Genomic DNA, 285,279 nt, shown 5'->3' with positions numbered 1-285,279 from the left:
TCGCCTGCCATTTACAATGCAGGGCATCTGCTTTCCTCCCATTGCTTGAAGGCTCTGGGAATTTCACCTGTCAAACCAAACTTTCTGTCTGATGTGCACTTTGTTCAGTTTCCCAGAATTGTAACAATGCCTTTTTTTTTTTTTAATATATTGTCCTCCTCTCTCTCCCCTTTCCCCCATTTTTTTCCCATCTGTCTCATATGATTTATAAGGGGAAAAGAAGTTGTTTTGCTTGCAAGCCGGGTTAGAAGTCATTGTATAATTTGTAGGCTTTGTACCGACTGAATGCAAGCGTGGAAATTTGGCCTGAATTCTCTGTCAAAAGGGAAATGTGGAGGTAAAGGAAAGAAAATCAGGAGGGAGGATTGTTTCATGGATTATTTATCTCGACCTCTAAGGGGACGAGAAACTCCCCATTCTTTCACCAGTTTAGGACTAAACCAACAGACGGAAAACCCAAGTAGACACGGAGCATTACAGGCAAAAGCTACACACATGGGATCACATTTATTTATTACAAAGAAAGATTTCACCGAAAATATGTATTTTTTGTATATTTTACAGAGTTTATTCTAGTATGTATTTACAGCAAGAAAGCAAAGAATGTTTTTCTTGTGGCGAAAAATATAAATAAAATGTCTAATTTTCTTAACTTTTTTTTTTATGCATTGCTTCTTTGTTTTCGTCCTTGTTGGTACCAGAATAATCAGTGTCTTGTAGTTTTGTGAGACAAAGTCCAGCAAGAATACTTCCAGACTGACGAGCTTTGCTTAGGAAAACGATCTGCACGAATTTATACTTTTTACACTGCATATCTGCCTATAGATTAAGGAATTATCTTGTCTTTCACAACCACTATTTGAAAAAAAATAATCTTACCTGTAACACGCATGGGTCAACAGATTCCAAAACAGGTACTGAAGAGATAGCAGTAATTTGTTTTCTCTGTCTGTAAAACTCTTTGCATAAGGGTGCAGTACTATGATTATTACAAATATCTAGTCAAGTATTGCACATGGCCACTGCACCCTGGTGGGGCCCTCCAAACCAACTAAAATCCTCCTGCCACAAACCGGTGTTAAACTTCCAGTAGATAAAACTTCCTTACTGGCCTAGTTGTTGACAGAATACAGATTTCGTGGACAGACGTTTGACTACTCCTAAACCGATCACGACAGCTAAAATTGCCCAACAGAAAATAATTGTGGAAGGTTACCGGTTGCACACAGAACAGTATAAACGAAATATGTGCGTGCAGGTGGCAATGCCTTTATATCTTATACAAGAAACATCACCGGCTCTTGCGTTCTCCTTGTCCTCCTTTCCTAAATTAATAAAGAAGCCTATTTCCCAAAGTGCAGCCCCGGAATAGGAGAAAGTCCTGTGCCCTGATAACAGTCCGCTTCTCCGTAATGCGTAGTGAAGCATAGATGAGCTGATCAAAGATTGAAGACTGGGGCTCCAAAGCAACTGAAAGCAGGCAGCGAAGTTTCTCCCATTGGTGTCTGAGCACTGTCTGTCAGTCTGACAAGCCCAGGGACTGCAGTCAGTTTAGGACAGTTGGGGGTTTTCTCCTACACCTTACCCCTAACCATATATATATATAAAATAAAATGCTCAGGAGTATCGAGGCTCAACCTCTCCCTCTCTCCCTAAACCGGATGAAGGACGATGTGGGGGCAGACGGAGGAATGAGGTCCCAGCCTCAACAGGAAGAAGCGTGCAACAAACACTTTGGGGGTTTCTCATAATAATATCATCCCAAATGGTTTACCCAGATTCCGTTATTACCAATCTTCTATACTGTTAAGTATGTCCGGTCTAGTTTTAAACGTTATTCCCAAGTAAAAGAGCCAGTGGAGAGGGTTTGGCCAACAGAGCTGCCCCAGCACTGAGCTGATCATAGAGCGGTGGCAAAAAAAAAAAAAAAAAAAAAATACCCGCAAGAATTCAGCTCTGGAAGAGGAGGTAGTCCCCACAACCTTTAGCTAGCCCACACGAGCGCCATCAAGCAGGCTAGGCTGGATTGGTTTTGGATTACCCATGTCGTGGAAATACTAAATGAAAAAGACAGCAAGCATCTTCTGCTTTGCATCTCACTGAATGAACTGTGCACACTGCATCGGCCGGTTTTGTAGAGCCGGGGGAAGTGTATGTGATGCAAGCATAAAACAGCCTCCAAAAAAAAAATGTTACGAAAAAATCTTTATTGCATTGTATAAGGTAGAGTAGAGGAGGGCTGCGCGTCTTCCCCTCCCCCAGCGCCTCCGGGCGGCTCAGGCAGTTGAGCTCTTGTCCCAGCACACGAGTCCCCTCTGCGTGACACAGGTTAATCCGCACCTCCTCGGATTAGGGGGAAGGGAAAGTGTTCCTGAAAGCCCTTTTTTTTTTTAAATATTCACGAGATCGCAGCTCTCGTGAGCGGCCAGCCCTGCTTGCTGGGCCCCCAGCTCTGACCTGGTAATGCAGGGAGCGCCCTATAGAGCCAACTCAGCACAATTATTCATTATTTAGTTACTGGAGACTTGCCATTACTCCCCTTCCTATTCCCATCTGAGCTGCGTCCGCGTACTACCAGAGCGTCTTCCCCCAGTTTCCATTAATGAATTTACTACTATGAAATCATTATACACATCACAGCATCCACTGCTACAATAACCCATAATCAAGCAAACATGACCACATCTAACAACAAGGGGGCGAGAGACAGAGCACACATTATTTCGAATATTTACCTAGCAGTCTCGGTGCGATATTACTTCCAGAGAGGACACTGGTGCTTACAACCCATCATCTCCCAACCATTATGGAGGCACTGCTATGCTGACCCTTGTCTGAATCCATTGCGTCCATCATAACATGAGATCCCACTTGCTGAAAGTATTCAGGGAGGGAGAGGTCTGAAACCAGGGGCTGTGGCCAGAATACCTAGCGCGCACTGTGTGTTCCGCAGAAAAGTGTAAGTACATAAGAAGTAATTATGACAAAACTGAAAAGCTAACTAAGGGACAAAGGGAAAATCAAGGAAGGGGTCAGATCTATAAGGTATATGAAAAGAGTCTCAGCCCATTTTATCCTAAACTCGTGGTTTTTCTCATCCCATCCCTCTTAAACCAAATTTCTACATCCCATCCGCAGGTTATTAAGAGCACCAGACACCTGGAAAGCATTAAAAACTGGAAACAAAATCCACATTCAAAATGTGAATGTATAAATTAAATACAATCTGCAGACCATGAATCTTCCAAATGTGATAAGCGCCTCCGAGCGTGAAGTCCAGTCAGGAAAACACTGAGTAATAAAATAAAACGTGTGGAAATAGAATTAGTGAAATTAGGTTAGGCCAATAAAACGAGCAGGGCTGTTTCTGCCTTCAGCCTTGGGCTAAAAAGTGCTAGTTGAGCTGATCTATTGTTTCCCGCCCTGGCAGGGGGTTTATTGTGCGATAAATAATGCCTTAAAAAAAAAAAAGTGGATATTTGCATAATCACCGCTTTGATGTGCCCAGCAATCTAACGCTGGGTCCCCAAATCTGCCATTGGCCGGGAGTAACAAAAAAAGACTCAAACTCTTTCACTACACAGTCAGTGTGTGGCGGATCGTCATAAAAAAAGCTTTAGGATTTTTTTTTTCCCCTTTTAGGATCCTTTTTAACGATTTAAGAATGCCACAAAAAAGAAAAGACCTGCTTTTCTCTAAGCAAAGGCTGTTGGATCCGATTCTTTTCGTTCCGTTTCTTTCCCAGTTTCTCTGTGCAGTGAATTTCACGCGGTGGTTCATTTCATATCATCAGGGAAAGCTTGGCTATTGTACTTTGCCCCGCACGATCAAAGGGGGGGCATAGAATCCCATAGTCTGTAAGGCGGGATTTCTAAGATGTATATCTATTTCAGTGTGTAAATAAATACTCGCCCAATAGCCAGGGATTTATTTTCAAATACCAGTTTATTCCTGCGCTGAAGGAGCAGCAGCGCGCTCAGAGCACCTGAGGGTAAGAAAGGAGGCGAAGGAGCGCAGAGCCCGCAGCAGCAGGAGGAGCTTCGGTGCATGCGGTCAGCGGGCTCCGATCGGGCAGGTCGCTTGTGCCCCGGCGGTCTGCCGCGTCTTGTTACGGGAGAGGGGAAAGCGGCCCGATCCGGCTGATTGGCATTCATTTCACTGGTTCTGGAGGTGGCGCCGTCAGCTCCCTCCTTGGTTTCACTCGCAGGCATTCCCAACTCAAGCAGACACCGGAGGAAATTCTTGCTGCCTTCTTGATGGTAAACCCGATCTGGGGGAGGCTGCTCCATGCATAGAAAGAAGGTTACGCTAACTATCAGGCAATACCCTACTGCTGGAGCTCCTTATTTCTACCCCCCCCCCCCCCCCAAAAAAAAAAAAAAAAAAAAGAGCCAGAAAGTAAGATTTCCAATGAAAAGCAACTCCCAGCTTTTTTGCTATTCATAACCAAGAAACATTGACTTCGGTTATGCTCCGGTGCAAAAGATGCACGCTAGCGCACTTTTTGCACTGGTGCAAAACTGACGCAAAGCTGTAATAAACGAAGCAAACATATACATCGAAATTTTTCATGCAAAGTTTCAATGTCTCTTCTTTTTAACGATCACCGCCAGCAATCGCTCTCCCAGCACACACCTTGCTTCTGGCTCTGAAGGTAACCGTGCTCGGGAGTTTATTTTGGGTGCAGGCCGCCCACGCCCTTACATTCCTATTTCTAAAGATCGCGTTCAGCTGATTCCACGTGGCAAAGATTTATAAGAGTTGTCAGTGCTGGGGCAGATACGTGCTTTGAGTGCGGGGTCCAAATACAACGAAAGATCGCCGATAGAATTTGATTAAAAAAATTATTAAAAAAAAAAAACAACCCCACTACGATTCTTGGACAGGTGCAGCTTTGTGTGTGGTTCTCTCTGTCTGGCTGAGAAATGTGGCTGTTAAAAGCAGAAAAGTCCCTCCAGACAGGTACTTTGGACACAAACGTCCCGAGGTTTAAATCAGACTTTTCAAACCTCTGAGTCTCTTTTGGTCTCCCTGGCATTAATGAAACTGTGTGGTCAGCTCCGCTAAAGTGGGAATGGGTTTCTCCTGGCTCAGCATTAGGAGAAAAACAATATTATTATTATTATTTTTATTTTTATTATTATTATTTATTATTATTATTATTATTATTATTCTAGCTTGTTTGCTGTCTTTCTGACTTCTTCACGGTTAGAAAGAAGCATATTAAACCATAGCACGTCAAGAAATTTATATATAAAGCAAACTATAAGCAGAGAGATAAAATATCAGCAATATCGAGACGGAAGAACAATTAAAAGGGCGAAGAAAGCAGAACTAGGAGAGGCAGGCTGTGCCCATGTCCCGCTGGCACTAGCCCGCTTTCCCGGGGCTATTCTTATGCCAAGGAGGGCGAGAAAGCCCCCCCCCCCCGGGGGAAGCAGCGAGCCCCTCCGCCGAGGCTTTCAGGCCACGACACAATACACAAAGGGATCCGAAAGGCGCTGGTGACCTCTCGGAGACCGGGACTGAAGGGCTTTATTGCCAAACCCAGCCCTCGCCCTGCTGCGGGTTCAGTTTTAATCTTTGCAGTTTTCTATTCATAGGTTTCCTCGGGAGGAGACGAGGGATGCCAGGCTTTCACATCAGTTTAATAGAGCCGCATACCGGGGGAGGGGCGTTTTTCCTTCATTAAGAAGCGGAGCCAGCTTTGACTTTGTTCGAGTGCTCGACGCAACGTATTTTTCCGTTTCCATTGCTTTCCCCATTCGCCAGCTCTGCCGGCTTTTTGTTGTTGTTTGGGAGCCACCCGGACAGGTGGCAGCGGCAGCAGCGTTATACTGAAGGGCCCGGGCCAGGGCCTGCTGGAGAGAAAGGGCCCGAGGGGTTCCCTCCAGGAACGACCCATCTCCTGGGATGGAAATATGTCCTGCATTTCCCAGGCTGGGTTTAGCGGGTTCCTTATCCTGATCACACTGGAGCCTTTTATTTATTTATCTATCTTTAAAGGGGGGGAGGCTTTCCTTTCTTCATGCGGTGTGGGAGGGCGAAGAACGAGAAGAGTTAACAGGCCCCAAACCAGAGCAGAAAACTCGAGTTTATCGCGCGCCCTTGAGATTCTCTCTGACTGTCAGGTCAATACAGTAAAGTGCGGCCGCGGTTACCCGGCTCCTAACCCGCTTTCTACCCACTTTTCGGCCGCCTTAGCCCTTCCTGCGATACACAATCCCCTTTAACCTACCCTTACCGCGTCCTTAAATCCCCGGGTAACCCCTTCCGCACGCGGCATGTATATTACATGTAAACGATCGAATTAGCTATTCCCTCCCATACAGTAACGCGCGCCCCAACTATCGCTATTTTACCCTGCCGTTTTGCCGTGCGTTTAACCTGCTAACTTACCACCTACCCTTACCCCTGCGTTAGAGGCAGGGGTAAGGGTAGGCGGCAAACTTTCCCCCAGCCCCCGCTCACCTGCCCCGGCCGCGTCCATGGGTGCTGGTCTCCGGGGCAGCCCCAGTCCTCTCCCCTCCTCCCGAAGCAACGAAAGCGGAAAAAAGCGAAAAAGCGAAAAAAAAAAGTAGCAAGAGAGCGAGGGGAGAGAGGACGGGCAATCCTACGCTCGGGATTGCCAGTCCTCCCTCCCCCTCCTCCCGAAGCAAGGTGCGAAAAGCAGCCTTGCTTTTCGGGAGGAGGGGAGAGAGGACGGGCAGTGTAAATCAACGAAGCGACTTACTTTTTTTGCAGCCCCCCTCCGGAGACGAACATCGGCGACGAGGGACCACAGCTCCCCTCCCCTGCCCTGCCTCCAGCTGCCCACGAAGATAGACGCATCGCACGGGCGAAAGCGGCCCCTGTGCGTGCAATTGGGCCGCTCAAGATGTGACGTCACGACGTTTGGCGTCACGGCATGTGATGTCAGGTCTTGAGCAGCCAATTGCACGCACAGGGGCCGCTTTCGCCCATGCGATGCGTCTATCTTCACGGGCAGCTGAAGGCAGGGGAGCCTCGGTCCCTCGTCGCCAATGTCCGTCTCCGGAGGGGGGCTGCAAAAAAAGTAAGTCGCTTCGTTGCTTTTCACTGCCAGTCCTCTCTCCCCTCCTCCCGAAAAGCAAGGCTGCTTTTCGCGCCTTGTTTCGGGAGGAGGGGAGAGAGGACTGGCAATCCCGAGCGTAGGATTGCCCGTCCTCTCTCCCCTCTCTCTCTTGCTACTTTTTTTTTTTGCTTTTTCGATTTTTTTTTTTTTTCATTTTTTCCGCTTTCGTTGCTTGCTTCGGGAGGAGAGGAGAGAGGACTGACAATCCTGAGCGTAGGAGAACCATCCACTTCCTGGTACCTGTCATTTCAAATGTCATTTGAAATGTCATTTGAAATGACAGGTACTGGCGTGTCCGTGAAGCGTTAGGCCTGCGCACCCAGGCTACTGTATATACAGTAAAATGGGTTGCGTGGGCCTAACGCTTCACGGACGCTTCTTAGACGCAGCTTGCATTTGCAAGCTATTTGTTGCGGTCTCTACCGCTTCCCTCCGCCTAAGGCCCAAACCTGCCTACCTCCGCTTCAGGAATCACCGCGCTCCGCCCGCTCCGGACCCCGGGGGCTTCTCTCACTCCACGTGGCGTCCGCCATTACGTGCCTGCTTCTCTCCTGTCTCACGCGTGCGCGAGGACGCCCGTCTTGAGCGCTCAACCCCTGGAAGCCTGGCCCCGCCCGTGCGGGTGACGTCATGCCCAAGTCCCGATATAACCGGCGCTCAAACTATCTCTCATTGCCTTGCAACGAGGTTCACAACTCCATAGTTGTTCTTAGTTGCGTTCCTGGTGATCTCCATGTTGCCTGCCTCTGACTCCGGTTTGCTTTGACTTTGCTTCAGCTTGCTGCCTGCCTCTGACTTCGGTTTGCTTCTGACTTCCGCTTCAGCCTGCTGCCTGCCTCCGACTCCGGTTTGCCTCTGACTCCGCTTCAGCCTGCTGCCTGCCTCCGACTTCGGTTTGCCTCTGACTCCGCTTCTGCCTGCTGCCTGCCTCCGACTTCGGTCTGCCTCCGACTCCGTTTCAGTCTGCAGCCAGCCTCTGACCTCGGCCTGAATCCGCTTCAGCCTACAGCCTGCTTCAGCCTCCGGTTTGCTACCGATTCCGCTTCAGCCTAAAGCCTGCTTCCGCCTCCGGCTCGCTACAGACTCCGCTGCTGCCCGCTGCCCTGCCTTCAGCCGGCCCTCGGCCCTGTACAGCCGGCCCCTGTCTCCCGGGTACCTTGGACTTCCTATCCTTCCTGCTTGCTCTGGTCCCGGTCTGCCTATCTGAGTTCCTGGACTTTCTGTCTCAATACCAAGTCCCGGGGACCCAGTGCCCTACGGGCTCCTCCCGGGGGGTTCCTGGTTCCTGGGTGAACGCCTTCTACTTGTGGCTCCGCCCCCCGGCCTGCCCTGTCACCCTTGGTAGGCCGGCCCAAGGGTCCACTATCTCGCCAGCAGTGTCCAACTGCAACACTATTTACATACAGTATCGAGCGGTAGGTGAGCTGGACTGTGCGCGCGGCAACCGCGGGTGCGCCGGCACTAACGCAGCTCTCCCTACCGCTCCTTACTGTATCGGCCTGTGTGTTCTTTGCGATTGCTTTCTGTTTTCTCGTTTGAAAGCAACGTTTCAGAAAACAGCAACGAAAACGAAGGCCATCAGAACGAAGCAGAATCAAAGGCGGCTTTTGCTTCAGGATGCCACCCTCCCTCCGGGGCTCTGATAATGACCCCGAATTGGGGACAGCTCCAGTGGCGATCTGGGATGTGAGAGCTTTCCGAAAGGAAAAAAACCCCAAAAGAGGGCTGGGAGTTGGCGTGGCACCCCGACAGGGCCCAGGACATGACGACTCCACGGAGCCCTGCAGACCAAAGTCCTGGGGTTAAGTCTGCTGTACCGGAGCTCTCCTTACTGAAGGAGGCCAAGCTTTTATATGCAGATACTCAGAGATATCTGACTTTTTCCTGCCAGCTGACTTAAAACTCAAGGATTAGACCAACTCTTGGGGTTTTTTTTTGGTTTTTTTTTTAAGGGGGTATAATAACCACTGTATTTCCCTACAAATTCCCGTAATCTTGAAACCTTTGGCTGGGACTGTCCTGGCTGCTATTTCTGCAAGTGGAGCTGTTTTAAGATCCTACCTATGAGGTTGCCTCCTTGTCTTCAAAGAAACTGCACCCTGCCCTCCCTAATCCCCACTCCCCACTTCACACACATCCACACCCACTCTCCCAAAGACTGCGGGTCACATCTGGATGCCCACCACCTGCTTATTGTTTCATTCCATAAGTTCTGATTTTGATAAATTCTAGGAAAGCCTAAAATTACTAAATGAGGGCTAGACTTTGAAATGTGCTCACAGCTATTCAGAAAGTTGTAGATTCCAGGTTGTTCCTTTAAAATATCATCATTCAGGGCAGAAGATAAGGAGTGGGCCCAGGTGGTAGTTTTGCAGGTTCCTGCACACTGATCCCTGGGGGCTTGACTTTTTCACATGATCTCAGTCTTTGATTCCTTAAGACCTCCAGCCTCCCCCCCCCCCCCCCATCCCCAGTTCTTGAGCTTCTTGCCCAACCCCCACCCTTACTCCTCCCCCCCCCTTCCCCCCAGGTCGTCAAACTCTGGCCCACCCTATCTCGAGTCCTTGAGCCTCTCTAGCCCTCAACCCAATCCCTGGCCTCTCACACCACTCCCATCCTTGAGCTTCACCTCCCCCCCCTATCCCGGGTCCCTGAAACTTCCCAATCTATCCCCGGTCCTTCAATCACTCTCATCGTCCCCGGTATTTTTTTTTATACTTCGACCTTGTGTATCCTTATCGGTTAACCTCAGCCTCTAGTCCTACCCTCAACGTCGAGCCTTGCCCTTCTCGTCTCTCCGCGTCTTCTTCTTTTGCATGGCATTGACATCAGGGCACATTCCAACAATCTTCTCAGGGTATGAACCATTCTCTAGGCCCCACAAGACTAGGGGACCCCCATGCGGTTGTGCTTTGCAGGTGAGACTCGAGAGGCTGACAGCAAGCTGGTTGGACGAAGTTGCAGCAACAGCTAGGGTGGCACCACTGTCCTCTTGCCAGTTGAAAACCAGTATGAGGGTGGGGGTGGGGGGTGAGAGGAATGAGAAAGCGGACTGTGGCCCCTTTCAGCTTCAGGCCTGTGAAAGCATTCACCTCTGGAACCTTTGTGGCACCGGGACCTTGGAGAATTGCCCTTTTTGCCCCATCCCCTAATGCTGATCCTAGCATAATTAGAGCATTTTCTGAATAAATTCATTGTCAGATAAAACCAATATACACTTACAGTAGTCATTAAGACCCCCCGCCCCCCCCCCCCTTTTTCATTCCTATTTTCCTATCAATTTGGATGGGATGTTGCGGGTAATCTATAAATAATGCCTGAACAGCTGAAGAGTGGATTCACAGCAGGATAATTTACAACAAGGGGGTGAGGCCATAAATTAAGATATACATTTTTATATTACAAAGTTAAAACATAGAAAAAAGAAAGGATGATGAGAAAAGAATAAAATTAACTTAGTAACAGGATCAAAAGAACAACAGCAAAGCCATCACTGTATGCTGTACATTTATGTTTGATTCTGACAGCAAAAAATTGTCAATTAAAAAAAAACAAAAAAAAAACAAAACAGGCAAACTAATATTTGATTAACCTACCGAGTGCTTCTGCAGGAGCCATCCCCTAGTAGCTGGCACTTTTCCCCACTTCTCTGATGAAATATCCATGAAGGCTATGAAAGAAAGGCTGGGCCTAATGCAAGAGAAATCTGGTGGTGGCAACTGAGGCCAAAGATTTGTTCCTACCCACTGCATCCTCTTGGGGTCTGGAGTGTGCCACCGCCAGAACTGCCAATGTGGTCCATGGAAGCCAGAGATCTTGTACCTTCCACCCCTCCCTGATTTTCCATTCTCCCTGCCAACACCTCCCTCAACGTCGCTGATCTGGACCAGCAGGAGGAGGAGGAGGGGGTGAGTGGTGGTAATGCAGGCTGTGTCCTCCACATCTGCCACCTGGGATTACGTTTGCACTTTGAGCCATGCGAATCGCCGTACTGATAACTAGCTCAGAGCATGAGTTGAATCCCCCAGTGGCAGAGGAAGAGGAGGTGGCTCCATCACTCTCTTCCTCCTGCTGGCCCAGATCAGCAGTGGTGAGAGAGGTGCAGGCGGGGAGAGGATGAGAGTGGAATCAAGGAGAGGGGGAGGGGAAACAGTGCTGGGAAGGGCCTGACGAGGGGATCGTTGTGAGAGATGAGAAGAAGCTGAGTGGGGGGGGGGGGGTCGGGTCATGTCGGGGGTACAGAAGGGATTGACCGGGGGACTTTGTTTGGGGAAAGGGTGAAAGAAGGGCTGGAGGGGGTGAAAGAAAGGATGGGTTGAGGGAGGCTTGTATGTGTGTGAGAAAAGTGGAAGGGGCGTTTGTGTGTGTGAGACAGAGTTGGGATCAGTGCCAAAGGAGTGTATTTGTGTGTGTGTAAGTGTGCACCTGGGATTGGAGGGGGGGGGGGGGAGAGGTGAAGGGTAAGAGAGGAGGTTAGAGAGTGGGTGGGGTTACCATGGGAAGAGTACCAGAACTGGAGGAAGAGACTCCTCCCTCCCCCTCAATCCAGATCCTCCCATCCTTGATCCTAAACTCCGTCCCTCAGACCCTGGAACCTCCTTACCTTCCTCCCTCACCCCCAATATCCCAGTACTTCACCTTCAGCCCTCACCCCCTCACCCCCCTCACCCCCCTCCTTCCCCTTATCCCAGAACATCCCTCCCTCATCTTCTCTCTTCTCTCATCCCAGATTCCCAATCCCCTCTTCCCCATCAGCTTCCTCCTCCTCCACCAGCCCAGGAATGCAAAGGAGCCTCTTAGCCAAACCCCTGAAAAAATAATAAATAAAGTGAGGCATAGACTAGTAGAGCGTCAGAAAGGAAAACGCAATCAAAAACATCGTTAAAGCAATAGCGGTTTCCACTCCCTTGGTTTTCCGATCTCCTTCCATTTCAAAGCCACGTGGCTCAGCTCCCTAGTTCCCTCCTGGCCTTTTGGATCCCTGTTGCTCTGTCATTAGGTCTTACTTTTTGCTGCAGAAGAGGCGGAGGCCCGAGGTGCTGGTCAGCGATTCCCCCAAAACAGTTCGAGCCGGGCAATCTGAATCACCCTCATGAAGCCCAAGCTCCCCAGAAACAGTTCGGCCTTTTTTTTTTTCAAGATAAAGAGAACAAGAAAGAATGGGCCATTGCCACTGGCATGTTTACTTTCGTGGGGCTTAAAAAAAAAAAGTTAATTACTGCTGGAAGCAAGTTATTGCGGCCATCCCAAACAGCTTTTCTTTTTTTTTTTCCTCTAGCAGTAGCCTTCATTAATTTCCCTCGCTGGATTTGCTGTTAATAGCTTTCCTGGTCCCCAGCCAGCTCAATGCAGCATCTGTGCCATTGAGCAAAAAAAAGAAAAAAAAAATCTGAAGCTAGGCGTTGAGGAGGTTTTGGGGGGGAGACGCTGTTTTACAAATCAACCCTGATTAAGGTGATGGCTGAGTCTGAGGGAGGAGAGCCCTGGCAGGTTGTAGCGCTCCTGGAGGCTGATCTCGCTTCTCAGCAAATCTGGATCAAGACGAACTGAGCAAGGGGCATTGGGTTTTCCTGGCCAGTACCACCAAAATTGCACAGAAAAAGGATAACAAATTGGGGGCCTCATTCACTAAAGCTGCAATAGGGCATCAACAGGAGAACCATAGCCTTATCGCAAGTTAAGTGCCTGATTTTGTGAGACATATTTTCACTTTGCACGGGAAAATATCACACTGCTCATTAAAAACTTGCTTCACTAATTTTTATGTAAATATTGCAAAACATAAAATATGCTGAGAAAGCAGGATTTCCACTTTGCACATTATAATATCACCTGATAAAGCAAGAAATAGGACATGTTTTGGAAAAAATAACAATTTAGGAGTTATTTGTGTCAAGATGTAAAATATCACACAAAAATAATTTTTCTCTTGCAAATATTGTTTGGCCACACTCTTCTGACCCCACTGACAGCTCTAGACCAATAAAAAGGCCTTCCTTGCTAGCCTAGTTACTTCCTGTCAAAGTGCTTGGCTATTATTCTCTGCTTTTGTTTTATTTATTTATACTCTGCTTTCAGGCACTTTAAAGCAGATTACATTCAAGCGCTGTAATATTTCCCTGTCCCCAGAAGGTTTATAATCTAAGTTTCTTCCTGAGGCAAAGAAGGGTAAAGTGACTTGCCCAAGATCACAAGGAGCCCCAGTGGGATTTGAGCCCTCGCTTCCCTGCTTCATAGCCCACTATCCACTAGGCTACTCCTCCACTTTTGGCTATCTTGCAGGAGAGGGAAGTGAACCAGCACCAGCAAAGTCCAGGGAGCCCAAAATGCCACCCATGCCAGATCCATGGCACAAGGTGAATGGGAAACTAGGACAGGTGGGCTTCGCAGGGGCCTGGGGGTCTTGCATCACGTAGGAGGCAACGTTGGGCCGAGTGGAAGGGAATATTTTGTGCTTGGTCTTCCTGAGGAGAAGGTGATCAGGCGGTATCAACTGAGCTCACAGGCCATCAAGGCAGAGGCGTACCTACTAGAATATTTGGCACCTGGGGCGGATACGTCTTTGGCACAACCCCCCCCCCCCCCCCCCCCCCAATATATAATTTTAAAATTTCCTTAACATTGATAAAATATTTCTAAACAGCAGATACTTCAAATAACACCCAATAAACTAATAAGGATTTAAAACATCTCTCGCTCTCCATATCTGTCATCCTAAGATTGTTCTAGACCGGGGGCACGCATGCACACACATATACACACACTCCTTCTCTCTCATACACGCCACATACATGCATGGTGAGAGACAGAGGGAGCATGTGTGTGTGTGAGAGAGAGACACACACACACTTTCTCTGTATCTCTCTCACACACAGACATGCTTGCTCCATCTCTTTCTCCCACATACACACACACACACTTCTTCTGTGTCTCTCTCACATGCTGACACACATACACACACACACACACACACATACACATATGCTTCTTCTATCTCTCTCTATCTCTCTCACACGCATACATGCAGACAAAAAATGAACTGGAAACCACAAGCCAGATTCTGTATGTAGTGCAACAATGGGAAAGCAGAAAATCACTATTCCTTGAAACAATACAATCAAGAAATATAAATCAATTAGAATAGTAAAACCATATTAGAATAGTAAAACCATACTAAAAAATATAAATTTCAAAACAGCTGAACAGAATAATATTCAATAATTAGAAGTTCCTGTACAGATTTTTAAAAATTTCCTAAACATCAATAAAATATTTCAACACAGCAGACATCAAATAACACAGAGTAATTAAAACTAATAAGGATTTTAAAAATCCCCCACTCTCCATACCTATCTCCCTGAGATTGTCATGAACTGAGGGTACACACATACAGAGAGACACAAACAAAATATGCTCCCTCTGTCTCTCACACATATACACACTTGGTGAGAGACAGAGGGAACTTGAGAGTGTGTGTGTGTGTGTGTGTGTGTGAAAGAGACAGATACACACATTTCCTCCTTCTCTCTCACACATACACGCTTCTTCTTTATCTCTCACAAAGGATTCCTGTCTCACCCACGCACACATACACGTTTTCTCTCCCACCCCACAACCTCTCACACATACGAACCCACAGGCACACAAATGCACTCACTCTTCTATATACTCACTGTCTCATACACACACAGGCATCCTCTCATACACACATACATACACACACACACACACACACCCTCATACTCACACTCACCCCCTCATATACATCCAGATACACTCACATTCACCCTCATACACATACACACACAACCACCCTCATACACACACACACAGTGAACCTCATACACACTCTCATTCACACACACACACAGCCACCCTCATTCACACACCCACACCCACTCATCCTCAAATACACTCTCATATACACACACACACATATCCTCATACACTGGCACTTACTCTCACAGGGCCAGTCTCTTCCTTCTTCGGCCACTGGCAACACCGCAGGGTTTGTTCTTCTGCCACTGGCTTCTGAAGTACCAGTGGCAACGCTGGGTCTGTTCTTTGCCACTGTGCCGGCTCCAGGAAATGCCGGCAGCACTGCTGGTCTCTACTACTGCAGCTCCTTGCTTTTGCTGGTGGGGTTTCCCCCGCCAAGTCACTGTTCCGCGCCGCCATAGGACCTTCCTGCCGGTGGCAATGGCACCCAGGGGCGGACTGCAGGGAAATATTGGCCCAGGGGATTTTTTTCAAAACTGGCCCATCATGCACTTTCCCTGCAGTATGTGTACTTCCAAAAGCACACTAAGTCAACCCTGAAACCCAGCAGAGTTGAGAAAAATATCTCCAAAATAAACTTAATCTTTCCTAAATAACTAAGAAGTTGAACACATTCTAGAGACCATTAGAGATGTGCATTCATTTATTATAAATTAGGCAATTTTAATGAAATTGCCTATTTTGTAGTGGTTCGGGGGACATGAACCCCGAAACGGATTTTCCCCGAACTTCGGGGAAAATTCGTTTTTTGGGTTAGTGCGGGGGGGAGGGGCACATTTATTAAAAACAAAAACAAAAAACACCCCAATCCTTCACATTTACTGTATTACAATTCCCCCACCATCCCGATTCCTCCCCAAGATTTACTAAAAGTCCTGGTGGTCCAGCGGGGTCCCGCGAGTGATCTCTCCCTCCTGGCTGTCGGGCTGTCAGGCCTGCTACAAATCAAAATGGCGCCAATGGCCCTTTGCCCTTACGATATCACAGGGGCTACCTGCCATTGGTCGGCCCCTGTCACATGGTAGGAGCAATGGATGGCCAGCGCCATCTTGTGCTCCTACCATGTAACAGGGGCTGACCAATGGCACCGGTAGCCCCTGTGACTTAGTAAGGGCAAAGGCTATCAGCGCCATTTTGAATACTGCCAGCCGACGGCCCGAGTGCAGGAGATCGCTCCAGGACCCCTGCTGGACCACCAGGGACTTTTGGCAAGTCTTGGGGGGGTCAGAAGTCTTTCTTCAGCCGTGTGGCTCCACTGACACAACATCCTCCTTGCCACACAGCTAGCAAGCACAAAAGCATCTTTTGGTCATGCAGCCCTTTAGGTGCAAACAGAGGAGAGAGAGGAATGGTGTCTCAGAAGAATTTGTCCTTCTGCTTGGGAAATTACCAGACGATTTCCAGTGGATGTAAGGAAGAGGTCGTCTGTGATTTTGAAGTAAATGATCAGTGGGAACAGGGCTAGTGATATAATGGAAATGAGATGGAGTAGCTAGGAGAAATTTTAGGAGGAATCTAGCTCTTCTTGAGATTGTAGGGATTACAACTACTTGTGGCTCCTTGCGGGTTTAGCTACAGAGGAAGCTGCTTCTGCACTCAAGGCATTTGGCTCCAAAAGTCTGTCTTGGGCCGCAGCTGAGTTTTAACTTGTTCACTTGTTCCCTTTGCAGAGGGGCTCAGAGAGAAGTTTGTTGCCATCTCAGATTAAAACTGAGATGGCAAACGAAGAAGGAATCAGTCCCCCCCCCCACCCCAGCTCCTCTCCCCCAGCACATGTTTGAAGACTGTCAGGCCGATGCAATATCATGCTCTGGCCGCAGTGTCCAGCTCAACATGTGATTAGATACGTGTTTTGGACGTGCGTCCATAACCCTCCACGCGAAACAGGGGTTAGCACATCCAAAACACGTGTCCAATAGAGTGCGCAGCTAATAGCGCTCATCCCATGTAAATTCATGTTGATGAGGCTATTAGCTATTTCCCCCCGATGCAAACAAAAAATGTGTGCCCGACATGCACATTTTTACTCTCCAAAAGTAACGTCTGCCCCAGAGAAGATATTAAGTCAGAGGAAGTGAAAAAGCAGAACTGTCCCAAAAAAATAAATAAATAAACGGCCTGTTGAATATTGGCCTCCCTGTTTTACTGGCGCAGTGATGTTATAGCGTTACACAGTTTCCAGTAAGTGCTGAACCATTTTAACCATATCTGATTGGCTGATTTACTCATAATGCTTTATGATTTCACTGTATGCCATGTGTTGAGGATGTTTCTGGCAATGGAAAAAGCGGTTTTCTCTTTTACCATCTGCTCTTGCTATGCTGAGAATTGCAGGGTTGACTCAGCTGAAAAGACTATGAGCACCCTCTCTTTTATGTGCTCAGCTGTTGATTAGATGGGTTGGAGGGCAACTTAGATCAGCTGGAACTTGTTGATAGACAATATCGGAGCCAACAACCTACCTGCATTTAACTTTCATGCACAAACAGTTTCAAACCAAATTGGTTTGAAATGATGACTGGAGGCAGCTCATTTTGCAGTTTGAATGTCTCATACCACTTTGAAAGACACCATTAACATCTCCCTATCGGAAAAAGTTGCCAGTTGAGCTTGGGCTAAATCTTTTCCTTGTCTCACCTTTGATTTAGAACATTTTCTGAACTTCTGGATAAACCTACATCCTGTGCCAGTTCTATTTATTTATTTATTTATTTATTTATTTATTTATTTTAGTTTGTAGCTATCATAATCCAAGGCGGCAGGGATTATTTTGCTGAAGAAAATCACATCAAACAAATCTTGTCAACCAGGGAATTAGATCATGGGTGAGTGCTGGGTGTGGGGAACACAGAGAGTACACTCAGGACCTTGGCAGTTTTCAGGTGTGGGTTCTAATTTGGCAAAGGATTACAAACTGATTAGGTGATGATATATAGTATATGAAGTTTTCACACAAACAACAGGAGGGTTACCAGTGGAGTATTACCCCTGTGATAAGTCCTAGGTCAGGTCTAAGCAATATTTTCATGTTCTATGGCAGAACGACTAATAGGGAAGGTTTGCCTTTTTGCAACAGACATTAAGATCTAAAATAGGAAACATGCAGTAGATGGAGTGGAAAAAATTAGGAGCGACTGAAAAAATGCTGACAAGTGGTGAAGAGTTTGGCAATTAAAGAGTTAATGCAAAAAACAAAACAAAACATGTATTCATGCACATGCTGCACAGAAATCCAAGAATGCAGTTGATATTGGGGAGTAAACCTGCTTGAAAGAGGAGCGAGATCAGAGGAGGATCATATCTGATGATTTCAATGTTGCCAAACAGCAACAAGGCAGTGATGAGAGCCAGAGGAATGCTAGGCTGCACAGGGAAAAAAGGTCAGAATGTCTTTGTACAAATCATTCAGACCTCATCTGGAGTGCTGTCTAATTCTGGAGGTCACAACTCCAAAAGAGTATAGATGGAGTCAGTCCAGAAGGCGCCTACCCAAATGGTCCAGAGTCAGCATCATAAGCCCTATGAGGTGAGAATTAAGGACCTAAATCTACTCTAGATGAGAGGAGGAAGATGCAAGCATTTACCAGTGAGAAGGAAGACCTGGAACAAGGCTGACAAGGGATTAAACTCAGGAAAAACACAAGGAAAGTAGTTCTTCACAGGGGGGATGGTAGTTGCATGGACCAGCCTCCCAGTGGAAGTAGGAGAAGCAAAGGTGGTTTTGATTATTTTTATAGAAGAGTGCAAACCTCCTAGCGAGGGTCTTGATTAGGCGGTAGATCAAGTTTAATAATAAATACATAAAAAGAAAGCAGGGGATAAGCAGAGGGGACCTTTAGCTGAGGGGAAAATGAGGGTGAAGTGGGTCTGTGGTATTGCAATTGGAATGGAAAACAGGCAGGTTAGCTGGGTCTTAGGGTCATTCATTGTCTGTATTGCATGGCCTCATCAGCAAAATCTAAGGGCTGTTATTTCAAACGGGGCGTGTCCGTGCCACATCAGAGACCAACCTCTTCAAAACTGGGCCCATTTTGTTAAATATTATGTGGTAGCTGCTCTGAGCAGTCTAGGCTCGCTTCTTTTATTTCTTTTCTTCATGGGATTCGAGGACTTATACCCGCTAAAGTGCAGGGGACAGTGCACTCACAGTGACCTTTCCAGCTGTGAGACAGCCATTCACAGCCCTGGAGACTAACCCGTAAATCCTGAAGCATGCACGTACCTTGAATTCCACACTTTAAAATTTAGGCTCCAGTCCCCTGTGGCTTCCTAGGTCTTATTCCCTTTCAGCAGAAAAATTTATGACTTTTGCAAAGATTTAAGGCAGAAACAATTCAAATGCTTTCAAAGAGGGGCAGGTGAAGGAGGCACAAAGCTGCTGTCATATGTACATGGGATGGGTAATTAACCAATTCAGCCAGACAAGACCCTTTTTTTATGGTAAAAGTGCCCCTAACATAATGAATTTTGCTCAAATGTGAATGAGGCATACAGGAATTTTCTAGCTCTCTAGCTCAATACATTCGAGCAAACTTACACACATATTTTTTCAGATTTTATGGGAAAATATGTACGGGGCTACATCACCACCACACTTTTCAAGCTGTGCCAGTTTGTAGCCAAATCTCTTCCCTGGCACTTTGGAAGGTAAGATAAGAATCCTCAAAATGCTTTATTTCCAAGATGTTCCCAAACCCCATCATATTTGGTATGATTGCTTTTGAAGTCATAGATATTTTCTCACACCGATTATTTAAAAGAGAAATTGTTTGGCACCATTTATTTTGTGCCCGCTCTGGGTCTCATATCATGGTGGGATAAAATGAACAACTCTGTGCCAAAAGCTGGACCTTTTACAAGGGAAGGCACAACTGGCACAGGGATATAAGAAGCAGCCCCACAATAGCCAGGGCAGGGGCTCAGAGCTCTCTAGCAGCAGTGCACCTCTTCCTGGGGCACACTTCTCCCTCTGATGGGGGAAGGAGGGGGCCGGTGACAATCGGATCACATTGGAGGGGGAGAGGAAGAGCAGACCACCTGGAGGTAGAAGGGGGGAGGGGGTATTAAGCTGCCCAGGAGGAAGAAGGGCTGGGTATTCTCCTTCAAGTATTCATGACTTGCAACTTGTATTATATAAAGTATTGTCTGTTTTTCTGATTACAATTAGGGGGCAATTTTCAAACTGCCCACTCTGGCACCAAGACCGTGCAAACATTTTACTCTCAGACTTTGTACCAGTTTTCAAAGCAAAGGTACGTGCATATTTTTGCCTTGACGTGCGCCAATGGTACAGTTTACATGCAGTCACTTTATCTGCTTGACAGCTTGTAAGATATTGTGCCTTTATCAAGGATGGCGCTTGTTGTCTTTCTCTGAGATAGTCTACCATCTTGGGTAGATAAGCATACAAGATCCCCCATTTAGCTCACAACTAGGACCCTTCCCTTGTCATGCTTAACCAGATACTGTTTTTGCCTAAAACTCTTGCCTCCTAGATTCCCAGTGTAGCCTGCCAGACATAACTGACCACATGAGCACCTCCGTTTCTACTAGGAGTTCTAGTCATTACTGTACTTGCAGCCTGCCAGACATACCCAGCTGCTAGTTTAATTTTAGACCCCCCTGTGTAGTCAACCAGGCAGACGAAGGAATGTGAACACCTGCAGTTTTTCTATGGCGTCTAGTCGTTACTGTACTTGCAGCCTGCCAGACACACCCAGCTGCTAGATTAATTCTATAATTGCAACCTATGTTAGTGACCCATACTTGTATTTCTAAACAAGTTTAGATACTTCCCAGTTTACCCCTTTTCTTCTTGACTCCATCTCTTTCATGCCCATTTCATTATCTATGCTTTTCTGCACGTGGCTGTCCAATCAGACAATCCTAGCTCAGATAAATAAAGCTGTAATTCAGCTGTTCCACAATTCCTTATTATGAGCTTGATTGCCTTACCTTGTTATAGTGACTCTATGGACAATATGACCTGGGCCATAGGTGCCACTGCCAGAAGGGCATTGTAGCCCCTAATGCACCTGACAGCCCAGCATACTATTATTATCCATGGTGGGGCCAAGTAGCACAGGAGGAGTACACGCTCACAGTCTTGCCCTCCTGATGCTTCCTCTCTTTCTACATTCCCCCTTGAGGCAAGAGGAGTGGCTAGAAATGTTCCCACGGCTGGCCAATATCTTGCAACATATGTTTCAGTACTGCAAGTAAGTTAAGAATTTGTTCATAGTGCCAGTACGGATGCTGCAAAACACTGGCCAGTGGCTGGACTAATTCCATTCAGCTGAATACATGGGTATCATTTTGGAGGAAGTTGTCCCACCAAAAAAAGGAGTCATGCCAGCACCACAGGCAAAAAAAGAAAAAAAAAAAAGCAGCTGTACACCACTGCCAGAAGATGATGGAGGCAGAGCAGAGATGGACAGGGTCCCACATGAAATGGAGAAATCCTGCAGTCTCAAAGGAAGGAGGGGTGAAAGGGGGAAGAGTGCTGGGCAGACGTGGATTGAGCTGAGACAGGAAGGTGTTCAGAGTGCCTGGGTTAACTGGGAAGGGTAGGAGAAAGAATGCCTGGTCAAGCTGGGGTGGAGGGAGTGCCAAGAAAGAGAGAGTGCTTGGGTCGGTCTGGGGAGGAGCGGAGAGTTCTGGAGTTGGGTTGAAGAGAGAATGCTAGATTGTAGAAGCCAGATAAAGGCTGGTAGAGTCTGGTCTAGAGGGAGTGCACTGGGGCTGGAAGGGAGAGACAATACAGTGGTTGGGGAAAGGGTAGAGAAGGAAAAGGGAGGATCATTGAGGTTAGGGGAGGGGAGGGGAGGGAAGGGGAAGATCTTGGGGGGAAGGAAGGGAAGATCACTGGAGTTGGGGGGAGAGTACTGTGGAAGGGGAGGGATGGGGAGATTCCTGGGGTTGAGGGGAGAGTATTATGTTTGGGGGAGGGAAGAGGAAAGCACTGGGGTTGATGTAGGGAGGGAGGAAGGAGTAGAGAAAGTGTAAGAGTGCATGTGTGTGTGAGAGAGACAGTGTGTATATTTATTTATTTAAAACATTTCTATACAGTCTTTAACAATATAAAATTGACCAAAATGGTTTACAACGGTATTAAAATAAATCGAATGATAAAATAAGACAAAAATATAACTAAAATTAAAATAGAGTATAAAAATAATATTGAATAAAGTAAAATAAAATAAAATAAATAACAGTAGGAGAAAAATACAATTTGTATAATAAGACCCTATACTTTCTTTGGCAACTTAATATGCCATAAACTATACTCCCTATACTTAAAATTACAAAAAAAACAAGAACAGCCAGAAAAGACGAAGAGGCCGAAAAAACCTAAATAAAGAATATCAGGTAGGTAAACATTCTCTGATGCACTAAACTGTTATTGGCTCATAGCTGCAAATGCTTCTTTAAAGAGGTGTGTTTTTAGTGATTTTTTTAATTCTTTAACATCAGTGATTTGCCTTAAAACATTTGGGAGAGAGTTCCATAATATTGGCCCTGCTACGGAAAATGCCCTTTCTCTTGTGAAATTCAGTCTAGCAATTCGTACTGTTGAAACTTCTAGCAGATTCTTGCTGATAGATCTGAGGTTTCTTGTTGGTTTGTAGAGCCGCAGGGTAGTGCACAATCATATAGTATCTTGATTATTTATGCGTGTATGTAGTAATGATAGTATTTTATATTTACCTCTGTTTTTAATTGGCAACCAAGGGGGGTGTGGGGAGAGAGCTTGTGGTGTCATGTGTTATTACAGGGTAAGGGGGGGATTCCTTCACTCACACATCGGAGTTGGCATTAGTTATCTCATCTCATTCTGTGGATTGCCATCCAGTGCACATGTACTGCTTTTGGAGATAATCCTATATGCTCTCACCTTCTCTTCTCTGCTTCTTGCAGATCCAAGCTAACGGCTCCTGGTTCACTGTGTCTTGCTCGACTCAACCTTCTGCTTTCTGCTTTCCATCATCATTAATCTATTGCACCAACCTAGCTGTTCTCTGGATAGTCGTCTGCTGGTACCAACCTAGCCACCTCCATAGTCTGTGATGTCACTAGGTCATGATTTTTCTGTCCCTTCGCATATGTTGCAACTAAGGCTCTTCTGTGTCTGGAACATGTTTTCAAGATGTCTCTTACCATTTTAGCCTCCTTCATCTGCTTTGGGATGGCATTCCAGGAACCCACCAACCTTTCTGTAAAAACATATTTCCTAACACTATTCCCGAGTCTACCCCCTCCTTGCAGGCCAATGCAATAAAATGCACGTAAAAAAACCTGCATTCAAACTGGGCGCCCGTTTTTTAATGAATGCGCATCCACCTCTCCAGGGCGCCCGATGCAATATGTAAATGAGCTGCTGCACTGAAATGGATGCACTGGGGATAAATTATGCATCCCTAGTACATAATTGGCATCAGGCGCCCAAGAGACATGGCTGTGTGTGGGTTAACAAAACGGACCCTCAATTTACGAGCGTCTGTTTTATCCCGCGACAGCGGATTTACTGGCTCTACATAGGCACGCAATATACACGGCCTGGAGCGTGTATATTGTGTGTGTGTGTGTGTTGTGTACCCAGAAATTTTTTTTCCAGGATGCTGCTTTCTGTGGTTCCTCCTACTTCTATCACAATGATCCTCAGTAGGAGAAACCTCAGAAATGCAGTATTTTTTATATTTCAGTAGACCCCCTTGACGCTCAGCAAGATTTTAGGCCTGTTCCAGGGCAGGCATAAAATCCGATGGGTTGAAAAGTGTGCCTTGGGTGCCCGGCGAGTTTTTGCATCGTGGGGTAATAGCTTCATCCTCATGGCATTTACATGTGGTGAGCGCTATTACCTGCACCTTGGTTTGGAAGTGCGTTTTGGAGGCACTGATCCCCTTATTGGACTGGGGTTATGGACAGGCATCCAAAATGCGCATCAAACAACTTCATTAACCTGTGTGCTAGGCTGGGCGCACTTTATTGCAATGGCCTCTTGGAGTTTCATATCATGACCCCTAGTTCAGGAATTTACTTTCCATTGAAAAGGGATTATTTCTTATGAATTATTCATATTTTTCAGTTATTTGAATGTCTCTACATATATAGAAATATAGAAATGACGGCAGAAGAAGACCAAATGGCCCATCCAGTCTGCCCAGTAAGCTTTGCACTTTTTTTTTTCCTCATACTTCTGTTAGTCTTGGCTCTTAGTAACCTTTTGGTTCTATTTCTCTTCCCCCCCCACCATTAATGTAGAGAGCACTGTTGGAACTGCATCTAAGTGAATATCTAGCTTAATTAGTTAGGGGTAGTAACCGCGGCAATAAGCAAGTTACACCCATGCTTATTTGTTTACCCAGACTATGTAATTCAGTTCTTTTTGGTTGTTGTCTGTATATAGATCCACTTTTCTTCATTACCACTGCCATTGAAGCAGAGAGCTATGCTGGATATACATGAAGTTTCGATCTTTCTCCCCTGCCGTTGAAGCAGAGAGCTATGCTGGATATGCGTGAAGTATCGGTCTTCCTCCCCTGCCATTGAAGCAGAGAGCTATGCTGGATATACATGAAGTATTGATCTTTCTCCCCTGCCATTGAAGCAGAGAGCTATGCTGGATATTCGTGAAGCACCGTTCTTTCTCCCCTGCAGTTGAAGCAGAGAGCTATGCTGGATATGTATTGAAAGTGAAGTATCAGACTTATTTGGTTTGGGGTAGTAACCGCCGTAACAAGCAAGCTACTCCCTGCTTTTTTGTGAATGCAAATCCTTTTTTCCACATTTCCTCTTGCCGTTGAAGCTTAGAGCAATGTTGGAGTACATTAACTGTGTGTATGTTTATTGAATAAGGGTATTATCTCCAGGCAGTAGCCGTCATTCCCGCGATCCACCCACTCTTCAATCACGTCCTCTAGACTTTATGGATCCACAGTGTTTATCCCACTCTTCATTCACTCTTCATCCCACTCTTCATTCACGTCCTCTAGACTTTATGGATCCACAGTGTTTATCCCACACCCCTTTGAAGTCCTTCACAGTTCTGGTCTTCACCACCTCCTCCGGAAGGGCATTCCAGGCATCTACCACCCTCTCCCACTCTATCATTTCTCTCCCATCTCCCTATAGATAATTAGGTCTTTAATTCGTCTCTCATATGGCCTTTGATGCAGACTCTGTACCATTTAAGTAAACTTTCTCTGGAACATCTTGAGCTTGCCTATATATTTTTGGAGGTATGTTCTCTAGAATTGGACAAAATGGGGTCAATATTTAAAGCAATTTGTCTAGCTATATCAGGGGTAATGTGGGGCAGAGCTGCATTATCTGGCTAACTGAATAACAGTGATTTTCAGCATTTGCCACTTAAACATAGTTGGCTATAACTAGGACTGCCAGTGAGCAGTCCTAAAGTTATTCAGATAAACTTATCCAGTTAATTTTTACATAACTAGGTATATTCAGCAATCAGCAATGCACTCGTTCAGCTGAATATTCTAGCTAAGCTGGCCAGATAAATTTATCCAGCTAACTTTGCCAGTTACCCAGTGGCTGAAATGGACCCTTAGGGGCAGATTTTCTAACCTGCACGCGCGGGGTACATTTTTGCGGGGTACATTTTTGCGCGCTACCCGGCGCACACTAATGTACACCTGATTTTATAACATGTGCACGCTGCCACACGCATGTTATAAAATCCAGGGTCGGCGAGCACAAAGGGGTGCACACTTGTGCACCCTGCACGCGCCGAGCCCTAGGGGAGCCCCGATAGCTTTCCCCATTCCCTCTGAGGCCTTGGTCCCGCCCCCGGACCGGCACCATGCCCATGCCCCTTCCTGCCCCTTTTTCAAAGCCCCGGGGCTTGCACGCGCAGGAGGGCTTTTAAAAGTATTACGCACGTAATCCTTTGAAAATCTACCCCTTATATTCTAGGAGAGGTCTCTATCACCTCCTCTTTTCTGCAGATTATGGAGCTAATTTTCAAACGGTTTTATGCGCGTAAATGGACTTTATATGCATAAGCGGACTTTTGAAAATTGCTACTTTTCAGAAGACTAAATTGTCATAAGGATTTACGTGCATAGATAGGCTTTTGATAGTTGCTACGATATATGCTATTTTTTTGCACGCAATTCCTTTCACAATTACCCTCTATGCCTTTCCTCATGCTCCCCAGCATCGCTCTTGCTCTGGCCACCGCCTTATCCTACTGAAATAATCAGACACTATTATCCTTGAGCTCTCTTTCCTCCATAGTGCACATCAGTATCTTTCCCCTTAACATGCTGTGCTGCCTTTCATATCCACACACCAAATGTTTGATTCTGCACTTTATTTGCATTGAATTTCACTGCCGAGCACTTCTCAAGCTTTTTCAGATCACTTCTCATTCCGTCTACTCCCTCAGGGGTGTCCACTCAGCTGCACATCTAAGAGTCATTTGCCCAAAAAGCAACATTTTCTTTCTAACTCCTCCACAATATTATTCATAAAGATATTAAAAGAACTGGTCCCAGGACTGATCCCTGAGGCACTCCAGTAATCCCCTTTCTCTCCTCAGTCGGAATCCCATTTACCACTAACTCTCTGTTGTTGATCACTCAGCCAATTTCTAATCCAGTCCACCACCTTGGGCTCACCCTCAGGCTGCCCAATTTATTTATTAGCTTCTTATGCAGCGCAACATCAAAAGTTCTGCTGAAATCTAAGTAAACCACATCCAATGCATGCCTTTGATCCAATTCTCTAGTCACCCAGTCAAAGAAATCGATCAGATTCATTTGATTTATTTATTTAGAAATTTTTTATATACCGCGGCACGTTAAGAACATCACCTCGGTTTACAATAAACAATAATTCAGCAACAAGCTTTACAATCTATTGACAATAGAAAAAAAACCCCATGTATCAAAATAAATCAATGTAAGATAGAAGAAACATATAATACAATTGAGACAAGCCTGATATTCTCTCCTTCAGATAAAACTATGCTGCGCTGCCCGAAATCCTGCAAAGTGCCAGGTTCTAGATCCTTCACTGTCCCTTCTTTCCGTAAAGTCTTCATACATTTTCCCATCACGAGGTAAAACTAACTGGCTTGCATTTTCCATCTTCCTTCTGGTCCCACCTTTACAAAGAAGGAGAGTGTCTGCAGGCCCATGGATCCCTTCAGTACAGTCTCCAAAGATCTACTAAGCAGCTCCTTCAGCGCACCCATTAGAACCTCCCCAACCTTCTCCCTGTATCCTATGATGCATTCCATCCTTCCCCATAGCCTTGTTCTCTTGCAGTTGGGTTAGGTTCCACCCAAACCATTCCTTCTATAAATGACGTGGCATCACACGCACTACCTATTTGCACCCCTGCCAGCAGTCATCAGTTCTTCTTCAGTGAATATGGAGCCAAAGTATTTGTTTAGCAAGTTCACTTTTTTCTGATCATCCTCCTCACAGTCCCCCTCATCTCCTCACCGTCTTACAATTCCACCTTCCTCCTTTAACTGACGTACCTGGAAAAATAGTTGTCACCTCACTTTATCATCTTACCTTTCTTTCTTTTCTGCTCTTGCCTCACCCTTCTAGCTATCTTTCATGCTTCTTTTAGCTTTATCAAATATTCTTCCCTGTGCGCCTCTTTTTGAGATTCCTTCTATGTTTTGAACGCTAATTGTTTTGCTATCACTTTTTCAGCCACCTATTCTGTTTACTGTATTGGTCTCTTGTTCCTCTTAGTCTTATTTACATTCTCAACATTGCTCTCTCTCTCTCTGCAGCTCCCTTAAGTTTAGCCCGCCGGTCTTCCACTTTCCTTACATCCTTTCACCCCACCAGCACTCCTTAAAGCACTTTCCCCATTTTATCAAAGGTGGTATTTTTGAAATCCAGGACTTTGTCTTTTGCATGACACCATTCTGCCTCGGTCATTATATCAAACAACACTGGATCACTGGACATTACAAACTCTTTCTTTGTTAGTAAGTACCAGGCCCAGTATCACCCCTTCTTTTGTGGGATCCATTACCATTAGCTTTAATATTATTTTTTCATACAAAGCTACACCTGCCCTGAACTCAACTGAACACACTCCCTCGTCTAAAGCTTGTTTTCAGCATCTCTTGGGCACTGTCTCTAGGGCTTAAAACACAGGTGATCAGGGGAGATCCAAGATGGTGCCCATCTGTTCTGCATCCTAGCTCTGAGTCCTTGCTTTTTCTTTTGACTAAATTGTTTATACCAACAACTTTTCTTTTGTGATGGGGAAGAAGAAGAATGCTAAGATGAAGCTTCATTCTCCATTTGCTTACGCCCCTTCTCAACCTTTGGTTGAACCTTTCTGTGTTCACTGCCATCATCATCATCAGTTTTTATTTAAAACAACTTTTTCATCACAACCACGCTCAAGGCAAGTGTATGACAAAAATGTAAACTTGACAATAAGAACATAAGACTTTCCATACTGGGTCAGAACAAAGGTCCATCAAGCCCAGCATCCTGTTTCCAACAGTGGCCAATCCAGGTCACAAGTACTTGGCAGGATTCCAAGGGGTAGATAGATTCCAAGCTGCCTATCCCAAGAATAAGAAGTGATGTTCCCCAAGTCCACCTGAAAATGTGCTTAAGATGGTCAGCTAAGCTTTATCCTGCAATTGTAGGCATTCCTGACCCATTTGAAAATTCACCCCTCAGCTCCCACAAATTTGCACAGTTTAGAACATGTTCTTCTCTTGTTCCCATGTGTTATAAAGAAAGAGGCGGAGACAGGACAGCCTTTCACTAGTGTAAAATGAAGGGAAGAGGAGGAGCTGATGGCAGCCATAATTCATAAACAAGATTTGTCATAAATGGGTTTATAATAAGTGATTAATGCAATTTAATTTTATCCAGCAATCCAGGGACATACAAAAGGTTTTATATAACTTCTGGAGATGTCCTTATTCAGGAATCTGCAACTCGATGGTGCTTTAGGTGCTGCAGGCTTTCATGCAAGTTCTATGTGTGTATATTAATACATATTTAAATCTATCCCTTTGCTGTTACAGGCACAACTCTTGTCTGGGTTGCAGCCAGGTAACTGACTTAATTTGCATAGCAGAGTGTGAGTTTTCATGTACAATTTTAAGGCCTGATTTACTAAGGCTTTTCTCCTATTCTGTGTCTATGGGAAAAATGCTTAGTAAATGAGGCCCTTAACCAGTGGCGGATTCACGAAGTCGGACCGGCCCAGGTTTTCACCGCCCAGGCTGGCCCAGGCCACATCATGTGGTCTGCCGAGCGCAGCTCTGTCACGGTCGTGCATGGCAGACCACGTGACTGGAGCAATCGGCCCACTGGGGGATGCCCGATCCCCCAATAGGCCAATCCGCCCCTGCCCTTAACCCTGCTAAACTCTGCCTTAGAGTACTGTCACATGCTAATTTTACTTTTGTATAAGAAAATAACTCCCTGGTTCAACAGTGGATTGTTATTTCTCTCTTAACCAATCCAACTGCACGTCCTCAGGTGCAGTATGAGTCAGAGCAAATCTGAAAAGCTGCAGCAGTTTGCAGGCAGTAAACTGGCAAGGATTATTATTATATTCCTCAATTCATGTGAAGCTGGGTCAATACTAAGATCTTTTATGCATTACAAAGAGGTTTCAGAATCTCCTTACTCTCTGCACCTAGCTAGTACTGCTCTGTGCTGTCCAAGGGTGTCTCTATATCTAAACAATGGAGGGCGAACATTATCCTGATAACATCAATAGAGCTGTTAAGAGCAACACAAGATCCTTGAGCCTCCACAGACCGAAATAATATCAACATCTCTTAGTATTCATTAAATTTAGCTTCCACTTTGACAACTAACCCCCTTCTTCATTACGAGAAACACTCAAGCTCCCATTTTTCCCAACAAAACTTCCTCTCCCTTCCCCAAAAATACTCATTCTACATTTATTCTCCTCAATACGGGGAGAACATATTTTATAGACCACTTGCTATCCTTCTGAGCTATACTATATATTTGTAACCGGGAGCCATTTTTGGTTTCCATTAAGCCCTTGGGTAAGCCATTAGTGCAGTTAATGGAATAGATACTTAGGGGAGGATCCATGCAAATGCAGCCCCTCCCAGCAAGGGGTCTGGAATGGACATCCCACTTCCGAGGTTCTATAGGTGCTCTCCACTTAGAGGTCTGGGGCAGTTCTGGAGGAAGGTTGTAGATTTTTGCCTCAGTTGTATTTTTGGCCTACCTGGGGACCTGGGCTCTATCCTGCCTGGGATCCTTTGGGATGAATCAAGGACTCCACTGCCGAACTCTTCTCCCAAAGTGCAGAGTGGTTGTCCTGGGAATATTTTGGACTTTGGACTTTTACATGGCAGGAGCCTTGCTGGACACCTGGGCCTTTCTTGGACTCAGGGCATGGGGAACCCTGTGATTGGGACGCCCAGGGATAGGAAAGACCTGCCCTCCGAGGTGGTGACCCGGTGCAAGGCGTAACTCCGGTGTTATTTCCTTTTTTGGGGAACCACAGAAATTGTTTTATTAAGTTCTTGAAGGAAGTGTTTTGCTCCTCTTCCTATCCACTTAAAAACCTGTGAAGCTGCAGTTCCATCTCGGATCTCTCCTAACCCGGACCCCTGTCGTGTTCAAAGCAAAAATCCACTAACTGTGATAAGAAGCTATTTACATCTTGGAAGAGACGCATCCAGAGCCTTCACACCCTGGGGAGAGAGAGGATTTAACCTCTGTGCATGGAGAGGATTTTGGTCATCTTTGGAAGGGGTTTTCCCAGCCATTTTAGGGTTACCCTGCCCACCGGGACCACCACTTTACCTAATCCGGGAGGTCGGATGGATCCCTTGCCTGTATCAAACATTCCTGCACAGACAGAGGATAAAGACTGTAACCAAGGAAAGAAAGTCTGTGGTGCTGGATTCATATTTATTGTGCCATTAGTCACCTAACTTCTGAACAGTAAAGTTTTATTTTGGACACTAGCCCAGGGCGTCCTGCTTGGGTCTTGGCACACAGTGAACAGATTACTTCCTCTCCCAGGGAAATGTCAGTAAGGAGGAAGTCACCCCTGCACTGGGCCCTGAAAGTAAACCTTCCCCCCCCCCCCCCCCCCCAACCAAAAGGATCCACACCCTGGGGAAAGGGGCACAAAAAAGAGCTAGCAAGGCTCCCTTCCCAAGGAACTTACAAATTATTTTAAGGCCCCACCTGTGCAGGACAGGCACACCGGGGTGGGGTTACAAGTTATTCAGTTATATTTCTGAGCTATACAGTATATTTGTTACAGTAGTTCATTATATACAGCACAGACCTGCAAAAGCTGATGATTCTAGCTCAGGGGTAGCAAACTTTTTAAATCTTAGCCCACATTATCAGTCCTCATCTTTACCAAGAGCTGGGAAAAGGTTCTCCTTCCAGATCCTTGTGCTGAGGGGTATCCCTCTTGGATCTCCTCAAGCAGCTATATGAACTAATCAAATCCCTTCCATAGTCACATAGCACAAGAAGGCAAACTAGTTTGTCCTTGTTGCCCTTCCCACAATGTGTTAGCTAAGGAGATCTCTCAGCCGTTAGTCACACATGCTTGACAGTCAACAGAAGATTGAGCCTTATCCATGCTGGGTGATGTTGCGTTCGTCGGTCTTCGACGGCTTTGCCCCGTTTGCCTCACCTTATTCACAGCTCCCCCCGCTTACCTGGGCAAGATGGCTACCTCCGCATCTACAAGCCGACCTCTCTGGCGTCTCCAGAACGGCTATGGTGCAGCCTCCTGCCATTGCTTCTCCCAGGTAACTACTAGGGTGCGCGCGCGCAACCCACGTCTTTGTACCACCCTTGGCGCGAACCTCGAGGGTGTTCCCTCATGCTGACGTCACGCCATCCGGGTATATTACCTTCACTCATTTGCTAGCTCACCGAGTTAGCAAGGACTCAAATCCATTCCTGTCTACGCTACTCTGCCGCTTCCGTGCTGCCTGCAGGAAGCCCTCGCTCTCTGGCCTTCGGGGTATATGCTAACCTGGGTACCCGCCCCTCAGGGGCCCTCTGCTTTATTTCAGATGCCTTACAGGGAACAGGTACTCGCTCCTCGAGGGCCTGCTCTCCCTGCCTCGGTGCCTGTACCTTCTACAACAGACCTGGTGGAATCGCATATCAACAGCAAACACCTAGTGAGTACTCTAACTCTCAGTCTATCTCATCCATAGTATCTCCTCGCTGGGAGACCTGCTGCGGAACCTCCTGACGTCATCTAGGAAAGAAGGGCTCCCTCTGCCGAGGTCCCTGAGACTGCAACTACGAGACTGCCTCACTACTGCCACCTCTGGTGACTCTCTTCAAGGGGTCTAATAAAAGAACTCTTGTGTTTGTGTAGTACGAGTCTAGCCCAGTGCTGTGGCTCCTCAAGGGGCTCCTCCCCATGGGCTTGGTCACTTCCACAGCACCCAAGGATCCACAAACACACATAACAACAACAGGTGATGAACAGAAGGGTGTTCCATCTTAGGCCATCATCCCTGCCCTTACCTCTGCAGCTGTCCCAAGCATGCTTGAATTCTGCCTCCCTATTGTGGCATCTAACACTGCTATAGACAGGGCTACTGGGGGGGGGGGGGGGGGGGGGGACTCAGGATCTTACGAAGCGAAAAGAGGTAAGCAAGTCGGGGTGAGTAAGACCTCTCTCTGCTGAGAACCTCACAAACCGGATCACACGTTTCTTGAACGGGTCATCTTGAGATGGGTGATCTGAACCAGAGATGACAGGGAGAAAGAGGAGGTGGCCAATTTGGTACATGAGCCTCAGGCACTCTTCTTTGTGTTCCTCAGGCAGTGGGGTACATGTGCAGTGCTCAGTAGAGCTCCCCAGGAATCCCATTGCAGATCAGTGCAGTTTGCCCATGGTGACTCAGAGCAGCCACGGATCAGCAGAAGCAGCATGGAGGAAGGCAGCACGTTCAGATCATCATTGATAACTGGAGTGAACCCCCCACCAAACAGCTGCATCTTCCTGAGCTCTCAGGCCTGATGCTCCATGGAGGAGATGTACTATATGTAAATCAGTGACAACTCCAAGCTCAACAAGGTAATGCTGGGGGGTCAGGCTCCCTTTGGGAAAGACACAGGTGATCTATCTGCTGTAAAGGCAGGCAGGAGAGGCGATGATCTCGGGTGAACGAGATCTAGGGCAATTTGAGCTCCTTCCTCCAATTGCCTCAGGCTGCAGACACTACCCATCCTTGATCTGCCTGCCCAATGTCATCAACAAAGACTGTTGAAGATGAGATTGGACAGGCAGATCAAGGATGGCTTTGGTGGGCCAGAGATAAGGGAGCTCCTGATAGAGGTAGACGGATTTCAAAGTATGTGTTATTGGGCCAGTTCTGGCCTTTGGGCCATAGTTTGCCCACCCCAGTCTATCTTCATGATCATTACCACATATTTACTGCTTGAACTTGCCATTCATATTCTATTTGTTCTCTTTCCTTGTCCCTTCTAAACTGCTATAAATATACTGCTGTAAATGTCTCATTTTCACCCCACAGATGGATATGCTTTCTGTCTTCCTGCATTTGTAAAAGCACTCTGAGATACAGTTTCCATGAATGATGTGGTACAAAAATCAATAATCTATACAGTCAACCTCAGATGGTAACAGGGCATAAAAATGCTTTTGCATGAAAATCACATTCATTTTTATCACATACCAGAGAGCATGATTTCAAGCATTCTTATGGTGTAGGCTGTATTTGTAATAGAAAATAACTTCAAGATCAGAGATTTCACTTCAAAATGTTATCTAAGGAACCAAAATATTCATGTAACTTATTGGTGAGACCCATGCACTATCCCTTATCACCACCATTTTTCAAATATTCAGTGTTACCAAAGAAATAGGTTCTTATACATTTTAACCCTCCCTGAAAAGATTTTAGGAGCTTTTGACTCAATCAGTTATCCTTGAGAACTATAAGTCCTCACCTCCATCAGTGGTCTACAGTGCACCTCAAGGATCTGTGATTTCACCTTTATTATTTAACATTCATTGGTGTCCCATGGTGGAAATTAATCAGAAAACTGGGATTGCATTTTCACTTATATGCAGATGGCATCCACTTTCTGATTCCTTCCATCAAGGATGGATCATACCAACTTATTGATGATGTTCTAGAGAAGATTCGAAAATGGCTTGCCTATAATAATTTGCTCTTCAATTCAATTGCTTTGGATTGGCAAATCCTCTCTCTCAAATCTATCATTGTCATTGATGTTTGAGGGAATTGATCTCTTGCGTGAAGATGCCATCCAGAGTCTGGGAGTCAACTTAGATTCTACTTTACCCTTGGATAAGAATATTGCTGAGGTTACTAGAACCTCCTGTTGGTTGTTGAGATCTTTCCATCAGTTATATCTTTACTTAAATGCTTTGGACTGGGTTACAGTAATCCAGGCACTGATTATATCACACCTGGCCTTTAACTGGGTTTGCTAGCTGTGGGGCAGATCTTCAAACCTGCTTGCGGGCGTAGATTTGTTCATGTAACCCGGCACGAACAAATCTATGCTCGATTTCATAAAATGCGCGCGCTGCCGTGCATATGTTATAAAATCCAGGGTTGGTGTGCTCCAAGCACATTTTAAAAACAGCCCGGCCAGGCGCATAGCTCCCGATACACATAGAAATGCCAGGCCATGCAAAGGGGGTCAGGTCGGGTCTTAGCAGGGAGGGGCCAACCAAGACAGCTGCCATTAGGCCCTGTCCCTGGGAAGCGCGCGCTGGCAGTCGACTGGCGCGTGGAAGTTATTTCTGCTCTGAAGGAGCAGTAAGTACAAAAAAAATTTAAATAGCTCCTTAATTGGAGCGGACTGGGAGGGAACTGGGGAAGGACTTATTGTGTCGCCGTGCATTTCTTTAGAAAATTCTCCCCATTACGCGCGTTAGAGGACACCCGCCTGCAACCCGGAGTGACACAGAGGCATTATGACATCTTCTGTTTTATTCACCATTCCCTGCCTAATAATTCCTAACATTCTGTTTGCTTTTTTGACTGCTGCAGCACACTGAACAGATAATTTCAAAGTATTATCCATTATGACGCCTAGATCTCTTTCATGGCTGGTAGCTCCTAATATGGAACCTAACATCGTGTAACTATAGCATTGGTTATATTTCCCTATATGCATCACCTTGCACTTTTCCACATTCAATTTCATCTGCCATTTGGATGCCCAATTTTCCAGTCTCACAAGGTCTTCCTGCAATTTATCACAATCTGCTTGTGATTTAACTACTTTGAATAATTTTGTATCATCTGCAAATTTGTCATATTCCTTTCTAGATCATTTATAAATATATTGAAAAGCATGGGTCTTATTACCCTTTTCCACTGAGAAAATTGTCCATTTAAGCCTACTCTCTGTTTCCTGTCTTTTAGCCAGTGTGTAATCTACGAAAGAACATCGCCACCTATCCCATGAATTTTTACTTTTCTTAGAAGCCTCTCATGATGACCCTTGTCAAATGCCTTCTGAAAATCCAAATACACCACATCCACTGGTTCACCTATATCTACATGTTTATTAACCTCTTCAAAAAAGTGAAGCAGATTTGTGAGGCAAGACTTGCCTTGGGTAAAGCTATGCTGACTTTGTTCCATTAAACCATGTCTTTCTATATGTCCTGTGATTTTGATCTTTAGAACACTTTCCATTATTTTTCCTGGCACTGAATTCAGGCTAACTGGTTTGTAGTTTCCCCAGATCACCCCTGGAGCCTTTTTTAAATATTAGGGTTACATTGGCCACCTTCCAGTCTTCAGGTACAATGGATGATTTTAATGATAGTTTACAAATTTCAACTTATAGATCTGAAATTTCATTTTTTAGTTCCTTCAGAACCCTGAGGTGTATACCATCCAGCCCAGGTGATTTACAACTCTTCAGTTTGTCAATCAGAGCAGGGATGGCCAACCTTTTCAAGTGAGGCCACATTGCAATTTTTTCTTATTCAGAGGGGCCAGAAAGCAATTATGGTAAAGTTATTAATTAATACCCTAAAAGATATGCATTTTTATGAACAAGCTTCAAATAAGACAAATTTATTAGCTTACTTTTTATTACTAAATTGAATAATATGATAAAAGACATATGGAGGAGCAAACTTTTAAAAACATGGGCCCCTTACATCTGTACAATTGGTTAGGCTACCAAAGCTGGGTTACAACAAAAACAGGCACCAAGGAAATGATGCATTTTGTGCACTATTAGGCACTCTGAGAAGTAACACAGAGCTCTGCAAAAAAAGGCACATATGTAGCAAACCTGCCATACCAGAACAGCACAAACACCTAGAACTCCCATGGCAATAACCCTACCTATGAAAATTAAGCACTGCAAATATTCACTGGATACCAGAACACCAATATGCTTCTGAATTAGAGGTGCAAACACTTCTGATTTAGAGGTAAAAACAGAACAAGCTGGACAGCTATTGATGTCTGCACAGAACCTACATGTAGCAGAATGCCTCACCTTCCTCACACACGGAGAACACAGACAGGCCCTCAGCAAATGCAGAATAAGGCTGCTACACTGTATGCTTATTTATATTTAGAAGGCATTAGGCAATTGTCAAGCTGTCTGCATTGGAACACGGGCCACATGCATATTTTACCTGTGGACTCTGGCACCTATTTTCAAGTCCGCGTGCACTTTCATTTCGAAACTCACCATGGGTGCAGAGCATGTGCAATCACTTGTACCTGCTTTTTCTGTGGCATAATTTTTGCTGGAAAAGTAGGCTGACATCTGAAAATGCCATCTCCGTGAGCACTTTTCCACCCCCCCCTGACCTGACCATGCCCTCAGGAAGGCCTCCACACGCCCTGGAGCATTGAGCAGACCTTTCGCCTCATTCAGGGAGGGCAATTTTCAGAAGGCCAATTTACTTGGGTAAAACGCTTTTTACCAATGTAAATCACATTGAAAATCATCCTCATGGGAGACCAAGATTGTCGCTGCCTGAACCGCATGCTAAGGAAGCTCTCTCCTGGATTTCTTCAGAGTTTCTATTTTCCTGAATCAAAATGCCTCATGCTAAAAGAAAGGCGAGGTTAAGGGAGATTTTGAGCTCTTCTCTCTTACCCGAACAACTTCAGCTCTGGATTGAATCCTTCTTTGCAAGTAGCACTGGAAGGGAGAGCCGTTTCGGAGTCCAATGCTGAACGAACGCCGGCCCCAATGGCTGAAGATGTGTTGCTCAGCTCCGGTGCGCTGACTGTGCTTTTACCTCCATGTGCTGCGTTTTCTAACTTTTCTGCAGCTCGGTCAGTGCTCCAAGTTATGGGGACAAGGAGAAGAGGCTAGAACTGTGACCCCTGAGAAGGGATAATGAGGTGGTATCACCTTCGGAGATTCCAAATGAAAAGTATTCCATGGGCCTCCCCAACATCTCGATAATGCTTGGAGCTGAGGAAGGCAGTAATAATCCTGCAAGTGAAGGTGATGGGACACTCCAGGTACGCCCGACATTTAAACCTATTCTTGAAAAACCCTCTGTGATAACTTTAGACTCTGTTTGGAGTGCTTTGGTGTCGTTGGAAACCGCTATTGCTTCTTTAACCGCTATATCTTTGGATACTAATCGCCGGGTTTTGGCTACAGAGGCTCAAGTTGCTACACATGGTTTATAGTTGGGTGATTTGGAATCACGGATCTCAACAGTGGAGACAGTGCAACATAAGCTGGTTCACTCTGATACGATTTATTCAAAATAAATTGGAAAATGTGGAGAATTCCTTAAGAATTTTGGATTTGAGTGTTTTAAATTTTCCATATGTTAAATGAATTCCTTCAAAGGATTTGTTTAAGAACTATCTTACTCAAATTCTTACATTTCCTGCAGAAGCTATTCCTGCTATAACTAAGGCTCACTATTTACCATTATCAGAGGAAGCAACTTCTGGGAATCATGCGACAGACTCCACCTTAAATCTGTCAGATATACTGGAGTTTTCTCAAGAGACGGTTATCCAAAAAAAGGGGAACCTTACTGGCTACTTTTGCTTTTGTTTCTGAGAGGAATTCAGTTTTGAGATTTTTTTCTTCGTAACCGCCAGCAGTTATTCCATGGTCAAAAAGTCTGGATATACTCTGACATTACAAGGTCAACTGAAGAACGATGCAGGAAATTCCTCTCAATGAGATCAGAAGTGATATCACGCGGGGCCAAATTTAATTTGAGATACCCCTGTAAATGTTTGCTTAAATATCAAAATTCTAATTATTTGTTTTTTGAACCTTTGCAGTTACGGATGTTCCTGGATTCCCATACCTGATATTCCTTACAGGGTGTTGGGCTTGTAGCAAGTTAGAGGGTTGGTGTTTAGGAAAGCCATTCTTATATTTTCTCTCTTGTTTTTTGCTCTGTGATGGTCTTGGCTTCCCAAGTTTCTTGCTATTTGGAGATATTTTGTGAAGATATACATGTATTGTCCACTGTATTTTCTTTTTACTTTTGGTTTATTTGATTACAAAATGTATCTCTACTGCTGGAACAAGATTTCTCTTGTGTTATTTGTAAAATTGAATAAAAAGAAAGAAAATCATCCTTATAATCATTAGCAAGTAAAGCAAAAATGTAATTACCTTGGAAACAGCTAGTTGTAAAACAATCAAATCTAAAGCAATTCACAGCAATCTTTGGACAGGTGTATGTATCTAAGCACATGTGTATTGGATCAGACAGCAAGCCCAGATTTAGGTACAGGCAGCATAGGGAATTACCTCTGGTGCCAAATTTTGATAAGCACCAGAGCATTGCCAAAGCTGCCGCCATCCAGGCCTGCAACCCTTTCTTCTTTCAGGTCTCCTCTCCTTGGTAACAAACGTGGGGCCCTTTGGATCAGAGCATGCATATTCCCAAAAGGCCTCATAGAGCTCCACCCTTTGCTTGGTTTGCCCTGGTGACAGGAAACCTGTTCTGTAGGAGAGGTGGAGCCCCATGGGGTCTGCTGGAAATGTGCACGTGCCGGTGGAAAGGCTTCGTGTTTGTTTAAGGGACGTTCTTACTGCAGTGCCGACAGGCTGGGACCTGGAAAGGGTTGTAGGCCCAGAGGTGAAGGGAAAAACACACAGCGTGACAGCAAAGGGAGAGGTTAAGACCTGGGCAGGGGCCCTGCACTACGATTTCTGGGAGAAAAGGCAGGATGCAGTCTCTTTGCCCCTCGATACATTCTGGGGGTGAATCCCTTTCCCCCACACCCTCCATTATTTCGGGGGGGGGGAACTAACCCCCCCCCCCCAGTTCTTATCCTTTAATGATTTCTGGGTGCCCCCCACTATTGCCTATAGGCGCCTATATTGTAAATCCAGCTCTGGCAGGCAGCAAAAGCAAAGGGACGCATGGAAGCTCACTGCCTGTCTCCTGTATAAAGGGTGCCCCCCCCTTCCCATAGTCCTTCAGCTGCCATTCCGGGGGGGTGCAGTGTGAGAACACAGCAGCCTGTTATTGCCTTGCAGTGCCTGCTGCAGATTCCTCTTTTTATTGTTTCCTAAAGGAACGCTGGCCAGATACAATGGCAGAATCCTAAGACAGTCTGTCGGCCAAATTTTCTTGGTCAGGGGTCATTTGCACGTGCCAGAAAAGTAACTCTGCTTCCAAGACTCTAAAAACCCCGGTGTGAACGACTGCTTGGATTCAGAGCTAGTGCAAGTATTTATATTTACTTTCTTTTTTTGGACAGAAATAAAAAGAGATGCCTTAGAAAAGAGTGTGTCTGCACAGATCCAACAGACTATCTATAGATCATTTACAAACTATTCTTCATAACGCACTTCTAGTACAGAAATATGAGTTAACAGGCCACAAAGAACCTGAAGAGATAAATAATATATCCTTATCAGTCCCCTGAAAATTATATTATGGAAAGAGAAAATACATAGCACAGTTGAAAGAGATAATTTTCAGTAGGTTAAGGACACTTCGTTGAAAATGTAAATAGCTGAAATCTCTGGAATCTTCTGGGAGATTCCTGGGCAGTCTGTATACCTCTATCTCTACTGCCAGGCCTCCTGTCAGTGTGGGCCCGTGGGACCCAAATCAAGAGCAGCCTGCAGCCACCACCAGCCCCTCCCCTGCTCCCCACCACATTGGGAGAATGACTTATCTGCCTAAAATCTAGATGGATAAGTGTCCCAATATTCAAAAAGAAGCCATTCAGCTTGATAATGGGCATATATGAATACTGACCTCGGTATGATAAGAAAAAAGACAAAATGTAGAAAAAATATTGTCAATTATATGATTTTAAATGACTGAAGAATACTTTCTTTACAACCTGTATTAGGGAAAGCCATTGGCTCGGCATCAGAGCTGTCCACTGACATGCAGAAGAGCCAGGTTTCTTCTGTTGCCCAGGCCAGTCAAGGCTGGCAATGTCACAAAAGCCCGTGGGGGAGGAGAGGCAATGTTTCAGGCATCAAGGACTCTGCCCTCTGCCAATCTCTCTGAAGTCAACACTCCAGAATGGCTGGGCCATTACTTACGAGCAACAAAATCTCTTGAGTAAACTGTGGAAGACGTTCCTCTAAAGCAGGGACCTCAACCAAGTCTGGTTTTCAGAACATCCACAATGAATACCATGCCCTAATGGATAAGCAGTCTTTATTTCATAGACAACAATTGTTTATGCCATAGATGACCGATGTTCACTTATCTCCTAGGGTTGCTGTTTCGGATCAACTTGATTTTCTTGTCCTAAATCGACCAAGGACCTTTCACTTGCTAACCAAAGGTGACAACTAGCACACATCCAAAGAGGACGTCATCCACTCACACTGCTTTGATGCATTACTGAATGAATTCATCCGTGCGATGTGCAGGCACTAAGTGTGATAAAATTCCTGCTTCACTAGCCAGGATCCGGGCATCCTGCACCGTAAGCTTACAAAAGCTTCAAGAATCCTGTTTATTCTTAGGACATAACATTTCTATATTTCCTGACGTTGCCAGATCCACTCAACTTACACGTAAAACGTTTCTTACTTTGGGACCGAGTGGTAGCTCTGGGCACAACCTTTGCCTTACGATTTGCTTGTAAATATCAAGTTAAGTGGAGCGGCAACAAGTATGGTTTTTTTTTTTTACTTTCGTCAGCTGGAAGGTTTTCTTTCAAATAGATAATTGCCTTCAGCTATTAAATGAATTCTAGAATTGTATGTCCAGCTGTATAAATTGATTCTTGGGATCATTTTTGTTTCATTAAATTTTTTTTTCCCTCAGATGTTCTCCCCCCCCTTTTTGGGGGGCCTAAGGTGTAGCTGTTTATATTTCATGAGCTATTTTCTTTTATATTATGTGGGTATTACTTAAACATCAAGTGATTTTTGACTTGTATACTCAAAAAGAATAAAGAAATAATATTAACAAGGGCTTCAAGAAAAATGCCACAGCAGCTGTGACTCACTGCAGGGCTGAAGGGAGATCTGCCAGAGTGCATCCACCCGAGACAAGTGGTTGGTTAAGCACTAAAGCAAATGTACCTTTGCTTCATTTGGTTTAGCCCACTCCACTTCTGAATTGTTTGCTTTCTTGTCGGAGATGTAAAAATGCATAGAGAGCTTGTGAGCCAAAAGCTTTCCGTTTGGTTTTCTTCCTCTAGGATCCCTTCCCCATGCCCTTTGTTTTAAGTGATAGGAATTCCATACGGTACATATCTGCTGCTGGGATTATATTCTGGGCAGCTTTGAGAGAGAGGAATCCCCTCAGATGACATCATCCAGTGTGCAGGGAGGAGGGAGAGAATGCCAGAGGACCTCCCTGCACAATTCCATACCGTGTGTACCTGCCGCTGGGATTACATTCTGGGTATTATGTTCTGATGACATCATCCAGCACCTTTAAAATGTGGCGCCCAGCGGCACACTGAAACCGCGTACCTAAGGGGTGCACCCAGGGAAGGGTTCTCTCACAGTTGGATCCTCAGGCACTTTTGTGGCAAAAACTTCCTTTTGATGGGCAAGAAACAAAAAGGTACTGTTAGGACATTCTCACCTGGATCTTCCTCTACCCCACTGTCTTCCCAGCCAACAATGGAAGTTTTTCTTTTTTCAAGTCAAGACCATACAGGTGCTGCTGAACGAGGAGCCATTGACTCCGTTCAATCAGAGGCTATGACTTCCCTCAGTCCCGCTGGCCCTATTCCTTCAGGGGCAAAGATTTCAAGTCAGGCAGATTTGTAGGATATGGATAAAGGAATAGACGGCCCTTCCCATTCCCCCAAGATACTCTGCCTAGTATCTTGGACTCTGCAATGCCTTTGAGTCATCTAAATAAGCCAACCATGATAATGCTGGACTCTCTATGGATTGTCATCACTAGAGTTGAGGCTACTTTGTCATCTAGGATTGACTGTGTTGGGCATTATGAGGAATATGACTCCAATTAAATGAGCATTCTCAGAACATTCAAGGTCATGCTGAGAAGTTAATTTCTATTGAAAATAAGATGTTTAGTGCAACTGAGCCCAACATTCGGGCCAATACAGTACAGTGCGCTCTGACTGAGCTGTACTGTACCCTCGATTGGACGCGCGTTTTTGACACACTAGCGTTACCCCTTATTCAGTAAGGGGCCGAAAACGCGCGTCCAACCTTTCTGTATCGGCCCGAATATGATTATGAGAGATAATTTAAATCTGCAGAGGAGAGAGGGAAATCATGTTAGAAGATGCAATCTTAGAATATTGAACTTTACCAAATGTCATATTATTTCTCCCATGGAAAAGCTTGATATATTTCTAATTTACCTTATAAGTTTTTCGAAGGAAACTATCCCATCGATTACTAAAGTTTATTATTTGTCTTCTGCAAAATCTATGATTGCAAGAAATGATTCTCAAAAAGATCCCTTTGATTTATCTGTTTTCTTGAGCAATCTGATTTTTTAATTAAAAACAGAGCTACTCTTTTTGTTGAATTTCTTAAAGAATCTGATAAGCAGCTGTCTTAAAAAAATGTGTTTTTTGTGGTCAAAAGATTTCTATATTTCCTGAACTTGTGAGAGATACCCAATTTCATTGTAAACTTTTCCTTGAAAGTCATACGCCCGTCAGTCGCAGACGGCTGCGACCACTAATGCTCACCTCTTTCTGTTCAACCTTGACACCATTGGGGAAAGTGGCAGCCTCCGCCAGCTTCCGCCAACCTCCCTGGCGTTCCCGGGTCAGCGCGGGTGCTTCCGACCGCCATTTTGCTCATGGGATCACTTAGGCGCACGCACAGGTCAGTATTAAGCACGTCATGGCGGGAACCTCGAGGGCGCCCCTCCGGATGACGTCTACACTCTGCTGTACTTAAACTGCCTGGCCCTGCCTATCTGAGTTAGCAAGGAGTTACCTCATTGCTGAATCTGCTTCTCTCATACAGACTTCCTGTTCCAGTTCCTGCACTTCGGCGTGAGACACCCTGGGTACCCACTCCTCGGGGCCCCTTCCTCGTCTCTGGCTATCCGCTCCTTGGAGGGCCTTCTGTCTTGGACTTCGGTCTGTTCCTGTGCCCCGGGACCTCTCCTGGAACTATCACTCTGTGAGTACCTTGACTCCACGGATCACTATTGAACCAGCTCATTGTGGGATCCTCTCCGGTGTACCCTGTACCTTGGGCCATTACCGTGCCAGCTCTAGTGAGGAGCCACCTCGGTGTACCCTGCGTTGCAGGCCATTGCCACGTCATCGCTACAGAACCCTCTCCGATGTACCCTGGGTCTCGGGCCAATACCGTGCCTGCTCTAGTGAGGAACCACCTCGGTGTACCCTGCGCTGCAGGTCATTGCCGCATCATTGCTATAGGTCCCTCGCCGGTGTATTCATACCCCGGGCTACTACAATACCATCTCTGAGAGAGGAATCCCTCGGTGTACCCTGCGCTGCAGGCCACTACCGCATCATCGCTTCGGAGAGACTTCTTCGGTGTACCCCGCTCTGCGGACCATTACCGGATAATCATGTCTGAGGCATTCCCTCTGGGTGTACCCCTTCTCAGACCTTATTTCTTCCTCCTGCACCCCTGCTCCGTGGGCTGTGCCTTTTCTACCTCTCTAATAAAGACTCTGTTCCACAGCTGTGTGTGACGTCCGCTGAGACCGCGCCTCCCGACGGTGAGGCTCACAGGGCTCCTCCCTGAGGGCGGTACCATCCCTCACCTCGGCCCAGGGCCCACACACCAACAAGTCATAACAGAAAGAAGACAGAGGGTCTTGGAAATGGGCGGGATTTTTCAGTTGAAGTACCGTATTTTGCGGTCCATAAGACGCCCCTGACCGTAGGACGCAGCTAGGATTTAGAGGAGGAAAATAAGAAAAAAAAAATTCTGTCCCCATGACGGGCTCTGTACGGAGCTCCCCCTGGAGCGAATGTAGCGTCTCTCCCTCTCGCGCGCCGTCCCCCTCCTCCTCCTCCTCCCAACTCAGCCCAATCAGTATGGTGGCACAGGTCAAAAGATTTTCTAGTATATCTAATCAAATAAGAAGGAAATGGCCTGTGCTAACTTTGATGCCATGTATCGTCTTCTGCCAGCAGAGCTTCAGCTCCCTGCCTGTCTGCTGTTCCCGGGGTGCATCTTACTGCGAAGGTCAGCGGCACCCCGGGAACAGCAGACCGGCAGGGAGCTGTTTGAACTGGAGGGGCCTCCATAGCGCACACGGTTCAAACAGCTGATGTCTGACCTGCGTCACCATACTGATTGGGCTGAGTTGGGAGGAGGAGGAGGGGGACGGCGTGCGAGAGGGAGAGTCGCTACATTCACTACATAAGACGCACAGACATTTTCCCCCCACTTTTAGGGGAAAAAAAGTGCATCTTATGGACTGCAAAATACAGTATCCATGCAAATGTGCCCTCAAATATCACAGTAATAGTTATTTATTCTATGATGTAACCCAGCTGGATGGCCGCTCCTAGTGCTGTTATTGTTACTTAAGAGTCAAAATATGTGCTTTATAAACTTAGTATATTCGATAATGGCTAATTTTTTGTATGTTATTTAACTTTTTTTTACTTTCTCTCCCCATATGTGGTCTGCTTTGCAATTTACTGTTTAAATGTGTATTTTTATTATAATTTCCTGCTTGTTGGAAGTCCTTACAGATGGATTGTATATTTCTGTTAACCAAGGTTATTGGATAGTTTGTTAAAAATCTAATAAAGAATAAACAAACCTAGCTACACAGACTGCCATAACCACATCTTCTGGCAATGATTTCAAAGTTGAATTGTGCATTGAGTGAAAAAGAATTTTCTCAGATTTCTTTTAACTGTGCTGCTTGCTAACTTCGTGCAGTGCCCCCTAGTCCTTGTATTATCTGAAAGAGTAAATTACTAATTCACATTTACATGTTCAAGTCCTTTCATGATTTTACAGACCTCTATCATATCCCCCTCAGCCGTCTCTTCTCCAAGCTGAACAGTCCTAACCTCTTTAGCCTTTCTTCATAGGGAAGCCATTCCATGCCCTTTATCATTTTGGTCATCCTTCTCTGTACCTTCTCCAGCGCAACTATATATTTTTTAGATGTGGCAACCAGAATTGCACACAGTATTCAAGGTGCAGTCTCATTATAGAGCTAAACAGAGGCATTATGACATTCTCCATTTTATTCACTATTCCTTTCCTAATAATTCCTAACATTCTGTTTGCTTTTTTTGACTGCTATGTCACACTGAGCCAATGATTTCAATATAATATCAACTATCACATCCAGATCTTTTTCCCAGGTGGTAATTCCTAAAATTGAATCTAACATCATGTAACTGCAGCATGGGTTATTTTTCCTTATATGAATCACCTTGCACTTGTCCACATTAAATTTCATCTGCCATCTAGATGCCCAGTCTTCCAGCCTAGCAAGGTCCTCCTGCAATGTATCAAAATCCACTTGTGATTTAACTAATCTGAATAATTTAGTGTCATCTGCAAATTTGATTACCTCACTTGTCATATCTCTTTCCAGATCATTGATAAATATATTAAAAAGTACAGTTCCCTGAAGCACTCCACTATTTACCTATTTCCACTGAAAAAAACTGCCCATTTAGTCCTACTTTGTTTTCTGTCTTTTAATCAGTTGCAATCCACAGAAGGACATCTCCTCCTTCCATGACTTTTTAGTTTTCTTAAAAGCCTCTCATGAGGTATTTTTCTGAAAATCTAAATACACTACATCTACCAGCTCACCTTTACCCACATGCTTATTCACCCCTTCAAAAAAAGTGTAGCAGATTTGTGAGGCAAGACTTCCCTTGGGTAAATCCATGTTGGCTGTGTCCCATTAAATCATATCTTTCTATATGGTCTATGATTTTGATCTTTAGAACAATTTCTACAATGTTTCCCAGCACTGAAGTCAGGTTCATAGGTCTTTTCCCAGATCATCCCTGGAGTCCTTTTTAAATATCGTAGTTACATCGGCCACGCTCCAGTCTGAAATTTCATTTTTTAGTTCTTTCAGAACCTGGGAGGTAGACCATCTGGTCCAAGTGATTTGCTACACTTCAGTCTGTCAATCTGGTCTACTACATCTTCCAGGTTCACAATGATTTGCTTTAGTTCACCTGAATCATCACCCCTGAAAACTGTCTCCAGAACAGATATCCCCCCCCAAAATCCTCATTAGTAAACAACAAAGCAAAGAATTCATTTAGTCTTTCCGTGATGGCCTTATCTTCCCTAAGAGCTCCTTTAACCCCTCTATCATCTAATGGTCCAACTGACTCCCTCACAGGCTTCCTGCTTCAGATATATATAAAAAAGTTGTTATTATGAGTTTTTGCCTCTACAGCCAACTTTTTAAAATTCTCTCTTATCCTGTTTTATCAAGGTTTTACATTTAACTTGCCAATGCTTTTTCTATTTTCTTCAGATGCATCTTTCTTCAAATTTTAGAAGGAAATTATTTTGGTAACATAGCCTCTTTCACCTTGTCTTTTAACCATTTGTTTGGCCTTCCTTCTACCTTTCTTACTGCATGCAATACATCTGGACCTCACTTCTAAGATGGTATTTTTAAATAATGTACACGCTTGTTGTACACTCTTAACCTCTCTAGCTACACCTTTCAGTTTTTCATTTTTAAAGCTTTAAAGCTTTCAGTTTTTCAGATTTAAGCTAAAGAAATGTAAAATTTGCTATGACAACAAATGAAAATGATTGTCTCTATTTTACATTGCACAAGAATGAAAGCATATACTACAGTGTATATGCAACCCAAGAACAGTGCATTAGTGCTTTCACATTCCTTATGGCCAGATGTTAACTGGTTACAGTAAACTGGTTTGTCCCATTCACCCTGGGCAGAAGACCATAATGGTCTAGCAGGGTATGTATTGAGCATACCTAGTAGGTGGCAGTTAGTTATGACAGCCCAGAGAATTCAGTTCCTTGCAGAGCGAGTTTAAGTTCCAGGGAGGTTACTGACATCAAACTTGAGTTGGATCCTTGAGTTTGACCTCAGCTTAGACTTCATAAATAGTGTGGACTGCTGTTAGTCACTTGCACTGAACTAGTGCATACATAGATAGAAGAGCTGGCCCGAGCGAAGGAAGAGCACCCGAGGTGCACTTCCTCATCTGTAGGACCATTAATGTTAAGAACCTCATAGCCTAGGAATGGGGTTTTTATTCAAAAAGGCAAGCAATAGATTGAATAAATAAATAAAATTATGGTAAAATAAGCAATGAAATATACAAATCAAAATAATGTGGGAAGGGCTTAGGCATCTGGTAAAGACCAGGGATGTCCAAGCTTTTCAAGTGAGGGGCCACATTGCAGTTTTTTCTTATTCAGAGGGACTGGTGAGAAATGTGTGCAAAGATATGAATTATCAGCACAAAACTGTGCATTTTTATGAACAAGCTTCAAATAAGATAAATTTATTAGCTTACATTTTCATTACTAAATGAACACTGTTTCAATGGGATAGCTGAGATATGGATGAGCAAACTTTTCGAACAAATGAACCCTTCCTAATCACATGTATATATGGCTCAACAAAAACACATACCAAGGAAATGATAAATTCCCTGCACTACCAGACACTCTGTGAAATAACACAGAGCCTTGCAAAAAGAGACTTGGCATATATGTAGCAAACCTGCCACACCAAAACAGCACTAATACCCAGAACTCACATAGCAATAACCCTACCTATGAAAAGTCAGCACAACAAATATTTCACTGGGTCCTGGAACACCAATACACTTCTGATTTGGAGGTGCAGCTAGAAAAACAGAACAAGCTGAATAGCTACTGATGTCTGCACAGAACCTACATGTAGTAGAATTCCTCATCTTGATCATACAAGGAGAACACAGTCAGGCCCTCAGCAAATACAGAATAAGGAACAACAAACTAGGAACAGAAATATGCAAATAAAACTGAACTGGAAACCCCAACAAACCCAACTCTGTATGTAATGCAACACCAGAGAAATAGAAACAGAAATGCATTTCCTGCAGAACCATACAAATTACAAAGATATTAGAGATGTACATTTCTAGAAATTCTGAAAAAACTCCCAACCATGAGGAGCAATTTTAAAAAACGTTTTTTGAATTATATAGGGAATTAGTATCAGAATTAAAAGTGCTCTTTTCAATACAATCTCCAGGCTCTTGCCCGCAATAGGCTTCAACCAGTATCGTGCAGAAGCACTAGGTTTTACGTCATTTACTATTTCCCATATAATATTTTTTCATTTTTTACATAACCTTATTTTTTTTTTAAATTTAATTTTACTTTTGTGATCCTTCTTCCCCACTATTATTTAACTTATCTTTGCTTTGCTTGCCGTTCTGATACGTTCTAATCCGTCTTGTATCTTTAACGCCGTGTCTGGTTAAGACTCCCACTATTCTGCGCAGAACCTGACCAGAGACAATATGGACCAGCACCGGAAACTGGGAATTGTACCTGCTGTTCAACCTTCTGTTCCCTGTCATTTTAATTACTGTCAGCACTTTTACGTTTATTTTACCTTTTTTTCCCTTTAATTTTAACCACATTATGGAGGTGGTGGAAATGGGGAAAGGGAGGTAAAATCGAGAGGAAGGGGCAGGGGGGTAGGTAAAAGTGAGGGAGGGGGTTGGGGTAGATATATATTTAGAAAACATAGGCACTAAAGATTTTTTAGGAGCCAGGGAAATTTTTTTCCTTAATTTATTCACACTTTTTCATTCTCCTAGCTGTTGCTATTTGCTTGTTATATTGCTGGACTTCTTTCTTTATTTTTAAAGTTTAATTTTCTAATATTTTTATCCTCGTCCTTTGTTTTTATTTTTTGCCTTTTTGAATATTGGGCACCCACGAGAAATAGAGCCCAATCCCAGCAATTTCCCCAAATGCCCAGTGGTCACCAACATGCCCCCTTCCTGCAGTCAGTGGGAGACATACATAGAAAGAGGCCCCGCCCCCTGCTTACCCATTGTCTTCATCAGCTTTCTCAGTCAAGCCTGCTAGCAGCCAGTGAATCCCCTCCTGGGCTGGTCCAACATAGCGCTCCTCCTTAGAGCCATGATCGGCCTCTGTCTTCAATCTTCTCCAGCTTGGGGCCCCAGAAAGAGGGATCTCTAGAGACCTCATCACAATTGCCAGCTCTTTCTCCTAAGGGGTGGGTGTTATCATGGCCATCTACTCTTCCTACTGTCTCCCAGGAGTTGATTTTGCTATAAGCATCCTTTTTTCCTCCTGACTCTGGGAGGGGAGGGGGGGGGGGCTTGCTGTGATTGTCTGTTCTTCCTACCTCTGAAGGGGAGAGGGAGGGATGTCCTTGCTGCCATCAGCCAGTTCTTCTTCCTGTCTCAGTGGGGGGGGGGGGGGGGGGGGGGGGGGGGGGGGGGGGGGGGGGGGAGGGGGCTGCGGGGAGAAGGATGAATTGGCCAGATCTTCCTCCAGCCTCTTGCATGTGTAAATTTGCAGGTTGGCTCTGCTAATCTCGTACATCGTGAGATTAACAGAACTAACCCATGAGTTAAAAAAAAAAAAAGGGTTTCATTTGCTAATAGCAGTGGAAGATAGCATTTAGCTGGCTGCTCCTCTTCAGTTCCCTATGGGCCAAAGATTGGACAAGTCTGCTTTTTCTCAGTTATTAACTGTTCATGGAAAGGAAGAGGAAAGGCTACGTTGCATGGACAATTTCAATATGTGTCTCAAAACCTAGTGAATAAAGGTTTATTATCATATATACAGTATAGTGGGCTGGGACCAAATATGGAATATTAAAAGGCTATGTAGCAAAGTTGGCCTCCATCTTTCAGTGGCAGGAAAAAATTATTATTTTTTTTAAATTTTATTTTAATAAAAAGGAAAAAGAATTCTAAGTGAGAAACTCAGCGCATATATTGCCTGGCACTTAAACTAGTGGCAGAGAGAATCTGAAAGATTGGGCAAACACATGAAGGCAGTGGGGAAAATAACAAAAGAAATCAATGCAATAGTCCACTCTTCAGCAAAAGGGTAGAAAAGGAAACCTGTAGAAACAGCGAGCCATAGAGAAAGAGCTGGAAGGCTATGAGCACAAATGCTTGTAGTTTAGGCAATAGAGTTCCGGATCTGCAAGCCCTGATGGTGGAGGCAAATGTAGATATTGTTGCTAGTATGAGGACGTGGTTCAATGAGTCTCATGAATACTATGTGACCACAATTGGTTTGGGAAGGACAGAAATGACAGAAAAGGGGGAGGTGTAACTCATTACTGTTAAAAAATAGTATCAAAGTGATCGAAATTCAGGGGCCTTGGGGAAAAGAACCGACACCGTGAACCATCTTAGCAAGAGGCAATGGCAACTCCATATACACCGGTATGGTCTACAGATCTCCAGCTGAGACAGGGGAGCTGGACAGGAAGGCATCCTAAAAGTGGGGATGGAGGTGAAAGTGGTGACAGCTCGAGACTTTAGCCTGCCTGATATGGATTGGCATAGCCTCTCCGTAGAACTGGTAAGAAGCAGAGAGACTGCGGATGCCATTCAAGGGGCTCTGCTCAAACTCCCAAATCTCCTCTCTTCTCCCATGCCAAAGACTTTTGTGGAGGCCTCCAGAAGAACAAAGCTTCTTACTCTCACATCTCCTCTTTGCAGGATCTTTTGAATGAATGGTACAGGACGGCAGGGATAAAATTATTCTCCTTTCTCCACTCTTGGGCAGGAAGGGTGACAGCAAACTTCCTCCCATAACAAAAGGAAAAATCTTCACAAAAATCTTCAATCCCTAAAATCAGTTGCTACTGCCCATCTACTGGGTTGAGATGAAAACAGCAGGTCCTCTTTCATTCAAGTCCTTCTCAGAGGCAGGGGGATTTTCCCTTCTTGAGCCAGGACCAGGAAATCCAGCAAAACACCAAAAGGTAAAATCCAAAATTCCTTAACCAAACTACAAAACACTGAGGCAACCTCTCCAGTCAGGTTGTGAACTAGAAACGTAAACTGCCTCCGTTCTATTCTGAGAAACAAGGTCATGAGGCACAGCTCACCAGAGATAGAAGGCCAAAGAAAAATACAATGCTTCTCCTATTTCCAACAAAAAATGCCACATTGAATTCTCACTTAGCCTGTCTTTCAGCAGACAGGAGCTCACCACTCCAGTAGACCTCATGGGGGTGGGGGCAGGGGTGCTGAAAGAAACGGTACACTCTTCTTCTGATCCCATGACCTGCTCTAGAGCCATCTAGTTAACAAACCAATGGGGGTCTCTACACATCTATATCCTTAGCTGCTTCTCTTTAATTTCTTCTTTCTCCTGGAGTTTACCTATCTCTTCTAACTGATGGATTCTATTGTTCAGGTCTAGCTTCTGGTGAATTTTTTCTGGAAACCAGCCCTGCATATTCAACTGGGACTCTAGTTTCAAGAAAAGCTCCATCCCTCATACTACCTATGTAATTAGTGAGGGGGTGGGGGGAGTAAGGCATAGGGTGGTCACATTGGAGGCAGAACAGAGTACAAACTTTCTGTCCCCAAGTCCCACTGACATGGATTAGTGAATAAGGGGCTTGCCTTTTTATTCCCTCCCTCCCCCCACCCACACTCTCTCTCATACACACATGTGCTCTTTCTCCAGACAGGCCTGAACTAGTATACTGCCCTTCTCCCTGCCCCCCTCTCATTCTTCCTTCTTCCCCCAAGCCCTGTATTCTCCTCTTCTTCTACCCCACCCCCTTGCTCTCCCTCTCCCCCCCACTTGTAATGAGCTTGGTTATTGGTGAGCCCTTGGTGCCGTGGCGTGGTTGGCGACGCCTAGCAGTTGAGGCTTCTAGGCACATTTTGACAGCTGGCAGATGAACCTGTGGTGGACAGATTGGCGCTTCACCTAAACCAGCCGCTTCCCTCGCAGGTTGAGCCCTTGGGTTCTGGAGGCCAGCAGAATTCAGGTGGGTCCCTAGGGCAGTCAGGCATATGAGAGTCCAAAGACAGTCCGAGGTCAAGGCTGGTGGCAGACAGGAGATACCAGAAACAGGCCAGAGGTTGGGGCAGGCAGCAGACAAGGCACAGACAGATCCAAGGCAGAAGGGCAGGTCCAGCTCCCAAGCAAATGTCAGATCCTGGGAGGTCAAGCCAAGAGACAGAAAGAGAGACAGGACAAGAACCAGACAAAGACATGATATGGCAGGACAAGAGGGACAAGGACAAAGCGAGGCAAGGGTAGGCAGGAACACGGATTAAGGCAGGAAGGCTGGACACTGGAACTCAGGAACACAAAAACAAGGCCAACATGCACTGACTGCTCAAGGCAGGGCAGAAGACCTGCTGCTGCGGCATCTGATGCTCCTCTAAAAGGGCTTTAAGTAGAGGAATGCCGGTGTCATCATCAACATAGACTGCCAAGGCTGCCTTCCCAGCACCGGCCTTTTAAAATTGAGGATGTCAGGTGCACATGCACCTAGAGGAAGCCAGGAGGGGCAGCAGCAGAGTGGCCTGTGAGCAATGCATAGTGGCTTTCATAGATCAAAATAGCATCCTGGCCACAGGAAGGCTTAGGCAGCGTCAGGGGTGAGAGAGGCGACTCGCAGGGCCATCCTGTTAGCCACTAATCGTAACTGCCAGTTAATCCCAGTGTTCTTTCCTCTCACAGCCCCAGGGCTCTCCCCTCTTCCTCCATCCTGACCAGCACTTTCTTCTTCCCAGGATTCTCTTCATTCCCTCCCCCCAGACTCTAGCTTACCTCCTACCAGTGACAGATTTAGGATTTTGCCACCCCAGGGCACTAGTGGTGCTGTTGCCCCCTCCTCCCCTGGATAAGGGACAACAGAGCAGAAGTTCTAAGGCACAGCCTTCTTTGCTCTGCTCTATCTGCTCCATGCTCCCCTCCTCTACTCAGCTCTCTGAATGACAGGGAGGGAGAGCCTGGATTAGGGAGCAGAGTAGCTGGGGTGGGCTGGGGCATGGGGCAGTGGAGACTGGAATAGGGAGTAGAGCAGTTTTTCTTTTGTTCTGTCCCTTCCAGCCTCACCTCTTCCCGCCTGTTCTCTGCTAAGTGAGATTCTACACAGTTGATAGGTAGCAAATCTTCAGCTGGCCTACTGCTCCCCAGATTTTTGCCACTCTAGGCACAGGCCTAGTGTGCCTATTGGCAAATCCAAGCCTGCCTGACACCTGTTCTGCTGCTGCTTTCTTCCTCCATTGCATCTTTGCCTGGCAGGACCATGGCCTCCTCATCTTTGCCTTCCAGCCATGTGACATCTTCGGCCTTTAACAAAGTCCCCCATGAAAGACTCCTGAGAAAATTAAATAGTCATGGGACAGAAGGCAATGTCGTACTGTGGATTGCAAACAGGTTAAAAGTTAGGAAACAGAGAGAACAATTAAATGGTTAATTTCCTCAATGGAGAAAGGTAAACAGTGGAGTGCCTCAGGGATCTGTATTGGGACTGGCACTTTTTAATATATTTTTAAATGATCTGAAAAAGGAAACGAGTGAGGTGATCAGATTTGAAGATGACACAAAATTATTCTAAGTTGTTAAATCATAAGTTTATTATGAGAACTTGCAGGAGGATCTTGCAAGAATGGGCATCCAAATAGCAGATTAAATTTAATGTGGATAAGTGCAAAGTGATGCACATAGGGAAAAATAACTCATGCTGTAGTTATACAATGTTAGATTCCATATTAAAAGTTACCACCCAGAAAAAGAATCTGAGCATCATCGTGGACAATACTTTGTGTGTGCGGCGGTGGTCAAAAATCAAACAGAATGTTAAGACTTAGTTTTTGGGTACATGCCAGGTTCTTATGGCCTGGATTGGCCACTGTTGGAGACAGGATGCTGGGCTTGATGGACCCTTGGTCTGACCCAGTATGGCATGTTCTTATGTTCTTAAGAATTATTAGGAAAGGACTGGAGAATAAAATGTAGGTGTCATAATGCCTCTGTATCGCTCCATGGTGAGACTGCACCTAAAGTACTGTGTGCAATTCTGGTCACTGGACAAGGTACAGAGGAGAGCGACCAAAATGATAAAGGGGATGGAACGGCTCCACTATGAGGAAAGGCTAAAGAGGTTAGGGCTGTTCAGCTTGGCGAAGAGATGGTTGAGGTGGAGATATAATATAGGTCTATAAAATTATGAGTGGAATAGAATGGGTAAATGTGAATCAGTTATTTACCCTTTTAAAAGATACAAAACTCCATGAAGTTAGTAAGTAGCACATTTAAACAAATCAAATACATTTCTTTTTCATTCAACAAACAAGCTCTGGAATTCATTGCCAGAGGATGTGGTAAAGGCAGTTAGCATAGCTGGGTTTAAAAAAGATGTGAACAAGTTCCTGAAGAAGCCCATAAATGTTTATATTAACCAGATAGATTTGAAGAAAACAACTACTTAAACCTGGGCGTTAGCAGCATGGAATCTATCTAATGTTTGGGATCTTGCCAGGTATTTATGATCTGGATTAACCACTGCTGGAAACTGGAAATTGGGCTTGAAGAACTCTCCGTTTGCCCTAGTATGGCAATTCTTATGTTTTTATTTTCTTATGTAAATAAAAGAGTGACAAAGGAGAGGAGAATCCTGTGGTACTCCCAGTTAAGAGGGGAAGCTCTTGATGCTGTGCCATCCACAGTGATAATCTGCAATCTCACAGAAATAAATGACAAGAACCAATTGGCTACATTTCCCACAGTACCCAAGTCCTTCATAAGATTCAGTAATATGGTGTGATCAATCCTATTAAATGTGGTAGAAAGATCAAGGAATATCAGCAACCCTGAAGCTCCTTGATCTAATATCAGCTGCAGACGAATGAATAAAATCAGAATTGCCTGCACAAAAACTGGAAAAAATGCAGACTGAGCTGGATCTAAAGCCCCAGTATCTTCCAAAAATTCCCACAATTGTGCTGTTAACAGCCGCCTCTATCATTTTTGCCACTAACGGTAAGTTTGAAATTAAGCACTAACTTTCACATAACACAACCTTCACAAACACTTTATTACCACATAACACAACCTTCACAAACACTTTATTACCTGTATCTGTACCTCTTGCTCGCCCCAAACAAGTTTCTCAGCCAAAGGCCAATTCCTCCCAACTCTCTTTCTGAAACTGGCCAAATAATCCTTTCTTCAGGGAACTATTCATGTCTATTTCAGTCTGTTCTCTCTGGATTCACGCTCCCATGTGTAGGCTGTGCAGGCCCAAGCCATCTGGATTTCTGCCAACCAGCCCATCATCTCCTGGGTTTGCTTCCCCTAGTCCATACTACCACCACCACCACAGTCTCTTCCTTTCATGCATACACCTGATAATGGTCCAAAGTATTACACCTTCTAAACCTCCTTGTGTCAGTTAGACTCCAGTCTCCTCTGCACCCTTTGGCCAGAGTTTGGGGTCAACGTTCCACTTTATATACCATCTGTGAGGTAGCACTCCCCCCAGTATGAGGTTTGGGGGTAGGGACTTGACTTTTCTTCCCTTCCCACAGATGAGATGTGATATGCAGGCATGGTTTTTCTCTATATTTACACTAGGAGGTCCACTGTTTAGAAGTCAGAGCTCAGTTCTACAGCCTAAATTATCAAGACATTCCAGGCATGCATCTGAGGGGTTAAATAAAAGCCAGGAGAAATCCATGCAGTGAGAAAACACCCCTGTTATATGCAAATTGCGACAAAGCCCTAAGAGCTGACTGCCAAGGCTTTTTCAATGGGAAATCTCCACTAGTCTTTGGCTCTTAGGCTATCTGTTGCAGCGTATCAGTTGTTTCCCTGATGGTGACCCAGGCCATTTCTCTCTGACCAAATCTCGGCTAGCTGTCTGTTTTTCTACATTCTTTTTTCAGTTTCCTAATTTCTTTCACCTGGCTCACCAGGTCAGATTCCCTTCAAACTACCCCTCCCAGCCAACTTTGCAAATGCCTCCTCTAGACCGCCCTCCAGTAGCTAGCTACCCAAAAGTCAGGAAAGCATGTTCCCTCATACTCACCTAGTAACATGCAAATGCCCTCACACATGCAAACATACACCCTGATACTGAATGTGCAAGCATTCAGAAATCCAAATTTTCAGTACATAATTTTACCATACGGAAAATAGCTAGTATTGTATATGAGGAATGTTTTATTGTAAAAAGTTAACAATTATATAGTTCCTTTTTTTGAAAAATAAAACTTTCACCAGGGCAAAGAACAGGTAAATCTGTTAATAGATAATATAAATAAAAATATTTGCTTTTATGACACAGACTTTCATTTCCCATGAATGGCACAGTACAGATCTATGTTAATTTAGTCAGAAAGAATGCACGGCCTTACACTAGTAGAGAAGTACTCCTGCAACAGCAACCCACATGACAGGGTGGTCTAACAGGGACTAGTCATTCCAAATGCTATCTCAGAAGAGCCATCCTGCACAATAGCTTACATTCTGGCCTCTTGTCCCTGTCTCCCTGCCCCTCTCTTCCTTTTACAAAAATACACACATACTAAAAATTCAGTTAAGTTGCTAATAAAAAAAGGTGCCTTATGATCCCTCTAGACAGATGTGGCTCTATGGGTAATTTTTGTCTCTTGTTCAAACATATTCACCCTCTGGATCACAATATGCATCCATATTTACCACCACCAGGCTGCAACTGGATGCAGGAACTAGCAATTTATAATCTGGTTACTTTTCTAAGTAACAAACTATAGCAGGGGATTATATTTTGGAAAACTAATTTAACCAATTAATCAAATTATTTTTCAAGGGCCAAAGTAATATGAATTACTTGCAGATGCGTTTCCCAATAGCATTTGACTGCAGCTTGATAACTCTCTTTCGAAACCGGACATTATTTAGCAAGCCTAAGGGCCTGAAATATGTCCTTATTCTGTGCCCCTGTCATTAAAGTTTATTGAAAGTTAGATCCAATTTGACTTAGGCAACTTCTGTGGTATAAGCCCCTGGGAGGCAGAGCTGAATATCCCCCCCCCCCCCCCCCCCCCGAGCTGGCCTGAATATCTTTATTGCAGTCTGAGAAAAAAAAAAGTCAGTTATTTGTCTAAGGAATTCTATAGAATTGAGACCTAACAGATTACTTTAGTTAGGTTAGCAAGTAACTAGCAGACTTCCCTGAATTACTTTTCACATGTAACAGTAACAACCCCTGAGTTTCTAAGTGATTATGTAAACTCTGTGAATCTGTGGAGTCCTTGTATCTCACTAAATAGTTTTATGTATGGAAAGCATTGCCGTTGCCAGGCAGTCTGGGGGATTGGGGCTGGCCACAGGGAGAGGGGAGGTGCTCACTTGGAGGATATGGCCTGCCCACCGGGGTCTCTCTCCGATGACGTGGCCTCGTTACAGTGATGGTACGGAGCCCTGGAGCCTCGTGCCCTGACGAGGCACGTTGACGCCCCCCAGACCTGGCACCCCAGCCTGCCCACCCCGTCTGTCGGCACTGATGGAAGGTCTCTTGAGAGACAGGAGGTGACAGATTTCATTACACTCTTTGTGCTGGCTGTTGAAAAAAAAGTTAATTCCTTTTTGTCCAAAGTTGATGGATAAGTCATTATGCTTAATGGAATGAATTTGTGGATCTGTGAGGTAAATCAGTGCTTCTCCTTTCTCACTTCCTGTCACCCAACCTGCAAAAAAAAAAAAAAAAGCAAATTTTCTTAATGAGTGAGAACACTATCTTAGCACTTACACTAGTCAATTAATAAAAAGCTTTTTCATGATAAAATTATTAGTTTACATAAGATTTTTTTTCATCCTATAGAATGGAAACATATAATTCAGGTGCTGGCTTTCATTCATTTTCTGCTTTTAGTACTTTGAAGTTTGAAACACACAGGCAACATAACACAGTAACATATATATAGTAATGACAGCAAAAAAAGACCAAATGGTCCATCTAGTCTGCCCAGCAAGTTTCTTATGGTAGAGTTAACCGCTCCGTGAAGGTTACCCCCATGTTTCTGTTGAGGGTAACATTTATTTTTATTTATTTAAAACTTTTTTTATATACCGCTTTATTCAATTTCGGTAGACCTAAGCGATTTACAAGTTAAACGTACATAATAAAATTAACTTACATAATAAAATACAATAAAAACAACTAAAAAACATGTATGGCATATTTAAGGTAGAAATAAGGCACAGGAAGGTAGAAGAAAAGTAAGAGAAAAAGTTATTTGTATGCAAGTGTAAATAAGTGGGTTTTTAACTGTTTCTTGAATTCTTTCAAAGTGGATAGAAATCTAAGGTCATCAGGGAGGGAATTCCACAGTAGAGAACCTGCAATAGAGAAGGCTCGGCATCTGGTGAGATCTAATCTTGCCAGGCGAATAGTTGGTACCTCAAGTAAACATTTATTAAAAGATCGTAATTGCCGTGAAGGTTGGTAAAGTCAGAGAAGGGTGCATTGCCAGACAACTGAGGCATTATGGATTAAATTGTGAATAAGGCATAAAACGTTGTATTGAATACATAGAGAGATTGGAAGCCAGGGTAATGAGAAAAGAACAGGAGAGATGTGATCCTTTATTTTTTGTCCAGAAAGAATACGGGCAACTGCATTTTGAGCTAACTGTAAAGGCCAGAGAGAAGAGGCAGGAAGGCCAAGGAATAGACTATTGCAATAGTCGAAACCAGAAAAGATCAAAGTTTGAAGAACTAACTGGAAGTCGTTGTAGAATAAAAGAGATTTAAGGTTTTTTAGAAGATGGATCTTATAAAAGGAGTTTTTTTACTACAGAAGAAATGTGGCGAGTCATGGATAATTCTGAATCAATTAGTACTCCAAGGTAGCTGGCCTTAGAAGAGATTGGAATGGAGCAATTGTCAAAGAGGGTGGCAAGATGAATGAGGGATTGTGGAGAGATGTAGTATTTCTGTCTTAGTGGTATTTAATTTCAAATGATTGTGGGAGAGCCATGTTTTGATGGAGTGGATACATAAATGATGTCAGAAAATGTCCAACAGGTTGTGGGATGAACCTGCCAGCATGTATCAACTTGCGGATCAGTTGTTCTCCTAGGACAAGCAGGAGGAAGGGGGACCTCGCGTGAATGCGCGGATAGCAGCAGGCTGGGCATGCTCAGTGTGCTGGTCAAAGCTTCTAGAAACTTTGACATAGGTTTTCCGTGCTGGGCTCCATGGGATATGTCACCCACATGTGTTGACTAACATCCTGCTGTCCTCAGAGAACACCTGTTACAGACAAGCAACTGCGCTATACTGGGCGGATTTTAAAAGCCCTGCTCGTGTAAATCTGCCCGGATTTACGCGAGCAGGGCCTTGTGCACCGGCGCGCCTATTTTCCATAGGCCACCGGCATGCGCAGAGCCCCGGGACGCACATAGGTCCCAGGGTTTTTCGAAGGGGGGGTGTCGGGGCCGTGTCGGGGGGGGCGGGACCGGATGATGCGGCGTTTCGGGGGCGGGGCGCGGTGTTTCGGGGGCGGGACTGGGGGCATGGCGCCGGCCCGGGGGCGTGGTCCAGGCTTCCGGACCAGCCCCCGGGTTGGAAGACGGCGCGCCAGCAGTCCGCTGGCGCGCGTAGATTTACGTCTGCTTCTCGCAGGCGTAAATCTAGGGACAAAGGTAAGGGCGGGGTTTAGATAGGGCCGGGGGGGTGGGTTAGGTAAAGGAAGGGAGGGGAAGGTGAGGGGAGGGCGAAAGGAAGTTCCCTCCGAGGCCGCTCCGATTTCGGAGTGGCCTCGGAGGGAACGGAGGCAGGCTGCGCGGCTCGGCGCGCGCAGGCTGCCCAAAATCGGCAGCCTTGCGCGCGCCGATCCAGGATTTTAGAGGATACGCGTGGATATGCGCATATCTTATAAAATCCAGCGTACTTTTGTTTGCGCCTGCTGCGCAAACAAAAGTACGCGATCGCACTTTTTTAAAAAATCTACCCCTATATGCGGACAGGTTCACGATAGCTACACTATGAAATTCAACATCTTTTTTAAAAATGTTATTTACAACTTTTTACAATTCTTAGACAACAAACTTTATCGTCAATGAAAAGGTCATGTTACATATTACTCATATTGTCTATTATTTCAAAACATATTGTTAATTTTAAATCCATTTAAGAAATATTCATTCAAAAATTAATAACCGCAACTAATAAAAAAAAGAAACTAATTCATCATAAATTCCTTGACTGCAAAAGGAAATTTCGGTGCTTCAAATATTTCTAGAGCACAATTTTCAGGAAATAAAATAAAAGGTAATTTGCGAACCATACTTTATCTATTTACTCCCATTTCTTATCTATGTTGGATCCACAACCCCTCTAGGTACTTTTGCGTTAATAAATTACCTTAACTGGACTGGATCAAAAAAGACATGTCAATTATTATTCCAGTTGACAATACATTTGCTTGGGTATCTTATAATAATTTCAGCCCCCAATTCTCTTAACTTCATGACACATTAAAAGAAACTTTTTTCTATGCAGCTGGGTTTCTCTAGCTATGTCTGGATAGATCCACACTTTATCACCTAAAACCTTTTTTGATCTATTTCGAAAAAAATGTCTCAGAATTGAATCCCGGTCTGAAGGGAATATAAATGAAACTAACAAAGTTCCCCTGAATTCAATCTGATCTTCCAAGGACTGTTCAATCAATTCAGTTATATTATCTATTTCTCCTTGCAGTACTCTAGAATTAACTTGCAATGTTCCCTTTTCTTTCTTACCACTATTTAGAAAGTGTATCTTAGCTATTGGTGGAATAGCTTCCTGAGGAAATAATACCTCTGTTATATATTTCTTAAATATGTCCAACGGCAAATTTAATTTAACACAAGGGAAATTCACAATTCTTAAATTTTTATACCTTAACTCATTTTCAAGATTTTCTATTTTCCTTGAATTGATTGTCTCACCTTGAACTACAGTATGTTGAACTTCTTGTAATTGAGATATGTTTTTCTATTTCACTAGTTTTATTCGTATTTGTATTAACAACTGGATCTAATCGATTAATATGATTTTTAGTTTCTGACATTATATTTGCTAATGTAGAAATTGAAGATTCTAGAGAAATTAAGGCTTTCCAAACACATTCTAATGTAATTTCCTGTTTTTTAACCAAGTCCAAACCTAATGTTTGTATACCCAACATAGATTCTTGGCCAAGACCCTCCATGGTCAAGTCCTCTCGCTCTAAAGGTGTAGAAGTCACCAGAGTAAATTCTGGATACTCCCCACCAGTTGCTCCCAACCTTCGTTGTCACAGCTGAGGCTGATCTCCAGAATCCCCGGCAAACTTAATATCAACATTCTCAGCTTCAATAATCGCCCCAATAGGAATCACCTTGCTCACCGACTTCCGATGGTTAAGTGTACCTGATACCTGAAGCTGTTTGCTGCATGGGCGAGATGGTATCTCTGGAGCTCAGGGGCTTAACGATGTTTGAAGGTACAACATTATTGACGTATGTTCCTCGTCAAGTAATGTACCAGACTGCCTTCTCAGAGAATTAATGTTCGCAGGGGAGAAAAAACCTTCTATCGTGGGTTGCAGGGGAGTTGAAACTTGAGTAATCGAGGCTTCTACTCGAATTTTCCCCTTCTGCTTGGTATGTGGCATTTATAAATAATTAGGAAAAACCCTTGAAGGTTAATCTCCAATCCTCTGTTTACTTACTATTTGAAGACACCGATGGAGGAAAAGAGGTGAGTTCTGTTCAAATTATACTTCCATTTAGCGAAACGTTTAAGCCATATAATACAAAGCCAGGTGAGACAAAGCCAGATGAGACAAAGCCGCATGCCGGCAATGACTGCGCACCACAGGAAGGCGTTTTTTTATGCCTTCCCGTGTCTCAGGCAAATGACGTCAGTCAATTAGAAACAGGTAATCTCCAGATGAGCGCCATCAGGGCCGGTAGCCACCTAACCCCCGGATCAGGTAATACTCTCACCGCTTCACCTCCAAAAGTCAACATCTTTGATTGCTTGCTGGCGTTGGCAGGTGCATAACAATGCATTAGTGGAAAAACTCACTATAGGCATCGTAGACACATATCTCTCTATGACAGATTATGGGCACCTTTCTGGGCTTACTGGGGCGACCAGAGGTGCTAGCTATTATATTGTCCATGGATATGTCTCACTTTGGGCAGGCTTATGGGTAGTTTGCCTGCAGTAGTATTCCAATAACTCTAATGGATGGGAGTGCCTGTTCATCAGCAATATATGAGTATATGGAATATTAATGGATCAGGAGGACAAAATGAGACAGACAGTGTTAAATCCACAGGATGTCTTTTACTATCTGTGGTGACAGAGATGGAGTTTATATGACCACTCTGCAAAGATGTATCCAGTTGTTAGCCATAGTATGTGACCACTGAAAGTTAGACAGACAAATCCTTTGAACATCAACCTCACAGGGGTCTTAGAAAAGGTAAGAAACAGATTTCTACTTGTACGTACCTTGCAAATCAACCACAATATCAGTGTGCTTGGAAAATTCATATGTGAAATGTCCGAAGGCCAGTCCATACTTGGTTGCTTCATACTGTGTCCTCACCACTTTGGTGTTGTTGGACAACTTTACGAATTCTCCAAGAATATATGGTTCTATGCTTACACATCCTTTTATGGTTCTGCCTTCCATAATCTTAAAATAAAAAGAAACAAAACTGAATGATGCAGTGGTAATGTAGGAACAATTAGATAACAGTGGAGGAGCAATCTAGTGGTTAGAGCAGCAAGCTGAGAACCAGGGTTCAAATTCTGCTGGCGTTCCTTGTGACCTTGGGCAAGTCACTTTCCCTCTAATGCCTCAGGTACAAACTCAGGGGCTCATTCATCAAATGTTTTCTCCCATTTGTATCTATGGGGAAAAATGCTTACTAAACAGGGCCCTTAGACTGTAAGCTCTCCAGGAGCAGGGACATATCTACAGTACCTGAATGTAACTTCCCTTGAGCTACCAATTAAAGTGCGTGAGCCAAATCTAAATAAATAAGACAAACAGTAGTCACAAACAGCTATACAATGCTTATGAACTGGTTGTTACACTTTCATACTGGTTTTCTTTCTTTTTGTCCACTGCACCATCAAAGGCTTCCTAAACTCATTCCTTAGGTCTCCTGACTAGGCTGCTTTACAAAATAAGCAAAACATGCAAATTAACCTGATTATTAGACCAGAACAATGTAAAGAGAGGAATTCTGGGAGGAAAAAGCCAGATCAAAAAACAGGGGAATTTTGATGTTTGCACTTTCAAGCCTTAAGTCCACTTACACTGTTCTTGTTTTTCACTCCTCCAAGAGCAGCATTGGAGAGGATGTGCTCAGGCTGTGGAGGAAAGCACACGCTTTGTCTGGAAACGGGCTCACCAACAATATTTCTTTGTAGCTTGTGCCCATTTGCCGAGCAGTGAGGAGTCCTTCCCCCTCCCCACCTGCCTTCCTGAGTAGCCCTCTCTCAGCTAGCACCACATTATTTTAGGGGACTGTAAAATAAACAGACTTTACTGCCCATCACTGAATACCCCATAACTCCAGACCACATAAAAATGACACACCCCTAAGAATTTATATCAATAAGAAAGAAAATGAAGACAGTTTGTCTTCCGCCTTTGTTGTTTGGTTTTTCCCTCGCTATACTGTTGCCCAGCTCCTCTGTGATAGTCGGTTTTCTCCTGCTTCCTTTTCTTGTTCTCATTTCCATTACATTTCCTTCTTTGTGTCTCTTCTCCATTCTCCATCCCTCTTCCCATTTGTTTCTTTGAAATTTTTCTTTCATGTCACTTTTCTCTCTCTCTCCGCCATCTCTCCCCACATTTTTCACATCTTTTTCATATTCCTATTTCATTCCTTCATTTCCCTCACCCCATCTGGCTCTCTCGCCCTCATTCTCAGGCTGCCAGCTGCATTTCCCCTTCCAATCTCTCTTCCTCTCTCTCAGCCATGCCCCCTTCTCTACCTCTTCTATCTCAATCTGTTTCTCACCCCTCATTCACCTCTTCCCATTCTCAGTCTTTCTCCCTCTCATCCCCACTCCTCTCCTCATGTACTTGAATTTAATTATTTCTAGTTTGTTTTTCCAGTCTACTCAGTCCAGTTTCTCTCTATTTAATTTTAACCTGCTTCATTCCCTCTCCTTTCTTATTCACAAATTTCAGTTTTTCATCCTTTGCCAAACCTAACCTTCACCCCTACTCTCCCTTTCTCCATCCGTCTCCCTCTTCCTAACCCACTCAGCTTTCCCATTCATGTCCTTTCTTCCATCTCTTTTCCTTTATCTCTTCCTCCTTTTCCACTCAATTCCTCTTCCACCTTCCCCATCGCATTTTCTTTCCCTTATCCAAATCCTTTCCTTTCTCTACCCATCTCCATCCTCATCTCTCTCTTTCTGTTCCCCATTCCTCCATCTGTCATCTTCTCTCCATGTATTTTCACCCTTCAACATCTGTCACCATTCCTTACTTCTGCTAGTTTTCTCTCTTCCCTTCTGCTCCCCCCATTTCATCTCAGATCCTCTCTTTCTCCTCACTTTCCCGCAAGGTTATCCTCACCCCACATTCTCTTTGCTCATTTGCCCATTTGTTCCTTGCTCCTCTCTCACTCCACCTCAGTTTCTCCTTGCTCCTAACTCCACCCCATTGTTCTTTTCCATCGACCATACCCTCAGGGCCTCTCCCTTCCCTGGGGCCTTCTCTCTCACAGTCTCACTACTACTTCCCTGTGGCTCCCATCTCTCCAATTCCAGCGGCTCCCCTTTAGTCATTACTTCTGTCTGAACCACCTCTCCATCACCGTTTCCCAGCCAACCTTCTTCGTCAGGTCAGCAGGAGTGCTGTTACTTTACTGCTTGCAGCATCTGCCGACGGACCAATGATTCCACCAGTCTCGTAGTTTTTCAGTGGCGCAGGGTTCCTTGTATTCTCTGTTAACTGAATGCAAGATCAAGGGAGCCCCAAAGGATTCAAGAGCTGTGCGGCTGATGGACTCGTTGGGCAGTCAGCAGAGGCTGCAAGCAGGGAAGAACCGTACTCTTGTTGGCCAAGAAGAGAGCTACGAAGAGAGAAGGGTGAACAAGCAAGCGAAGGTTAGGACCGTTGAGTGGTTGGGGAGAGGGCCTGTCTGCTCTTTGTGCAGGCACTGTAAACATTTCCAAAGTGCGCAGTTCTGCTCTTCCTGGCTGCTGATCTTGTATGAAAGCATGCAATTGGTAGCTGGGAAGCACTGGCCAGTGAATTTTGAAAATGCTGTAGTACACCTTAGAAATGTGAAGATCGGCCAGCCTGGTGGCTCCATGCGCTGCCATGTGGAGGGTCCCCCTTTTGATTCCCAGATCGAGGCTTTTGCATCCCGGGTAATGCAGTGGAGGAAGTGTTCACAATCCTTGGGAAGAGGGGGGGGGCAGCTATGGTCATCATTTCGGGAGACCCCTGGCAGCCAGATTTAGATCTCATAATACAGTGTTCCAGGAAGAGCCTTGGTGTATGGCTCACGGCCTCAGCACCATTGCTGCAATGACCAGAAAAGGAATGTTGGGGAGAGGGCGAGTGGGAGAGAAGGATACAAAATGGGGTCAAAATGCCCAGATAGTCACGAATGAATGTTAATTGTGCCAGAATTCCAGCACTGGCTCTGACTGAGTTGGAAGAAAAACATGAAAGGAGGAACTACGAGGCACAAAAAAAAAAAATGGGTGCAGGAGGCATTTAAATTGCAAGTGGCCAAAAGCAAGATGTCTAAGGGGTAGATTTTCAAAGGGGTACGCGCGTAAGATACGTGCGTACCCCCTGAAAACCTACCCCAAACCCCCCCTGCGCGCGCCGAGCCTATTTTGCATAGGCTCGGCAGCTCGCGCAAGCCTCAGGACGAGCGTAAGTCCCGGGGCTTTGCAAAGGGGGCATGTCGGGGGCGTGTTGGGTGGACGGCACGAATTGCGGGGCGGGAGGCGTGTTGGGGGCGGGACGCTGGCCTGGGGGCATGGTCGAGGCCTCCGGACCAGCCCCCGGGTTAGGTGATGGCACCAGCAGCCCGCTGGCACGCGCAGATTTACGCCTGCTTTCGGCAGGCGTAAATCTGCAACAAAGGTAGGGGGGGTTTAGATAGCGCCGGGGGGGTTGGTTAGGTAGGGGAAGGGAGGGGAGGTGGAAGGAAAGTTCCCTCCGAGGCCGTTCCAATTTCGGAGCGGCCTTGGAGGGAACAGGCAGTGCGCGCCGGGCTCGGCGCGCGCAGGTTGCACAAATGTGCACCCCCTTGCGCGTGCCAACCCCAGATTTTATAAGATACGCGTGGCTACGCGCGTATCTTATAAAATCCAGCGTACTTTTGTTCGCGCCTGGTGCACGAACAAAAGTACGCCACCCTTGGTGGGTGGCAATAAAGTCTAACCTACTGCTGAAGTTCCAGGAAAAGGAAGGTGATACGTACAGAGAAGAGTTATATGAATCAAAATTAGAAGACGGTGAGAGGTCAATATTCAATAAGCCAAAAAAGCGAGAAGTTAACTTGAATAACTTTACCCTAATATTCAGTGGAGGTTCCCTGCTAAATTTACCTGATAATGTTATACGCGTAACTATGCCGCTCACTGGCTTGCTGAATATTTGAAAAAAAAAGAAACAAAAAAAACAACCTCTAGCGGCTGAGCAGTGACCAATCCATGCCCACCTTCCAAGATCTTTAAAAAACTATAGCATGGGCAAGCAGCCCCCAATATCTTTCAAATTGTTGGGGCCAAGTGGCTATGATTCCCTGCAACTTTAAATATTTGCGGGCAAAACTCCTCACCTGAATGCCCAAGTGCGTCCCCAAAGCAGAGCAGGAGGAGGAGAGGCTCTTACCTCCTCTCATTCTGCTGAATATGAAGTGCTGGTGCAGCTGACAGGCCGGCACTTGGTATTAATTTATTCATTTCACTCCTTGGTAAAGCAGTGCTCACTGAGGGAAAGAGCTCATCTCTACCTGATAGTGAAAACGTCATGCAGGTTCCGGGTCCCCTCCTAACTCCCACCTTCAACCTTACTCTAAACCTCCCTTCCCACTTGGATCCCCCCAAAAGCCTCAAGGCCACCGGGGCCAATACTGATCACCACCAAGAGTGGAACAAATGTACCGCGCTGCTGGCAGCCTTGGGGGTTTTGAGGGCTTCTGACTGAGGTGGAAGGGCTGGCAGTTCGGTTTATGAGTGGATGGTGAGGTCAGTTAAGGGATAGCAAGGACCCCATAGGCCCCATGGTATTGTCAATATCGGGTGGGGAAGTTGAGAAGGGCTCCTTAAACCACTATGGCTCACAACTTATTTTAAATCTTTTGTGGGACTTGGGGAGGGGAACCTTTAGTTGCTACACCCCAAAATCATCATTATGTATTTTGATGGATGAGTAAAGGAATGGGTTTCCTGGCCTGGAAATTTTTTTTTTTTTTGCTCCACCTAATTGGCTATATTTTTAATATAGCCGGTTATGGTTAAAGCTACCGGGATACAGTTGTTCATATAACTCTGAATAACGGCATCATCTGGCTAAATTCATCCAAATAAGATTTGGCCCACTCTGGAGCAGCCTCCGACTTATTCAGCTACGTTGCTAGCCAGCTAAAGGTTAGGCTGGCTAACTCAAGGGTGATCAAATAGGTGGGAAATTTGAAATCTCAGGGTCTGTCCAGCTAAGCACCAACCTAGCCAGACAAACCTCATTGAATAGGAACCTCTGAGACTCCCAGGCCTGTATCTGAAGTAGCAGTGCAAATCCACACTGCTAATATTCTCCACAGCTGGTCCCATCCTATGGAACTCCATTCCCCCAGATCTTAGAATGGAACCCAGCATCTCAACCTTCAAGAAAAGACTTAAGACCTGGCTTTTCACACAGGCCTTTCCTAACTCCAACAATATTTAATTCCCAACAATTAACACTCATCGCCAGCAATATCATCAATAGCCACCTCTTACAATGTTATTATATGTAATTATCTTATATTCATTTTCCTTCTTTTTCCAAGTTCTATATCTCCTTGTTACATGTAACTGCTTTTTCTGCACTAATGTTCAAGTTGTTAAGTTTATTTATTATATTCTGCACTCCTGTTTCTTGTGAACCAGCATGATGGGACTATCGTCTTGAATGTTGGTATATAAAAGACTTAAATAAATAAAATAAATAAATAATATTTGTACATGTACAGCGCTCAACAATTCTACAAGATGAAATATCTGGGCATAATTTCCCTGTCCCAAAGAGCTTGTACTCTGATTTTCAGCACAACAAGATGAAGAGACATGCTCAAAATCACAGAGTGAGTGGAGGAAGCAGAAGTCAAATCTCAGGCTTTAGGTTTTCCAAGTCTTGAAACCATCCAAAGTGATACTTGGAGGTTTCAGCAGAGTTGCATAGGAACTGAAGTTCCACTCAAATTGCATTCGTGATGCATTTAGGTTTGTCCTTTACCAAAACAATTCATATATGTATGTTTTTTTATTTTTACAGCCCTTATTTCTTTTAATATGTTCCTGAATTCCTTTTTTTTTTTGAGTACATTCAGGAGGTGTTTGATTAAAAAGCATTCAGTTGCTTGTTTTCTTCCCAGCATGCTTTTGGTTTGGTAAGAGGAAAAGACCTCGGGCAACTATAGTGGGCTTACTGAGGTGGCAAAGGGTTTGTGCAGAAGTCACCAACTGCGTTCCCTCTTACCAGCAGCACCGCAGAGGGGATGTAAAATATCTGCGTGGGGACGCTGAGCTCGTACAACCTCTTGTTGAATTCGGTCACGTAGTACTGTGCAGTCATTTGTCGTTCAACATCACTAAAATGGTACAGGAGCTCCTTCTGGTCTTTGTATTCTTTCCCAACATATCTACAAGGAAAAGACACAAAGTCACTGGCACGAGTTGCTGCTGCGATACATTTTCTACTTAAGAGGGCAATTTCCAATGCCACTGATGCAGGGAAATCCCAGTTTACTCTGGTAAACTGGCCTTTCTGAAAATCGCCCTCCTCCGAACGGCTGATAAGTATGTGTGGGGTTCACACGGGCGCAGGTTTAAGTCAGGGGAGTAAAGCACTGCACATCCTTGGCATTTTTAACAGTGCCCTTGTTATTTTGCCCTCTTCTGCTGCCTGCACAAACGGCAGGTGCAAAGCACGCCAGGCGTTTCATTTCCCTTTAAGCACCGACTGTGTGTGCACGGGTTCAACGTGCTCACGCATATTGCGAATAATGTGGACTGTTCAAAACTGCCCCTGAACAACACATTATCCGTTGATCATTAACTTTTCATTGAGAGCTACTCTAGTCGCATCAAACAACATGGGCACCCGGGCTCAATGGCACCAACCTACCCTACACCTCTGCCCCTACCCCCACCCCTACTACCCTTTTAGTAAACACATCCAGCTATCTATCAGGCCGATACAGAAAAACGCGCGGGAGAGCCGGCGAGCACCCGCTCTCCCGACACACGCACAGGCCACTCTTCCAGGCGCACGATTCAGGAAGGCCGGGTATGTAAATTAGGGCCTGCGGTAAAAGGAGGCGCTAGGGACAGTAGCGTGTCCCTAGCGCCTCCTTTTTGGCAGAAGCAGTGGCTGTCAGCAGGTTTGACAGCTGACGCTCAATTTTATCGGCTTCAGGTCTCGAACCCGCTGACAGCTATGGGTTCGGAAAATGGACACCGGCTAAATTGATTGTCAGTCTTCCAACCCACGGGCAGATTTAAAAAATTTTTTTTAATTTTTAATTTTTTTTAATTTTTGGAGCCTTCAACTTAATATCGCTATGATATTAAATCGGAGGGTATACAGAAAAGCAGTTTTTTCTGCTTTTCTATACACTTCCCCGGTGCCGGCCGAAATTAACACCTACCTTTGGCAGGAGTTAGTTTCTGAGAGTAAAATGTGCAGCTTGGCTGCACATTTTACTTTCTGAATCGCGTGGGAATAACTAATAGGCCCATCAACATGCATTTGCATGTTGCGGGCGTTATTAGTTTCGGGGGGGGGGGGGGGGGGAGGGGGTTGGCCGTGCGTTTTCGACGCGCTATTACCCCTTATACAGTAAGGGGTAAAAATAGCGCGTCGAAAACACTGTTAGCCCGCATCTAAATGCGGGCTAACAGTGCGCTCCACCGGAATGCACTTTACTGTATCGGCCTGTATGGAATTAAAGAGGCTCTAGCTGTTTTGGGGTACAAACTGAAATTTGCACATGGGTACAAAGAACAGTGGTACAATATTATAGTTTTAATGGGAGTGGTCCAACAGAACTGTACTGACGGTGTCTGAGTACATTCTAGGGACTGCCTGTCTGAGCCTGATCATCTGCCTCCAACCATGTTGAACCTGGCCAATACAAGATCTTTGCCCCTACCACTCTCTACACACAGCTTTTTTAAAAAGGAATAAGCATTCATAGTCATTAACAAGCCCAAGGACGGTGGAGCCCCCTAATTCAGCGCTAATATAAGTGAGGTTGTACAAATGCACAAATTCTGTGTGGTTAAAGTTTTCCAGATTTTAGTTGTAACTTTAGTTGGGCTAGCTGTGGCTGAATATTTGGACAAGGTTAACTGGTTAAAATTAACTGGTTTAACTGTGCCAATCAGCGGCTCTTGGAATATCTACCCCACTGATGTTAGCTTTTAAAGCAGAAGCAGCAGCAGCAGCATCGTTTTGATCATTACCATTTTCCACATGGTGCCCGCTGACCCTAAGCTCTCCTTTGCCCTACAAGTTGAAGAGACAAAGGAATGCTTGGGATCAGCCTGTACCATTTTGAAAAATGGCATCACTGAGGTCAGGAGCAACTTGGGATCACTCTAGCCCTTAAGACCGCTAGGGATTTCTCAGGAGGGTGGAAGTGGGATGAGGCTTCACCATCGGGGGTGTGTGTGTGTGTGTGTGGCTTAATTGCAAGAGGTTCAGTTCACATTTAGGGACCCAGTGGAGGTGTGAGGAAGTGTGTGGTGGTGGCCACTAGACTCCCAGGGATTTCTGAACAAGGCGGGTTGGGGGGGGGGGGGAGGGGCTTTTCATCGGCCTTGTGGCCCCTTTAAATGCCCATCCCTGGAGCATCGTCAGGCGCGTTAGTATGGCGATGCTCCTGGGGGAAAGTTAGCCATACTTCTTTTCAATGGATACCTTCCTAGAACTTCATCCTGGTGTAGAAAGCGTATCCAAAATGCATTCCTCTGCTTGCCTTTCTTCTCTACGGTAAGGTAGTCTCCAATAGATACGACTGTTTCCTGCGCTGTCCACAGACCAGATTTCTTAGAGTATTTTAAGAGAAGTGCATCTAAAAAATGAGAACAGATCAAACTGGCATTCTATTCAGAAAAATCACACCTCCCAAACATTGTTCCCACAGAAAAAAACAAAAACAAGCAAAAGGAGTTTGGCATCTTCATCTGTCTTTAAGAGACCAATTCCTTCCACAGACTATTCATGTTCACCCAGCTCTAACATATTATTAGCGCCATACATAGTAGGGTGGTAAATAGCAGAGTTATCTGGGTTAAGCTTCCCTGATGACGTTAGCCAAATATTCAGCCGGACAAGTCTCCCGCTGAATATACTCGGCTAAAGTTATCTGGGTAATTTTAGACCTCACCGGATATACTATATTCAGATATAGTTGGTTAAGTTATTTAAAAAAAAACCAGTCAAGAGACCTGATCCCTTAAAATAGTTCTAAAAAAATGTCAGCGCCTACTGTCCAATCGCCAGAGGCATTGCTAATCAAGTGCACACAGGGCTGGTGCCCGGAATCTCAGCTGTTCTGTTTTCTTGTCTAGCACCTCCCCTCCAGACACAGCCTGCAGGGAACTGGAAGAGAGGGCTGGAAAGGGAACAGAGCTATTGGTTTGTTCTCTCCAGTGTCTGCTCTAGACTCACTTCCTCCCCCTCCTGTTTCGACATGAGGGGGAGGGGGTGAGGCTGGAGCAGACATCACAGGCAGCATGCGGAAGGAAACAAGAGCAAATGACATGGACAATTTGTTTTCTGTTCTGCTGTGTCCTGTTCTCTAGTCTCTTTCCCTCTCAGTCTTACCCTTTCCCTTTACTTCAACAGGAGATGAAGGGCTGGACCAGATACAGAAACAATCACAGCCTGTGAGCCCAGGACTCAGGATTAAACTGAGAGCAGTGGGGGAAGAACGCACCCTAGAGCAAAATCAAGAACTGCAAGTGACTGATGGGGAGAGAGAGAGGTGAAGAGAGGGTGAATGCTGGTGCTGTGAGAGAGGGTTGAGGAATAAATGCTGGGGGAGATGAGTTTGGGGGTGAATACTTGGGGGGATATGACACATAGAGGAAAGAGAGAAGGCTGGATGCTGGGGGGAGCATGAGAAGGGGAGTTGAATATGGTATCGTCCCCCATTTCCCTGAAACTGGCAATGTAAACTTGGGCTGTCTGATGTGATGAAAGAGAACTAGTGTATGGGGGTGCACGAAAACCAAGCAGGAGGAGGGAATATGTGGGGAGGGGGGGTGCAGAGGCAGAATACATGGGGAGGTGGTACAAAAGAACTGGTGGCATCTGGGTAGAAGAGAGAACTGGAGGAGGGGTGGTCTGTGTGAAAGAAAGCCAGAGGTAGTGATGGGGGCGACGAAAGCCAAAGATGGTATGGGGATGCATCAGGAGTAGTGATGGAGAAGAGACCCAGAGGTGTAATGGGAGTGGGGGGAAATGAGAGAAAGCTACAAATGTAAAGGGGTGGAGGGGTTTAAAGGGAGCCAGATCCAGAGATTGGGATGATTAAGTGTTTAAGAAAGAGAGAAAAAGTGGAGATGAGGGAAAGGAGTTGGTATGTAAGAGTCAAAAGGAGTGATGGGGAGGCATGTATGATAGAAAGCCAGATAATATATTGAGGGGCATGGGGATAGTATGCAAGGGGGTTGACTGAGAATGAGAGTGAATCAGAGAGAGGGTGATGGGGAGAGATATGAAAGGGGATAATTGGGGTTGAAGGAGTCAAAGCAGGGAGGATAGAACGTGGGAGATGGGATGGAAGAATGTGATGAGTGGTGAGTAAAATGAAATGGTTGAGAGAGGGTGAGAGTCAATGTGGAGGTGATGGGGAGTGAAATGAGAGAGGGTAGCTTTTGGGGAAGAAGGGAGACAGCAGCAGATTTATAGAAGGAGCTACCCATGAGGAGGAGATGGAAGGTGAGGAAGTAATGGAGAGGACATTTGGGGAAGTGATGTGTTGAGACATAAAGAACTAGATGGTGAGATATGAAGAAGAGGGGTGAGGGAGAAGGAGGGATGAGATCTTGGTGTGAGAATATATAGAGAGGTGACCTAAGGGAGAGATTTAGAGGCAGAGAAGAGAGAAATGAAGGAGAATTAGATGATAGGGAAAGACAGATGTCAGGGAGGGGAGGTGTGATGAAGATAAAAAAAGAAAAAAGTTAAATGGAAAGGAGAGCCTAGAAAAGGAGTTAAGAGAAGATAGATAAGAAAATCAGGAATAAGAGATGCAACCGATGCAAATGAAACTCCTTCCAGACAGCAAAGGTAGAAAAAAACATTTTATTTTCAGCCTAGTGATTGGAATATGTAACAGTGATCTAGTAGCTGTATGGGTGCTAAAGCAAACTGGATTCTCTATATGCTATGATGGCTGTTATTGAATTAATGTAAATATTATCAAAACAATGTTATACACAAGTGTAACCTGCACTATCCTAGCTTCTATAGAGCTTGCAGGATCTCTTATAAGGGTAGGTCTCAGATGTACTTTCCTCACCAGTCCCCCTATACTCCATAAGGCCAATATGTAGCTGGATATACTAGTTCAAAGTTATCCGGCTACATTTATCCAGCTAACTTTAAAACCTAACTGGCTATGTTTGAATATAGCCGGTTAGATTTTAAAGTTAGCCGGACACATGTGACTCTAAAATGAAACACAGTGACACTCTAGTTGAGTCCAGCCATCTTGTTTTTCTTGCACACGTTGAACATGACTCACAGATAGCTGGAACCTCTTATGACTGTATGCTGGACAGAGATATCCCTCCTGTTCCCGAGCTCACCAAGAATGACTCAACTAAATTTGGAGCATGCTCAGATAAAACCTGAACAAACATTAACCCCATAAGGGCGCTACAACACCATCTGATTAGCAACCATGGGTTACATAAGCTATCGAGACCCCATAGGTCCCTTGTTCAGATGTGAATGTTTGGGATGTATCTTCTGAAGAAGGGAGCTCTGTGGCTTCAAAAGTTCATATACAGTATTTTTAGGTAATTTGTTTGAGCCAGTAAAAGGTTTCAGATTCCCATGATTGCAAGGCAATTTTTAGTGCATGTCCTATGTAAAATTTATTTTTTGTTAGATAGGAAGAGGTAGTGGAGGGCCAAATTATTTTGTAAAAACAAGAAGTGCCTCATTAAGAGGAGCAGAACTGGTGAGAGCTCCATGAGAAGAAACTGTCAGCATATCGCTCTTTGTGTAAGAATTAGCCAGTACAGTTTAGTTCCTTGACTCTTCCCATGTGGTTCCGCTGATAAATTGTCCCAATGAGGCTAATGGAATCTCACTAACATTAGTGTCCTGTATTTTTACAGAGTCATTCTTTGGAGTCGGGGAGGAGATAATTATGTTGAATTTAATTATCAAAATCTTGAGTGTTCTAAGTGCCTAGTAACACCATTGCCGATCCCCCCCTTCCTTACCCCCAAAATAATTAAACCAATGATGGAATTATAGCAGCCCAAGATGTATTCTCCCAACAGCTATGAAAATTAAAGACCTAGCCACGGGCCTACTCCTGCGCCCTAACTGAAACATTATATGCTACCAGCGATGCTGCCAGCGATATGGCCAGGAACACTATGACCCGACCGTCTCCTGGCTCAGCCATGAAGGTTTGGGGCGATTTTTAGGTGGGCAGATGGAGGACCGAAGACAGTTCTTTAATTTTTATGTCTGGTGGTGGATTGGGGGGAAGAGGCCTCGGGCTGCTTTGATACCAACATTGGGTTAATTATTTTGGGGGGATGAGAGGGGTGGGGGAATCGGACCTGTTTGACTTTGATTTTTTTCCTTTTGTTTCTCTGACTTAGCTGGCTATGTTTGAATGTAGTTGGTTAGGTCTGCAGTAATGCAGGCAATTGTACCCAGATAGCTTTTCCCCTGCTGCGGACAATGGACAAACGTACCCGGAAAAACGTATCCAAGGAGCACTGAATTTCAGTTCTAGCTACATAAGTTTAAGCATCACCCCCAAAATGCCTCTTTTTTATCGAATCAAGTTTTAACCAAATAATAACTCACCCCAGAAGAGGGCGGGAATATTTAAACCCCAGGTTTGTCCAGCTAAGTCCCAAACCTCTGCGCATATAGGGGCGGATTTTAAATGCCCTGTGAGCGTAAATACGGCCGGATTTACGTGCGCAGGGCCCTCGCGCGCTGGCGCGCCTATTTTGCATAGGCCGCCGGTGCGCGCAGAGCCTCGGGACGCGCGTAAGTTCCAGGGCTTTGTAAAAGGGGCGGGGAGGGGGCATGTCGGGGGCGTTCCTGAAACGACGCGGCGTTTCAGGGGCATGCCGCGGTGTTTCGGGGGCGGGCCCGGGGGCATGGCGCTGGCCCGGGGGCGTGGTCAAGGCCTCCGGACCAGCCCCTGGGTCGGGTGACGGCGCGCCAGCAGCCTGCTGGCGCGTGCAGATTTACATCTGCTTTTAGCAGGCGTAAATCTGTCAACAAAGGTAAGGGGGGGGGTTAGATAGGGCCGGGGGGGTGGGTTAGGTAGGGGAAGGGAGGGGAAGGCGAAGGAAAGTTCCCTCCGAGGCCGCTCCGAAATCGGAACGGCCTTGGAGGGAACAGGTAGCGCACGCTGGGCTTGGCGCGCGCAGGTTGCACAAATGTGCACCCCCTTGCGTGCGCCGACCCCGGATTTTATAAGATACACGCGTATCTTATAAAATCCAGCGCGAACAAAAGTACGCAATTGCGCAATTTTTAAAAATCTACCCCATAATTTTTTTTGAAATTTAATTTTGTTATTGAGGATCAGAGTTTCCATATCACCATCGCAACTCATTTTTAACCTGCATTGCCTTTCCAGGTGTTCAGACAGCAATAAGCAGTTTGCTGATGAAGGCGACTGCAGAGTTCCCAATGCTGTCACCTGTGCTGGCCCCACAAAGAGGAGGGTATCCAGCACGATGGACAAACTGCAATACCAGCAAGGTAATAACGAGAACTGAGATGCACCAACTTAATTAAGAGGGCCATTTTCAAAGCTATTTATGTGGGTAAATATCGATTTAGCTGGGCAAACTGGGCATCTGAACATTACCTTCCTTCTATCTTCCTAAAAGTAGAGGCAGGGTTCCACAATGTGCAGACAATTAGGCACATTTAGAGGTGGCGTCCCAGGGGGAGGGCACTTACTGGGAGAAATAAAAAAATAACACGCATAGACTGAACTTTCAAATCTGCGCACGTTGTTTTACATAATGTTTCTCCTTGCTCAAAAAGCAGATGCAAATGTCTGCGTGCACTTTTACACCCGTGGCTGGGATCATTTTCGAGAGAAAGCACATGCATGGTTTCCACTTGAAATTTGGTACAAAATCTGCAAATAAAAAGTGCCTGCAGGCTTTGCACCAAAGCTTACAGTATGAAAACTGCCAACCAACCCCTACCCCCACTGAAATTTTCAGATGGAAATTGGTAATTAGATCATATGACACCTGATCAAAAAAAAAAAAGGTCTTTAATAAAAACATTTAAAACAAATTTGAAACTTAAATAGCACTAAGTACATTTCTACCCTGCCTAAAAACACGTTCATTTTGTTCAGCCCAGTTCTATTTTTAATAAAACAAAAATAGACTCCAATATATGGGCTTTTCTCCACAATAAAGTCTCCTATTAAGGCACAAACATTGTAGAATGTGAATACATTTAGGATGTAAAAGATACAGCAAAATACATCAGGAAAGAGCCCTGTACTCACTGTATACTTGACGGAGGAGCTTCGGCTTGAATATTCCCGTATCTTTAAGTCTCTGTAGGAGCCATTCATGTTTTACATTGGACAAGAGATTCCTATAGTCAGCATCATTCAAAGAACGAGCTTCCAAAATCTGTTCTCTGCTCTTTCCAGGCACAAAAACGAAAGAACTGCCGCTGGAATTCAGAAAAGACGCACTCTCAAGCTCTGAGAAGCTGCTGGAGAGCTGAGAGGACCTGTACCATGACATTAAGGAGGAGCTAGAGCTGTGGCTGCTGTTCAACAGGAGACTGAGCTGATCGCCATCCCCTTCTTCCGTAGTATCACAGAAACTGGCACCCGCTGAAGAGCTGTTCCCAGGAAGAGAGGCTGACGGGCCCTCTTTGGCGTTCGGGTGCTGTGGGGCACTCATCTTCAGAGAGTTGTCACCTGACCACTGTGTATTGTTGACAGGAAGTTCTGATTCATCTACTGTGCTGAGCAAAGGGTCAATATCAGCCATTTCAAATGATCCATTTTCTACAGATGATTTTTTGCTGATCAAATTCTGCATGCAGGCAATATCCAATGCTTTTGCTTTCTGGCTGGTAGCTGTATTGGAGGCTTCCTTAATTACGGAGGCATGCAGTGGAACGGATTCATCCTCTGTGTTGTCTATAGTTTCCACATTTGGGTCAACCTTGAGATATGCAAATTCATCTCTCAATAATTGTCCTACATTCACCTCCCCTTCTTTAGCATTGTGCCGTTCACAAATTACATCTGAGGCTTTGTTATTGTCTTCTGTAACGGAATCAGTTTCGGCCAAAGGGTCGACCATTTCAAAGGATTCTGACTCCGAGGACAGAGAGGGAACACCAGTCATATTAGGTCTGCTGAGGTGAGAAGAGGCAGAGGAACCTTTGTGGTCAATACCAGGATGCCACGATGCGGATGAAACACGGGTAGTTGTAGTATTGTTGCCCATAGAAATGGGGCTTTTTGCATTTGTCTCCCCAGCATTCCTGCTGTGCGCAGCCTCTTGTGAGAGCTTTTGGCTAGAAGCTGGGCAAGAACTTCCCGTCTCCTTGTCAGTCATTGCTAAAGAAAATTGAACAGCACCAGGAGGGTTGCCTTGTCCTCCCTTCAAGGAGAGATGTTGGGTTTTTACAGACAGTGCATGGGAGTGGTTATCTTGATCTTTCTCAGGACCTTCGGAAGAAGCTGTTGAACACTGGGTTTCCACTGCTTTCTTCTCTTCTTTATGTTCTTCACGGGGCGTTTCATTCTCGGCCACATAACCTACTTCCTCCCAGCTGGAAGACGATCTAGACATGTTGCCCCAAGAGCTGGATCTGGTACAGCTACTTGATGAGTTTGCCACATTTTGCCCTCCATTATATCCGTCTTTAACCGACTGCTCACTTTTTGTTTCCTCATCTAGGGAGATGTTCACTGCATCAGAACGAGTCAATTTTCTATTTCTTTTGCCATCAAATCCCCCACTGCTCCCCTTGGGCTCTGAAGATGAGGCTCTGGTGGTGTCTTTCCCAGGATGAGCTTTGTCTTCAGTAACACACATTGTGTCCAGATTTCTGGTTTCAGTCTTCAGGGAAGTGATGCAAGCTCCTTTTACAGTTGCTCCTGCTATAGATCTATGGTTCCTGCAGGTGTTTTCAAACACTTCACACACAGATGTGTGATGGTGCGAATGCATCCCAAGGACTTCTCTGAAACTGACTTTCCCATGGACAATGGTTTTTTTCACACAGTCTTTGTAGCTGTCTGGAACATAAGACTTCTCATCTGAATTAGGGAAGCTATGAACATGCAAACGCTGCTTCACAGATGCGACCAAGGACATGATCTCCTTAGCTAGCGTTCCTTTGTCTTGTGTTTCTGGTAAGCTGCTATACATGGACAGCTTTTCTGTGGCTTCTCTACAGAGCTGCTTCAGTTCACAGATTTGTTCACTTTCCCCTTCGAGCCAGTTGTGTACTGTGGTAAGGCAGAAAGCTGCTTTAACAAAGCTGTGGAGCTCCTGTTTGCTTGTGACCACCTCACCATCCTTCTTGGTGAGAAGACCAATTTCAAAGGATTCCTTTGCTTCAGACAGATAGAGACTTCTTTTCTCAGGTAGGCATTCATTTGAGAAACTGTAGGATAGTAAACATGTGCCACGGATATTCTAATAGGGAAGAAAATAGAAATGTTTAAATCAGACTAGAAATTCTGTTCAAAGATTTGGATTGTTCCCAATATGAATATTCTGTATGTTGAGTCAATAACACAATTTTGTCAGTCTGCCGCTTACACTCCAAGAATATAATTAGAACACAACTTTAAAGAACAATAAAAATACCAGCACTCTCCTTGACACTGTTTTGTTTCAAGCTTGCTAAGAATGTGGGTTTGTTACTATATTGTCAAGAGATGCTCATCTTAAAAACTGGATTAGAGGAGGAATCATGCATATGGGATTGGAGTCAAGAACAAGTATTGCTTCTTAAAGCTCAACTCACTGATGTTACAACGCCATTCAGCTGGGTCAGCGCTGGATGCAGCTTGAAGGATTGTGGAGGGCATCCAGTTATTATGGTAGGGCTCCCCCATCTCCTTCCCCAACACCAGCCCTGGCGCTTTCACCCTCTTTTCATCCCACCCCTCCCATTACCAACCATGGAATTCTCACACATGCGCTCAACTACTTCTCCTCCACTTGGTTCGCTTGCTTTCCCTCTAGCTCCCTCCCAGCTCTCTTGCACTTCTCTATTCCATGCCCCTTCAACCCTGGATATTTTGCATCTACTCTTCCTCTTTTCTTCCCCATTCTCTTGCACCATTCTCTATCTCCCCACTCCTCCCATTCTCTTGCATCCTTTTCTCCAAGTTCTCTTGCAACCTTCTACCCCCCCCCCCCAATTCTTTATCCAACCCTCTATCTCATCCACACACACCCCTCCCCGATTCTATCTCTCTTTCACCCTCTCTATTTCCCACATCCTCTCACACCTGCTGCTGCTGCAGAACGTCCAGCAGCATGGACCTAGAGAAGTAAAAAGCTGCCCCAGCATTAACCTCCCAGCATTCAAAGCCCTTCCTCACCTCGCCTGCCCACATTTGTTCCCTTTCACACATCCTTGGCATTCAAGCCCCATCCTCAACGGTTCACTTCCAGCATTCATCTCCTCTCCTCCCAGTCATTTTCATCTTGCCTATTTCAGCATGCTGGCTCCCTCCTCCTCCGGATTGTCTGCTCCAGCCCTTCCCCTCTTGTCCTTGTGGCAATAGGCAGCACATGCAGGAGGAGGAGCCGCAGAGAGAACAGCAGCGTTCTATGTTCTACCAGGGAAAGAAGAGTAGATGAGAGGATCAACAGCCCTGCAGGAAGTGCATCCTCTCACCCCCCCCCCCCCCCCCATCAGTGGGCCTGCTACCCGCTGGCTGTACTCTTTAACAAAAGGCTGGTGAGCAATAAGAGAGAGTGCGAGGCAGGCACAGAGGCCTGCAGGTGGGGGATGGGGGCATGAGTGGGCATGGGCACAGAAGATTCTGGGAGGGCATTTCATTTGCTGCACCGCTGTGGTGATACCTATGAGCTGCTGGATTGACTGCTTTCTTGGTTACCCTTCTCCCGTACTGCAGGGGCTGCTTGTGTGCAACTTGTGCCCAGTGGTAGTTCCATATTTAGATAAAAGTTGAAAGTAAAAAAAAAATGTCCATGTAACAGATCTCTTGCCTGCCTCCTTTGAAAGCTGAGCACATTTACTTACCACATTAGTAAGCACGAAGAGAGGGGTAAAGAGGCTGAAGGTTGCTGCCAGTTTGCACGCTTCTGCTGCTGAGAGCAACCGGTGGTCGAACTCTTCAAGAAGGCCCTGCCAATTGATGTGGGAAAGCGCAGTAAGACCATTTCTTTACAGCAGTGGCAACCATATTTTTTTCACGTGCTGTTATTCTTTATTTCTAGTCTTCAGACCTCAGAAATCAGTTTAAAGTGTACACCCACCATTACAAAGGATTACAGAAAGCTTTAGGCCTTTTCCCCCGAAAAGAATTGTTGGAAGGTTTAGTCTTTGGCTCTTTCTGCTCTAGAGAACTGGAGTATGTGATATAAAGGTCTAGAAAGTGTGATGCAAAAGCCTGATCTCTATGTATGGTTTGTAAGCTATGTATGGTTTTATTTCCTGCCTTATCTTCTTTCCAGCTTGTTGCAAGCTTCCAAGTTCTCTTTCCCTGTTGATTGTAACTTTGACTTATTCCTACCTATTGTTATCTATCGTTTTCTTGAATTGTTACTCCAGTTATACCCTTGTTAAATGTAAACCGATCCGATATGGTTATTTACTATGAAGGTCAGTATAAAAAAAATGTTAAATAAAATAAATAAATAAGCTGGGAATGGCTGTTTTATGTAGTTAGTTTTATGGGGTTTTTTGTTTATTTTTAGGTTTAGGTGTGCTTAACTTTAAAAGTATTTTAATCCTATTTATTTTTATTTTATCATTTCAGTTTAATAGTTTATTTGGTAAAAGCAAAATGTAAATGCTTTAAATTAAATTAACATTGCTTTCTGTACTGGTGCAATGCCTTCTTCCACAAAAAGGTCCCATGAAATACAGTAGGTTACATCTTTGGAAGGGGACTTAAGCTGGTTTTGGGGCCCTCAGGTCACAGCTTCATGACAGCATGAATATATCAACAGGACAACAAATATAGACACTACTTGCTTACATATCAATTTTGTAAAGTCTTCTTTTCAAACAAGTTCTTACAGTTCTATTTTCAAGGGATAGAAACAGGAAGGAAGAATTTAAAATCACAAGCTGATATTCCTTGAAAAATGATACCGGGAGGAATAGAAGCCCCATTACATTCCTGTATATGCACTGCTGTTAAATCAATCATCTTTAAAAATCATCATTTAGATGTACTATAAAAATATTAGACAAAGAAAAATAGCATTCAAAGATCCTTATCAATATTTATATTTACACCATGTGGCATATGCAGTGAAAAGGACCTTCATAACACCCATATAGCTTAGGTCTCTGTTGCCGTATTACTAGGGACGGCTCACATTTAATCATCAGTCCAGCATGATCATTCATACAATTTTAAGTTTTCATTTTTTTGGGGGGGGTTTTAGCAATTAAAACACGCCTTATATCAACTAGCAAGAGTTACCGGTACTTCCTTAAACACATTCAATCCTGATTGTAGAGACCGCTGAAGGGAAACCCGAGAAAGCACTATGTTTCGAGTAGGCCTCTGTATCAGGGATTGTACTCCACGTTCTTATTTCTTTAAATCATCACTGAAAAAGTTTAATGAAAACACACGATGAGAGAAACCAGCATAGTGGTAAACCAACCATGATATTATATATGGAAATATTTACTTTCAAGAAACCACTCCAAGCTTAGCATCTCCATTATCCTTCTTACGTCAGGAGCACTCTTCAACTGAGCTCAATTTTGAAGTCTATGTCAGTCAACTCATGTGACTATGTCAGTGACGTGAGCTGACAATCAGCTGCCAAATATTTATTGCCTTTATTTGTTAATGAAAGGTTCCCATTCAATATCAACATTAAGTCCACTAGGTGTAACGGATTACATTTGATAAATCCATTGTTATTCATGTTGCTGTAAAATATTTGCCCGATTACACTCCCCCCCCGAGTCTCTCTTCACCTATTCAAGAATCGACCATTTACTATCAGAAAATTGATGTTTGAACTCCGCAAAATGAGCTACCATTGAAGCATGTATCTTAGCTGTTTTCAAACAGCTTTTTTGCTCCAATAGGCATATGCGAAAAGATCTTGATGCCTGTCCAACATATTGCAAGCCACATGGGCACTGTAGAAGATAAACCACAAATTTCTGGTGACAATTTGTAACATGATGGACAGGAACTTTCTTGTCACTCAATGAGATCACATGCTTATTCCTACTCCGTGGTTCACAATTAGAACACTCAGAACATGGATTGTCGGGAGTTATTTCTATGAAGAGTGTCAGCTCACATCACTGACTTAGTCACTTGACTTGACTCCTTAGACTTCAAAATTGAGCTCAGTTGCAAAGTGTGTCTCTGAAGCAGGAATGATAACAGAGAAGCTAAGCTTGGAGTGGTTTCTTAAAAGTAAATGTTTTCATGTATAATATCATGGTTGGTTTACCACTATGCTGGTTTCTCTCATCGTGTGTTTTCATTAAAATTTTTCAGTGATGATTTAAAGAAATAAGAACGTAAAGTACAACCCTTGATGCAGAGCACTACTCGAAACATACTGCTATGCTGCATTTCCCTTCAGAGATCTCTACAATCAGGATTGAATGTGTTTAAGGGAAGTAACTCTTGGTAGTTGAAATAAGACATTGTGTTTTAATTACAAAAACCCCCCAAAAAATTAAATCTAAAAAAATGTGTGAAAGATCATGCTAGACTGATGATTAAATATGACCCATCCCTGGTAATATGGCAACAGAGACCTAAGCTATACTGGTCTTAGGACGGCCCATTTCACTGCATGCTCTACTTGGTGTAGATATAAATATTAATAAGGATCTTTGAATGCTATTTTTTGTTATCTAGGACATAGTGCATTCAAATGCTGACTCGTTTTTGTTTGAGTAATCTATAAAAATATTAAATAGAAAAATGAGTTTTACAGACTTCATACTGATTTTGAGATTAAAACTCTCCCTGTTGGCAGAACAAGATGGCTTCCACCTGATCCACACGCTGAAGAAGTGTTTCTCCGGCTCTTTACCTAAAATATTTTTTCCTCTATGAAAAATGCCTCATACAAAAAGGAAAGCTCGGTTGAGGGAGATTTCAAGTTCTTCTCCCGTGCCCGAGCAATTGCAACCTCGGATTGAAACCTTCTTCGCGGCACCCTTATCTGAGACGCCGGAGGGGAGAGCTGCAATGGAGATGGACATTGAGCGATTGCCACCTCCACTGGCTGAAGTAATATCATTAAGCCCCGGCGAGCCGAGCATGCCTCCACCTCCTTTTTCATCGATATTGGATATTCCTGAATTGAGATTGAGAAATAGTATTACCTCTCAGGCCTCGAGAAGGAAAAACATTTTGGTTTCTCCTTTGGTGAATCCGTTTGGAACCTCTCTTGCCTCAAAATTGCCTGAGATTACTAAAAGTGGAAGCGGCATCATGGGTGAAGGAGACGGGAATGTGCAGGTATGTCCAACGCTAAAGTCATTATTTGAGAAGCCAAAAGAGATAACTCTAGAGACTGTTGGGTTTGCTTTAATTTCTATTGAGAAAGCTATAACCTCTTTAATAGCTGTAATTGTGGATAACAACCGGCGAGTCCTGGCTACAGAAAACCAAGTTGGATTGTTGGCTACTAAAGTTACTGAGATGGATACAAGGATATCTCAGCTGGAAACAGTACAGCATAAATTGGTTCACTCAGATATTGTCTCTTCTAAGAAGATGGAAAAAATGGAAAATGCTTTAAGAATTTTAAATTTAAGGATATTAAATTTTCCTTATATAAGTTTGCTTCCTCCTAAGGATCTATTCAAGAGCTATTTAGTACAGATTCTCAAATTTCCATCTGTGAAGCTGTTCCAATGATATCTAAGGCTTATTTTTTGCCTACATCAGAGGGAGATATACCTAAGGATCCAGAACCCGTTTCATCTATAAATGCAGCTGAATTATTAGAATTGTCTCAAGAGACAGTTATTCAGAATAGATCTACCTTGTTAATAACTTTTGCATTCTTATCTGAGAGAAATTCTTTTTCCAGAATCGTCATCAGTTATTCTACGGTCAAAAAATCTGGATTTTCCCCGATATCCCTAGGACAGCGCAAGAACGCAGGAGGAAATTTCTCACTATGAAACCTGAAGTCTTAAGTAAAGGTGCAAAATTTGACCTGAGATCTCCACGTAAATGCCTGCTAAGATACCAGAACTCTAACTATGGTACTTATTTTTTTAACCTTCCCAGCTACGGGTATTCCTGGACTCCCATTCTTGATGTTTCCCATGTGTTGGCTCGGCATAATTTTGATTGGGGGGGTGTAAGATCAGGATTAGTACTGTACGACCATATTTCTTGAAATAATCGCTCGTTAAATTTTGTTCTCCCTCATTTCCTAATAATTAATGAGACAAATATTTCTCTGGGAATTTTGAATTTCATTTTGCGATATTTCATTGTTGGTATATTACAAATTTTGTCTTAATTACTGGTACAAGTAATGCTTGTGTTGTTGTGTTAAAAATTCCATAAAAATAAAATGAAAAAAAACCCCCAAACAAACCTCTCCCTGTTTTTTTTCCTGAAGTTTCTCCCTCCTATTTCTTCCTTCCCCTTTCCCTCCTGCCTGTACAGAAATATATAAGGGCCGATGTATCAAAGTTTTGCTCTGATTTTGCCTTGGTACTTTCTCCATTGGGAATCCTGGGGGATTCTCATTGATAATTCTGAAGGCTAATGCTTTCTGGCTAACTTTAGGATAGCTCTTTGGCTTGACCAAACTTGGGCCTGGATTTATCAAAATGTACTAAATATCGCATGCAATAGGAAAAGGGGCGTGTTTTATGGTAATAGGCAGTTTATCGCAATTTGCACTAATACCTATGCGAAGCACTAAGATAGCGCAAATTGCAATAACTTTTTCGCACTTTGCGATAAGTGCCAGAATTGTTGTGTTTCCTACATACAACCACTGGGTGGACCATGTTTAGTAGTTTTAAGCTGCTGGAGAGCTACAATGAGAGAGAGAGAGAGAGAGAGAGAGAGAGAACTAGCTGTAATGCCCTCATCCTAGGTAGGTATTTATATCTCTATGGGACGCCCACCTAGTAACTGGAGGTGAGGTTTAGGTATTAGTGTAGGGGTTAGGGGCCATTTTGACATTCAAAGCAAGACGTACGAACAGAACAGTGCTCTCTTGTGAAGATTTGATGACCTTCGGAGTGCGGAAACTCACCCAAAGATGAGATTTGTGCAATGTTCTCTCAACTTAGCTTGATGGACATTGCTACATGCAATATTGGAGAGCTGAGATGAGCAGTGGATAAGCGGTTTCCCCTGATGAAGAAGTCATTTGAAACTCGGCCTTGTTGGGCAAAAATGCTTTTGCTGAATTGATGTCTCAGCGTTTGCGTTAAAGCGAAGTATTGTTCATTAAGTTATTGAATTTCTAAGTGACGAGTTGGTGGACTGTTCCTATTCGTGTTGAGGATGAACTTCTCACAATATTTTTATAAAAAATAAATATTTTTCAAAACAATATTTTGGTATAAAAAATAATAAATTCTATATAGGGTGGACGGTGGTGTTCATGATTAAAAAATAACTAGGAAAACCTGGATGGTGCCTTGAATGAATTTTATGAAACATTACTTTCTTCTCTTAAACATTATTTTGCTGTGAAAAGTGTGCTTCATTTTTGATTTATTTTATTTATTATTTATTTAACATTTCTTTTATACCGATATCCGTTCGCACATCGTATCGGTTCATAACATTGGTGACCGAGTTTTTTGGTATTTTTTTAAGGATATGAATGATACAAAAGGAAAAAAGAAAATAAGAAAATATTTAATGTGGGTTATGTAGTGCTATTAGGATAACATTAGCCAGCAAGAATTTAGCCAGTTAAGTGCCCAAATCTTCATTTATCAGATAACATCTGAGTTATTTGGCTAAATGCTTTTGAAAATGGACCTCTATTATTCTATGAACCACAAAGGTAACATCACCTAAACCTCTGCTTTCACTAGGGTTTCTTTCCCTGTCCATTCTGTGCTTTACATACACGCCGATGCTCTGCTTTGGTCTAACAGGGTTTGTAAAATATTTTGGGATTTACTGCAGTTTACTGCATGCATGTTACTTAGGTGTCAAACTGAACAGCACGGTGGGGTGAATGCAATATAAAACAAATTAAGCATTTAGGTTCATGAACTGCACCAGCTTCCACCAAAGTTTGTAGAAGGACAAAGAAAAAAATCCCTAAAATCAGCTGCAGCTAAGGCATGAAACAGGTCTGAGGTGAGCAGGAGTTATATTTAGCACTCAAACAACTGTCCGGCAGTGCACATTTACCAAGTTAATCTGAGGATTGTTTTTAAACTTCCGGTAATCTTCTTCACTCATTGAAATGAATATGTCTGCCAGAATTCCCAGAGAAGTAGCAATGCCCTGCAAAAGCAAAGAGAGCATCAAAGGATACCATTGCTGACACTGCATTAAATTAAAGAGAAATCTGCAATAAAATATCAGGACTGAACTCAAACGAGAGCAGACCAAGCTTCTGTGGCGAAAATGGGTTACTTTTTTGGGGCCAATGTACTTATTTATTTATTGCAATGTTCGGGACGGGGTACAGTAAAACATTTATAATAAAGAAATAGTAGCAATGCTAAAACGCACGCTAAAAGAGGAGTTTACTTTTAAGGTGGGGTTTGGTTAACATGCAGTTTGATACCAGTGGTAGCATGGGATGAGATAAGATAATGGGATGCAATTAAGCAGGAGTAAAAAAAAAAAACCATCTAAAAACACAATAAAATGGGAGCTAAAAGTCCACACTAATGCAGAAAAGTGCTTTAAAACAGGAGTAAGGAGGTAAATGCTTAAAGATGGAAGGAGTGTGCCCAAAATGGCCTTTCATGCAAGACTAAGGCTGGGCATCCCAACGAGCACAATCTGGCATGCAAGTGGGCAAGGCATGCCAAAAGCAATCAAAGAGCAAGCTCTCCGGGGAAGACACCTTCAGCCAAACAGTATGCACTTTGGTGCTGGGCATCCTGACTAGGGCAGAGAAGACAGCAAAATGTATGGCTGTGTAGAGGGTCTGCCCTAGAAGGCTTACCTTTTCATTTTGCTTGGCATGCTTTCCTCAAATGGCCTTGCATGCAAGAATATTGCCCAAGTCAAGATGCAACCTGACATGCATGGCCATGTGCACACATTTTCCAAGCATAAAAATATGATTTATGCACACCCATGCATATAAATCATATTTTAAATGCAGAATATGTGATTTGGACACATAAACTATGTTTTCTGTGCAGAAAACATGGTTTATGTGCATAAATCATATTTTTACATATTCTAAGAATTCTTTTTAGGAACAGTTTTGGGTTATTGTAATTTCTTTCTCCCCATGCAACAGCATACGATTAGCTTACTGAATTGGGAGTAAAAAAAAGATTTTTAGCATGTGTGTTAGCAAACTGTGCACTGAATTTCAACACACAAAGCACAACTTAACCTAAGTAATTGTAACATGATATTATGGAGACGGAACATACTGCATACAAACTATTTATATAAGTATATTTCTTTTTTTTTTTAACTCAGTGTAAGCACCTTATACTTATTTTTAGCCGACCATTTTTGTGATGCTCTTTTATAAAAAATAAAGCTATTTTTAAGGTAATACGCCAATTCAGCAGATGAAAACCTTGGACAAGGGATATTGTCACTCACACTGAAAGGACATTACAAGAGAAATATTCTTGCTTATGTGTCTTTTCTACTCTTTCAAGAGTCTGGCAATTGACCAGTTACCTAAAATGGTAATTAAACACACTTAACCTCAACCCATTCAGACACTAAATGGAACTTCCTGTCAAGGATTATTGCAACGTGGTACTTGCCTGTCACTCTCCATCTGACAGTAAACGTCCAAGACCCTATAATTGCATGGCTGAAACATCCCTTTCTTACACTTTGATATACAATCTATTTCTGGGCTAGTGGGTGCATGCAGTGGAAACAGAAATGGTAACTGGGTTCATAAAGCATCCCTAGATGCTAAGACGTGAAGGGAAAGCCAGAGATCAACTAGCATTTATGGCAACTCACCAGGAATGAAATTCGGAAGACTAGATGGGGCTTACAGTCCTTATCTGACACCATTCTGTATGTTCCTATGTAACCCTGTGCTGTTCAAGAAATAAAGCATCAAACCAACCTTTTTATCTGGGCTAGGAAGCTCAAAATATCCAACAATTGAGGCCCAAATCAACTCCGCTGCCTCATACCACATTCCTGAAAAGGAACATAGAAAAGAAATGTAATTCATCTGGGAATGATGCTAAGTTAGATTGTACTTAGGCATTCATCCAGCAATTTGTTTAGAGTGCAGGTTGTAGGTAAGGTCCAGTGGTTACAGCATTAAATTAACAGTTGCGAGAACTCCTGCAAAAGAAGATCAAGTCCTTTCAATCCTGGACTCTGGGTGGGTCTTTACGTCACTTTTATCTATAACAGACTCAGTTTACCAAACTGTCATTGGTTAATAATAACAAAATTGTTTCTTCTTTCTCCATCTTTTTGGAGTCTGACACCACAAATGCCTGCATGCATGTTACTTAGGTGTCAAACTGAACAGCACGGTGGGGTGAATGGCACTACAAATGTCCCTCAGTACAATGGGGATGAACCAACCTCACTCTCTTTTCCACTATAGAGCAGAAGAGTGGCATGCCCAGCAGCAGAACTGAAAGATTTTGAAGCCCGTTTATGAGCATGCTACTTTTGAAAAGTATCATCTAGTCAAAATGACAGGCCCACCCAGTCGATCAAACATTATTGACCTTTTCAGATCATGAAAGTTGTCATTCTAATTGCTATATTGACTAAGTTCATCTTTGCTGCTGTATACAATGCCAGAAAAAAACAGCATCAAATACTGTCTTGTCTATCTCAGAGGCGACTGAATATACAATAATTTTAATATGTTTTATAGTAAAGGGAAATAAACAATATTATGTTGAAAAAGGAAATTATTGTTAATATTAGAACAATCCAGGCAAGTTATCAATGCAGACACAAGACTGATTGGGGGTCAGGTCTTACCTATGCCTTGTAGCATCCTTGATCTATGTCTTCTGGGATCATGCATGGCTCCTGTCTCACAAAGCCAGGTTAAAACTAACTGCCAACCCCTGCGACCCAGAATCAGGACCAACCCAACAGGGTCCCCTCTGCCAACCAACTGCTGTTTGCTTGGATCCCCCTTCATCCCAGCTACGATGTACAAATTGGTTGCCTCCTTCCTTATCTCTCACCAGCGCCTAAAGGTGAATGGATGCTTGTAGCTTTTCCAGACGAAAATGCTGAGCCACCTAGCTCATTCTTGTTTAGCTCTGTATCTACCTGGTTACTTTCCTCTTTGGTCTTGTCTCTCCCCCCCCCCCCATTAGCAATTCCAAAGGGAACTCTTCAAGCTGGAGTTTTGTCTCCAAGAAGGGAGAAGTGGGGATGAGGGGGATTGACACCACCTGGAGTTCCTTCCATTTGCTGCAGAGCAAAACTGTTTATAGACCAAAAACTGTGCAAAAAGTGTTGTAGGACTGCTACCCAATCTTCAATTCTGGCTCTGAGTACCATGGAAGTATATTTTCCATGGTACCATGGAAGTATCATTTTCCACTTCCACATTCCTTAAAGGCTGGCAGCATTCTTATGGTTGCAGTGAGTTGGATGTTGTGGCTAATATGAGCTCTACCCACTGATGCTTACAACCATAAATTTAATTTATTAAACCAGATTCTCTAACATGGCTTGTAAGAATGGGTATATGAGTAGTGACTGTAAGAATGGGTTACCAATATGTCAACGTATTCATTATAAAATTCTATCCACCATTCACAATTTGATTCATATTACATCAACTGTGTGGTGATGTTCCTCCTTGCGTCTTTACCAACTTCCGCGCCACCTACGCTCTCTTGACAAAAACTAGGTGCAGGCACCCAACATCAAAACAGCAAAGCTAGACTTAACATGTAAACGTTCCTTCTCTGCGGCAGGCCCTTTTTTGTGGAACTCATTGCCAAATCCAATTTGACTTCTCACAAATATAAACGACTTTAAAAAGGCCGTAAAAACCTATCTAGGCTCACTTGTTTTCGCTGAACCAAAGGCATGATGGCTGTTTCTATTCTGTCTTGCAACTTCAATCTGTAAGTTGAACAACTATGTGTCTGTTTTAATTTACTAGCATAGCCTGAATACCAACCTCTATCCAAAATTATGCTCATTCAATGACGCTAAATCTTACTGCAACAAAATTTCATTTGTGAAAAGTGACCACCATACTAGGCATCATCAATGTAATTGTTATACTGCAGACTTTGCCTTGAAAAGACTAGGAGACTGGATAGAGATCGTGAAAGCGATGAATTCAAGTGAAAAAAATATTTGCACAATTTCATAGAGGGAATTGAGAACACTGACCATCTAGAATGTGACTAGTGGTATGGCTACTATCGAGTTTGAAAAAGTTACGTAATCCATATATGGACTTTTTAAAGTTATTTTTGCATTTGAAAAAGACAAAAAAAGTGGAATTTCACTTTCAGTTATCAGTCACTGATTATTATAAATAAGGCAAATTACATTGATGATGCCTAGTATGATGGTCACTTTTCACAAATGAAATTTTGTTGCAGTAAGATTTAGCATCATTGAATGAGCATAATTTTGGATAGAGGTTGGTATTCAGGCTATGCTATCGAATTACCTTCTTATCCACTTTGAAAATTGTCGGCACTCTCTAATTATATCATAGTTGATCTGTTTTAATTTATACAGTTTTTATCATTTGTTTTGTTTTTCTTTCTTTTATGATTGGTTTTTTTTATATGTCAAAATGAGTTTATCTATATTAAATTTTGTAAACCAATTAGACCTATATACTCTATAGGCAGTATAGAAAAGCTTTTAAATAAATAATAAATATATGGTGAATCCTTTAAACTACATTAACATAGTTATATCTACAAATGCACTTAGTGCTCTTACCGAGCTTCTGCAGAATCTGCCCTCGGATCTGTATACAGACAGACTGCACAAGGACCCTATCACTCTCCTTCACATACACCCAGGAGCCTGAAAAGAGTCATGACAATAGGAGTATGTAGAGTGGAAAAATATTAAAGCCAGCTGAATATACATAAAAAAAATATGCTAAGCATGTAGTACATTTAAAATCTCATATTTTATTTCATATGTAACGGTAATAATCAGAGGCATTTCTGAGGGTAAAGCAGTGTATTATCCATGGAAATGGGGGCTTTGATTATTGCCCACTCACAATGTGGGGCAAAATGCTTACATTGTTCTCAAATGCACATTTTTTCCCATGCAGTGAGAAGAGGCATTTCTGGAGATTGAGCAATGCACGTAGTTTTGATTATTCAAATGTACACACTGTTTTGGGGGGGGGGGGGTGGAAATGTACCCACTGAGAAAACAGGTGTAAATCTCTGCAGGTCATTTTTGAGGGGGCAAGAAAGCAAAATTACCCAGATACTGTACAAACCCCTCTGTGAGTGCTGGAGCTATTCACTGAGGGCTGTTTGCCTATACTTGTTGATTGACAATGTGATTCCTTAGTATGTTTGGTTTTGTCAACTGATAAAATCTTCCTTCCTCTTTAATATGAACTTTCATTTCTTCATGGCGGGTTATTTTCTTTTGTATCATTTTCTGTAAAAGTAATTATCTTTACATAATTTGGATTTTCCTTTTTTCAGTTGTGCTATTAAAATTAAAAAAAAAAAAAATACTCATCAGGTGTGCACCATGTGGGTAACTTTGCCTATTGCTCTCTGGGAGGCTACAGAATTACCAGCCAGCATTTTCATTTTGTCTTCTCTTGGAGATTATCATTTAGTTTAGGTAAATATTTATTTTAAGTGGGAAATCTTACTGCAGGGGGGGGGGATGGGGACCATTTTCAAAGCAATTTATGCAGGCAAAAAGCATTTCATCCTCATTACTCATCTGTCTAAAAATGGCCTTCCCTCAAGGTGGCTACAAATCCGCATGTTGTCCAGCACTGAGAGGAGACGCTTCCCGGCATGGCATATTTAGGAGCAGAAGGCATTTTCAAGTCTACACACCTACCTTTCCAACAAAAATCTGTCTGCAGATACTTTGTTCCTGTGCTTATTTTCACCTGGAAAGCTGGTGCAAAACCCAGCGGGTAAAAAGTGAGCGTGGTTATCGTCCCAAGGCCGACAGTTGGACAATCGGCCCTGTAGAAGGTAATTTTCCAAGCCAATTTCAGAGGTAAAATGGTGCCTTTGCACACCTATATGCCTGTAAATGTACACGCGTATGGCCTCTGTGCGCAAATTTCTGCCCGCAGTGAGAAGAGGCGGCCCTGGGGGACCCCCCGAGGAAGACCAGCTGCCCTCTGCAGTATTCTGCCAACAAAAGGTCACGGGCTCCGTGACGGGGCTGCAATCACCCAACCCTCAACAGCCAGAAACGGGTAGAAGGAGGACAGGGAAAGTAAGAGTAATCATAATAATAAGAAGAAATGTATTACTCGCTCACGCCACTGTTCTTGGCAAGTTACATAAAAACATTCATAATTAAAACAAACAACAGAACATCACAAAAAAAACCAACAACCCTGATCCTCCATCGCACATCAGTTCAAGTAAGCCTGCCACTGCTAACCCAACGCCTCAAATGCCTGCCAAAAAAAAGAAATGTTTTCAAATGTTTCTCGAACAGCTTCGGGCATTCTATGGCTTGTACAGGGAGCGAGTTCCATGGGGCAGGGTCTGTAACTGAGAAAGCCCTTTCTCGGGCCTTGTCGAGATGAACTAATTTAGGGGAAAGAATCTCCAAACTACCTTAGCTATCAGAGAAGGGATTTTGAGAAGAGAGATAGATCCTTACTGCAGTAGTAATATGTGACCGTTGTTGGCTTGCACTAGCATTTTCCATGTGAATTGATCTCAGTTAGCCATGTGCACCCATGCTTATGTTTTTAGCAATTTGATATCCCACATAGTTAACAAAATCAGTGCAGTGTATAGAAAAGTACATGCAGAATTCATCTAAAAAATAGCAAAAACAGAGATCGCAAACAAAACAAGATAAATAAATGTAAATATCATCATACCAAATAATAAAACAACAGAGATTTTCTGTTTATTATTTAACTCATATGACCCCTTTGGGTTGTGTGAATCATAAGAAATAACAGACTGGCTAAAGGTGTCCACTTACCAGTTGCTCCACTATTGTTGATGAGACTGCTAAGGATATACTCAGCTTTCAAAAGCTTACCTGAAAATAAAAAGAAAGAAAAAAAAAATAAAAATAGAAAGAAATTATATACTATAGAATTTAAAACATTTTCACCGTTATCACAAAATAGAAATAGACAAGTCATTAAAGCAGTATAAGTATCTATTTTTATTCAATATAATATTACATGAGAAGTATACTCAGGGCACTTCTGAAAAACTAATGCATACAACCAAGCTTATATGTTCTCTATCTATTACAAAATCATGGTTAAAAACCATTTCAGATGAACTAATCATACTTTCACTTCTTACATTTCTTTCATGATTAAATTAATAGGTCAGCATGACCCAGGCCCCCATCACAGTTACATACAAGTGCAGTACACTTTTAGTCACGAACAAGGACGTCTCAGCATTATATCTATTTTCTATCACACACAATTAATTCTTCAACCTTGGCATAGTGGTATTATGCCTGTCTAAGGACTGCTTAATACTTCAGTATTTTACCTAGTGAAGGGATCACGTTTTGCAACAACTAATATATCTGGTATTATGTAAGGAATAATATTTAGAAAAAAAACTAAGTACGGGACTTTTTACGTTGAATTGAACAGAGAGATACAATAAAATCTTTTGACTTCGACAATACCTAACATGAACAGATAACGATGGGAAAATAATTAGCTCTTTATGTGTTGGTATTTCTTTAAGAGGTTTCCTTCAGGATGTATTAGTACATTAATCTTTCATGTATGGATACCACAGATAAATCTAGATCTCAAACAAAATTTGTTTGGTGGGTCTCAATTATTTTTGGTGGTTTCCCCCTGCTTCTCTGGGCTTCCAGCTCAATCAGAACCACAACCTTTTGGGCTAAGGCACCATAAACTTTCCAGCACAACTATCTGTGATTCCCTCCCCCCTCCTCCCTCTTATTTCCACACATTCCTCCTCTCCAACTCAGTGTAGTGTAGCAATGGTCCTCAATCAGGGGCCATGAATTGTGGCTTTTTGCAGAGTCCAGCTAAAGTGGACCTTATATCCAACCACTAGGTGTCAATGTTACATAACGATGAGACTTCCCTCACCTCCCCACAGCTTCTCCAGTCCTAGCTGAGCCAGGAAGCAAAGGATCTGACCCAAGAATCAAACTCAGATCCTCCACATGGCAGCTGAGTCACCAGTGCACCCTGGTGGGCCAAAACCTTGTCCTCAGAAGGTGTTTCACATCATACATTGATAGGATTAGCAAGGGTAATACAGGAAAGCTTGTACACAGCCTTACTGCGTAATACATGGCCATAGAGAGGATCATTTTTCTTTCATCTTCCTGAACATGAAGATTTGATAAACCTGTCAAAGACAGGTGCTTTTACAGCAGTGATTCTCAGCTATGGTCCTTATGGCCCCAAACAGGTCTGGTTTCTAGGGAAACCAAAATATCTATATTAACCTGTTCTTAAAACAAGTACACAAATATGTCATTCATATTCACTGTGGACACCCCAAAACCCAGTGTAAGGGAGAATGGAGGTTGTGAATCTGGATCACAGGAGGGATTGGTGGGGAGTGGCAGGCAGGACTAGAAACAGTCTCTGTACAGAAGCTGCTCGCCCCAGAGGAATCCGACTAGTCCCCAGGACTACTAAAGGGGAGCTGGAATTCGGGAACTATTCTCAGCAACCAAATGGCTGGGAGCTAAGTGGAGAAGAATCTGGACTGTGAGATCTGTAAACCTCCAAAGGGAAGAAAGTGCCTTGAAGAGAAGCTGAAGTTACAGAGGAGGTATGTAAGGCCTGTTTTAGGTTATGCATGAATAAAGCTCTGCGGGGTACACAAAAGCAAACCTTGTGCATTCTTTCAGACTCCAGTCTGATGCCCAGACCTGTCTGAAAACCACAAGGAATGGAACGGAGAACTGCTGTCCTACAATTTTCAGAAAAACTATTTGTGCTGGGCAACTATAGTTGACAAAATGGAAACATTTAGGGATCCATATTCAGCTGCTATCTGGCTGAGCAAGCTAGTTGGATTAACTTATCCGGCTAACTTGGCTGATGTACTTGGCAGCACGGCCGTGCTGCTGTATGTAGTCAGCTATCTAATACCCAGATAAGTTTATCCGGCCAACATTAGACCAGCACTTATCTTCCTAAGTTAGCAGGATAAGTAGCTGTGTCCAGGAATGTCCTACCCCTTACTTATCTGGATAACCTTTTAGCCGGATAAAAAGTTACCCCAATAAGTAGCGGCCTCTGAACATGGATGAATACTGAAATGGTAAATCCAAACTTATCCAGCTAAGTGGGCACTGAATATCGGCCTCATAGATTTGTTTCCACAGAAGGTTTAATTTCTACATGAGCAGGTTCAAACCACTTTTCAGATTATTATGCCATCACCTAGACATGCAGATCAAGCAATAACACCACCCACTGAATAGCAGGTATGCAAGTGCATTTGTTTTATTTCACTTTGTTTCTGGATGTGTGTAACTTTTTCACATTGCATAAAATTTATATTTATGCATATAAAATCGACTTTATGCATGAACAATAAAAATTGAAAAAAAATGCAGTTAAAGAAAGGAAAAACAAAAATGAATGACATATTTTCCACGTACATTCCTAAGATGGATATGCAACAGAGAGAGGACAGTGTCCTTACTTCAGATAGAAGGTTTCATAGACAGGACACCCTCATGCTGTATTCTTGCTAAATTCTACTTGCCAAAGGAACTTCACTAATTTCTTTCCGTACCACAACCCCAATTTTGCATTCGGTTTTTCCTTTGTGAGTCCAAAATAAAAAAAAAATCCCACAAGAAGCATTTTAGAATTAGGACCCTAAATACACGCAGCCAGTTTCTTAGGCCTTATTTCCATGTTATTTTTTTTTTTTTGTGTATGTCATGGAAATCCTTAGCATTGAAATCTGGGGCACACTAGTTTCGCTTTCTATGAGAAAGCCATGTAAATTTAAACCCTTTGTAACCGATTAATTAACTGTATCATAGTTTGGCCAGCTTTGTTTTTGCATGTTGGGAAGGAGCAAGAAAGAGAAGATACTTTGAAGCTATTCAGGTAGGTTCCAAGAGAGTTGGAAAAAAAAAAAAGCCCATATCAAGTCACTTCAGTGGTTCATCAGCTGCACTGTTTATATAGTCAAGTGGCCCTACTGAAAAAGAGATGGGGACAATCCATAGAAAATGTCCGGTTCTAATCTGCTTTTTAGAGGCTCTTGATCAGAAGTATAGCAATTCAGATACCCGTGTTTGAAACCAGCAGGGTATATTTGTTAGGGAATAAAAGCTCCAATTAGTGTTTTCCACACCCTTTCACAATTTTCTCTACCTCCTTTGGCTCGAAAACCCTTTATCCCAGGGTCTTTGTGTTGGTAAAGGGGAGGCTAGCTGTAGGTTTGAAAAGATGGCACTGGGTTCATAGGAATGTCATCCCTATAATGCCGCAAAGTGTCCTCTTCAAAGTCAAGTAGTTCTTAATTGGAACTGAGCTGAGAAAACAGAGAAAGATCAACAAGAGGGTTACGTCACCTGAATTTACAGAGATGCGAGCTTGGCGAATAACCACCTGTGGCGCTATTGGTGTCATGGGCCACAGCTTGTGCAAGCCCTTGGCAATCTGCAAGAGTTTGCTGGAAGCATCTATCCAGTATAGAAATCGGTCAATGAGGAATACAATGGCAGCTGCTGTAGAAGAGTCTCTGATTGTGATGGAGGTCTTCAAATAAACCTGGAAATAACAGGAGAAAACCTACGCATCAAGAAATGCAAAAAAAAAAAAGGCCAAAGATGAGAAGAGCTCACACTTTACAGTGCATCATTACTGTGAGCTTTGCGAAGGCAAAAAAAGCTGTAGGTGCTTTTAATTTTCATGAACAGTTTCAGTATCACTAATAGAGAAATGTTGCAAGTGCAGAATAATAACCACTGGATAAATGCCCACTAATGAGAAATTAACAGAGTAACACTTACTTAAGAGATAAAACTACCCATACTGGCCTAGATTCTATAAGTCATTTTTTTTAAACATTCATATGTGGAATGAAAGATTAATTTCCTTTCTCTCCTCCAAAATGTTTTTGAGTTAACTAGAAAGAGCAGAAATTAATACTACAGTAGTTTTTCAACAATCATTTCACTATAATAAACATATGCAATTAACATAGAAGTACCATAGCATTTGTTCTGCAAAAAATACAGCTACAATATTTAGTACAGTTATTATGGGTTCACTGTAGTACAGCGATACTTATAGTAATGATGGCAGAAAAAGACCATCTGGTCCATCAAGTCTACCCAGCAAGTTTCTTCTGGTAGCAACTGCCACTCCGTGCAGGTTACCCCCATGTTACTTTTAAGGGTAGTACTCAACATTGATCACTCTGGGAGCTCTTTTAGCAGTAAGATGAATCTCAAAGAACCACTTATCCTCTTGCTTGGGCTTCAAATAGTATATCTTAGTTCCATTTCATTTACTGAAGAGGGAAGCTATGTTGCAGAAGCAGGGATAATTGCACAGAGCTGAAGTCACTGGAATTACAGTAGGCCCAGAATAGCATTCCAACATAGCTCTCTAAAGAGTCCGCTGTGTAAAGCACATGGGCCAAGCCCAATGGCTCAGTGGCAGACCTGTGTACTGCCATGCAGGGCACATGGGCTGGATTCCCAAGCCCTGCTTGTGTCAATCAGGACGACCAGGGCCGGGATATTGCAGAGGTAGCATTCACAACCCTGCCGGGAGGGAGGGAGGCCCAGTCATTGTGCGTTGATGACACTTAGGGTCTGATTCCTTAAACCTGGTTTCCCCTTCTGCATCTATGGGGAACGTCCCCTGATGAATCAGGTTCTCGGTGGTAAAAATCAGAGCACATGTGTCTGCCAGGTGCCAGATGGAGCTGCAGTCTGTGGCACCTGGTTCAGACCACACCGTGAAGGCTGAGCCAGGTATGGACGGGAAGAGGGTTACAAAAGGGGGAAACCCCTGCGTAGCTGTAAGTTAAGGTTCATGGCACTGTTAGCCTAATAGGTTAGGCGATTAATAAAAACAAATAAATGTAAATGCTAGGGCCACCATCTTAAAACCATGAAAATCTAAGCATCTAAGTAGCTAGGGATGAATATTCTTTTCTCCTTTTGCCATTTTTGCAAATTCATTCTAGTATCCATTACTGGTCCTAGAGAAAGCTGCATTCGTTGCAGGTTATTTATACCTTGGTGTTAGGCTAACTTAAGAATTATCCATGGATATCTGAAGAAGGAGAACTAGGTGGTTTTGACAGCTCATGATCATCTTTGGAAAGTTTTAGGTTGCCCAATGAAAGTCAATAAAACCTGCACAGAATCCTAAATACCGTAACACCTGTATTATGTTCCATAGCCAGGAATTCCTCTCTAGGGTGAGATCCAGGCTGGAATCATACATATTTACTACTTGGATTTATTACCTACCTTTTTGAATACAGAATTCATTCAAAGAAGTTGACAGCAAATTAGAAACAGCAGCATGCAGACAGCAGTCAATTGCAGCTTTATAATAGGAACGGGTGTATCATAGATTAGAATAGGAGCAGAAAACCAGTTTACAGCATTGAGAAATAAAAGGTGCACCTTAGCTAAATCAAGCAATTATGTACCTGAATGTAGCTCATCCCGAGCCATCAGCAAACAGGTGCGAGCCAAATCAAAAAACAAATAAAACAAAAAAAAACACCTCTGTGCAAACAACTACTGTGCACGCACCCCCCAGATTCTAATAGAGTCCTTCATGGGGGTTCCTTGACGTTTAAGATAAGCAAACTTGTTTTCTCCATCGACAAGCAGCCATGACATGTGGGAATTCCCAAGCTGAGGATTGCAGTGGAGTGTTTATTGAATAAGCAACTTGGATCCCACCGTGGAGAATAGACTACTAGGTGAACAGGCTATGTAAAACTGCTTGTCTGAATCTACTATTACTATTGGAGAGATTGTCCGGATAGTAAAGGTGTGTACTGATGTCTTCGAGAGGTAGGGCTCACGGATGAACCGCTAATGCAGCCATGGCTCTAACTTGATGAGCCTCGATGGTGTCTAATTTGTAGGCCTGCTAGTGTATAGCAGTGCGAGATGCAGTCTGCTAGCCAGCTGGATAATGTACCTTTGGTAAATGCCGGGCCCAGTCTACTGGATCATAAGTTGTGAAGCCTAAAAATGTGGCTGCATTCTTTTCTTGTAACAAGCCTTTTACAGTCTAAGGTATGAAGGGCTTTCTCACCTTCATGTGCATGTGGCCTTGGGAAGAATATAGTTAACACAATGGCTTGATTAATATGGAAAGCTAATATTATTTTCGGTAGAAATTTCAGGTGAGTGCAGAGCACTCCACCCCCTCCCACCCCCCCATTGTGAAAGAACTGCATAAAACGAGGATAATGAACCCAAGTCTGAAGTTCACTGACTCGTTTGGCTGACATGACTGCTACGAAGAATATTCCTTTCCATTTTAGAAACAAGTGAATTTGACTCCATTGGTTCAAATGTTGGCTTCATTAGTTGCACCAGAACCACATTTAGGTCCCATGGAACAGGTGCCATAAGCCTTTCATGTTTTTGGAAACTAATGGATTTCTAAAGATTGGCTTACCTTCAATTTGAGTATGGTAAAGCACTGAGATGTAATCTTACTGTTAAGGTGCTAAGTCCTGAAGTAGAAAACAAGAACAAATAGTTCAGTAACATCCATAGTACTGAGTTGACAATATGTGAAGAACCTTTTCCAGTTAAAAGTGTAGGCACTTCTAGTTGATAGCTTTCTGGCAGACACTATTATGTCTTATTCCTCCTTTGGTAAGGATAATTCAGCGATTGCTGAGTGGTCAATATCCAAGCAATCAAGGTGAGGGAGGGAAGATTCAGATGAAACAGACATCCCTCTTCTTGAGTTAATAAGGATTGATCTAACATGTCTGGGCTATCCTGGAGCTATGAGGATCAGATGGCCCAATTTTTGAGTACTTTTTCCACTATTCTGGCTATCAGTGGAATTGGTGGAAAATACATGACATCTGCATTCTAACTGAGCAGAATCTGAGCTTGCTGAGATGGAGTGAAACTTATTTATAAAATTTCTATCCCGCTGATCCACAAATCTCTGTGGTTAACAGAAAATACACAGATAACATGCAATCAAACAACAACAAAAATAACTAAACATATCAGCACACAATACAGTAAAACATAGCTAAAATGAAAAAAGTGGCTGCACAACCAAAACTTTTCCAGTTTTCTGTTTTGTTCTGATTCAAATAGGTTAATTGCTGGAAGTCCCCAAAGGCTGAAAAGTCTGTTAGCTATTAACTGCTCAAAAGACCATTTGTGTGGTCGAAAAAGTGTGCTGAGGAGATCTGCTCACACGTTGGAGATTCCTGGAAGGCCAGTTGCTTTCAGAACAGCTTGATGTCTGCATGCCCGTTCCCATATCTTTATCACTTCTTGGCAAAGAGTCCATGTCTCCATGCTCCCTTGCTTGTTCACACAGAACATGGCTATTTGATTGTCTGTTTGAATGGGAATGATCTTTCCCTGGACGAAGCAAGTGAAAGTTGTAAGCTCATATCCGATTGCCCTTCAATTTTAGGAGGTTGTTTTGAAATTGTCTCTTTTTTCTTATACTATTTTTAAATTTTAAATTTACAGCCACCATTACAAAAACAGTCATCTCCAACATTTCCGCACAAGAGATACATCTTCACTTTTCTGAAACATCCCCATTACAATATCCACCCTAATTCACTTTATTCACACAATGTATCAAGCTTAACACTATAACACATAACCTGAGTGAGAATCCAGCATTAATCCATATTCATCAATGTTTATCAAGTGGGTGCTCCCTGTAACCTGACAGCAACATATTGCTATGATTATAATCATAGCCCCATTAGTCCTATAAAGGTGTTACAGTTCCGCCCAGTATGTCCAAAAAGGTATCCAGATTTTTTCATAAATTGTCAAGCGTCTGCAAAGCATATATATTAACTTTTCCACTAGGGCTATTTCATGAACTTGCCACTTCTAAGACGCTAGCGTAGGAGAGGATTTCCAGAAAGTTGCGACTATGAACCTGCCTGCGTGGATCAAGTGATCTACCAGGGTTCATTTTGCCATAGTAAGATCATGATCTCCCCATTGTCCCAACAAACAAGCGATGGTGACATGTGCATAGTCATCTTCAACATCAGTCTTATCACGTTCTTAACCTGATGCCAGAATTCCCTAACCCTAGGACAGTCCCACCACACATGCAGGTAAGTGCCCACCTGCCCACACCTCTTCCAACAGAGATTAGAAATACCAGCTGAGAACCTGGAATAATAAACTGGATATTGATATGTTCTATGGAGCAATTTAATCATTAGCTCTGCTCTTCTGCTACACATAGAGATCTGATGTGCCTTTTTCCAAATAATTTTCCAATGCTTTTCATTCAGTTCCAACTAAAGGTCCCTATTCCATTTTAAGGGGGGATCGCGTTCTATTTAGCATGTTAGAACTACCTTGTATAGCTGGGATATACTTCTCCTGGGAATCTCCTCCCACACTATTACTTTTTCTACAGGATTAAGGGCCGTCCAAATGCCCTTCCTTCGGCCCAATCCCTCCAGCTCTTCTACCAACCGGCAATAAAATGATTCAGTACCTTCAGCTATCTCAAACTCTTCTCTGAGATCTGAAAATGATTTGAGCTGAGCTGTGTCCTCCTCCCATAACTGCCCCAAGAATTTCAATCCCAGTTTCCACCAATCAGCCGCAGCTCTGTACAACATAGTAGATGCCAATCTCTGATTGAGTCTTATTGGCATAAGACCAGATAGGGGTTGCATATTCCAACCCAAGTATTTACACATGGCCTTCCATATCTTGAGTATGTGCGAGATGTGAGGACTCACAGCCCCCACCCTGCTGGCTCCATGAAGCAATTCAGGCTGTAAAAGTAGCATTGGTAAGTCAAGGCCTCCTGTGAGTTGTATTTTTATAGAATACCACGGTATCACCTGCTCTCTATGAAGCCAGGGCACCCACCATTCCCACTGTCCAATAATATCCCTGAAAATGAGGCAGCACCATACCCCCTGCCTCTTTCGGCCTCCATAAACATTGCAGCTTGATTTGTGCCTGCTGATTATTCCATATAAATTTACCAATCATTGCCTGGATAGAGGTAAAAAATGCCCTCAGGAAATAACATGGAACATGTTGAAATAGGTACATTAGTTTAGTGAATATGTTCATCTTTAGGACATTAATCCTTCCTGACCATGAGAAAAGGCAAGCATTCCAGTCCTTCAGGTCCTTTTGGAGGTGGTCCACCACAGGTGCATAGTTCTTTCTATATACATCGTTCTGATCCTTAGAAACCCTAGATATTTAAGACCCTCCTTTGCCTTTTGAAAAATAGAGAAGCATGGAGGAATGTCGCACAGTCCCATTGTACCAATGCGGAGCACTTTTGATTTAGAATGGTTAATCTTACACCTATATACCCGGAGACTCTGCCATAATCCATGAATAAGCTTAAAAGGACTGGACTGGCAGTCCTTGGGTTAATTAAATACACAACCTCATCATCCACATACAAAAACATTACGTGCTCCGTTCCCCCCATTCGAAAGCCAGTAACACCTGGATTCTTATTTTCTCCGCCAATTCTTCTATGGCCAAATCGAACAATAAAGGAGACAGGGGGCACCCTTGCCTAGTGCCTTGAGAGATAGCGAAAGATCTCAAACTATATTCGTTAGTTAACACCTTTGCCCTAAGGTGCATGTAGAGTACCCTCACCCGAAATTGTCTATCAATGTCCAACTCTCTTGAATTTGAAGGCGGCTTGTGCGGGTCCCACACTCTTTGTAGAAACATCTGTTGCAAACATTTCTTGGGGAGGAGGTAAACAGGTGGTGCTGTTTCCTGAAGAATGAAGGCATTTAGACACCAGTACAATTCCTATTTCATCTATTTTGAAATATTTACTTTGGTTGTTAAGGATTGCGTAAGCTGGACCCATTGGAAATGAAGGCCCTACTGTAAGAGTCGTATATGAAGGTGAGTTAGTGATACTATGTGAATTGTTGCTGCCACATGACCCAAAACAACCAGCACTTTCCTGGCTGATGACTGATCTGAGTTCAACAGGCAGCAGGAGAGGACCGGAAGGCGCAAGTGCATATCTTATTCAGCAGCCCCCGGAAGAGGTCACCGCGAGCAAATCCAGGCTTCAGATTCCACAGACCCAGCTTCCAGAGGCCCCCCAGCCCTTGCAGCAGAAGAGGACCAGAAGCACACTTAGTCTTAAGATTTCTTACTATAAATTTACTACAGAATTTTATACATTAGGAATTTAATTCAAAACAAGATAATAAGATGGGTAATTAATATCTTGATTAATTGTAGTGTTTTGAGGGTCACTGTCAGAAGTATATTAAATAAATCAATAGGCTAAAAGTACATTAGATTAGCTTTACATCCCTACTCTCTTAGAAATTTTAACTTGATAACAAATCAACTAGATGGAGGCTTTCCAGTCTTTTCTACTGACTGCCACATGTATGATTATCTCCCAGCTGGTGAGAAGTTGTATATGTACACTAGGTGCAAAGAGCTCCTAACCCTCAGAGAACGAATCCGATCTCTGGAGGCTAGAGTGGCAGACCTAGAGGAGCTAAGGAAGATAGAGGAGGGACATGGTAGAGAAATCCCACCTCCAATCTGTCAGCCCCTGTTGCTGCCTTGGAAGAGAAAAGTCACCTGGAAGGAGAACACCACCTTGATGAGGCAAGAAGCAATCCTTGAGGACCTGCCCTTAAGGTGATGTAGTATCATCTTGCACTGAGACACTTTGATACCAGGGTACAAATTATATCGAAATGATAGGATGGATCAAATTGGTGGAGGGGTAGCACTATATGTGAAAGAGAGCATATAGACAAAAAGGTTAAGAATTCTGCAGGAAACATAATGCAATGTTGAATCTTGGATAGAAATTTCAGTTGCAAAGGTGAATAAAATAACAGTGGGGTTGTATTACCATCCACCTGGCCAGAATGAGCAAACAGACAATGAAATGGTAAAATAAATTAGGGAAAATAAAACCAACACCACAGTAATAACGGTTGAAATAAAGGACTGCTTCATAGAGCAACAGTTATAAGAACCAACAAGAGGGGTAACTATTTTAGACTTAGGGTCGGATTTTAAAAGCCCTGCGCGCATAAATCCGGCCGGATTTACGCGTGCAGGGCACTTGCGCGCCGGCACGCCTATTTTGCATAGGCCGCTGGCGCGCGCATAGCCCCAGGATGCGCTTAAGTCCCGGGGCTTCGTAAAAGGCGCGGGAGCAGGCGTGTCCGGGGCATGTCTGGGGGTCAGGGGTGGTTCGGGACGGGTCTGGGGCGTGGCACCGGCCTGGGGGCGTGGTCGAGGCCTTCGGACCAGCCCCCAGGTCGGGTGATGGTGCACCAGCAGCTCGCTGGCACGCGCAGATTTACACCTGCTTTTGGCAGGCGTAAATCTGCCAACAAAGGTGGGGGGGGAGTTAGATAGGGCCACGGGGGTGGGTTAGGTAGGGGAAGGGAGGGGAAGATGAGGGGAGGCGGAAGGAAAGTTCCCTCTGAGGCCGCTCCGATTTTGGAGCGGCCTCGGAGGGAACAGGCGGCGCGCGCAGGTTGCACAAATGTGCACCCCCTTGCGCGCACCGACCCCGGATTTTATAAGATACACGCAGCTACGCACGTATTTTATAAAATCCAGCGTACTTTTGTTTGCGCCTGGTGCACGAACAAAAGTACGCGCGTGCGTAAATTTATAAAATCTACCCCTTAGTCCTTAGTGGAACACAGGATTTGATGCAAGAGTAAATAGTGTTCAGCCACTTGGCAATAATGATGACAACATGAACAAATTTGACTTAACTGGAGGAAGGGCACTAAAGAAATCTACTGCAACAGCATTTCATTTTCAAAAAGGTGACTATGATAAAATGAGGAAAATGGTTAAGAAGATAAGAACATAAGAAAATGCCATACTGGGTCAGACCAAGGGTCCATTAAGCCCAGCATCCTGTTTCCAACCGTGGCCAATCCAGGCCATAAGAACCTGGCAAGTACCCAAAAACTAAGTCTATGCCATGTTACCATTGCTAATGGCAGTGGCTATTCTCTAAGGGGCAGATTTTATAAATCTGCGCACACGCATACTTTTGTTCGCGCACCAGGTGCGAACAAGAGTACGTAGGATTTCAATAGATACGCGCGTAGCCACACGTATCCATTAAAATCTGGGGTCGGCGCGCTCAAGGCTGCCCAAAATCGGCAGCCTGCGCGCGATGAGCCGCGCAGCCTGCCCCCGTTCCCTCCGAGGCCGCTCCGAAATCGGAGCGGCCTCAGAGGGAATTTTCCTTCGCCCTCCCCCCACCTTCCCCTCCCTTCCCCTACCTAACCCACCCCCCGGCCCTATCTAACCCTCCCCCCTACCTCTATCACGAAAGTTACGACTGCTCGAAGCAGGCGTAACTTTGCGCGCGCCAGGCCATCTGCCGCGCTCCATGTTCCGGTCCAGGGGCTGGTCCAGGGGCCACTGTCACACCCCCGGAACGTCCCCGGGCCGGAACCATGCCCTCGGACACGCCCCCAAAACACTGTGTCACTCCCGGCACGCCCCCCGACACGCCCCTCCATGCAAGCCCCGGGACTTAAGCGTGTCCCGGGGCTTGTGCGTGCCGCCGAGCCTATGCAAAATAGGCTCGGCACACGCGGGGGGGGGGGGGGGTTGGGGTAGGTTTTCGGGGGGTACGCGCGTACCCCTTTGAAAATCTACCCCACAGTGAACTTAATAGCAGGTAATGGACTTCTCCTCCAAGAACTTATCCAATCCTTTTTTAAACACAGCTATACTAACTGCACTAACTACATCCTCTGGCAACAAATTCCAGAGTTTATTTGTGCATTGAGTAAAAAAGAACTTTCTCCGATTAGTTTTAAATGTGCCCCATGCTAACTTCAAGGAGTGCCCCCTAGTCTTTCTACTATCCGAAAGAGTAAATAACCGATTCACATCTACCCGTTCTAGACCTCTCATGATTTTAAATATCTCTATCATATCCCCCCTTAGCCGTCTCTTCTCCAAGCTGAAAAGTCTAACCTCTTTAGTCTTTCCTCATAGGGGAGCTGTTCCATTCCCCTTATCATTTTGGTAGCCCTTCTCTGTACCTTCTCCATCGCAATTATATCTTTTTTGAGATGCGGCGACCAGAATTGTACACAGTATTCAAGGTGCGGTCTCACCATGGAGCGATACAGAGGCATTATGACATTTTCCGTTTTATTCACCATTCCCTTTCTAATAATTCCCAACATTCTGTTTGCTTTTTTGACTGCCGCAGCACACTGAACCGATGATTTCAATGTGTTATCCACTATGACGCCTCGATCTCTTTCTTGGGTTGTAGCACCTAATATGGAACCCAACATTGTGTAATTATAGCATGGGTTATTTTTCCCTATATGCATCACCTTGCACTTATCCACATTAAATTTCATCTGCCATTTGGATGCCCAATTTTCCAGTCTCACAAGGTCTTCCTGCAATTTATCACAATCTGCTTGTGATTTAACTACTCTGAACAATTTTGTGTCATCTGCAAATTTGATTATCTCACTCATCGTATTTCTTTCCAGATCATTTATAAATATATTGAAAAGTAAGGGTCCCAATACAGATCCCTGAGGCACTCCACTGTCTACTCCCTTCCACTGAGAAAATTGTCCATTTAATCCTACTCTCTGTTTCCTGTCTTTTAGCCAGTATGCAATCCACGAAAGGACATCGCCACCTATCCCATGACTTTTTACTTTTCCTAGAAGCCTCTCATGAGGAAGTTTGGTGGTGTATATGTGAGAAAGGAATGGTGCTTCTGTGTGTGTATGTGGTGTATATGTGAGAAAGGAATGGAGCTTCTGTGTGTGTGTGTATATGTGGTGTATATGTGAGAAAGGAATGGTGCTTCTGTGTGTGTGTATATGTGGTGCATATGTGAGAAAGGAATGGTGCTTCTGTGTGTGTGTGTATGTGGGTATATGTGAGAAAGGAATGGAGCTTCTGTGTGTGTGTATGTGGTGTATATGTGAGAAAGGAATGGTGCTTCTGTGTGTGTATATGTGGTGTATATGTGAGAAAGGAATGGAGCTTGTGTGTGTGTGTATGTGGTGTATATGTAAGAAAGGAATGGAGCTTCTGTGTGTGTGTGTGTGTGTATGTGGTGTATATGTGAGAAAGGAATGGAGCTTCTGTGTGTGTGTGTGTATGTGGGTATATGTGAGAAAGGAATGGTGCTTCTGTGTGTGAATATGTGAGAAAGGAATGGTGCTTCTGTGTGTGTGTATGTGATGAGTATGTGAGAAAAGAATGGTGCTTCTGTGAGAGTGTAATGTGTATGTGAGACAGGGAGGGAGCTTCATGTATGTGAGACAGTGAAGGTGCTTCTGTATGTGTGTGGTATATATGTGAGTCAGGGAGGGTGCTTGTGTGTGTCAATGTGTGTGTGCAAGAGAGAGATGGAGCATGTTTTTGGCTGGCTGTGACTGTGAGAGAGAGGGGGCATGTGTGTGATTGAGCCTGTTTGTAAGTGAGATAGAACATGTGTGTGATTGAGAGCTTGTGTGTAAGTGAAATAGAGAGAGCATGTGTGTGATTGAAAGCCTGTGTGGAAGTAAGAGAGAGCATTGTGTGATTGAGAGAGAGTGGCCAGAGAGGTGACGTGTGTATGTGTGAGAAAGACTGATCAGGGAGATGACTGGTATATGTGTGTGCGTGTGTGAGTGAGAGAGAGAGAGAGAGAGAGAGATTGGTTGGGGAGATGATTGGTGTGTGAGAGATCGAAACTGGTCCTGAGGGTGTGACTGGTATGTGTGTGTGTGTGTGTGAGAGAGAGAGAGAAGAGACTGGTTGTGGTCCCTAAGGAAGAGGACCGTGAGGATAGCTTCAGCAGCTACTGCTGCTTCTGGTGTGGCCTGCAAGGGAAAGGAGTAGGAGAACTGCTGGAGAGGGTAAGTAAAGGTGGCTTTTTAAGTTCATTTTTCTTGATTGACTACCATTTTAATTAAGAAGAACATAAGAACATGCCATACTGGGTCAGACCAAGGGTCCATTCAAGCCCAGCATCCTGTTTCCAACAGTGGCCAATCCAGGCCATAAGAACCTGGCAAGTACCCAAAAACTAAGTCTATTCCATGCTACTGTTGCTAGTAATAGCAGAGGCTATTTTCTATGTCAATTTAATTAATAGCAGGTAATGGACTTCTCCTCCAAGAACTTATCCAATCCTTTTTTAAACAAAGCTACACTAACTGCACTAACCACACCCTCTGGCAACAAATTCCAGAGTTTAATTGTGCATTGAGTGAAAAAGAACTTTCTCCGATTAGTTTTAAATGTGCCCCATGCTAACTTCATGGCGTGCTCCCTAGTCTTTCTATTATCCGAAAGAGTAAATAACTGATTCACATTAACCCGTTCTAGACCTCTCATGATTTTAAACACCTCTATCATATCCCTCCTCCAAGCTGAAAAGTCCTAACCTCTTTAGTCTTTCCTCATAGGAGAGCTGTTCCATTCCCTTTATCATTTTGGTCGCCCTTCTCTGTACCTTCTCCATCACAACTATATCTTTTTTGAGATGGCAACCAGAGTTGTATTCAAGGTGCGGTCTCACATGGAGCAATCCAGAGGCATTATGACATTTTCCGTTTTATTCACCATTCCCTTTCTAATAATTCCCAACATTCTGTTTGCTTTTTTGACTGCCGCAACACACTGAACTGATGATTTCAATGTGTTATCCACTGTGACGCCTAGATCTCTTTCTTGGGTGGTAGCTCCTAATATGGAACCTAACATTGTGTAACTATAGCTGTTACAGACTTTTTTTTTTTTTTAAATAATTCTTCATTTTTCAAATTTTGAAAATTATTCCCAAGATATCAACTTGTACAGAAAAGAAGCTGTTGCCATTACAAATAAAATAATTCAAGGAAATAACTTAACAATTAGATTTAGATACAAAATGACCAGCAGCAAAATTATAAGAATTGTTGGGGGGAAAGGAGGAAAGAAATAAAGAGCGTACATAAGCAATTTTTGTTTCAAATCTGGTCGCTACACACTAGAACAAACCTATATACTATATAGCTGAAGCAGTAATAGGATTCTCTGGGGATAATGACCGTATAAAGGCTCTGAGCTGGTCTGGTTCTAAATATACATATTGTACATTCCTATATCTTATACAACATTTTGCTGGATATTTTAACACAAAGTTAGCACCAAGCTGTATAACCTCTGTTCTCATTTGTAAAAATTATTTTCGTCTCAACTGGGTTACTTTTATGACGCCCGGATAGATCCAAATGGGACGATCAAAAAAGGATACCTGCCTATTTCTCAAAAATAATTTTAGAACATAATTTCTTTCAGACAGAAAAGCAAATGAAATAAGAAGAGGCTTCCTTATTTTGATCTCTGAATCCAGTGAGGTTTCCAAGAAATTTGTTAAATCCAAATTCTCCATTAGAGGCCCTGCTACGGCTTGCTCTGTAGTTTCCTCTCTTTGCTGTAGATAATAGGCCTTAACAATAACAGGTGTAGCTGCTTCTGGAATCTTTAATATACAATTCATATAAATCTTGAACATATCTAGAGGGGATGTTAAATGCTGAACTGGAAAATTGAGAACTCTCAAATTGTGAGCTCTTAGTGAGTTCTCTATTCCCTCTAGTCTTTTGTTAGCAATTTTCTCAGAAGGTATCAACTTCTGTTGGATTTTTTCTATAGAATCCACTCTCTTTTCCAAGCCGTCCATTTTTTCATTAAATGTCCTTATTAATTTATTATTGATGATCGTTTGTTCTCTTGTTTCCAAAGTTATCTGGGAGAGGGATTTAATAGAAGTTTCTATAGATTTCAAAGCAGCCCATATCCCTTCCAGTGTAATATTGGTAGATGTAGAAATCCCAAAACCAGCAGTCATTGCCCTCAAACGGTTTTCTCCCTCCTCCATATTACCTTGCTCGCACCTAGCTGATCCTTGCAGTTGTTGTCCTTCTATCGGGCGTGGGGCAGCCACCTCAACTGATCTTCCCAGGTTGGCCGTTTCCTCTCCCGCTCCGGTGCTCTCACCTCCTCGAGTCGCCTTGTTTGCTCCACCCAGATTAGCCACCTGGGGAGCCTCTGAAGCGACCGGACTGCTTGGTATCACGCCGTTGTTGGTGGAGGGTGCGAGCCGCTTCGGCTCGCCGGGGCTCAGCGAGATGTCCGAGGTCAAGGGTGAGTCCGCTCGCTCTAGCGTCTCCGTCCCAGCGACCAATCTCACCGGCGTTGAGGCTAAGGATCCGGCGAAGAATCCGTCGATTCGAGGCTGTGAGGGCTCTAAGGGAGGTAAGCTGTCATCCACCCCCCTCAGTCTCCCTTTTCTTTTCGTGTGCGGCATATTTTTAGGTAATTAGAAGAAGAAAAAGACAGCCTTCTCTCGGCGTTTCTCGCCGACCTAGTGTGTGGTGGCCATCTTGCTCTGCCCTCCATCTTGCTCCGCCCTCAGATTTTTACTAATAGGTCTGAAATTTCATTTTTTAGTTCCTTCAGAACCCTGAGGTGTGTACCATCTGGTCCAGGTGATTTACTACTCTTCAATTTGTCAGTCAGGTCTAGCACATCTTCTAAGTTCAACGTGATTTGGTTCAGTCCATCTGAATCATTACCCATAAAAACCTTCTCTGATATGAGTATCTCCCCAACATCCTCTTTAGTAAACACTGAAGCAAAAAAATCATTTAATCTTTCCACGATGGCCTTATCTTCTCTAATTGCCCCTTTAACCCCTCGATCATCTAATGGTCCAGCTGACTCCCTCACAGGCTTTCTGCTTCAGATATATTTTTAAAAGTTTTTACTGTGAGTTTTTGCCTCTACGGCCAACTTCTTTTCAAATTCTCTCTTAGCCTGTTTTATCAATGTCTTACATTTAACTTGCCAATGTTTATGCATTATCCTATTTTCTTCTGTTGGATCTTTCTTCCAATTTTTTAATGAAGATCTTTTGGCTAAACTCGTTTTGCCTTCTTTCCACCTTTCTTAATGTGTGGAATACATCTGGACTGTGCTTCTAGGATGGTATTTTTTTTAACAATGACCACGCCTCTTGCACACTTTTTACCTTTGTAGCTGCTCCTTTCAGTTTTTTCTATTTTTCTCATTTTATCAAAGTTTCCCTTTTGAAAGTTTAGCACGAGAGCCCTGGATTTGCTTACTGTTCCTCTTCCAGTCATTAATTCAAATTTGATCATATTATGATCACTATTGCCAAGTGGCCCCACCACTGTTACCTCTCTCACCAAATCCTGAATCTGAGTGTAGAGCGCAGTAGACGTTGAATAACAAAAGCCACAACAGATCCTACCGATCTCCTCCCGGGAGACTGTTCTATATTTTGTATCCATTCGGTCTTGGAGAGAGACGAAAGGGGTCCAGCCGTGAGCAGTGTGAAATTATGCAGCTGCAAGGCTGCAGGCCCTCCAGACTAGGATGTCCCGTTTCGGTTTTTCACAATGCTGCTGAAGTGCTTATTTTCCTCCTCAAGGGACACAAACAGATGCAAACTTCTGTAAACACTTTAGAAATGAATTCAGTGAGTTTGGCCTCTCGGCTGCGCTCAATAGCTGACAGAAAAATGTCTAATTAGTGCAAGTGGAAATAATAGGGTCACTTGGATTCCCTTAGAATCCACTGAGAATTTGATCTAAAATTGCTCCCTCTCTTGTCGGTTCCTGAACCAATTGCTCCATAAAGCTGTCATTTATTCCATCCAGGAACTATTGGGTAGTATGTGATGTGTCTGCTGTTTTGAAACATTTTATTGTTGTTTGAAGAATTTTTAATAATTTTTAAGAGTTTTTAATTGTTAGATGATGTTCTGTTCATCAGCTGTTTTGAAACATTTTTTATATAGTTTTAGTCTACAACAGCTTGGCTTTTTCTGTTTTCCTAATGGGAGGTGTATTGGTGTTTAGGGCCTGGTTTAATATTTGTAGGGTTTCCTTTTTATAGGTAGGGTTGTTCCATTTGAGTGCATGCCATAATGCAGGTGTAACTTTGTGCAGATAAGTTTGTGTGCATTATTGCAGATCCTGGGACTTTGTTAGGTGCTATATCTCGGCTTCCATTTCTCCAGGTTTGCTCTGCATGTGGAGTGGCTTTTTTGGGGTTTTCATTCCAGTTTGTCTCCATATTTGTAATTTGTGGTCTTTCTGTATTTGGTGAAGGTCGATCTTGTGTGTATGACCGAGGTGAGATATGTAACTAGCACGTAGGCACATAAAATACCTCGTTTTATTTGTTGTGTTTTCTCAATTGGACATGCATTGGTGGTGAGCTGCTGTCTTTTTATAAGTAGGGCTATTGCGCCTGATAGTAGAGGGAGTTTGTGTTGCTGTTATTGAGATAACACCAGAATATCTTTTTTGTATGTTGAGTTGTACAGGGAATGTTCTAGTTCTGCTTTATACCCATTACTGAGGGTCGTGGGTGGGGTTATCCCTGTGACTGTCATGTGTTCAGTGTGTCTCGCATGTGTGTTCAGACAGAAAAAAGGTTGAGAACCACTGACTAGGCAATTGGACCTCCTTCTTCTAGCCCTCGAGGACTGGAAGAGGAAATGTGTTGTGGGCCCGCATGGGCAGGAAGAAGGAACCATATAGAAACACGTGGTATTGAAAAATTAAACAATCACAACGCTATGAACTTTTATCTTGTATGTTTAAGGACCATCATACCACCCACAGTGCTCACAAGTCAAACTTGCATCTCATGCACTTTCACGGGGTCACATTTAATCAATTGGTCCAGATGGAAGGCATCAAAGTTCAATTTTGTGTACTTTTTATGAATTTTTTACTATATATATTAAAAAGGCAACTTCCCTTGTTTCTGGGTTATCGGGGTTACTTATCCCGTAGCTGTCGGGGTAACTTGTCCGACGCGCGCGTTTCGCCACACGAGCTGCTTCAGAGACATCCGTATTCAAACTCTCCTGATCCAGCACATCCCCGTATCTTTAGCGGGGGTACAAGCGAAAGAATTTCAAACAAGGTGCCGAAGGTCCATCAATTTTTCTAAAGTAAAAGAGCTTATAGTTATGAAAAGATTTCAGCGATTACAATTTTCTTAAAAATATTTAACGATGCATTTTAGCAAGTGGGAAAAAAGTTAGGTTAGTCTGACTCACCGAACGCCGACACCATCTCCCTGCCTAGTTAATTCTAGCAGTGAGGCGGCTCGGGTCGGTCTGATTTTAAATGCAGCGGTATTTTGTAACCACCTGATAGTCAAGTGATTCCTGATTTCGGCGGGCAATCACCAAAAATGAAACCATTCTATGTCCTTGTTTAAACCACCAGGTGTCACTGATTTTAAATGAAAAATCCACTTTTGTTCGCATTGCCTAAGTGTCTGTACACGGTTTCCCCCTCTCCAATGTGGGTTAATGATTTCAAGTATTGTCCACTTGATATCATCAAATTCATGCTTGAATTCCTTAAAGTGAGAGACCAAAGGTTCCTCAACTCGATTAGTATTGATGCAGCATTTGTGTTCAGTAAGACGAATCTTAATTTTTCTTTTTGTCATGCCCACATATACTAAAGTAAGATTCGTCTTACTGAACACAAATGCTGCATCAATACTAATCGAGTTGAGGAACCTTTGGTCTCTCACTTTAAGGAATTCAAGCATGAATTTGATGACATCAAGTGGACAATACTTGAAATCATTAACCCACATTGGAGAGGGGGAAACCGTGTACAGACACTTAGGCAAAGCGAACAAAAGTGGATTTTTCAATTAAAATCAGTGACACCTGGTGGTTTAAACAAGGACATAGAATGGTTTCATTTTTGGTGATTGCCCGCCGAAATCAGGAATCACTTGACTATCAGGTGGTTACAAAATACCGCTGCATTTAAAATCAGACCGACCCGAGCCGCCTCACTGCTAGAATTAACTAGGCAGGGAGATGGTGTCGGCGTTCGGTGAGTCAGACTAACCTAACTTTTTTCCCACTTGCTAAAATGCATCGTTAAATATTTTTAAGAAAATTGTAATCGCTGAAATCTTTTCATAACTATAAGCTCTTTTACTTTAGAAAAATTGATAGACCTTCGGCACCTTGTTTGAAATTCTTTCGCTTGTACCCCCGCTAAAGATACGGGGATGTGCTGGATCAGGAGAGTTTGAATACGGATGTCTCTGAAGCAGCTCGTGTGGCGAAACGCGCGCGTCGGACAAGTTACCCCGACAGCTACGGGATAAGTAACCCCGATAACCCAGAAACAAGGGACGTTGCCTTTTTAATATATATAGTAAAAAATTCATAAAAAGTACACAAAATTGAACTTTGATGCCTTCCATCTGGACCAATTGATTAAATGTGACCCCGTGAAAGTGCATGAGATGCAAGTTTGACTTGTGAGCACTGTGGGTGGTATGATGGTCCTTAAACATACAAGATAAAAGTTCATAGCGTTGTGATTGTTTAATTTTTCAATACAACGTGTTTCTATATAGTTCATTTCAATCGTGGGATTTTCCACTAAGAGAATTTGTGTGTTCAGGAAGAAGGAACCCCAATCGTCGTAGCTGGAAGGAGTAGCCAGAAGAAAAGACTGAGAGGGTCAATTGCAGCATCGGCCAGCCACACAGTAGGAGAGAGTCAGGATCGGTCGGGCTGTGCGGCTGAAGAGAGGCAGTGATTGGCCAGGCCACGTAGCAGGACAGAGGCACCAATCAGCCAGGCTGTATGGCAGGAGAAAGGTAGGATCGGCTGGGCGCGCTGCAGAAACGAGCCAGCATCTCTGCTGAGCGAGGAAGACAGTGGAGGCCTCCTGATGCCATGGAAGTCCAAGAAGAAAGCTACTGCTGCTGCCTACATCTAGGATGAAGAGTAAAAAATATATATGCATGTGAGCATGTGTGAGTGCATGTGTATATGAGAGTATATGGGGAGAGAGAGCATGTGGGGGAAAAAAATAGAGTATGTGTTTATGAGAGAGAGCATGTGAGGAAGAGCGAGTGGGTGGGGTGACAGCCGGTGGGGGAGAGAGAGCATAAGGGGGAGAGAGAACGTGTGTGTGTGTGTGAGAGAGAGCATGTAGGGGAGAGAGAGAGCAAGTGTATGTGTATGTGAAAGCATATGGAGGAGAGAGCATATGTGTGTGTGTGACAGAGCATGTGGGGGAGAGAGAGAGTGTGTGGATGAATATGTTTGAGTAAGCGAGTATGCCTGTGTTGGAACGTGTATGTGAGAGAGAGGAGAAAGTCTTTGTATTGCAGCCACCACCTCCTCTCATTAATCCATGACAAGCTAAGACTGAAAATCAAAAGTTCCCAGCTATGGATTGTGGTATATTTTTTATCCTTATTTTAATTATTGAATAGTGTTTATGTGTTTGCTGTTTTGAAATATTTTATTGGTGTTTGGTAATGCTTTCAAAATTTGCATGAGTCTTTAATTATTGGATAGTCTATTCATTAGCTGTTTTGAAATTATTTTATTAGTATGATTTTACTATTATGATTAATGATTTATATATCTTGATTTTATTGATTGTTTCATGAGGAATGGTGAAACTTTTGTTTTTCCATTGTTGCACTGTATAGAGTCTGGCGTAATGCGTTTTACAGTTCAGTTGTTGTCTGCACATTTCTATCTACACTTTATGTGGCTTTATTCTGTATTTGGTGAGGGTTTGTGTTCTGCAAGCAAAGACTGAGATGAAGCATTCTTTTAGCATGTGGTTTCTCTGTAGGGATCTATAGTAGCTTGGCCTGTTCTGTTTTCCTGATAGGAGGTGAATTGATATTTTAGATTCTGGTGTAATATTTATGGTATTTTTTTTCATAGTAGGGTTGTTATTCCTTGAGTGTTGGCAGATAGTACTGTGTTGATACGGAAGGACCATGCCGAAACATATCACCATAGGAATGATGTCATATGAATTCCAAAATGCAAAGTTTTCTTGTTGGCATCACAACAGTGCATGAAATTATCACAACAACGTGTATATTAATTTTACCTCAGAATATCATTTTTCGTGTGAAATATGTTGTTATAAATTCATAATTTAAAATTGTGTATGGGGAGGGGGTACCAGGCTGTAAGGTTTGACTAGGGTGCCTAATACCCTTGCACCTTTCAAAATTTTGGGCAGTTAAAAACAGTAGAACATACAAATCAAACATTGCCTTTACCAAATATTTTATATTGTGATGTTGGAAAACAGAGGTTTGCCTGGACCGTTAGGTACCAGATCTCCAGAGATGCCCTGGTCGAGGTGACTGAGAGAAAGCCAATATATTGCTGCATCAGTGTGTACTTGCCTGAACCCCTCCTTTGGGGCCCAGGCCATGGCATTTCCTATGGGGTAATTTGGACGGTAGGCTTCTGCATAATAGCCTGAGCTCCACAGTAGCGGCACAGGTTCAGGTACTATTGGAGCATCATGTCCTTAGGGGAAGAGACAAGATTGAGCCAGGTCAATCTATATGGGTTCTGTTGCTGGGAGTTCTGAGACACTGAGTTTAATGACATCAAGGTGTCCACTAGTATAGGCTAGATTAGAAATGTCATCAAGAGAGACCCTTAAAATCCCATGTAAAAGCAGGCACTGACCTGGAGGCTGTACAGCCCGGAGGAACAGAGGGTGCTAGGCTGAGACCAGTGTGGGAGGAAGACTTTGGAAGCGACAGATGTGTGATTGGAAAACTGACGGCGTGCGCGCTTATTTATGAGGTCAATTTAAAATAACGCTTAGCACTTCACTTAGCTGCTGAAGTTTTAGGAGCTTAAATTTAAAGCCCTAAAGCGCAATCCTCCTAAATTCAGGCCTGCGATTCATTTGCCTAGATTTAGGTGCCTAACTTTAGTACCTAAAGCTGAAAACCATCATGAAGCGCCTAACTTCCTAACTCCACCCCCACATCTATATTTTGACTACTGAAATTAGGGGGGCCTAACTCCTTAAATTAGGAGCCTAGACCTTTTGAAAATTGACCCCTGAATGATTACATTGCTCTACTTGAAGATGCTAAATTGAACTGTGCACATTTGATAAATTTTCAAAGACCGTTGCGTGATCGTGAAACCGCTCCCCAGCAGTGCCGCCACCTTGCATCAGCATTATGTGGGGGTGGCCTGCTGGTCTGTTCTTTCATTGTTTTCTGACACTGCAAGAAAGATAACATGCTTTAAGCAGTCTTTTTTTTTTTGCTCTGGGTTGCTCAATGATGTGTTTTGGTCTGCGTTATGCCTTTGCTGACCATCCTCTCTCCACTTCCAAAACAGAATGCTTCAAAACGTTCTAAACCAAATCGCTAATCTCTTTTTGGGGCTGAGAGATCTCTGATCTGGTGCATTCAGTAAAAGTGTTATATACCGTAAACTTCTCTCCTTCTGGACCACCGAAACTTGCTTTGCAAACACACACACTGTCCCATTTTGTAGTAAAAACTTCAAACTATGCGATCCACAAATAGTAAAAAGCAAAGAAAAATAAACAGCAAAGTTCAAGAAGTTATATTTCAATGAAAACGAAAATGCAACTGTGTTGAAGTTTATTTGAAATACGTGTTGCATATTGAAAGCAGAGACGCATTGTTTCTATTGAAGGATGACACTTGAAAGAGATTTTCTCTCTTCCCTCATTTTCCCACCCAACGCATGCACGGCCTGTTGCTACCTACAATGGAGCAATGCCTCCACAAGCACCTGTAAAGCAGCACTGCTAACTCTCCTTTTCATAATTCACCAGACCATGCTAGATACTAAAGCACAGAACATCGCCTAATCTATTTTTCTCCCCCTCTTCTACCCGCAGTAGATTAGAGCACAAAAGCCTGAGAGAGGACGACCCTGCCGAACAAAAGGGCCTTTGAGCTCTTCGGAAAAGTAGACTTGGAGGAGCATGGAAGGAATCCAAGTGACCCTATTATTTCCACTTGCACTAATTAGACATTTTTCTGTCAGCTATTGAGCGCAGCCGAGAGGCCAAACTCACTGAATTCATTTCTAAAGTGTTTACAGAAGTTTGCATCTGTTTGTGTCCCTTGAGGAGGAAAATAAGCACTTCAGCAGCATTGTGAAAAACCGAAACGGGACATCCTAGTCTGGAGGGCCTGCAGCCTTGCAGCTGCATAATTTCACACTGCTCACGGCTGGACCCCTTTCGTCTCTCTCCAAGACCGAATGGATACAAAATATAGAACAGTCTCCCGGGAGGAGATCGGTAGGATCTGTTGTGGCTTTTGTTATTCAACGTCTACTGCGCTCTACACTCAGATTCAACTTTAATGTCAGTTTTACTGAATTCTGTTTTCAGAAGCATTAGTAGGTTTTAATATGGTTGGGGGGAGAATCTTACACACACACAACCCTTCCTCCCCACACACTCTTCTCATTGTTAGCTGGTTTGCAGAGATTAGGAGAGCCAGTGATGTGACAAGGAATTTCTTAATCCAGATGAAATGTATTTTATAAGTCTTCAGTTTTATAGAGAGAGTCTTTTAGGATATCCTACAAGGGAGATAAAGTAATATTAAACATGGGCTTTATTCAGGAAGATCCAGCCTTCTAACCGAGCAATGATTATCAAGTTCACACAGAAATCTGAATCTGAAAATTGCATTCATCCAGTTGTTTTTTTTAAACCCACAACTAACACTACAGCTAAGCAAGCTCCCTTCTCAGACTGAACACCGTTATTGTCGCCTGTTGTCTTTGCATCTAATTTTTACGATGCAAGGTGCCTGACTGCCATTGATTCTATGGGCCAAAAGGGGGAATGACATGCCTGGGAAGCTGTGCCAGGTGGTAAAGGAATTAAGCCGCACAGCATTATTCATCCAACCCTTGGGCCAAATTTCTGCATATTGCATGACTGTGAAAAAGGGCGGCCTCTCTTTAAAGGTTTTTTTGCACGACAGCTGAGAATGGTGTGCCCTATACACCGAATGGGAAGCGTACATGTGTCCTTCCAGTCTCCAGCTTTAGTGCCCCTGGTCTCTCTCTCTCCCCTTCGTGTCAGAGCACGGGAGCTAACAGCTTTTAGGGATGATAGTGACGTCTCCTGAAACATCCTGGGAGAAAGCCCTACTCATGCCATCTGGCAGCAGAGTGAAGGCAAATTACAAACACAAGATTGCACTGAACTGTGCAGCCAATGTATCGGCGTTGCAGTGACCGATAAGTGAAAGATCAGCGATGAATGGGTTGTGCAGTTTCTAATGAGCAGTTATATGAAAGTGCAATTATGTGCATGGGTTATTCTTTCACAAAAGCTGAGTTAGAATAATGTTACGATTATGAAGGAATGGAGTAAGTGTCTGGAAATCCTGCGTTCTGGCTGCTATAGCAACCATAATCCCAGAACTTTTTCTTTGCACTGCATGACATCACAAACGAGTATTGTGAAAATTACAAAATATTGGATTTCTTTTCAATTAGAAATATAGGGGAAACATTCCAAAGACTTCAGACCCAATTCACCAAGGGATACATTTTAATTAAGCTGCTAAGCACCTAAGATAGTTTGATACATTTAGACGGCAAAATTTAGGTCATTTTCAGCCACCACCTAGCTCGCCAAAAGACAGCTGGCTAGATAGAAGCTGCATATCCTACTGAAAATTAATTTGGTAAAACAAGTATGCCTCCCTTCCTGAATCTCAAATGTGAGAACAAGCAACACTCTGATATCTCTACCGCATTCCCATCCCTCAAGCCCCCAATGATAAATGCCCCCAACCCCTAAAAAGAACCCAACCCCATCCCAATGCTCACTCTCTTTAGCCTATCGGCACTGCTCCCTATCCGCCATGCTTACCTCCTTCCCTGCTCTAGAGACAAGTTCTGAACGCCACACCAGTAGGAGGTGCATCATTTTGCATATTAATGTAAATTGTATTTTATATTTAAAAATTCAAGTAGTTTTCCAATCTTGCTTGTGTATTTGTATAATTTATTTTGTTTTTTGGGGGATTTCTGGGCGAGAGAATAGGGATCTCAGGTATCGATTATGGGAAAGAGAGGGAGAATTGGTACAGGAAGGGGATCTTTGGAATGTGGGGATGAGAGAGGGATATTGGGAATGGGGAAAGGAGAGAGGATCTCAGGGATCAGGGATGGAGAGTTAAAGGGCATCACGGATAAGGAAGGGAAGTCAGAATGGGGAAAAGGGAGAGCGAAGAGGTGGTTCTGGGATTGGAGGATGGGGAATTGAAGCCAGAATCAAGGGAAGGAGGTTCCAAGACATCCCTTTGCCGACTCCAGTTCTGGTCCCCCTTCAACACCTTTTCTCTCCTTTTCCCTAGGCCTTTTTCGCTACAATCTCCCCCATCTCTAGTGCCCTCTTTCATACAGACTCAGACCCCCAGTGCCGATCCCCTCTCTCACACTTATTTGTCATCAATCCCCTCTCACACACACACACACATACACCCAGCACCAGCCCCTCTCACTCACATACCCATCACCAATCCTCTCTCTCTCTCACACACACACCCAGCATCATTCCCTACTCTCTCTCTCTCATACACACACCCACATAAACTCAGCACATACCTCTCCTCTCTTACTGTGAGAGTCTCACACACACCCAGCACTGATCTGTTCCATTCTCTCTCTCTCTCTCACACATATATTCAGCACTAATCCCCGATGTCTTTCACATACCCATCACCAATCCTCTCTCTCTCACACACACACACCCAGCATCAATCCCTACTCTCTCTCTCTCTCATACACACACCCACATAAACTCAGCACATACCTCTCCTCTTTTACTGTGAGAGTCTCACATACACCCAGCACTGATCTGTTCCATTCTCTCTCTCTCTCTCACACATATATTCAGCACTAATCCCCGATGTCTTTCACATACCCATCACCAATCCTCTCTCTCTCACACACACACACCCAGCATCAATCCCTACTCTCTCTCTCTCTCATACACACACCCACATAAACTCAGCACATACCTCTCCTCTCTTACTGTGAGAGTCTCACACACACCCAGCACTGATCTGTTCCATTCTCTCTCTCTCACACATATATTCAGCACTAATCCCCGATCTCTCTCACATACTCAGCACCAATCCCCTCTCTCTCATACATATACACACACTTAGTGTCGATCATCTCTAACACAAACACCGCCTCAGCAATGGTCTGCTCCCTCTCTTATATACACACACACACACACACACATAAACACACACATAGGTCCTCTCTCTCACACACACAGCATTATGCCCCTTTCTCACAAATACACATATATCTTCACTCAATTTGTCTATGACTCCTCCCAGTTCTTACTCTCCAAACCCATCTCCCCCCCTCATTTCTTTCATCCCCCTGGCCAGCCCCACCGCTCTGCCACCCCGAGTCATCTTTTAACATGGAGCTGAGCCCTCTCTCACCTATGCTGCCAATCCCTTGTTAATGGGATCAAGCCTTTGCAATGTTAAACCTGCCTGAGACAGTTTCTATAAATTTAAGTTTATTTCTTCAAAACAAATTGTGGAGAGAGTAACATGTTAGCCTGTGGAAAATAAAAATGGTTGAAGGAAAACCAGCAAAGTAATTTACCAAAGATCATGCCTTCAAAAGGCAAAGTATGAATACCTGTATTGCTTCCAGAAAAAAATGGATACCCAAAGTATCTCAATTTGCAAAGATTTCAGTTTATTATTCTCAGGTTTTAGATAGTGCCTACCAGATGTGAATAAAATATTTAGTTTTACAAATAGATCATCTCTGTCTACTTTGTTGGTTTGCTTTAACTAAACATTTTTTGGGGCCAGCTCCTTGTGCGGCAGAACCAGACCCCTGCTCAATGGACATGAGAGAGGGATATTGGGAATGGGGAAAGGAGAGAGGACCTCAGGGATCAGGGAAGGATCACCACTATCTGGGGAGGGGCGTTCCCTCATTTTTAATCCACGCTTCCATCAAGCCCAAGCCCGTGCAGTGACAATCCTTGAGTGGGGAGTCTCAGACTGCAGCTCCTTCTTGCACCCAAAATACATGCACCCGGAGTCTGGCCATTACATGTCACTGACTTCCACCCCTACCCCATCCCCTGAGATTGGGAACACCACCTCCACAGCATCCCCAGCCCTGGCCATCCCAGCTGGCAAACGCCAGGCTTGAGAATCAAACCTAGATTTTCTGCATGGCAGTATACGGTGCTGCCACTTAAGTCACTGGCCTGGCCCTAAACTCATTTTGGCCTGATTTTGATCCATTTTCATTCTTTTTTTATCCCTTCACTCAATTATTCATGTAAAATTAGTGTTTTAAAATTTCTACATCTGCAGATTCACAGGGACTTGGGTACAGTCTTCTTGGCAAATGGTTCTATAGCTGAGCATTTATGCGGTTTAGGAAAACCAGAGAGGTGAGAATACGTCTGCTGATCACACGGTACCTGTAAACATGACTTTCACTGATTAGGTTTAGAGGTAGGAAAAGACCAGGCTCAAAAGTCATCCAAATGGCCAATGGCTCAAGTTGCAGTGATATGGGCTAATGCACAGGAGAGTCTAATTCAAGCCTCCTGTCCAAGAAGGCCAGCAGGGGTTAGGAGCACCGTGTAAGTGAGGCACCCAAGTCTAGAAGGGGAGGGAAGACAACAATTGCCCTAGCAGCCAACTTTTCAAAATGACACAATTCCCCCCCCCCGCATAATACCACATCCCTGGCTAGAAACGAAGAAAATCATTTTTACTGTTATACTGTCAAGGAGAACATGTTCCTTATCACAGTACATCTTGCAGGCAAAATAAACCTAAGGTGGTAATTGTTAGCTTTAACCACTTCCAGTAATAACAAAAATTAGACAGTTATGCTACTCCTAAAGCATTTTAAACACGGTATACAATAAATAAGATAATAAAACAGAAAAGATCAAGTCGAGTTTCACGTGCACTTAATATGGCAGCTGGCCTGCCTGCTCATGATCTCCTTCCAATCTGGATCACAAGATGAAAGTACTACCCAAATTTCAGGTCTTCTCCTCCTCTCCTCTCTCTCTCTCTCTCTCGTTCACAGAGACCATTTTATCACCTTTGCTCCTGCTCTCTCTTCCCCTCCCAGCTTCTCACTCTGTCTCCCCCAGTTGCTCAATCTAACCTCCCCACCATCTACTGCTCACTCTCACTTGCCATTTACCCATTTTCTCACCATCACTACTCACTCTTTCACTCTTCCCAACTACTCGCTCTCAGCCCCTCCCCTCAGCTGCTCACATTGGGGTGAATTTTCAAAACGTTACGCACGTAAAAATGAGCATATACACACATAACTGGCCTCTAACTCACGTAATCGGTATTTTATAAAAGTCCAAAATACGCACATATTTTCACTTTCGTGCACACAGATAGACGTGTAAAAAAGGGGCAATCTAGGTGCATTCCAGAGCAGGGCCAACAGTTGCAGGTGTAAATTACTGTGTTAAAAGACACATATGAGCGTACATTTTCCAATTTACTCGCATATTTTTACATCTGCTAATTATCTAGTGTAAGTGATATTACATGTCCCTGCAGGACATTGGGGGTGCTTAAGCAGACCCAGCATCCACAAAGCTGGCGCCTATGACTACTGCTACTACAACAACTTCTGCCAGCTGAAGTACAGGAACGGAGGTCAAATCTGGTTGGCGACTTCCCTTTAGTACTTCCCGCTCGCAAGGGTACAAATGTATCACCTAGGCGTGCTGCCTGGGCTGAGGGTGCGTAAAAGAGGGGAAAACTAGGATAACCCGAATTTTTGTTTTACATCGCCCAATAAAAAAAAAAAGTCACCATATTTCCTCTGAACCTGGTCAGAGACAAGGCAGTAGACCTAGCTGTTTCCAAGCCCCAAGAACCCAAAAGTGACCATGTCCAGCCAGCAAGGAAAATAAACTGATCCTGTTGTACCCCATGACTGGTTCAATCATTGTGAGGTGCAGTGTGTCCCAACAAAAGACTGCACGGATATTGACTTCCAAGTTCCTACCTACTACTGCTTATAATGCTGAAGTGATGGGTAGGACCTAGCTTAGAAGGGAAAATGCTTACATTCACTTTAGCTTTAATGGACAGAAAATCAAAACAATCAGCTTTTCTGTACATCCAAAATATCTTTTTTTTTTAGAAAAACCAAACACCAAAGCCATAGGGGATTGGTTCCTATCTAATCATTTTACCTGTGTCCATCTCTGTACTAATCTCCCTGTAGCTAGGTCGCTTCCTCTCTGGCCCGTTCTCTCTCTCTCTTTTCCCTGCCTTACTGATTAATCATTGCAACCCTCGGCTGTAGCCTTCCCTTTCTCCAGCTCTAACTGTTGCTGAGTAATTGCCTTACACTTGACTTGCTGTTGGCTGGAGACTGTGCTTTCATATCTCATCCTCTGTGAACGCACCGCGTATTACTATCCACTTGTGCTCTTGTCCCTATCTTTTCAGTGTTCCCTTGGAAACTCGGTCATTGGATTCTAATGATTTCTATTCTAAAATGTAAGCAAGATCTTTTTGAGCTTAATTTTTTTTTTCTCTGTTCAGAGCTTCCAGGTTTGGAAAAAAAAATTTAAGGAGAGAGAGAGATAAAATTGACAGACAATTGTGGATTTTATGGGGGAGTGGAAATGTTTTGGTTTGCAAAGAAAAAAAAAATGAATCTCACTTTTACAACTTGTTTCTCTGTATGCCCCCCCGATAAGGACAAAAGGAGAACAGTCTGTTAAACACAGTTCATTTGACCACAAGACAGGAAGGTTCTGAGAAGAAGTTCTTACGGGGAAAACTTTTGTTGCATTCCAGAGGAAACACTAACCAAATAAAGACATGGCTGGATAATCAACAGTGGGCACTAAATTATCAGCAAGAAGATATACCTAAAGCCATATTGCATCACACCGCACAGTTTCATGAACTCCCCTGCATGTTCGGCATCCTTAAAATGATAACTGAAGGTTAACATTGCAGTTAATGATGGATGCAGCATGTGCTGGGCTCCAGACTTTAACGGCCGAAAGGAAAAACATGTTCCCTTGAAAAAAAAAATCAACAGATAGATAGATCTGGTAACAGAATACGCTTGGTTCATATTTTTAGTAAAAGTTTGTTCACCTATAATAGTAGTAATAATAATAATAATAATAATAGTTATTATATGTGCAAGCATTCACATAAAATATCAATGGCCTCTTTTTTTTTTTTTTATCCTGTTATAAAGCAAAAATGGATTTCGGCATCTACCCCTCCCAAATCTGAAGCACCCTGAAGAAAAAAAAAAAAAAGAGAGAAAAATTACTTTCTCTGAATAATAACAATAATGCGGGTCACAGGGTCAGCATTTCTTCAGCGAAACAGAAAAGAAAAAGGTCTCTACTCCCGTCTACCCCCGACGCACACAGTATAATAGCTCCGGAATATAAATTACTGCCAAAGATTAAATAATACTTCAAAGCCCGAGGGGGGGAGTGGGGGGGGGGGGGAGAGAGGGACCGAGGGGCACGCCTGGTTTCCAAAGTATGTTTGCAGGCATTAAAGAAGATGGTAACCCACGGACTTGGGGGTGAAAGGGGGGGGGGGGAGGCGCTGGTGAATGGTCTGAAGCACGCATGAGGCAGGGGGATTTTAGGTCCCCATAGCCCGTGACCTGGTGCTGGGCTTTGTCTCGCTGCGGCAGCTGCAGTTATCAACAGATGTTTGGGCAATAAATAATTGGTATCATCGCGGAAAAGGCTCATCTACCTGTGGAGAGGACATAATACCGAAAACGCGGTCTGGCTATTACAGCCACATTAATCTCCCATCCATCCAGGTTTCTCAGGGAGCCTGCTGCAGGTGCTTCTTCTGGGAGAGGCCCCGGACAAGAACGCCCGCGAGTTAAGCAAGCTTTGTTGTGGGGCTGCAGAGGTCACCGCTCCGCCGTAAATTTCTCTCCAAGGTCGCACACAAAAAAAAAAAAGAAGCCCTAAAAGCCAACAAAAGTAAACAATCAGCTCCCGGCTGTAATAAGCCCATCAGCACAGGAGACATCGTGCACGCCTCTGCAGTTTGTGCTTTTTTTTTTCTTTTTTTTAATGGCGATGCCGATGTTAGGCAAGAGGCACAATGCTCAACGTCAGCCTCTCACCATGAAGTGCATATGGGGGCGAGGTGTTGCTGCATTTCATGTTTCTCAGACTTTGCATATGTAAAAACATATTTTATAACGCTAAACAATCAAACCAGTCCATAGTGTCCCAGCCCATCCCCACCCAAGCACCCATAAGAGGAAGATTTCATCAATATTTCTTAATCCATACAACTGTGGCTCAGGGGAAGCTAAGAATGCAGTCGGGCTATCTTCCTTTGCCATTTTAATCTCAGCAATGCAACTCATTTCCCGTATACTGTTCTAGGCTTGAAGCACTTGCTGCCTTCCTGGTTGGCTGAAAACATTGGTGGGATCAGTCAGAAGGTTTACTTCTTAGGGCATGACGCAGCTAAACACCACTCACTCAGATAACCCTTTTTTTCCTGCCCATCCCACCCCGCCTTACCTCGGGCTAGCTGCACTGCTTCTAGACTTCACTTCTCTTCCATGAGCAAAGCTTGTTTCCTTGAAGGCCTTGCCTTCTCTTGCCCTGTGCAGCTCCTGGCTTGAGTGGATTCCCCACGATGCTGCGAACCTTGCAGCTGTATCTCGGGTACTCTCACCCTTCCCTGTGCTCTTCTCTTTAACTGTCCTATTTGCTCTCTCTCTTTTCCTTCCTTCGTTTAGGTTTCCTCCTTCCTCTTTTGAAGCCAGTTCCATTACTGTTTTTCTTCCCTTCTAGCTGCAAATCTGGATTATCTGTCGCTCTCCTGGTCAGAGTTGCAACAGGCCCAACTCACAGGGACTTGAAGATGCATCCTTACCCCCAACAGACTCCACCCATTTAGAGATGAAAAATACTTCAACTTCTTTTTCTTCCTAAAATAGTTCAACAAGTTTTGTGAAGTACTAATATTGGAATGTTATAAGTAAGCTGAAATGCCATAGATTGATTAAACACTTTTTTCCAACCTTTCTTTGCCTCAGTTGTATTCCCTCTTCATCCGTTCCACTTCCTTTGTCCATATATTTTTTTTTCATTCCATACTTTTTCTCTAAAAATTCCTGTCTTTTTCCTAGTTCAACTAACTATAACTATCATCATTCAGTCCCTATCTTCTCTCCCTCCTCAAACCAATGTCCTTTCTAATTTTCTCTTGCTTTCTTTCTCTTTTCTCTCTAAAATCTTTGTTTCCTCCCTTACCTCCCCCTTCATCTGCACACCCAATTTTTCTTCCCTCTCTCCTGCCCTGGTTCCCCCTCACCAGACCTCCACTCACTCCCCCCCCCCCCCCCCCCCCCCCCCCCCCCCGTGGACCACAATTCACTCTATCCACCCCACAAATCCAATTCACTGCTCTCCCATTCCTTCCTTCCTGTAGATCAACATTCACTCCTTTCTTCCTCTCTTTGTGAACCCCCATTCAATCCTGTCCCCTCCACCTTCTCCCCCAAGAAACCTCCATTCAGGACTTCCTCCATCTAACAGATCCCCATTCAATCTTTTCTCCTGCTCATCCCTCCCTCCACAGATTCCCTTCAATCCTTATTTACTATCCCCATTCATTTCATCCCTATCCCAATTCTCATTCAGTCCTTCCTCCTATCACAACTCCATTAAGTCAAGGGTCTCTGCTCAAACTAATAGTAATTGAACCCATGAGGGAGGGTGTGATCCTCGATCTAGTACTCACGAATGGGGATAATGTCTCTGATGTTCAGGTAGGTGCCCACCTGAGCACCAGTGTTCATCAGATGGTATGGTTCGATATCGTAAACAGGATACAGAGAAGTCACACACAGACCCGAGTTTTGAATTTCAAAAATATGGAAATTTATCAAAATGGGGATGTACCTGGAAGAAGAACTGAAAGCAGAGGAGAAAATGGGTGAGGTGGAACAACAGTGGGCCAAATTAAAAGGAGTTATTACAAAGGCAACAAATCTATATGTTAGATAAGTAAAGAAGAGGAAAAAGAAACCGATCTGGTTCTCAAAGGAGGTGGCTGACAAAATAACGGCAAAAAGAACAACATTCAGGATGTATAAAGGATCCCAAAAAGAGGAACACAAATGACATTAAATAATATAAAAGTAAATTAAAAACTAATACAAATGAATAATAAACAAACATTTAAAATGAACATTTAAAATGATACCATATAAAATGAACATATAAAATGATAACATGGATATGTGTGGTGTGAGCATAAGAACAGTACAGTATAAATAGTAATAAATAACTAAAAAGGTAACATCCATAATGTGTTATATGGCTAAGACCTGCATAATAAAAATAGCAATAAAAGAACTGAAACTGAAGAGTACATAAAACTGAATAGTGCCTTAGTCTACAATAAATAAATATAATTTCATCATCTCTATTCTTGATGAGAGTGCCATTAGTTACATAAAAGAATGAAAGAATGGTATCAGTTATTGCAAAAAATGAAATAAAATGCCCACTATTTGAAAATTCACAGTAGCTAGAAAAAATTGTAGTCTCTGGGCCATGTCCCATTATTTGGAAAATCTTCTATTTTACAGAATCTGCCACCAAGTGGATGTCATAACCCAGCATCATTCTCATCTCCCCATCCTCCATCAGCCCCAAACAAATCCCTTCATTGTCTGATCTAACATGGCCCCATCCCCCCATGGCTTGAATTGATCTGGCCTTGCCTGGTGCCACTGTAATCCAATCTGCTGGCATCCAGGTGTGTCTTTGCCCTCCCAAGGTTCACACTCTAGATGAACTGTTTGAACCATATGGTGCTCTGTATATTTCTATGGAGTAGCATGTGAATCAAACAGGAACATCAGGTTACTGAAACATCACGTAGAGCTACCAGGTATTCAGAACAGGCCATGGGGAATAATGGGGAGGGGGTCTGAGGGAGTCAGAGAGAGGCAACAACACAGGAGGAACTCCAATTATCCAGAAATATCCATTGTCTGGAATAGCCTTGGTCCTGACCATTACAGATAAGTGCTCTACAGTACATGGCTCGTCATTGGCTTCTGAGTCATCAATACCAATTTAATTGAATCTTGGAATCTTCAACATCACAAGCCTCAACTGGATTCTAATCCTAGAACAGACTGAACGACCGCCACTCTAAAATGTTTACTCCACGAGAAACAATACTTCTGCAGAAAGTATTTGCCAGAGGAGGAATACAAAAGTGCACTATGAAGCAAAATTTAACCATCTATACATTTATACTTTGGAGGAGAGAAGGGAGAGGGAACAGAAAACACCTCAAGGCTATAAATAATGAACAAGATTGAGGTATTTTTCTGTGGAAAGGAAATTCTAATCATGAAATAGAGGTCAGAGGGTAGACTCTGGACTAATACATCTAACCATAGAAAGTGTGGTAGATGCATGGTACAGTCTTCCAGTTGAGGTGACAGGGACAAACAAAAGTAATTCTAGTGGTGGGAAGGTAAGGATAAAGATGGAGATTAGAGTCTGCATAATTTCAGTAGGATAGGACAATTTGGCTTTTGTCTCACCATATTTGGTGAAAGTGATTTGAGTGGTCAAATTATAGAACACTGCCGATGAAGACGGTCTTGGAAGGATAGTGTTTTCTGTTCTACCGAACAAACCACAGATACTTACATGGTGTTTTCTTTGCTCTTCTTTGGATTACTGTTGTTAGACAATTAGAAGGCAGCTAGATTCAAGAAACCTCTGGTCTTCTTTCAGTTTAACAGACTATGTAAGCATAGACTATGTAACAATGTAAGCAAAGACTATGAAAGATACTGGGGGTGTCTCTTAATATGTACAACAAAGAGAATAACGAGCTCTGCAGGAAGCTCCCGTGAAGGACCCTGAAAACAGTAAAAGATTACATTGCAGAAGGTTGAAAGAGAGGAGGAATAAAGTGTATGGAATAGGTGTGATGCTTCGTACCAGTAACTCATGCAGCCTTGCACTGATCATATCTTGCAGGTTTGTTTTGTCTTCTGGGCCTACGGCTTGTTTGTATTGCCACTTCTCTGGCACAAAGGGCCACTTCATTTCCTTTGCCTCCTGGATCAAGGTCCTCAGATTGTCAGGGAGTGAATCTGAAAAGGTCAAAGTGCATGTAAGAGAATCTCAGACAAATAAAAAGACAATTCATCTGCTAATGTTATGATGTGGCACCTAACTTGCAATCACCCCCCTCGCCCCCAGTACCCTTGGGAAGCCACTACAAACCACTGGCTCTTGCCAAGAACATAATAATGAGAGGTTATCTATCATCAGATGGCCCAGTCTTCTCTGCCTTGCAGGTAAACTGAGGCAGTCAGCCATTAAAAATGCTTTTGTCAGGAAGTAAAGCACTCTGCTGTTCACCTATGCATGACAGACTCAAGTGAGAAAAGAATGAAGGCAACTTTCTTTTTCTTACACTTTTTTGTTTCTAGTCCTTGTCTCAAAGATGAGAATTTTAACTCTGCAAACTGCGCCCTGCCTGAGGCTCATCCATGATGTCACACCACGGACATTAAAATGTGAAGCTATACTAGGGTGCCTAACTGCAGAAGTGCGCAGGTAACTCTTCAGACTGCACACAACCCTTCAATTTATATTGAAATGGTGGCTATTGTATTGGCCAAAAAAAAAAAACGGAATATTTTGGAGTGGATGACATCTTTCACGGAACAAAATAGAAAAGTTTTAATCAGGTAGCAGTGACTTTGCAGGGCTTCACATCTGGGAAAATAAAAGGACCTTTGAGTCCCTGAAAACACATGCACTCTAACATCCATGGGTAAAAACTGGTGGTTGTTGGTCCAGCAAAAGATATAACCGCATAATGTGACATCAGTACTGAACTATAATCACCTGGATGACCGTTATAGTGTCCAGCGCAAAGACCATCACCAGGGGGAAAGGGAGAAAGAGCCGGGTTAAAGATAAAAATACAGGAGATGCCCTGCTGGATTTCTGGCACCCCCAACAAGAAGCATGGGTGACTCTATCTCTGAGCTAAGGTAGCAAACACCTCTTCATCCACAAAGGAAAGCTTGGAGTGACAGAGAGCAGCAATAGGGTGCAAACAGTGACTGCAACTGCATCAGAGTCGAGCTGTGGGGCAACAAATGGAGGGAGTCTTGGTGCGTAGGAAGGGACCTAGAGAAAAGAGGACAAACAGGAGAGAGATGGGGAAGAGATATGAGGGTGCTAAAGGCATCTGTGACAAAAGAACACTTAACTTTCAGTCTTGTGTTCAGTGAGGTCATGAGAAGCTCTCACTATCAATGATGGACTAATTACCTTTGGCCACTTATACTTAAATTCCATACAGGGCCTTCATCTTCGCCGTGAACGGAGTGAGAACGCAGCACACAGGGGCCTTCATCTTCGCTGTGAACGGCACGCCGGGGCCTTCATCTTCGCGCACTCCGTTCGCAGCATGCTGGGGTTTCTTGCCATTTTCTGCGTAGAATTTGGCAATTCTGTACAGGGGGGGAATTCTGTGTAAATTCTGCACTCCGCAGTAGCGCAGAATTCCCCCAGGACTAAATACTGTGTGCTTGTTTGCAGATGGCAAAAAAATCTGTAAAAGGGTAGTCAGAAAGAGAGGGTTGGCAGAGTGGGGAAAAAAGAAAGGAGACTGGAGGAATAGTGACTTGTTTGGAAAGTGCTTCAGTGCAAAAAAGTGCAAAATCATGTTTCTGGGGTAAAAAAAACAAAACACTATTAGCCATTTATCAACTAAAAGGACACGAACTGGCAACCGCAAAGCAGGAAAGACCCTCAGCATTAACCACGTCAGAGGACTTTAAGGTTGCTAGTTGGTGTAGTAAGCTTGAGAATTGTATTATTGTTGTTAATAACCACTTCAGGACAAACTTTTTGTTTGAAAGAGGAGATATACAAACATAAGAGAGTAAGACAGGAGGGAAAGCTAACAGCATGCTCAAGTGCATAAGGAGAGGTATCGCCAGCAGGAAAAAGAAGGTAATAATTCCCTTGTATCAGTAAGCACTGAGACCCCCACCTTGAGTACAGTGGGGGTCTCAGCAGTTACTGATAGAAGGGCAAGGCTTAGCTGCAGTGCCCCGGGGGACAATGGAAGCAGCAGCCTGAGTTCCAGCAGCTGTCTGATTCCCCCGTTTGGTATAGTGCCCTTACTGCTGTAACTGGACACTACAATGTCCGGTCGAGCAGTGTAAGGGAAGGATGTCTGCAGCCCTGCCTCCAATTGACCCAGGTGGCTCCCATATCAAGTTCTCAGCAAAAACTCAGACTGAAGAAGGGATAGAAGAGTACGCAGTGGAGCTTTAATCTGTACGGAGCTTCTGCTGCCACCTCCACGTCTCTCTACTTCTCCTGCCGCCATCTTGTGGCCTGGCCTGAAAGAACGGCCACCTCCGAATCCCCATTACCATGAGATCCACCAGCTCGGCCTGAGAAGAGTAAAAACCTCCCACTGCCATCACATTTGCAGCAGGTCTGGCCAGAAGAACGACGGCCTCCCAACGCTCTTGGGTTCATGGCCCGGAGCGCGTGGCCTGTCCAAAGGAGAGCATGCTGCCTTCTTTCACAGAAACATGACAGCAGAAAAAGACCATATAGTCCCGCTAGCTTACCCGCTTCCTTAGAGATCCCCTGTATTTATCCCATGCTTTCTTGAATTCAGATACTGTGTCTGTCTCCACCACTTCCACTGGGAGGCTGTTCCATGTATTAACTACCCTCTCTGTTAAGAAATATTTCCTAAGATTGCTCCCGAGTCTACCCCTTTTCAACCTCAGTGCATGACCCCTCGTTTTAGAGCCTCTTCTAGTGAGAGACTCGTCTCCTGTGCATGGAAACCTTTGAGATATTTGAATGTCTCTATCATATCTCCCCTATCTCGCCTTTCCTCCAGGGTGTACATGTTTAGATCTTTAAGTCTATCCCCTTATGCTTTAGAATGAAGACCAGTGGTCAGTTTAGTAGCCACCCTCTGGACAGACTCCTTCCTGTTTATATCTTCTGAAGGTGCAGTCTCCAGAATTGTACACACTATTCCAAATGAGGTTTCACCAGCGACCTTTACAGGGGTAATATCACCTCCCATTTTCTGCAGACTATTCCTCTCCCTATGCACTGTAGCCAAACATCTTTCTGGCTTTTACTGCCACTTTATCCACCTGTTTGGCCACCTTAAGATCATCAGAAACAATCATCCCCATATCCCGTTCTTCCTTTAGGCTTAGAAGAATTTCACATCCAATACTATACCTTTCACTTGTGTTTTTGCATCCTAAATGCATTACTCTGCATTTTTTAGCATTAATCTTAGCTGCAAAACCTTAGAAGATTCCTTGAGCTTCACTAGATCCCTCCTCATGTTTTCCACACCTTCCTTGCTGTCCACCCTGTTACAAATTTTGGTATCGTCGGCAAAAAGACAAACCTTTCCCGACAACCCTTCTGTTATGTCGCTCACAAAAATGTTGGAAAGAACCAGTCCAAAGACCGATCCCTGAGGCACACTGCTAGTAACAACCCCTCCTCATAAAAAACTCAATTTACCGCTACACTTTGTCGCCTCCCACTCAGCCAGTTTTTTTGTCCAGTCAGTCCTCTAGGTTCCATAGCAAGGATGCTCAATTTATTTATAAGTCTTCTGTGCAAAGCCATGTCAAAGGCCTTGCTGAAATCCAAGTACACTACATCTAGCACTCTCTTTGATCCAACTCTCTGGTCATCCAATCAAAGAAATTAATCAGATTCGACTGAGAAGATTTATCTCTGGTAAAACCATGCTGCCTTGGATCTTGCAATCCATTGATTCCAAGAATTGCACTATCCTCTGTTTTAGCAGTGATTCCATTAGTTTGCTCACCACAGAGGTCAGACTACCTGGTCTGTAGTTCCCAGCATCCTTATAGATTTGTATGAATAGGAAGCTCATTCACCCATATCCAGTCCTCCAAGGCTACTTCAGACTCAAAAGAAGTACTGAAAAATCAGCCAGTGGAGCTGCCATCTTGTTCACACTTTGATCTCTACAAACTACAAACACGGGGTCCCATATTCAATGAGTTTGACTGGCAAAGTTTGGCATTTAGCCAGATAAAACATAAGGATTTAAATTTTCCTGAATCCTGAACACCTCCAATTTGTCTAGCTGAGTAATTAGCCAGATAAATCTTAGCTTAATATCACGCAGACATTCTAGGAGTAGAGCTGAATTATCCAGCTAACTCAGCCAGATAACTTTAGGGCTGCAAGAAAGCATCCACTTAGCTTGCTAATGGGTGGATACATTTAATGGTTCACCTGAACTGCTGAATGTCCAGCATAAGTCAGCTAACTTATCTGGATGCACTACCATTGAATACTGGCCCTCTACCACACACTGTTTTACACTGAGAAAAGTATAACAGCCATAGAAAACTAGGTCAATATTCAAAGCTGGCCGTTTAAGTAACTTAGCCGGATATAACTTAAGGAACATTCAGTGGCATAGCCAAGCCGCTGAATATACGCATATATATCCACACTTAGCTGTATAAATTATAACTGTTTTATGGCAGGTCTAACTTATCCAGTTATGCACCTGAGACCGAATATCGCTAAGTTATGAGGCTCTCGCTCTGCCCCAGTCTGCTTAGTACACACCCACAACTTATGTCGCTAACTTTTTAGCCAAATAAGTGACTATTTAGTTGGATACTTATGTGGCTACATAGCACTGAATGTGCTTTGAATATTGACCTCCAGATAAGTTGCCAGATAGCACACACCTGGAACCTTCCGACTGGGAGAGTCCTTGTGTGGACTTTGCTCTAATCCCAGGACAGTACACCCGTAATTTCAGAGGCTTGACAATGCAACAGTTGGAAGAAATCTGTACCTTAAGAGGATGGAAGAAGTATAAATAAGTGACTTTACAGGCTGCTGCATGCTTGATTTGTTTTCTATATTGACTTGCACTTGTTCATCTGTTTGATCTACCTTATTGGATGAAATATAAATGGACTATCAATATCTTTCTTGACATTTTCTTCAATTAAAGGACTTTGTTTTGGGAGCCACACATCCTGTGTGCTGTTCCTTGCCTCTGCAAGTAGTTGACAGAATCTATGATTCATCAGAGGGCCTCAGAGATTTATCTTCTTCCCCCAACCTCACAGTATAAAACCCCAGGTTTTCTGTGTAAGAAAGAGCCAGGGTTACATCTATTAAAAACAATTCAGTAGTTTTCTTTAAAGTTTTCCAACTCAAGTATTTGGTTAAACTTAAAACATTTCATGAAACATTTAGAAGATATAAATTATAGAGGTTCCACAAATATCCAAAACATCGTGTTCCCCCATTCCTGCTGCGCATGGAACCTTTCATTCTTATCAAGTTTGTTCTGGAAGAGCAAGCTTGCAAGGGAGCGGTTTGGGGAAAATGGGGCTGAGGAAAAAAAAAAAAGAAGATCCCTTGGTCCTGTATGTTACGTTGTGCTGTGACGCAGAGACGGCTCTAGGGCAAATGGGCATCCTAGGTGAAAATGTTCAGTGGTGCCCTCACTCCTCCTCCATACATTCTCTCTTTCTCCTTCCCTCCATTCTCTCTTCTCTACCCTCTCTTCATCAATTCTCTCTCCTCCATCCCACCAGGCAATCTCTCTTCCCCTACGGCTATCTCTCTCTCCTCTGTCTGGGTATTCTCCTTTTCCCTTCATCCATTCTCTATCCTTCCCTCCAGGCACTCTCTCTCCCCTTCCCCTCCCTCCGGGCACTCTCTCCCTTCACTCTATACCTTCCTTCCCTCTTCCAGACATTCTCTCCCCCCCCCCCCCCCCCCCCACACTTCGTCTCCTTCCCTCCTGGAATTCTCCCCAGGAATTATCTCCCCACTCTTCCTTCCTCTATGTACTCTCTCCCCTCCCCCACCCATGCACACTCTCCAGGCATTCTCTCAATGTACATAATATAGAAATTCTGGAATCAACTCAGTAAAAGCAATAAACTCTCCATTACAAGGTACTTTGAAAATAACATAAAAACCAATAAAAAATACATTCCAAACCTATATGGCAAACTTTCCACACCAAAACAGCACTAACTCCTAGGACCCAAAGAGCAAAAAAACCTACCTATGAAAGGCAACAATGCAAGTATTCAACTGGGCCCTAGAACAGCAATACACCTCTTACTGGGAAAACAGAATACGTTGGATTGCTACAGATCTGTAAATAGACAATAAATACTAGCAAAATACCTCATCTCTGTCATACATGCAGAACACAGACAGACCCTTACCTAATGCAGAATAAAGGACCTCAAATTAGAAATAGAAAAATATAGACAAAAACTGAACTGGAAACTGCAAGAATTTGGACTCTACATTTAGTGCTACCCTGGAGAAAGACAAAATGAAATGTATTTCCTCTTCTACTGTGCAAAATACAAAGATATCAAAAGATGCACATTTCTCAAAGCTGACAAATTCCAATCACTAAACTTAAAATAAAATGGTTTTTTAACTTTGTTGTCTGGATACATTATTTTTTCTAATTGCGTTAGTCCTGGCCTTTTCTGTTTTCAATTACTTCCTTGTCTCCATTTTCCCTTTCCAGAGTCTCCTTTTCATTTTCTGATTCTTCTCTCTCTCCTCCAGTTTGCTTCACTTCTTCCCCCACATCTGACATTGGTCTTTTCCTTTCATCTCCTTTCTCTACCTCTGTTCACCCCATCCTACCTGTCCAGTTCTCATTTATCCAGCTTTTCACCTGCTTAATTCTCCTTCCATTGCCTCTTCTCAATCCTCCAGCTCTCCCTCATCAATCTCCAGATACTTGGCTCCATTGCCTTACTCCCAATTGCAGCTTCCTTTCTGACTCCCCACCCCTCACCATCCCTAAGCTGACTCTCTCTGCAACTGTCCATTGTATCCTCTATTTCTCTCCTATACTCATTTCTTTACCTCTCTCTCCTATCCATTTCTCCACATCCTTTGTTTTGCTCCTTTCTTCATCTTGACTCATCCTCTCTATCTCTTACCCCCGTTGTCCTTCTCAGTCCTTACAATCTCCCTATTTTCCTCTCTCTCCTACCTACTAGCATTCTTTCTCCCAATCTCACACCCCCTTAACCCTTCTTTACCTCTCTCATCTCCTTCCCCAGCCTCCTGTTTCCTCTTTGTCTTTCACCCACTTCCTGGTCCATCATTTCCATCCTCTGTACTCACTACATCCTCAGACCTCATCTACTTTCTTCTGCTTCTCATCCCCTCAACAACTCAACCTTCTTCCCTGTCGCTCCCTCCTTCCCCCAGCTCCAATCTCTTTCTTCTATCTCAAGTCTTCCCTCTCTCTTCATCCTCTCATCCCTTATCCCCTATCCAGCTTCTTCCATCCCAATGTTTTCTCTCTCTCTCTCTGGCCACCCTACCTCTCCAGATTGGTCTTCTGCTCCCCTAATCTACTGTACACTCACTCTTCCCTCCACCCAAATGTGATCCTCTCTCCCCTTTTCTGTTCCACCAGTCTCAGCCTCTATCCATGGCTCACTCTTTTCCTTTCCCTGTCCTGGATCCTCCCATCTTTAGTCCTCTATCCCTCTCCCTGCTCCCCCCAGTCTATGAACGGTCTCCATCTCTCTGCCCCTCCATATTGGTCTCGCCCTCCCTGGCCTCCACCACCATCTTAGGTAGGTTTCCCTCTTCTCTTCAACCACCCTATGTAAAGTCTCACTCTCCATGTTTCCACCACCCCATATTATATAGGTCTCTTGCTCCATGTCCCTGATTTCTGGCACTTTCAATCTCCTCTCCCTCCCCACAGCTGCATCCCCAGCTCTTCTTTCAGCCCCCATGGACACAGGACTGGCACTTAATAGCATATCAGCTTCCTGTGCTGCATGGGTCCAGTCTCACATTTTGAGCTGTGAGATCCCATAATCTTAAGACTTGTATTTTGAGATTGGCCCAACGCAGTAGAGGAATATAACACACTATTAAGCAATGTTCCTTCTGCCAGTCATTCACATGGTTGGGGGGAGAGCGGGCATGAAGGCAGGCCTGGACTAACTGGCTTTCTAGAGGCTTAGCCTCCTCATGGTTAGTCTTATATTGGGCACTTTTGGTCACCGCTGCTGCCTGGCTCACCAGTTGACCAGCCCAATGGGCGATGCAGACAGCAACCTAGGCAACTCTTGTCTCATGGTGCCCCCTGTGGACATCCCAACTTGCTCCACCCACAGGCTGGCCCTGCTGCGACATCTCTATGGGCTTCATCAATCACTTTCCCCAGGCTGAACATTATTGCTGTTGAGAAAGCCCTTGCTAGAGGAAAGAGGACCTACGTCCTGAGAATGACTCCCTGCCTTGCAATCAGTACCACTCAGTAGAAAGCACAGGCACAGTCAATAATATCATTGTTATTGCTATTAATCTAATTCTTACTGTCTCAGCACAATGGCTCGTTTGCTTGTTTCAGCCTGCTTGGGGCAGTGGCTCCCAGAGAGGCCAGGACCCTGCTTCCATCAACTTCTGAATCCCAAGTTTCCTGGGGCAGATTCACCTGAGGAGCCATGCCTAATTTGGTGATTATATGCAGCTGCTGATCCACCTTCTCTGGAACAAAACGGACTCTTTTTTCATGGTCAGTAGCCTCAGAGGGGTGATGCTGAAGAAGCGGCAAATGTTACCTGAGTTCAAGAGCTCGTTGTAAAAGGGATAATAGGATTTAAGGAGTTTATGGTTAGAAGACAAAGCCCTCTTTGAGGGGGCTTCTCCTTTTTTTTTTGTCAAGGAATAAGAGGGTGAAAAATCTGTGTTAAATATCTATATATCTATATATCACCCCAGGGATATCAATAAGAATCAAAACCTCACAAGAAGAGCATGAAACAAACTCTATAATAAATAAAGGCAGGCTAGAATTGCCACTCACAGAAAAAGTAGTAGTAAAAAAAATAAAAAATGACATCAGATGTGAAGGGGTTTTTTTTCTCTAAAATTGTCAGGTGAGTGTCCCAGGATTGGGATGCTGTCCCTTGGTATGAGAAATCAAGTCAATGGCTAGCGTGACCACACAGGACAGATATTTACAATAAAGCCTCAGATACCTTCTTATCAATGCAGGAACAGCCACAGGCGCAGAGAGCACATAAGGATCTGCATGAGACAGTCCTGGGGGACACTTTACTAAATTACCCTTTGACATAAACTGGAGATTCTGCGTTCCTTTTTAAACATCCTCTTGGATCCTCTTTCTAATAGTGGTCCTTTTAGAAAACCTTGGTAACTTACAATCTGCAAAATTGTCCCGTAGGAATTCTCATATGCTCATTGCTACAGCCTGCAAATTCTATTATAACAAATGCTCTTTACAGCAAACCCATTTGATCTCTGCCTGGTTGGCATAAAGACTGCTGTTTAGGATCTTTTGCCCTTTTCAAGTTATCAGCTAAGAACTCAAGAAATAAAAGCAGAGCAAGGAAACAGAGCATACAAGAGCAGATATGGATCATGAAGTCCAATCCAGTCTGCCCAATGTCATTCCTGCTCAGTGCTACAGACCACACTTTACCTCTGGATTTCCCTTCATTCTCTGGCAACTAGAGATCTTGTCCGAGCTGTGTAGTTGCTTCCAGCAGGCAGTTTAATGAATGCAATTTTCAAAAAAACTGTGTGGGGCAGATGCAAAGTCTGTGGGCACTCTGCCCTGTGGATTTCACACCACTTCTCATGAGGAGCATGCTTGCCTTTCGAGAACTGCCCAAGCAAAGACTTGTATGCACCTGCTTCTTCTGCGGATACCTGCTCCAGCCCAAACTACGCACGCTGCTGCCTTCCCGTCCAGCCTGCCCCTGCCCCCAGGAATGCCTCCACGAAAATGCAGGTAAAAAAGTGTGCATGTTTTGGAATAAAACGTCCGCTGTCACCCCCAGATTAGGGTGCAACAGCCCTTTCACCCAGGTAAACAGCACCCACATTCTCTCCAAAAAGCTTTCACTGGGAATCATGAAGCAGGTCATAAAAATAAAGCAAACCACTAAGGGGACAGCTTCCGAGCAGCCCACCCAGGGGGGCAAGGGATGTAGGGAGCTTTTCAAAGGGGAACCCCATTGATCGTTTCCTCCTGAAAATTCACTGCAAGTTCTGCAAGTACAAATATATCCACGTACTCTGCACCTGCGACTCCTGCGGGGCTGCGGAACGGGGGCCAAACTATCTGCACACATAGGAAAATCCAATTGTATGCTTGCAGTTTAACTCCCACCCCCCCCAGTATGAACTCCTCCGAGAAGGTCTCTTTTTGTTCCGGCCAGAAGTCTGCACATGGTAAAAGAATGCACAGAGTTTTAGCTGCTGCAAGGGCTGTAACTTCCAGCTACAAGAGTACAAGGAGCAGGATGCAGACTTCTGGTAGGCACCTGGATCTTCTTTGCAGTATTTCAGGATGCAATTTTCATTAGGATGTTTAATGAAAATGTATATATATATATATATTGAATTGATGCTTTTAGTGTCCCGCAGGGCTACCAGATTGTTACACCTTACCAATTCCACACTAAAAAACATGTTCTCCGCTTCTACCTTGGGCCTTCTGTTCCCTGGGTTTGGCTGGGGGACCCTGCAGAGGCAGCCTCTGCTGGAGAGAAGGGCAGGGGAGTGGGCTCACTGCTTAAGGGGTGACACCTGCTGACCGGATACAGGGCTCGTGACTGGAGAGGTCCAGGAGCCCCTGGTGCACGGCCTCCGGCCCAGGTCTGTCACGGCAGTGGTGGGGTGGAGGGGACGAGGCAATGGTGGGGTGGAGGGGGAAGGGACTAGGGAGGCTCATGGTGCCAGATTCCAGTCCTAGTTCCGATTGAGCTGGAAGTAGAAAAGGAGCAAGAGGGAACCGCCAGGACGAGAAAAAAAAAAGAAAGTATGTTCTGATTTTTCGTAAGTGCTGTTCCTTTAGGCAGCCCATATTTTATGAGAAGCAGCCTTACTGTATTCTCACCCTGCACATAATGTAAGCAGTAGGCTTAATTCTTGGTTAAAGAAAATACTCTCATGTTTGGCGACCCTTGTTTACTTTTAAATAATTGACATTTAAGCGCACCAAGTAAATCTGTGGTCAGTGTTCCCTTCTCCTGAGCTAAACTATCCCATGGCCGTACGTTTACTGAAAGGCTGAAATCAGAAAGGACAGCGATGTACTGCCACGAAAGCGAGCCTCCTTCTCTGCCTGCCATTCGGATCCCATTCATGCCCCGTAAATCCAGTCACCCCCCCCCCTCCACCCCTGTCCGGGCAAATGGAGCAGAAGCCATAGCGTGCCCCCTCCCTCCTGCATTGGGTCCTCACCTCTGCGCCGCTGGTACTCTTTCTTGTCCTGTTCGGAGGGCTCTGACGTCACGGCCGGGACCGCGCTCAGGGCTCGCTTGCACTCCTCCAGCACAGCCATGACGTTTTGATTATCCATGGGGGGGGGGGGACAAGCACCACCCAACCCCTCCTCTCCTGCCACTCCGCTTCGAATCCGGTGTCCCCTGGGTTGCACAGTGATCGATTACCTTCAAAGACACGTATTCTACATAAAAGGATCCTTGGAGGCCGAGGTACCTGGCGAACAAAAGAGAGGAGGGGGGGAGAGATAATTAAGCAAACAATCATCAATTATCTGTGAGGGACTCAAGCAGGGAGAGAGAATAGTGGAAATAGAGGGAAATACTCGGCAGCCCATGAGGGCCTACTGGGAGGAGGAGTGTGTGAAATTACTGCAGGGTGTCCCGTCACAGATTGTGAAGACAAGCTTGCAGAAGGGATCAGGAAGAAAAGCAGAAAGAGAGAAGGCAAGTGAGAAACAATGAGAGGGAGAGGGAGTGTGTGTGTGTGTGTGAGAGAGAGAGAGATCAATTTCACAGCAATCTGCCAGTTTTAAACAGTCAAGACAGATACGAGTCAGACTGTGCTATGGACACACAGAGGATGTTCTATATATTGTGCCACGATGTTAAATGCATTCGGCTATTTTAAGTGAATACCAATTTCTCTCTTTGATCACAAGACTGAACATTTTTCCAAATGCAACAGAACTGACTGCCTTCTTTGCAGGTTGTGACTCCTTTTGTTGAGCTCATGTTGTGCACAGGGGGCCCTTCTTCGGATGCCTGCTTGGTAATTTTTTTTTTTCACTTGCAGTGTATGGTCTGCAGGAAGCAGGTGGGTAAGAGCTGTATAGCTGCAAGTGCATTCAAGCATTTAGACTCACAGAATTATCAAACAATAGGGCTAGAAGGGATTTGAAGAGGGTCCCTCTACTTCATCCCCTGACATTAGGAAGCCTTTCTAGCTGGTAAGAGCAGTCAAGCACCGGCACAGGTTACCTTGGTGGGGGAGTTTCCAAAGCAGGTCAGGCAAACATTTGTCTGAAATGATATCAGTACATCCGTTCCCCTGGAGGCTGGGGAATGGATGAAATGACCCGTTGATACCCCTCTTAGTCTACGTTCCTGTGACTCTGGGCAGGATCCCCTGTATTTATAGCATCTCGGATAAATGTTGGTGACAGAGATTCCACCGGCTCCCGAGCTAGCATCTTCCGGCATGTGGCTACCCTTACAGCCAGAAAGTGTAACTGAAATCTTCCCTGATGCATTTTAAGCCGATTACTTCCTGTCCTTTACTCAGAGGAGATACTGAACTGATCCGCTCTCCTGCCTGTAATCCCCTATGCATTCGAAGACTGCTAAGCAAGTTACTCCCCTGTGAGGAAAGACTAAAGAGGTTAGGACTTTTCAGCTTGGAGAAGAGACGGCTGAGGGGGGATATGATAGAGGTGTTTAAAATCATGAGAGGTCTAGAACGGGTAGATGTGAATCGGTTCTTTACTCTTTCGGATAGTAGAAAGACTAGGGGACACTCCATGAAGTTAGCATGGGGCACATTTAAAACTAATCGGAGAAAGTTCTTTTTTACTCAACGCACAATTAAACTCTGGAATTTGTTGCCAGAGAATGTGGTTCGTGCAGTAAGTATAGCTGTGTTTAAAAAAGGATTGGATAAGTTCTTGGAGGAGAAGTCCATTACCTGCTATTAAGTTCACTTAGAGAATAGCCACTGCCATTAGCAATGGTTACATGGAATGGACTTAGTTTTTGGGTACTTGCCAGGTTCTTGTGGCCTGGATTGGCCACTGTTGGAAACAGGATGCTGGGCTTGATGGACCCTTGGTCTGACCCAGTATGGCATTTTCTTATGTTCTTATGTTCTTACTCTTCAGTCTTTTCTTTTCCAGGCTAAATTGCCCAAGTTTTTTTTTTACGCTGTCCTCATAAGTCGTTTCACATGTAACTGCAAAGAGGTATTTCAGGGGGCGGGAGCTGGACGGGGACATGATTTACACACATGCGCAGGTGCAACTTCGGGCACGTACATTGGCACCGGCTCCACACACATCCATATATTTTCAAAGTGGATTTCTGCACTTAAATTCAGGCTACGTTCTGCAGGCAAAAAGTACCCCCAGACTTTAGCCTACGCGGCAGGGGCGGTTCTATAATAGGCCAGGGTGAGGCGGCCGCTTTCAGGCGGCGAAGTTTTGAAGCGGCAGAAATTGTGCTTCAAAACCTCTCCATCCACGGCCGCCTCACCCTGCCTTCAGGCTCATCAGCGTGCAGCTCTGTCGACAAGCCCGCAGGGTCCTCGGCCCCTGCGGGAAGCAAGAAAGAAAGAGAGCGGCTGCACGGTAAGCCAGGCGGGGAGGATCACGGGGTTTGTGTCGGTCATTGCGGCACCGGGCCCGTGGAGCCGCTACAACCAACACCAGGCCCCGCACGATCTTTTAGCTCAGACCGGGAGCCTCCCCGGAGGCTCTGCACTGACACTCACTCTGCCGGCACGGCAGTGTTGGAGGCATTAACAGCAACGGCGGCTTTATGCGTCTGTTGACAGTTGCCGCTGCTCTGCTCAGGCACCTCTTTTTCACCATTGCCGTACTCCTGGCTCCTTTCCTCACGTGAAAAACAGGAGCCTGAGCAACGGCAACAGGCGCATAAAGCTGCCTCTGCCGTTACTGCCGACGGCAGAGTGAGTGTCAGTGCAGAGCCTTCAGGGAGGCTCTCACTCTGTGCTAAAAGATGGTGCGGGGCTTGGTGCTGTTCGTAGCGGCTTTCAGCCGCTGGGCCACGACATAAAAGTAACAAGTACCTTGTTAACCTTCTTAATTTTGTAAACCATCGTGATGGCGAAATCGAACGACGGTATATAAAAACTCGATAAATAAATAAATAATTGAAAAACAAAGCCAAACATTTTCATTGGGGCCTTTCAACCCGCCCCTTCCCAAACCAAGGGGGAAATGAAGCAGCAACAGGCAGCCCCCGTTCAAATCCTAATCTTGGGGCCCTGCCTGCATTCCCCTGACCACCAATTAGGCCGATACAGTACAGTGCGTGCCGGTGGAGCGCACTGTTAACTGGCATTTGGACGCGTCTTTTCGACGCGCTAGCTTTACCCCTTATTCAGTAAGGGGTAATAGTGCGTCGAAAACGCACGTCCAACCCCCCTGAGACTAATAGCGCCCGCAACATGCAAATGCATCTTGATGGCCCTATTAGTCATTCCCGCGCGATTCAATAAGTAAAATGTGCAGCCAAGCCGCACATTTTAGTTTAAGAAATTAGCACCTACCCAAAGGTAGGCGTTAATTTCTGCCGGCGCCAGGGAAGTGCACAGAAAAGCAGTAAAAACTGCTTTTCTGTGCACCTTCCGACTTACTATCATGGCGATACTAAGTCGGAGGCCCCAAAAGCTAAAAAAAGTAAAAAATTAAAAAAAAAAAATTAAAAATGGGCCCGCGGCTCGAAAATCGGACGCTCAATTTTGCCAGCGTCCAGTTTCCGAATCCGTGGCTGTTAGCGGGTTTGAGAACTGACGCCGACAAAATTGAGCATCGGCTGTCAAACCTGCTGACCGCCGCCGCTCCTGTCCAAAAAGAGGCGCTAGGGACGTGCACAGGAGAGTGTCCTGGGTGCGTGCCAGGAGAGCGGGCACTCACCCGCTCTCTCGCAATTTTTACTGTATTGGCCCCGAATGTAAATAAAAAAAAAAATTTTTTAATTATTGGGAGGGGAGAAGAGAGAGAGAAAGCACCTGAGTCAATGAATGTTGTGTTTTTGACTGAGCGTGAGTGTGTGTCAGTGTGTGCTGTGAGAATGCATGAGTCAATGAGCATGTGCAACTGTGAGCATGTATGTGAGCATGACAGCACGTGAGCGTCAGTGAACAAGTGAGAGTGTGTGTGAGGATGAGAGTATGAGTCAGTATGTGAGTATGAGAGAAAAAGCATATGTGACAGTCGGTGCGCATAATGGGGCAGATTTTTAAAGTTACGTGCGGGGGGGTACATTTCTGCGCGCTACCCGGCGCACCTTGCACGCAGCCCAAGAGGAGCCCCGATGGCTTTCCCCGTTCCCTCCAAGGCCGCTCTGAAATTGGAGCGGCCTTGGAGGGAACATATTTTTCAGCCTCCCCCCACTTTCCCCTCCCTTCCCCTATCTAACCCGCCCCCAGCCTTAACTAAATCCCCCCCCATACCTTTGTTCCAAAAGTTACTCTTTCGGATAGTAGAAAGACTAGGGGGCACTCCATCAAGTTAGCATGGGGCACATTTAAAACTAATCGGAGAAAGTTCTTTTTTACTCAACGTACAATTAAACTCTGGAATTTGTTGCCAGAGGATGTGGTTAGTGCAGCTGGTATAGCTGTGTTTAAAAAAGGATTGGATAAGTTCTTGGAGGAGAAGTCCATTACCTGCTATTAAGTTCACTTAGAGAATAGCCACTGCCATTAGCAATGGTAACATGGAACAGACTTAGTTTTTGGGTACTTGCCAGGTTCTTATGGCCTGGATTGGCCACTGTTGGAAACAGGATGCTGGGCTTGATGGACCCTTGGTCTGACCCAGTATGGCATTTTCTTATGTTCTTATGTTCTTACCCGTTCTAGACCTCTCATGATTTTAAACATCTCTATCGTATCCCCCCTCAGTCGTCTCTTCTCCAAGCTGAAAAGTCCTAACCTCTTTAGTCTTTCCTTATAGGGGAGCTGTTCCATTCCCCTTATCATTTTGGTAGCCCTTCTCTGTACCTTCTCCATCGCAATTATATCTTTTTTGAGATGCGGCGACCAGAATTGTACACAGTATTTAAGGTGCGGTCTCACCATGGAGCGACAGAGGCATTATGACATTTTCCGCTTTTTTGACTGCCGCAGCACACTGAACCGATGATTTCAATGTGTTATCCACAATGACACCTAGATCTCTTTCTTGGGTTGAGCACCTAATATGGAACCCAACATTGTGTAATTATAGCATGGGTTATTTTTCCCTATATGCATCACCTTGCACTTATCCACATTAAATTTCATCTGCCATTTAGATGCCCAATTTTCCAGTCTCACAAGGTCTTCCTGCAATTTATCACAATCTGCTTGTGATTTAACTACTCTGAACAATTTTGTGTCATCTGCAAATTTGATTATCTCACTCGTCATATTTCTTTCCAGATCATTTATAAATATATTGAAAAGTAAGGGTCCTAATACAGATCCCTGAGGCACTCCACTGCCCACTCCCTTCCACTGAGAAAATTGTCCATTTAATTCTACTCTCTGTTTCCTGTCTTTTAGCCAGTTTGCAATCCACGAAAGGACCACCTATCCCATGACTTTTTACTTTTCCTAGAAGCCTCTCATGAGGAACTTTGTCAAATGCCTTCTGAAAATCCAAGTATACTATATCTACCGGTTCACCTTTATCCACATGTTTATTAACTCCTTCAAAAAAGTGAAGCAGATTTGTGAGGTAAGACTTGCCCTGGGTAAAGCCATGCTGACTTTGTTCCATTAAACCATGTCTTTCTATATGTTCTGTGATTTTGATGTTTAGAACACTTTCCACTATTTTTCCTGGCACTGAAGTCAGGCTAACCGGTCTGTAGTTTCCTGGATCGCCCCTGGAGCCCTTTTTAAATATTGGGGTTACATTTGCTATCCTCCAGTCTTCAGGTACAATGGATGATTTTAATGATAGGTTACAAATTTTTACTAATAGGTCTGAAATTTCATTTTTTAGTTCCTTCAGAACTCTGGGGTATATACCATCCGGTCCAGGTGATTTACTACTCTTCAGTTTGTCAATCAGGCCTACCACATCTTCTAGGTTCACCATGATTTGATTCAGTCCATCTGAATCATTACCCATGAAAACCTTCTCCATTACGGGTACCTCCCCAACATCCTCTTCAGTAAACACTGAAGCAAAGAAATCATTTAATCTTTCTGCAATGGCCTTATCTTCTCTAAGTGCCCCTTTAACCCCTCGATCGTTTAACGGTCCAACTGACTCCCTCACAGGCTTTCTGCTTCGGATATATTTTAAAAAGTTTTTACTGTGAGTTTTTGCCTCTACGGCCAACTTCTTTTCAAATTCTCTCTTAGCCTGTCTTATCAATGTCTTACACTTAACTTGCCAACGTTTATGCTTTATCCTATTTTCTTCTGTTGGATCCTTCTTCCAATTTTTGAATGAAGATCTTTTGGCTAAAATAGCTTCTTTCACCTCCCCTTTTAACCATGCCGGTAATCATTTTGCCTTCTTTCCACCTTTCTTAATGTGTGGAATACACCTGGACTGTGCTTCTAGAATGGTATTTTTTAACAATGACCACACCTCTTGGACATTTTTTACTTTTGCAGCTGCTCCTTTCAGTTTTTTTCTAACAATTTTTCTCATTTTATCAAAGTTTCCCTTTTGAAAGTTTAGCACGAGAACCTTGGATTTGCACACTGTTCCTCTTCCAGTCATTAAATCAAATTTGATCATATTATGATCACTATTGCCAAGCGGCCCCACCACCGTTACCTCTCTCACCAAGTCCTGTGCTCCACTGAGAATTAGATCTATTTACTTTTTCGGATAATAAAAGGACTAGGGGGCACTCCATGAAGTTAGCAAGTGGCACATTTAAAACTGATCGGAGAAAGTTCTTTTTTACTCAACGCACAATTAAACTCTGGAATTTGTTGCCAGAGGATGTGGTTAGTGAAGTTAGTATAGCTGTGTTTAAAAAAGGATTGGATAAGTTCTTGGAGGAGAAGTCCATTTCTGCTATTAATTAAGCTGACTTAGAAAATAGCCTCTGCTATTACTAGCAACGGTAACATGGAATAGACTTAGTTTTTGGGTACTTGCCAGGTTCTTATGGCCTGGATTGGCCACTGTTGGAAACAGGATGCTGGGCTTGATGGACCCTTGGTCTGACCCAGTATGGCATTTTCTTATGTTCTTATGTTGTTATGGATATGATGGAGGTCTACAAAATCATGACAGGACTAGAATGGGTAAATGTGAATCGGTTGTTTACTTTTTCAGATAATAAAAGGACTAGAGGGCATTCTGTGAAGTTAGCAAGTAGCATAATTAAATCTGAGTGAAAAAGAATGTTCTCCATGCACAATTAAGCTCTGAAATTCATTGCCAGAGGAAGTGATTAAGGCAGTTAACATAGATGAGTTTAAAAAAGGTTTGGCAAGCTCCCGGAGGAGAAGTCCATAAACTGCTGTTAGTCATGATGACTTAGGGAATAGCCACTGCTTATTACCAGCATTAGTAGCATGGGATCTATTTAATGTTTGGGTACTCGACAGGTGCTTCTAACCTGGACTGGCCACTAGAAGACCTGATGCTGGATTTGATGGACCCTCAGTCTGACCCAATATGGCAACTTATTATGTTCTTATGGTCCTGGCTTGTTCTACTTTCCTAATAGGAGGTGTATTGGTGTTTTAGGGCCTCATGTAATATTTGCAGTGTTGCTTTTCATGGTTAGGGTTGATACTGTTTGAGCTGTGCAGTTTTGGTATGGGAGGTTTACTGTATTGTAATTTATAATTCAGTTTTATTCATAGCTTTCTGAAGGCTAGGCTCACACCTAACGCACTTTACAATAGGTCTAATACCAAATGGGTTGCAAGTATCTTGCTTTGTAGTGGGATTTTTCCTGAACTTTCTCTAGCACTTTATCTGCCACTCCTCTGGGAACCCTGACCCTTGCATCCCCCTTCCCCGGCATTTCAAATCACCAAGAGGGCTAAACTCCAAGTGGGATAACCCCTTCCCCCGCTCTCTCTGTGATTTGACCTGCATCACGCCGAGGGGGGGGGGGGGGGCATTTGTTTTTCCTCGCCTCAGGCAGCAGATTGCCTTGAGCCACCCCTCCTATGTGGGCTATTTGAAAATTGCCCTCAACATGCACAACCCACTGCTACATAAGGGCCACAAAAAGCTTTCAATATATCCACAATGAATGTTTAGCAGGAATATCTGCGCATGCTGGATCTCAGATGCAGGTTACTTGGCATAACCTGATTACCCTCAGATCAGATTACCCTCTGATCTAGATTTCTAATTACTTTTGTTAGTTTCCTCACAATTCTTCAATATCTTTTTGGACGTGGCCCAAAACTAACCAAGAGACTTCAGCAATGGCCTTACTTCATTTAAGATGTCCCAGTGTGGTGTTTTTTGGGTTTTTTAAATTATTATTTTATCACATTGCCGACTCATTTGTTTGTGGTCGATCATTTTCTATTTTCTATTTGTACCTTTGATATTTCCTTCCTCAGTAAAACACATCACAAGTGTCCTATTTGTCCTTTACTATTTGTCACCATTTTGCCAACATGTCGAGACCAGCTTGAATTCTAAGGGCCTTAAGTCATAAAGGACTGGCCCTCATTCCATGCCTATGAAAAAATATCTTTACTGAATAAGGTCCTAATTTTATCTTCAAAGGTGCCTTAAACTCCTCCCAACACAGCATCATTCACAAATTGCAGAAGTGCATTCTCTATGGCATTGAAATAATTAATATAACAAATGGATTTTTTTTCTTAAATTTGACAATTAATGTCATGAACACTGTTCTTTATGAGTATATCTGAGGCACTACTGCATTTTATATTATGACTAATTTGTTCATTACCTTAATTACATGTGCTGTCTAGAACATTTTCCCTCCATACATACGTAAAGCAAAATTAAATTACTGGAGCACAAAAAAGAAATATTGAATATGGAAGCAATAAAGGTAATAAAAAAGTTGCAACTGCTCTCTTTTGACTGGACTAACTTTGTATATTTGTGACTAGGTTTCAAGATCTACACCCCCTTCTTCAAGTCAACGCAACTTAAAATGTAATATAATGAAACTCTTCTTTGCAGAAGAGGTTGGTGGATAGAACACAAAACATCGTAGCAGCAAAGGCGATGGATAAAGGCAATAATGTCACGGGAATTTTAAAAACGCACAGGACAAGTACAGAGGACCCTTGGTGGTGGGAAAGCGAGGATAAAGCCAGAGACTAAGAAGTAGGGTCTGCAGTTTGACAGCAGGAAGGGGAACGAATCAGACAAAATCTGGCAGGCCTATCTGCCATCATATTCTGTGTTTCAATGCTAAACGAAATTTTTCTAAATAAATATGGAAAGAATGGCTTTAAATGGATTACCTAATAGATGCCCAAATAATTACACTGTACTCAAATATTTTGAAAAAAGTGAGTAAATTATTTTTACTGACTATTGAGGCCTGCTAAATACTTAAGAGGCATCTCTAGAGAATTTCATTGGCATCTAGGCAGTTTAGAGTGCAGCCATTAACCTTTCATATCAGGAAATCTGGGATTAAATCTGGTTTAGGGGCTGGTCTGCGGGTTTCGTGACTGTGCTATGCCAGGGGTAAGCAACCTCCAATCCTCGTGGACAGCAATCCACTCATGATATCTCTGATGAATATGCAAGAGATAGATCTGCATACAGCTAAAGCAGCATGCATATAAATCTATCTCATGCATATTCATTAGGGATATCCTAAAACCTCAAGCAGATTGGTGACCACAAGGACTGGAGGTTTCCTATCCCTGTGTTGCACACTGCCGTGCAGAAGACCCCAGTTTAACCTCCAGACCTGGCGCCTGCTTCTGGAGCTGGTGGGGGCTTGATGATGCTGCAGAGGCAGCGCTGACCACCTCCTGGGTAGAGAGGGTGTCTCAGCCATTGCTCAGCAGTGACGCCACCTGGCCAAATTTACAGCTGCACGTATACCAGGTTCCAAAAGGAGCTGTGCTCTGTGCTCCCTGGCCAAGGAATGTCACTGCAATGGCAGGGATGGGTGAAGGCTTATAGAATAGGGGATAAAGCCCCAGGTGGTTCTGAATGAAGGCTCACAATGTCATAAGAGGTTGGTGCCAATTTTGCTGGAAACCCATAACACCAGAAGGAAACTTCTAGGCCAAATAAATAAATCTGATTTGGGGGCCAAGCCTGCTGGCCCCAGTGTCAGTGCTATGTGCCATGATGCAGGGTGCAACTCACGGACCCTCCTTCTGCTCGGTGTGCCAGAGTTAGACGTGCCGCAGAAGCAGTCACCATATCCCCTGAGAGGGTGGTGGCCACAACAGTAATAATCGTTTTAAAAAATCAGCAATAAAAATATATATATATATTGTACAAACAGATAATTTTCATTTTCTACATTAGCAATTCATGAAAGCAGCTTGACAGATTTGCTGCTGTTCCTTTACGGATCTCGAACCTCTGGTAATTCCTTTCTTAATAATGGCCATCCTGTACTCCACCAAAGGAAATTCACAGGACTCGGAGAGCACTAGACAACAACGCATCCCACCAGAACGTTACAGGGAAAACAGAAATCATGGAAGATGCTTCAGGAAGCCAGGGAGTTCACATGAAGGAAAGCAGAAATGCTGTCATGTGTTACAACAATTAGCAATAGTCATTTAAAACGACTGCGTGATTATTAATACTATAGATCAGTGTTTCCCAACCCTCTCCTGGAGGCACACCTAGCCGGTCAGGTTTTCAGGATTGCCGCAATAAATATGCATGAGATTGATTTGCATACCCTGGGTCTCCAATGTATGCAAATCTCTCTCATGCATATTCATTATGGATATTCTGAAAACCTGACTGGTTAGGTGTGCCTCCAGGAGAGGGTTGGGAAACACTGCTATAGATGGCTAGAAAATTATTTGACTCAAGAGAGGAAATACAAATGGAAGAGATTCTTGCTGGGCCTTCCACCCACCCTTGTTTATAATTATCTGCAGCTCCTACACACATTTTCTGTACAAAGTCTACATCAAAAAGTAACGCTGGTGACTAAATTGGTCTTTATATCCAGTCCTCCTGAATAAAGGTGACTGACACCTTCCTCCTCCTTATACACAGCCCATAGTGATGCTAATCCCCAGCCAGTCTGGATCTCCAGGGTACCCATGTTACTACTGATCTGTACTTCCCACAAAGATGCCAAGAGGGGATTCTTCGGACCTCTCTTAGGTGCTATTTATGAGGATGCCTTATTTATTTGTTTATTTATTTATTTAAAGGTATATATATATATATATATATATCCCGCATGATCATAACATCTAAACGGGTACCAAATAAACCATCACAAAAATAAAACACAAAATACAAGGACGATTAAATAAAACATATTTGACATACATACACCAAAAGCACCTTTCATTTCAGTAACTTCAACTTAACCTGCTTCTAGTTAAAGCTGGTATCTTTCCGAGCAGAACTATGCTAAAAATGCTTGTTTTCAAAGTAAACAACTTTGCACCTCCAGGGCACTCAGTCAAGGGCATCAAGGAGGTGCCATGAGGTAGGGGCTGCGACAGGCAGTGGCAGCTCACTGCCAGCTTCGACATCAAGCAGGGGCCAACTGAACGATGAGGACCCTGCACCATCCCATCCCATCCCATGAAACAGGGCGAGCTGCTGAAGTGGCAGAGACCCTGGGAAGGAGCTGTCAAATGCTGAGCTGAGATAGCTTCATCCTACTCGCTCAAGCATAAGACACTGCTGCAGTACTTCACCTCTTCAGTACATGCGAAAAAAAAGAAAATACCGGAGGCCATTCAAAGTGATTCCTTAATTTTAACTGGGTTGGCCAACTTTAAAAAGCGATCTTGAGGGACATTTTAGAGCAGAGGGAGGCAAGTTCAGTCCTGGAGTGCCACACATAGGTCTGGTTTGAAGAATATCCACAATGAATATACATGAGATATATTTGCATAACAAAGGAGACAGTGCATGCAATCATTCATGCATATTCATTGTAGATATCCTGAAAACCAGGCCAGTTTTTGGCACGCCATTACCGGAATTGCCTATTCCTATATTAGAGCATAGTTCATTCTAAAAAAGAGATAATAAAGTAATAATAATAATAAATAATATTTTCAGCGCTTAACTTCTACCCCAGAGTTTTACAACCTTGAGGCAGTTTCACAACCTTGAGGCACAACCTAACCACAACCTTCCCCAGAGTTTCACAACCTTGAGGCACACCTAACCAGGTAGGTTTTCAGGATATCACAATGTATATGCATGAGACTGATTTGCATATCTTGGTCTTCAATGTGTGCAAATCTATTTCATGCATATTCGTTATGGATGCCCTGAAAACCTGACTGGTTAGGTGTGCCTCCAGGAGAGGGCTGGGAAATACTGTTCATAGTAGGGTAGTAGTACCTTAAACCAGGATGATGTCATAAGGTGACATCTAGTGGTATAAAAAGGGAGAACTCCCAGTGATTGCGTGTTCATTTTGTTCAGGACAACATTCTTGCCAGGATACTATTTACCTTAATGCTGTGTTTTTTGGGATCCCTGGTGCAGAAACCTAGGGAGGCACATTTTTCCATGGAGGGATTAAATCCTATTCGCTCCACTCTCAGGTTTAAGGCCTAGCATCTTTTGGAAGAGCTCCTGAGAGGACTCATGAGAACATCAAAGAGACCAGCCTGCCTTTGGGAAGTCTCATCATGTATCCTAATGCCTGATGTGGAGTTAGTGATTCCTTACTGAAGATCTGTGCTGGATTCTTGCCAGGAATGAATTCCCTGTGCCAAAGACTGTCTTGTATTGCTAAAATGTTTTATTTGCTATTGGCTGTTTGTTTTAATTATTTCTGTGGAAGCCTGTCAAAATACTTGCATACCCTTATTTTGCATTTAATAAATTGGAACTACCAGTTCAAATAGTAAATTGAATCCTTTTTACCAGGGTTTGGGTTTGCCTGATGTGGAAAATGCCTGTGAAGAGTATCAGGTTTAAAGAAGCAGCCGTATCAGAAAGGGGAAAGCTTGTTTGTCACAGAGGGGAAATGGTTTCCCTGTCTAGTAGGACAAGAATTGCCGAGAGATACCCCTGGAGCCTAGTCCACGCCACCATCTGCTCAACTACTTTTAAGAACCCACTGACCTAGTGCAAGAGCCATAGATGGAAAGGAGTAAGGACAGACATCTTGCAGGAGGATGCACAAAGGAGATAAAAAGGCAGCCTGGATGTGTGCTGTGATAAAAATAGCTACAATTCTCTGAAGTGCAAAAGGTACAGGTCATTATTCAAGCTGTGGAACCACAATGAGTAGGCCTCACTTTGTCTCTCGCTTTCTCTCTCTCTCTGGTTTGGAAAGTACCACTGGGAATGTGAAACTGCATGCCTTTCTTTCCTTCCCAATACGTTATGGAATTTATAATTTAAGGCTAATAAACAGAAGGCCGTCTCAAATTATTGCAGAGTTTGAAAGCCTTGCATGATCTGTGCCAGAGAGCTAAACTTAAACCAGGGCTGACCCTAGAAAGGTGCAGGGCCAAAAGACAAATCAGCCAGTTAAGTCCCATCTCTTACCCCTCCACCCCCCCCCCCCCCCCCCCCGGAGGCTGAAGAGTAGGGGAGGAGGTCCTGTCCAATAACCTCTTTCCCCAAAAGACCCCAAACAAGTCATTTCTCTTATCTTCCCCCTCAAGACCCCATTAAACACTCTCCCCCTTCCCTTAACCCCCTCCCACCATTCCCCCAACAAAGATCCCATCGAGTACTTTTCCCCTTCCCCCAGAATCCAAAACCCCAGAAATAACTCTCCACTCACCTCTAACCCTCCTAGACACCTGTTTAATTCTGGCAGTCTCCAACCCTTGCTCTGAGTGACAGATCGCGTACCGCACCACACCAGCTAACCCTTCCTCCAAGCCGTGCAGGCAGAAGTGGCAGCTGATGATGGCACCCGCTCCTTCCTGCAGGTGGTGAAAGGTGACTGCGCAGGACCCTCCAAAACACGAGGCACGGAGCTATTGCCCCATTCACTCCCCTAAGGAAGGCCCCGACTGAAACCATTCACGCGCAGATACATTAGAAATGATGAAGGGCATAAAAGATCCATACAGCCATATCGGCAAGGGTCGGAGGGCTGTTTTGGGGGTTACCATAACCTTATCCTTCTTTAAAAAGAAAACACATTTTGCAAGCATTAATTCATTTTATAAAGAGAACAAATATCCAGTAAAGGCCTAAATCTGGAGTAAGCTGTTGGCTGAATGGAAGAGTTGGAGACAAAAGGTGAGGTAGCGACACCATGTTTTGTTTCGGTTTTTTTTGGGGGTTTTTTTTTAATTATTGCCATTCTTTGTACCTGGCTCAATTGCTATTAACAGCTTTTACCAGCTTGCTCTGCAGTCCTCCAGTCTTATAGCAGCTCACCCCGGACAGGAGCTATGCATGCCAGAGGGACTCTGCTGTCTTTGAGGGACCTACATGCTATGATACGTTATTTCTACCAGGTGCGGTACCATGAATAAAAAAATACTAAATAGCATCGGCACAGTAAATGTCACCACAGCTCCATTAAATTATGCAAATAGGCATGCTGATGGGAACTAACGAGCTGTTTAGCCATGGTTAAGTGGTGCATTATATTCTACAGAAAATTTAGCACCACTGGAGAGGCTGACGTTATGGGTGGTTGCCACAAGCATAGAATTGTGTTTTGTTTTGTTTTTTTAAATCATGCCCTTGTTTTGGCACACAAAGGCAAAATACAGGAAACAGAAGGAAGGGATCTACTTCTTGGATCCTGCCTGAAAGTCTAGGCAGGGGAGTTCTCGACATACCCAGCCAATCAGGTTGTGAAGATATCCACAATGAGCTAGAGTCACATAACATGGAAGCAGTGCCTGCAGATCTACCTCATGCATATTCATTGAGGGTATCCTGAAAACCTGACCAGCTAAGCAGTAGATTTTTAAACATCCGGTGCGCGCACATGGACGCGCAATTTTATAACATGCGCACTCCGGTGTGCGCATGTTATAAAATCAGGAGTGGCGCGCGCAAGGGGGAGTTTAATAATGCAATTTTCGCACGGCGACACATTGCGGCCTTCCCCAGTTCCCTCCCAGTCCGCTACAATTAAGGCGCGGACTGGGAGGGAACTTCCCTACCCCCCTGCCCATACTCCCTCACTCTTCCCCTGTCCTCCTCGACCTCTTAAAAGGCCCTACCTTTTTTTTTTTTTTGTTTTAGAACTTATGCCAGATTTGCACGCGCCAGCAGCCTGCTGGCGCTCGATCCCCTGGCACAGTGGCAAATGGACGCTGTACCGGCCGCCTCCAGCTCCGCCCTGTGGACCACCTCTCCCCCCCAGACCGCCCCTTTTTTTTTGGCCCAGCTCTTGTGTGCGTAATGGTTACGCGCGCAGTGCGCGCAAGGCCTAGCCACGCACATAACCCCCATATTTTACGCACGCGGGCAAATTAAAATTCGCCCGTTAAGTGCACATTGAGAAATGAATCGAGAACCACTGGGCTAGAGCAAGTTTTGCTTCCCACCCTTAGCATCCAGGCCCCAAGGCTTTGGACCTGTCTGATGTGGAGAGAATCAGTGCTGTCCCGCAGTAACACTGTTGCCCTGCCTGTGGTGCTCACTGTCACGGGCCTTGGCCATTCACTCACAGATGAGACCAACGGTAGTTTAGTAAAACAGCTTTTACTGTTCACACTTATACTGACAAGCACAACCAGGCTCTCCCACTAATCCTTTGCTTTCTTTCTCCCAGCACTCCCTAGCGTCACAGCACATGCTTACAATGTAACTCTCTCATGACGCTCATTACCATTGCAATATTACCGCAGTTTGCATAACCAAACTTTTGCACATGGTATGTTAAATCTCCATTGCTGCATGTGTTAAATTTGCAAAATATTCCCGGTAACCTTCCATATTTTCTGCAATTTAGTACGTGGGCCCTTTAATGTTCAGGGGACAAATGTCTCCCTGATATGACTCACATGCATGGACAGCATTTAACCTTATTTTTATTTATGTATTTATTTTTACTGCTGTGTGCACTGAAAGAAATATCAGAATATACAATTATTATATCTGAAAACATTTCATATTAATGGTAAAATAAAATGCAGAAAAAGCTGCCAATAGCATCCAGTGCACTGAAACACTTGTTTTTGTAAAGCAGTTTACTTGGAATAACTACAGAGAAAATAATTTAGTTTCTGCATTAACAGGCTCCAGCTCCCAAAATATATTAGCCATTTACTAATTCTTCTGCTAGATTGGACCTAAGAGTTTCATTAAGTATGCAAGTTTATCTTGTATTCCAGGAGAGCTGGAACTACCGGAATGAAAGGGGTGATACCATGGGCAGGGGTGTGGTCTGAAATGTCTACTAGCACACAGCCTTCCCTGGACTGGCTTCATGGTCAGCAGATTTGGTCATGCTGCCATGTACTTCACGTGCAGGTGAACTCAAGTCAATAGCATCGCTTCCTGGCCCCTGCCAGACTCTCTTCATCAGGGGCGGCTCTAGAATGAGGCAGGGTGAGGCGGCCGCTTCAATTGGCAAAATTTTAAGGCGGCAAAATAAATTCCCCTCTCAGAATGCTGCTGTGGCATCCATCTCACACTGCCTGCCCCTCCGCCCTTCAGCCACTGTCGGCAGCGGGAGAGGCAGCTTGTGTGTGTGTGTGTGTGCGCACGCGCGTGTGTGTGAGACAGCTTGCTTGTGCGTGTGTGTGAGTGGCAGCTTGTGTGTGTGTGTGAAAGAGACAGGCACCCTGTGTACAGTCTCATGACGACTGTAAATCAAAAGTTCCCAGGTATGGACAGCAGGGTATTTTTTTTCCTTATTAGTTTTAATTACTGGGTGTTTGAAAAAATTATGTTTTGAAATATGTCTTTTTATTAGCATTTACTATATTTATTGATTTGATTTTACTATTACGTTTTATATTTCTTAGTTCTTTATGAGCAATAGTAATGTTTATTTTTCTATTGTTGCACTGCATACAGAGTCCAGCATGTTGCATTTTACAGTTTAGTTTTTGCCTGCACGTTTCTTTTTATTCTTTATGGTCTCTTTATTCTGCATTTGATGAGGGTCTGCCTGTGTTCTGCATGTGTGACTGAGGTGAAGTATTTTGTTAGCGTGTAGTTTCTTTGTAGGGATCTATAGCAGCCTGACTTGTTCTATTTTCCTAATAGGAGGGATATTGGTGTTTCAGGTTTTGCAGTGTTGCCTTTTCATAAATAAAGTTGTTACTGTTTGAGCGCTGGTAGTTAGTGATGTTTTCATATGGGAGGTTTACTATTTTGTAATTTAGTTAGCTCATGGCTTTCTGAGGGCTAAGCCTACACCCAACACATATTACAATAGGCCTAATATAATATGAGTTCCAACTGTCGTTTACTTTTTTTGCAGGGTTTTCTGGTTGGTACCACAGCAGTGCATGTAAATATAATATACATGTTGTGATATTTTTGTCCATTTTCATGTAAAACCTTAATATAAATGCATAACCTAATTGTGTGTGGAGAGGTTGGGGCTCTGACAGCACTGGCTCCATGTAGGAATGCAGGATTCCATCTGGAGCTGGGCTGCTTTGGGCCAGCCTCACTCTTGGCTAGGATTTAATTTTCTTTTCTTTTCCTTAAGCCCTGGAGGAAGCTGGTAGCATGGATGACTTCTGGTACCCCCCCCCCCCCCACCCCCTTCCCTGGAGTAGGTTGGCAAAGCAGAGTCTAGGGAACCATAAAAGCAGCGTTCTGTGTAGCACACGATTAATATAAATATGCTGGGGTGGATCCCTGACAAGCGGAGACAAGGGTGGGGTCAGCCAGAAAGAAGTGCCTGTGCAGTGTCAGTGAGGCTTCTGTCAGAGGTGACTGGGCTGTGAGAGGGCCAGCTGGCTATGGAATCGGTGAGTCTCCAGGAGAGAGAGGGGTGAGACTGGGAAAGCGAGTGTGGCCGCTGCAGGCTGAGGAAAGGCTGGCAACAAGCAAGAACTTTTACATAATGATGTGGAAGTGCTGGGGTAGTGAGCATGTGAGCAACAGCACAACAGCACATTGTCTTTGTGTGTGACTGAGCCACTGGTTGGCAGTGTGGTTGTCTCATTAATTGGAAACTGGTTCAATATTTGAAAGGTTGCAAGCAAAATGAACTCCAGACCAGGATATATGTGAGAGATGTAACCAAACTTGCGGAGGGCCCAACAAATTGCATGGATGGAAGGGGGACTGCAGTTCACTTTGCTCACCCCTGGTCTAAGGTGTGCTGTAGTGGTTTAGAAAAATATGAAATTTGTTGGAGATTTTTTTTGTCTCAGTTCTGCTAGGCTCCAGGTCACACGATGTATCTTTCAAGGGTTGATGGTGTGGTTTTTGTTTCTGTTGGAATATGTGTTGCACAGAAAGCACACGAGTGAGTCACAGATATCCTGTGGGCTGGTTTTGAAAAAGATCCCCTGGGCTGACGTTTTCCTGCAATCCGCCCCTTCTCTCACACTCATACCTGGGAAATCTCCGGATCTGGCCCGGAGACTCTGGAATTTTGAACAAATGACTTGGTCTCCGGGCCAACATCCGAAAACTCCGGGTGCCCTGTTGCAGAAGGCCGGAAGAGAAAGGGCCTGGGAGCAGCGTGCGCCTGGAGGAGGAGGAGGAGCATCAGCACCCGTGCCCCCAAAAGAAAACGTGAAGCCCGGTGCTGAGCGGCAAGCAAGAGGAGCGGGAGCGTCGCCCTCCTCCGCAGGAAACAAGAAACTGAAGACGCAGGAGGAGGCGCAACAGTGTCAGGTTATGCGCCCAAATTAAAACAAGGGCAGAGTGGGCCGACAATACTGGAGGAGGAGGAGGAAGTGGAGTGAATGCCCTGCGGGCCTGGGGAAAGAGGAGACTCCTGTGGCTAATGAGAATCGAGGTGAGAAGAGCCAATGAGAGTGCATGTGTGTATGGAAGAGGGAGAGAAGTGAACGAGTGTATATGTGTGTATGCATATGGGGGTGTGTGTGTGGGAAAGGGAGAGGGAGTGGGGGTGGGGCGGGTGCCATCTCAACCCTCCTCTCAGGCAGCAGGTTGCCTTGAGCCAGCCCTGCTCTTCATAATCCAGTTGTCTTGGCTGCAGTCTGCCACAGAAGTCTTTTCAGCTTGGTGTCCAAACACAGAAGTCAGCCTGAGGTGGCTGTGTAAGACTGCAGGATCCTGACACGGGTGGTAGCAGCAAAAAAATAATAAGTGAAAAAGTTCAAATGTCACGAGCACCTCAGGTCATGAATGGCTGTTACTTTTGAACCACGTTCGGTCTGTCCTCGTGACAGATTCACAGATTTCCTGAGAAAGAACTGATAACAACTTGGAACACAAAATGATGGAGGAAAGAGACACTAAGGTCCTGATTTTCAAAAGCCTTTATGCACTTAAAATTGGGTTTTACCTGTGGAAATGCACTTTACTTGTGAAAGTGGGCTTCTGAAAATCACTCCAATATATGCCATTGAATTGTCCGTAGGATATTCACGTGTAAATGCACTTTCCGTGCATAAATGGCTTTGTAAAATTACTATGTAACTCCTTTTAAAATTACCTCCTAAATGTCCTTTTTTATGTTTGTACATCTAACTAGTTCCACGTTCTGAACAATGGAAGGAAGGAGGCAGGGATGACAGGAGTAGAGCTGTTTATATATGGGAGGTTTACTATTTTGGAATTTAGTTAACTCATGGCTTTCTGAAGGCCAAGCCTACACCCAAGACATAAAACATCAAGGTGCTTATATCCCTTCATATACTATGCTGAGGGTTAATAAAGCTTTATTTTGTAAAGGGGTGGGGGAGTTAATTAATCAGGAGAAATAGTGTAATCTGTTAGATACTGAACATTTTTGGAAAGATTGCATTTTGTAACACCGAGGTTCCTTTTTTTTCTTCCCTCCTGGCAGGACAAAGTGTGCTCAGTCAAGCCGTAAGGTGCAAGTAAGTGTGATTATTCAATTAGTCAACCAGGGAGTGTTCAGGGTCATTAACCAGCTACCTTTTAGTCTTGGGGAAGAGAAAGGTCATCTTCATTAATGGAACTGCCGGGCATGATAGGCCTCCTCTTTTATGTGCTCCATCAGAAGTAATGACATCCAACCACAGATTTATCTGATTGACCAAGCCTAATGATGGGGAGGCGGAAGCCACAGCTCCACCAAGAGCATCTCAGGTCAAGGTGAGTCATTCCTGCCATCTGCCCCCCAGCTCCTTCCCTGTGTCGGGCTAGGGCTGTTAAGAATCTTGCTTTCAGCAAGGGCACTCTAGGCACAGAGAGAGAAAGAAAGAGACACCCAAAGACGTTACACAACTACAACCAGTCACTGGTGATGCTGGAAGGACTGGTGTCGGGGAGCAAAGGGGTGATGAAGACCATTTTGGGGGGGGGGGGGAGCAAGGATTCTGCTACACATACCTTATAAAAAGGGGAAAGAGTTGAGAAAAGGGGGACAGAAGAGGTAGTGGGACATCCTGACACAAGGGGCCACCCGCTACACACCTCTACGTCGTCCCTGCTGTCACTCCTCCTCTCTGCGCCCTGCAAATATTGCTGTCACGTTTTAAAGTGGACGCGGAAATGGCATTTATGACTGTCCCAAGGCGGTGTATGAAAGAGGAAAAAAAAAAAATAAATATATATATATATATATATAGCAATAGAAAAAAAGAGCAATCATCTCCGGATAAAAAATTCAACAGGTCTCAGAATTATTACTTGCTTCAAACCAGAGTATCAGGGTCAAGCCCTGGATGTACTCAGCCAAATGATATTTCCTGCAGGCACAGCCACTTTTACCAAACGGCGGGATCCAAGATTTTATTGTTTTGATATTCCACTTGTAATAAACACTGTTTATTCCCACCCCTGCTAAAGATCAGTAATGGACAATAATATATCAAAGCCAAGCATTGGTTTCCAAGCGAAAGGAGTGTCTAGATACAATGGATGTAATTTTATCTGCATGTCTGGACTAGAAGGCTAGTTCTGTGGAGCAGTAATTCACTCTTATGCGTTTCTGTAAAGTGCTGCATACGTCTGATAGTTTTCAGAAATGCTTGCTTCATCCTCCATTGCCTGAGGTACAAACTTACAGGTTCATTCATCAAACTGCGTTAGGGTCTTATGGCGGGATAAAGGACGTCTAACGTGTGATAAACGCACGATCTTTATCACGTCACTTATGCGCAAGCAAATACGATAATGAGTATGCAGGAGCCAGAAAAGTATACTAATAAGGGACTCACTATACTTCATGGAAAAATAACGCACACCAAGGCACGGTTTAATGTTGGATTTAACTACACCTTTTTTTTTTTGTGCGGTAGTAGGGAAAAACAGTTTATAACGCGCCATAGTTGTCGTTATCGCGGCTATCCTCATAAGCGATAAAACAAGGGCTTTTCTGACACACACTTACACAGCCCTGCTGGGCCAGCCCTGTCTTCCTAAATCTTCGATGTCAGAAGGAAGTGTACGAGTCGTGGTATACTGGCTGCGTCACTGGCCCACTTACGCCATGGGAGCGGGATTTGCGCGCAAGTGTGTGTGCGTCCATTTCAAACAGGGTGCACATGTTATGCGCTTTCAACCTCTGTCATGCCATGTGCACATACTCATACCTATGTTACAATGGTCACGGCCACTGTATTACATACACATGTATGTGCGGCCATGGTAAAACAAGCTGGACGCATGTTCCATTTGAAAGCTTCAACCACGTAAGTGGGGGTATTTTAAGGATGGGATAGGGGTTCATGTGGATGTGTCCTGGACTGCAAGGGGAGGGTTGAGAGGAACAAGACGGTGATAACTGAAAATGTTTGACTGTTTTTCTGAATAGCCTTTAGAGTGCATAAGAGACACTGCTCTCTGAAGGTTTGTGCATGTGGTTACTTTGCTTAACTTAAAGTTTTAAACTGAAAGGGACACGCGCTGAGGCCATTGCCAGTTTCACCAGTTTGTTCTCAGTTCACCCAGGCGAGGGATAGGACTTCCTCACCCCCTAGTTTTTAGGACTTCCTTTCCCTCTGTTATCCCCAACCCCTAATAGCCCGCTGACTATCCTAGATTTTTCCCACAGCAGTAGTAAAGTAATGAAACGGGGGACCCCCGGTGCGCATCTGTGAACGTAAGTATATACACGCACATCTATTGGGCCCCCTCCCACACACACACCTACGCTGCGCCCCTTTTTCTATACTTTTTCATGTGTACATAGCAGGAGATATGCGTGTACTCGGTCGGCTTTTAAAACCCGCTCGGCACGTGCCAGCCAGAGTTTTGCGCTTATCTCCCAGTTTGGATACGCGATGTGTTCATGCATCATGCACCATGATACTTTGTACCGTGGTGCAAGATTTTATCGCAGGTTACAAAATTTGCCTACACGATGAGGTATTTTAGAAATCTGACTGACCACGCCCCCCTTTTTTTTTTTTTTTTTTTTTTTTTTTTTTAATTGCAGCCACTAATGTGCCCTGTTTTAGCAGAATTTATAGCAATTTGATGAATCTAGCGCTTAGATTGTGAGCCCTCTGGGGACAGGAAAATACCTACAGTACCTGAATGGAATACGCTTTATAGTGCCTGAAAAGTGGAATATTAATCAAATCAATAAATAAATACTATTAGTACAGCAGTAGTGGTAGCCGGCATTGCAATCCGTATTCAAGGTAAAATCAAGAATAAGCCACAGACCAAACAACAAGCAAGGGAGATATGGATCTAGGTCACCCTAGACCAGTGGAAAATTCTCTTACATTTGCCACCTACAGAAAATAGTCCACACGTTCTCTATCTTCCAAGAAACAAACAAGACATATACTACTGCAGATTCCTCCTGGAGATTGTTTCTCAGAGAAGGATTGGCGCTTCCTCATAATTTTGATCATGGCTCTGTAGATTCACCCTATGGAACACCAGAGCAAATTAGTTTCCCCTGACTCCTGGTGGATTCATGTAAGCAAATCTGCCAGCAAGAGTGCCCTGGAAAAGAGAGAATTCAGGAAAGCCTAGAAACGCACCATTTCTCCTCTCGTCAGAGGTCAGAGTGCTCCTTCAGGAAAAGGGGGCCCCCTAGTGGCTACAGCAACAACTGCACACATGCAAGCAGCTGTAAGGTCTTCAATAGAGATCTGTGACATTTTCCCCCAACAAAAGGAAACTGCAAAAATGTTACTTTTTGCAAGTTCATAGAAGTCCGTTTCAAATGAGCCATCGATTTTCCACTGACTTTGCATTCATTTTGCAAGATTCTGCTATGTTTCCTGGAAATGCTGACATGAAATGGTACGGTGATGATGTTTGCAAAAAAACTAGAAAGTTGCACAATTCCACAAAATTGTTCGCGGAAGGCAATGTTTACATTTTGAAAATCTTTAGTCTTAAAGAGGGAGATTAAGAGGAGAAAGGGGGAGCTGCCTTAGTCTTATCACTGATTGGCAATAGAGAAAAAGTGGGAAAGGGGTCTATTTTGAAGTAAAAAGAAAAGCCCCCCATCCGCACAGGATTTGGCAGTTCTGCAATTTAACTTAGTAGAAACATAGGCATTTATTTTTTAAAGATGCTTTACAATCTTTTTTCTTTAATTTAAAATATTGTCATAGCACCACAATAATAAGACATACCTAGAGCTTACATTCTAATCAAGACAGATGGACTAGTCATACAGACAAATAAATAAAATAAGAGGCTTTGAGTTAACAAACAGGTCGATACAGTAAAGTGTGCTCCGTCGGAGCGCACTGTCAGCCTGCTCTGGACACGTGTTTTCCCTTACCCCTTATTCAGTAAGGGGAGGAAAACATGCGGCCCACCCGCGGCACCTAATAGCGCCCTCAACATGCAAATGCATGTTGATGGCCCTATTAGGTATGCGCGCGGGATCCAGTAAGTAAAATGTGCAGCCAAGCCGCACATTTTACTCTAAGAAATTAGCGCCGACCCAAAGGTCGGCGCTAATTTCTTCCGGCGCCAGGAAAGTGCACAGAAAAGCAGTAAAAACTGCTTTTCTGTGCACCCTCCGACTTAATATCATAGCGATATTAAGTTGGAGGTCCCCAAAAGTAAAAAAAAGTAAAAAAAAAAAAAAATTTGAATTCGGCCCGCGGCTGTCGGGCCGAAAACCGGACGCTCAATTTTGCCGGCGTCCGGTTTCCAAGCCCGTGGCTGTCAGCAGGCTCGAGAACCGACGCCGGCAAAATTGAGCGTCGGCTGTCAAACCCGCTGACAGCCGCCGCTCCAGGCCAAAAGGAGGCGCTAGGGTCGCGCTAGTGTCCCTAGCGCCTCCTTTCCCTCGTTTGCACCGCATCGCCTAATTTGCATGCTGGAGCATACTGGATAGCTCGCACCGGCGAAGGGCCGGTGCGTGCGCCGGGAGAGCGGGCGTTCGTCCGCTCTCCCGCGGTTTTACAGTATCGGGCTGTTACTGAGGCCATGGTTGGGAAGCGCTAAACCAGGAAGGTTTTAGGTGGGCTTGATTGAGAACCAGCTGGGAACTGGATCTTCCCACCTCACATGATATCACAGTCCTGCTGCTATTCACTTGGTGTGAAGTAACTGAGTGAAATGTAGAAAATAAGAAGTGGGAAGCACTCTTCCGGCCTAGCAAACTCATTGACTGGTGCTTTAGAATTATTAGTTGAAAATATGTTTTATAAAGGCGGTCTATTAAGCCTGTAGATTTATTTTCAAGAGGGGAACTGCTCAATATAGTAGCGACCTGTATACACATGACTTGGACTCACAGGTGTATTTAATGACAAGAATGATTTGGATTTACCTAATGTTCAACCTAAGAAAGAAATGTATCAGGAAATGCCCATAAAATGAGCAAAATGATACCAAATATCTTCAGTGTGTGCAGACAATGCAGAAGTGCTCCTCTGCCCTTCTGGGACCCCATCTGCCCCTCTCAGTCACATGCTCGGGGGCCAGGGGTTCTGGAAGAGGCTCATGGGATATGGCTGAAGGGAAGGACAGGCCCTCTGCTCCATACATCTAATGCTTTCTCCAGTCCATTCTTTTTCTACTAAGTGGCTGGAGATTGTTGATCTTGCTAACATGTGTCCTCAGGGCAGGTGCTAGCTTTTTTGCTGCCCCTCCCGTTCATTAATTCTCTGTCCCGGGCCCACAAAAAAAAAAACCCAAACACCCAGCTCCCTTCAGTGATACAAACTTTAAAAACTGACACCATCCCCCTCCCCCACCGAACCCATGGCTGGTGCAAGGGTAGTAGTGCCCTTGGTGAACCTTATAGCCTTGCAGAATGCCCCCCACCCCATTCCACACACACAGTTGAGTTATGCATTTATATTTACATGAAAAATATCAAAGTACAGTATTCTAATGTAAAAATATCACTTACATTATATTTACATGCACTGCTGTGATGCCAACCAGAAATCCCTGCAAAAAAGACACTTAGAACCCATATGGTATTAGGCCTATTGTGATGTGTGTTGGGTTTGGGCTTGACCCTCTGAAAGCCCGAATACACTTCCTATTAGGAGAATGCCTCACCTCAGTCACACATGCAGAATATAAACAGACCCTCACCAAATACAGAACAGAGCAACCATAAAGTAAAAATACAAACGCGCAGACAAAAACTGAACTGGAAACCACAAGAAGCCAGACTCTCTATGCAGTGCAATAATAAAAAAAACAGAACATCAACATTCCTCAAACATCAAACTATGAAATCAAGAAATAAAATAAATACAAAATCATAATACTAAAAACATACTAATAATATTATTTCAAAAATAGCTGATGACTAAAAGATCAAATAATTAAAAACTCATATACAAGTTTTATTAAATGTCCCAAACACCAATAAAATATTTCAAAACAGCAGACACAGCAAATAATACCTGAAACATAAAAACGAAAAAGGATTTTAAAAATTCACACTCTCCATACCTGGAACTTTTGATTTCCAATCATTCTGAGATTGTCATAGAGTAGTGGGAGTGGGATGCACAAACTTTCTCCTTTCTTATACACACACACACAAGCTCAAACACACATACACTCCCACTCCTTCTCAGACAAACCCGCAGGTGTCTCCAGCTCTTCTTTGCTTGGGATTTAACATCATTTCAGGCCCTCATCTTCATTTCAGCTGCTGGCATATTGGAATCCACCCGCACCCCCCATTTTCTCTCTCTCTCTCTCTCACACAAACCCATCCCAGGCAGCCTCCCATTCACACACACACACACCCATCATAGGCAGTCTCCCATTCACACACAAACATACCCATCATAGGCAGCCTCCCATTCACACACACACACCCATCATAGGCAGTCTCCCATTCACACAAACACACACACCCATCCCAGGCAGCCTCCCATTCACTCACACACACCCATCACAGGCAGCCTCCCATTCACACACACACACCCATCCCAGGCAGCCTCCCATTCACACACAAACATACCCATCATAGGCAGCCTCCCATTCACACACACACACCCATCATAGGCAGCCTCCCATTCACACACACACACACACACCCATCATAGGCAGTCTCCCATTCACACAAACACACACACCCATCCCAGGCAGCCTCCCATTCACACACCCACACACCCACCCATCACAGGCAGCCTCCCATTCACACAAACACACACCCATCCCAGGCAGCCTCCCATTCACACACACACACACCCATCCCAGGCAGACTCCCATTCACACACACACACACATCCCAGGCAGCCTCCCATTCACACAAACACACACCCATCCCAGGCAGACTCCCATTTACACACACACACCCATCATAGGCAGTCTCCCATTCACACAAACACACACACCCATCCCAGGCAGCCTCCCATTCACACAAACACACACCCATCCCAGGCAGCCTCCCATTCACACAAACACACACCCATCCCAGGCAGCCACCCATTCACACACACACACATCCCAGGCAGCCTCCCATTCCCGCACACACACACATCCCAGGCAGCCTCCCATTCACACACACACACACCCATCATAGGCAGTCTCCCATTCACACAAACACACACACACCCATCTCAGGCAGCCTCCCATTCACTCACACACACCCATCCCAGGCAGCCTCCCATTCACACACACACACACACTCACACACACACACTCCCATCACAGACAACCTCCCATTCACTCACACACACACATACACACACACACACACACACACACATTCATTCCTCCTCTGCTGCTGCCTGCCTTACCTTTTTCTTTGGGGAGAACAGCCCTTCTGCAGCTCCTCTTCCTGTGCTGGCACTGCTTTAATTCAACACTAGTGGTGCTAGCATTTCCTGTATTCTCATCTCACAAGAATACAGGAAATTGTAGCATATGAGTATTCAATCCCACGCGGCCAGTACCAGAGGAGGAGTTGCAGACGGGTTTCCTCTGCTGTAGCCTCTTCTTCTGCTGCCAGTGGGATCGGGTCCACCGGCGGCAGCACAAGACTCCTTTTTCTGCCGTCGGTGGGATCAAGTCCACTGGCTGCAGCACGGGCTTCTCCCTGCTCCCGACGCCACCCCACCAGGTGTACCGCCCTGTGCAATTGCTCGGTTTGCACACCATGGTTTTGTTCTGTATGCTTTGCTAGTAACTGTGCATTCTTGGAGAAAACTCATGCACGCATTGAAGAGCTACACCAGGTTGAGTGCTAAGGTGGTTTTCTTGATGTCTGTATGCCTGAGTATTTTCTCTGCTGAATGCAATATTATTCCTAGCTATCAAGAATGTTTTGGTTAGAAATTTTTGTCTTCAAAGCATTCTTCCATGAAGCATGGCAGGCAGGTGCATGAGGGTGGTTGTTGTGATGTAGAAACCTAGACTGGCCCTCTATGTAAGCAGAGGGTATTAATGGAGCAACTATAGTGCTCCACCTCCAGCACTGCCTAATATCTCTTTGACCACCACTATTACTTAAATTTTCTATAGGGCTACAAGATGTATGCAGCACTCTACAGATCCATAAAATATAAATTATAAAAACTCTATGGAGCTTATAATCTAGTTCAGACACACAGAGAACCTAGGAACATAAGAAGCTGCCATACTAAGTCAGCATCCTGTTTCTAAAAGTGGCCAATCCAGGATACAAGTACCTGTCAAGCGTTTAAACATTAAAAAGATCCCATGCTACTAATGCCGGTAATAAACAGTGGCTATTCCCTACGTCAACTTGACCAATAGCAGTTTATGGACATTTCCTCCAGGAGAGCTAAGCTAACTGCCATAATCATGTCCTCTTGCAATGAATTCCAGAACTTAATTGTACATTGGATGAAAAAGTATTTTCTCCAATTTGTTTTAAATGTGCTACTTCCTAACTTTATGGCATACCCCCTAGTCCTTCTATTATCTGAAAGAGTAAACAACCGAGTCACATTTACCCGCTCTAGTCCTTTCATGATTTTGTAGACCTCCATCATATCTCCCCTCAGCCGTCCCTTCTACAAACTGAACAGCCCTAACTTCTTTAGCCTTTCCTCATAGGGAAGCCGTTCCATCCCTTTTATCATTTTGGTCGCCCTTCTCTGTACCTCATCCAGTGCATCTATATCTTTTTTTAGATGTGGCGACCAGAATTGAACACAATACTCAAGGTGCGGTGTCACCATGGAGAGATGCAAAGGCATTATGATATTTTTCCCTATATGCATCACCTTGCACTTGTCCACTTTAAATTTCATCTGCCATCTGAATGCCCAGTCTTCCAGTCTAGCAAGGTCCTCCTGCAATTTATCACAATCTGCTTGTGATTTAACTACTCTGAATAATTTTATGTCATCGGCAAATCTGGTCACCTCACTTGTCGTTCCCCTTTCCAGATCATTTACAAATATATTAAAAACACTGGTCCAAGGACAGATCCCTTAGCTACTTCACTGTCTACCTTTTTCCACTGAGAAAACTGACCATTTAATTCTACTCTGTTTCCTATCTTTTAATCAGTTTGCAATCCACAAAAGTACATTGCCTCCTATCCCATGACTTTTTAGTTTTCTTAGAAGCCTCTCATGGGGGACTTTGTCAAACGCTTCTGAAAATCTAAATACACTACATCTACTGGTTCACCTTTATCCATGTTTATTAACCCCTTCAAAAAAAATGTAGCAGATTTGTGAGGGTAAATCCATGCTGGTTGTATCCCATTAAGCCATATCTATGTATATGTTCTGTGATTTTGCTCTTTAGAATAGTTTCCACAATTTTTCCTGGCAGTGGAGTCAGGCTCACCGGTCTAGTTTCCTGGATTACCCCTTAAGCCCTTTTTAAATATTGGGATTAAATTGACCACCTTCCAGTCTTCATGTATAATGGACAATTTTAATGATCTGAAATTTCATTTTTTAGCTCTTTCAGAATCCTGGGGTGTATATCATTTGGTCCGGGTGATTTACTACTCTTCAGTTTGTCAATCAGGCCTACCACATCTTCCAGGTTCACCGTGATTTGGTTCAGTTCATCTGAATTATCACCCATGAAAACCTTCTCCGGAACGGGTATCTCCCCAACATCCTTGTCAGTAAACACCGAAGCAAAGAAATTGTTTAATCTTTCCAACATGGCTTTATCTCCCCTAAGTGCCCCTTTTAATCCCTCGATCATCTAACGGTCCAACCAACTCCCTCGCAGGCTTTCTGCTTTGGATATATTTTAAAAAGTTTTTATTGTGAGTTTTTGCCTCTATGACCAATTTCTTTTCAAATTCTCTCTTAGCCTGTCTTATCAATGTCTTACATTTAACTTGCCAATGCTTATGCTTTTTCCGATTTTTGAAGGAAGTTTTTTTTTTTGTTAAACTAGCCTCTTTCACGTTGTCTTTTAACCAAGCTGGCAGTCGTTTGGCAAATTTCTCCCAAATAACTCATTTTTCTACAGTTGCTATTCAAGAAAAAACTAAATAGGTTGAGATATTTACCATCCAGAGCCCAAAACAGTGAGGCTGAATCAAGACCAGAAAGTTACCTTAAAGTCAGCCTACATGTTTTAGTTTATGTAAGGCATCACCTCTGCTGACACACTGAGTTTTTAAATTTAAATAAATTTCAGTTCTCTCCTCATCAGGTTTAACAATTCGCTTTATAAAATAGAAAAAAAAAACTACAGTCTTTTCTTCCTTATTACAGGAAAATTGTTCATCTTTGTACAGGTGACGGTGGGTCATGAAAATATGGCCAGCACGTGAAAAATATTCACACTGGCTTCTTCTGAAGACAAGTGAGGATCAGAAAACTCTGCGCAATTCTGGGGAGTGACAAACAATCACGTAAAGGCGTAACTATCCTTGAAAGCAGTCAGAGTAGGTGGCCCACCTTTAACTTTGTACAGGAAAGCTCTCCCGACATAAAGTTATACAGAACAATGCGGGGTTATGATTGGGGGCCTGAATGAAAACGCAGATCCCAGGAGGAGCACCTTATCAAGGACAGACAATCTTGAAGTTTTCTTTCGCCCCGGTTCACCCACTGCTCAGGCCGTGCCCTCTCTTCCTGCCAAGTTAATTTGCGAGAGCAGGGAAAGCAGCCGGCTGCACTCCAGCTTCATATTCAATCCAAAAGAAGCCTGTGATGCTCCAAAGTCATTCGCAAAGATCTGGAAGGTACCTCTTTCCTCAATTAATAACATAACGCTTGGCTTGAGAGAGCCATGAGATTACCTCCTAGACAGGTGATATGAGGGTTTGCTGGACACTGCGTTTCTTTGGGGGGGGGGGGCGTTAGCTTGCCTGCATCATTTCATGTATTGTTACGAAAACTACTACCAGTGCTAGAAGCAGGTATGTAAGAGAGAACTTTTGCTCTCCCTAGCTTTTCATCACAACTACTGCGACTCTTTTCAGAATTCAGTTTTTTCTCCAGTTGTTCCACCGGATATCGTAGGCCTTAGCTTTCAATATTTTTTTCAGGGAGGAGTGGGGATGCTGGGGGGGGCGAAGAAGAGGCAAATCTGAGCATATATTACTCTGCTTTCCACACAAAGCATTGTAACAGAGACACAATTGTGGTTTTTTTATTTATGCATTTTTATACAACTTACAAGCATCCACTTTTTAAAGAAATCTCTTAAATACAGAGAAAAGAATGATTACAACAAAGAAAATTAAATCAATTCACATGGCATAATCACCTGTATTATAATCAAATAGAAGACATACAGGGAGAGCAAGCAATTAGAGCAATATCAATCTAATGGAAATATAATCTCAAGATTATCTGGTGATCTGAACAAGCCCAACACTATTTTAAATTACACACCAAACAGCAGGTCTAAATGGGATTAGAGTGGGTCTCCAGAAAGGATCTAAGCTGAGTTGGATCAAAAAAGACCTATCTCTGTTCCTGAAAAAACACACAACACTTGCAAGGAAATTGCAATTTAAAAGTTGCTCTGCTTTGTGCAACTTCCTCCTTCATATTTAGGAATAATGTCCTTCTTAATTGTGTCTGCTTAACCAAGTCTTGGTAACACCATACTTTTTGTCCGAAGAAAAGAGCTTGATTATTCCTGAAGTACTGTTTAAAGATATTGTTCTTGTCCATCAGGAAAGCAAAAGTGACTAATAAGGGTCTGCGATGTGAAACTGCCATTTCTTGTGACAATGCCAATAAAGGTGTTAAATCAGGTAAAACTTGGTCTTCTATGTTATCTTGATTATTTTTGGTTGGATATAGGTAATATGCCTTTGTGATAACTGGCTTGACTTCTTCCGGAACTTTCAATATTTGAGACACATACAACTTAAATAATTCTAACGCAGCAATATTTCTTAATACAGGAAAATTTAGAAATCTTAAGTTGTGTGCTCTTAAATTGTTTTCAATCTTTTCTAACCTCTTGTTTACCTCATTATCATTCAAAATTATGGCTGACTGAATTTTTTCCACCTCAACAAGTCGTGTTTCTAGTTTTTCAGTTTTATTATTTTGCTCCGCAATTTCAGTAGCAATATGTTTGTTGCCAGAAGATTTGGTTAGTGCAGTTAGTATAGCTGTGTTTAAAAAAGGATTGGATAAGTTCTTGAAGGAGAAGTCCATTACCTGCTATTAATTAAGTTGACTTAGAAAATAGCCACTGCTATTACTAGCAACGGTAACATGGAATAGACTTAGTTTTTGGGTACTTGCCAGGTACTTATAGCCTGGATTGGCCACTGTTGGAAACAGGATGCTGGGCTTGATGGACCCTTGGTCTGACCCAGTATGGCATGTTCTTATGTTCTTATGTTTCACTTGCTGTTTAACTTCCAAGACTTCCTTAGTTAAAACCAATATGGCTTTTTCCAAAGACTGGAGAGCATTCCAAATAGAGGAAAGAGTTATTTCAGGTACAGTCATAGGTAATTTTCCTTGTTTAGAGGCTTCCTGAACCGCCTCTCTTCCCAAACCCGCTGCTAGACCGGCGCCATTACTGAGGCTTGAGGGCTCTAGCATAGCTGCAAAGTCCAGCCCTTCTCCCCAACTCCTCCACCGGGCTCTACCTTGGCTTCTTGCTCCTGCATGGTAAGTCCTTGCGGTGTTACACCTCGTCCAACTGTTCCTGCCTCTCTCCGGAGTACCTCCGTTGGGCTTACGGTTTCTCGCGGCCTTTGTTCCTCATCTCGGCCTGGTGGCGCCGGTCTCATTGGTGATCTGGGGCTTAATGATGTCTCGGTCAGGGAAGCAAGCTTTCGCTCCACAGCCTGCTACTCAGTGACCCGTTCTCCTAGCATAAGTGGGGGTACCACGGCGAAAAAGTTCCCAATCCTGGGCTGCGTTGACTCCAGCGGTGTGGAGGAACTTTCTCTACACCGATCCCGGGCTTTGCGCTTAGTGTGCGGCATATCAGAAACGGGCAATAGAAGAAAAAAATACACAGAGACACAATTGTGAGAGGTTTAATCAGACTGGTGGACAGTGGTATCTTTAGGGCCAAACGGGTAGGTCTGTGTCCAGACATTCGTTTGCTTCATTTTAATTCTTAAACAGAAGCAAACGAACAATAACCAAACACTATGAAAGGAAAATATCCGATAAGAAAACTGGATACTCATACGTATTTGGCAAAGATCAGACATGAAATTGTGTTCGGAAGGTTCAAACTGTAGTAACGCTTCGCGTGACCGCACGTGTCATAACTTCCTAAGATTATCCATAGTGCCAAAATGAACTTGTTTGAAAATACAGAAGCACACACACATTTCCACATAGACAACCCAGTTTTCAAACCTTTCTAAGGTACAGCATTTGCATGGATGCATAATGGAAACTGCCCAGTTTATTAAATACGGCATATTTCGGCTCCGAATGGACACACATGTTTCAGTACACGTGCACATTTCTAAAGCAAGAAAACACTTACTCTCTCTACTCATTTCAGAAACACATGCATGTATACTTTGCGCTCAAAATTACTGCGACACTGCGTGAATAAACACCCAGAATTAAACGCGGAGGCTGGTATTTCACAAAGAATGCACAAGTACTTGGAATCGGCAGTTTGTCGATCTCTCCACCAGTTCTCCCAGTCCTCTTCCAGTTCACCTAGACCCTCCAGCACTTGGCCCTGAATCTCCACCAGTTCACCCAAACCTCCCACCCACAAAAATGCAGACAACAAACAAATCCGATTTCACGTGTGCCAGTCAATTAGCAGGCGTAAAACTGCGCAAACAAGTTTGGTAATGCATGTGGCCTCTCTCTCTCTTATAAAAATAGAAACTACTGTGCATACCTCTGAATCCTGCCCTGGAACTTCCCTAGACCGCCCTTTTTCTCCCTGGTAAAATGTATACGCCTGAAAACAAAAATACGCATATACTCTCCACATTTATAAAATAGCACATACATGTATACATGCTTCTTACTCGCGTATATGCTATTTTTATGCATGAAACCCCTTTGAAAATTCACTCCAGTGTATATATTCCTGACCCCCCCCCCCAACACACTCATATACATGCAAACTCACACAAACGTCACACACAGTCACATAGATACTGGCATCGGGAAACCAGGCGCAGATGCACGCACGCGCACCCACGCGCATACGCACATCGTGTGCAAATAAACCAGGTGTCAACTGGGATGTCTTTTCATTTGAAGGGTGCTTGCTTTGCCATGGACCCAACAGCTCAACCTACTCCTGGCCGGGGCAGCAGCGTAGCGGAGCCAAAAGAAGTTTGCACCAAGGCGCCAGAACGTGTTTAGGAGTCTGAAAGGATGAGCATGCTGACTGAAACACATGAGAAGAAGCAGAATTTTCTTCAGGGTGCCAACAAGTCCTCTGTGCTTCATTACATCTGCATGCTGGTGCCTCTGGAGCTTTATTTAGTGAGGAAAAGCTCTCTTGTCTGAGGAGATAATATGGCAGTTTTGATGTACGCTGAGGCTGGATCGGGGCTTTTTTTTTTCCCCTGACCCCCTTATTTCTGGGGGGGGGGGGGGGGGGGGGGGTCCTGATGTTTCTAGGGCTGTCTCTCCTTCTGCCCCAGTGATCTAAATCAGGCCTGGGGATGGTTTTCCCTTTGTGAAGCCGTGTATACCAAATGGCACCGCGCCGTATTAAAATAAGAAGAAGCCTTAATCAGAAAGCCTCTCTCCTAAGGCAGGCTTCTCTTGTTAATATGCAGGAACATGAAAGGCTCTCTTTTCATTCGGCACCACTACAGCGTGTGTAAATTGCAGGGCGGGGGGAGGGGGGAGTGGTGGCGGTGGGGCGGGGTGGGGGGGGGGAGGGGGACGGAGGGGCTGGTTCACCGGCATAAATCTCCTCCGCGACCTCTGAGGTAAACTGGATTTACATTACTTTCTGACAAGAATTAAATGAAAGCCCTTGTGGATATGTGAACAGCCTTCTAGACTGCAACAGATGGGCATGAATGTGCTCCCTAGGCAAACTATCAGTGACATCTGTGTCCTCCGAATTCTGGTGGTCTCAGCCAATTAACGGGTAAAAAAGGCAAAGAAAGAAAGAAAGAAAAGAAGGGAAGGGGGTTGAGGGTAGTAGGGAGGAGGTGTCGTCTCTTCTGCACAGCCACCCAGCCAAAGCTGAAAATGCTTGTATTCAAGATCAGGATCAGAAAACGCAACCACAAAGACGGGAAGCTTAATGTCAGTATTAGCAATATTATAGTAGGCGGTCTGGGACAGGGCTGGGGCACTTTTTAAAGTCCTCCCGAAATGCGTTTTCTGCGTCCTCAGATGGCGTGAAGTGCCACAAAGCTTGTCTTAGTAGATGGGCTGGTGCCAACGCCACCCCAAGGCACCTTCAGCTGGGAGATGTGCATCTTGGGTGCCAGCAAAAGTGGCTCAGGAACTCTGACAGGCTGGAGGGGGATCCAGGAGCGCTCTTGGGAGTCCCTTGTTACAATCATGATTATCCCCTACCTTCTTCAGCATATTCCCCTTAGCTTGACTTAATGCCACCCGCTCCTTCCCTCTTCCTCCTCTTCCCTCCCTTGTTCTACAGCCTGCTCCTCCTTTCCCTCTCTCCTCACCGCCACCCGCTATCCTTTAGGGCCCCCGCTCATGCCCTATCTAATTCTCAGGTTCATAGTGATACCCTCTTGACGCCCTATATCATACAACACCCATCAACGCCTATCACCACTATTTTGCGATTCTATTTATCTTCGTTATTTGTTGACTTGCGACCTATTAGCTTCGTTTGCTGTTCTATTATACTTGTTACTTATATCTGTTTTATATTGTCATTTATATTTGTTATTTATATTTGCCGTTCTATTTATACCTGTTATCTATACTTGTTATTAGACGATTTGTTTTAATGTAACGCCATAACCGCGATTGTTCTGTTTCAATGGAAACCGATATGATTTGATATTTTTTTCAAGAATGTCGGTATATAAAAACTCTAAATAAATAAATAAATCACTTTACCAAAACAGAGAGCGACTGGGTAAGTGGAGCAGAGCCGACCAGAGGCCCTTGCTACCACCTCACTGGCCAACCATGCCTTGGGCTCACTGTGGCTGCTGATGGGAAGCACCATTAGAGACACTCAGCCAGGAAAAATTAAGAACAGCCCTTTGGAAGACTTGAACCACCACCTTTCTACTTATTAAAGTCCAGAACAGCAACAAGTTTTACATTTAGATCTTGCAGGCGACTTCTGTGATTTTGTTACAGCTCGACAGTGTGTATGTGTGGGAATCGCAGGGTCCTAGAACAATGTCATGCCACGTTCCTTCCCGATTGACATCACTCACTGGCTCTCTATCCGCTCCAAAGCACGCATGAGAGGGGAAAAAAAATGCACATTAGGAGTCGAGACAGTTTGCAGGGTAAGAGCGGAGCCATCGGCCTCTCTCACTGCCCTGCCCGGGTCACTTGCTCTGTATCTGCAAAGAAGAGAGAGAGAAGAGGAGCGCTGGTTTGCGCGTAAAAGCAAATATTCCTTTCCCTTCTGCTCCTGGTTTCAACATCTCCCTAGCTAAATAGCAAAGGAGCCCAGGCAACGGAACCCGGGAGTTGATGCAAGGCCCAGCAGCAGGGGCAACTCAGGTAGTGCCAGAGACTCTCACCGGACAGGTGAGGTCACGACCCTGGATCACAAAACTGCTATCTAGCAAAAAATTAAAAAAAAAAAAAAAGACGCACAAACAACAGTAGCTCTGGATTGTATCAGGGTTTTGGCTGCTATTTCTATCATTGTTTTTGACAGTTTTTGTAATTTTTATTTTCCTACCCCGAATGTCTACTGTTGACCGATATATTCAGGTTTACAGCCAATAAACCGGTGCAGACCATTCAGGTTCACTCCTAATAAACCGGTGAAACTGGAAACGCTCACGATTCTGGCAGAAAATATAATGCTGGCTGCCTCATGCCCCATTTCTAAGTGGTTACAACATTTTTTTGCTCCCCTCAGAAAGGAAGCGGGCTATAGGGCCCCTGAAGGGGCCTGGGTGGTCTGGAAAACGTCTGTATGCCAACGTCTTTTTTTTTTTACATTGGTCCAATATAAGGCATCACAGCCAACAAAACACCCGCAAAAGGAATTGCTCAATGATGGCATTAATGTTTTGTAATAAAAAGCAAAGTAGTAAAAAAAAAAAAAAACCCCACAAATGCAAGGAGTTCTTATATTTATCTTTTAAAAATATAAAGAAAGAATTAAATGAACAGTGCCATGGGGAGGACACATTTCAAAGCCATTGGCATGCATCAAGAGCATTGTACCTGGGTAAGCTGGCGAAAGGAACGTGGACTGTGCCAGAGCAGGTCTACTTTTAGCTGCATTTAAGGGACGTGCTCCCAGCGGCTCGTTTCGGTCAGGGGAAGAAAAGTATGCACGTGGATTGCATTTTCAACTCCTCTTATGTTATTTTCCAAGGAAAAAGTCCCCTAGGAGCAGCAAAGTGGTTAGAGCAGCTGGCTACAAAAGCAGGGAAGTCGGGGTTCAGATCCCACTGCTGCTCCTTGTGACCTCGGGGCAAGTCACTTCTTCCCCCCCCCCCCCCCCATTGCCTCAAATACAAACTTAGGGGGTCATTCACTAAAGCCGCATCAGAGGTTGACCCATAGGGGAAATGGCCTAATGCAGAGAACATGTGGGGTTTTTTCAAATAACACGGGCTATCTCCACCCATGTAAACTGGCGCAAGGCGCTTACGGTGAGGAGCAAACGTTATTGTGCAGCCGACAGGCACCATATTCAAAATGGTGGCGCTGAGCCTGGAACCCTCAGGGGAGCTGGGGGCTCCACTATACCACCGGGGGGGGGATGCAGGAAAAAGGTCTGGGGGGGGCTGTCATTGTTTTTGAACAAAAGGGGGCAGGACTTGCATGGAATGGGAAACTTTGTTTTTATTATTTTTACAGTTTGGCCACCTCAAGGGGTAGTGGGAGTGGGGAAAGGGGACATCACGAGACCCCGAGGGGCTTTTTGACTACTCGGATTCTTTGGGCCACTCGGGTGTTTTAAAAAGGCAGCAGCCCTGGGCTATGGGGGCCACTATCACATGCTGTTTCTAAAGGGAGGGCAGCAACCTAACCTGCGGGGGAGGGGGGGGGTTTGGAGGGGTTTTTTTTTTACCACCGGAAATAATCCCAGAGGATTTACTAAGATGCAGTACTGACTAATCAAATCAAGTGCAAGTCTTAAAGGGAATGTACATATGGACATGTTCTTTGAAAATTGGTGCAGAGTCCAGAGAAGGAAAATGCACACGGGTCTTTGTCCCAGTGTGGACCGTTTGAAAATGTCCCCTATCGGAGCATGATGAGGTCAGCTTTAATAACACAAAGCAGGCACCAGCCCATTCCAGCAGGGCGACAAAAAAACCATTTTATACTTTCATGTCCATCAGTCCAAACATGCTTGCTATTTCTATTTCAGACTCTTCTACCGCCTTACTCCTCTAAAAAGGGAACCCAATTATAAAAAAAAAAAACAATTAATAATAGTATAATATATCAATAAACATAAAACAGAAACATACACCAAAGGAAATCAAACATACAAAATCTCTGATACGGCTGACTAATCTGCACTCTCACCAGGGGAGCAGAAGGCGGCATCACACACTTAAAAGTACAGCACTCCCCCTACTTATCAAATATCAATATATACACATTCCCTATTATGAACTAACAGATTTTCAATCCAATCCAATAACCACCACTAACATAATCAGACTGACTAGGCCGGAGGTCCTGGAACATCTGCATAAATACTCCTCCATTTTATGCAATAGACGTTTTTTTTTAGTTTCTGCTTGAAACTAAGACTGACAAACCCATCTTTTTTTCTTTTTTTTTTTTTTTTTACATTTGCTGCAGGTCACAGCAATCAACAAGTAAAAGGAAAACACAGGAAAAAAAAAATCAAACCAGTTATTAACAATCCCGTGTATCAGAATTTCTGCATTTGTTAACAGCAGAATATTTGCAGAACCATCTTTGTGAGTTTGTGCTGAGGAAGTCCAGATGTTAAGTCTGTTCTCTCAGTCTGCACTCACTGGCACTGTCAATCACACGGACTTGCATGCAAAAAAACTTCCTCGCCTTAGAAGACCACCATAATAATCAGAAGGCACTTAGAATTAGGGGTGTCTCACCGTCTCTTAGACATTGGTTTTTAAATCAGGATAATATCCTTACGGTTTATCACGGTTAGCATTCCAGTCTGAACACTGTAAAGCTTAAGTGAGATGGCCACGGCACATCGAATTTTAGGGTATTTTTCTGACATTTCTTTGTACTTTTATCCTACTTTCTGAAGGAAGAAAAGGAGGCTTACGTGATCCTAGACTGTGTGCTACCTGTGTGCACGTGTGTCCGTTTCACACCAAATTTTCAGTACGTTGGGAAGTCCAAGGGTATCTTGATAGGGGTGAGGTTGTTGGGTTGGTTTTTTTTTAATTATTATTATTTTATGTACACATATGCATGCATTCTCAAAAGTAGCCCACATTAGTTCTACACAGAACTTCTTGTCTGAATTAATTTCGTCCCAGAATTATTAATTGTGCCACGTACAAGATGCTCATAAAGGTATGCCAAGCCTTTAATGGCAGCATGTTAGCCCCTGCCATAAGTTCATCTCACACACACACACAGATCCCTGTGCTATATTTGGGTGCTGAACAGCTGTAGCTATCTTCAGTTTCCCAGCAGAAGTACTTAAGCAATCGGCACTATGTGGACAAAAGCACCTGTTGTTTTGCTCGTGTAATGACTCTCAAAGTGTCAGCTTGGGCCTTTCATTTTCCCCTAGCAAATCATCTCACTCACAATTATTGGAAGCTGGAAAAAAAAAAAAAGGCAATAATTTAGGGAAAAGGCTAATAAATTAAAGCACTCTTAAAAAAGAAAGCCATAATGCATTTGGTACAGCACATACTTTTTAGATCAAAGATGCCTTTGAAGTGACAAAAAAAAAAAAAAAACCTCCTAATCCATAAACCGCTGAAGCACTTCCTTTCTGTTCTGCTTGTTGTCAAATAAAATGCAAGTTAAGGAAATTATCTTTATCTGAAAATGGCTAGAACAAGCCGTCACCTAATGACAAGCCCTGTCGCGGATGACAATTGGGGAGATTGTTAGGCAGGCCAGGCCTAATGACAGGGGGGAATAAGCTTTGCAGTTTGCTCTAATCTGGTCATGCAGTCCCATACACAATTTCCAGTCAGTTTGCGGCGTGGAACAGCGAAGTCTTTGTCAGGGCGAGCGGGGATGGGGAAGGCTTTCTCCTTCATCAATATGTATTAGCAATTCTCAGGGGCTGCGGAGGCAAACCCCTTCAGAAGTCTAATAATATATAAAAACAAAACAGACGCATGCACCCACGCACACAAAACCAAACCCTGCTACTGAGCTGAGGATGCTAAAATGCTGGTAAGTAATGTCAGCTCACGCTCTGGAAACAAGAGCCCGAGGAACCCCCCCTCCGCAGCCAGAGAGCGCCTCGGAAGACCTTTTGCATCTCAATGACCCAGCCCGTCAGGCAGAGTTATTAGTGTGCTAGGCCAGTCAGCCACAGAAAAGGCTGCATTGCCTCTGTGCCATAAAACCTTCCAGGGTGCGGGATGGAGTTTGGAGTATCCGCTGCCTGTTGGCTTTATCTGCTGTTAGTAAAAAAAAAAAAATAGAAATACAAAGCCAAAACCGATTGCCCCTGTGAAAAGCACCGTTACATGGAATGTGGCACGGCCTTACAACTGGTCGCAAATTCCTGGGTTTTCTTTGAGGACCACGAGCTCCAAAAAGAAAGATGTCTAGCTCCCAAGCAGCCAGAACTTTGAACCTTGCCGGTATTCCACAGCGCTATGAACAGGCCACAAGCTTTAGTTTCTGTCTTGTAAAAAAAAAAAAAAAAAATGTAAAAATGGGCAAACATTTTCTGCTAATTTTTAGGAGAGCCTTTCGGCCTCCTCCGGGGAATCGAAGCCTTTATTCTTTCTTTAGGGCTGTAAACAAAGTAGGAAGTCTCCAAAGATCCAAAACTGAACTTCTTGAGAGCTTTGCATGTTGTGGACATTCCCACTCATTAGCATATCCCACTTTACATGAAATCCTGCGATGAATCTGAAGCTAATCCTCTCTAAAGGGCAAGCAGGCTGTGCTACGTGTGGCCCCAGCAACAGCCCCCCATCCCACCACTGCCAAACGAATTTGAAGCTCACTGAAAAAATGCAGACACTTGAGAGGTGGTGTGGCAACCCACAAACCAGCCTTGACTATTTTAACTCTTATTTCAAGCACTTACCAACATTAAAAAATTCCTTAGTAATCTACATTAATTTATTTTATATTTATTGCAATTAATTAAACAAACAAGAATAGGTAAAAAAGCAAAGAACACATAAACATTAGATCCAATCAATTATGTCATAAAACAAATAGCAATGTATTCTTTCTAGAATCCTCTTTCCAGAATGGCAGAGATCACCATAACTACAATAAAATAGCAGTAATCATGAGAGCGGGCACAGAGCAAAACTACGACACAGTTCACATTACAACCCAACATGAAAAAAACCTATGTTCAAATTCTGGGGACACCTCAACAAAAACGCAAAAAGTCTCCCTCCACTGCTAAACACTTTGTGAACTATTACAAACCCTGCAAAAAAAAAAATGCACCTAGAACCTTGCCATATCATATTTACGTTTTAAACTTTTTTTTTTTACTTTTTATTCAAATTTCTTGATTGCCTAAAAAAAACCTAGGTGATATACAGTATAAGACATACATAAAATAATAATTATACATAACATACATTTATCGACAATATACTTGGCCATGGACAGTGGCCAGATTGGGGAATGCTTGCAATACTGCCATCACTTAATAGAAAGTCTGTTTAAACAGCCATGCTTTTAATAGGGATTTGAAGGTTTTTAAGCTGTCTGCTAGGCGCAGCTCTTCTGGAAAAGTGTTCCACAAAATAGGAGCAGCAACAGAGAAAGCACTGTCTCTGGTATTACACAGCCTGGCATGGGATGGTGAAGCTTTGTTGAGGAGGCTTCTTTGTGAGGAACAAAGTTGTCGAGTGGGGCAATTTAGATGTAATAAAGCATTTCCCCATGCAGTGACAGAATCAGAAATCGATTTATAGGTAAAAACTGCAACTTTGTATTTGAAACGTTCAGAGATAGGTAACCAGTGCTATAACAGCACTGACTCTCAAGACTCAAATAACAGCAACCTTTTGAAAAAGAAGCAATGCAAATACTACACCAGGCCCTAGAACATTAATACACCACCTACTGGGATAACAGAAGAAGCCAGACTACTACAAATCCCTATAGAGAAAATACATGCTAGCAGCAATACTGCACCTCAGTCACACACAGGCAGAACATAGACCGACTCTTACCTAATACAGAAATAAGGGACTACAATTTAGAAATAGAAACATGCAACCAAAACCGAAATAGAAAGCCCGAAAAACCAGACTCTGTACAGTGGAAGGCTAAAGAGCAAAATATAAAATTATAAGAAATGCACATATCCAAAGATGCCATATTCCAATTGCTAAAATCTCAACATATATTTTTTTTACCTTTGTTGTCTGATCTTTTTATTTTTCTAATCAGTTGGTCCAAGTCTCCTTTTTCTAATTCCTAATTCTTTCTCCAGGGTCACTCTTCTCTTTCTGTTTCTTTTCTCTCCTTTTTCCTTTCCTCTCTCTTTCACACATACAAAGGCTCATGCTTTCTCTCACAGACTCCCTTACATACACAAGCTCTCACTCTCACATGTTCTACCACACACACAAGATCTCACTCACACACAAACACAAAACACCTACACCCCCATTCTCACACACACACACAAAACACTCAGGCTCCCATTCTTACACACACACACAAACATCCACTCTCTGGCTCCATTCTTTCAGACACAAACTCCCACACCCAAGCTCCCATTCTCATACATCCAGACTCCCATTTTCATACACACACCCAGGCTCCCATTCTCATGAACAAACACCTACACAAGCTCCCATTCTCACACACAGGCACCAGGGCTCACCATCAAACTCCTTCTTCTGTTGCTGCAGGGATGGTCTCCTGCCACGACTTTACTCTGTTAGGCCTTCTTCACCGCCACGGACATGGGCTCCCATGGCGACCTTGCTTCTGCAGGACAATTTCTTCGCCGCCACAGGGATTCCTGTGGCGGCCTTGTTTTGGTGGGACGACTTCTTTGCCGCCATTGGGAAGGGCTCCCATGGAGGGCTCGCTCCTTCTTCAGCCACCACGATGAATGAGTCAGCGATGGCCATTCTTCCTACCTTGTTTGGTGTCGGGCAGCCCTGATTGGGTGGGCCACGGCCCACCAAGGCCCACCCATGGCTACACCACTGGCTAAGTCATGGCAGAATTAGGAACAAATATGTTGTTTAAACTTCCTTATTCCTAAATGTTGTTCTATGTAGCAAGACTGATAAAGATCCCTGCAAAGTTAGATGAATTCATATAAGTTCAAGTAATATGTGAAACTAAGTGAGATTTTCAGAGCGCATTGCTCTGATTCCAGCTTAGGTCAGATGCCATCGTATGATAGTTGTTCCGAGGCCTACACTGGTGTGCCAGGAAAGTTTAAATCCAGTTCTTAGGTCAGAGATAGGCAACTCCAATTCTCAAGTGCCGCAAACAGCTCTGCTCTTCAACCTAACCAAAATAGGCAAATTAACCTGACTCTTAGACTCATACCTGCATGCTTGCTGGGAAAGCTCCCAGGTTCTCTGCAACACAGCAGGGAGTTCAAAATACTATTATTACTACTACTACTAAAAGGCAGGAGTGCTGCAGTTTTTGAAAAGTACTGGTGGAAGAAAGCTGCCTCTCGGGCAAATGCTGTGCACTGATGGTCATCAACCTTCCCTCCCTTCTTTGTTTGAGAAATGTCCAGCAGCCTACAGCATATGCAGGAGAGACGCCTCTTCCTCTCCTGTCTTAATCTTCCTACGCTGTCCCTGTGCCCTTACGTTTCTTTTGTTTGCACCCGGCATATCCATCCTGCTCCTTTGGGCTTGCATCTAAGTCGGAATCAGGGCTGGGATATAGCACTCTGAACCTTTTCTAACAGCTGCTCAGTCACTGCATCGACAGACCGTGGTCAGGGGGAAGTGTGTGTGTGTGGGGGGGGCGGGGGGGGGAGGGAAATCGCACACCAGGGTTCCTTCCTAACTCCGGCCACTAGATGTCACCACTGCGCAATGACTGCGACTCCCTCCCCCTAAAAGCTGTGAATTCCATATGTGACTGGCCTTCCAACAAGGAACCCCTGGGATGAATTCTGAGTAGGGGACACTACTTGGCCCCATTTTGGAGTTGGAATTATTATTGAGGAAAGTCATGGGAGTGTGAAGCATTCCATAATATGGCAGAAGCTGTTTTTTTGCTGCTAAGTGGATGTGGAGGGAGTTACATTTTGGGTGACTCCTAGATGGCCTGCCATTTGGTGAGACTACATGATACTTTTGCACTATGTTAATGGGAAGAATGATTGAGGCTCTTTATGGAAAGGTTCCCTTTTTAAGAAGAATGGGGAGCAAGGTCCTGTAGAGGGAATGTTGCACCCAGTATAAAAGAGATGGTTGAAGATTTTGGAAAGTGGAGAGAACCCATCCGGGGAGTGGATGCTGTCCAGGAGAGGCAGGGAGTAGCCTTTCAATTTAGAGGGCCCTGCAGGGGCTTCCCCCCTCATGGGGAATGACGTGAGGTGTTTTTCCTTAAAGGGAAGCAGCCAAAGATACTGAGTTGGGAGTCCCATGAAGTGGAGGAGAATCAGGAGGTCTGTGGGCTTAATTTGGGTTTGGAGAGCCACAGAAAAATGAGAGAAGAAGTGGGACGAGGCAAGGGACAAGCAAAACGCACTGCAATGCAGGAGAATCCGTTGCTAAGGTGACGTCCCAGGTCTCCAGCGGTGTTTAACTGGCTCAGAGGCCCGACATCAGCAGGAGGTACCACCATTACCTTCCTGCCATAGGGCCTACTTAGCCTGTACAAGCGTGTGCATGTGCCCCTAGGGGGCCGTGTCAGAGAGCAGGCTGATGGCATCCGGAGGGAGCAGCATTGGCAACATCAGGGTGAGTGCGGCCGGTCGTGGAGCCATCCTCCGGCTGGACAAATGTTATATCTTTGGTATTAAGACTGTGATATCCAGAGGTTTTTGAGGGAAAAGGGAGAACTAGAGAATAAAGGATTGGAAAATGTATATTTCATGTTATGTTTGGATTTTTATTGTTTTTAATTTCATTTTGCGATTATGTACATCGCTTTGAAAGGTTTTACTGTAAAACTGGAAAGTGATTAATAAGTTTCATATACAAATAAATAAACTCTGCCGAGTGTGTTGGTGAATCATGGGAGTAGTGAAAACTATTTTTGTAACTAACGTCTCCTAACCTGAAAGAAGGTTATATAGCCTGTAGCGATTTGGTACATTTAACCTTTTCTATATTATTTCTGTAACCACTCCAGCCTGGTTGGGCCTACTGATTTAATCAGTGTTTTCTCTCTCAACTGATATTCACTCTGTTGGCTAATACCACCTGAAAATACAAGTTGGTTTCTTAAAAATATATTGCCAGAGCTCCACTAGGTTAGAGCAGCGGGCTACGACCCAGAGAAACCAGGATTCAAATCCTGTTGTCGCTCTTCGTGACCTTGGGCAAGTCACTTTATCCTCTGTTGCCTCAGGTACAAAATTAGATTGTAAGCCCTGTGGGGATAGGGAAGTACTTATAGTATCTGAATGTAATCCGCTTTGAGGTACAATTTGAAGTGCTGAAAAGCGGGATATAAAAATCTAAAATAAATAAATAAATGAGCAAGCAAAATAGCAGTCAGAGGGGGGTCTTAGAAGCCATTTTCTTAAGCTTGAAATCCTGTTGCACCCCCTCCTTGCCTCTACACCATCTGCTTGACCTGGTTCCTCATTGAAAGCTTCCCGAGAGACTGGCATTCGGCTCTTTCGGGTGTCAGACCCTCTCACTTTTTTCATGCCCCGCCCGGATGGGGGGTTACATATGGACAAGAGGCCACGGAACAGTACCATAGAGAAAGCAGCAGGTGAAGCAGCTACCCATCAGCGCTATACACTGAATTTATGGACACGGCTTTACACAGGAGAAGGAAAATGGTTTTGGACAAAAAATAGTTACAGCTCCTAGGGTTACCTCTAATCGAGCTGATCTGGCATAGTCCCTATTGAAAGTGACTCTTAATGGCCTAACTGAAGCACTCTAGGGGGCATGAAATAGCGCCATTGGTGGCTTTACTCAAGCAATGGTATTTATTTTACACCGCTGCACTGTGTCCATTACCAAACCTGCACCTTCTTCCTACAATAACCAGGCCAGGCAAGCTCACAGGACAAGAAAATTAATTTGCAGTTACAGGTGTGAGCCGGGGTAAGTTAGGACATGCTGGGAAGCTCTCCTCACTCTACTCAATAAGCATATCACGAATATTACAAAACGCTACCACTATCTCACAACAGCAGCACCAGCAAGTTTATCTTCACCTTTAGTTGGTTTCCCCATTCTCCTTAGAACTTCCAGCTCATTTAGAACCAGGCCAGGATCTAGCACCCTGAACCTTCCTTTGCAAATGACCCAGGGGTTTTTTCCCCTACATTACTGTATATCCCCTCCCAGCTTACATTGCAGTGACAATCCTGAATAGGGGGATCAAGCATCATTTCATGGCTTCTTCCAGAAGCCTGCAATTGTGGGTGCTGAATCCAACCTTGCAGTGTCATTCTTAGGCAATGACCATGGACACCCCCCACCATAGGGGTCGCTGCAAACACCATCTCTTGCTGCGTCCCAGCCCTAGTTGACTAGAAAACCCAACGCAGAGATCAAATCAGGGACCTTCCTCGTGGCACCTACCAACTGAGCCTACCAGGGAGGCTTCCTAAATCCATCCAGCCATTAGGTGTCACCATCAGCTTGGAGAAAAGATGGCTGAAGGGGGATATGATAGAGATCTATAAAATCAGGACTGGAATAGAATGGGTAAATGTAAATCGATTATTTACTCTTTCAAAAAATACAAAGAATAGGAAACACTTCATGAAGTTAATAAGTTGCACATTCAAAACAAATTGGAGAAAATTATTTTCACACAACACACAATTAAGCTCTGGAATTCATTGTCGAAGGATGAGGATAAGGCAGTTAGTAAAGCTGGGTTTAAAAAAGGTTTGGACAAGTTCCTGGAGAAGTCCATAAACTATTAACCAAGTAGACTTACATGTAGATTTCAAAAGCATTGCTCGCGCAAAAATGGCCCCATACATGGCTATGATGAAGGTAAAATGATCAGTGGGGAAAGTCCAGGGTCAGTGCTAGGTTCTTTATAAGATACAAATGATACAAAAATCTGGATCAGGGTAGATCATGCACTGGAAGGGGTAGATACACAAGAAAAGGGCTCTTGAAAAACTGGAAAAATGGTCAAGGGTTTAGAAATGAAAGTTCACTGCAAAAAAGAAAAAAAAGTTAGATCATGCATCTAAGGTGAAGAAATCCATTATCCCTTACCGCAGGGCTTCCCAAACCTGTCCTGGGGACCCTACAGTCAGCCGGGTTTTCAGGATATCCACAATGAATATGCATGAGATAAATTTGCATATACTGAGTCTCCAAGGTATGCAAATGTATCTTATGCATATTCATTGTGGATATCCTGAAAACTCAACTGGCTGTGGGGTCCCCAGGACAGGTTTGGGAAGCCCAGCCTTACAGACTACAAGATCTAGCAACTATTAAACGTCAAAGAGATCCAGATACTGTTAGGATCCTGCCTGCGGCTGCCATGAGGGGCTGTGTAGGGCGCCTTGTGGTACAAGGACTACCTTCTCTTCTGCAGCACAAGCCTCCGGAAGACTCCTGTTTTTAATGCCTAGCTTCTGAATCGTGAGACTTGAATCCTGAGTCTTGAATCCTGTCCCGGTCTTTGGAGTTCCTTGTGCCTGCTTCTGTCCATGCTTAAGATTCTGCCAGAACCTGCTCCGCTTCAGCGTGGTCCGCGACCAGCCACAGGTGGCTGAGTAGGGCGCGCCTCAGTGCAGGCCCCTTCTGAATCTTTGTCATGTTCTGGCTTCAAGTTCCACTGCCTTGTCTGGAGTCTGCTCCGCTTTCGGCATAGTCCGCAACCAACCATGGGCGGCTGTGTAGGGCGTTCTGCGATGTAGCACTCACCCAGTACTTTCTCCTGTATCCTTGCCTGAGACTTCCTAGTAACATGAATCCTTGTCTGAGTCTTCTGAGCAACCTGAATTTTTGTCTGAGTCCTCCGAGTATCCAAGTCTACATCTGAATCCTCCGAGTGACCTGAGTCTACATCTGAGTCTTCTGAATATCCTGAGTCTTCATCTAAGTCTTCTTGTTCCTGCCCTCAGCCTCCGTCTGGTCTCATGCACTCGTCGTTCCCAAGCGAAGGGTCCAGAAGGGCTATCGAGTAGCCGGAGGGCTACTCTCGAGACCAGCATTGTGTTGCTGGGTCTCATTGGTGCGTGTAGGTCCAGTGGAGGGCTGAGCCTGCCTTGCTCCTGTCCCAGTTGTTCCTTGCCTTGTCTTAAGTCCAGCTTTGTTCCTGCTCTGCCCATGCTGGTACTCTCTCACATCCCACGGTGTGCATCTTGGGGCTCCTCCCTGAGCCGTCCCGTGGGTCCAAGGGCTCACAATCCTCCTTGAGAAGCAACCTTGGGCCTGATATTCAGGCACATCCAGCTAAGAAACAAGGGATATTCAACGGCATGGCTATGCCACTGAATATCTGCACACAAATTGCTACTTAACCGGATAAGTTATATCTGGCTAAGTTAGACCAGTTCTTTGGTAGCAAATATCACTACTTATCGGGTTACGTTAGCCGGATGAGTAGCACAGCCCTGATCAGACCACTGCCCACCCACGTTTTATGCAGCTAAAAGATAGCTGGATAAGTAACTATACCTGGATATTCAGCGGCCCGCTAGATAGCCGGGTTAAGTTCTACTTATCCAGCTATCGAGTGCTGAATGCGCTTTGAATATGCTGCCCCTTGCAACTAGGTGGGCTATTGCAAATTACTATATAGAGTCCACAGATAAGAAAAGGGTTGAGAGACTGGGCCTGGTGGGGGGCCTGGGTGGTGACTTAAGTATGGGAAACTGTGTACTCATCTATCCAGAATCTACAAGGACCAAGGAGGGAAGCCAACAAAACTGACCTGGATAGAGTCAGGGACTGGTTTCTTCCTTCCCCATCCCAGGACACAAACCTTACCCTAAGCACATCTTTTTCAAAGGAAAGTATGCTCTAGGACAAAATAGAGAAACATGACGGCAGAAAACAACCATGTAGCCCATCCAGTCTGCCCATCTGTCCAATTAATTTAGCATTATAATTCTCATGACTTCCTTAGAGATCCCCTGTATTTATCCCATGCTTTCTTTAATTCAGATACTATGTCTGTCTCCACCACTTCCACTGGGGGGGGGGGGGGGGCTGTTCTGTGCATCCACCACCATCTCTGTAAAGAAATATTTCCTAAGATTACTCCTGAGTTTATCTCTTTTCAACCTCATTGCGAGACCCCTCATTTTAGAGCATCTTCTAGTGAGAGACTCGCCTCCTGTGCATTGAAGCCTTTGAAATAATTGAATGTCTCTGTCATATCTACCCTATCTCGCCTTTCCTCCAGGGTGTACATGTTTAGATCTTTAAGTCTATCCCCATATGCTTTAGAATGAAGACCACATACTATTTATAGCCACCCTCTGGACCAACTCTATCCTGTTTATATCTTTTTGAATGTGCAGCCTCCAGAACTGTACACAGTATTCCAAGTGAGGTCTCACCATGACTTATACATTGGCAATATCACCTCCATTTTTCCACTGACCATTCCTCTCCCTATGCAGCCAAGCATCTTTCTGGTTTTTATGGTTGCTTTACCCACTTGTTTGGCCACCTTAAGATCATCAGATACAATTATCCCCAGATCCTGCTCTTCCTTTGTGCTTAGATGAACTTCACCTCCAATATTTATTTATTTATTTTATTTTAGATTTTTATATTCCACTTTTTGGCACTTCAAAGCAGACTACATTCAGGTACTGGTAGGTATTTCCCTATCTCTAGGGGGCTTACAATCTAATTTTGTACCTGAGGCAACAAAGTAAAGTGACTTGCTCAAGGTCTCAAGGAGCAACAGTGGGATTCAAACCCTGGTTCATAGCCTGCTGTTCTAACCACTAGGCTACTCCTCTCCCTGTATCTCTCTCTTGGGTTTTTGCACTCTAAATGCATTACTCTGCATTTTTTTAGCATTAAATCTTTGCTGCTAGATCTTAGACCATTCCACGATCAGTAGATTCCTCCTCATGTTCTCCACTCCTTCCTAGCTGTCCACCCTGTTACAAATTTTGGTATCATCAGCAAAAAGACAAATCTTTCCCAACTACTCTTCCATTATGTCGCTCACAAAAATGTTGAAAAGAACCGATCCAAGGACCGAATCCTGAGGCACATGCTAGTAACAATCCCCTCCTCAGAGAAAAAATTTACCGCTACACTTTGTCGTCTCCCACTCAGCCAGTTTCTAACCCAGTCACTCTAGGATCCATACCAAGGATGCTATATTTATTTATAAGTCTTCTTTGTGGAACTGTGTCAAAGGCCTTGCTGAACTCCAAGTACACTACATCAAAGTAGTCTCCCTTGATCCAACTCTCTGGTTACCCAATCAAAGAAATTGATCAGATTCATCTGACAAGATTTATCCCTGGCAAAACCATGCTGCCTTGGATCTTGCAATCCATTGATTCCAAGAATTGCACTATCCTCTGTTTTAGCAGTGATTCCATTAGTTTGCTCACCACAGAGGTCAGACTAACAGGCCTGTAGTTCCCAGCCTTCTCCTTACTTCCACTTTTATGAACAGGAACAACATGTGCCCATCTCCAATCCTCCGGAACTACTCCAGACTCTAAATGTAACCCTTTTCTTGGAGAGGGGGGGGGGGAGGGAGTCGTCAAGATGGCGGTCTAATGCCAGCATTGCTCTGCTCGGCACTTTTCCTCTAAATTTGTTTCAGCGATAATATCCTCAAAATGCCGGCAAAAAGAAAGGGGAAAGTAAAGACCTTTCCCTCGGAACCCCCTTCTTGTTCCGGGCAGCAAACGATCGTGCAATGCCTGACAATGGCTTCACTTCTAGGGTCAGGAGTTCCGGCTGCTGAGGTGAGTGGAGGAGAGCTCACCACAGCCTCGGAGGAGGTGTCCCTGAGCCCGCTCGACGTCAGACCCCCACCGCAGGAGCGGCTGCAGCAGCTTTTCGGGCAGAGCCCCGGTGTGGTTTCTCTTACTCCCGACACCGAGGGAGCCTCTGCGGGGAGTTTTTCCGCTCCAGACAAGCTGGGAACTGCAACGGGAGGACCAGGACGGCTCTCCCCAGATCAAACACCTAATGCAGTAAGTGGCGGAGTAGAAGGTGAGAGGCTGTCGGAGTAAAAATAAAATCTTCATGTTGATCCAGAAACCAGCCATAGTTACTCTTGATTCAATCTGGGACCTTATTATAAATATGGGCAATGTTATTTCTGATTGTTCTCTCAAGATTTCTACACTATCACAGCAGTTAGAAACAGTGTGTAAGAACAGCCAGCTTCAAAACCAGGAAAATCAAGAAATATTTAATCACTTAGAAGAAGAGATGAAATCAATAGAGCACAAAGCTCTTTAATTCAGGATGGTGATATCCTGAATAGAAGAATCGAATACATTGAAAACAGGCTGAGACATCTAAACCTGCATCTGCTAAATTTTCCAAGGGTGGTGGGGGAATTGCCACGTTTCACTCTAAGGAGATATTTCCTTGAAATTCTTGAGTTTTCTTCGGAAGTGATCCCCCCTTTGGACAAAGTATACTTTTTGCCATCTGGTTCAAGATCTCAACTACAGACACAGGTTGTTGATTTGAATAACCTTGCAGATTATTTGGAGTCTTCCAATTATGAAGTAGCAGAAAGAGCTACACTACTGGTTACTTTCTTAACTGATAGTGACTTGAGTGCAGTTATGAAAAAGTACTTTAAGAAATTTTATTTATGGGACAACTAGAGAGAATCTTCCCGGACTTCTCCAAGACTACTCAAGAAAGAAGGAAGGGCTTCTTAACCTTGAGGCAGGAAACCATGGCCTTAGGGGTGTCTTTTTTCTTAAGATACCCGTGCAAATGTCTGGTCAAGTTTAGGGGAGATAATTTTGTATTTCTCACACCGGAACAGCTTAAAAAGTTTATTGAATCCCCTGATAAACTCCATAAATTTTACCCCCATATTGATGATAAATGCTGGCGTAATTGTTCCCAGACCGGCACCTATATACATATTTGGTGGCATTGCCCTAAGCTCTCAGCGCTGTGGCGGGAGGTTTTTGCCTGGCTGAGTCACCTCCTCACCATAGCTTTGTCTCCCTCGGCGGCCATGGCGTTACTACATATCTTTCCGGATGCCATCCCCAAACTGTACTGGCGCTTCTGTGCTCAGCTGTTTATAGCTGCTCGCAGTCTTATTGCCACATACTGGAAATCTGACCATGTGCCCACCCTGCCGGAGATTCAGGCGAAGCTCCACACTTATTATAGATTGGCTTCCCTGACGGCGGTAAAACATCAGCGCCTTCCTGCATTTCTAAAGGCCTGGCGCCCTTTTCTTACTTTTTTGGGTGGCCCATAACCACTTTTTCCTGTTCTGATCCTGGGACTTGGGGTCCGTGCCGCCCCATCGCTCCCTCCTCTCACGAGCTGGGGAGGTCTCTATTGTATCCCTAGAGGCCAATGTGCACTGGAGGCCCCTTACATTTTTCTTTTTCTTTTTATACCTTTTTACCTTGCTATCTCTTGCATAGGATACCTGCGCTTCATAGAGACTGGTTATTTGGTTTGATGATATGCTGTTACGCTTCTCGTGGTATTTGATCTTTCTTTTGCAGCTCGCTCCCTTGGACTGATGGACTATTTGCATGGACTGAGACTTCTTCATGGGGGGGGAATGGGAGGGGGGGATACAAACTGTATATTACTCTTCTCGTTACTGGTCACACATTTTGTTTCGCTTTCATGTCTACTTTGCATTTGACATTGTGTGTTTTGCAGTTAATAAAAATTGTCAAATTTAAAAAAAAAACTCAATTTTACGAGCTTCGGTTTTCCGAACCCGCTGACAGCCATCTGTTAGGAAAACGGACGCCGGTAAAATCCAGCATCCGTTCTCTTAACCTGATTGGCCGACATATTTTTTTTAAATATATTTTTATTTATTTATTTTACATTTTTGATTCCTCCAACTTAATAATCGCTAGGATAATAAGTCGGAGGGTGTTCAGAAAAGCAGTATTTTCTGCTTTTTTTGTACACTTTTTTTCGGGCTGCTCAAATTAACGCCTGCCCTTGAGCATAAAATGTGCAGATTGGCCGCACATTTTACTTTCAGTATCCCGGGTAACTAACTAATAGTCTCATTAACATGCATTTGCATGTGATGAGCGCTATTAGTTTCCAGGGGGTTTGGCCGCGCGTTTTCGACACGCTAAACCCCTTATGGTATAAGGGGTAATAGACGCGCCTCGAAAACACACGGCCAAACAGTGCGCACAGCCGAGCGCACTTTACGGAATCGGCCTGTTAGACAGGCTTTCTAGGTGTTGAAGGCACTCAGCCCCTGATCTTATACTTGATAGCACACTCCGGACAAGCCCTGTGGTATGATATAGCCAGCATAATGCATTTGATTATGTGTATAGCACCAAAGAAAACTACAGGCACACTGTGTGACAATAAGAAAAGAGTAATGGGCTAGTGGAATGTTGGACTGTGATTAAGAGAACCTCCTGGGACATGATTCACATTTCCCTTCAGCTAACCACTCTATACAACTCTGGGGAAGTCACTTTATCTTCCTCTGCCTCCCGGCCAGAGTTGAAAACCCATCTTAATGCTACATTCCTGGTCAACAAAGTAAAAAACAAAAAAATAAAACCTATAGGTCTTTCTACCATTTCACTAATCCAACACTGCCATCTACTGACTGAAAAGCTTTTCAGTGTTGCTACAATACAGCAAGCAAGCTGCTCATGCCCCTCTCTGGATTAAACAGTGGCAACCTTACAGAAAAGGAAGGCCAGACATAAGTTCATTTTACACTTGCGTAGCTTCTTTACCAAAAGAGATTTACGAATATAACACACAATTATTATTCTTCAACCACAGCTGCAGCTAATTTTGTTTGTCTGTCTCAGAAAAATGAAAGCTTGTGTTAGCTAATGGTCATGCCTGGAGTTAGCATGTGCAACCCTGGCTCACAGACAGGTGACGGGTCACTGAGAAGACCACGGGAGATGATTCTGGGTGGGGCAGAAAACGTATTCTCTACTTAGGGTGCCAATCTAAATTTGTGGAACGAAAGATATATGGCTGAGCGCAGGAGCTGTCAGTTACAGCTAAGTCACGGTTTTGGGAAGTGTGGTACCCTGAAGAGCCACTAGATGGCATCATGCAAGGCAAAATTACACGATGCATGTGTACTGTAATGGAAGTGGATCCTTGTGATGTGGTGGTTGACACAGCCTGGGAGGTGAACCTCCTAGGCCCACGCCAACAGCTGATGAACATGCACTAAACTGGGACAGGGCTGGATCTTTCCATATACCAGCCCCATTTCCTACAGGTTGAGCCCATGGGTTCCAGGGGCCAGCAGGACTTAGGTGACAGTCCCAAGGGCAGCATGAAGAGACAGTCCAGAGCCAGGGCAAGGTTAGCGCAGGCAGCAGTCACATAAATACCAGAGTTAGGGCAAGGGTCAGGGCTGGTAGTGAGCAACGCGTAGTCGAAGTCCGAAGCAGAAGGAAATGGCAGATGGTAGGCAAGAGAGTAGTCAAGGCCCATAGCAGAGGTTAATACCAGGCAGGCAGATGAGGGACTTGGACAAAGCAAAGCTGGGGGCAAGACAGAGCAGGACGGACTGTGAAGACAGCAAGGAGTCTGGATGAGGCTGGGCAGGCAGGACGAGGCAAGGCAGGCTAGAACACTGGAACACGGCAGGATCAGAAATGCTGGAACAAAGTAGGATCAGAAACACTGGAGCAAGACGCACTGCAATAAGCAGGAGGACCTGTTGCTGAGGCGATGTGTTGCTACGGAGGCCACGCATACATAGCTCGGCAGGGCCAAGAGAGAGTTCCCGCCATGGGGCCCAGATAAAGCATGAATGTGTGAGCATGCCTGCCTAAGGGGCCTGGGGGCGACTGTGTTGTGATGGCGGCATGCGCCATGAAGAACTCTGTCGGCGTGCTGGGGGTGCGTGGAGGCTGCGAGACTGCTTCGGGGTGAGTGCTGCCAGTTACAAGATGACCCCCGCGACCAGCAAACATTACATGTACTGGGTAAAATGTGGGAAGAGAGTTTAATGGAATCAAGTGCAGCCCTGGATTTGTCAATAGGCACCCATTATGTCTGTGCCTACAGTGGAAAATATTTAGGGGCTGTAGGCTGGCTAAGATTTGCTGCCTAACAGCTCTGCTGAATCTCATTCTGCTACTCTGTAACAGCCCCTTACAGGAGGCGGGGGGGGGGGGGGGGGGTAAAAGCACCAAAAGTGTCTAAGTGCAGGAAAATCCTAACTCCATCCCTGCTCTAATGGGAAATGTCTCCTTTTAGAAGGATAAGGAGATCTGGCAGGAGTTGGAGGGAACCTGCTTTAAGAGGGCAGTGATCCTGGATGCCTCTCCAAGGGGAAGGGGTTCTGTAGGAGCTTTCCCCCCTCAAGGCGAAAGGGCTGAGAATAGAAGATGTTTCCTTTCACAGGGAAACAACCCAAGGAACCCATCGAGGGTCTCAGAGCAGATAAAGTGGAGACCAGGGAAGGAAGTGGTGTGACAGAGTCCTGGATTTGGGGAATCCAGGGAAAACTACTGCCAAGGTTGGATAGAATAATTCTGGAACTGTTCTGAGAAGAGAGAAGATTCCAGAGTGGTAAGAGATTATCTGTGTGAGAACATAAGGAGTTGCCATACTGGGTCAGACTGAGGATCCATCAAGCCCAGCATCATATTTCCAACAGTTGTCAATCCACATTAAAATACCTGGCAAGTACCCAAACATTAGACAGATCCCAAGCTACTAATGCCAATAGCAGCAGTGACTATTCCCTAAATCAACTTAATTAATAGCAGTTTATGGACTTCTCCTCCACAAACTTATCCAAGCCTTTTTTAAAGCCAGCTACACTAACTTCCCTAACCACATCCTCCAGCAACAAATTCCAGAGCTTAATTGGGCATCGAGTGAAAAAGAATGTTCTCCAATTTGTTTTAAATGTGCTACTTGCTAACTTCATGGAGTGCCCCCTAGTCCTTCTATTATCTAAAAGAGTAAATAACTGATTCACATTAACCTGTTCTAGACCTCTCATGATTTTAAACATCTCTATCATATCCCCCATCAGCCATCTCTTCTCCAAGCTGAACAGCCCTGACCTCTTCAGCCTTTCTTCATAGGGGAGCTGTTCCATCCCCTTTATCATTTTGGTTGCCCTTCTCTGTACCTTCTCCATCGCAACTATATCTTTTTTGAGATAAGGTGACCAGAACTGAACATAGTGTTCAAGGTGCGGTCTCACCATGGAGCGATATAGAGGCATTATGACATTTTCTGTTTTATTAATCTTTCCCTTCCTGATAATTCCTAACATTCTATTTGCTTTTTTGACTGCTGTAGCACACTGAGCTGACAATTTCAAAGTATTATTCATTATGATGCCTACCTAGATCTTTTTCCTGGGTGGTAGCTCCTAATATGGAACCTAACATCGTGTAACTACAGCAAGGCTTATTTTTCCTATATGCAACACCTTGCACTTGTCCACATTAAATTTCATCTGCCATTTGGATGCCCAATCTTCCAGTCTTGCAAGGTCCTCCTGTAATGTATCACAATCCGCTTGTGATTTAACTACTTTATCAACCGCAAATTTGATTACCTCACTCGTCATATTCCTTTGCAGATCATTTATAAATATATTGAAAAGCACCAGCCAAGTACAGATCCCTGAGGCACTCCACTGTTTACCTTTTTCCACTGTGTCTGAAAAAAGTATTAAGGTATTTCAATATGATAAATTGTGACATAGTTGTCGTGAAGGAATGACTTGAAGCAATGAGGGAAGAAGTAATGGTAAAATTGTACGTAGAACTATTTTAGAAGTTAAAGTTGGGAGAGGGAAAAATGTATCAATCTATTGTGCAGGGCCAGTGCTAGCTTTTTCGCTGCCCTGTGCAAAAGATTATTGTGCTGCCACCACCCCCCACCCCGATTCATTCAGTGTCTGTCCCAGGCCCATCAAATAAAACTCAGCTCCATCCTGCAATCTATATTTTTTAAAACTTACAAGCCCTCCCACCCCAGAACCCATGGATTGGGAAGGGTATGAGGTACCCTTGGCAAACCTTACAGCCTTGCACACACGCCGCCCCCCCCCCCCCCCTCACGCACACACACACACACACGCGCACACACTCCCACACCCTTTACAGACACACACAATTAAATCATGCATTTATAACAAATTTTACATGAAAAAGAACATTCAAAAGTACAGTCTGCTGAGACAAAAATAACATTTACATCATGCATATTATATTTACATGCACTTCTATGGTGCTAACCAGAAAACTCTGCAAAATAGACACTTTGAACTCCTATGGAATTAGACTTTTTGTAATGCATGCTGGGTGTTTGGGCTCGGCCCTCAGAAAGCCACGAACAAAGAGAATTACCATTACAATATAGTAAACCTCCCATACCAAAACAACCCTAACAACATTATCTATGAAAAGGCAACACTGCACATATTACACCAGGCCCCAGAATACCAATAAAACTCTTATTAGGAAACCAGGCTGCTATAGATCCCTACACAGAAACTACATGCCAGCAAAATAGCTCAACTCAGTCACATATGCAGAACACAAACAGACCCTCACCAAATACAGAGTCCAGAAAATATAAACATGCTGAGAAGAACTGAACTGGAACTCACAAGCCAGCCTCTACATGCAGAGTAACAATGAAAAACAGAAGCATTACCATTCTTCATAAAACATTAAATAATAAAATCAAGAAATATAAAACATCAATCATAATAGTAAAATCATATTCATAAAAAGAATAAATAAAATATTTCAAAACATCTGATGAAAACAAAATCCAATAATTAAAAAATGTTCTATTCCCCCCCCCAAAAAAAAAATTAAATATTTCAAAAGAGCAGAATTATCAAATTATACTCAATAATTAAAACTAATAAGGATTAAAAAATCTCCTGCTCTTCATATCTGGGATCTGAAAATCTGGAGCCAGTTGGCAACCCTATGTCCACATGGCATATGAAATTTAACGTGGCAAGTGCAAGGTGATACATATAGGGAAAAATAACCCATGCTGTAGTTATACAATGTTAGGTTTCATGTTAGGACTTACTACCAAGGAAAACAATGTAGGTATCATAGTGGATAATACATTAAAATCATCAACTTAGTGTGCCGCGGTGGTCAAAAAAGCAAACAGAATGTTAGTAGGGTTGCCAACTGGCTCCAGATTTTCAGGATAGGTTGACCCAGTCCTGGTATTACTCCCCTGCATGCACATACTTATAGTCTTGATTTTCTTAGGGAATGCAATAGGGAAATCAGAATAAGTCCCAGCATGCACTGGGGTAAAACCAGGATTGGGTCAACTTGTCCTGAAAATCTGGAGCCAGTTGGCAAACCTAAAAGTTGGAAATTATTCGGAAGGGAATGGTGAATAAAACGGAGAATATCATAATGCCTCTGTATTGCTCCATTGTCAGACAGCACCTTGAATACTGTGTGGAATTCTGGTTACTGCATCTCAAAAAAGATATAGTTGTGATGGAGAAGATACAGAAAAGGGCAACCAAAATGATAAAGGGGATAGACCAGCTCCCCTATGAGGAAAGGCTAAAGAGGTTAAGGCTGTTCAGCTTGGGGAAGAGACCGCTGAGGGGGGATATTACAGAAGTCTATAAAATCATGAAATGAATTGAATGGTTAAATGTGACTTGGTTATTTACTCTTTCAGATAACAGAAGGACTAGAGGGTACTCCTTGAAGTTAGCAAGTAGCACATATAAGACAAATCAGAAAAAATTATTTTCCCTCAACTCACAATTAAGCTCTGGAATTCATTGCCAGAGAATGTGATTAAGGCCGATTCAGTAAAAGTCGCGGGAGAGCGGGCAAGCTTCTCCCGGCGCACGCACAAACCACTCTCCTGTGTGCGCGATTCAGTATTTAAATGAGGGCCCGCGGTAAAAAGAGCGGTGGCTGTCAGCGAGTTTGACAGCTGACGTTCAATTTTGCCGGCGTTGGTTCTCAAACCCGCTGACAGCTACAGGTTTGGAAACCGGACGGTGGCAAAATTGAGCGTCCGGTTTTCAACCCGTGAGCCGCGGGCCAATTTTAAATTATTATTTATTTTTTTTTTACTTTAGGACCTCCGACTTAATATCGCTATGATATTAAGTCGGAGGGTGTACAGAAAAGCAGTTTTTACTGCTTTTCTGTACACTTTCCCGACGCCGGCAGAAATTAACGCCTACCTTTGGGTAGGTGCTAATTTCTGAAAGTAAAATGTGTGGCTTGGCTGCACATTTTACTTACTGAATTGCGCGGGAATAACTAATAGGGCCATCAACATGCATTTGCATGTTGCGGGCACTATTAGTTTCGGGGGGGGAGGGGGGTGGACACGCGTTTTCGACCCCTTACTGAATAAGGGGTAAAGCTAGCGCGTCGAAAACACGTGTCCAAACGCAGGTTAACAGTGCGCTCCACCGGAGCACACTGTACTGTATCAGCCCATTAGTGTGGCTAACTAGCATAAATTGCTGTTAATCAAGTTGATTTAGGGAATATCCACTGCTATTACTGGCATTAGTAGCATGGGATCTATTTAATGTTTGGGTACTTGCCAAGTACTTGTAGCCTGAATTGGCCACTGTTGGAAACAGGATGCTGGGCTTGATGGACCCTCGGTCTGACCCAGTCTGGCATTTCTTATGATGTTTAAGGGACATAAGAAAAGATCACTGTGCAGACTGGATGAGTCATTTTTGTTCTTCATCTGCCATCATTTACTATGTTACTTTATCTGTCCCTGCAGGCCTTAGTGGGACTTTTTCCCACTGGGCCAACAGACCAAGGGTGGGGCAGCAGGTTTTGGGGCACGGCGCCTTTTGACACACTTCAAAATGGATTTCATTTAGAACCTGAATATAATCTGCTTTGAAGTGTCGTGAAAGGTGAAATATGAATTTAAAAAAATGTACCATTTGGCTCTAAGCAGTAAGGGCATGGGCCTGTGCGATTATGCAATGCTCATTCATAAGGAACTGCTCCAGCACTGCTCTTTGCTTTCATGTGGCCATCAGCAGTCATTTGAGCAGCAGAAAGCAAAGAGGGGCAGACAAATATACCCACTCGGCTTCTTACCCTGCATGGGTCGCTGGTAAAAAAATAAAGATCAGGGCTCCAGTTTCAAAACATGTAATTGCAACATTCAAAAAAAACAACCCAGAAATAAAGGTTAACAAAGGAAAACAAAAAATATGTATCAGGTGATAGATTTTTATTGAATTAAACTTTATACATTTCTTGACTAGCTTTCAGGACCTAGAACTCTTGTTTAGGTCAGGATTCAAGTGAGCAAAAGATGGCATTTTACCAGGAAATATAAAGTAGCGTGGCTGCCATAAGTGAATCATAAAAGGCATTCCAGCAAAAGGGGGAAAGGGAAGAGGGAGAAGGCAGCAGAGATACTGATCCTATTGCTTGGAGTCAGCTGTGAGCCTGGGACTCTTGTATGAAGGAGCCCAAGCACATTGCTTCTGGAACTCGTGGGGAGAGGATGAGGCACTAACCACCACGTGCTCCTAGCTGCTTCAGTGATGAATTTAGGTTTTTCTCATCCCTTGTGCAAGGTTCAGCCCCAAAGTTTCCTGCAGCATCTCAGGGTTAGATTCTGTGGCAAAACTTAAGAAAATTCTGAAGCACACTGGCAAACATTTCCACCTTTTATTTTATATTATAAAACTAAAAAGGTCCATATTCCACAGCCTGCTGAGTGGGTAAGTTATCCAGGTAACTTTACTGGACATTCAGCGGGATTTATCCAGACTGGCCTGTCTCAGAATGTGCCCGGATAAAATGAGCCGGCTACCTTTAGGGCAGATGTTTCAGCCTGAGCAGATTTAGCTGGCTATCTTTAGCTGGAGAGCACTGAATCTCAGCACTGTATGTCCCCCACCCCAGGAACACCTTCAGCTCTGCCTCAGTTTGTGTGGGCAATGATCTGCCTGAACAAAATGTATCCACTCAGCGGAGAGGAGCGATAATTTTAACCCCAAAGATTTTTTCCAGCTAACTCCCAGACAAATGTTTTGAACATCGACCTGAAAGTAGTTTTCCAAACTTGCTTGTGTCTGTATAAATTATTTTGTTTTTACTGGGTGAGAAAAAGGAGCTCAGGCACTAGGGATGGGCAGTGGACATGGAGGAAGACAACCCGGAATGAGGTGAGGAGAGGGGGAGAGGGCCAGGGATCGGGACGGTGAGAGATGGGGGAAGATTGAGGAAGAGAGGGGAGAGAGGGAGAGGATGGGAAGGGAAGTTCTGAAATCGAGAAAGAGGAGAGAGGAGTAGGAGGATCTGGGATCAAGATTCGGGGAGGAAGGGGTTCCAGGATCTGAGGAGAAAGCAGAAGCAGGAGGGAGGGGACATTCCAGGATCTGGGGGAATAGAATCGAAATCAAGGGAGGGAGAATCTGAATTGTAGTGGAGAGGGGGGTGAAGAGGGTGGAGAGGCAGGAGGTGTTCCTACCATGCTCCAATCCTGCTCCCCCACCTTGCTTCACCTTTCCCTTTCTAACCTGCTACCCAGTCTGGCATAAACACACACAAACCAAGCACCAGCGTCTTCTTTCTCACACACATAAACACTGCCCCCCACCTCCATATCCCTCTCTCACACACAGAGACATGCCCACCAGCTAATCCCTCTCCCTGCCCCACAATGATTCTTCTCCATCCCCTCTCTAACCTCTTTGCTTTGTCTGCTGCAGGTTCACCCCCCCCCCCTCCCCTACTGTCCCTGAATGACAAGAGGGGAAGGGCTGGAACAGGGAGCTTGAGGTTATTCTGCTAAGAGAGATTCAGCTCACCTGAGAGACAGCAGATCTTCAACAGGCCAGCTGCCCACTCACATTTTTGCCACTTTAGTCACAAACCTAGGGGCCGATGCAATACAGTGCGCTCAGCTGAGCGCACTGTATAATCCGCAGTCAGACGAGGGTCAAACAGGTGCTAATCCACCCCCTAATGCAATAGGGGGATTAGCGCCTATTTAACGCGCGTCCGATGCGGAGTGAATGGGATAGCGCTCATCACGTGCAAATGCATGTGAATGAGGCTATTACGCATTCACTCAGACGCATGTTTATCGCTCAGCTATTAACGCCTGCCTAAAGCAGGCGTTAATAGCTGAGTGCATTGAAAAAAAGAGAAAAGCAGAAAAAACTGCTTTTCTGTACTTTTTTAAAATTTAAAAATAAATAAATAAATAAACCTCTGCCGGCCGCTCTGAAGACCGACGCAGATATGCTCGGCGTCGGTTTCCATAACCAGCTGGCTGCATTATGAAAACTGATGCCGGTATACTCAGACTGCCGATAACTGCGGGGTCGCGTTAGCCAGGAGGCGCTCGCTAAGGTCGTGCAAGCGACCCTAGCGCCTCCTTGCTAGCGCGACCCCCCTAATTTGTTTATTGCATGGCGCCCCCCCTTGCGGGCACCATGCACACATTAAGAAAGCGGGCGCTGAAAAGTCAGCGCCCGCTTTTCTGTACTTTGCGTTGGCCCCCTAGTGTGCAAATCCAGGCCTGAGCTCGTTTCAAAGTGCCACTGCAGACTTCTGCTTCCTTTCCTGCCCTTTTTGTTCCCTGGAGTTCTTGACGCAGCTTGCAGAATCATCAGGGGCAAGCAGGGAGAGGCATACAAAACATGTGTGTGTATATGTGTGAGGAAGTATGTGGTAAGTGGGGGGATATAATAACTAAAGGCACCAGTGCATGAGGATGACAAATGGCATTATTCGAGAATTCAAGTGTGTCTGACTAAGAGGATTTCAGTCCTGACACTGCTGCATCACCTGCAAACTTTAAAATAATAATAGAGAAACTCACTCTGCAAGGAAGTCCCCTGGAGTTTTCGCCGAGTGTTCAGCAGCGTCTATGTGTTAGTGCATCTGTAATGAAATGATTGTTTCATGAGTTAGTTAGACCACCTTGTGGTAAAAACTCAGCACTACAGAATAAGGCTCAGTAGATCTCATGCAGAGCTTGCAATAGAACACAGCTACAATCATATCCTAAAATGCTTTGTTTTACAGATTTTTTTAAATGTCAGCACTGAAAAATAAGCAGTCACACGTAACCAACTGAACCAAGTATTCTCAGTATAACAAAATATTTTCCCAGAACATCCTCAACATCATCCCTATCCATTTCTGATTACCTATGGCTCCAAACTGAGAGAAAACCAAGAATTGTATTCACATCTGGCACAGCAGTACATAAGGAGGGTCATTTTCAAAACAAATTTACTGGGATATTAAAAACTGGAAGTGAAAAAGGCTCAATCATTCCAAAATTTACGTTCTGGCAACACTTGCCTTAATCCATGTAATCATCCTGAGCCAGAAGAAAAAATATTCAGAAAACTTTACAAAATATTTTTAATCAAAAAAGTATTTTTACCCCAAAAATGTGATCTGTGTGAAAAATGATCGAAAATACGAATGAAAAATATTCTTTATCAATGTCATTTTGTAAACTCTGCGGATTTAAAGTATTTATCAACACAATGATGGGGCCACTTGGCAATAGTGATCACAACATGCTCAAATTTAAACTAATAACTGGAAGGGGGACAATAAGTAAATCTACAGCTCTAACACTAAATTTTCAAAAGGGAAAATTAGATAAAATGAGGAAAATGGAAAAAAACGGAAAGGAGCAGCAACAAAGGTCAAAAGTGCTCAACAGGCATGGACATTGTTTAAAAATACAATCCTAGACACGGAGTCCAGATGTAATCCACGCATTACGGTGGAAAGAAGGCAAAATGATTACCGGCATGGTTAAAAGGTGAGGTGAAAGAGGGTATTTTAGCCAAAAAAAAATCCTTCAAAAATTGGAAGAAGGATCCATCTGAAGAAAATAGGAAAAAGCATAAGCATTGTCAAGTTAAGTGTAAAACACTGATAAGCCAGGCGAAGAGAGAATTTGAAATTAAGTTGGCCTTAGAGGCAAAAACTCATAACCTATTTATTTATTTAAAAACTTTTCTATACCGTCGTTTAGTAGTATACCATCACAACGGTTTACAGATAGGCACATAATTGTTGTGTTTGTGGCATTGTGTGGATCCTTAGTCGCTGTGGAGATGACTCCTCCCATGGAGAGGGGCCCCGTGGGGAACCACAGCAATAGGCTAAGCGCAGATAGCGGACACTTGTAGGTGGAAAGCTTTATTGTACTGCTGTAGATAGATGGTATGAGGCAAGAAGGAAAGGCACTGGAGTCCAGCAAGGTGCCAATACGTTCTGACAGTCTCAGAAGTAGAAGTCTCACCCAGATGTTCAAGGTAGATAAGAACCCGCGGTGCGGGATAAGCCGAGCCTGGTGGGTGGAGTTGGAGAACCGGATCGTAGAGCTACTCACTGGAGCGTAGTGCAAGCATCTTCCTGGCAAATGAAGATGGTGGGACCAAAGGTCCATGGTGCAGGATACACTGGACTGGTAGGTCCTCGAGGAGCAAGGACCTGATAGTACGGAAGATCCTGAAATAAAGAGAGAGACCCCTGAGGAGCGGTTGTCAAGTTAGTAGAAACCCCGAAGGATAGTAGGAAGCGAGAGGCCCCCGAGGAGCGGGTGCCTAGAGCTTCGTCAGGAGCGAGATTCCCCGGAGGGTAGCGAGGCGTCTAAGCAAGCAGCTTAGAGCAGTCAGAATAGCTAAACCGAAGTCCTTGCTAACTCAAAGTAGGTAGCGTAGTAGAGGCTTACATACCCGGAGGTACTGACGTCATGCAGTAGGGATGTCCCTGAGGTTCCCGCCATGATGTGTACATAGGCGTAGGCAATGTGCACGCGTACCCTAGGAGGCCACAGAAAGGAGCATGGCGGACTGGGACGCCCATGCTGAGTTGGAGACGCCAAGGGTTTCGGCACCGGAGGCAGCCATCTTGCCCAAGGAGGAGGAAAAGGGAAGAAAAGAGGTAAGGCAGAGCAGTCGCAGCCGTCTGCGACCGACGGACGCAACAATAATAAAACGTTTAAAAATATATCCGAAGCAAGAAACTTGTGAGGGAGTCAGTTGGACCTTTAGATGATCGATGGGTTAAAGGAGCTCTTAGGGAAGATAAAGCCATTGCAGAAAGACTAAATGAATTCTTTGCTTCATGAGGATGTTGGGGAGATACCAGTTTTGGAGATGGTTTTCAAGGGTGATGAATCAGATGAACTGAACCAAATCACTGTGAACCTGGAAGATGTAGTAGGCCAGATTGACAAACTAAAAAGTAGCAAATCACCTGGACCGGATGGTATGCATCCTAGAACATAAGAAATTGCCATGCTAGGTCAGACCAAGGGTCCATCAAGCCCAGCATCCTGTTTCCAACAGAGGCCAAACCAGGCCATAAGAACCTGGCAATTACCCAAACACTGAAGGAACACAAAAATGAAATTTCTGATCTATTAGTTAAAATTTGTAACCTATCATTAAAATCATCCATTGTACCTGAAGACTGGAGGGTGGCCAATATAACCCCAATATTTAAAAAAGGCTCCAGGGGCGATCTGGGAAACTCCAGTGAGCCTGACTACAGTGCTGGGAAAAATAGTGGAAACTATTCTATAAATCAAAATCATAGAGTATATAGAAAGACATGGTTAATGGAACACAGTCAAAATGGATTTATCCAATGGAAGTCTTGACTAACAAATCTGCTTCACTTTTTTGAAGGGGTTAATAAACATGTGGATAAAGGTGAACCAGTAGATGTAGTGTATTTGGATTTTCAGAAGGTGTTTGACAAAGTCCCTCATGAGAGGCTTCTAAGAAAACTAAAAAGTCATGGGATAGGAGGTGATGTCCTTTTGAGGATTACAAACTGGTTAAAAGACAGGAAACAGAGTAGGATTAAATGGTCAATTTTCTCAGTGGATATGGGTAAACAGTGGAGTGTCTCAGGGATCTGTACTTGGACCAGCGCTTTTCAATATATTTATAAATGATCTGGAAAGGAATACGACAAGTGAGGTTATCAAATTTGTGGATGATACAAAATTATTCAGAGTAATTAAATCACAAGCGGACTGTGATTCATTACAGGAGGACCTTGCAAGACTGGAAGATTGGGCATCCAAATGGCAAATGAAATTTAATGTGGACAAGTGCAAGGTGTTGCATATAGGGAAAAATAACCCTTGCTGTAGTTACACCGATGTTAAGTTCCATATTAGGAGCTACCACCCAGGAAAAAGATCTAGGCATCATAATGGATAATACTTTGAAATAGTCAGATCAGTGTGCTGCAGCAGTCATAAAAGCAATGTTAAGAATTATCAGGAAGGGAATGGTTAATAAAATGGAAAAATGTCATAATGCCTCGGTATTGCTCCATGGTGAGACCACACCTTGAATACTGTGTACAATTCTGGTCGCCGCATCTCAAAAAAGATATAGTTGCGATGGAGAAGGTACAGAGAAGGGCTACCAAAATGATAAAGGGGATGGAACAACTTCCCTATGAAGAAAGGCTGAAGAGGTAAGGGCTGTTCAGCTTGGAGAAGAGACGGCTGAGGTGGGATAAGATAGAGGTCTTTAACGAGTAGATATGAATCGGTTATTTACACTTTTGGATAATAGAAGGACTAGGGGGCACTCCAAGTTAGCAAGTAGCACATTTAAGACTAATTGGAGAAAATGTTTTTTCACTCAACGCACAATAAAGCTCTGGAATTTGTTGCCAGAGGATGTGGTTAGTGTAGTTAGTGTAGCTGGGTTTAAGAAAGGTTTGGATAAGTTCTTGGAGGAGAAGTCCATTAACTGCTATTAATCAAGTTTACTTAGGGAATAGCCACTGCTATTAATTGCATCAGTAGCATGGGATCTTCTTGGTGTTTGGGTACTTGCCAGGTTCTTGTGACCTGGTTTGGCCTCTGTTGGAAACAGGATGCTCTGCTTGTTGGACCCTTGGTCTGACCCAGCATGGCAATTTCTTATGTTCTTACAACATTGATTGGAACACTCTCACTCTATTGAAGATGTCAAATTATTTATTCTTTTTCATTTACACAATACCGGTGGAGGTAATGTTTCTTTACTTCTATGGCGCCGTGAACAACAGTTTATTTTCGAATGGCAAATCTTGTTGCCCTATGGATTGAATTCAGCTGTAGAATGGGAGGCTTTTCTATAGTATTCACATCCATATATATTCTCATGCACCCCTTTAAAGTTACCACCCTAGTGCGAAGATAGATGTGTTTTAATCATAAATTGCAAATATAGGTCTTTTGGTTGATTAATATTTCATTTGTCCTGTTTATTTCCTGGTGAAATTGGTCACAGTGCTCATCACACTGCTCCACAGTTTGGTGGAAAAAAATCTAAATGAGAGTGCAAAAAATGTATCTTTAATGACATGTTGCAACCAAGGCTTTTGTATGCCTTGAGGGATTTTCCATCTACTCCACGTAGTTGTCTGCCTTGTTGTTTCCGAGAAAATTTGTTACCTTTAACTGGAACACCGTCTTTTTCTTGCCATGTAATGCATGGTTAAATGCATCATCTCAAAGAAGTTCATGAATTTGAGGGCCAACAAAGACACCTTCATTTATCTTAGATTCACTTAACCTTGGAAATTTAATATCAAGGTACTCAAAAGATGCTTTAGTTTGCTTTAGTTTCTAGAGCTGATCTAGGGCAATTTGTTCAGCAGAGTGATGTAAACTGTTATGATTGCATCATCCATGACTAATAGGAATAATATAATGCAATTTATATCATGTATGATGCAATACGAGCTTCAGATTGCATCAGTCATTGTTGTGCCTAAAAAGCAAGTACTGTCCAAACCTAGTGAGAGATATATTCATAGATTAGATTCAGGCAAAGATGTATATTGGCAATTTTTTGTTTAATTTGAGATCCTGTCCCATCTTAAGTCACTTATCCTCTGCAATTCCAAAGTCAAACCTCGTACCTACTGACCCAGTAGCATATCTTGAAAACTAAAGCCAATCAACAATTTTAAGCATCATTTTCATTTTCAATGACCCAGATTTAGTAAAGTTCATTACATTCAATTCAAAAGTATTTTGGCTCTAGACCAGTGTAATTTATGCGGGCTGTAAGAAGTATAACCCCAGACAGCAATTTTAAAATACTCTCATAACTTTGTGGCAGATTTTCAAATATAAAACTACCCAATAGTTTGTGTTGGAAAATGCAACTAAAATTATGAAGATAAAAAATACCCATATATACTTATGCCTGCCATTTCTGCAGCATGACTTGTTTATTTTATTTATTTATTATTCTTATTTAGCCCTCACCTTTCCAGCATTTTCTCAAAGCAGGGGGAAAAATATGTATATATGGAATAGCCAAAATATACATGCCTGGTGTCATTTTTATAAGTAGGTTTCTCCTCCAACCAAAACACGGTCCTGTTATGTTTGGCAGGCCACAGCATGTCCCCGCAACCAGCCACAATCATTCCCGGGAGTCTCCAGTGATGCTATTGTTGTGACAGGGGCACTGCCGCCATGCTTTCCCTGCCGGTCCCCTTACGCATGCGCCAATACTTGGAAGGCCCCATGGCGGGAAAATGCTGAAGGTGCCGGGAGATGACATTAGCGCTGGTTGGGGATTTTAACCCCAGCTGTGCTCCCAGCTGGTGTCATAGCAACAGGTCCCGTTGCCTACTGCAGCACATGTTGCTTTTGTTCCTGCTTGTTCTCGCCTTGTCTCATCCAGCCTGCCTCACCTTGCCTCTCCTGTCAGCCTCACCTGGCCTCTCCAGTCCTGCCTTACTTCGTCTTGTCCAACCTGCCATGCCTTGCCTATCTTGCTCGTTCAGTCCTCTTTGTCTCTTTTCTGCCTTCACCTCGGACTGACTTCTGGATCTCACCTTTTGCCTGGTCTTTGACCACTCTTCGCTCACCACCTGCCACTGACCCAGACCCAGACCTCATTGCTTGCTGCCTGCCCTGACCCATCTTTGGTGTATCGCTCTGATTGCTGCTTGCCCAGACCCAGCCTGGCCCCGGACTGTCTTTCTCTCCTTACCCTGTGGGACCATCGCTTTCTGGCTCCCGGAACCCAAGGGCTCAACCTGAAGGGAAAGGGGTTTGTAAAGGTGAAGCTCCTGACCAGTCCCATCCCAGGATACATTCACCAGCTGTCTGTGTGAGCCTAGGCTGTGCCAACCACATCACAGCTTTAAGGGTCCCCCTTCCTTACAGATTGCTGATGCTATGGACCTGGAAAACTTGTCTGCCCTTCAGGCCATTCCAGGGCTCACCCAGCATCTTCAACAGCAGTAAAGCATCTTGGATCAGATAACCAGCATGCTCGAGAAACTTGCTATAAGAATGGATATCATGCAACCTACACCTCCTGTGCCAGTTCCACATCCTGCAGTTCTGAGGCCCACTCTGCAGTTGCCACCACCCTCCCATTATCATGGGGACTCTAAGGAAAACAGGGACTTCTTGAACCAGTACAGGATGCACATTGAACTCCAGACAGCCTCATTCCCTACTGATCAAGGCAAATCCTATCACTCCTAGGTGGTACGACTCTTGCAAGGGCCTTCCTACTGTGGGAGCATGAGGATCCCATACTCCAAGATCTACAGATGTTTCTTCACCAGTTTCACCTCGTCTTTGACGAACAAGGCCATGCCTTGTTCATGGTGGCAGAGCTCCTTCATATTCAACAGAGCACTTGCACCATAGGAGTGTATGCAATCCAGTTTTGTACTCTTGTTTCTCTTGGGGAGACGATAACTTGATGGCTATCTTCTGGCAGGGACTGTCAGGCTGGATTAAAGATGAGCTAGCCGACCGCAATGTTCCAGCCACCTTGGATGCCTTGATTGCTCTGGTCACCTGGGTAGACCAGAGATTTCAAGAGTGGGCTCAGGAATGTAGGACCTCCTGGCATCCTATCCAATTGGCTCCCCGATTTCAGCACCCTCCTGTGACCCCACTCAGTCAAAAAACAAAATCGGTAGAGGAACCCATGCAATTGTGACGTTCAAAACTTTCTTTGGAAGAGAAACAGAGGCAACGACAGCTCGAACTGTGTCTCTATTGTGCCAATCAGGGGCACGTTACCTCTCTTTGCCCCGAGAAGACGGGAAACTCCTGCACTTAGGGTTGGTTGGAAAGGCAACTCAAGGTCAGATATCCTCCTCTCCACAACTGCCTGTACCTGTGTGCCTGTTTATGGAGATCTCCTCAATCTACATTGAAGTCTTCCTCAACTCCGGGGCAAATGGGAACTTTATAGAAGAATCACTAGTCCACGAGCATCACATATCCACAATTTCTCTGGATGTAGTTACCATCTCCTCTGTCTATGGGGATCCTCTCCTGGGCCGACTCACTGAGGTGACTTTGCCAATGTATTGACCTTCTCCCAAAAGATTTTGGTAAGAGAACACACCCAAAAATAATATCCCAAAGTACCCCCCCCTCCAGATGCTTGACATTTAGTGCATATATTGGAATCCAATACACCCATCCTAAATAAACTAGTGAGGGGCAAATAAGCAAGTTTCAAAAATGTATCTTGCATTTCCCTCATATTAGCGTTCCCCACCAAGCCTGATATTTTCTTAAAAGTGGCAGAAAACTCTGCTTCTGTTAACATAAGAGGTAATTCCACTTTCCATTTACATAGCAAAGGTCCTGACAGAACTCCCTCATCTAATTTCCAAAGAGCTCTGTGCCAGCGAGAGATACCCATCCTCTCTCTCTCTTTTCTCGAGTGGGAAAAATCCCTCGAGCCTATCCTTAAATCCTTCTGTGAGATTAGTAAATGTTAAAGTCCAAATATAATGCTTTAATTGGATGTAAGTGAAATCATGCGTAGGAGAAAGCCCATAAATAATTACCAAGTCCAGAAGGGGAAGAATCTTGCCCTCCTCACCCACCACGTGTGCCACATTTCTAATCCCTTTTTGCAGAGGCGTAACGAGGGTCTCTGGCGCCTGGGGGCCAATACATTTCTGTTGTCTAACCTGCACCCCCCTTTCTCCCCCACCATCACACCGTCCCCCTGCCAGTGCATCACCACAAGGCACCACTGGGTGGGGGTCTCTTTTCACTGGAGAAGGGTGGGAACCCAACCAGCATGTCACACAGGATTCTGCTGGGTAGGGCCGGTGCTAACTTTTTTGCAGCCCTGTACAAACAATTATAGTGCTGGCCCTTCCTCATTCTTTTTTTTTTTTTTTTTACATTTTAGTTGTTTTCTTTTTCTAATGAGGGTGAGTGCAAGGGTATTAGGCACCCTAAGTGAATCTTACAACTTTCTGCCCAGCCTCCCCCCCCCCCCCCCCCACCAATCACTGGCCCTCTCCACAAACAATTGCAAATTTTGCATTAATAAAAGATTTTACATGAAAAAGGACACTCAAAGTACAATCTTTTGAAATAAAAATATCACAACAGCATGTGCTTTATATTTACATGCACTGCTGTGGTGTCAACCAGAAAATCCTGCATAAAAGCTAAAAATACACTTGGATCACAGAATATTAGGACTATTGTAACACATGTTGGGTGTGGGCTTGGTTCTCAGAAAACTATGGGCAAACTAACCTCTAGATTCATCAAAATGCGTTAATAATGCATGGATAACACCTGCGATAAGAAAAAGGGGAGAGGGAGAGGGAGAGGGAGAGGGAGAAAGAGAAACACTATCTACAAAGCCTCCATAGTAGTCAATTATTTATATATCTACAGGAGGGCCATCTAATAGGTCGAGGTGAGGTGTTGGTTTTGGATGTAGGGGCCAGTTTCTCATGTAAAGTGAGACGTATGAACAGCACAATACACCTCGGTGAAGATTTGACATCATTTGGAGTGAGGAAAGTCTCACAAAGATGCCATTTCTACTATGTTCTCTCACCCTAGCTTGATGGTAAACCACCACCAACACCTCACCTCGACCTATTAGATGGCCCTCCTATAGATATATAAATACTTGACCACTATGAAGGCCTTGTAGATAGACAATCAGTCAGTCTCTCTCTTTCTTTGTCTCTCTCTCGCTCCCTTGCCCAGAAATGGCCGAAATGCAATTCTAAAAATTTATCATGAACTGCGTTATGGCCATTTCGAGCAAATCGCACAGCTTAGTGCCAGGAAAAAAGGTGTAGTTATTTCCGGCGTTAAAACTGTGCGATATTATTCCTCATTTTCATAAATCCCACTCAAACTCCTCCCTGATCCCACCCCTTCCAAAAATTTGCATTTGCGCCTTGAGCTACTGTTATCGCATGCGTTATGGCATTAATGTGAGCCACCATAACGCATTTTGATGAATGACCCTGTAAAATGCAATTACAATATAATAAACCTCGCATTCCAAAACAGCACTAATTGCCAGCACTCAGACAGTTACAATTCTATGAAAAGGTGACCCTGCAAACATTACACCAGGCCCTAAAAACACCAATATACCTCCTATACGGAAAACAGAACAAACCAAACTTCTACAGATCCCTACACTGAAACAACACATTGGCAGAATATTTCATCTCAATCACACATGCAGAATGCAGACAGACCCTCACCAAACATTGAATAAAGTATAAATGGAAAAGTGCAGTCATAAACAGAACTGAAAACCACAACAAGTCAGACTCCGTATGTAGTGCACCAATAGAAAAACAAAAGTATCATCATTCCTCAGAAAATATCAAACAAAATCAAGAAATATAAAGCATCAATCATAATAGTAAAACCATACTAATAAAAAGAATTAATATTTCAAAAGAGCGGATGAACAGAATAGCATCTAGTAATTAAAAACTCATATTTTTTTAAATTTGCTAAACACCAATACAATATTTCAAAACAGCATACACATCAAATAACACCAGATTAAGTAAAATCAATAAGGATTTTAAAAAATCACTCTCCATACCTGGGAACTTTTGACTTCTGGTCAGCCTGAGATTGTCATGGAGTAGTGGGAAGGGAAAAGAGGTGCACAAACTTTCTCCTTCCTCATATACACACACGTTCATCCTCATGTTCACACAGACACATACCTGGGGTCTTATACAATGCAGCTAGTTGTACTGTAACTTGAATCTCACCAGCCAAAACAGGGGCATTTAAGACCTCCAATTCGGAAGCCGTAAGTTTGGGTAGTTTAAGATTATGGAAATATGAGTCCCTACTTTACAGATAACTATGAGCTTGAGCATATAAAGTTGTTGCTCCCGGTCGCAGACGGCTGCGACCTCTGTTGCTCACCTCTCTTTTCCCTGCACCAGCAATCATTGGAAGAATGGCGGCCTCCGCTTTTAAACGCCACCTTTCCTGGCGTCCCCGGGACGGCATGGACAATCCCGTCCGCCATCTTGAATCGGAGAATACCTAGGGCACACACGCGCGTCAGGCCCTCTCTTATACACGTCATGGCGGGAACCTTGGGGGCATCCCCTCTGCATGACGTCATCCGCCAGTGTATTTAAGCTATCCGGCCTATACTTCCTACGAGTTAGCAAGGACTTCCTTCCTGCTGAATTCCACTCTACTTTGGAGATGCTTCGCTATTCACTACTCTGATCGTTTCCTGAACTTCGGGAATTGGTCACTACAGGTACCCGCTCCTTGGGGGCCTTGTCACGTTCCAGTTATCCGCTCCTCGGAGAACCTTCCTGCCTGGAGAATCCATCTACCCTTGATTGGGACCCAGCCTCGTTCAGTCTTGTGAGTACGCTTCACGCTTGCTACCATCTTGCTGACAGAACCTCCGGTGTATCCCGTGTCTCGGGCCACTACCGTGCTCGCCTCAGCAAACCATCTTCTACACTTCAGAGTGAGAACCTTCATCTACCCAGCTCTGCTGTCCTCCTGCACTTCTCTTACCAACGACTGTGCTGATTCTTGGCGTATCCCGCTCTGCGGGCCACTACCGGATCTACCCTGAGAAGTGTGTCTTCTGGAAGAGGAGTTCCCTGGTGTACCCCATTTCGCGGGCCACTACCAGGCTTATCATCTCTGAGCAACCTTACTACTTTGGACTGTGTCTTCCTTCCCACTTGGTGGGTACTTCACCTACGTTCCAGTCTAATAAAGTCTCATTACTAAATGTGTCAGTCTCAGCTGAGGCCACGCCTATCGTGGTGAGTCCCCATAGGGCTCCTCCCTGTGGATGGAGACAGCTCTCACTACGATCCAGGGTCCACAACCATACCAGAACATAACAGATTGCTAACTCCATGGACCCGGCTCAGGTCTCAGCCCTGCAAGCCATCCCTCGCCTGGCCCAATGTATTGCTGAACAACAGAGGACCTTAGAGACATTGGCTAATGCTTTTAATCAGTTGAATTCCCGACTGAATATTTCTACAATGCCTGATAAAGATGCTTCGCCGCAAGTGGTTTCTGTATGAACTGCAGTACCTTTACCAGCCCCTACTTGCTTCTCAGGAGATTCCCTGTTATGTAGGGGTTTCTCAACCAGTGCTGTATGCACTTCTCGCTATAGCTCATTTACTTTCCTCTAATGTAGGAGCCAAGACTACGTATATCCTGTCTCTTTTAGATGGGAAATCCCTGGCCTGGGCTTCACCTCTCTGGGAATGCAACAACCCAATCCTCAGCGACTTGCCAGGTTTTCTTGCTCTCTTCCAGTCAGTATTTAACGACCCAGCTCACAAGACAGTTGCGGGATCTGCTCTTTTACACCTCCAACAAGGAGCTAAGCCACTTCCGGACTACGTTACTGAATGTAAGACCCTATCTTCAGAGCTCCACTGGGACCTGGGGTGCCTATGTGCAATTTTCCAAGAGGGCCTTAACTCCCGCATCAAGGATGAATTAGCAGAATGTGAATTACCTGACACCTTGGACTCACTCATTGACCTTGCAGGGAGAATTGATCGCTGCCTGCGTGAACGTTCTCAGGAGGTAAAGAGTCCTAAGAAACATCCATCAGGGAGTATGCGCTCACGAGCATCACCTGCAACTCAGACCTTGTCTTCACTTATCACTGAGGAAGATGAACCTATGCAATCAGGCCGCAGCCACTTTACTGCCAAGGAGAGGCACTACTGTAAGAGACTAGGTCTTTGTATGTACTGCGCACAACCTAGCTATGCGGGTCAATCCTGTCCCATCTGTCCGGGAAACATGCAGACCTAGGATCCACTGGAGGACTCTTCCTAGGTCTTACTACCCCATCTCCTCCACTGACTCTCCCAGTCTCAATCATTTCCAGAACTCTTGAATTTCAAACTCTTGCACTTGTAGATTCCGGAGCTGGTGCTCATTTTATACTTAAAAGGCTGGTGGAACACCTAAAGATTCCTATTGTTCTGACACTACTCCGCTGCTTCTCTCCTCTATACACAGCGAGCCACTACCAGGAGAGGATTCCTACACAACGCAACTGATATGTCTGTGCACTCATTCTCTTCATACTGAGACCATCTCCTTTTTGGTCCTTGACAAAGCCATTCATCCAGTAGTACTTGGCCTCCCATGGCTGCAAGACCACACACCTCAGTTTGACTGGGGCACCCTGGAACTATCACAATGGGGAGCAGCTTGTCACGACAGATGCTTGAAGAAAGTAACACCTATGCCCTGCGTGTCTATCACTACTTCTCTCCCAGGTTTGCCGACACAGTACTCGTCCTATCAAGACGTGTTTTCTAAAAAAAGCAGGTGATGTATTGCCACCACACCGGTCCTTCGACTATGCTATAACTTAAAGCCTGACTCGGAGCCCCCTAGAGGAAGGGTGTACCTACTTTCTCTATCAGAGACGGAGGCCATGTCGGCCTATATTCAAGAAAATTTGCAAAAAGGATTTATCCGGCCTTCCAAGTCACCTGCTGGAGCTGGATTCTTTTTCGTTGGCAAGAAGGATGGATCCCTTCGCCCATGTATAGACTACAGAGGACTTAACGAAATCACCATAAAGGACCATTACCCTTTACTTCTGATTTCAGAGTTATTCGACAGACTCCAGGGAGCCAAGATTTTCACGAAGCTGGACCTAAAAGGGGCATACAATCTGGTCCGCATTCGTCAAGGGGACGAGTGGAAGACGGCCTTTAATACTCGCGATGGCCATTTTGAGTACTTGGTCATGCCCTTTGGCCTGTGTAACACACAGGCCAAATTCCAAAATATGATGAGATCCTGCGAGATATGCTGCATCAATGTGTGGTTGTGTACTTAGACGACATACTAATTTTCTCCCAAGATCTACAGAGTCATCAAGTAGATGTTGCCAGAGTCCTGCAGAGACTACGGGATAACCGTCTCTACGCTAAGCTTGAAAAGTATGCCTTCCATCAAGAGTCTGTTCCCTTTTTGGGCTACGTGGTGTCCAGCAGGGGCTTCCAAATGGATCCACAAAAGACCAAAAGCATACAGGACTGATCTCAACCCACTCTGTCGATTTCTCGGCTACAACAATTATTATTGCACATTCATCCACCACTACTCTATCTTGACTGCACCACTTACTGCCATGACAAAGAAGGGAGCCAACCCTTCCCAGTGGTCTCCAGAAGCTGTTGCTGCCTTTCAAACCCTCAAGGAGGCTTTTCTCAAAAAAACCTTGCCTTCACCATCCGGTCCCTCGACGACCGCTTATAGTCGAGGTTGATGCCTCCGATGTCGGAGTAGGAGCCATTCTTAGCCAGAACAGTGATTCCCATACACTGCACCCTTACTCTTTTTTTTTCCCCAGCGTTTTTCTCCAGCCGAAAGAAATTATGGTATAGGAGATAAAGAGCTGATGGCTATCAAGCTTGCATTCGAAGAATGGCGCCCATGGCTCGAGGGGGCACAACATCAGATAACTGTATACACAGACCACAAAAAATTGGAATATCTGTGTCATGTGCAGCGTCTGAATCATAGACAAGCCCAATGGTCTTTGTTTTTTTTAATCGGTTTGACTTTCTGCTCAAGTACCGTCCTGCTGACAAGAATACCCGTGCAGACGCTCTCTCATGCTCCTTCACTTCAGAAGATGTCCCGGATGCACCTCGCCATATCATCAATCCTGAGAAGGTGATTTTGGCCGCTGCCCATTCCGTTCCAGCTGGGAAGACGGTGGTTCCTCGGACCCTGAGAAAGAAACTTCTGAAACGGGCTCATGATTCCCGATTCGCCGGTCACCCTGGGTAATTCCGTACACTATCCACCTTACAGAGATATTATTGGTGGCTTTCAATGAAGGAGGACGTACGTGCGTATGTTGAATCTTGTGCCACCTGCGCAAGACAGAAGCCTCCTGCCAGTCATCCTTGGGGCCTTCTGCAGCCCTTATCAGTTCCAGATGAACCTTGGATGCACATCGCGACGGATTTTGTCGTTGACCTGCCAGTGTCCAGTGGAAACAACACCATATGGATCACAGTAGACCGCTTCTCGAAAATGGCACACTTCATGGCATTACCCGGGTTACCATCTGCCCCAGAATTGGCAAAGCTGTTTATATGGCATATATTCCGCCTGCACGGCATGCCGAAGTATATCCTCTCGGATAGAGGTGTACAGTTCACGGCTAAATTCTGGAGAGCCCTTTGTAAGAAATTCGATATTTCTTTAGACCTAACGTCAGCATACCATCCACATTCAAATGGTCAAACCGAAAGAACGAACCATACACTTAAACAGTTCCTCCGCTCCTACGTCAACTCCAGACAAAACGACTGGGCAGAGTTGCTCCCCTGGACCGAGTTCGCCCTGAATTCACACCCATCAGCCGCTACTGGATCAACACCATTCCAAATAGTGTATGGCCATCAGCCATTACCTCTGTTACCTATACCATTGTCGGTTTCATCTCCTGCAGCCCAGGCTTCAGCTGAAGAACTCCATCAGCTTTGGAAACAAACCAAAGGTCTTTTACAAAAGGCAGGACAACAGGCCAAGGAAAGTTACGATGCTCATCAAAGAGCAGCACCTCAATTCCAACCAGGAAACAAGGTATTGCTCAGTACCAAGTTCATCCGTCTCAAACTGTCCTCTGTTCGATTCACTCCACGCTACATTGGACCTTTCTCCATACTGTGCTGCCTGGGACCAGTAACTTACAGCCTGCGACTACCCACTTCCATGAAGATACACATTGCCTTCCACGTATCTCTCTTGAAGCCACTCATCCTCTCCAAGTTTTCAAAAAAAATCTCTGGACCTGCAACCTCTTACTGCCGAAGAGGACATCATGTACCAAGTCGATGACATTCTTGATGTACGTAAACGTGGAAAGCAATAGGAGTATCTCATATCCTGGGAAGGATATGGGCCAGAAGAAAATAGTTGGGAGCCTGCTAATAACATTCTTGACAAGGATTTAATTTGACAATTTCATCTAACTCATCCAAGGAAGCCGAAACCCCCTGGGAGGGGCCCTAAGAAGGGGGGGTACTGTTGCGCCCATCAATCGCAGACAGCTGCAACCTCTGTTGTTCACCTCTCTTTTCCTTGCACCAGTGATTATTGGAAGAATGGTGGTCTCTGCTTGCAAATGCCGCCTTCCCCGGCATCCCCGGAACAGTGTGGGCAATCCCGTCCGCCATCTTGAATCGGGGGATACCTAGGGCACGTGCATGCGTCAGGCCCTCTCTTATACACGTCATGGCGGAAACCTTGGGGGCGTTCCCTCTGCATGACGTCACCCGTCAGTGTATTTAAGCTATCCGGCCTATACTTCCTACGAGTTAGCAAGGACTTCCTTCCTGCTGAATTCCACTCTACTTTGGAGACGCTTCGCTATTCGCTACTCTGAACTGTTCCTGAACTACGGGACTTGGACTTGAGAAAAAAGCTGTGATGACACCAACAGATAGTCAATCCTAGACTGTGTGGCATGTGCTCGGGAGACATGGGGTATAATCACGCTTAGTAGGGTGCAAAATCCGGCAAGCATCCAAGAGATCCAATTGAATATAAAGCAATGGTAATCCCCTGTGTTGTACAAGCCCATCTGTAGAAAAATGATGAGATTTATCTACCAAGAGGTCCCCTACCGTATTCAAATCTCCCCTTAACACCATCAGGTTTGTACCTAAGGTCCATAAATGTTGAAGAAGTCTCATATAAAAGCTGGGGTCGTAAACATTTGGGGCATAACACTGCACACCATAATAGGTTTCCCCCTTAAAGAGCCTTTTAAAGTCAAATATATTTTCCCAGGGTCCTTAATAATTTGGTCATCTTGAAAAGATACACTTTTATGAAATAAAATTGCAACCCCAGCTTTCCTAGACTTCGAAGAGGCCCAAAAGACTTCCCCACTTCACCAGCAACGTAATTTACCATGTTCTACATCATTCAAGTGAGTTTCCTGAAGCATAGCAATGTCTGACTTATGTCTCAGAGATCTCAGTATCTTATGTCATTTGTTCAGAGATCCGAGCCCTGCTATATTCCAGGAAGCCAGCCTAAGGTCTCCCTTACCCATCATTAAAGTAGATGTTATGCCTCATCCCAAAGAAGATTATCCTGTAGTTCTAGTTCATCCCCCAAGCCTGGGATAAACCCCATTCTTGTTGCCCTTGATCCTGCCCTCCACTTGAAAAACCTTAGCCTGCTTACCTCCCCAAAAAAACCTATTAAATCCCTTCCCCTTCCTATGCCCTGTGACCCAACCCCTCCCCCTCCCCCTCCCTCCTTACCCCTAAACCCTTCTAAACCTCCATCCCACCACCCCATGGCAACTCTTCTAGAAGTCAGTCACAATAACGATGCTAGAAGGCCTCCCTATCACCCCCCTCCAACAGTACATCTGTTATTCCACAAGATGGCCTCTTCACCTTAGAAGTCCAAAGAGCGACAGTCAAGTTCCCAAATAATAGAATTCTCTATCTTCATCAGTCATGAAGCTCTGATCTTGAATGTGGCAAAACAAGTTAGGTAACAAGAACCATAAAAGCAATTCTTTACCCTGAGACAGGATATCCTGACTCCACGGGACATGCCATTATGTACTCAGCTGGATAACAGTTTTCGCTGCGGTTACCAGTCAAGCTGCATCAAGTGAAACCAAAAAAACCTGCACTTCTTCTGGGCTGGAGAATACTATTGTTTTCCCAGCATGAGTCACTTTCAGCTTAGCAGGGTACTGTAATATGAATCGAACCAGTCGGTCATGTAACTTAGAACAAATAGGAGAAAAGACCCTTCTAAGTCCAGTGAGTTTCGCCGAGTAGTTTTGAAAAATCAAATTTCTTATCTCCCGCAGAAGGTTGCAATCCATGCCGTACTGACTGAAGTTCAGCTGTTTTGCATGTGAAATTCAGGAAACGAGTGATCACCACTCTAGGCCGTCCACTGTTCTCCGAGCACTGGCCTATCCGATGAGTATGCTCTATATGAATGGGCCCTAGGGCTTCTGGGAGTTGCAGTTCTTTTACCAGCCAGGTTTCTAAAAAAACCCGTAACTCCTGGTCTGAAACTGAGTCCGGCAGCTCAACAAATCGCAAATTATTACCACGCGAGCAATTTTCTAAGTCCTCCACTTTTTCTTCGAGCCAGCTCGTTTTACACCATGAAGCTCACTCACAGATTTTGCTGCAGTGCTCGCTTCATCGTCCATTGCTGAGACACGCTGTTCGACCAGGGCCACCCGCTGTGTCAAGTTATCCATGGCGATAGTTAGTGCATCAAATTTATTGAATACCAATTCAAACTTTGCATCTATTGCTGATGTTACAGCAGCAGTGACTGCTTCAATAAGGGTCTCAGGAGGAGTTGCGTCCACAACTGATGGCTCCCCTTCTCGAGCCGTCTTCTTGGTCTCTTTCAGCTTCCTCCTCTCCTTGTCTTTCCAGATAGTTTTCAAGGGCATAGCCACCTTAGAGCTCAAAGAATAATCAAAATTCATTCCAGAAGAAGATTCGCCACTGTCCGTCTATTTATAGCGAGAAAAGAGAGCGAATTCAGCCAGATGGCGGGGAGGCCCAGAGAGAAGGAGAACTTCCTTCACAGCATCACGTGACCCACACGATATATGCAATATAATGCAGGTTAGAGTCCTAATGAGGTTTAATGAATCACCTGTATAGTTAGATAACTTTAAAAAAAAACAAAAAACACACCTACTGGGTCAGCAGGCCCAATTTGTACCCCCCCCCCCCCCTCCATCCAACTCCCAAATTTGAAAAAAAAGAAGTCATGGGCCAGTGTAGTCTGAGGTCTACTCTTTTTCACTGAAATCTTAGCTCTGAACACTCTACCAACCACTCCATATTGATAGCAATGTTGTCAGCATACACTTCCAGGACTGCTATCACACCAAGTATAGAAGTGGCTGTGTAAGATAACTTTAACCGAATATATTCAACATGAGACTTCTCTGCTGATTATCCATGACAAGTTTTCTAAGTGCTGAATCTTCAAAATGTTATGCATGTATAAACTAGCATATAAACATGTAAGTAGCCTCTACTCATGTATTCCGTATTTTATAAAAGTTCAAAATACGCACATATTTTTACTTTCACGCGTACATGTGAGCGTGTGAAAAAGAGACAGTCTAGAGGCGTTCCTGGGCGGGACCAACATGTAGACACCTAGTGGTCGATTCTAAAAGCCTTGAATGTGACAAAACTGGGAGATATGCACGTGCTTCAGATCCACGAGTGCAGCGCGGAATTTAAAAGGCCCACGGCAATGTGCGTATCTCCCGTTACATGCACAAGAATATTTTTGCCAGAAACGGTGGGCTGTGATTATGGTTGGGGGGGGGGGGGGGAAATGGCGAGCTGGGTCTGTAGCATCAATTCAGTGCGTAAGTATTTATGCGCACAAGCACGTGCTGGAGTTCCCTACTGCGTAACTTTACTTCTGCTATGGACGGCGTGCAAGTAATAAAATTAAAAAAAAAATCACAGGCTAGTTAGCGAGGTTTACGGGGGATCTGAGCTAACGGGGTCAAAGGTAAGCAAAACTAATGGGGGAGGAGTTAGGAAGGCCGAATAGTTAACTGGGCAAAATGGAAATGAACTTGGAAAATGGGCTCTAGAGTCGGCGTGCGTATCTACTGAAATCACCCTCACTTACATGGTCCAGGCGGCATTTGCGCACACACGAGCGTGTCCATATTAACTGGGGCGCACATGTATGCACGTCCAGGCTATTTGTAACATGCACACATATACGCACTGGTGCGTATATGTGTGCATGTAACATGGTATATGTGCACCAATGGTGCACATATACCATGTTACATGTTACATGTTACATGCACACATATACCATTGGTGCGTGCTGGCAAACACGTGTACATGTGCGCCCGTGCGCAGCTCTTAAAATTTACCTCATAAGTTGCTATTTTAAAAGACACTTATGCACGTAAATTTCCAATTTACTTGCGTAATTTTATCACTTTCTGGCTTAAGAGATATTAAATGTGTTTATTGTGTAATACTGGCCGGGTGAGAGGTCTGAGTGAACTGGGGGGACTTTAGGCTGAAAAACCAAGAGGGTCTCGATGACCTGCAGAAAGACTGGGCAAACTGATGGGAGTAAGTCCTACTTTATTTTCACTCGTAAAATATATGCACATATATTTTCTAAATAGATGGGAAACGGACACGCATTCATCGCATAGAAATACGTGGTTTCAGTGCGCTGCATGTATTCTGCATCCATGTGTATGTTGACGGATAGAGATACGCGTATTTTATAAAGCATGCAGATATCGTTCACGCGGGTTATAAAATCTAGTGTAGATCTGCTCACAGCCTTATACGCGCATATATGGGGCCATGCGGAGTTTTTTTGAAAGTTCTCTCTCTTTTAACTTTGTTTATGTTTATTTTTATTTAATTCCCAGCTTTCCAACAATAATATCAAAAGTGGTTTGCACCAGTGTTTCTCAACCTTTTGCACGCCAAAGACGGGCTAAATACTTCCCTTAAATTGCATGGACCGGTTGGTTCAAAGCTGAGAAGAGGAGTCTCCCAGAAACTTAAAGAGCGGTGGAGGGGGAAGAGAGAGAGGTTAAAGAGAATACACTTTCTCCACAACATGGTATTTGATTTCACGGGTTAGTCCTGTAGCTCATCTGTGTTACTTTAAGGTGGTAGCTGCCAGTTTAAGAGATTTTTTTTTAAAGTTCTTATTAAAAAAATAAGTCTTCTCTCTCTCTCACCCTTCTCTCTACCTGTCAGTCAACAATATTGTCCTCAGAAAAGAAAGAAATACCTAAATACCTGCCTTACCCTCCTTCCCAGTCAGCCACCAGCTTTTCATAAAAAAAGGAGCCTCTCAGCACCACCGCCCCAGTTGGAACCAGTCCCAAGGCCCAATCTGAAGGAGGAAAGCAACCGTTAAGGAGAGTGAGTGAGCATCTTCTTCTTCCTTCCAGTGGCCCAATCCCCTCCTGGCTTCTGAACGGAGGCGGGGCCTGACAGCGCAGCAGGCGGTGACTCGGTCTCACGCCGGATCATTAACACGAGGCTGCAACTGCTCTCCTCCCTGACAATGAGGCCTCAGCACCGGCCCCAACTGGAAAACAAGGTTCGCAAGGTAAGGGGGTAGGGTTAGGAAAAAAAAGTCTCTGCTGGCTGTGCAGCAGGCTGCAGTGCGTGCAGCTGCATTACAAGTCTCACCTCTTCCTCATCCTCCTGTAGTCACTGTTGCTCCGCCGACTGGCAGATAAATGCTGCCATGGGCCAGTGGGTGAGAAGCACTAGTTTACATCACTAAAAAGGCAACAGTACTAGAAATCCAGGAATGCAATGGGACAAAACCTGAACTGGATCAACCTGTTTTGTTGATCTGAAGTGAGGTAGCAACCATGGTCCAGCAGCTGCCAGCGGCCGCAGTGCAGGATGTAAGTGCTGGAACCAGGAAGCTAGCTACCAGCCTGGCACACACCTGATTGGCTGGCAGCATCGAAAGGCCCCGGCAGAGAGAATTAGTCATCTGAAGGCTTGGGAATCAGTTTCACAATCCAAACTGAGGAAAGGCGGCCTGTCCTGTGAGAGTCTGCTGGGGCTGCCTCAAGGATCTCCTAGTAGCTCAGTGGCAACATCCCTCTTTTGAAGCCAGAGGTTCACAGGTTTAGATCCCGAGATCCTCAGCTGGACAATAGTCTGTGGAACCTTCTCTTTTTTTATCGGAGTAGAGAACTGATCAGAGCTGGGGCCGCTTCAAAAAGGGCATACAATAACTTGTCTGTGCTGCGGGCAAGGCCAAGGTGCAGGAAAAGAACAAGCACCCAGGGACTCGAGAATGGGAAAAGGTTCCGGAAAGGTCCCCAAGCCGCAGGAGCACCTATATGGGAGCCCCTTTCATGCTGACCAGCAGACAGCAAATGGGTAGCGGCAGAGAGGGAGCTTAGCAGGCAGGAATTCGGGAATCTGGAGGATTATGTATATGGCCACCCGAACCGAGGTATGAATCACCCCAACAGGAGCCATTTACAATGTGCCGTGCCATTGCCACTTACTTAATGCCTCCGAGCTGTCCTGTGGGGCAGGATGCAGGCACAGCAACAATCTCTCACTGATGTCGCACGTGGGAGTCACAGCCGGCTGGGCAGTGTTTAGGACACTGGTAACAATAGACTTGATGACTAAATCTTCATGCCACAGGACTGATGCCTTAGTGGCTGGGACACCAGACCCAGTCACGGAGAAGCTGAAAACCAAATTGGAAGCTAGCAGGCTGCTGGGGGGGGCTCCAAATAATGGGCTGGACCGGTCCCTGAGGGTCATGGTGGGGCGGGCACTGTGGCGCTTTATAGAGGGGAGAGTGAAGCTTGCTTGTAATAAGAATAGCTCTGTCTTGTAGGAACTTTGAGGATTAGCTCTAGTGTGTTGCCAAATTGAAGGGATGAATTCTAGACATTTTAGTCTTTGTTTTGGATTGTGGGCGCTACCTTAAAATTCTGTACAGTCTCTGGAAATATTCCAGACAGTTGGCAACTTTAATATTGGGAGTGCTCAAGCACCCACAGCACCCATGTGCTGCAAAATATGGTCAAAACAATATAAAGAAAGACTTCTCCAAAAACACTCTTGCTGTAAAAGGAAAGGAAAAGATAAGCCCAGATCTACTTTACAGAAGCCTGATGCTTTTTACATTTTCACCAGGAATGTATTGTCATTTGTTTTGCTTCATTTTGTGTAAACTAATTTTTTAATGCACACTAAATTAATGTAATTTGAATTTACACTCCACCTTTTGTGGCTATACAGCCACTTAAAAGCAGATTACAATAGGGAAATACGGGTTTTAAACACTGCGTTACAGTACTTTCGGATAGTAGAAAGACTATGGGGCACTCCATGAAGTTAGCATGGGGCACATTTAAAACTAATCGGAGAAAGTTCTTTTTTACTCAACGCACAATTAAACTCTGGAATTTGTTGCCAGAGGATGTGGTTAGTGCAGTTAGTATAGCTGTGTTTAAAAAAGGATTGGATAAGTTCTTGGAGGAGAAGTCCATTACCTACTATTAAGTTCACTTAGAGAATAGCCACTGCCATTAGCAATAGTAACATGGAATAGACTTAGTTTTTGGGTACTTGCCAGGTTCTTATGGACTGGTTTGGCCTCTGTTGGAAGCAGGATGCTGGGCTTGATGGACCCTTGGTCTGACCCAGTATGGCATTTTCTTATGTTCTTATGTTCTTACTGTAGAAAAGCAGCTCTACATGTTAACTAATTACAAAAAGGACACAGGTTGAGCAAGTTACTTTGCTAAAGATGGCTTAAGTAATGGATGAAGACTGAGGCTCAATGGTTCAGTGAGGAGCATGAATTGTCTGAAGTTTGTGGCCTGCGTGCTGACATGGAATGGAGTTTTCAGAGTGTGGCTCAGCTGGCTGAAGAGCCAGATTTTCAGAGGAGGAGGAAGTGAATTTCATAGATCAGGTGGCACACCAATGAAGGTTCTGCATCTCATTTTCTTCTGCCAGTCTTGAAGGGAGGACTGATCAGGTGCTTTTTCTGGGATGATGGAAGATTTTGGATGGGGTCGTATCCTCTTACCTGTTCTGTCAGGTAGATGGAACCAGTGCCCTTCTTTGCTTTGAAATTCAGGGATAGGATTTTGAATTTGATGCATTGACAATCTGGGAGCCAGAGACTTGAGAACAATAGAGGAGAGGTACATTCCCAATTTCTCCTGCTGGTGATAGATCTGGCGGCAGCCTTTTGTGGTGTCTGAAGTTTGGTAAGGGTTTTTTGAGGTAAGTTGACATAGATGGTATTATAGTAGAGTAGGTAGAAGAGTACTATTGATTGCATTAACGTTTTGAAATTGGTTGGTTGCAGGAAAAGGCATAGCTAATTTAGTATATAGAGGTGTCAAAAGGCTTTACAAATTACAGTTGTTACTTGGCTCTCCATATTGAGGGCTGAGTCAAGTATAACTCTTACACTTAACTTCAATCTATGGATGTTGGGTGATATCACCAAGAGTGAGTGGAGTGCCAGGATGTGGAGTGTTACTAACCCATAGGACCTTTGTCTTCTTTTTGTTAAGTGGACATCCAGTCTGTTACTGCTATAAAGCACTGGTTGAGAAGTACTGTCGTTAAATCCCATGAGTCTTGTTGTGGGAGGAATATGTATGTTGTCAGCATCGATGTATATTTTGAGTCTATTGCTTCAGATAATAGAAGCTAAAGGCTGGAGGTAGATCTTGAAGAGGATGGAGGATAGTGGAGAGCCTTGAGGCATACACCAGAACAGGGGCCAAGGTTTAGGAGAACTGCACCCCAATTTATTATCTGATGTCTGCTGGTCAAAAGGCATGGAACCAGTTTAGGATGGTGCCCCTCGTACTCAGGTTTGCCAATCTGGTTAACAAGTTACAGTAATCAACCATGTCAAAGATGGCAGATAAATCGAGGAGAATGAGAAAGCCTGATCATCTTTATTCCATCAACATGTTGTCAATGAGTGAGATAAGGACTATTGCAATACTGTGTCCTGAGCGAAATCCTCATTGGGATTTATCCAATCTGTTTGTCTCTTTGAAGTAGTCATTCAGCTGACTGTTTACCACAGTTTTGCTGAGTTTTGCCAGACATGGAAGGGTAGAGATACAGCAGTAGTTGGTGCACCCTGATGGATCTAGTGTGTGTTGGGGGGGGGGGGGGGGGGTTTAGTATGGGTCTAATGTTTGTTGTCTTTAGGAGGTCTGGGTAGTGTCCTTGATGGAGAGAAGTGTTCATGACATGGTTTAATGGAACAAATGGCTTTACCCAAGGCAAGTCTTGCCTCACAAGTCTGCTTCACTTTTTTGAAGGAGTTAATAAACATGTAGATAAAGGTGAACCGGTAGATGTAGTGTATTTGGATTTTCAGAATGTGTTTGACAAAGTTCCTCATGAGAGGCTTCTAGGAAAAGTAAAAAGTCAAAGGATAGGTGGCGATGTCCTTTCGTGGATTACAAACTGGCTAAAAGACAGGAAAGAGAGAGTAGGATTAAATGGACAATTTTCTCAGTGGAAGGGAGTGGGCAGTGGAGTGCCTCAGGGATCTGTATTGGGACCCTTACTTTTCAATATATTTATAAATGATCTGGAAAGAAATACGACAAGTGAGGTAATCAAATTTGCAGATGATACAAAATTGTTCAGAGTAGTTAAATCACAAGCAGATTGTGATAAATTGCAGGAAGTCCTTCTGAGACTGGAAAATTGGGCATCCAAATGGCAGATGAAATTTAATGTGGATAAGTGCAAGGTGATGCATATAGGGAAAAATAACCCATGCTATAGTTAAACAATGTTGGGTTCCATATTAGGAGCTACCACCCAAGAAAGAGATCTAGGCGTCATAGTGGATAACTCATTGAAATCGTCGGCTCAGTGTGCTGCGGCAGTTAAAAAAGCAAACAGAATGTTGGGAATTATTAGGAAGGGAAAGGTGACTAAAATGGAAAATGTCATAATGCCTTTGGATCGCTCCATGGTGAGACCACACCTTGAATACTGTGTACAATTCTGGTCGCTGCATCTCAAAAAAGATATAGTTGCGATGGAGAAGGTACAGAGAAGAGCGACCAAAATGATCAAGGGAATGGAACAGCTCCCCTATGAGGAAAGACTAAAGAGGTTAGGACTTTTCAGCTTGGAGAAGAGACGGCTGAGGGGGGATATGATAGAGGTGTTTAAAATCATGAGAGGTCTAGAATGGGTTTTTTCTGTAGCTCTTGTCTAGTGTCTAGTCTGACCTCTTGGTCTAGATTGTTTCCATTATCTTGCTTGCTTGTGGCAGATTTTGTTTTAGCTGTCTGACATGGTCTGTGAACCAAAGTGAGGAGTGGTTGGGGCAGATGGGCCTTTCTTTCAGGAAACAGTTGAACAAGAGTTGTTCCAATGTTGGGCTAGGTTATCTACTGATTCTCAAGTGGGGGCTTCTAGTTTAGCATTAAAGTTTTCAATGTACTGGGGTGCAAGGATTTTTTCTTTAGTCCTGTTAAGATTGTTTTTGGATATGGGAATCCTTTTTCCAGTTCCACCCCCTCCTCCTCCCCCCTCTTACTTTTCCCTCTCCCTCGCCTCTTGTACAATTATTCATAATGATCGCCATATCACGTATATGACACCCCCCCCCTCCTACACCACCCTACCCTCCATCCCCCCTCCCCATCTTGCCCCTTTATTCCCCTGCCACCCTTCGCCTCCCTCAACCCCTCCTCCCCCACCTCCCCACTGCGCTTCACCCCCCACCCCCTCGCACCACCTCCCCTTGTACATAATTAATTTCTGTCTAACTTTGTCTAATACTGTCTAATTTTGTCTAATATGGTTTATTATATGTATATATACTGTCTAATATGTCTAATATGACTAACATGTCTAATATGGTTTATTATATGGTTTATTATATTTATTACATGTCTAATTTTGTCTAATATGGTTTATTACATGTAATCTCGTTTAACTGTGACGCACGTTGGCACCACAGTAAAGTTAACTTACCTCTTAACTATCTATCTTTCCTCCACCTATCATTGTAATTTCCTTTCTCAGTTACATGTAAACCGACATGATGTTTTTTTACGAATGCCGGTATATAAAAGTTATAAAATAAAAAAAAAATAAATAAATTTTCTCTGACTTCAGTTGAGGAGGAATGTGATCAATGCAAGATCAGATCAGATCACAGGGGTCTAGTTTTTGAATGGAGCCATTAGCTTTAAATGAGTTGGATGCAAGTATTAAGTCAATGGTGCGCCACGCACTGTGTCTAAATATAAAGTTCATTTGTTGCAGTCCCAATGATTATAAAGATGAAGGTTATGCTATGCTTTGGATCACTGAAATGCCACTTGAACTCTCCCAATATTAAGAGTCAGACACCATCTACCAACAATTTGATCATTAAATCAACAAGATCTTCGTTTTCATGTTGGGGGTGGATAGGATGGGAGGATGGGAGCTGCCTTCCAGCTTTGCTGAATCTCAGTCAGAAGAGAACAGCCCTCTGCCACCCTGCAACAGACCCTTAATAGGAGGTATGGGAAAGAAAGCACTAAAAATGCCTAGGGTGACAAAATCCTAAATCCATCCCTGCCTGAAACTCACCAGTTCACCCGGACCTCCCACCCAAAAATGGCAGACAAAAAACACATCCATTTCCAATTTTGCAAGTCAATTGGCAGGTGTAAAAGTATATTTGGATAAGTTCAGTAATATATGTTACATATACCTCTTACAAAATAACAGCCTGGGCATGTGCTTATGAACACCGACCCAGAACACCCCTAGACCATGCCTTTTTTTCCCTGTTAAAATTAGTGCACGTTTCTACAAATATGTACTTACTCGAGGGGTAAATAAAATATTATATATGTGCACACATGCTACTTATGCACATCTATGCTATTTACTTGCATGCAACCCCATTAACTCTTTGAAAATTCACTTGTTAAATCCACTCATTTTAAAAGGAAGTCAGCAAAGTTGGATTCTCAGCATAAAGCATCATCACTGACAAGATCTGTTGCTTGACAGCTCAGTCAAGAGCATCTGGACCCCAAAACAGTGCCTCTCCCACATGCATCCAGTCTGGAAAGAAAGTGATTATGTAAGGAAGGAGAAGCAGCAGCACCCAGGGCCAGGACTGGGGGGGGGGGGGGATCATCAGCAGGGCTGCTTTTACCTAAGGCTCTGCCCCAAACCTCTGCTTCCTGTCCCAGCCCCTCCCCTCCCCTCCCATGCAAGAAACAGGATGGGATGAACCTGGAGCAGACAGAACGCAGTGCAAAGCAGAGAAGAGTCCTCTGATCCCTAATCCAGCCCCTCCCCTTTTCCTAGCCCCCCACTCACACCCACCTTTGGCAGGAATGGGAGAGTTGAAAATGGAGGGTATAGCAGAACAAAGAGGAATTCAGTGTTTCTAAATTTGTGATCCTTAATTCTGTATTTGGTGAGGATACCTTATTCTATATTTAGAGAAGAGACAGCTGCGGGGTGGTGTGGAATGAGTAAACGTGAATTGGTTGCTTTTTTTACTCTTTCAAAAAATACAACAACTAGGGGACACACAATGAAGTTACTAAATTGTACATTTAAAACTAATGAGAAAATTTTTTTTTTTATTCAACTCATAATTAAGTTCTGGAATTCATTGCCAGAAGATGAGATGAAAGCTGTTTGTGTAGCTGCGTTTAAAAAAGGTATGGACAAGTTCCTGGAGGAAAAGCCCATAAACCATTATTAAAGGTGGAGTTGCAGAAATCTACTTCTTATCCCTGGGATAAGCAGCTTGGGATCTATTTACCTTTTGGGATCCTGCCAGGTACTTGTGACCTGGATTGGCCACTGTTAGAAACAGGATACTGGGCTTGATGATCTAGTATGGCAAATCTTATGTTCTATGTTCTGCGTGTGTAACAGAGGTGAAGTATCCTGCTAGTGTGTAGGTATCTGTAGCAGTCCAGCTAGTTCTGTTTTCTCACTAGAAGATATTTTGGTGCTGCTGTTTGAGTTCTGAGCGTCTGTGCTGTTTTGGTATGGCAGGTTTGCTTTATAGGTTCTGAGTGACTTTTTGCAGGGCTTTGTGCCACCTCACAAAAGGGCAGATTTTCAAAGGGATACGCGCGTAACCCCCAAAAAGCTGCCCCTTCCACCCCCTGCGTGCACCGAGCCTATGTTGCATAGGCTCGGCGGCGCGCGCAAGCCCCGGGACGCACATAAGTCCCGGGGCTTTCCTGGGGGGCGTGTCGCGGCCGGCGCGTCATCAGGGGGCGTTCCGGGGGCAGGGCCGCGGGCGTGGTTCCGGCCCAGGGGCGTTCCAGGGGCGTGGACATGGCCTCCGGACCAGCCCCTGGACTGGAAAATGGCGTGCCGGCAGGCGTAACTTTTGAAATAAAGGTAGGGGGGGAAATTAGTTAGGGCTGGGGGGCGGGTTAGTTAGGGGAAGGAAAGGGAAGGTGGGGGGCGCCGGAAAGAAAGTTCCCTCTGAGGCCGCTCCGATTTCGGTGCAGCCTCGGAGGGAATGGAGGCAGGCTGTGCAGCTCGGCGCGCGCAGGCTGCCGATGTTACGCAGCCTTGCGCGCCGACCCTGGATTTTGAAAGATAACGCGCGGCTACGCGTATATCTTTTAAAATCCGGCGTACTTTTGCTTGTGCCGGTTGCGCTTACTTTTTAAAAATCTGCCCCAAAGTGTCTGGTAATGGAGGGACTTTGTGTTCTGACACTGAAGTGACAACATGATTTGAATGTTTTTCCTATGGTGGGTACTAAGGGGAGAAAATGTCCAGTTCAGATGGAATCTGCTTGCCAAGGAATGGAGGGGAATAAAGAGGAAGATATGGAGCAAAGAGTGAGGGGGAGAAGAGAGAAATTCAGCTTAAGGGATGGGTGTGGGAGAAAAAAGCGGGACCCATGACAAGAGGGGGGAGATAAAGAGGGGGGGTGGAGGGCACGGAGTGAATTGGGAGAAAGATAGGGGAAGAGAGAGAGGGGGGAGATGCTTTGCTGGCGGTGTTGCCATCAGAGGGACAGCTATGCCTTTGCTGCCAAAGGAGAAAGTGCTGTGCTGCAGCAGCCACTGGAAAGTCAAGGGGAGTGCTTGGGGGTGGGGAGTGTTATTTTGAATGTCTGTGCCGGTGCTGGCAGCAGCTGTGGGGACCGGGAGCGTGTGTGCTCTCTGCGTCCCCGTTGCTGCTCACCCCCTCACCTTCACTCTCACTGCCTCAGCCAGCTGAGAGCAGCACCTCAAAGGCAAGGGGAGAGGAATCGGAGCGAGCCTAGGAGAAGGGGAGGAGGAACAGAGGAGTCCGAAGGAAGGGGAGCAGAGGGAAGGAGAGTGGCCTGAATGGGGAGGGGGAGGAGTGGTTGGATTTCCCCAGTAATAGCTTAACAAATCAGCCTTAGAAGGGGCCAGCAGGATTATGTTTATTTTATTTATTTAAAATATTCTGATTCAGCCTATAGTAAAGATCCTAAACCTAGCTCTTGTTTTGTGTTTGGAAACCTGTATTTTATACTTATTTATTTTTTAAACAGCTGGCAAGTGTGACTGGAAAAACCGGCATAACATAAAACAAGCTAGAGAGTGAATAAACCCTCAGCTGATGTAATCCGAACAAAGAGTGCAGTCAGTGCCTTTGGGTTTCAGGCAGCCAGGGTAATTCCAGGAAACACGCCAAAGAGCTTCCTAGAACACGTAAAAACCAAAAGATCCTTAGAACAATGAAAACTCGCTTTGGAAAGCTTAAATTCACACTGCCCCAAGAACTAGTCCTGCGGAGGGTAATTTTCAAAGGCATTTCTGGAGGTAAAAGCGTGGAAAGGGATTGTTATGGCACTGCCTGCCGGCTATGCAGGTAAATGTGCACAGATACGCTTTGCGTTCATTTAAGTTGTCCTTAGGGATTGGGTTGGAGTGACCTTGACACCTATGTGAATACTTTTGGATGTTCAAGGGTAGGTGTGCAAATTTTCCCCAAAACAATTCCTGCTCACAAATTTGCAGATGTAACTGCAGGAAGGCAGTGTTTTTGGTGTAATTTTCAATGCAAACGTTCTCCCGTACATTTGCTTTGAAAATTAGTATCCTAACTGGTTCATCTATCAAAAATCACATCTCCCCCACATTATTTACTCTGCATTGGCTGCCTATTAAATTTAGAATACCATTGTGCACTACCTAATCCAACCTCAATTTGGCTTAGCACTATCCTTTGAATCTACAAACCACATAGACACTTAAGATCTTTCAACAAAGACTTACTGGACATTCCATCGATACGTTTAGCACGTCTAAACATCACAAGAAAAAGAGCATTCTCAGTAGCTGGCCCGCAACTATGGAACTGGTTACCTACTCCCCTTCATCAAATCTCAAATCTCTCTCTTTACAAAAGTATTTGTCACCCCAGATACAAATCTTTCCTAACTACATTATACACAGCGGGGCAGATTTTAAAACCCCTGCGCGCGTAAATCCTTCTGGATTTACGTGCGCAGGGCCCTCGCGCGCCGGCGGCCTATTTTGCATAGGCCGCCGGCGCGCGCAGAGCCCCAGGACGCGCGTAAGTCCCGGGGCTTCCTTCGGGGGCGTGGCGGGGGGCGTGACGGGATGACGCGGCGTTTCGGGGGCGGGGCGCGGCGTTTCGGGGGTGGCGACGTGGGCGTGGTTTTGGCCCGGGGGCGTGACCGCGGCCTCCGGAACAGTTCCCGGGACCGGACCATGGAGCGGGGCAGCCAGCCGACACGCGCAAAGTTAAGGGGGGGGAACAGGCAGCGCGTGCTGGGCTCGGCGCGCGCAGATTGCACAAATGTGCACCCCCTTGCGCGCGCCGACCCCGGATTTTATAAGATACGTGTGTATCTTATAAAATCCAGCGTACTTTTGTTCGCGCCTGCTGCGCGAACAAAAGTACGCACTCGCGCAAGTATTTAAAATCTGCCCCAGCATTCTTCATCATGCACTCCCCATCCAATCTGAATTGGCTTTCTTTTCTTATTTCTTGTTTGTTTATTTTATTTATTTAAAAGTTTTTATATACTGCTAATAAGATTAGTAACAATCCATCTAGGCAGTTTAAAATCATACATACATAGAGTTAAAACTAAAAAGACAATATGACAAATATATGTTTTTAAAGCTGGATAATTTTTATTACTTTAAAATATTTTTTATAATTTAAATATAATTTCATGATTGTATCTTTCTTCTTGCTTTTATTTTTGTTTATGTATATTGTACACTGTTTTGATCAATACTTTACTGCTAGATGGTAAATAATTATAAATAAATAAATAAAAATAAAAATTAGTGCCACTTATGCACGTATTCATCGAATTTTCTTTTGTGGACGGTTTCAAAATTACCCCCAAGGAGCTCAACTCTGTATAGGGCTGCCAGTTCTGACAGGAGGTTTTATCGTCTCGCGTAATGACTTTAAGGACTGGAATCACTGTCACTTCTTTATTATAGAGAGAGACATTTGCTCACAGTTTGCGCCAGCAGGAAATAAGTGCCAGTCTGACTGTGAAATTTGGTACCTGCACCCAATGTTCAAGTATGTTGCATAACGAAAACATCAAAAGATCACTAGTAAATCTGTGAGCCTTATTTTTAAAAGAACGATTGGGTTTCTGTGACTGTTTAACGTAGGTGAATGGTGCGTGAGTTAATTGCATCAAATTCTTTAAAGAAAAGGAAAGAAAAAAAAAAAAGAGAATAAAATATATTCATAACAGCACATTTGTTACGATAGGTTTGACACAAATTAACCAAACAAATGCCAGCATTTAAAAATCTTGCCAGTTTGACTGCCTCTAACATGGCCGGATAATTATCTGGCTAAAAACTTGTTATCCGGCTTGTTTGCCTGCATGTGCCACAGCATATCCTGGCTGAGTTAACCAGATATGTTTATCCAGCTAACTTTCCTAGCCAGTCAGCGGCTGACCATGGATCTCAAAATATCTGATATTTAAAACACATTCATTAGACTACAAGAAACTGGAAAAATGTATTATATGTATTTCAAAAAAAAGCAGAGTGTCCAGAAATTGTCTGTGCTGGTTTTCTCCTTCTTTAAACACTGACGTTGCAAACCCTGGCTGAGTCACTTCAGGAACATAGCAAAGTAATGAGGCTGCGCATGAAGTAGATGTGATTCCCCATTTGAATCCCCTATTTAATTCAGAAATCCCCAAGTGATTTGTCCAGGATTGCTCACCGCAGTATCTGGGAGGTTGACTCATAATTTCTGGCATCCTAGAGGCTTGGCAGCCCTAACTCCGCAAGATGAATACAAGGGCACTACGAGCTCCAGATACAAAGGGGTTTGTCCAAGTAACTTCTGAAGTGCCTGGCCAAACCGCCAAGGTTTACATTTCTGGCACCTGTAATTGGATAAAAGGCCTCTGGATAAGTTGGAAACATTCTGGGGGTGAGTTCACTTACAGGTCGATACAGTAAAGTGTGCTCCGTCGGAGCGCACTGTCAGCCTGCTCTGGACGCGTGTTTTCCCTTACCCCTTATTCAGTAAGGGGAGGAAAACACGCGGCCCACCCGCGGCATCTAATAGGGCCCTCAACATGCAAATGCATGTTGAGGGCCCTATTAGGTATGCGCGCGGGATCCAGTAAGTAAAATGTGCAGCCAAACCGCACATTTTACTCTAAGAAATTAGCGCCGACCCAAAGGTCGGCGCTAATTTCTTCCGGTGCCAGGAAAGTGCACAGAAAAGCAGTAAAAACTGCTTTTCTGTGCACCCTCCGACTTAATATCATAGCGATATTAAGTCGGAGGTCCCCAAAAGTAAAAAAAAGTAAAAAAAAAAAAAAATAACATTTGAATTTGGCCCGCGGCTGTCGGGCCGAAAACCGGACGCTCAATTTTGCCAGCGTCCGGTTTCCAAGCCCGTGGCTGTCAGCAGGCTCGAGAACCGACGCCGGCAAAATTGAGCGTCGGCTGTCAAACCTGCTGACAGCCGCCGCTCCAGGCCAAAAGGAGGCGCTAGGGACGCGCTAGTGTGGGCCTGCAGGTCCGACCCCCACCCTATTTTATAACTCAAACTGATGCTGGACAAAGCGCCTGAACCCCCCTTTCCCATCAAGCCACACCCCCCCCCCCCTCCCCCAGAAAGATTATAAAAAAGTAGCAGGTCTATCAGCCAAGGAGCCTTCCCGACCCCCAAACACTGAAAATATTTCCAGCTTCCGGACCTCCCTCCTAATCCCCAGCCCGAACTTCCCACCCCATCTAGCACCCCTTAGAATCCCCAGGGCTGTCGCTCCCGACCGTGTCCAGTCTCTGAACTGTCAGAGAATTACCTGACAGCAACACTGTCAAAGCAACACCAGTCACTGACAGGCGCTGTACCAATGTGCCATGCTCCTGGCAGCCCCATGGGGATGCCAGGTGGGGATTAGGAGGAGGACTGGCAAACTGGCAGGGTGAGGGATTCAGGCCTCAGGCCCACAAGGATTTTTTTTTTTTTAATTTTTGTTTTTCTGCCACTTGCCTGGCTACGTTTCCAGTACAGCTGGTTAAGGTAACCATAGTCTGGGTACACGTACCCAGATCAGTTAAACTTTAAACCTTCCAGAGCTCGAAGCGGGGCAGCACTCGGCCATCTGGCGCCCTGTACGGAAACTGAAATTGGTGGCTCTCTGCTCCCTTCTTCGTGGTGACAGCTCTGGCGCAGCGCTCCGTCCTTCGATTCCAGAAAAAGCTGTTCAGTTGCTCCTGCTCTGGCCCATGCAGTTGCCCTGCCCCTTGCGGGTGACATCGGCGAACGACCTGGCCGTGGGGAATAAAAAGAGGGATCTGTAGACGGGCCGCTGCCAGCAGGCCTTGCCGAAGGGCCTGTCCCTTTGTGGGCCCCTTCATGGGTCATGAGTGGGACAATGAGTGGGGTACGGATTCCTGTAAATTGGTGGTATATCATTTTATTGATTAAATATTGCATGATGACAATTCTAATGGCAGAAAGTCATGAGATGAGCAGTATCTGTGTAAGGTAGGGTTACTGTATAAATGGCAATTTAAGAAGGCCCGTGAGGTATAACACCAGAGTTGATAACAGAGTATTAATAATCCCGCCTCGAATGTCTCAAGCTGAGATGAAAAAGAAAGATGTCTTACAAATGGCATATATACATGCTCCATCGGTGAGAAATAAGGAGATAAAGATTTCAAATCTTTTAATGCAGTTAGACTTATATTTTGTTGTTTATTTCAGAATCTTGGTTAAAGTAGTGAGTATTGCTATTATGAATGGGGTGTGCCTTTCACGCTACAGTTATGAGGGAGTAAATCGTCCAAAGAAAAAAGGAGGGGGGTGTTAACTATTTTTAAAAAACCTTATAAAGTAAGGAAAGTGAAGGTGTTAGAGAGAATGATCATTTTGAGACATTGGATTATAAATGCAAGGTTGGACATTTTGGCTGGTGTATTTACTGCCTGCTCAGAGAGCAGTGGTTGTTGATGCTTTAATTGAGTTGCTGACCACCTTAAGCATAAATCATTCAAAATTGACTATTTTGGGCGATTTTAACATGCATTTTTATGGTGCTGCTTCAAGTGGGGCAGTGACCTTTTTAGCCACCGTGAATATGCTAGGTTTAACACAGTTGGTTCAACAACAAACACACGGGGATGGGCACATGTTGGATTTAATTCTGATTTCAGAGAGGCTGGCATTGTGCCATATGGTCCAACATGTTAAAAATAGTTTTATCCCGTGGTCTGACTGTAGATTACTCATGATTATGGTGAAGCACGTAGGCACTATTCAGGAACACAACACTGTACAGAAAATGGTACATCCTGAAATAAATTCAGAAATGTTTAGGAAACAGTGGGGATGAAGTGAAGGATGCTTGCACTATGACATCTGTGGGGGAGGCAGTTAAGTGGTGGAATGATTCCTTGCAGAAAGTTTGATAAAGTTGCTCCCCCATTACTGTTTGTAAACGAAGGCGCACCAGCTATAGTGCCAGCTATAGAGCTGAGGAAGAAAGTGCGTGGTGCTTAGAGAAAGTGGAGGCGAAGGAAGAGAGATGTATTGAAAAGTGGCATATTTAGCAGCTTTGACTGATTATAAGCAGGAGGTGGCTAAAACAAAAATACATTATACAATGCAGATTAATAGTGCAATTAATAGACCCTTGGAGTTATTTGGTGTTGTTAAAGGGATACTAAGTAAACCAAAGGGTGTTAATGATGTAAACTTAAAATGTGCAGGATCTAGCAACCTTTTCTCAAAGTAAGGTTAAGTGTTTTCCTCCCCATAATCATGCCCAGCGGAATTATGTTTCAGAGGTAAACACCTTGATGGTCAACTTTTCAATTTTTAACTAAACCTTTGCTAGATGATGTATTACAAGGGGTAAAGACCCTTAGGTTGCAGGCAATGCCCCACTCCTTCTTGGCTGTAAAGAATGAATTCTGTTTTCTGATCAATACCAAAGCCGGAAGCGGAAGCCGAAGACAAAGTTAGGAACAAGCCAGGTCAGGAGCCAGAAGACAAGACGATCAGACACACTGCAGCAACTAAAGACTCAGGGAACCTGAGGAACCTCGTTGCAAGGCGAGGAGGTATTGCTGCAGCTGCCGGGTTTAAATGGCCCAGCAGCATCTGACGTCAGTAGAGGAGCTGTCCACGTTTCCCACGCTGGCCCCTTTAAATCTGCAGCCCCGGCGCACGCACACACCTAGGGGGCGGGGCCAGCCGCGGATCGGCGTTGGCGTCTCTCTCACAGGGAGAACGCTGCGGAAGACCGCTCCTCGGGTCTAAGAGGCCGCAGCGATGGCGTTCCTGCGGCCGGACTGGGCCACCTGGTGAGTGCAGGTCCCGGGCCGTGCCCCGGGACCGTAACACAAACTAATTTGACTGTGATGGACTCCACCTGTGACCTAGCCAAATACTTGCTGATGGCCTGAAATACACAACTTGGCCAAGCACCTGCAGTAAACATCTTAATTGTTCTTTTAACATCTGTTCTTTGACAAATGAAACACAGTTCCACACCCCTCTGGCATCATGTGTACGCCAGACATGTACAACCCAGGCTGGCATAAACTCTATGCAGCAACCAAAATACCCTTCTCTGTTGTCATATGGCTAGCTCCTAGCAGCAGGCTCTCCGGTTACCTTCCAGGAATACTCCCCACTAGGCCTGGCAAACCTCAACCTACCTCGGTCTCCTCTAATTGGCCTCCACTTCTCTGGCAGCTCTTTGCCTGCCTGTCAGTCTCCTCCCCATGAGAGACTTTGCTTTCACTAAGTAAATCTTTAATTAACCTCACCTGGATCATCCAATTATTATCATATTCCTCTGCCATCTGTTTCTCCCTTCTGGCTAACTTTAGATCACATCTCTCCTGGACTACAACTCCCAATAGACTCCTGCAATAATTCTTTTCTCTTTCCTGTTTATTTATTTGTTTGTTTTTTATATACCGACATTCAACATAAGTCATCACATCGATTTACATATAACAAATTAAAAAAGAAAAGATTACATTGTAATAATATGTCCATAGTCTAGCAGAGCTTTCTGAGGCCCTGAACCAGATGCCCAACAACAAAACGCTGGGCATCGATTGTTGCGTGTCCTGGCTGCAGCAGGCCCGCAACCGGGCCTACTCCCGGACCTGGCCCGTCCTCTCTGGCGGCGGTAGCCAGCCGCCTGCACTTCTGCACCCCCGCTGCCTCCTCGACTCTCCCTGTTCATCTACGGACTCCTCCGGCTCCCAGTGGGTCATTCCACAAGTGCCACGGGGAGACGCCGCCATCCAGGGTCCTGCTCCTTCCTAGCGCTTGCGTGCCTCTTCTACTTTTAAAGGGGCTGCACCGGGAATCTCACCTGCAGCCCCAGATAATGACATCGGGCCCTGCTATTTAAGGCAGGGCCCACCACTCGATCCTTGCCTTGGCAACAGGTCTCCACGCTAGTCGTGTGCTTGTTGCTCATCCTTGTTCCTGACTTCGTTCCTGGCTCATGTTCCTGACTCCGTTCCTGATTCCTACCTAGTTTTGCCTTCGGACTGATTATTGGCTTTGACCCTCGCTTCGTTGGAACTATGCTCAGGATTGATTACTGGCTCTGACCCTCGCTTCGTTGGAACTACGCTCAGGATTGATTACTGGCTCTGACCCTCGCTTCGTTGGAACTATGCTCAGGATTGATTACTGGCTCTGACCCTCGCTTCGTTGGAACTATGCTCAGGATTGATTACTGGCTCTGACCCTCGCTTCGTTGGAACTATGCTCAGGATTGATTACTGGCTCTGACCCTCGCTTCGTTGGAACTACGCTCAGGATTGATTACTGGCTTTGACTCTCACTTCGTTGGACTATGCTCTGGACTGACTACCGGCCTTGATCCTTGCTTCGCTGTACCATGTCTAGCTCAGCTGCCTGCCTGCGACCTTGCCTCTGGTATTCCCTTGGACTTGGCCTTGCCAGGCTTCGGCCTTCTGCTGTCCAGGCGTAACCTACTCTTGCTTCCGGTCCGTACTTGCTGCCCGGGCCTCTGGATCCCTGCCTCGGTCCCTCTGATACCTCTGCTGGTCTCTGGCTACCTGCTACAACATCCACTGGGAGTCGTCTGATGGAGGCCCGCCTAAGACCAGCCAGCCCTGGCACCCAAGGGCTCAACCTGTGGGGGAACGAGATTGAGGGTAGCGTCAACCCCACCTCAGGCCAAGGGTCCACCACCAGCACAGCAGGTTGCCAAGGCCATGGACTTGGTGGAGCCATCCTCCCTCCAGGTCATTCCGGGCCTCGCTCTGAAGATCCAAGAACAGCAGCGATTCTTACAGGTGCTGGCCTCCTCCGTCAAGCGCCTTCATGTTTGTTTGGATACCCTCGCTGGGTCTACAATACCGACGTCCGCACTGCCCAGCCCTCGGCCTTCACCCTCGCCCTCCAGGGCTCTGCTGGCCCTACCTGCTCCACCCCGTTTCAACCGGGACCCCAGGATCTGGAGAGGGTTTATCAACCAGTGCTATATGCAGTTCGCTCTGCAGCCCTCCATCTTCCAGGATGAGCTTACAAAGGTTACCTTCATTCTTTAGCATCTGCAGGGCAAGGCACTGGCATCTCCCTTGTGGGAACGTTCAGACTCTCTCCTCCAACAATTACCACTTTTCGTGGCCATCTTTCGTCAGACCTTCGTCGACCCAGGGAGGTAGGCTGTAGTTAGTTCCAATCTCCTATATTTGAGGCAAGGTCAGCGAGCACTCGAGTATACAACTGAGTTCCGAACTCTTGCCACAGAATTGGCTTGGCAGGAGGATTGCCTCTGAGCCATTTATCTGGACGGTTTTATCATCTCAACTTACAGATGAACTTGCAGCCCACGAGCTACCGTCCTCTCTCGAGGATCTTATCAACCTTGCAGGCCGCATCGACCACCACCTCCAGGGGCGTCACTGAGAAGTTCGGACACCCCGACGTACCACTGCAGAACATTCCTGCTCTCCACCAGCAGCAAGGCCCACCCCCAGCGGAATCCCGCCATCCACTAAAGTGGAAGAACCTATGCAGCCGGGCTGAGGGCGTCTGTCCCCGGAGGAACGCCTCAGACGGAGGCATTCGGGTCTGTGCCTGTACTACGGGACTGCAGGGCACTGCTTATCGTCTTGTCCCATCCATCCGGGAAACTCCCTGGCCTAAGTTAGGGGTCCTGAACTTGGGTGCTACCACTCCGGCCCCTCAGTTGTTTCTATTTCAGTGCCCTCTGTGGGGCCGATGCAATAAATTTGCATAGAAAACAGGTGCTGAACAGTCAGCGCCTGCTTTCTTAACACATCGGTTTTCGTGATGGCTGTCTGCTGGTAAGGAAAACGGACGCCGAGGGTTCAGGAAGCAAACGCTTGTCAGTCAAGCATCCGTTCCTGAACCCAACTTTCTTTTTTTTTTTTTTTAACTTTTTTTGTTTCTTTTATTTTTCATCCTATTTAATATCACAATGATATTAAGTAGGAGGTAGTACAGTAAAGCAGTATTTTCTGCTTTTCTGTACTTGTTTTAGATGCACTCAGCTATTAACGCCTGCTCCAGGCAGACGTTAATAGATGACAGTTAAATGTGCGTCTGAGATGCACATTTTTTTTTTGCATCGGAAGTGAATGCCTAATAGCCTCGTTTGCATGTGATGAGCGCTATGAGATTCACTCCGGGTTGAATATGCGCTAATCCCATAATGCATTAGGGGATTGATTAGCACCTATTCTACCCATGTCCGACTGAGCGCACTGTATTGCATCGGTCCCTGTGTCTGGCTGGTTACTTTCTCCCTATCCCTAGACTCTTTCTGGCTGTGGGAGGGTCTCACCTCGTCGCATGGACAAATTCGTGGATTTTTGCTCTAGCCTGTAAAACCAATTCACAAACTTATTTTTAAATTTTAAAACATGTACACATCTCTACAATAAAAAAAAACAACAATAATCCCTGGGGTGTTTCCTCCCCAACTGCAGAGAAATGCACTTTTACCCATTCGGAGCGCCCTTGCTCTTCAGGAGGTCGTACAGCTGCTCTGCCCCCTCCCGAAAGCCTCTCACAAACAACTGTTTTAATGCGCTTACAAAGTCAGAATGAGTTAGAGGATATGAATGTGGGGCTTGCTCATGAAAAACAGAAGTGTTTCTTCTCAAGGGTGGTATTACTTCCCTCTATGCTAAATGTATGTACTCACCCTTTTTCTTGTTGCTGATTAGGGTTTCTTTGATTTTATAAAAATTTCCAGTGCAATACCACGGGGCAGGAAGAGCCTCAAAACAGAAACTGAACCAGGAAGTAAAGTGTTGTACCAGTAGAGAGAGACAGAAACCGGAGCTGGCTGTACTGCTTTTTTCTTTTTTTTTCACTTTCCCAGCGATCACAAATGTAATGATCCATCCCCGCCCCTCCCTCCCTCCCTTCCTATTTTTTCTTCTTCAAAACTGAGCATAAGATGCAGAAGAAAGAAAAGAACATTAATGAGAGCTCTCCTATAGCTTATTAATAAGTTTCATTTGTCGCCAGAGTTGAAAGGAGCAGTCAGTAAAAACTCCCAGGAGGAATCTTGGCACTTTTCTGTGTCAGCGGAGTTATCTTAACACTCTCTGATTCTAACATAACAGGAAACCTTGTTACCACATGCGACACGCAAACACACCGTAACACAGGGGTAGGCAACCTTTTTGAAGTGGTGTGCAAAGATTTAAAATGGGGGTAGGTAACTCTGCTCCTCAAGTGTCACAAGCCAGTCGGGACCCTGTTCTGCCAGATTTCGTAATCTTTCACACAACTCTTGAATATTAATTTTGTCATAAACTTTAATTTAAAATGTTCAAGATGTATGTAAAAATATGATTGAAACAAATATGTTTTTCCTCACATAAAAACAAAAGTATAAAAAGAAGAGAAAAATGTCTCTCACTCCCTCCCCATCCCCCTCACTGCCAATACACTCTCTATTACAAAAACAGAACAGGCCAGGCTGCAATAGATCCCTACACAGAAACTATACCCTAGCTACCATAATGTCTCACCTCAGTCATTCATGCAGAACTTCACCAAATACAGAATAAAGTCACCATATAAAAAGTATAAATAGAAATATGCAGAGAAAAAATGAAACTGGAACAAGTCATACTCTGTATTCAGTACAACAATGGAAAAACAGGAATATTACCATACATCATAAAGTGACAACAAAATTAAGAAATATAAAACATCATAATAGTAAAACCATGCAAATAAAAATAATAAATATTTCAAAACAGCTGATGAATAGAATAACATTCAACTCTGAGGGAGTATTCAGAGGAGAAGATTTTGCTGGTGGCTAAAGAGGATTGGTAAGTATTGCTAGCTGGATAATACTGGGGCTTAAAAGTTTGAGGAAAGGTGTAATTGTGGGGTAAATAAGTGTGTGTTCCTTGACTAAAAGCCAGGAAAAGTAATTTATTTTACTGTGTATGTGCCTAATTTAAAAAACTAAATAAATAAAATTAAAAAAAGACCAGTATTTGTGTGCCTCTTGATTAATCAAGAAGACCAGGGAGTGAAGTAATAATATTTTATTTTTCTACTGTTTGAAAGTGTACCTTTGATTAAGAAATAAAAGCTAGAAAAAGGTAGTTAACTTTCTTTGAAAAGGTGTTAGAGAAAGGTGATTGTGTTGGGATTGTGAACCCTTGTGTTGGGATGAGGTTGAAGCAACCTACAGGGAAGGCCCTGTAGGTCCTCACCGCCAACTGTCAGAGCATGCGGTGCAGAGAGTGGAGCTTCGCCTGTACCAACCCCTTTCCCCTCAGGTTGAGCCTTTGTATTCCAGGGGCCAGCAGGTCTTAGGTGGCAGTCTTTGGGAAGCAGGCAGAAGAGGAGATTGGGGGATAAGGTTGAGGTTGGAGACAGGCAGAAATGTAAAGAGTCCAAGTTATGGTCAGTAGCAGGCAGAGATATTGAGAGTCCAGACTAAGGTCAATTACCAGTAATCTGTCCGAGAGTAGGAATGTGGAAGCAGATGAGGCTGGAGAGGTGAAGACAAGGCGGGCAAGGCTGAAGGCAAGACTGAAAGCTAGGCTGAAGCACAAAGGAGCAGACGACCGTTTGCTGAGGTGATTCTGTGTTGCATGGCTGGGGTTTAAATTCCCGCCGTGTGATGTTTTTGGAGGGCGCTGGGACCTTCATAGGATAGTGCACACCTAGAAGAAAGCCCTGACAGTAAAGACGGTGACATTCCCAGCCATGTGGCATAGCAGCATTCCTGGCCACATGGAACGGTGGTGCTAGACTGGTTTGGTAGCTTTGGGTGAGTGAATTGGCTTGTGGGAGAAGCCAGCAAGCCGGCAAATGTAACAGTAACCCTCTCCTAAACCCCCTCTTCAGGGCCCATGGCTGAAGTTTGGAGGGAAATTGTCAATGGAACTGCTTTAGCAGAAGTGATGCTTTGAGGTGGGTGGCAGGCTCCCAAGAATTCTTCTCTGGGCCAAAGTGCTTCCAGGCGATGTGGTACTCTAGTTTGTTCTGCCACCTTCGCGAAGCCAAGATTTTTTTCTACCTCAAACTGTCTTCTTCCACCTCTGTGTGTCTGGGGAGGCTTCCTGGAGGGCCAGGAAAAGATCAGTGGTTTCAGTATGGAGATGTAAAATATGTTATAGATACTTAATGTATTGGGAAATTTCAGCTAGTATGTGACGGGGCCTACTTGCCATTGGATGGGGTATGGTCCCATGAATCGTGGTGCCAGGCAAAGTGAAGGAACCCAGAGACGTAGATGTTGGATGCTGAGCCATACTAGATACTAGCCCTCTTTGAGTTGTGGTGCTGGTCGGTGTATGGTATCCACATATTTCTTGGCTCAAGTAGCAGCCTGCGAAATCAGTTGATTGGTTTGAATCCAGAAGTCATGGAGCTCCTTGGCTGTGAGAAGGGCTATAGGGCAGTCCACAGTGAGAGGCAGCGGGAGGAGTACCCGCAATGTTTGCCATACATGATCTGGAACGGAGAAGAACCAGTGGCACTGCTTACATGTTTGTTATGTGAAAATTCTGCCCATGACAGCAGAATGGCTCAGTCGTCTTGCCTCTCGTTAACAAATAACCTGAGGTTTTGAGGACCTGATTGATCCTTTCGATCTGCCTATTGCCTTGGGGGTGAGAGATGCCAAACTTGCAGCAGAGAGCTTTCCATTAGCAGGCTGTAAATTGGATGCTTCTATCATACAGGATGTGGTATGGTAGACTGTGCAATTGAAAGAGACAGGCCAGTTCAGGATATCCCAGCAATAGGTATAAAATGAGCCATTTTCAAGAATCTATCCACTATGAACCATATCACAGTGCATCCGTAAGAGAGGGAATTCCACAATGACATCTGTGGATATGTTGGTCCAGGGTTTCCTGGGGGCTGGCAACAGCTGTAACAACACCCAGAGTCAGGCACGGACAGCTTTGTTCTGTGTGTAGGTAGGACAGGAAACCATGTAATACTTAACATCTTTCTTGACCTGGGGCCACCAATAATGGTGTTGGAAGAGGTCAAGAATTCGTGAGACCCCAGGATGTCCTGCCATGCAGGAGTTGTGTGCCCACGTCAACTCTTTTTCCCAGAGCCTCTTGGAGACAACCCCATCTTCCCAGGAGGAACAACAATGGCGGAAGTAAGGATGATCTTTGCAAGATCAATGATATGTTGAGGGGCCTCTATTACATCTTCAGTTAAGGAGTGGCATACTGCATCTTCCCCCAGATTCCTTGCAACCGGTTGATAGAGGTCAAACTCGAATTGGGGGGAAAAAAGGGACCAGCGAGCCTGCCTAGGATTGAGTTGTTGAGCTTGCTGAAGGTATTCTAGGTTTTATGGTCTGTGTAGATGGGGATCTTATGTTGGGCCCTCTCTAGGAGGTGCCACCACTCCTCAAGGGCTAACTTGACTCCTAGGAGTTCTCTATCCCTGATCATATAATTCCTCTTCGCAGGGGAGAATTTTTTGGAGAAAAATGAGCATGGAAGAAGCATTCCTTCTGTGCTATTTTGACTGAGGACAGCCCTAACCCCAAGGGAAGAGGCATTTATCTCGAGTACAAAAGGACGAGTGGTATCCAGATATCATAGACATGGCTCTTGAGTGAAAGCCTGCTTTAGTGACTGGAATGCATTTACAGCTTCCAAGGTCCAATTTCTGGTGTCTGCGCCCTTGCGTGTTAGGGCAGTGTGTGGTGCGGTGAGGGTGGAGTACTTGGGGATGAATTATTCATAGTAACTGGCAAAGTCCAAAAATCGTTGCAGGGCTCGGAGACTAACAGGTGGAAACCATTTTAAGATTGCCTTCTGCTTTGCCAGATCCATGCATAGACTGGTACTATAGATAATATACTTCAGGTAGGGTAATTGTTCTTGTTCACTTTTCTAGCTTGGCATACAGGTGGTGCTCATATAAACGCTGGAGTACTTGTTTCACATGAGGTCTTGGAAAAGATAAGGATGTTGTCCAAATAGACCATCACAGAGGAGTATAAAAGGTCCTGAAAGATGTCATTCATTATTTTTTGGAAGACTGCCAGGGCATTGCAAAATCTGAAGAGCATTATTAAGTACTCATAGTGCCCAACTCTAGTATTAAAGGTGGTCATCCACTCTTCTCCTTGTTTAATATGAGCAAGATTGTATGCTCCTCTGAGATCCAGTTTTGTGAAGACCTGGGCTCCTTGGAGACGATCAAACAACTCAGATATCAGTGGTACAGGATAGCTATCCTTTCTTGCAATGGCATTAAGGCCTCTGTAGTCTATTCACAGTTGGAGTGTACTGTCTTTTTTTGCCACAAAGAAGAAACCTGCTCCAGCAGGAGATGAGGATGGGCAGATGGATCCTCTGGCAAGATTTTCCTGGATATATTCACTCATAACCTTGGTCTCAGGCTCCAAGAGATGGTATACCCTCCCTTATGGATGTTCCTTGCCAGGGAGGAGCTAGATCCCACAATCATAGGAACAGAGAGGAGGTAATGTTTCAGCCTTCTGCTTGGAAAATACGTCCTGATATTTGGCATGTAGAGGAGACAATTCTGTCTGGGTGACTGCAATGGTCAAACGGATCAGAGGAGTGACAAAGCTGAGGCACATAGATGAACAGGACAAGCCTCACTGGGCCAATTCCAGCAATGACTAGTCAGTGATGGACTGATGTTTTTGAAGCCAGGGGAGTCCCTGCTGGAAGAATGATGTAGAAAGTAATGGTTTCGGAATGTTGAAGACCCATGTGGAGAGATAGTGGAACAGTACTCTCTGTGAGCTGCCCCAGGAGGGGCTTTCCATAGACTGAAGAGATTGTGAACGGTTGAGACAGAGGAACCGTGGGTATACCATGGTGTGCAACCAGAGCTTAGTCAATGAGGTTTCCCTCTGCTTTGGAGAAGTGGGTTTGGCCCACAGTGATGAACACAGGGATGAGGAGTTGGGGAGTAGAGGAGGCCTGGCCCAGGGTTGCGTCCCCAGTCAACCATAGGCATGGAAGTTTTCCTGTTTCTCAGGGTAGTTGGCCATGAGGTGCTTGTGACCTGTGCAATACATGCACAGGCCCAGCTGCCTTCTACGTAATTTTTCCTCAGAGGCTAGATGGCTGCGGCCCAGCTGCATAGGTTCATTTGGAGATTCAACTTCTGCAGCCCAGGTCGTAGGTGGAAAACGTGGATACTGGAAATGAGTTGCTAGGGGGAATATAACTTGAACTTCAAAGGAAAATGAGTTCTAACAAACCTCTGGTGGTACACACGTTAATTAGTTTGCCAATAAACCTCTGCTGATGAATCTGTGTGACAACTTTTAACTACTCAAGTCAATCTTTTATGTTTGCCAACTCGCCGGGTGCTCCCTCGAGCTGCCTCACTCATCCAATGCCACCAAGCTAGTCTAGCACCACCACTTTGCACAGCTAGAAAAGCTGCCATACCAGGCGGCTGTGAACGCCACTATCTTCACTGTCAGAACCTTCCTCTAGGCATGTGTGCTGACCTATGAAGGCCCCACGGCAGGAATAAACTTCCCCGGCACCCTCCGATGACATCACATGGCCAGAAATTTAAACCCCTGCCATACAACACAGATCACCTCAGCAACAGGTCGTCTTCCTAGGCAGTGGTGTGTTGCTGCTTCTTTTGTCCTCAGCCTTGCCTTCATCTCTTCAGTCTTGCCCAGACTTGTCTTCACCTCTCCAGCTTCATCTGCTTCCACATTCCAACCCTTGGGCAGATTACTGGTAATTGACCTTAGCCTAGACTCTCGATATCTCTGCCTGCCACTTGCCACAGAACATAGCCTGGACTCTCAATATCCTTGCCTGCCTCCGACCTCAGCCTGACCCTGGTTCTACTCTTCTGCCTGCTTCCCCCTGAAACCCAAAGGCTCAAGCCCAGGAAAAATAGATTGGTACATGCAAACCTCCAGTTCAGTCTCTGCACCATCTGCTCACCCCCAACACAAGAGTCCACAATCCTAAGCGGTTGCTGAAGCCATGGGCCCAGCGACCCTGTCCTTGCTCCAAGCGATACCTGGCCTGGCTCAACGACTGCAGGAACAATAGTAGGTACTGAACCAGGTTACTGCCGCCCTGGAGAGAATGGCCATTAGGATGGATGCCCTGAAGCCAGTCCCTGCACCAGTATCAGTGGTTTCTTCTTCACCGGTGCTGCCCGCACCTGCCTGCATCTTCGCGTTACATGGGGGACCCCAAGCAGTGCCGAGGTTTCATTAATCAATGCCGGATGCACTTCCAAATGCAGGCCATTCTCTTCCCGGATTATCGCGCTAAGGTCATGTATATCCTCTCTCTCTTTGGGAGTGTGAAGATCCCATCCTCCAGAACCTTGCAGGCTGCTAGCATTAACCTTTAAAAAGGTGATAGAACAGCTTTTAAACTAGAACAAAGGGGAAAGCTGACAATTGCTCAGCAGCTCGTGGTTTGTTTCATACTAACCATGCGCTAATGAAACAGTTGGAGCATCCCAACAGAGAGGTTCCAATAAAAGCAAAAGAAGTCCATGTGCCTATAAGAAAAGAACAACCTGAGTTCAAAGATTCTAAATTATAGTTAATACCAACAAAAAACCTACTTTGAAATATCTGTTTGCCAATGCCAGAAGTAAAATGGGAGAGTTAGAGCGTATAGCACTGAATGAACAGGTAGACATAATTGGCATCTCAGAGACCTGTTAGGAGGAGGATAACCAATGGGTCAGTGCTATACCAAGTGCTATACAAATTATTCTGCAATTATAGTGTGGATCAACTTGGAGGCAGGGTGGCACTTTATGTTCGGGATGATGTAGAGTCCAACAGGATAAAGTTCCTGCAGGAGACTAAATGCAAGGTAGAATCTTTATGGGTAGAAATCCTATGTGTGTTGGGGAAGAGTATAGCGATAGAAGTATACTACCATCCACCTGGTCAAAATGATAAGATGGACAATGAAATGCTAAGAGAAATAAGGGAAGCTAACCAATTTGACAATACAGTAATAATGGGTGATTTCAATTACCCCAGTATTGGCTGGGTACTTGTAACGTCAGGACATGCTAGAGAGGTATGGATGCAATAAATGACTGCTTCATTTATTTAATTTATTTATTTAAAATAATTTCTATGTTAGGTGGATTATAACAATTCAATATAATAATACAATAATCCAGCATAAAATAGCATTAAAAATAAACATACTTTTCAATAAAATGTATCCAATGCTGTAGGTGTTATTAGTTCGCATAATCCAAAAAGATTTAGTTGCTTGCAAAATATTAAAATATCATCGATCTTTTTCAAATCTTCTGGAATAGCATACCATAATAGTGGTCCAATTACATAAAAAGGTCATTCCTGATGTCCATTAATCAGGCCTGCTTGGCAGTGGGAACTTGCAGTAGCAATTTCATTTGGGGCTGCAGGTTCCGGGAAGGCGTGCATCTTTTTAAAAGCGCCGACCAGTAGGACGGCCCCTCCAGCTTTTAAAATGTTAAAGACATGCATCAATATTTTAAACTCGATCCACTTTGTAATGGGGAGCCAGTGAAGATTAAATAGCAACGGGGACACATGGTCCCATCTTGGAGCCCCTAAAATCAACAGGGCAGCGGAATTTTGCAATGCTTGCAGGGGACGTACAGTGGAAGCAGGAAGACCTACATATAATGCATTGTAATAATCAATAACAGTATTGACAGATGACTGTATAACTGTCTGAAAGTCATCTTTGTCCAAAACGAATCTTAAATGCCTAAGCAAACACAGTCTGCAAAAACGTCATGGCATAATTGGTTCAGGAACCAATGAGAGAGGGAGCTATTTTAGATCTAATTCTTAGTGGAACGGAGGATTTGGTGAGAGAGGTAACGGTGGTGGGGCCACTTGGCAATAGTGATCATAGTATGATCAAATTTGAATTAATGACTGGAAGGGGGACAATATGTAAATCTACAGCTCTAGCACTAATCTTTCAAAAGGGAAACTTTGATAAAATAAGGAAGAGAGAAAAAAACTGAAAGGTGCAGCTACAAAGGTTAAGAGTGTACAAAAGGCATGGACATTGTTTACCATCTTAGAAGTGCAGCCCAGATGTATTTCACGCATTAAGAAAGGTGGAAAGAAGACCAAACGACTGCCAACTTGATTCAAAGGTGAAGTGAAAAAGGCTACCGGTATTTTAACCAAGAAACTTCCTTCAAAAATTGGAAGAAGAATCCATCTGAAGAAAATAGGAAAAAGCATACGTACTGGAAAGTTAAATATAAAACATGGATAAGACAGCCTAAGAGAATTTGAAAAGAAGCTGGCCGTAAAGGCAAAAAACTCATAATAAAATTTTTCTAAATGTGGCTGGACCTTTGGTCAGCCACTAATTGGCCATAGCTCCTGGCCCTTAGGATTTATATCAGCTTAAGGTGAAGCAGCATTCCTGCATAGGCTCTCCCCTAGAGACTGCATAAGCCCTCCTCTAGAGCAGTGGTTCTCAACCTTTTTTCTGTCGGGTCATACCTGACAGATGGTTCTCACATGCGTGACACACTGAACACATGATCATCATAGGGCTAAATGTAAAAGTACAGTTTGCATCCACAGGAACCCCCCGACTTAACAATTACGGATGTAAAGCAGAATTATGACATTCCCCATACAACTCACATTACAAAAAATATATTCTGGTTCTAGTGTCATCTCAGTAACAGCAATACAAACTCCAATTACCAGGCTCAATAGCTCTACTTATGAAAAGCCAGCAGTTTATCACTAATGCATGTCCTTTTGAGAAAATACAACAAATAAGACTGATACAGTAAAATACCTTACCTTGGTCACATACACAGAACTAACTTAACATACTCCTAGGATCTGCAGTAATGCACATAAACAAATCCGCACACAGTTACACTTGTATTATGGAATGCACTCAAACAGTAACAACCCTACCTATGAAAAAGGCAACACTACAAATATTAAATCACACCCTAAACACCAATACACCTCCTATTAGGAAAACAGAACTAGCCAAGCAGCTACAGATCCCAACAGAGGAATAATTGTATAACTATACTAATAAGCAGAATACATGTTTCACAACTACTATGAACAGAATAATATCCAACAATTAAAAACTCATAAAAATTATTTAAAATTCTCCAAACACCAATAAAATATTTCAAAACAGCAGACACATCACATAATATTCAGTGATTAAAATGGCAGTCAATCAAGAAAAATAAACTTAAAAAGCCACCTTTACTAACCCCCTCCAGCAGCTCTCCTACTCTTCTTCCATGCAGGCCAGTAGCACACACCAGAAGCAGTAGTGGCTGAAGCTCTGTACTCATGGTCTTCTTCCTTCGTGCCCACGACCAGTCTCTCTGTCTCTCACACACACACATACCAGTCAGACCCCCATGACCAGTTTCTGCCTCTCACACACCAATCATCTCCCAACCAGTCTTTGACACATACACCAGTCACCTTCCTGAACAGTTTCTCTCATGCCATACACACAACCAGGCTTCCCACTCCCGTGTTCTATCTTACATATATGGGCTTCTCACTCCCATACTGTGTCTCACACACACCCACACACCCAGGTTTCTTACTCCTATGCTAGCTCTCGCCACATGCACAGGCTTTTCATTCCCATAATCACTTTCTCTCTCACACACACACACACATACCATCACACTTGCATACCAGTTTCTGTCTCTCACACACCAATCATCTCCTGGCCAGTCTTTCTCTTACACACACACACACACACCAGTCACCTTCCCAAACAGTCTCTCTCATGCACACACACACACACACACACACACACACAGGCTTCCCACTCCCATGTTCTATCTTACATATACAGGCTTCTCACTCCCATGCTGTCTCTCACACACACCCATGTTTCTCACTCCTATGCTAGCTCTCTCCACATGCACAGGCTTCTCATTCCCACAATCACTTTCTCTCTCTCACACACACACACTCCAGTCATCTCCCTGACCAGTCACTTCCATTGTCTCTCCTATACACACACATCACCTCTTTGACCAATTTCTCTCAATCACACACTTTACATAGATGATCTCAATCAAATGCTCTCACTTACACACAGGCTCTCAGACACAGTTACACATGCACACTCTCAATCACACATACATGCTCTCACGGACAGGCTGTCTGGCTGTCTCTCTCTCTCTCCCTCCCTCATTTCCTGCCCCCCCCCCCAAGACAAATGGTAGCTGCAGCAGCCTCCTCCTCTAGCCCCGCAGGCCAAGAAAGAAGAATCCCATGGCAATGGGAGGCTAATTCTGCTGTCTCCTGTGACGATTTCTGGCTGCTTCTGATTTTGCTTCTGGCTCACGCTACTGCTCGGGGCCGCCACTGCTGCCGCTACTTTTTCATGCAGCATGGCTCTTTCTTCTTCCCGCGCACCCCACTGCACATCACTTCCTGTTCCGGGCCAGGGTGGGGGCAGGTGCGGGAAGAAGAAAAGGCCCAGCCGCAGTTGCCAGCCTCCACTAACACTGCTGCCGTTCCCATCCGGGCTTGAACGTGCTGATAGCCCGGGCAGCAACGGCAGCAGTGGAAGATAGCCTGCCTCTCGCTCGGTGAAGGAAGAGGGGGGAAGAGCAGTGGGAGACCGGTAGCACGCGACACACCTGCCTCTGCTTGGCGACACACCGGTTGAGAAACCTGCTCTAGAGACTGCAGTCCACAAAAGGGGAGGGGGGGGAGGAATGAGCCTTTGTGAGAGGTGTCAGTGCAGATTTGATTTCAAAGGAGAAGGAATGTTTGCAGTGTGCTCTCCAAGTTAGGCTCTCGGCTTGGCTTGGCATAGAGAGGGAGAGACACTGTCCTGCCAGGGCCCCAGAAGTGGACTGTAGGGGAGAGAGAGAGGAAGAAGAATATTTGCAGTTTTTCTGACATTTTCTCATAGTTTTGCCCTGAGCCTTCTGACAGGCACAATCCCCTGCTCACTGGGTCAGGAGGGAGCTATGTGCCTCTTTGCTCAGTCCAAGAGGAGGCTGCAGTGACAGTGCAGAGAGAAATGTCTTGATCAAAGATTTAGTTTTTTCACCAAAAGGGAAGGAAGCTGTTTTTCTGCCGCTCTTCCTTGCCTTGAGCTGGAAGCTGTAAGGACTGCTTTCAGCGGCTGGCCTTTCCTCCAGGATAGCTGCAGCGATATTGCGAAGAGGAGTTTGAGGGAGAGAAGCGGAGAGGACATATGGAGACCTCCAATGGAGTTTACAACCTTGGGTCTCAGGACACTGCCAGGTTGGAGTTCAGGATTCTTCGTGGACTTCAAGTACTGGGTAGGGTATCTGCACACCTCCAGCCCACTTGGGACAAATATCATTCCCTGCCAAGAAAGATAAGCCAGTTTCAAGCCCCTGCCTGAAGGGACACATCCACACAGTTAAAGATCAATGAAATCCTGGCTTACATAAATCTAAGGACCTTGGATGTAACTGGACATTTCATTTGCTGCATCTCTTGATTATTTTGAACTTAGTCAAAATAAACTTTAATTTAAATACCCATCCAGAGAATCCAGCCTGGTTTGTAAGTGTTCCTGTCCGAAAGAGCAAGGGTAACGCACACCTATGGAATACTACACAATCCTGCCTGGGCCAAGAAGGTTTTCCTTCACCCCACAGAAAGGACTCACCCCTTGGGAAAAGGATGTGAGGCAAAAGACTGAGGAGCTAGCCATGTATAATAAATTCTTTTATGACCCTTTAGCATATGTGCCATTCACCAAAAAAGGGTTACATAAATATATCTGATGAAGGAAGCCTGCAAGGGAGTTGGATGCACCGTTTGATGATCGAGGGGTTTAGAGGGTCACTTAGGGAAGATAAGGCCTTTGCGGAAAGACTAAATTAATTCTTTGCTTTGGTGTTTGTTAACGAGGATGTTGGGGAGATACCCATTCCGGAGACAGTTTTTAAAGGTGATGATTCAGACGAACTGAACCAAATCACGGTGAACCTGGAAGATGTAGTAGGCCAGATTGACAAACTAAAGAGTAGTAAATCAACCAGACCAGATGGTATACACGCCAGGGTTCTGAAAGAACTAAAAAATAAAATGTCAGATCTATTACTAGTAATTTGTAACCTATCATTAAAATCATCCATTATACTTAAAGACTGGAAAGTGGCCAGAGTACCCCGATATTTAAAAAGGACTCCAGGGGTGATCCAAGAAGCTGTAGACTGGTAAGCCTGACTTCAGTGCTGGGAAAAATTGTGGAAATTATTCTAAAAAAAACAAAATAGCAGAACATGTTGATAGACATGGCTTAATGGGACACAACCAGCGTGGATTTACCCAAGGGAAGTCTTGCCTCACAAATCTGCTATATTTTTTTGAAGAGATTAATAAACATGGATAAAAGTGAGACAGTAAATGTAGTGTATTTGGATTTTCAGAAGGTTTCTAAGAAAATTAAAAAGTCATGGATTGCAAATTGGTTAAAGACAGGTAACAGAGTAGGAATAAATGATCAGTTTTCTTAGTGGACAGAGGTAAACAGTGGAGTGCCTCAGGGATCTACTTGGACTGGTTTTTTTTTTAATATTTATAAATTATCTGGGATGAGGAACAATGACTGAAGTGATCAAATTTGCAGAATGTACAAATCATTCAGAGTAGTTAAATCACAAGTGGATAGTGACAGGAGGATCTTGTGAGATTAGAAGATTAGGCATCCAAATGGCAGATGAAATTTAATATGGACAAGTACAGGTGATGTATATAGGGAAAAATAACCCATCCTGTAGTTATACGATGTTAGGTTTCATGTTAGGAGTTATCACCCAGGAAAAAAATCTGGGCATCATAGTGGACAATACATTAAAATTGTCGGCTCAATATGCTTAGTGGTTAAAAAAAGCAAACTATATGTTAGGAATTATTAGGAAGGGAATGGTGAATAAAAGGGAGAATGTCAGAATGCTTCTGCCATCACTCCATAGTGAGACCACACCTTGAGTACTGTGTTCACTTCTGGTTGCCACATTTGAAAAAAGATATACACTAGGGAAGGTACAGAAAAGGGTGATCAAAATGATGAAGGCTAAAGGGGTTAGAGCTGTTCAGCCTGTAGAAGATACAGCTGAAGCGGGATATGATGGAGGTCTAGAAAATCATGAGCGTACTGGGGCTAGTGGGCATTCCATAAAGTTAGCAAGTAGCACATTTAAAACAAATCAGAGAAAATTCTTTTTCACTCAATGCATAATTAAGCTCTGGAATTTGTTGCCAGAGGATGTGATTAGGGAGTTAGCTTATCTTGCTTTATAAAAGGTTTGGATAAGTTCCTGATATTAGTCAAGCTGACTTAGGGAATAGCCAGCATTCGTAGCATGGGATCTATTTAATGTTTGATTTCTTCCCAGGTATTTGTATCCTGGAATAGCCACTGTTGAAAACAGAATGCTGGGCTTGATGGACCACTATACTGAAACAGTATGGCAACTTCTTATGTTCATTTGTTCAATAATTAAAAACTCATACACAATTTTTTTTTAAATTCCAAACACCAATACATATTTCAAAATAGCAGACATATCAAATAATACTCAATAATTAAAACTTCTAAAAAAAAAAAAAAGCTGTCCTCCATACCTGGGAACTTTTGATTTCCAGTCACCGGAGATTGTCATAAATTAGTTGGGGTGGGGGAGAATGCACACAAATGTTCTCCTCTCTCACATACACACACTCTCCAATACACACACTTGCTGTCTTTCTCTTTCACTCTCGCTGTCTCATGCCCACATGCAATCACATTCACACACTCACACTTTTCCTTTCTCTCTCTTGGACATGCAGTCATACACATATACACTCTCTTTTCCACATGCAATCACACACACATGCTCTCTCTCTCCCACATGCAATCACAAACACATGTGCTCTGTCTCTCTCACGTGCAATCACACGTGCTCTCTTTATTTATTTATTTAAAATATTTATATACCGTTTTACCAGTACAGGATTGACCAAAGCGGTTTACAATAATAATAAACATAAAAAATCAAAGGTTCAAAAAAATAAAAATAAAAACACAGGTAGAATAAAAATACAATCTGTATCATGATCAATATAAAAATAAAAATGTTAAAACTATATCATAGGAAGAATACTATAAATAATTAACTACTATTTTAAGCAAAAATTAGAGCAGATAGAAAAGATATACACAAGCACACACATTCGCTCTCTTCAAACATGCAATAACACACATGCTCTCTTTCTCTCTACCACATGCAATTACATACACTTTCTCTCATATGCTGTCACACACACACACACACACACTCTCTTATACACACATATTCAGGGCCCCACACATAGAGGCTCATACGTACACTCTCACGCTCTGAGCCTTGTCTTCAGCCACTAGTGAGATGGGGGTCTGCTGACAGCCACTGTCTCCTCCCTTTATTTTTGGCCACGGTGGCCTACCAGGCCTGCCTCAGTCTTCAGCCGCCAGCCAGATGAGGTTCGCTGGTGGTCACTGGATTCTCTGTCTCTCTGCTACAGCAGCTTGTCACACATGGGGTGGGGCGGAGGCAGGAGTCTCGTTTAACCCAACATTATCTCTTGCTGCCGTGGGGCTGGTCTTGCGATAAGAGTTGTGAGACTGGCCCCACGACAGGAGCAGATGTTGTTTTATATGTGACTCCTGTTGCCGGCACGGGAGGGGGAGAATTGTAACCCCACAGTATGCTGCTTGCCTGATGCATTGGTGGCGGGGACAGCTGGAGTTTCTGCTCAGCTCTATTCAGTGCCACGCCGTACCACTAAAAATGGCCTCATGTGCCACTCATAGCACTTGTGCCATAGGTTGCCAACCACTGCCATAACACCTCAGATGTATATACGATGTAAAAGTAAAAATTTTGAAAGAACTGGAGTATTTCATTTGAGTAAAATAATACTATTTGCAGAACTTTTTGACACTATGCTCTTTTATGTCACTGTTACAACTGTGATATTATTGTGCTGTATTGAGTTTGTTATTATGTTAGGCATGTGATTTTCCTGACTGTAACATGCATTTGTGTGGTTGTGCTGTGTAAATGGCTGTTATGATTGTGCGGTGAGTGTGATATGTCTATTGTACTGACGTGATGGTAGCTGTTATTAATGGTGGTGGGCTTTTGATGTGTGCAGTGTTGTGCTAGTTAATGTTCTGTGCTGTGCTGATGTGTGCAATGTAGTGATTGTGTGATATAGTGTGGTGTTATGTGATGTGTGAGGTAAAGTGATTGCATACTTTGTGGGATATGGTGGGATATGGTTGAGGTGTATAGTGTTGTAGTAATGCGGTATACTCTATAATGTAGAGGTTATTACAGTTGTGTGGTGCCTTGCTGGTGTGGTGTATGGTGTTTTTTGATGTCGTGTGGCAGGTGGTGCTGTGTGGCATAGTTACATTACCATTGCGTTCAGCAGTCTGCGAGGCAAGGCCATGGACTGCCACGCTTACCTCCAGCCTCGATGCCGTGATGTGGCCAACTGCTGAACGTCTGCAGGCTCAACATGGCCTGCAGCAGGATGCTGCTGACCATACTTGAATGCTTCTTCTAGGTGTGCACACACGCTTTTAGCTGAGATTTAAAGGGCCCATTGTGGGAAATCCCCCATGGTGCCCACTTCTGATGTCACTACCTTCAGCCCTTAAAAGGGTATTACTCCCAGCAATCCATGCCTCGGCAATAGGTCAACTACCTCCTGTTAGAGCAAGTTGCTTTAATGTGTTCCAGTATTCCTGATCTTCATTTCTGTGTTCCTGGTCTTTGTCTTGGCAGTTCCTGCTCCGTGGTCCTTGTCTTCAATCTCTGGTCAGTCTTCTGTTCCTTGTCTTCAAGCCTTCAGTCGTCAATGTCTTCTGCCCACCTGTACTGGTCCTTGCCTCCCTACCTGCCCTCTCCCATGTTCCCCCAGACAGATCTTTGGTTTTGACTTCAGCTTGACTCTTGACCTTGATTGAACTCCGCCTGCCCTGACTGCTGCCTGACTCTGACTCTGCCTGTGTCCAGCCTGCCCCAGACCCTGGCCTGTGACTCAACCCTCTCAACGGATCTTTCCCTTATCCGCAGAGGCCTGCACCTAAGGCCTGCCGGTCCTGGCACCCAAGGGCTCAACCTAAGATGAATGAAGGTTGGTGAAGCTCCAGTTGGGTCTCTGCCACAGTCAGTTCCGCCAGCCGACGGTGGAGACCTGCAGGGATTCTCCCTGCAGATTGTGCCAACTCCATCTCGGTCCAAGGGTCCATGTCCGCAACAGTTACATTACATTAATACTTACATAGCAGCCTTTTCCCATGAAGGGACCCAGAGTACTTTATATCATAAAATACCAAAATGGCTTACAAAATAAAAACAATAAAATACAACAAATACAATGCATAAAAACTGTAATGCAAACCCATTCCCTCCCTACTCTCACTAGGGAGAGCACCAGGCCACATCACATAGCTAAAACAAAATAAAAATCACTCCTTCTTTCAGAAATAATTATGAAAACTGGAGAAAAAAATTGCATCCACAACAAATGAGATAACAGAAATTTCAGGCAGAAAAAATATACTTTTGGAGGCATTTGACAGAATTTGAAAACCAGAAACACTAGTGTAACCCCTAAGGAGGCATATACAATGATGGGGGAATTCCCTATTGTTTAAGGGTAATCCCTTCCATCTTTTGTGTGGGTTCATCAAAGTTGGTCATGCATATGTTGAAGCTGACCTGATGGAGACAGGCTGCCACAAATACTGCTCTCCTTCTCTCCTAACTGTTAAGACAGGGAAGACATCCCCTCACTTCCATCCAATGTCTCTGACTACATCCATGAAACATGCTCACTACAAAGATGGACACTGATACATAATACCACATTTCCAAACCAACTTGTAACTTTATTTCCTGGAATATGCAGCCAGCCAAGAACTATTTACATGGATGATAAGATGTTTCACAAAATACTGAACAAGTCAGAAAAAACATGGGCGAGAACCAAGATGGCTGCCACACCATGAGCACGGGAACTCCTTAGCTCTGAGGTTCTTCTCACAATTTGCTTTTCCTGTTGAAAATTTCCTTACATATTTCCTCATGCCGCACTCGAAAAGGAAAGCAAAGATTCGTGAGGTTCTTACCTCAACCCCTGATATTTCCTTGCGACAACCACGAATTGAGGAGGTATTCCACTTCGCGCAGCAGACACTGGAGAGCGAGGCCACTGGTGTCGGTGATGGAGAGCGGCCGCCCAACTCCCTGGCTGAGGAGGCGTCACTCAGCCCCGGAGCGCCAACAGTTCCATCCCTGTCCTACAAACCTCTGAATGAAGAGGGAATGGAACAGCAAAAAATAGTGCCATGGCTTTTACCATCCGATAGCCTTGATGTCTCCCAGAGAAGGGATGGGGCAATCCCATTGACTTTGGAGAGCCCGTCGAACCAGGGCTCCAGGGACAACAATGGCGTAACACGGCAAAAAGAAGTAGGCAAGGATGGCCTAATGCAGCAAGGAGGTAAGGAGCCTGAGTTGCAGGTGGTGTTAGCTCTGATGGAAATGCCGGAGAAAATAACTCTTGCTGAAATTTGGAAGGTATTAGCAAAGATAAGTAAGGCGATAAACGATTTAACAAAGGCTGCAAAACGTAATATGGAGGGAACACAAATTTTGGAAAACAAAGTTCAAGTGATTGAAAAATCTTTGAACAAAGTGGAAATAGAAATTAAGGACATAAAAGAAGTACAAACTAATCTCATAAAATCAGAGAATATGGTAATGAAGAGGATGGATTTCTTAGAAAATGAGATGAGAAGAAATGACCTCAGATTTTTTAATTTCCCAAAGACAAAATGGGCGAAGCCAAAAGATCTTTTGAAAGTTATCTAATTAATATTCTGGACTTTTCAGAAATAAATATTCCAGAGATTTCCAAGATATACTATCGTCCTGGAAAAGAAATAAATTTGCAGCAAGAGGAGCAGGACAATATTGCCATTGACAATCTTTCTGACTTTTTGGAAAAGTCCTATGAAGCTAAAATTGAATTAAGAGCTACTTTGCTTGTGACTTTTATGCAGGCTATGGATAGAGATATTATACTGAGAAAGTCCTTTAGGAAACATACACAGCTTTTTTATGGAGCTCAAATAAGAGTCTTTCCGGACATAACTAAAAGAATACAGGAGAAAAGAAAAGTATTTCTATCAATGAAAAATGAGGTGCTTTCTAGAGGCGCCAAATTTTACCTAAGGTTTCCTTGTAGGTGTATTTTAATACATCAAAATGATAGATATATTTTTTCAGATCTAGACCAGCTACGTGTATACTTAGATTCACACTCCAAACAAGCTGCAAAAGGTGTTGGTTAATGTAATTATCTGCTGCGTGACATGGTGTTACAGTCTTATTATTATGATGAATATTGATTATTATGATTCCGCTTAGAATTTGGTTCTCCCATCATTCTTATAATATTGTATTTAAACTAGTTCTTTTAAATATGTTACTGCAATCTATATTTCAATTATTTTCTGTTAACATTATTTTCAATGTATTTAAAATTGAAACTTCAATAAAAAGAAAATAAAAAAAAAAAAGAAAAAACATGGGCTTCCATATAGAGAATAATTGCAATTATTGTTGACCTTGAGAGGTCACCATGTCATACTCTTCACCACCTTTTCTCTTCCTCAGCCATTTGGGTGGGGAGGGGGGTGCTGGACATTTTCTACCTTCAGGCATATCCATAGTAAAATTCTCATCAAATGGGCCCCACAAACTCCAAATTACATGACAGTGCAATACACTAAAGCTTTGCGCAAGACATGATTCACCCTCACAATGATCATAGACCTCTTTGTACTATAACTCCCTGTGAAGGAATGGCCCTAAAATCCCTCCTTAACCTGTGTGGGTCCAGCCTGGTCCACCTTAAATTATTCAGGGAGAGAGAGCTCTGTGGGTGGGACCCTGTCAGGAGGTGGAGAAGTTCCTGAACCCTCTCTGCATTAAGTTATTGTGAATGTGAAGTACACTGCTAAGAAGGTAGGCATTCTATTATTGTTAATGTTGATTGTAAGAATAAAGTTTAAAGAGCATGAAGAATAGGCTGGAGTTAGCGTAGTTTCTGCCTCAGCCTATAAAGATTTCACTCAGCTGTTCTTACAGTCCCCATTACCATCCTTCCAGGCTGGTTTTCTCTGGACGTAACATTAGTAAGGACTTCTTGAGACAATATACCTCACTATAATTCCCACTCTTGTGATCACAGTTCCTTCCTTCTCAGAGCATCCTGCTCTGCACCATTTTGCGTAAATCCTTGGGAAGAGAACACCACCATTCCACACTCTGGCCACTGTCATCTCCATTTCATTCTCCCCAAGAGGAAAACACCTCTCCTTTTCATCTGTGCTAGTTTCCCTAGATGCCACCCATAGGGGCGGATTTTAAAACCCCTGCGCGCGTAAACCTTGATACAGACCCGGCATGAGTAGAAATGCTACATCATGTGAATATTAGCTACCAACCCAACATACAGGGTAGCAAATCTACATGTTACATCATCAGAATTATTCTGCATACAAAACAACTACGAAAAGTTGCACACATCATCATTTTAGTTAGCTTCAAAAGCTGACTTGGTGGAAATATTACTGGCGAGCTTGAAGCATTAATACATATATGCCCTCCAAAGAAGAAACTGTCATTAAAATAGTTTTACTTGAATGATTCTTTGGGATAAGTCAGTCTCAGGTGTCTGACCAACAAAATATGTTGCAGAGCAATGCTGTTGAAAAACTGTGAGTTTGCAAGACCAAGTACCTGCTCTGCTTAAACATAATGCTGTCTGTGGGTGTGCACTTCAAATTCTTTTGTTTTGTTTTTCATTTCCTTGGTTTTTTCTTTTTTGGTTGTGCTTATGGTTTATTTTATTTTGTTTACTTGAAAAGAAATACATCATGAAACAATTGAAAATCACAAAAGAAAAAAATAAATGAAAAAATAGGATTGGGTCCAGGGGACCCATTCACTCGTCCATCCACCCTATCTTTCTGGGCAGCATCCCTCCTTCCCAGAGCTTCAGATCTATCCCCAAACCCTCTTACCCCATCTGTAGGGTCTCCAAAGCCCAGATGTAGCAGAAGCGAGCCCTGGTCACTTGCACCCCGCTGGCCCCAGGGACATCCAGACTCCAAAATGATGCCAGTAAGATGGTGCAGGAGGAGGATGCAGGGGGATGGGGAAGAGAATGAGGGCAGTTTCAGGAGGGTTTGATCTATGGAAGTTAGCAGTGTAGGGGGTTTCAGTGGTGGGGGCAGGGTTGGCTGCTTGGACTTGAAAACAAACAAAGAAACAAAATGAGGTAGATCTTTAAAAAGTACGCGCGCACGCGCGCGTACGTTTGTTTGCACAACCAGCACGAACAAAAGTACGCCGGATTTTATAAGATACGTGTGTAGCCGTGCATATCTTATAAAATCCGGGGTCGGCGCACGCAAGGCTGCGCAAAATCGGCAGCCTGCGTGCGCCAAGCCGCGCAGCCTGCCTCCGTTCCCTCCCTTCCCCTACCTAACCCAGCCCCCTGCCCCACCTAAATCCCACCCCCTTACCTTTGTTGGGCAAGTTACGCCTGCTTGAAGCAGGCGTAACTTGTGCATGCCACCTCGCATCCCCCGGCACAGGCCGCAGTGCCGGGGGACTTGGGACTGCCCTCCCAGCCCACCCCCGAACCGTCGCCACGCCCCCGAACCCGCCCCAGACTGCCCCCTGACCCCAGACACGCCCCGGACACGCCCCCTCCCACCCCTTTTACGAACCCCGGGACTTACGCGCATCCCGGGGCTTTGCGCGCCCGGCGACCTATGCAAAATAGGCGCGCCGGCGTGCGAGTGCCTCGCGCGCGTAAATCCGGGAGGATTTACGCGAGCAGGGCTTTTAAAATCTAGCCCATTGTGTTTTCAAAATTAAATGAAACAATGGGAAAGGTAATTGAAATGAGTGGATTTACAGTAAAATAGAACCATTTCTTGCTGCTTCAGTCAATTATTCTGCTAATGTACTAGATTGCTGTCTGTTTCAGGCAATTTTTTGTTTTCAGTGAGGACTTGTTGCTACAAACATGATGATTTTTCTAATTTTAATTCTTTATGTAACCCAGAGGTGTGGTCTGTATAGGGATGGATTTTCCCCTTGGTGAAAAACCTTTTGAGGGGAGCTGACCCCAACATGACTATTCTAGCAGTGTGCCCAACCCCCTTTATCTGTCAACTAATGAGTGCACCAAAGTAAAACAGTGCAGCTTTAATTATTTTAATACCCTGGGGTGAGGTAAGAGAAATGCAGGTAAGGGCTTAACCACAGACAGATGTGAATATAGATACACAGTCAAACCGGTTTCCAGCAATCCTCATCTCTAGGGCAATAAACTCTGAATAATATGTAACCTTAAATCTACTGGCTCCAAAGCCTTTACATTAGTAGTCAGTTAAGACAGAAAACAGAGAGTAGGATTAAATGGTCAATTTTCTCAGTGGAAAAGGTAAACAGTAGAGAGTCTCAGGGATCTGTACTTGGACCGGTGCTTTTCAATATATTTATAAATGATCTGGAAAGGAATATGAGTGAGTTTATCAAATTTGCGGATGATACAAAATTATTCAGAGTAGTTAAATTGCAGGAGAATTATTCAGAGTAGTGATAAATTGCAGGAGAACCTTGTGAGACTAGAAGATTGAGCATCCAAATGGAGGATGAAATTTAATGTGGACAAGTGCAAGGTGATGCATATAGGGAAAAATAACCCTTGCTGTAGTTACACGATGTTAGGTTCCATATTAGGAACTACCATCCAGGAAAAAAAATCTAGGCATCATAGTGCCAGAGAGACTCTTCTGCACTCCAGTGCCCTTGCACTGTCAGCTCCTGACAGTGAGTTCCCCAACCCTGGAGGCTTGCATCTGTTGTGAGTTCTAGCCATTCCTGTGAGCTTAGGGAAACCCCCTTTCTTAGATGATCCGATTTTTAACCACCACTACCGTTGACTGCAGACCTCCATCAGCAGGTGAAGCCAAATCGAATAGTCTTGAGTCTGTGGGCTCCAACGAGACAGCAGAATGCACTGAAGAGGATGCATACGAGCCCTTACCCACATTTGCCGCCATTAACCCGAGCACCTGTAGATAGGACCACACTGTCGGGCGAATTGAGTTCATCAATAGACAGACCTGTGCCATCAGCTTCGGAATATTGCCCTCCGGCAGGAACACCCTGCCCTGTTTCGTGTCGGAATGTACACTGAGATACTCTAGCAACTGTGATGGCTGAAGATTGCTCTTGGCCAGGTTCACCACCCAACCTTGTTAAGCATGCCATCCACAGCAGACACGCGGCACGGCCCCCTCACCATCTTTCATGGACACCAGCTCCTGGTTCCTCCTCGCTAGCGGCGGTGGGCCACCGGCTTCGACCTTGGTTCGCCCCTGGTGCCTCTGGCTCTGCCATGGTCCACAGTGTTGCCAGTCAAGACGCCATTGTTCGTCGGGCCTCTCCGCATGGGCTGCGGAGAGACGCTGCCATCCGCGCCACACCCCTTCCTAGGCGCTCACGGATCGCTAATTTTTTTATGGGCCCACGGCCGGAAACTGGCCGTGGCCCCAGATGATGTCATCAAACTTTCCAGTGTATATAAACTCAGGCCTCACTCCATAGCGTTGCCTTTGCAATAGGTCTCCTCATATTCCGAGTACTCGTTGCTGATAGAGAATCCTCTCTATTCCGTGTTCCTGACCTTCGTTGTTCTCGGTTCCTGTCTTTATCATTCCTGCTCTTTCTATGTGTTGGACTGACTCCTCAGATATCAACTTTGCTTTGTTTGACTATGCTTCAGCCTATCTCCAGACCCAGACCTCTACTACACCTGACTACTCTACTGCCTATCTCCAGACCTGGACCTCTGCTACGCCTGACTATTTTACTGCCTATCTCCAGACCCGGACCTCTGCTACGCCTGACTACTCTATTGTCTATCTCCAGACCCAGACCTCAGCTATGCTTGACTATGCCTGACTTCTCCATGATCAGACTATCGCCTTGATTGACTACGCTATAGGCTTCTCTGGGTTTAGAATTCTACGTTGCTTGCCACGACCTTCGTTTGCTGCCAGCCCTGATCCAAGCCTGCCATTGACGCCTCTCCTAGCCTATTCCCTGGTCGTGGACTTATCAGGCTTTGGTCTATCTTTGCTCGAGCACCTCCAGCTACTCTCCGTTCCATTGGCGCCCAAGTTCCAGTACCATACCCAGTCCAGGGTAGGACTACGCCTTCTATTGACTGCTGTCTCTGGGCTGAACCAACTTCTCTCGCAAACTAACCTCGAGGACCACCTAAGTCCTGTCGTCCCCGGCACCCAAAGGCTCAACCCGCGGGGAACAAGGGCTGGTATAGGTGAAGCTCCAGCGGCTTCTACCTTCAGCCCACTCCACCTGCCAACGGTGGGGGCCCGTAGGTCCTCACCTATGGGTTGTGTCAACCCCTCTTCGGCCCACGGGTCCACCTCCGACGCAACAAACCTAGCTCATGTAATAAGGAGATCACCTTGCCTGAGACCCGGAGGCTCTCTTCTAGACTCTTGGCCCGAATCACCCAGTCGTCCAAGTACGGTTGTACCAGGATCCCATCCTTTCTCAACTCCGCCACCACCACCACCATAACCTTGGAAAACGTTCTGGGCAGGGTGGCCAAACCAAATGATAGCGCTCAAAATTGTTGATACTCTAGTCAGATGGGAATATGCAGATATGCCTCGGACATCTTTGCTCTGTCTCCATCTGCTGGCAGAGGTGCATAACCCACTGGTTCTGGATTCACCTTTTTGAACGCTAAGAAAATACAATTTTCCACAGGGCCTCAGTAAGCGATTGCTGTAATATGAATATAGTCCCTTAACCCTTGGAGGTTAGCAGCACCATGATATGCCCTCGGGCCTTCAGAGAGTGACAAGTAATAACGAAGCTTGTAAAGTTCCACTGGTATGTGAAAAGGGTGCCCCCTTCCATTCCTGGGGTACAGTAATAGGATCAGGGATTAATGGGTTAAAATCAGAAACAATTAAGACTTGGGGTTTAGCTGTAATCCACAGCCTTATATCTGGTGCAGATGAATAATTGCTTTCAAGATGGTGATGAATGTCACTGGAGTATAATATGATGGTAGGTGTGGGCATTGAAAAAAAATTGTTTTCTTTCAATTTTATTTTTGTATCAGTGTTTTTTTGTTTTGTTTTGTTTTAGTGCACTGTCAAAACAAACAAACAAAAAAACATGAGCAAATCCATATCTGATGGCTCGTGGTTTATGCAATGGTCAGGAATAGAATTCGTCTCCTGCAGGTATATGAGAATGGTGACTCACATTCCTAAATGACCATTTTGAGCACTGGTCTTTGTTCTGTGGGACCTTTATTAATCACGCTTAAGCTGCGGTGAAAAGCAACCCCAGTCACAGATCACAGGGATCTGGCAGCAGCTCTCAGCCACAACAGCACACTGCTTCCATGGTATGCAAATCTATCTCATGAATATTCATTAGGGGTATCCTGAAAACCCAATCTGTTGGCAGCCCTCGAAGGCTGGGAGTGAATACCATTATCCTAGTGAGTTACAACGCCAGTCTCTTCCCAAGTCATCCACTATCTCCTGCTGCCCATTCTAGCTGCGATCAAACAGGTTGATCCAATCCTGGTTTTGCCCTGTTGCATGCGTGAAGTTGTAGTTCTAATTGTCCCATTGGTTTCCCTTAGTCAGTCAGACCCCTCCATCTCCCCTTAGCAAGGATGAAAACAACTAGGTTGGGCATGGAAGTGTGTGTATGTATGTATGTGTGACTGTGTAAGCTGGGCACTAACATAGGAACTTTTTTTTTTTTGTAATGTTAGTTTGGTTGGTAGTATCTGTCTCCCCTGTCAGTATTTTATTTATCCAGTATTTATATATTTATTTATAATCCGCTTTCTGGCATTTCAAAGCCGATTACATTCAGTTCTTACAGGGGAGGGAGTGATGTGCCTCTATCCTTTGTGATTTGCAATATTAGAACAAGAGGGCACCCTGCTTTTTTTTTCCACCCTGGAGAGAGAATTATTATTCTCGTTGTTATTTCCTAGAAGAGAGGCAGACAGCAGATGCTAGGAGTTGTGACATTTTCCCCTCGTTAGGCCATTGGGGTCATTCAAAGTAGTTCCTTTTCTGTTTCTCAAACTCACTGGAAATCACGGAGATTCTTTGGTGAAGAACCACCAAGCAGTTATTATTTTAGTTTTGGTTTCTTTTATGGTTACCCTGAGGGATGTGGGGCCCCATTAGCTTTACCCTTGACAGAGGCTGCCTTGACAGCTCCTTCCCATGTTCACACTCGGGGATCTGTGGCGAGGGCTGCCTTTGGGAACCCATTGCCATGTTCACCAGGGCCTTGAAATAGGTCCCTTAGACAGTAAGAACTACAACTCCATGCAGGTAACTGGGCAAAACCAGGACTGGATGAACCTGTTCGGTTGACCTGGGGAGAACTGGCAACCCTAATCCCCGCAGGGGACAGCAGGTGTAATCGGGCAGAGCCACAGGCAGCATTTCAGCTACCCTACTGTCTAACTCAGGGGTAGGCAATCCTGCTTTCTAATTGGCCAAATCCTCATCTGGCTCTCAGAGTCATGTGATCAGAGGCTCTCATGCAGTCCCACGAGGAAATGACAGGCTGAGAAGAGCTGCAGATGTCCCTCCTATACTTTTGTGACAGGCATGAAGGTTTGGGGGTGACTGCATGAAGAGCAAGGTTAGAGGGCACTATGCTAGATGATTTTATGATTGTATAATAGCAATTTATGTATTTCATTTGATTTGTATGTAAAATTCTTGTGCGAATACATATATTTACAGACATATAGGGCAAGGGTGAGGAACCCTTTGTAGATCACGTGCTGCACTGGTAATCATGAGCCCCTCTGCCCTAGGCCCCAGTCATATTCTGATTAGTGGTTCTACCTGAACATCTCCTAGTGAGTTCTGTGCATTGCTGGCACAGCTCTGCTAGCTGCTTACTTTAAGTCCGTGCTTGCATTTTGTTTTGATTGAAGATTTTTTTTTCTTCTTTAGTTGTGAGCTGCATTTTGGTCCAGATGGTGCCTTTACTATGCAAGGCAAATGTGTCTGAGAATTTGAGCTGCTTTGGCTCTTTGTATCTCAATTGACTTATAGAGCTGGACTTGAGCAGAAATTTATAAAAGTCTTGTTTTTCCCTAAAATATATTAATTTTAGTAATTAATTTATTAATTTTGGCACTTCTATGTCATACTAAACCAGGGTGCGCTATGACAAATTACACAAGTACAAGTCCCTTCCCTACAATGGGAAATAACATGATCTGCCCAAGATCACACGGATTGTCAGTAAAAACAAGATTTGAATTTCTGGTCCATTAATAATTTTTAGCCATGTGTACTTAGGGATCAGAACAAGAAATGGATCTCTCCATTAGGATCTGCAGGGTACTTTTAAGTGAACCGGATTGGCCACTGTTGGACACAGCACCCTGGGCTCACTGGACCATTGATCTCACTCAGCACGGCTCCTCTTAAATTCTTAATTTAGGCTTCTTGGATCAAAGCCCATAGGCCTCTGCCATGTAATGTGGACATGAAGTCCAAGACTTACCCCTTGCTGCTAGACTGTGCTCAGTAGTCTCTCTTTGCCCCTTTTTGAAATGGCACACCCTGTATATCTTGGAAGATATAAGCCATTAACTGGGGTGAGAAAGGAGGTGTCATTTGGGTACTGGGGAGCAGGGCTTTGAGGCCTCATCTATCCAAGATACATGGAAAGGGCCTAAACCCGTCCCCCATGTGGCCCTAATTTGCACCCTGAAATAACAATGTGTTTATTTATTTCTGACCTTAAGTATCTTGGCAAAAAAAAAGTGTGTCCTGAGATAGATTTTGCAGAGTTGAAATTCATAAGCAGACTATTTTGTGTCTGTACATATTTTTTTCGATAGCCTTTTATATTTCTGTTAATGGAATTCATGTATCTTTTTTTCTCCTATCAGTGCACACTTTTAAACATAAGCACATCTTTTTAATCGCTTCAGGCAAAATGCTTGCATCTCTTCTCCAGCTTTCATGGGTATGAGATGAAAAGGATTTATCTCTTCAGGGAGATACCTGTGTTTTATCTCACTTGTTATGAGTGACTAAATCATTAACTCATAGGTCTTTCATTAAGTATTCATAGCACAGGAAAAAAAAGTATTTAGAAAATGGTTGAAAAAAAATTGAGCATTATGATTTGTCAGACAATGTCATGTGACTACATCACACTCCCTTTGTACATGAGCAGCTTTAGCAATGCTTGATGACAACATTATGTTTAACCCAACTGAAACTCCAAATGAAATAGACCATACAGTAAAAAGCAGTAAAAGTGCTCACCGTGGGTGAGATGTTTCTCTTTCCCTTCCTCCCTGTAATTCCCCCCTCCATGCTCCTTCTCATTTCCTCCCTCCTTCCCCCCCCCCCCCACTCCTTATAATGATGTTTATTTATTTACTTATTTATTTATTTTATTTTTAACTTTTTTATACCGATGTTCCTGTATAGAATACATATCGCACCGGTTTACGTTTCTGCTCTTCCTCACCAGCCCCAAACACACACATCCCTCACCCTCCTGCCAACAATGACAATCCTCTCCGCTCACCGATAACTGATATCGATATTTGCCATCAACCCAAGGCCGGCTCAAGGGCAAATGATGCCCTGGGTGAAAACTGTCACCACACAGGCACCCGCTGGCTCTCCACTATAACGGGGTGATGCCAGCAGTGCCGAAGGTGCCCCCTCAGCCCAGCACGCCCTTACCCAAAGGCCGACACTGCATCAAGCCCTCTCCTCACAGAGATGTTTGACCCCTACACGCCCTGGTGATACTTCCCTTATCCAATGCCTCCCTCCCCCCAAACACTGGTGATCCTCTTTTTTTCTGGCTCACTATTGGTGATTCCCCTTTCTCCCCTCTCTTCTACCACCAGTGACATTGATCCTCACACTGAGCATGTATCAAAGAATTTGGTCACACTTCGTCAACTCAGTGTCAAGTGTCAAAATCCCTCAATGTACACTCTTGCATGTTATCATCGCCTGTGTATATAGCAATTTGAACTGCTGTGTTACATAAATGACTATCACTTGCAAGTAATATTATACATAAACTCCTACTGCTAAGTATATCCTTAAATAAGGAAGAGCTTTGGAAACGAAGATCTTCTGACTTAACCCTCCGTAAGGATTTTTTTTTTTTAAGTCTTCCTTATGTTTGCTGTTCCTTGCCTGCTGCAAATTATATATTGTAAACAAATAAACCAATCAAAACCAATAAAGGAGAAGAGTGATAGGTGGATAACTGAAGTACAGATTATGAGAATGGAACTCACCTAGTTTCACAGCCACAGATGTTGAAATGAATACGATAAGGAGATCATTTACAAAATCAAAAGTATATTCAGAGTCAATTTTTAACTCCTAGCAAGTAGTGCTGTCTTCTTGTAAAAGGCACAGTTCCAGGAAGTGATGACTGGAGAACAGAGGAGATACCACACGGAAAGAAATGACACAATGCACTTCAAAGATTGTGTAATTTGCGGCATTCCTGAACGAGGGGGCATCACGTTACAGCTCACAGCTGCTCCCAAGGCTGCTGCACTGCCTTACTATTTTTTTCGCTCTCAAATTCAAGAAAAACTTTATTCACATGACAAAATTGTACTTGCTGCCAATGTAACGCATAAAGCAGTCAAATGAAAGAAATCAAAAAGTAGGAAAGCGTACACTGACAATGTGATACAATGGCCCAGCTGCTTTCCTTGCTTCCTTCACAAATAGGTCCTCAAATCGCAAGTGTCCAACAAATTCTACTGCAACAAATTCTACTATAGATGCAGCGTGCCAAATTTTATAGAAATTGGTTCTTTAGTTTTGGAGTGCTTAGATGTGTGCGGAGGGCCAGGCAGATGGAATAAACATTAATGATAGGTGCTCTTGCACTAACATTGAAAAAGCGTGGAAACATTGAAAAAGCGTGGAAAAGAAATCACTATTACATTTCTAGTGATGTCTCTAGTTATATTACACAGACTTCCCTTGTCTTACCTTTTTTTTTTTTTTTCCAGGAGACTCCCGGGCTAATACAGCTACCATTACATGCTATAGATCATTTGTATTGGGCTTAGCGCCACAAGACATCCCACTGAAGGCCACTCAACGCCCCAGGCAGGCCTGGCGCGACTGGGTGTGCATACCGTGCATTTGCATGGGGCGACACATCCAGGGGGGCAGCGGGCCAACGGCAGCTGGAGAGCCCACTGGGCCACCGGCGGAGATCAACCCATCGGTGGCTGAAGAAGGACAGAGGCCGCTGGCTATTGGCAGCTGAAAGAGAGAGGCCGCCGGCAGAGCTCAATCCAACAGTGGCTGAACAAGGAGCCACTGGCGGCAGGAGGAGAGAGGCTTCTGTCGGAGCTCAACTCACCAGCGACTGAAGAAGGAGCTGCCAGCCACCGGCGAAATTCAACCCACTGCTGGCTGAAGAAGAAGAGAGGCCGCCACTGGCTGAAGGAGAGGCCCGTGTTTTTGTGCGTATGCCCGCACACAACTTACGCTCCCCCCCCCAGCAGGAAGGCCGTTGGGCTGTGGTGAAGCTCATCCCACCTCAGCCCGATGAAAATAGGAGGCAAGGTATGTATTTGTGTGAGCTTGTATGTGTGTGTGAGTGAGATCCTGTGTGTGTCTGTGAGAGCTTGTGTGAATGTGTTTCTGTGTGACTGTGTGAGCACATGTGTGTGTGTGAGATCCTATGTGTTTGTGACTGTATGAGCACATATATGTGTGTAACAGCCTATGTGTCTATGTGAGCACATATGTGTGTGTGAGAGACAATGTGTGTGTCTGTGTGAGAGCCTATGTGCCTGTGAATGTGTCTGTGAGAGCCTGTGTACTTGTGTGTGTGTTTGTGAATGTGTGCCTGTGAGAGACTAATGGGTCACATATATAGGCTCTCATAGGTGCACACACACACATATAATGTATCTGTGAGGGAGAAGGAGCCTGTGTATGTGAGAGAATTAATGTATTATTGTGCGTGTATGAGAGGGAAGATACAATTTGTGCAGCCCTACCTCTCCCAATCCACGATGATCTCAGAGTGACTGGAAATGAAAAGATCCCAGGTATGGAGAGCAGGAGATTTTTAAATCCTTTTTAGTTTTAACTATTGGGTGTAATTTGATGTTTCTGCTCTTTTGAAATATTTAATTTTTGGCGGGGAAATAGAACATTTTTTAATTATTAGATTTTTTATTCATCAAATGTTTTGAAATATTTTATTGGTGTTTGGGAAATTTTGGATACTCTTATTCATTAACTGGTTTGAAATATTTATTCTTTTTACGAACATGATTTTACTACTATGATTGATGTTTTATATTTCTTGATTGTATTATTTAATATTTTTAAGAAGAATGAAATGTTTCTGTTTTTCTGTTGTTGCTCTGCATATAGGGGCTTGTTGTGGGTTCCAGTTCAGTTCTTCTCAGCACGTTTCTGTTTATATTTTCTGATCTCTTTATTCTGTATTTGGCGAGGTTCTGTCTGGGTTCTGCATATGTGATGGAGGTGAGGGGGTGTGGGTGTGTCAGTTTTTAAAAATATAGATTGCAGGAGGGAGCTGATGGGCCCGGGACAGAGACTGAATGAATAGGGGGGGGAGCAAAGAACCTAGCACGGGCCCTGGCCCCAGGTCTCCTGAATTACCTAGGATCAGACACTGTGGCTGCAAATAGCAGAGCCCTAATAACATCTCTCTCTATGCTGGCGGCACAAAGTAAGAACCTGCTGGAAGTTACCACAGTACGACTAGCCAGGCTAAACATCACGAGAGAAAGGGCGTTTTCCGTAGCCAGGTCCCATATTATGGAACTCTCTTCCAAATGCTTTGAGACAAATCACCAATAGTAAAAAATTCAAAAGTCATTAAAAACACACCTCTTCAAAGAAGCATTTGCAGTCACAGACCAATAATAACCCTGCAAATTAGAGAAGGCTCATATGTTTGTAACTTCTTCTATTAGGTTTTTCATTTCTCCGTTTTTCTCTCTCTGTTCTTGATTTTTTTGTAACCATAATAATAGGGAGTTTAGTTCTACGATATATTAAGATGTCAGAGAAGTATAGGGTTTTAATACGGAAATTGTATTTCTCTCCAACCTTTATTTATTATATTTATTTTTTTTTGTTTTTTGCTTTTGGTTTTTTTAGACTTTTATCTTATGCATATGCACAGACTTAAATTATATAATTTATGCAATTTTATTTTTTCTTATTATATTTTATTTTATGATTATTTTTTAATACTATTGTAAACCGTTTTGGTCAATTTGTTGCAGTCTGGGTAGCTGCAGTCCAGGTGTGAACCCTTGAGCCGAACTACCCTGAAGGCAGAGTAGGTCGGGAGGCGGAACCACAGGCAAAAGGTCTTCACCCGGGAACCAGGAACCCCCCAGGAGGAGCCCGTAGGGTCCTAGAACCTTGGGACTTAGGAGCACAGTAACAGTCTCTATAGAAAGAAAGCCTGGGCAAGGAGTAAACCACAGAGTCCCGTATACAGTGAGCTGGAAGGTCCGGCGAGAGCAGGGCGGTAGAAGTCCAGATAGAGTCTCTAGCTTGCAGTGAATAGAAACAGTCTGAAAGCAGGCCCGGGGGCTGTAGTATGTAGTGAAGCGGAGCCGAAAGACCCGGAGCAGAGTCGGTAGCATATTGTAGACTGTAGCAAGCTGGAAGCAGGACTGGAGTCTGTAGCGGGCAACAGAGCTGGAACGGATGGTGAGTAGGAACGGAGACGAACCCCAGACAGGCAGGCAGCCAGTAGAAGCAGAATCAGGAACAGGCAAAGGTCGGAGGCTGGCGGCAGACAGAAGCGGAGACGGGCACACGCTGAGGTCAGTGGCAGGTGGCAGACAGAAGCGGAGACGGGCACACGCTGAGGTCAGTGGCAGGCGGCAGGCAGAAGCAGAGTCAGGAACGAGCTGAGGTCAACCGGAATGTAGAACAGACGAAGTGCAACTAAGAACTACTAACAGTAGCGACCCTCGTTGCAAGGCAATGAGTAGGCTGGCGAACGCCGGTTAAATCAGGCTTGGGGCGTGGCGTCGTTAACCCAGGCGGGGCCAGACTTCCGGTGGCCGTGCGTCCATAATGCGCATCCTTGCGCGCGCGCGTGGCAGCAGAGCGATGATCTGGCAATGGCGGACGCCCTGAAGGCCCAGCGGGACCGCGGGAGCGGCGCCTCCACCACTGGAGGTGAGCACCAAGCAGAGCAGATAGAGGGGAAGCGGTGGAGACCGCAACACAATTATACATTGTTAAGACGGCATAGAAATATCTTAAATAAGTAAATAAATATGATGATTTATAGGGAAGACAGGAAACGACCACAATAGCACTTTTACTGGTCAGATACTGGCAACCCAAAAATGCAAAAGAGGGAGAAAACAGACATGCCTCAAGTAAGCCAACATCAAGGTGCTTAAATCTTGGAGAAAAAAATGCTGACAGTTTTCCCCCCTTTAACCATTTAAACTAGGCAGAGATGATCTGTAAATCTCAGAATGGCCTCAGGCCAACAACCTGAAGGTCTGATTTTGAGAATGTGACTATGCTCAGCCGAAACTCATGTTAAATAAGAGCCTTCGCCTTCTCCATGATTCCCCTCATCTCTGTCTTCCGCTTCCAGGCCTCACCTCTTGGCTGTAGCTGCTGCCCTGTTTCAAATTCCAGCCACAAAGGGATAGACAGTACTATAGAAAGCCAAGCTTTGTTTTCATTTTCTTTTGGGGGTTTTCTTGCTGCTTTGTTTTCTCCTATATCAGGAAGCAAAGGCGGCGACTCGGCTACAAAAGGAGGAACTGAAAAGCAACCCCCATTATGGGCTGCAAATCTTTATCTTCACAACCATTTATGGCAGAGCTGAGAAGTAAGCCAAGCTCTGGGTGGGGAGTTTTGTTCATTCCTAGATTTTGAACTTCCGTCCAAGGTCATGGTGAATATTTGTAGTCACGCATCTTCCATTTGAAATTTCATTTTATCACTTCATGGCTTTTAGTTCTTATATGCTGCCACCCAGGCACAAACCTGCCCGTGGCAAAACAGAAATCACCTAAAACGCATCAGGAAGGGAATGTCAAAAAAGCCAGGGCTGGAGCAGGGCCTCCCGCCAGGAGCTGATCACTAAGCAGCTCTGGCTGAGTGTCATGCTTTGCAGTTTACTACTATCTTTGGAGGGATGCTCTTTTATTTTTTATTCCTTTTTCTTTTAGAAGTTACTCTTGTATCTTCAGAAACCTCCCTCTTCAGGAGACCTTCTCTCCCTTGCGATAAGGAAATTTCCAGTGAGTCAAAGAGCAGACGATGCCCTCAAGAGAAGGTTCCCAGCGCTCCAGGGTAGGGGCACCCTCAGGAGGAGATGCGTGCCTCAGGGGCCCTGCTGCAGGGCCCTGTAGGAGAGGGAGGCTATTTCAAAAGCGGTGGGGAGAGAACAAGAGAACCACAAAGGAGGAGGGCCAGTCCTGCCTAGGAACTGAAGTGGCACTCTTGGAAAGGAGGCAGAGGGAACGGGGAAGGCAAGGCAGCGGGGCGCACAGGGCACAATACCGAGGTAGATACTCATGCAGCCGTACAGCCCCCATCCCTCATCTCTCTGCTGGCTTCAAGGAAACCCACGCAACTGAGTGGGCTGGAAATGCTTCTGCTACTGTCACTGAGGGTGGGCAGGAAAACTAACTAGATGGGGAATGCACCGATGGGCTGGAGGAGGTTCCTGGGGGGGGGCTCCCGGGAGCCACTTGTTAAATTATTTTATGACAACAAAGACTGTCTCTGCAAGTGAAGCAGAGCCAAAGAAAGCCACCTTATGATTAGAAAATGGCAGCACATCGCTGAGGAAATGGAAGGCGTAGAGCAAGAAAGTTTTATTCTTCTACTTCCCCACTCGTTCTGCCCCTTACTTCTGCTCCTGTATCCCTCCCGCTCAGCACTCCTGTGCGGTTATCATTCTTTCAACCCCCTCCCCTCATACACTCGGAGTTGATGCTTCCATTATGTGAACTAGGCGGTCGCCTAGAGCGCCAAAGGTTTGTCAGCGGCAAAATCCCTCCAGCAGGAGGCCCGAGGCTGCTGGCGGAGCCCAGCCCACCAACAACTGAAGAAGAAGCCCAGGGCTGCTGCATTGGGAAGCGAGAGAGAGAGAGGGAAATGAATGATGGGTTAAGTGTGGAGGGGTAGAAGGAGAGGATACTGGGCAGGTACGTGGTAGAGAGAGAGAGAGAGAGAGAGAGGGAAATGAATGATGGGTTAAGTGTGGAGGGGTGGAAGGAGAGGATACTGGGCAGGTACATGGTAGAGATAGAGAGAGAGAGCGAGCAGGTGCTGATGGGTGGTAAGAGTGTGCGGTGAGCAGGTGGGGGGAGTTTGTATGCTGAGCAAGTGGGCAGAGTGGAGAGACAGAGAAGATGCTGTGTGGATGAGGGTGGGGGTGGAGAGAGAGAGAAAGGATGCTGGCACGGAAGAAAGCCAGCAAAGAGATTAGGGGGATGCTGGTATGCTAGGCATGGAGCGGAGGGGACCGCAGGATGCAGTGGTTCGGGGAGAAGAAGAGATGCTGGGCAGGAGGCAAGAGAGGAGATGCTGGGCACTTATGGGCAGGAGGCAAAGAGAAGGGGCAGAGGGTGAGGGAAGAGATCCAAGAGGGTGCTATGCCAGAGTCAATGCAGCCAATGGAGGGAGCACTGTGCTGAAGCTCTGGTTGCCAGTAGGAGGGTGCGCTGTATTTGAACTGCTGCCAGAGGTAAGTCATGGGGGAGGGGGGGGCAGGGGGCGGAGGAGAGCTGCGCACAAGACCAAAGGTTTGCCTAGGCAGGGCTGGCGCAAGAATATTTGGTGCGAACCTTCAGTCAGACATCCCTCCCCAACCCGCCTATTGGTGTGGCGGCTCCAGCTCAGGCTCCCTCTCACCGGCCGCGGTGGCTTCGGTGCAGCACTCCCTGGTTTGGTGGTATTAACTCTGGCACAGCACCCTGTTGCCTCACACTGGCTGGATTTTGCTGCCCCCAAAATATAGGCACTCTAGGCAGCAATAAATTTGCGTAGAAAGCGGGCGCTGAACAGCCAGCGCCCGCTTTCTTAAAGCGCCCCAGGCGCCCTCAAGGGGGGGTGCCATGCAATATTTAAATTAGGGGGTCGCCCCTAGCGCCTCCTTGCTAACGAGAACCCGATCAGCATCGGCGCTCCACCAAGGGGTTCAGAAAACAGATGCTTGTCATTCAAGCGTCTGTTTCCTGCACCCGACTACCAGTGGGTTTTTTTTATTTTCTAGTTTTTAACTTTATTTAATTTTATTTTTCCTCTTACTTAATATCGCAAAGATATTAAGTAGGAGGCAGTACAGAAAAGCAGGTTTTTTTCTGCTTTTCTGTACTGGTTTAAGGAAAAGCACACTTTTTTTTTTTTTTTTTGCATCTGGAGTGAATGCTAATAGCCTCAATAACTTGCATTCGCATGTGATTAGCGCTATTAGACTCACGCTGCATGGGACACCCGTTGAATAGGCGCTAATCTACTTATTGCATTAGGAGATTCATTAGCGCCTATTCAACATGCTTCTGACTACAGGTTATACCAGTGCCCTCGGCTGAGCACACTGTATTGCATCGGCCCCTTAGTTTGCCTAACAGAAGCACTGGTCCAGTGGCTAGGGTGCCCGATACCCCTGTTCTGGCCCTGAATACGCTCACACATCCTCATTCCCTGCCGCCACCTCTCTATAGGCTAAAAGGGTGCAGTAGACTTTAGCAGCACTCCTCCCCACATTAATATCAGATCTAGCCATTTACAACTGAAGCACTTCTCAGCTTTTCGAACTCGATCCAAATGCAGGGTCCTACTTGGAGCTAAGGATGGTCCCTTTTATCGCTTTTTGACTGAGACGGAGAACCTTCACAGTGGGGCCGATGCAATATTTTGGTGGAGAAAGCGGGTGCTGAACAGTCAGTGCCAACTTTCTTAACACACCCCCAGGCACCCTTTCCTCCCCCCCGTGGGGGTGCCATGCAGTATTTAAATTAGGGGGTCGCGTTGGCATCGGTTTCCCTAAACTCCGCACAGCCAGGGGGTTCAGGAAACGGACACTTCTCAATTGAGCTTCCGTTTCCTGCACCTGACTGCCAGCGTTTTTTTTTACTTTTTTTTTTTGGGGGGGGAGTAAATTTGTTTACTTTTTCCTCCTACTAAATATCGCAATGATATTAAGTAGGCGGCAGTAAAGAAAAGCAGTTTTTTCTGCTTTTCTGTACTGGTTTGAGAAGTGTTCAGCAATTAACGCCTGCTCCAGGCAGGCGTTAATTTCTGATCGCTAAATGTGGGTCCTAGATGCTAATTTTTTTTTTTTGCATCAGGAGTGAACGCCTAATAGTCTCAATCACACACATTTGCATGTGATTAGCGCTATTAGATTAATTCTGTGTTAGATGTGCATTGTAGAGGCGCTAATCCCCTTAGGGGTAGATTTTCAGACGAGCGCGAATAGCCTACTTTTGTTTGCGCTCCAGGCAAAAATCCTGGATCGGCGCGCGCAAGGCTATCGATTTCGTATAGCCTGCGCGCGCCGAGCCGCGCAGCCTACCCCCGTTCCCTCCTAGGCCGCTCCGAAATCGGAGCGGCCTAGAAGGGAACTTTCCTTTGCCCTCCCCTCACCTTCCCCTTCCTTCCCCTACCTAACCCACCCGCCCGGCCCTGTCTAAACCCCCATCCTACCTTTGTTGGGGGATTTACGCCTCCCGGAGGGAGGCGTAAATCCCCGCGCGCGAGCGGGACTCCTGCGCGCCGGCCCGTGACCTGGGGGCGGGTACGGAGGGCGCGGCCAAGCCCCCGGACCGCCCCGGGCCGTAGCCACGCCCCCGTACCCACCCCAAAACGCTGCCGACACGCCCCCGCAACGCCGCGTGCTCCGGCCACGCCCCCCGACACGCCTCCCGACACGCCCACTCCGAAAACCCCGGGACTTACGCGAGTCCCGGGGTTCTGCGCGCGCCGGTGAGCCTATGTAAAATAGGCTCACCGGCGCGCAGGGCCCTGCTCGCGTAAATCCGCCCGGTTTTGGGCGGATTTACGCGAGCAGGGCTCTGAAAATCCGCCCCTTATTGAATAGCATAAGGGGATTAATTAGCACCTATACAACTCATGTCCAACTGCGGGTTATTCAGTGCGCTCGAGTGAGTGCCAGTCTAACAGTGCCAATCCAACAGTGGCCAATCCAAGTTACAAGTACCTAGCAAGTACTCAAACATTAGATAAATCACAAGCTATTATTGGTTATTAATTACCATAATAGCAGTTTATGGATTTTTCCTTGCCAGGTTCCTCTAGGAACTTACCCAAGGCAAGTCTTGCCTCACAAATCTGCTTCACTTTTTTGAAGGAGTTAATAAACATGTGGTTAAAGGTGAACTGGTAGATGTAGTGTACTTGGATTTTCAGAAGGTGTTTGGCAAAGTCCCTCATGAGAGGCTTCCAGGAAAAGTAAAAAGTCATGGGATAGGTGGTGATGTCCTTTCGTGAATTGCAAACTGGTTAAAAGACAGGAAACAGAGTAGGATTAAATGGACAATTTTCTCAGTGGAAGGGAGTGCGCAGTGGAGTGCCTCAGGGATCTGTATTGGGACCCTTACTTTTCAATATATTTATAAATGATCTGGAAAGAAATACGACGAGTGAGATATTCAAATTTGCAGATGACACAAAATTGTTCAGAGTAGTTAAATCACAAGCAGATTGTGATAAATTGCAGGAAGACTTTGTGAGACTGGAAAATTGGGCATCCAAATGGCAGATGAAATTTAATGTGGATAAGTGCAAGGTGATACATATAGAGAAAAATAACCCATGCTATAGTTACACAATGTTGGGTTCCATATTAGGTGCTACAACCCAAGAAAGAGATCTAGGTGTCATAGTGGATAACACACTGAAATCGTCTGTGCAGTGTGCTGCGGCAGTCAAAAAAGCAAACAGAATGTTGGGAATTATTAGAAAGGGAATGGTGAATAAAACGGAAAATGTCATAATGCCTCTGTATCGCTCCATGGTGAGACCGCACCTTGAATACTGTGTACAATTCTGGTCGCCGCATCTCAAAAAAAATATAATTGCGATGGAGAAGGTACAGAGAAGGGTTACCAAAATGATAAGGGGAATGGGACAGCTCCCCTATGAGGAAAGACTAAAGAGATTAGGACTTTTTAGCTTGGAGAAGAGACGGCTGAGGGGGGATATGATAGAGGTGTTTAAAATCATGAGAGGTCTAGAACGGGTAGATGAGAATCAGTTATTTACTCTTTCAGATAATAGAAAGACTAGGGGGCACTCCATGAAGTTAGCTTGTGGCACATTTAAAACTAATCGGAGAAAGTTCTTTTTTACTCAATGCACAATTAAACTCTGGAATTTGTTGCCAGGGGATGTGGTTAGTGCAGTTAGTATAGCTGTGTTTAGAAAAGGATTGGATAAGTTCTTGGAGGAGAAGTCCATTACCTGCTATTAATTAAGTTGACTTAGAAAATAGACTTAGTGTTTGGGTACTTGCCAGGTTCTTATGGCCTGGAGTGGCCACTGTTGGAAACAGGATGCTGGGCTTGATGGACCCTTGGTCTGACCCAGTATGGCATGTTCTTATGTTCTTAACCTTTTTTTAAACCGTTACACTAACTGCTACAACCACATCCGCTGGCAATGAATTCCAGAGCTTAACCATGGGCTGAGTGAAAAAGAATTTTCTTCCATGTAACAGGAAGACTCACTTCCCCGCCCCCTGCAGGGCGGTCCCCGTCCAGCCCCTGCTCCTCCTCTGCCTTGAAAACTCCTGTGCGCGGCTCCAGCCGCTAGCACTGGAGACTGGAGAGAGCCAGAGAGCGGGGCCTTGACCTCTGCGCCCACCCCTGGCAGCCTGTCCCTTGCCTCTTCGCCCAGGTGAGTGAAAGCCCAAGACAGCTCCCACCCCCACCCCCTGGAGGTGGGCA

General features: G+C 44.4%; 2 protein-coding genes across 5 annotated transcripts in view; one reads left to right on the top strand and one right to left on the bottom strand.

Moving 5' to 3' along the window:
- Nucleotides 1–57,330: 57,330 nt before the first annotated feature.
- Nucleotides 57,331–274,784, bottom strand: ALPK1 (alpha kinase 1). Of its 3 annotated transcripts, none has more exons than XM_029596242.1 (15): nucleotides 274,594–274,784; nucleotides 206,026–206,087; nucleotides 142,841–143,098; nucleotides 131,474–131,628; nucleotides 97,881–98,079; nucleotides 94,302–94,361; nucleotides 92,076–92,162; nucleotides 89,239–89,315; nucleotides 87,363–87,458; nucleotides 81,035–81,139; nucleotides 77,286–79,449; nucleotides 71,453–71,606; nucleotides 69,008–69,170; nucleotides 62,785–62,971; nucleotides 57,331–57,980 (listed from the first exon to the last, which is right to left on the bottom strand). In XM_029596242.1, the coding sequence occupies exons 3-15, from the start codon at nucleotides 142,956–142,958 to the stop codon at nucleotides 57,694–57,696; spliced, it is 3,852 nt and encodes a 1,283-aa protein (XP_029452102.1). In that variant the 5' UTR covers nucleotides 142,959–143,098; nucleotides 206,026–206,087; nucleotides 274,594–274,784; the 3' UTR covers nucleotides 57,331–57,693. The 3 variants fall into 3 exon arrangements, with proteins under 3 accessions (XP_029452102.1, XP_029452093.1, XP_029452112.1); XM_029596233.1 differs by lacking the exon at nucleotides 274,594–274,784 and adding an exon at nucleotides 245,776–245,893; XM_029596252.1 differs by lacking the exons at nucleotides 131,474–131,628; nucleotides 142,841–143,098; nucleotides 206,026–206,087; nucleotides 274,594–274,784 and having other exon boundaries at nucleotides 97,918–98,052.
- Nucleotides 274,785–285,102: 10,318 nt separating this feature from the next.
- Nucleotides 285,103–285,279, top strand: part of TIFA (TRAF interacting protein with forkhead associated domain) — a 22,245-nt gene continuing 22,068 nt past the window's right edge. For both annotated transcript variants that reach the window (XM_029596222.1, XM_029596214.1), the window contains exon 1: nucleotides 285,103–285,229. The gene's annotated coding sequence lies outside the window, so the exon portion shown is untranslated. The remainder of the gene's footprint in view (nucleotides 285,230–285,279) is intronic.

This window comes from Rhinatrema bivittatum, chromosome 1, assembly GCF_901001135.1.
Source record: "Rhinatrema bivittatum chromosome 1, aRhiBiv1.1, whole genome shotgun sequence".
NCBI classification, from domain to species: domain Eukaryota; kingdom Metazoa; phylum Chordata; class Amphibia; order Gymnophiona; family Rhinatrematidae; genus Rhinatrema; species Rhinatrema bivittatum.
This window is presented reverse-complemented; position numbering and strand designations above follow the sequence as displayed.

Excerpts from the sequence above, each read along its gene's own strand:
- ALPK1 (XM_029596242.1), bottom strand. The coding sequence starts at position 142,958 with ATGGATAATCAAAACGTCATGGCTGTGCTGGAGGAGTGCAAGCGAGCC. Across the intron at positions 92,163-94,301 it reads CAACAATAGTGGAGCAACTG|GCTCCTGGGTGTATGTGAAG; the intron begins GTAAGTGGACAC and ends GACTCTTTTCAG. Across the intron at positions 71,607-77,285 it reads GCTCCTCCGTCAAGTATACA|ATGCACTTCTCTTAAAATAC; the intron begins GTGAGTACAGGG and ends CTCATTTTTTAG.